The 285,517-nt window shown below is 50.8% G+C and overlaps 2 protein-coding genes across 2 annotated transcripts; one reads left to right on the top strand and one right to left on the bottom strand.

Moving 5' to 3' along the window:
- Positions 1-70,535: 70,535 nt before the first annotated feature.
- Positions 70,536-72,694, bottom strand: CCDC185 (coiled-coil domain containing 185). Its single transcript, XM_004453226.3, has one exon. It carries the CDS (start codon positions 72,692-72,694, stop codon positions 70,706-70,708), a length of 1,989 nt encoding a protein of 662 aa, XP_004453283.3. The 3' UTR covers positions 70,536-70,705.
- A 19,824-nt stretch (positions 72,695-92,518) lies between these two features.
- SUSD4 (sushi domain containing 4) lies at positions 92,519-249,698 on the top strand. The gene is given in 10 exon segments (XM_058275264.2): positions 92,519-92,652; positions 93,263-93,436; positions 167,701-167,913; positions 202,288-202,461; positions 207,199-207,387; positions 241,914-242,105; positions 243,489-243,633; positions 247,043-247,253; positions 247,255-247,417; positions 248,346-249,698. Coding segments are annotated over 9 exon segments (1,455 nt in total). The 5' UTR covers positions 92,519-92,652; positions 93,263-93,297; the 3' UTR covers positions 248,375-249,698.
- The last annotated feature ends 35,819 nt before the right edge of the window (positions 249,699-285,517 follow it).

The following is a 285,517-nucleotide window of genomic DNA, read 5'->3' as shown; positions in this document are numbered from 1 at the left end:
CGGCCTGAGCCGCGGGGAGGGGGCTGCAGGGAGAGGCAAAGGTTCCGAGGCACAGAGCTGGGGAGAGGTTGGACTATGAGGAACCGGCCTTGGGAGCAGCAGTGAGGCACCCGCCCTTGGCTTCTGGCACCGAGGCTGCGAACACAGGGCTGGTGAGGAAGGCACCCCCACGGGGTGCTCGTAGCCGGTGGACAAGCCCGTGGCGGTTCCTGCGCGCGGCGGGGGGAGAAGACCTGGGGCACGCAAGGAGGGCGAGAGCCAGTGGCATCGAGTTGCAGCTGCTGTTGCATTCCCGTTTTTTTTAACTTTCAATTTTGGAAGAATTTCCAATTCGTTAGACAGTTGCAAAAACAATACAAACCCCATACGGAAGAACTCCAACGAACCCACTCCCCCGATACCCAGGTCTACGGATCTTAGCACGCCACCCTCTGGTCATGGCTGTCTTCCCCCCTCCCTCCCCCCCTTCCTCCTTCCCTCCCTCCCACACTTCCTTCCTTCCATCCTCTTTTACTTTCTTTCTTCCTCTCATCCTTCTATCATCTTTCTTTTAGCTATTTATCTATCTTTCTGAACATTTGAGAGCAGGTTGCACAATCATGCCCCTTGAACACATAATATTTCCATGTACATTGCACTTATATAATCACCTTAAGTGCAGCTATTAAGTTCAAGAAATTTAACACTATATTAAGCTTACATTCTATATCCCAATAATGTCTTTTTGAGCATTTTCTTCATTCTTAGATTATACCCAGTATCATGTGTTGCATTTAATTGTCATTATCTCTTTTTTGTTTAAAAAATTTTATTGAAGCATATCACTCACACATGAACATACATAAACAATAAGTATATAGTAAAAGTTGTGAAGTTACAAAACAAACATTCATATCATCATACAGGGCTCGCATCACTCACCCACTACCAATATCTTGCATTGTTGTGAAACATTTGTAACAATTATTAAAGGACTTTGTCAAAGTAGTACTGCTAACTACAGTCCGTATTTTACATTTGGTGTATTTTCCCCCAACCCATCCTATTTTATTTTTTTGCTCACAAGCCATATAATTTATCTGAAGTATACAATTAATGGCATATGGTATAATTACAGAGTTGTGTGTTCATCACTTCAATCAATATTAGAGCATTTTCATTATTCAAAAAAAGAGAAAAAACAACATAAAACAAGCCACTACAATACCCATATATTAGTGCTGTTAATGACAAATCCTACTATGTGCCTTCACCATTTCTAATCATTTCCAAACATTTCCAAACAACTTTTTACCAATTCTGCACAGATTAAATCCCAGTTTTCAATTCTCTAACCACATTCTATTTTCTAGTGACTTATATTCTAGCTATTAACTCCATGAGTTTGCTCATTATGTTTCGTTCATAATAGCACAATCATGCCATATTTGTTCTTCCGTGCTTGGCTTGCTTCACTCAACATAACATCCTCCAGGTTCATCCACACTGTCACATGCTTCATGACTTCATTTCTTCTGACAGGTGACTAATATTCCATCGTGCATATATAGCACAGTTTGTTTATCCTTTTGTTAGTTGATGGACACCTGGGTTGTTTCCATCTTTTGGCAGTTGTGAATAATGCTGCTATGAACATCAGTGTGCAGATGTCTGTTTGTGTCACTGCTCTCGTTCTTCTGGGTGTATAACCAGTAGTGGTTTTGCCAGGTCACATGGCAGATCCATCTCTCACTTCCTTAGGAACCATCAAACAGACTTCCACAGTGGATAGCTCGTACGTGGCTTGAATCTGTATTTGTAGATTTTCTCCTACATTCCCACCAACAGTGTGTAAGTGTTACTATCTTTCCACATCCTCTCCAGCACTTGCAGTTTTCTGTTTTGTTAATAGTCAACATTCTAATAGGTGTGAAATGATATTTCATTGTAATTTTGATTTGCATTTCCTTAATAGCCAAGGATGTTGAACATTTTTTCATGTGGTTTTTTTTTTCACCATTTGTATTTCTTCTTTAGAAAAATGTGTATTCAGTCTTTTGCCCATTTTAAAATTGGGATATTTTGTCTTTTTATTGTTGAGTTTGTAAGATCTCTTTATATCTCATGCATATTAGACCCTTGTCGGGTGTGTGATTTCCAAATATTTTCTCCCACTGAGTAGGCTGCCTTTTTACCCTCTCCACAAAGTTCTTTGAGGTGCAGGTGTGTTTAATTTTGAGGAGGTCCCATTTATCTATTTTTTTCTTTTGTTGCTCACGCTTGGTCCAAGAAACCACCACCTACCATAAGATCTTGAAGATGTTTCCCTACATTATCTTCTAGGAGTTTTATGATCCTGGGTTTTATGTTTAGGTCTTTGATCCATTTTGTGTTGATTCTTGTGTAGGGAGTGAGCTAGGGGTTGTTTTTCATTCTTTTGGTGTGAATATCCAGTTCCCCCAGCACCATTTGTTCAAGAGACTGGTCTGTCCCCGATAAATGGACTTGGTAGACTTATCAAAAATCAGTTGACCATAGAGTTGAGGCCTATTTCTGAACTCCCAATTCAATTCAATTGAGCAATGTGTCTGTCTTTACGCCAATATCATGCTGTTTTTTTTAAATTCAAGTTTTGTCTTTTTTTTGTCTTGGACATTTTTAAAAAATTTTATTTTGAAATAAGCTTTAGGTTACATGAATGTTACACTGAAAATATAGAGGGATTTCTATATGCCATCTCCCCTCTCCCTCCCACTCTTGTCCCCATTAACATCTTTCATTAATGTGGAACATTTGTTGATGAGCACATATTGAAGCACTGCTACTAACCATGGTCTATAGTTTACACTACAGTTTACACTTGGCACCACACAATTTTATAGGTTTTGGCAAAATGTACAGTGGCCTGTATCTGTCACTGCAATGTCCTGCAAGGTCATGCGGGACAATTCCAATGCCCTTAAAATGCCCCATGTATGATACCTGTTCTTTCATTGCTAGAATAATAATGTCTGCTTTAATCTCTAGGTGCTTTCCCCTTAGGTTGTTCATTCCTCAGTCTTGAGGATTTGGGGATGGTGACGCTCACTCTGTTTCTGATAGAGAGGGGGCTTAGATCCCATGGGGCAGGTGGGGTGAACTGTCTTGCTTTCAGTTGTAGATACTTCATTTTCTGGGTTGGGCATTGCCCATCATCATTTTGTTAGTTGTCCTGGGCGAGTCCAATGATCTGGAGAGTAGATGTTGCAACTCTGCTGAAATTCGGGGCTTAACTGGCATATAAACAGACCAAAGAGTTAAGTCTCTGGAACACATATTAAATGAGTATAGTGCTAATTTTAGGTTGAAGTAAAAGGAGCAGAAGAGCCATGAGTAGAGAAATTATAAATAAGTCTAACTCTGTTACATTGGGGAGCATATATTCCAAAGCAAGGCCCATTGACAAGATGCCAAATTCCTGAGATTGTCTGCCCTCTCTATAGCATCTAGATGTCTCTAGAGTCCTCAAAAGCCCCCCTATTTGAGGCACTGTTTAGTGTGGCAGTCAGTGAGATCCTACTGAGACTTGCATGAGTGTAACCTCTGGAATAACCTCCCAGCTCACTTGGAAATCTCTTAGCCATAAAAACTCATATGTATTTAATATTTCTCCCTTTTGGTCAAGGTCTTTTACAAATACATCACTAGTTGGCATTGGATAATAATCCCTTGGTGCCAGGGAGGCTCATCCCTGGGAGTCATGTCTTCCACCTGGGGGAAGGCAGTGTGTCTGTATGCTGAGTTTGGCTTAGAGAAAGGTCACATTTGAACAACAACGAGGCTTTCAGGAGGTAACTCTGAGGGAATACGTAATAGTAGGCTAAGTTTCATTTTCACAAGAACAAGATTCACAAGTACAACCATCCATATCAAGGGCCTGACCTAATGGTCTGTCCTCCTTCACTAGGCACCATCCATGTACTCAGGGGATTCTTGCCAATCTATTGAGAGATTGTAGCAGGACTTCCCAGGATGAGAATTCAATATTCTTTCAGTTATTGTGTGGGTCTCCAGTCATGGAGACAATGCCCCATGAACACTTGAACATATTCATATGCCATAGAGGCATACCATACTATTTTGACCACTATAGCTTTGTAATACACTTCAAGGTCAGGAAGCATGAGTCCTTTAACTTCATTTTTCTTTTTTAGGATATTTTCGTCTATTCAGGATTCTTTGCCCTTCCAAATAAATTTGATAACTGATTTTTGTAAGTTGGCTGTCAGAATATTCAATGGTATTGCTTTGTATCTATAAATCAATTTGGGTGGAATTGACATCTTCACAATGTTTAGTCTTCCAATCCAGGAAGATGCCCTTTCATTTGTTTAGGTCTTCTTTGATTTCTTTTAGTAGTGTTTTGTAGATTTCCAAATACAGATCCTTTATATCCTGATTAAATTAATTCCTAGATATTTGAGTCTTTTTATTGCTATTACAAATAGAATTTTTTCTTGATTTCCTCCTCAGCTTGCTCATTACTAGTATATAGAAACGCTACTGTTTTTTTGCATGTTGATCTTGCATCCTGTCATTTTGCTGAACTCATTCATTAAGTCTAATAGCTTTGTTGCTGGTATTTCAGAATTTTCTAAATATTAGATCATGTCATCTCTGAATAATGAGAGTTTTACCTCCTCCTTTCCAATTTGGATGCATTTTATTTCTGTTTCCTGCCTAATTGCTCTAGTTAGAACTTCTAGCACAATGTTGACTAACTGGCAACAGTGGGCATCCTTGTCTTGTTCTTGATCTTAGAAGGAAAGCTATCAACCTCTCCCCATTGTGTACAATATTGGCTATGAGATTTTCATATATTCCCTTTATTATGTCGAGGAACTTTCCTTCTGTACCTATCTTTCAAAGTGCTTTTATCAGGAAAGGATTGCATCCGCATTTGTAGCCACAGGCTGGCTTACATATAAGGATGATGAAACCTGCCCTCCCTGCTTGCCCCCTGCACTCATTTCAGGTGGGCATTCTTGCTGGGTATTGTGTGGCATGATGGACATGGCAATGGACCTGTAGTCAGAAGATTTGGGTCTGCTTGTTCTTCTTGTACAAGTCCCTTAAGCTTTTCCTCAGTTGTCCCATCTATAAAATGGGGGTAATTGCATTTAACTATCTTTTTAGATATCTGCTTGGGAGCTCTTTGAAAACTATAATACCTACACACACATATATGTATGTATACACATATTTATGTGCCTGTGCCTATCTTTGTAAATTCGTATCTACCTCAACATCACACATTCTGTCCCATTTACCATCAGCAGTTGTCCCAAAGCACACTCAGGCTTCAGGCTGCCTTTCTCCCATTTCTCCTGCGATTCTGCTGAACTACTCTAGGCTCAAGGCAGTGCCTTAGCTCCAGCCCTCTTCTTACCTGAGAATACTCCCAGCCTCATAGCCACCAAGTGAAATCCCACCCAACCTTTAAGACCCCCGCTCCAGGAACTGTTCACGGACCCCCTTGTGTGCTATTTCCCTCCCCCTCTGAAATTGTAAAGCTCTTTGTACTTCCTTTGGGGATCGTCACATTCTCCTTCGTGTTGTGTATCTTTTGTCTGCGGCTTAAATCTATATTTATTAAGTGAATGAAACATGAATTGCTTGTTTATTTAATAAGCACTGACTAAGCACAGATTGTGTCCCATTCGGGGCGGCTCTGTGCTGGGGATGCAGAGTTGAGAAGGAAGGCTCTTTGCCCTCCAGAGCTGCCAGCCTGCTGGACGTCTCTGATGAGTCAGGGGTCCTAGTACCCACGGGCGGGTCATGGCAGTGGGCTGGATCCGGGGGGTGCTGGACTAAACCAGCCCCTCCACATGGCTAGCCCCACGCAGAGGTGATTTAGAATCTGTGTGGCCCAAACCCAAAGACTCCAGGTGGATGTGGATGGCTGGGGCTGGGGGCGCAGGGGGCTGGGGTGTGGGATGTATCCAAGAATCAGCCCTCCCTCCCTGATTTCTCCCATATTCAGATCAATTTTCCTTACCTCCTTATGTATTAACAATTTTCATCTCCATAAATTCCCCAAGCTGGAACATCAGCTGCATTAGTGCTTTGTCTTCGACGCATTACCACCTTAATTCATCACACTGCTTTAAATGATGAAGGCGCAGAGCCCAATAGATCGCCCTGCACTTCCCAGCTCACGGCCTCATGAATATGGAGCCTGGGGGAGAGGACAGAGCTGATTCTTTCTCTCTCCTTCCCTTAGAATTCTCTTCACTAGGAAAGCCCATCTCAAGCAAACCTGGGGTGAGGACGGAGCAAGGGTGGAGGAAAGAGTTGGGGGCAAGGCCAGGGAGGGGGGATTACACTCCAGATCCCCCTTCCCTCCTCATTCCCACTCTCCCTATCCCTCCCTCCCTTCATTTTCATTTTAATAATTATTTGTTGAGTATGAACTCTACAAGCATTATAAGGATACCTGAAACCCCAGGTGCCAAATACCTGTGTTTGCTTATTCTAGCTCTCCTCATTTATCATTATCTACCTACCTACCTGCCTGCCTGCCTGCCTATCTATCTATCTATCTATCTATCTATCTATCTATCTATCTATCTGTCTGTCTATCTGTCTGTCTATCTACTCATCCACCGACCTACCTATATCTATCATTTATCTATCAACTATCTAATATCTTCTCTCTCTCTGCTCCCCACGCCCCCCCTCCGGGAATCATCAGTCAATGTGTCTGTCCTGGAGAGTTAGTTAGTCCCTATTAACTGTTGATACCTCATTGCAAACTGGTCAGTCAGATAAATCCTGGGACACAGTAGAGCAGGGGTTGCCTGTCAGGTGAAAACCACGGGCCCCTTCTCAGAATGGAGCGGCAGATAGTTTTAAGACACTCAAAATCGGAGCTCAGAGAAAATGGAGATAACGAGGTTTATTTTTTTTTTCAATTTAAGCTCATGGATGCCCTGAAATCTTTCCATGGGCCCCCGAGAGGTCCGTGGACCCCTGGTTAAGGGCCCCTGCCGCAGAGGATGGAGACGGGGAAGAGTCAGGGGGTGCTCTGGGGAGGCAGGCCCAGCCCGGCTGGAGTCTCTGATCTGTAAGAAACGAAGGCTGGGCCTCCGATGGACCAATGCAGGGCTCTGAAAATTACACATCCCCCCCGTACCGCTAGGAGCCAACAGGGCTAACGAAACCATTGCACCCATGGACGTTTGGGCCTCAGTTTCCATATCCGTAAAATGAGGAAGTTCTCAGTTATTCGTGGTTAGGCTAAGGAATTGTCCTAAGAAAATAACTACAACTACACATAAAGACTCAGCTACAAGAATGTCTCGGAGCAATGCTTATAATGGCAAACTACTGAAAACAATGTAAATGTCCAGTTCCTGGGACCTGGCTAAACATACGGTGGTCTTCCCCGTAATGACACACGCGCACCGTGGATTGAAATCATGCAACGGCATCACCTACCTCTCTGCGAGAGGTGGAGATAATGCATTTGATGAATTAAGTTTAAAAATGCAGTGTATGAACTAGCATGTATAGTGCATTTCCATTTTGTCTACAAATACAACTGTATCTATGTGGATATCTAGGAAACAAAACCTGGAGGAGTGAGAGAAAGCGAGTTTGGAGGCGTCACATAGAATGTTCATAGTGGCTACCTCCCAATGATGAGATTATGGATTATTGTGATTTGCTTCTAAAAATTTACCTGCATTTTCTAATTTTTCTACAATGAGCAGAGGTTGCTTTTTAACTGGTGATATTAAAATTAAGAATAAAAAAAGAAAATGAGGGGCTCTACCTGGTGCTTCCCGAGGGCCCCGCCAGGCCTGAGCTCCACGACTCTGTCCCTCTTCTGCGCGCTCAGTCTAGGTGGCTGGGGAGAGGGAGGAGAGGGGCAGCGCGCTCACGTCCTTGTACCCGGGCCAGCGGCCAGCGCTGCGCCGAAGCCCTGGGGGTCACAGGCAGGACTCCCGGGCGCTGACTCTCAGGGGACAGTCAGGCCTTGGCTCTCTCCAGGGGGCCGTGGTTCTGGCTGCTTAGTGAGGAGACCTGGAAGCTGGAGCAACATTTTTTCCACAAGGCTAATTAACCAAATGTGTTTTTCTCCTGTGTGTCTGTGTTTTCACATTAGGTTTTGCTGCAAAGAAGATATTAAAGCCAATTAGACTCACAGCTTTGGACAGATCTCTGAATAACCAATAAGTTATTTCTTATGGAAACATGCTAGTTGGCACCGCTCTCCTTTACCTAAAATCACACTCCTCTCTAGCCCTCAAGGTCCCAAGGCACCAACTTAGAAGGTTTGCAGAGCCAACTGCTGACGTGATTCTAGAAAACCTTTTCTTCTGCCTTCAGGAAGACTGTAAGTATTGATTCTAGCTGAACTCCCCAGCGCTCCAGCACAAGCCTTCGGCCTCAGACCAGATTCCTTTCTGTCCTCATCCAGGCCAGGCTCCCCGTCCTCTGCCTGATCTCACTGAAGGGCACACTCACGGGGTCCTCCCCAGCCCCCCTGGAGGGGGTCTTTCTTCCTCAGCAGTGAGTTGCCCCAGTACTCCCAATGGTGGGCTGCTATACCACGTTTCTAAGTGGCCCTGTCCTCGCCGGGCATAGCTGATTGGCCTTGGAGTGGACACTGACCCAAGAGAAACAAATTCAGATGCTCAATTGAACCAGTCAGTCTCCCTCTTGGAAGTCTGGAATAGAGACAAGGGAAACATGGTTCAGTTTGCTTCAGAGTTCTTTTGCTGCAAGCCGACAGAATCTAACCCTGACTCACATAAGCAAATAATAATAATGATAAAGAAGAAACGGCTGAGATCAAATATTTGAAGCTAGGGATGGAGAGAGATGGTGAGAGCCACACAACGCTGCTATTATTTTATTATTATTCACGTTGACACAGGAATGAGAGGAGCTGGAACAGCTTCAAGCACAGAACAGTCGGCCCCCCTGGCCTGCCACCAATGTGACTCTGCCCCACTCACTCCAATTGTTGTGTTCTCCTTTCTAAGTTCATGTTTGCAGGAGAAACTGGTTGGCTCAGCAAGGGCCAAGCGTCTACATTGGGATAGCCAGTTGTGAACAGGGGCGAGATCATTGTGTCCTCGCTCCTGAGTTGTAAGTGTCATCCCAGAGAAGGGAGGTGGTGGTCTGAGGGCCAGGTAGCCCCTTGAGAGGTGTCCTAATGGGGCAGCTATGACAGAGACAGAGTAAAGAAAGCCTGCTGCAGAGAGAGGCAGGTGCATGGCACGGAAGCACAGAGAGGAACAGGTGCAGGAGATGGAGTGGGGTGGGGAGCGGGGTCTCCGAGGAGATGGGCAGGGGTGGGGAGGAGGGACCCTCACAGCCGCTATCCAGGGACGGGACTTCTCTGCACGTCTTTGAGTCCTGTTCCCTGCAGCCATTCTCCAAATGTTAGCTTTACCCCTTCCTTCCTGAGAAGACCCAGCTGCCTGTGAATCCGAAGGCCCTTTGAGGGCCTTGAGTGGAAGGGAAGATGTGCTTTTCACCACCACTTGGCCTTGGGAAGTCCTGGCTCTGCAGGAAGGACTGCTCGGCCACAGTATCTGCCTCCTCACCTCACACCAGATCCGTCAGGGTCCTGGACACTGAGTGGGAAGGACTCCCCACGCCCCTAGTGAGACAGTGGGGCTCAGGCGCTCCTGCCGGCAGGTGCTGGCTCTGTCCATTCCAGATTTTACAGGGTAGTCCCCTGTTTGTCTGGGGATCAAAGTCCAGAGAGCTCCAAATACTAATGTACAATGGCTGCCCCTGGGATGACAATTTGTTCATTTACTTCTCTGCAGTCCTTACCATCTTGCCAGTTTCTGGCTCTGAGGACATTTCACTCAAAAATCTGTGAACTGCCTGCAGCTGTGGCCACTTAGAAAGACCAGCACACTGGGAGAATCAGAACAAACGGGGAGCACCACAGAGCAAACAGGGATCATCACAGAGCAAACGGGAGACCACAGAACACTGGCCCCCAGGGTCTGGAGGCGTGACGTGAGGGTCGGCCTGGGCCAGTGGAAGAGAGGAGAGGAATGGTGCTGGGTTCTGTTTGTCTTAAGAACTGAGGAACAGCAATTGCAGGTCTGAGAACAGCTACTGGGCTTGGGGGTGGGTTGGGTGAGTCTAGGAGCTCCCAGGAGGGGACGGCTGCCTTTGGGCTGCACCCGGAAGGAGGGGACGGCTGCGGGCTGGTGGGCGGAATGAGGCGCCGTGCTGGCGTGGGCCTGCGGGACGCCCAGGTGTGGGGAGAACTGCTCCTCGAGTCCTGCGCAGAGGGGACGGGAAGGCGAGCGCTCTAGGAAGCTGCTGAGGAGGACGTCGGGGCAGCGGGGCTTAGGCCACAGCCTGGGGCTGGGCATGGTGAAATGCACACAGAGCACTTGACCACTAGCAGAAAGGAAAGACGGACAAGCCCTGCGGGTCCTCCAGCCCCTGCTTGAGGGCGGGTTGGCTTCAGATCGTCAGGAGACGCCCGGTTCTGAGTGGAGAGAGGACGGGAAGTCAGGGTGTGGGCGAGGCTTAAGGGCAATCTACCCCCCAAAAAACAACAAAGCACTGTCGGCACAGCAGAGGGAGGGCCTGGGGTTCTAAGGGAGTCAGGGTGCCTCAGGAATCGTTCCTCTCTGCCCGCCTGTGACATGGTGACCCCAGCAGCCATCTTTGTCCAAAATGGCCCACAGGCCCCGCTGCTTGCCTCAGAGGAACAGCTGTCCCCGGCCCGGGCTGAAAGAACCCCTTCCCAGACGAGGGATCTCAGCCTCCACCTGGGCTGGCTCCTTGAACAGCGTTTACGGGGAGCAACAAGCCATGTTTCTCATAGAAAGCCACTCTAGAGAGAGAGGAAGGGCAGAGGCGACACGGAAGGTGAGGGTGGGGCGCAGAGAGACACAGATGTTTGCTCTCTGATTACGGCCAACTCTGAGGCCCAGGACACCCGGGGCCCTGCGTGCCCAAGACCCCTCTAGAGCAGGGTTCTCCTTGTTTCTCCATGGACCCTTTGCCGGCCAGGCGAAAACCACGGACCCCTTACACGCGCACACCACACTACGTGCTATTTAGTGAATATACCACACCCGCACCAACCTGTCCCCACAAGAACAGTGGTTTTTTAAAAATTCAAATTCAAGGTCACGGACCCGTAAGAACTATAATAATAACCCTGTGTTAATGGTGATATTGCCCCTGAGAAGGTAAACCTGGTTCTTGGGTGGGGAGTCAAAAACACCTTAGCTATTAAAATGGTTTGTGGTCTTGCAAAGGGCTACAGACACACACACTCTCTGTATCTCTTGGGAAAGATTTAGGGAAAGAGGATTCGCAAAGGCTCTTGGGGAGGTGGCGATGGGAGGACCAGGCTGAGAGCGCTCCCCAACGCCCCTGGGCAGTGTCCCCCCACCTCCGCTCTGCCTCCAGCCAGCTCAGGTTGACACGGCGACCTCAGCCACAGCGGCCTGAGGCAGACAGCGCTGGCTGGCGGCCTCGCTGCAGGGCATGCTAGGAAGACTGCCCACAGGGCCCGCGGGACCCCGAGATGGCGCTGGGCCCCAGGGCCACCCCTGGATGAACTCGGCGGGAGCCCGGGGCCACGACCGGAGAGGATGCCCTGTGGGCTCGCGGGAGCGGGGACTGGGGAGCAGGACGGCCTCTGCGCCCCGCCACGGCCTCCGCTGGAAGCCGCGTGGGAGCAGTTCCAACCCAGGAGGCAACGCCGGCTCCCGGCTGCTCTCCAGGCCACCGGCCCTGCGGGCGCCTGGTGGCCCCCGGGCACAGGGCTGGGGTCAGAACTCTCCCAGGCAGCCCCTGGAGGAGGAGACGCCCCAAGTGCCTCGCGCCTGGCTCAAGCCCGTGCTGGCAGCAGGGCCCAGTCCCGCGGGTGGTGATGGCCGGAGCAGCTGAGAACGAGATGCCTGAAAACGGCCGGGTCGGGCCGTGGCGGTAGGGGACAGGACAGTAGATCACCTGCCCCGTGGGAGACGGCAGGGATCTGGGGCTCCAGCGAGGAGGGCCTCTTAGGGAAACCGAGGGAGACGCGCTGCCACGTGGATTGCGGTCTCCTGGCATCTCACCTCGGCCGCCTGCTGCCCTCGTGGTGGGCACCACTAACTCCTCCTCCTCTTCCCTCCTGCTGAGCCCAGAGACCGTCTCGCACCTCAGTCCAAGCAGCCGCCGCCTGTGGGCAGGGCTGGCTGAAGACACGCACTTACGAGTCACCCCTAGACCAGGCCCCCCTAAGGGGACGGGGAGGGAGGCACCGGGACTCAGGAAGCACCCGAGGCTTAGCGCTGGACAGGAGAGTGGGACGACCGCCAAGCCCACCCCAGCAGGGGATGAGGCTGCTAACGTGCTCTGCCCTGGTCAGAGGGGCCTCCAGATTTGGGCCGTAGCCACAGTGGGCAGGGGCAGGGCCGAAGGAGAGGCTGGAGCAGGTGGCCCTCGAAGTGTCCCAGGCTGAGCAGGGGGAGCCTGGGGATGTGACAGCGAGAGGGACGGCCGGCCCTCCCGTGGGGCGCTGCTAGGCTCTGGGACCCCCCATCCTAGGAAGACAGGTCTCAGCAGGAGGCTACGGGGCAGGAGAGGGCACCAGGCAGGGCGGGCACCAGGCAGGGCAGAGCTCCCCAGGCTCTGGGCCGAGGCCCGGCGGACAGACCGAGACGGAGCGGGCAGGAGCCGGGGGCAGCAGGGCGGCAGGCACGGGGCTCAGGTGTCGGTGGGACCAGCCGTAAAGGGCAGGCGTCAGGAGAAAACGGAGGGAATCAGGAGGAGGTGGGGCCGCCGCAGACTGCCAGCGGCGGAAACAAGACGCCCACACCGTGTCCTGGGGGGGTCGTGGGGCTCCTGCTGCCCGGGGCTTCTGGACTGTCGGGGGCACAGGGGACAGAGTGGCGAGGGGAGCACCAGGCTGGTGAGGATTGTCTAGACAGACAGAAACCCAGGTGGTTCACAGGACGGCAGGTTCCAGAGGAGGGAAGGAACTTTCATGAACACAAAATGCCAGGAGCGATCACACCACAGCAAGAGCCCACCGTTTCACTGGCCCCTCAACTTGCGAAGCAGATTCTGGCCAGGAAAGGTCAGATGTGAGGTGTGTTACATGCTCGGAGCTGGCGTCCTTGGGCCAGCAGATGGAGCGCTGGGGTCTCCAGGTGTCTGAGTTGAAATGGAAATCGGGGAAGGGACTTGGTGGCCAGCAGCTGTATTTTGGGTCTCATGTCTTGTTTGTTTCACTTTGGATGATCCCCTGTTGCACACAGGAGCATGTTTGATAGATATTCTGCTACTCCTTTAATAAGACTCAGACTCAAACTCAATAAGGGCTGTGCTTGCTCTATGGCTGTCTTTCTCACCTGAGAAGCAATGCCTCAGGAAGCAAAACTAGAATTCCGAGTGTGTGCATTTATTCATTAATTTATGCAGCAAACATTCACGGAGTACCCACCTGCAATCTTCTGGGGGGCATCTCTGCCCCCGGTAAAGAGCAATTTTTCCTGCACTCACCCTGAAACTAACTAAAAAATAAGACAAACAATAAAGCAGATGGAGGCCAAAAGCGCAGCTACTCCCGAGCAAGGCCTGGTGGGAGATTTAGAGGGAGAACGAGTGCGTTTGTCAAGCACGCCCCAGCGCAGGAGGGGCTGGACGAGCAGGCACATTTTCCAGGCAATTTTATGCCCATCACATAATTTAATCTTTAGGACAACTTCGTGGGGCAGACAGTTTTATTGTCCCTATTATACGGGTGAGGGACTGAGGTGCAGAAAGGGTACCTTGTCTGACATCACACGGCTCGAAGCAGAAGGGCCAAGATGCAGGTGCCGGGCCCGAAAGGCCAGCGCACAGGGGCCAACGAGGAGGCACGGGACTTGCCTGAAGACGGTAGACCATCCCGCCTCATAAACAGCTGTGACGTAGGCTAAGGCGGTGGAGCCGCCCGAGTGGTGCAGATACAGGGCTGTGGTTATTCGGTGAAGAAGCAAGGCCGTGGGCTTAGAGGCCCTGGAGTCCTCCGCTCCAAGGGGGGTTGGCTCCAAGAAGAGCCCATGGAATGGCTTTGAATGAAAACAGTTTGATAAGGACCTCGTCTTGAAAAATCAAACTAAAAAATTACGAATAAGGTTATTTTATCTTTGACTTAACACAATTTAAATGATTGTTACAACATTTCACTGATATTTAGAATGAATGAAAACTGAATCGAGGGTTGATCAGTGGGTTTTTCTGCATAATTGTCCGACAAAACTGCATGGTAGTGTAAGTCAGCCTCCGCTTTGGTTTGTACTTTCACGGACTGATCAGAAAAAGGTGGCCTTTTCCCCCCAGAATGTTTGAGAGCTTTATTAATTTTCCAAGGGCCCCTCCTAATATGATATTCAAATTATTCTTTTCTAAAGCCCCTTCAGTTACATCCTCTTGGATAGTCTCTTTTTCGCTTGTTACATATCAATGATCTGGCAGGAGATTAGGCTGTTCTCCAATAGCACTTGCACTGATTTCATGACATCTTGCACTTCCCAAGACTGCCCATTTACCTTGGCCATCGATCGGCATTGCACGTGTGCTTCACTGCGGATGTTTACAGCAGTGCCCATCAGGGAAAGACAGACTGGCCAAGGCTGGGCAGGGCCGGGCTAGTGCTGGCCAGGGCCCAGCGGGGACTAATTTTATTAGTGGCCAGTTACTTTGTCAATTTTTGTATGACAAGACCACTTTCATTTCCCCAAGCACATGCCTGTGGGTCGCAGATTTGAATACACAGTGAACAAGGATCATATATATATTTTTATATATATATATTACATATAGGAAAGCTTCCAGAGGAGATGGCACGAGCACGGGGCCCAAGAACGAAAGGATTTGGACACGCAGAGACCGTGGAGCAGGGCCTTCCAACGAAAGAAAGCGGCACCAGCCGAGAGAAGCTGGTTAAGGACAGCAAGCGCGTTGGAAGGAGCAAGTAGCCCCAAAGGCGTGAGCAGCAGGAAGCGCAGGTAATGCTGGCAAAGCTCAGTGTGGAGCCAGATTGTGAAGGACTTAGAAGAATGGACTTTATTTCGTAGGCCATGGGGAGTCACTGATGGCTTTGGATCCCAGCATCAGCATGGAGTTTGGCACGTATTAGAAAATTTTTAAACATTGTTAGAAAAAAGATGATATTAAGGATGATAACTCTTTTTCTTTTAGTTTATTCTTTTTTAAAATTTTTTATTTTCTTTTAAATATTACATTCAAAAAACATGAGGTCCCCATGTACCCCCCATCCCACCCACCCCACCCCTCCCACATCAACAGCCTCTTCCATCCTCGCGGCACATCCACTGCACCTGGTGAATACATTCTGGAGCACCGCTGCGGCACACTGTGGTCAGTGGACAGAGGTCCACATTGTAGCGCACACTCTCCCCCAGTCCTCCCAGTGAAGGATGATGACTATTGAATTACAGCATGCACCAATATAACAAAACCTGGATGTTAAAATGACCAATGTACAAACCCCAGCTAATTACGTGCTTCCGTAAATGTCTAATTAGGAGAAACAAAAGACTGCGCCCTTGGGCGTTCTTTGTGATGGGATTTGAGGTTCACAATGGAGGTTCTTTTTCAGAAGGGACATTGGTTTATGTATTGTAGATAGAGAAACAATTTTTTTAACTAAGAAAAATGGGATCTGGCCGCTGTGCTTCCTGAAGTTGTTGCTATAAAGCGTGAACCCCTGGCCTCGGGGCTCTGGGAAGGGGCACGCGGCAGGGGGGGGTGCTTCCAGGGCTTGTGGAAAGGAAACCCTCTGTATCCCAAAGTTTCCTTCCTCCTGATCTTTCAGTCTCAGCGGCAAAGTAGGAGCTCTGTGTGGGAGTGAGTCGGTGTGTGCACATACATGTACACACGTGATGCTCTGCTCACCGGTGTGCTACAGCGTCATGCACAGGCAACCTTCTTCAGGAGAGAGCAAGGTTTAAAAAAAAAAAAAAAGGGAACGGACTTGGCCCAGTGGTTAGGGCGTCCGTCTACCACATGGGAGGTCCGCGGTTCAAACCCCGGGCCTCCTTGGCCCATGTGGAGCTGGCCCATGCGCAGTGCTGATGCACGCAAGGAGTGCCGTGCCACGCAGGGGTGTCCCGCGTAGGGGAGCCCCACGCGCAAGGAGTGCGCCCCGTAAGGAGAGCCGCCCAGCGTGAAATAAAGTGCAGCCTGCCCAGGAATGGTGCTGCACTCACGGAGAGCTGAAACGCAAGATGACAGAACAAAAAGAAACACAGATTCCAGGTGCTGCTGATAAGGATAGAAGCGGTCACAGAAGAACACACAGGGAATGCACACAGAGAGCAGACAACTGGGGGGTGAGGAAGGGGAGAGGAAAAAAAAAGCTATTAAAGTGCATGATAATTCTTTTCTTTCTCAATCTTGTCCTATTATTATAGAAATAATATCAAAATGAAGCAATGATTCTAAGCAATCTATGTCAGCATGTTATCACAAAGCATCCACTTCAAAACAATTTTTGAGTTCTTCTCAGGGGAGCTGATGTGGCTCAAGCAATTATGCGCCTGCTTCCCACCTGGAAGGTCCCTGGTTCAATCCCCAGACCAAACCCTCACCAAAAAAAAGTTCTCAGTATCTCCAAGTACAAAATAAGAAACATAATTTTAAACAATCACGACATTATCAGATCAACTCAAGAAGCAACAGCTAAAGTCACACAATTAATAACTAAAAGCAGAACTGTTTCCTAAAATTGCATAATAACTCATTTTACCTGACTGCCTGGAAAATGTCAGCCCTGTGTTTGACCAATGAAGCAAAGGAAATAGAAAAGGGGTCACTTACGAAAAATGCCCCTATTAGGTGCATCCTGGCACTTCTGATGGCACACAGGCAAATTACTGATTCAAGATGCTTCCACTGCAGGTTGATGAGGTCAGTAATTATGCTCAGTAACCACTTTGGCTACAATCCCCAAAGAAAAAGTCTTGGAAGAACATTGTTTTGCAAAGAAGTCCCCAGACAAGTCACAGATGATAAACGGAAACTTCAAAACAAGTATTACAGAGTCTTATATGTGTTTATGTACTGATGAGGGAGGAGTAAAGCCTGTACATCAAGAGCTCATTCTCAATACCAAGAGATGCACATAATGCTTTGTTTTATTCACAAGAAGCTCTCGGATGTGCAAGTTTACTGATAGATCTGAATTTTGTATTGAATGATACTATAAATATGGTTAATCTATGACTCTAATGAAACCCAAGCTGCACAGCCTCATGTTTTCCACTTTAAATGGGATCATAATACCAATTTCTAATGTTTCATACTAAAGTACATTGATGGGCCAAAGAAAGACTTGTGTCAGGAAAAATTGACAATTACTTTATGACTCATTCTCACCAGGCAGATATGCTAAATAATATTTAATGACTTTGTAAAATGGCTTATTTAACTGATAATTTTTGAGCACTCTATTCGAATTCATTAAAAATGACAAGGAGTGGATGAAAACATATGAATGTATGTGGACAAAATTTACAGATTCAAAGCAAAAGTTAAACTTTGGATAAATGGGGTTAATATGATTTACCATTGATAGTAATCAGGGTTAACATGTGAACCTAAAAATGATTGAAGCCTAACCGAGGAACATCCGAGCAGGCTTATGGAAAAGCTTCATTATCGTTTGGAAATACTTGATGTGACCAAGTTCTACTTCACTCAAATCCATTCACATTATCATCATTTATTACATTTGTCAGCAAAACAAAAGGAAGAGCTCTGGATTTAAAGAATCATCTTACCCTTAAAGTACAATTTAAAGAGATCAAATGATCTAAATTCTGGCTAACGGCAATGGAATGGTTTCTGCCAGGTGCGATAACATAGGTGGTTTGAGGCATCAACAATCAACTTATCCAAGGGCACAGATGAGGAAGTACGTCAAGTTGAAGTACCACAGGAATCTAATCCAGGCCACCTGACTCCAAAGCCCGTGCTCTAATTCACCATACGCTGCAGCCCCACAGGCCAGAGAAGACTGTCAGTGTTCGTGAAAGCCAAGCCCTGCGCACTGTTGTTTCTCTTTGTGTCCACCCAAAAAAGACCTTGAACTAACACTGTAATTCTTATTGTCAAGCACAATGGTAAAGTATTAACGTCCATAGAATGAAGTGGGCAGATTTTAAGGGTAGAGCTCAGTGAATTTTTATGTATATATCCACATGTGCTAGACCCTGATCAATATGTAGAACAATATCAGCTCCCAAGAATCCCCCACGACCCTCCCCAGCCAGCACACCCAAAAGTAACTCCTCTTCTGACCTCTAATTCCCGTGGATTAGTTTTGCTTGGTTTTGAGCCTAATATAAATGGAATCGTGCAGTACACTTCTTTCATTCAGCACTGCTGAGTGAAGTAGCGAGCTATTTCTTACCACTTTACTGCTGATGGACATTTCGGTTGTCCTAAGTTCTCGGCTGTTGTGAATAAGGGACTCTGAGCACTACAATGTCCGTCTTCAGTGGGCCTGAGTACACGGAGGGATGGAACCACCGGGCCATAGGTCACGCCTACGCTAGACCTTAGCAAGGACGGTCACACTCTCCTCAGGTAGACGTGATCGTTTATACCCCCTCCAGTAACGTATGCGAGTTCCAGGTGCGCCACAGCCTCATCAACACTTCGTTCTGTCAATCATTTCATTTTCAGGCATCTATCATGCGTTTCCACATTGCCATATGCTTTTGACCATTGGATAGCCTCTTTTTTTTTCTCAAAAATTTTAAAAGATATTTAGGTTACATAATTGTTACATAAAAAATATAGGGGATTCCTGCATGCCCTGATCCCCATACTGCCACACTTGTCCCCATTAACAACATTCTTCGTTAGTGTGGTACACTCATTACAATAGATGAACACATTTTGGAGCATTGCCACTAAGCACGGATTATAGTTTACATTGTAGTTTGCACTGTCTCCCACTCAATTCTGTAGGTTAGGGCAGGATATATAATGGCCTGCATCTGTCATTGCAATGTCATTCAGAACAATTCCGAAGTTATAAAAATGCGTATAACACCTGTTTTCCCTCTTCCTGACCTCAGAACCCCCAGTGGCCACTGCCTCCACATCAGTGATACTAGTTCTTCCACTGCTACAGTCACCTTAGGTCTGTAGTAGAATTCCAGCAAGTCCACTCTAGTCCACAGTTCATTCCCCAATCCTGAGGATTCTGGGATAGTGATGCCCACTCTACCTCTAATTGAGAGGGTGGATGTCCTCTTCTTTGAAGTACTTGTTCAAGTCTTTTGCCTACTTTTAAAAAAATAAATTGGGTTATCTGTCTTTTGTTTTGATCATCAGATGTTTTTAAAATATTCTGTATATAAGTTCCTTGTCAGTTATATATTTCTTACAAATACCCTCTCCTGGTCTATGACTGACATTTTCACTCTTTTAAACAGTGTTTTGAAGAGAGATGTTCTTAATTTTAATGAAGTCCAATATATCAATCTTGTTACGGTTAGTGCATTTTTTTATCCTGTCTAAGAAATTTTACCTGCCCCAAGGTCATGAAGATAGTCTGTTTTTCTCCTAGAGAGTCTTGTTTTACTGTTTATATTTATGCCTATGATCCACTTTTGTGTATGCTGTGGAGCAAGGGGTCGAGGTTCTTTTTTTTTTAATGTGGCCATCCAAATAATCCAGCACCATTGATGGAAAAGGCCATCCCCCCCACCCCCACAGAATTTCAGCGGTCCCTGTGTCTTTAATCAAGTGGCTATGCAGATGTAGCTCTGCTTCCTAATTCTCTATTCTGTTCCACTGGTCTATTTGTCTATCCTTGCCAATGCCACGTAAGAAATCTTGATACCTGGTCATATAAATCCTCTGGCTTTGTTCTTTTTCTCTAAGATTTATCTTGGTTATTCTGGGTCCTTTATATCCATATAAATTTTAGAACCAGGATGTCAATTCACCCAAAATAAATCTGCTAAGATTTTTTTTCCTTGTTCTTGGGACGTGGTCGTTATTCTAAGCGTGACCCTCCCGGGTTCCCAACGGAAAGTCTGGGGAGTTTACTCCACCCTGGCCGAACGTGAACTCCAACCTTTGTCTCCCTAGCACCCACAGGAGCTGGTGTCAGGGCTCAGCTTTTTATCCTCCCAGCTGTTATTTTTGTTGCGGGTCTCTGTGTCTCAGCCTGTGCATAAACAGTTTAGAAACCCAACGATGCCTTGAAGGGAATTCCGTGCAGACTCCTTCCTCTCCAGGCCTGTGACTGTCTGGATCAGGCATTGGGAACCCTGCTCAGCTCACTAGGTGCCTCTGCCTGCTCGGGCTCGGAGGCCCTTCGACAGCGCTGGGGCGAGGGCGGAAGTGCCGCGCTCTCACCACCGCGGCTGCTCCCCGAGCTCTGCTTCCTCTCCAGCGCTTTTACCAGTTATTTGGCAGTCTGTCCTGCTCCCACCGTCGTCTTGGCAGGGGGGTTCGTCTGAGGCAATCTCCTCTGCCATAAACAGAACGAGGAGCCCGCAAGGATATTTTTGGTTGCTGGTTTTAATAAAACATTTCAATTAAATTGGCCATCTGGAAAGCGTCCGACTTGCAGCTTGCTAGCGCGGTGTGGCCCGGGCCTCGCTAAGCAGATGTCTGCCTGTCGAGCCTCCGTCAGGCTCTCCCTCCATCGCCCAGTCTAGCGGCTTCCAGGGCCAGCGAGAGTGACCCTCCACCTGGGCTGCAGCACACAAAGCCGGGCGTTCAGGGCGAGTCTGTGAAGTGGCCAGGTCACATCTCCTGTGTGCCCTGCAGCACCCGGTCACATGGCTCCACATGCCCAAACTGGACGGTGCCCTCGCTCATTGGCAGCCTCCTCCTGAGGCTGCGCCGCCCTGCACAGCACCCACCCAAGACCCCGGCGACCTCCATGTCCTCAGCTGCCCGGGCCTGCGAGGTTCCACCAGGGCTTCCTCTCCCCTCCGCGGCTGCCCCGGGCCGGCCCTGCCGTGGCCCGTCTGGACGGCTGTAGGAGCAAGGCCCTGGCCGCCTCCCTGCTCCCCGTCGCACCTGCGGGCGGCCGCCCCGGCCCCAGCCGCAGAGGCGTGCCTCGGCTGCCGTCCTCCATCCTTCCCTGCGCTGCCGGAATAGAGAGCGGGCTTCCCGGCCTGGTGGTCAGCCCCTCCCAGGGCAAGTCGGCCCCCCTATTTCCCACTGCCCCTCCCCGCACACGCGGATCGCTCTCCCCGAAATGGGCCACGCCCTCTTTCCTCAACATTCACCTTCACTCTTCCCGCCTTCTCCTCCTGGAAATCCCTGCCCTGTCTCCTCTCTTGTCTTTCAAATGCGGGGTTTTCCAAGAATCCTTTACTCACTCATCTAAATATGGTTTTCTCTCCCTCCCTGTGACACTGTGTTTCTATCTTTCGGAGGACGCAAATGATTTCTACCTTGCATTAAAAACATTACTAAGGGGCGGGGACGAGGCCACCCCTGGGCCCTGCGCGTGCCTGGCGCAGCATCTTACACATAGTAGGTTTGCAACGAACATCCGGTGAATTGATTAGTAGGAAAGAAACAAAGGTGTTTGTGCACCCCTCGTCCCCGCGGTCCTGGCATTGCGGCCACATCAGAGGAGCGGGTCCTCAAGTTCACGGCAGGTGGCATTTTGTGAGGAGGGGGTGGCAGGTGGGAGACTGCGCAGAATTTAACCTAGAGACCAGCCCATGCTTAGGGAGTCTGGTTTTGCGAATGCAACGGGCACAGCCCTCTCCTGCCCTCAGTTTCACTCGTCTACTTGTTGTCCTTGTCACATGTGAAAAATAAAATAAGAGCAATAAACTAGCATGTCTTATTTTGAACCTAGGCCATCGCTTCCAAATGCCGCTCTAATGATTTTAACCACCACAAAACGCTCTTCAACAAAACAGCACAGCAATTAATTTCCCCTTATCGAGGTGAGGCCGTAATGGGTTCCTCCCGGAAAGACAGGCTCCCGGCGTTGTGAAAGAAAAGGGATTTTAGGGGCTCAGTTGTCATCTCTAATCCTCCTTCTCAAATGAAGCTGGTTTTCTTGTCCCAGAAACAGGTATTTGCTGGGGACTTGAAGCCAGAGGAGCCCGGGCCTCAGGCAGAATTACAATGGGGTAATTATTCGCCTGCACTTGAGTGTAATTTACTGCTGCTCAGTGTCTGCCTGCAAGGAGGCCCAGAATGCAAATGATATGATTGCTTTCATTAAATCATCTTTTTTATGACTGTATAATTTCAGTAATTAAAACCTTTACTAATACAGTCTATGCAGCAGGCAGGATGTTACACTAATGTATGGCCCTTATTAATTTTTGAAAAACAGGGGTGAAATTTGAATAACCTGCTTCCGCACACTTAAGAGCTCTGGAAAGAAAAAAAAAAAGAGACCAAATACAATTTTGATTAATGTAAACCAATTAGCATTCATTGTTTTTTATTCCCTCTTCCCCACCTGAAGTCACCGCAGAGGTAGGTCCACTGCCTGTTGCGTATTTCAAATCCTCTCTTACTTGGGCACACCTTTGGGTTTACTACCAAAAAAGAAAGAGGGAGCTGCAGGTCTTTACTCAGGACAGCTAGAGAGTGGGAAATCTAACCCTCAGCCGTTCCTCCCCTGTATCAGCCAGGCCACTTCCCCGGCGCAGCTCTGCAGTTGGGTCTGCCAGCTCCGAGACTTCTAGGAGTTCTTTTTTTTTTTTAAAGATTTATTTATTTATTTTTAATCCCCACACCCCCTGGTTGTCTGTTCTCTGTGTCTATTTGCTGCGTCGTGTTTCTTTGTCCGCTTCTGTTGTCGTCAGCGGCACGGGAAGCGTGTGCGGCGCCATTCCTGGGCAGGCTGCTCTTTCTTTCGCGCTGGGCAGCTCTCCTTACGGGGCGCACTCCTTGCGCGTGGGGCTCCCCTCCGCGGGGGACACCCCTGCGTGGCAGGGCACTCCTTGTGCGCATCAGCACTGCACATGGGCCAGCTCCACACGGGTCAAGGAGGCCCGGGGTTTGAACCGCGGACCTCCCATGTGGTAGACGGACGCCCTAACCACTGGGCCAAGTCCGTTTCCCCAAAATGCCTTCCAGCACTCGCTTTAGCCCAGGAACCAAATTTCAGTGAAATTTATTCAGAAAACCGTAACTGTGCAAAAACATAAACAGTATTTTCTCCACAATCCTTCATCGCCTGAAAATGTAGTGGCTTAGAACAACCATTTCTTACTTTGCACAAGTCCACACGTCAGATGGCGGTTCTGCTGAGCTGGGCCTCTCGCCTGGCAGCAGCTGAACCTCCGGGCCTCTCTGGTCAGCGCTGGAGAGGCCGGCCTGGCCTTGGCCGGGAGGGGGCTCTGCCCCACGTGGCCTGTCCTCTCCAGCCGTCCAGTCTTATTTTCAGGACAAAGCAGGGGACCGAGGGAGGCTAAAAGGACACGAAGCCTCTCGAGGCCTGGACGGAGCTGGCACGCTGTCACTCCACCACACCACCAGTTACGGCCAGGCACACAGCAGACCAGAGCCAAGAGGTGGGGAGCCGGACCCCATCTGTTCTTGGGGAGAGCCACAAAGTCACACTGCAAGGGGCAGTGGGGTCCTAGAGCCATTCTGCACCCAGTTTTCCACTGTAGTGCTCAGTACCAGCCCACCTCAAAGAGACTGTGGGTTCAGTCCCAGACTAGCACAATAAAGTGAATAGTGCAATAGAGCGAGCCCACAGGGCTTTTTTTGTTTTCCAGTGCATATAAAAGTTATGTTTACATTATTCTGTAGTGTAAACTAAAAAATAATGTACATATTTTAATTAAAAAATATTTCAGGGAAGCAGATGTGTCTCAAGCAGTTGGGTGCCTGCCTACCACATGGGAGGTCCTGGGTTCTGTTCGTGGTGCCTTCTAAAGAAGATGAGCTGATGTGACAGGCTGGTGTGGTGAGGTGACACAAGAAGATGATGCAACGAGATGACACAATGAAGAGACACAATGAGGAAACACAATGAGAGACCCAACAAGCAGGGAGCAGAGGTGGCTCATATGATTGCGTACGTCTCTCCCACATGGGATGTCCTGGGTTCAGTTTCCGATGCCTTCTAAAAAGAAGATGAGCAGACACAGAGAGCAGACAGGAAGTGCAAACAATGAGGGGGGATAAATTAATTAATTAATTAAATTTAAAAAATACCTCATTGCTAAAAAACGCTACCCATCATCTGCGCCTCCAGCAAGCTGTGACCCATTTGCTGGTGGAGGGTCTTGGCTTGCTGTTGAAGGCTGCTGACTGGGCAGGGTGGTGTCTGGTGAAGGTTGGGGTGGTTGTGGCAATTTCTTAAAATAAGACAGCAAAGAAACTTGCCCCAGCAATTGGCTCTTGCTTTTATGAAAGATTTCTCTGTGGCACAAGCTACTGTTTGATAGGTTTTACCCACAGTAGACCTGCTTTCAAAGTTGGAGTTAATCATCTCAAACCTTGCAGCTGCTACCAACTAAGGTGATGTAATGTTGTGATAGTCTAAATTCTTCGCAAGATCTTCACCAGGAGTAGTTTCCATCTAGGAAGCTGCTTCCTTTACTCATCCTTGTCCCTTAAAGCTTTATCATGAGATTACAGCAACTCGGTCACATCTGCAGGCTCCACTTCTAATTCTGGTTCTCTTGCTCTTTCCACCACATCTGCAGGTACTTCACTTCCTCCACGGAAGTCTGGAACCCCTCAAAGTCATTCATGACGTTTGGAATCAACTTCTTCCAAACTCCTGCTCATGCTGATTATTTTGACCTCTTCCCATGAATCACCATGTTCTTTTTTTTAAAGAGTTATTTATTTTATTTATTCCCCTGCCTTCCCCTCCTCCTGCCCTGCTTTTTTAAATGCTGTTTGTGTTGTCTTTTCTTCTCATTTTCTCTCCTGTAGAATTTACTGAGATTCGATCCTGGAGACCTCTGAAGGGGAGAGAGGTTCCCTGTCAGTTGCGCCACCTCAGCTCCTGGTTTCTGCTGCACTTCACCTTGACTCTCCCCTTGCCTCTCTTTTGTTGCATCATCATCTTGCTGTGTCACTCACTTGTGTGGGGCACTGGCTCACCTCACAGGCACGCTTTCTCTTCTTTTTCACCAGGAGGCCCCAGGGATAGAACCCAGGTCCTCCCATATGGTAGGCAGAAGCTCTATCACTTGAGCCACATCCGCTTCCCAACCATGTTCTTAATGGCATCTAGAACGGGGAATCATTTCCTGAAGGTTTCCTATTTACTTTGCGCAGATCCTTCAGAGGAATCATTATCCATGGCAACTATAGCATATGAAATTTATTTCTTAAATAATAGGACTTGAAAGTAGAGATGACTCCTTGTTCCACGGGCCGCAGAATGGACGTTGTGCTAGCAGGCATGAAAACAACATTCATCTGTTGTACGTCTCCATCGGGGCTCTTGGGCGACCAGGGGCCTTGTCAGGGAGCAGTCGTCTTTTGTGTGTGTGCTGTAGGTCTCAACAGAAGGATTAAAATATCAGTAAGCCATTTTGTAAACAGAAGTGCCGTCATCCAGCCTTTGGGGCTCCGTTTAGAGGGCACAGGCAGAGTAGATTTAGCATAGTTCTTACGGGCCTTAGGATCTCCAGAATAGGAAATGAGCCCTGGCTTCAGCTGAAAGTTACCAGCTGCATTAGCCCCTAAGAGGAGCCAGCCTGGCCTTCGCAGCTTTGAAGCCAGGCAATGACATGTCCTCTCTAGCTATGGAAGTCCTAGATGGCATCTTCTTCCAAGAGAAGGCCATTCTGTCGTCCGTGAAAATCTGTTGTTTAGTGCAGCCACCTTTGTCAATATCTTAGCTAGATCTTCTGGATAACTCGCTGCAGCTTCCACATCAGCACTGCCGCTTCACCTTGCACTTTCATGTTATGGAGACGGCTTCTTTCCTTAACCTCATGAACCGACTTCTGCTAGCTCAGGCTCTTCTTCTGCAGCTTCCTGGCCTCTCAGCCCAGGCCCTTGCTCTGGATGAGGCTTGACACGAGGGAATGTTGTGGCTGGCCTCGTCTCTCCAGACCACCACACCGCCGGTTTCGCTTTCCTGTCACTCATGTGTTCGTAGCACTTCCGGCTTCCTTCACGTGCTTTTCCTTTGCATTCACTGCTTGTCTGCTCGGTGCCAGAGGCCTGGCCTTTGTCTCTTCTTGGCTTTCCACATGCCTTCCTCGCTAAGCTGAACCACTGCTAACTTTGATTTCAAGTGAGGGACATGGGACTCTTCCTTTCACTTGAACACTTGGAGGCCCCTGTAGGGTTGTTACTGGTCTCATTTCAATATTGTGTCCCTGGGGATAGGGAGGACCGAGGAGAGGGAGAGAGACAGGGGCAGCCGATCGGTGGAGCGGTCAATACCCCAACATTTATCCACTAAGTTTGTCATCTTAGATGGGTGCAGTTCGTGGCACCCCAAAACAAGATCACCATAACAGATATAATAATAATGAAAACGTGTGAAATATTGTGAAATTACCAAAGTGTGACACAGGGACACAAAGTGGGCATGTGCTGTTGGGAAAATGGGGCTGATAGACTTGCTAGATGCCGGGTTGCCCCAACCCTTCAATTTGTAAAAAGCGCAATATCTGTGAAGTGCAGTGAAACAAGGCAGGCCGGTACAGCTTCCTGATGGGAAACCAAGCAGCTTGACTTCACAGCAGCAAGTCTGCCTGATTTGCACAATCCAGACAAGAAACGTGGACCCAGTACTGTGGAGCCGGGGCAGGGCCGGCAGGAGCAGGCTTGGGGCCGGCTCCACTGCGAGGCAGCCCCTCCTCTCCCCTTTCCCGGCCACGCTCCTTTCTCTGGGTATTATGCTGCTGACGAACATTGAGATGAACACCAACGACAGTCCTGAAAGGGAAAAGAAAGGGTCGAAAGCCGGTCTGTGACTCGGGGGTACATACCGTAGGAGGTCCCAGGCTCCTAATAATTGCAGGGCCCGGGGCAGGAGGGCAACAAATTCCCACACCCCACCGTCTACACACGCACAAGTCCTGAACCCGGCCCAAACGCCGCTAAATAAAACATGCTCTGGCCTCCTACCGTAGCAAATACTCCCTCAGCACGGAGCGGAGGCCAGGTTCGAATTCAGAATTCTTGAGAGCCTGGGAGTTCTGAGCTGGGAGCAGGGGAGAGCGGCCCCTGGCCCTGAGCCCCCGGCCCGAGGGCAGCCCCCTCCTCTCTTCACTCTGACCACCCCCGCTGCAAGGCCCTGCGCTCTGGCCAGGGCTCTGGGGGGCACTCCGGGCTCTTTCCTCCCCGCTGCGCCGCGACCTGGGGGGCAGCCCGCGGGGGTCCTGCGGGGGTGAGGTCATCGGAGCGATTCGAGGGCCCCAGGCACCGAGGGGGCGGTGAGGGTGGCACGGGCTTCAGGTGGACTTCTTGCCCTGAGGGGCGGGCTATGGCTGGAGAGCCAGAGGGGCCTCGTACCCCTGGGCCCAGGGCGGAGACCCCTCTTAAGGGTGGCCCTGTGAGGGCCCACTGGTGTACTGAAGACAATGGAGGGTTTTGGAGTGGAGGCTAAGGAGATAATCCCAAATGCTCTTAAAGTCCCATCCTCTTCCCCTGAATCCCGGGCAGCAGGAGGGCTGAGGAAGGAAAGAGCAAAGCAGAAGCCCGGGGCTCCCCTGAGCAGGGGGACTGGCCCCGGCCGGCCTCTGCCAAGTGTAGTTCTGGGCGTCCCAGGCCCGGCACCCCGCAGAGCACCCCGAGGGCTCCCCGCCCCCCACAGGACACAAACCACCCCCTCACCTCCACGCCGCAGCCAGCCGCCCGGGGGCCCACGGGTGCACTGGCACGAGTGTTCTGCCGGCAGCTTTATTGTAAAAAGCCAGAAGCTGGAAGCCATCCAAACGTCAGCCACAGTGACTGGATAAGAGCGTGCGGCATGGCCGTCCAGGGGAGTCCTGCTCAGTAGTAAAGAGGAACAAACGCTGGTCCATCACGGACACTTCTCAGAATAACGACTGAGTGAAAAAGCCAGGCAGAGAAAGATGGGTACTGTGTGATGCCGTTTATATAACACCTTGGAAAAAACTGATCTACAGTGACCGAAAGGCCCGTGGCTGCCTGGGGCTGGGGGAGATGGGGGCAGTGGGAGGGAGAGATTTCAAAGGGGTCTGGGGAAATTTGGTGGGGGGTAATGGATATGCTCATTTTCTTGATTGCAGTAGTGGTTTCACGGTTGTACCCATATGGCAGAATTCATCCAGTTGGACACTTTAAAGAAGTGCAATTTAATATATGTCAATTTTATCTCAATAAAGCTGTTAAAAAAATAAAAAACAAAATAAGACAAATCATGTCCCCCTACACACACGCCTGTGTCTTAGACTTGAGTGTAGCCTTCTGTATAGGAAAGTGTGAAAAGTTCCACAGTTGTCCATGTCATGCTGTTCTCAACTGTGCTTTTCTAGCTAAGATGTTCTGGACAGCTTGGTCTCCAAATGATCGTAGCTCTTCCGTTTCTCTTGGGCGGAAGGAGCCGCTTTCGAGCTCCAGATGCCTCTGGATAGCCCAGGTCCTTCCGTGACCCTGGTTTCCTCCCCGCCCCCCATTCCTTTGATAGGTCCCACCTGAGAAGAGCGGGAGGGCCTCTGCCTCTCCTGGTGGGCGGTGGGGGGCGTTTTCAAGTACCCGCTCCTGTGCGCCTGCCCAGCATCGGGGTCTCTCCCCGTTAGGGCATCCAGTCAGCCCCGACGCTGAAAATGTGGGTTTCCAGCTCTAACGCCAAATAGTTCTCATTGTGAAAACTTCTCTGGCTGGGGGAAGAGAAACGCTGGGGACAGCACAACAGCTTGGGATCCTCTTCTGGGCATTTGCTTTCATAAATCTCCTTGAGCCTTTCCACTCTAAGTGAAGTCCTGTCTCCCAGCAGGCGCCGTGAGGATTAACTAGGTAACGTTCAGAAGTTTCCCAGAGGATGTAAAGGGCTAAATAGCACATGATTGCCGGAGAGAGAATATATGGTGAAACAGCAGAGGAAGAAGACAGTGTGACGGAGAGGCACTCTCCGAAGGTTTATTGTCATCCTATCTAAAATCTACAATGTACTAGAGGGAGGTAATGTGGTTTTCTACAAGAACTGCACTGAAAAGTCTCATCTACACTCAATTTTTTATAGAAAATAAGATCATTATAGAAGCCCCAGATCCATTTCTTTGTCTCTTCTCCTTAATAGAATCCCAATTTTCATTTACTACCCCCATCTCGAGCAATTCTTAGGAAGAAGATGACCTGCCGTTACTCCCACGTGTGTATTTGTCTGCCTTCCATCAAGCATCCCACTCCACCTCCCCTGGCCACCATTCAGTAGAAGCATTTCCTGTGTGGTGTGTACACAAGATGCCTGGAACTACTGCAGCCATTTGGCCACCACGAGGAAGCCTCGAGATGAAGCTGATGCCTCAACAAATGCGCAGGGAGAAGAAAGAAGCTGGGTCCGTGGTGGGATTCTTGAGCGTCTGGGCCTATTAAGCCATTCTGAAACCTGCCCCAGCTCTAGACTTTAGGCTGTGGGCCAGCAAATCCCCTTTGTTGTTTAGGCAGTTTGATTTGGGTTATCTTTTTATTATCCCCTAAATCACCATACCTTCGTGTGATCATGCCGTGCTTTAAAGTGACATTTTCAAAACAAAAAGTGGAGAGAACATTGTTCTCCCTCATCCATCTCCCCCTGCTCTCTCTGCCTTGCCGAGCTCTCTCGTTGCAGCCACTTGGATCTGAGGTGGGGAGAGATTGGTTCAACCAGCACGTGGGAATGTTTACCACTGTAAGAGGCACTAAGGAGTGAGGGGGCGCAGAGCCAGGAAGACCCTCCTAAAGGTGCTCAGCGTTTAGTAAAGTAAACGTTGTCTACGAAGATAACCAGTGCAAAGTAGAATATAACAAAGAAAAGAAGTGTTGCAAGATAAGAACAAAGAAACGGCATGGGGTAATGAAGCAGTTCTAGCTAAGGGTGTACGGGGAGCAGACCCCTTGTTATCACTGGGGACAAGGACTGAACTGTGAGAAAGCCCGTACGTGTTGAGTCTCACTAGCGTGCTTGGCGTGGGTTGGGTATGAGTGACAGGAGACGAGGCGGTGGCTCCCTCCACTATATCCATTTCCCCTACAGCCTTCCCAGTGGCTCCTGATTTTCATTTGGGAGTCTACGTAATTTCAGATCAACTAACTTTGTCCTGCTCCTAGAGGTAGAGCCTTTGCCTGGGCCGAGATGCTCTGCATGTTCTTAGCCGCCAGCCCTATCACACAGCCACATGGATCGAGTCAGGGACGGCCACAGGACCTTTTCCTTCAGATGCCAGGACCAAGGCGCTCTCTCTCCCTCTGAGTCGTGCGGGGTGCCGAGGCGAAGCCTGGAACCGCTGCAGCTATTTTTGCTGCAATGTGTGCAGATGACCTAGGATAAAGCCAAAGAGAAAGGCGAGCAGAGGCAAGACCCAGGCAGAGAGAGAAGGTAGGACTCTAACACCTTAGTGAACCTCTGCATTAAACCATGCCCAAAAGCCACACGATGCCTCGGCTTTTTAGTTACATGGGTCAATGCATTCTTTTTATAATGTAAGCCAATTTGAGTAGGGTTATCTGTTACTTGCATCTAAAATGATATTAAGTGATACAGAATACAGGACCATAGTCCTTTGTGCAAAATCCTTGGGGCCAGATGTGTTTCTAAATTCAGGAATTTTCAGATTTAGAAAGGTAATTTACTTGATATGCTCTGTATTATGTAACACCCTAAGTGGGATCTGGGGCAGCATTCTATAATCTATCTTGTTAATATTTGTGCATAGAAGTGTATGAACACTCAGAATTGCTTGTTGGAGGATAAATAAAGGCTATAAATGCTCAATCAGTTCAGGTCAGGCTTTGCCTCAGACACTGGTGGGAAAGAAAACCCACTTCAGTTGTCAGAGCTTCTTTGGATTCAGAATTGCAGATAAGGAATTATGGATCACTACGTTTTTTTCCTGATCTTAAATTCCTTCTAGTTCAGTGGTAAGACAATATGTTAGTAATGATCAAACTCTAGGTTAAGGTACCATCTAACCAAGAGCTAGATTTTGTGATGCCATTATTCAAATGCATTTAACACCCTTTGATGGGTGTTCATTTAAAGAACAAACCAATCAGCTCAATGTGCATTGGGCACCTAATATGTTCATAGCAGAGGCTTAGGCCCACAGAAAGAACAAGGAGAATGTAAGGATTCAACCAGATTCTATTGAATCTGGATCTCAACAGATTTCGAGTGAATATACAAAAAGCCTTCAAACTTTAGTCCTTCTCTTTCTGTATTAGCATATCATTTAAAAAGAAAGCCAGTGGGGCTGGGCAGAGGGAGAGGGGTGGGGAAAGAGTCAAGAGAGGGGGCCTGACTGAAGCTTTGGAGGAAGGCCACGTGGTTGACGCGAATAAAATGGAGCCCTTGGTAGCTACTTGCGGTTTGCACACAGAGGTCCGCGCTCCCCCCTCGCCTGCAGCCTTCCTTTCCTTCCTTACTGAGCTGCCCTGCCCCTCCTTTACTGAAGAGTGGACTCACTTGGGTCCAGGCAGCTATGGAAATTTGGAAGGGTTGAAAGTTACACATGAAAGGGGAGAAAAGTCCCCTGCCATGAGCTGAGTCCTGGGATCTTACGGAAGCACACCGCATTTAGCAAACCCTAGAGCCTCATTCTGCCAACTCGAGATCTTTTCATCTCTGGGCTAGCAAACCCAATTCTGTTCTGTTTTGGAGATTGCAACAATCATTATTATTGTTGCCATCATGGTTCAGGAACTCCAAGGAGCACACAGCTCAAGACCTACGACCAGATACAGTGCCAGCTCCATCCTTTTATGTAGAGTCCACTTCTGCCCCTTGGTCAAAATCATCCAAATGAGCAGGTGGTCTGTCTGAGTAGAATTTATTGCTGTTGGTATCTGCATCATGGGCATTTCCACAAGGATCATTATCAGACTTAAGATACGGACTCTTGCAAGTTGTCCTGTGGTACCACTCACCACTCAGATCCTCCACGGCAGGGATGAGGCCGACTGGTAGAGCCAGCTGGACTCGCTGCCATGCTGGCCCTGAGGCCATACTTGCCCTGGGCTGCTCCTGGTCAGCGATGGAGCATGGTGGAGATAACTTAGGCAGCTCTGTTCCTATGGGGTGGGGGTGCCTATGATGGACAACTTTCACGTGGAGACTGTAGCAGTTCAATATTATTGATGAATTCCAAAAAGAAATATTGGATTATGTTTGTAATCTGATTTGTACCTGGGCATGATTGAGTTATGATTAGGACGTTGAGTCCCCACTCACCAAGGGGTGGGGACTCACAGATAAAAGGCATGGCGATGAACAGAGTTGAGGGTTTCTAATGTTGGAGTTTTGATGTTGGAATTTGATGTTGAAGACTTAAGCAGGAGCCCTAGGAAGTCAGCACACAGAGGAAAGAAAAGCCAGCCCCAGTAAGGAAGGAACCTAGAAGCCGGAGTAAAGCAAGCCCCAGGAACGTAGGAACCCAGGAAGCCTGAACCCTCGTAGACATCGGCAGCCATCTTGCTCCAAATAGACTTTGGTGAGGGAAGTAACTTATGCTTTATGGCCTGGTATCTGTAAGCTCCTACTCCAAATAAATACCCTTTATAGAAACCAACCAATTTCTGGTATTTTGCATCAGCACCCCTTTGGCTGACTAATACAGAGACTTCCCATCTGCCTGGTGGAACTTTTCTCAGAGCACTGTTGAAGTTAGAGACCCTTCCAGCTCCATCAACCTTCCTTCTCTCCTTCACAGGGTTCACCCTGTCTTTTCCCACTCCCTCCCCTTTGTCCTCCAGACATTTCCCCCAGTAAATTGCTTGGCATCTTGGCATCTGCTTCTCAGAGTATCTGAACTAATGCAGTCCTGAGTATCACTTTGTATGATCCTTTGTGAAGGCAGAGGCAAGGCCTTCCTCTTTGACTTCAAGCATGTTCTCAGACCTGGGCTGATGGACAGGCACGTCTTTCTTCCACATGGGTTAGATGAGATTTTCCTTCTTGGCAAAAGTTCCCACCTGGCATGTGTTTGCCATTCCAACTGGTCCTGGTGGTTTTTGCTCTAAAACAGACACTAACCCAGATCAAAGGTTGAAATAACTAGAGTCGGCAGCATAAAACATCCACCACACAAACTGGAATCTCAGCCCCATTCATTGTTTTAAATAGGAAAATGAGTCTTTTGGTCCTGGAAGTAACACTTGGTCATGTAGCAATAACGGCAAAATATATGCTTTCAGGGAAGCAAATCCTTCAAGGCAGGTGTGTGTGTTTCATGGTATTTAAGACAAGATTTGTGCCACAGTGAGTAGAGATTCATGCAACTACTGAGGGAGTGCTGGGTTCCCATCCTGGGGAGCTCTCCTGCATTCTCCAATGGAACAGCAACAATCTCCCAAGTGAAGGATGGTTCACTGATGGACCCTTGATACTATGACTATGCTTACAAGCCTTTTGCACTTGAAATTTCAACTTGGCCTAGAGCTGCAGGGTGCCTAAGATTTACCTCCTAAAAGCCTCCAATTTGCTCAAATGCGGCCACTCTCTAAGCCAAACTGCATTACTGTCCCCCCAGCATGGGACATGACTCCCAGGGATGAGCCTCTCTGGTGCTGAGGGATTACTACCAAGCAACGGCTAGTGATGCAACTGGAAAAAGTCCTTGAATAAAAGGGGGAAATGGTAAAGACAAATGAGTTTCTATGGCTAAGAAACTTCAAAGTGAGTTGGGAGGTCATCAGAGGGATGGTAATTATGCACATCTCAGTAGGATTTCACAAACACCCAAAGTAGATACTACCCCAGGTAATGTTGCTCCTGAAGGCTCTGGAGACACCTAGGTCCTACAGTCATGGCAGAATGACTCCGGAGTTTGATGCCTTCCCAGTGGGCCCTACTTTGGAGTTTGTGCTCCTAAGTGTGATGGAGTTGGACTCAGATGTGACTTCTCTACACATGCCTCTTCTGTCACTTTTACTGAAACTGTGGTTGGCACTGGGATTGGTGTATGCCCAGGAGACTTGAATCTCTGGGCTGTCCATATGCCAGCTGGGCCCTCAGCCTCAGTAGATACCTACTCTCCAGTTCATTGGACTCACCCAGAATAGCTAACAAGGAGGTGAGAATGGACAACCATCACACCAAGGGATTGAGAGAGTCTACAACTACAAGCATGAGAGTCCTGTCCATCAGTCATGTAGGATCTAAGCCCCCTCTCAATTAAGAGGTGGAGTGGGCATCACCATCCCAGAATCTTCAGGATTGGGGAATAAAATATGGACTAGAGTGGACTTACTGGTATTCTATTATAGACTTATTGTGATCCCAGCAATGGAAGAAATTATATCATTGATGTGGAGACAGTGGCCACTGGAGATGCTGAAGTCAGGGAGAAGGACAAAGAGGTGTAATATGGGGCATTTTCTGGACTTGGAGTTGTCCTGAATGACATTGCAGGAACAGATGCAGGGCATTATATATCCTGCCATAACCCACAGAATTGAGTGGGAGACTGTAAACTACAATGTAAACTATAATCCATGCTGTGTGGCAATGCTCCAAAATGTGTTCATCAATTGCAATGACTGTACCACACTAATGAAATAAGTTGTTGAGTGGAAAAAGTGGGGGGTGTGGGGAGTGGGGCATATGGGAATCCCCTATATTTTTTTAATGTAACATTTTGTGGGATCTATGTATCTTTTAAAAATAAATGAAAAATAAATTAGGAAAAAAAAGACAAGATTTGAGTGTCAAAGGGAGCGTATGTGTGACACTTTATTCTAAATAATATGACAGATTCTTCTTTATCATGCCCAAGATTCCAAAGAGAGGAAAAGAAATAATATTGGTCTCTGGCCAATTTATTTCATCATGTTTCTAGATAACTATGTGATGAGAGAATTGCTAAGGGGGTGAGTTAGGGGTACTCAGATAGCTGGAGAGTTCCAGTCAGTTTCGAATGCACTTCCCTGTGGCATATCTCTGAAGCCAGGACGCTAAGAACCCCCTAAGGGAGCACCCATCTCCATGGACGAGCAAGTCCAGCCCTCAGGGTTAGAGGCATGGAGAGGGCTTACACGTGAGCTGCAGCCTGCTGCACATCTTCTGCGCTTCCTGAAGGAGTCCCTGAGAGATCAGGCAGCCTTGGCTGGAGCCCCAGAAGCCCAGCCCGGGGCAATTCAGCTTTTCCAAGGACCTCGGCAGGTTTCGGGTCTTGCTTCCCTCTGGAAGCAACGCAGCTCCTGCGTCTCGATGGCTGTGTACCATCTGCGCCTGCCCTTGCCCTTGACTCTCTACCCATCCTTTATCTTCCATGACTTTGGTTTGCTATTTCCGATATTTTAATGAGACTCTCTCTCAACGTGTCCGAACGACCTGTTTGTTGAAGACAGCGGTTCTTGCCCTCAAATCTTACTGTGCTTGCTCCAGCTGCAACGGCATTTGACGTCACCAGCCACTCCTGGACTCCTCCTCTCAAGGCTCCTGTAGCCCTGCACTTTCCCAGAGTCTCCTCCTGCCTCCCAGGTCTTACCCACCTACCTGCCACGTGTGTCACCCCCGGGGAGAGGCTTCCTGCCCTCTTCTCGCTCAGACCTCTCTCTCTGGGAGAACGCGTTCTGCTGGTGGCTTGCCAGCGACTTGTAAAGGACCATGGCCATCACGGCTAACGCTTTCTCAGTGCTGTGTGCCCAGCCCCGTTCTACCAGCACTCCACCATTCACACTCACCCACGTAGCAGGTTCTAACGATTGCCCCCATCCTACAGATGAGAAAACTGAGGCACACAGCGATTTTATCCATATTTCAACCTGACTTCTTACTGCCCACTTTCTTCTGTGTTTTCAAGAACCTGGAATAATGTTTTACCTTGATGTCTCACACTTACCCCGAATTTATCATGTCCAAACCCCACATAACCATTTCCTACTAAAATATACTCTCTTCCCTTCCCCATCCGTTCTTTGCTACCACAATTGTAAATCTAGTCTCTGGCTTCTATTTCTAATAGGGAAACTCCTGGTTTCTGGTCTGTAAGAATGGAACTTTAGTTTTCCCTCGTCTCCTTCCCTAAGTCCTGTTATTTCTTCCTTTAAAAAGTCCCTGTTCTTTTGTGGTTTGGGAGGGAAAAATGTTACCTTCAAGAGGTTGGCCACGGAACCCTTCTCAGGGAGGAAACAGTGTTGCTCTAGGAATTGGACTTGAAGGGTGTGTGGTTGGAAACGAAGGTGCTTGGGGCCTGGACGGAAGGAGCTGGGGCGTGAGCGTCCTGCAGGGAGAAGAGCTGCGGAAGCAGGCTCCATCACACGCACCCCCTGCCTCTCACAGGGGAAAAGGGAAAAGACTCCCGGTTTTAACGGCGCTCATGGCTTCCCAGAATAGAGGCTGCGCGTCTCTGTCTCCCTCGCAGCTAGTGTAGATCTCCCTTTACCCAAGAGCTGGCCAGCGGGGTGGGAAACAGCCGCCAAGGGAGGGTGCGCTCCCAGCCCACGCCCTTCCCAACAGCTGACTGCCCCCCGGGGAGCCCCCCGGAGTGGAGACCACACGTGGCACAGCGTGAAGATAAATCCCTGGACACAGGTGGACCCAGGACCTCGGCACTTCAAGGAGAGAGGGAGGGGGCCGGGGAGGAGAGGGAGGAGGGGGGAAAGGGAGGGGAGGGGAAGAGGAGGGGAGGAGATGCAGAGGGGGTGAGCAGGGGGGAAGGGGGGAGGGGGAGGGAGGACATTCCTTTTGACTCCAAGCTGCTGTTGTTTCTGGTTTCTCCCCCCAGCGGGGGAGGAACCTGCCGTGAGGGCTGCGAGCTGCTCCTGGGGAGCAAGCTGTGCGTGGCCTCGGCTTCCTGCCAGGCTGGGGAGCAGCGTCGCCCTCCTCACACCCTTTGCCTCCGTGGCCGCCCTCCAACCCTCAGGGACCCCTCCAGTTGGCTGCGACAACTTTCCGCGTCAGTGGCTTGGGAGAAAACTCAAGGGAAGCGGTCACATTGTGCACAGTGGGAGACAAGCTAGCAGCCCCACCCCACCCCAGAAGCCGGGGCGTGCCGTCGAGAGTTCAAAGGGGCGCCGAGACATGGCCAGGTAACTCCCCAAAGAGTAAAGCCCTGGGAATTAGAAACGCGAAGGAAGGCCTCAGACCCAGAGGGGGGTGTTGGAAGGGTTGGACTTATTTTTACTAAGCCCCCCTGTGCTCCCATTACACTTTTGCGTTATACTCCGAATTTTTTTCCCTTCCTATAGTTACCACCTCGTGCCTAGAGAAGGCAGAGTGCCTGGGTCTGTTCCTTGCTCTCCCTGCTCCGCTCCATCTGACCACAGCTTCCCGCCTGTTGTCCTAGGATGGTAATTTTGCCACGCCTCGCCTGCCTCGGAGTCTGCATCACTCCCTGTTGCTCTGGCAGGCGCGCAGGGTCTCAGGGCCCAGCTCTGCCCAGCGCCGCCCGCGCCTCCTCGCCCCCCACCTCCCACATCTCAGCTGCTGGAACCCCTCGGCGCCTTCCTCGACTTGCTTGCCCGTGCCCCGGGTCCTGTGCGGCAGCCCGCCTGTCGGGACGACCTACAGAGCACCTCTCCCTGCACAGCGCTCACCCCGGCCCATCAGCAGCTCACCGGCCTTGACTGCTGCTGCGTCTCTGACTAGTCTCCCTGTGCCCACCCGCCAGCCTGAGTGTCCCTCAGAGCAGCAGGTACAGAAAGCCCTTTCCACGGCCCCCAGGCCCCTACGATTGTCTCCCCACTGCATCTCTAACTCCATGTACTGCCCCCGCTCGCTGTCCGCTCCGGTTATTTTGGCCTCTTCGTGATTCTGCAAATATGCCGATTTAGCTCCTACCTCAGGGCCTTTGCCCTTGCTAGTCTACCTGCCAGGATGGCTCTTCCTGTGGATCGTCACCTGGCTCACTCTGTCAACTCCTTCAAACCACTGTTCAAATGTCATGTTTCTCAGGGCGACCTTTTCTAAGACGGGTATTTGCATTTTGGTACTTATTCTCTCCAGCTCACCCTTTCACCTTCCCTTTTCATTCTTCTCCATAGCATTTAACTGGTTTCAAATACTATATAATTTACATATTTTTTCTATTTGTCGCTTGCCTCTTATTACCAGAACTTGAGCTCCACACGGGCAGTAGACTTTGCCCGTCTGCTGTGTCTCCAGCCTTGGCGCAGTACCTGGCACAGCGCGTGCTCACTCTCAGCTGCACCCCTAAAACATGCCCGCAGCCCCGGACACGCCGGGCCCCCGTGTCCTCCTCCCCACGGCTCGCCCCGCCCCGCCCCACCTGGCCTGCTCAGGGCCGCCCAGTCCTCCGCGCGCTGGAGCCCCTTGCCCTCCCTCTCCAATCACGCAGTGCGGCGAGGGCCAGGCCGGGTGCCCCCCCCAAGCGGCCTTTTCAGCCAGTTCCGCCCAGGCTGACGTCTTGCTTCTGTGGGGTGCTCGGCACTGGGAGCTCAGGGCAAATGTGGTGGCTCGGATTGACCGTGTCATTTGGGGAGGTGCTAGACCAGGTGGGACTTCTCCGGCAGGAGGTACCTTTTCCTAAACCCTGCGCTCCCCCAAGCAGAGAGGGAGGAGGGCACAGGCCCTGCAAAGAGGAGCGGCGGCAGCTCCGACCCGCCAACCCGAGCGACGTGCCCGCAGCCCGAGGGCGAGCGGGAGAGGGTGGTGGCGCCAGCCCAGGGGCCCAGCGGCAGTCACGCCTGACGAAGCCGCGCCCACGGCAAGCAGATGGGCGCTCCGGGAGCCTCGCGGGAAGGGGGAGCAGTGCTGGGGCCACTCGCGGCCGCGGCTTCCCGGGTGGAAGGAGGACTTCCAGGCGTCTGTGCCAAGGGCCTAGAGCACCCATCTGCTGGTCAAGTTGGTTCACGCAGCTACACATGCCGGTGCCAGAGGCCAAGTTCAACTCCAAAATACGGGGAGGGAGACCCCACCCCGAGAAAGGGGTCCATCCTTGAGAAGGACACAGCCCAGCGGTTTTGCCCTGTGATCAGTCGCACATGCCATTGTTTCATTTTTTTCTCATTGTTTCACATCCATTAGTCATTCTAGGGATGCCGATTATCCTGGGACAAGCCAGGACCATGTCATGTTGTTCTTTTTTTCTCCAAAATGCCTCATTCTGGGGGAGTCGGTATAGCTCATTGGTTGAGCACTGGGTTCCCACATATAAGGTCTCAGGTTCAATCCTGGGTCCCAGGACCTAAAAAAAAAGCCTACTTCTGAGGACATTGTAGGTTATGGATACATTTTTATTGATCAATTAATAGATGAAAGGGAAATGTCTTCCTGTTTCTATGTGAAGGATTAATAAGTACAGATCTAATGCCTGGATGTCTTCTGGGAATTCGGCATTGACGTTATTTTATGTCTACTCTGTCCCCGCTTAAAGAGTGCACCATGGAAAATAGGAAAATAGCTTCTGAAGGGGGTTGAAGGGCCTGGGAATTCTTCCAATAGAGTGTTAATCAGCTCGGGGACAGAGGCGGAGAACCGTTGGGGCTGCAGAGAGCAGGTTCTCACGAAGTGCAGAGGGGGCGGCGGCAAGTTCAGGGCCGTGCAGGGGACTCCGCGCAAGCTGTGGAGGGGCATTTCCAGGATGGTCTCCCCGCCCCAGCTTCCAAGTGCACCAGGGTCCCCGGGAGAAACACCAAGGCGGTCTCTCCTGCAGACATGCAGACACTCAGGGGCGTGGTGGCTTCTCCTGTCTCCCTGCTTCCCCCCTGCTAGGGTGAAGGGATGGTCCAGGGGTTATCCTGGTGCGCGGTGCAGGGCTCCTGCAGGGACCCCTTTGCCACATCAACCCACCTTGCAATGCGGTCTCTCCTGCAGACATCCAGACACTCAGGGGCGTGGTGGCTTCTCCTGTCTCCCTGCTTCCCCCCTGCCAGGGAAGGACTAGGGTGAAGGGATGGTCCAGGGGTTATCCTGGTGCGCGGTGCAGGGCTCCTGCGGGGACCCCTTTGCCACATCAACCCACCTTGCGATGACGGAGCAATATGAGGGCACCCGTTCTTGGGGCCACTGGGAGGGTATGGAGGGGCACCGAAAATTTGCTTTAATCACTTCCTGGGAGCCTGCTCTGCTCCCAACCAAAGCCTGAGCATCCCGGAAGCTTGTATAAAACCTTCCACCCCAGGGCAAAGCACACATATTGCATGACTTGATCTCCAATATGCCTTCCAACTCTAGGAAGCGGCAGTTCTAAATTCAGGACTTCCACAGTAGGTGATGCAAGCCCTTTGCTTCTTTTCCTTCTCCTCCTTTCTGCCCGTGTTTGCTATTTCACCTTTTCCTTACCTCCACTGCCTTACGGGACTAAGAGTAAAGAGAAACTCAAACCCATCATTTGTTCAGTTTGTTCGCAGGTCAAATGGACCAGTTTTGCAGTTCCGGAAAAAGGTTTTCTGGGAAAGGGTGATAGAACCACAGCCTGGAAGGGGAGACAACAGTGAGATAACATCAATACAAATGTTCTTTGGCATCAGAGGCAGAGAGTGGCCAACTGCTCAAGGATGCGGGAAGGACTTTAAGGGGGCACTGACATTGGAGTTGGCTCTTAAAGGAAACTTGGGAGTTGGCCAACACTTGATCTTGGACAACTCCCTCAGCAATTCCTGTGTCTGCTTCTCATCCTTTAACTCTCATTTCAAGTCACCTCCTCAGAGAAGCCTTCCCTGGCCACCCATGCTAAACAAATCTCCCCACCCCAGTTACTCAGTTCTCTCTACTTCATTGCCCTAGTGATCTCTTCATATCATTAACCACAATCTGAAATCATCCTACTTGCTCCCTTGTGAGATTCATGAGGACAGAGATCTCATCTGTTTTGTTCACTGCTGCATCTACATCAACCCTGCCTGGCACTTAAGAATTATTTGTTGAAGGAAAAGATTGTAAGCTTTGTAAAATGCAAAGTGCAATAAACATATCGAAATTGTTATTCCTATGGCATTTCGCCATCTGGAAGGATTCCATGTAATGCTAACAGTTAAGACCAAGGAAATCCAAATGCAGATCTTTTTGATGCTAAATGCAGCAACAATTTGACTTGGAGCATTCTCTAGAGAGTGACTAATGCAGGCCTGAGGCCAAGTTAAGAAGTGGGTTGACAAAGCTTCAACAGGACATATCTCCTTGAGGAGGCAAGAAACAGAAACCTCAACTCAGAAAGGACTGGACAATAAGGATAGTGTATTTTCTCGCATAAGAAGAAATGTTGAGGAAGGGCCTTTAGAGGTTGGTAACTCAGTGGCTGAGCATGTCATGAGGCCCCCATTTCTTCCCATACTTCTGCTCTGCCTTTTTTAGCAGGTAAATTTTGTCCTTAGGTTAAGATGAGTGCTGTAGCTCCAGGTGTCACATGCAGACACATTACTCATGTGGAGAGAAACTGTCCTTCCTTGTGTCTTTTTTGGTCAAATGAAGGAATTTTTCAAAGAAGTCCCCCCCTCACCCTGAAGATTTACCATCATGGGTCCTTGGCCAGAATGATGCCCCATGTGCATGTCGAAGCCAGAAACAGGCAAGGGGAAAGGACCACCAGGGCTGGCACTTACAGAGACCTTGGCGCTGAACACATACCCAGCCTTCCCCAAGGCACATGGCAAGCTGAGGAGGAGTGCTCCACGATCAGAATTTGGGATCAGAATTTGGGAATGCTTACTTCGAAGACTGCCAGGAGGATCTACCTCATGGTGCAGGTAACACGGTTAGATGACATCAAGTCAGCTTGTGTTACTGAAGTTAGTATGGAGGGCAAGGGAAGGAGCGGTAGAGCTGAGATGGGTGGGCAGTCTTGTAGGTCATGCTGAAGGAAAGTCATGAAGGATTTTAGGCAGGATTCAACATGATCTAATGTACGCTTTCAAAAGACCACGCGCTGCTGTAAGGAGAATGTACTATGGGAAGGGAAGATGTATGGCAAGAGTAGAGGCAGGGAAACCAGTTGGAAAATCATTGCAGTCATCTGGCCAAGAGATGATAGAGGCTTAAGTTAGGGTGTTGGCTGTGGAGATGGGAAGTATTTGGATCCAAGGTCTTCTTTGGATATAAAGCCTAAAAGACTTGCTAATAGACTGGATGTGTAGGGGAGGGGTGAAGAAAAGAGGCAAATCAAGAATGACTCCTAGGGGTTTTTTGACCCAAGCAACTATGATGCCATTAATTGGTTGGGAAGGAGGGGAAGGAGGAAGGAACTATTGTGGGGGGGAGGGGAAAATCAAGAATTCTGTTTTGGACATACTAAGTCATCTGTGGAGGACTGAATTGGGTAGGTGCGGACCCATTGTGTTACTTCAGTGAAGGCGTGGGTTTTTTTCCAGATTACTGGAGATCCTTATCAGCAGAATGAAATTCAGACAAAGAGAAGGAAAGCCATGGGAAGAAGTTCGGAGTCAGTGGAGCCCGGGAGAGGATGGAGAAGACACGGCTATGTGCATTGCCATGTGACAGGAAAGCCAAGGACCAAGGATCGCAGGCAACCATCTCCACAACCCCACACACAGTCTTCAGGAAGAAAGCATCACCCTGCAGATGCCTCGATTTTGGACTTCTGTTAGTCTCAAAGCCACGAACCAGTAAATGCCCATCGTTTAAGCCAACCCATTGCATGGTATTTGCTTTAGCAGCTGGGAAACTAAGACATCATCTAAGTGGGTTAACCATCTACATAGAGATGTAAGTAAGTAGTTGGTAGGAGTCTGGAGCACAGAGCTATAGACATAACTGGCATCATCAGTTTACAGACAGTATTGTAAATCTCTGACAGGAAGAGAATTGGTTCAAATCCAAGTAAGAATGATGATTCTCTGTCCCCAAAGGTCTGGGAAGGCAGCTGAGATCTTACATCCAAGAAGATTATACATGACCATTGCTTGGAAAATAACCATTTCTCCCATTGGTCCTCTTTTGGCAGCATATAAATATGTCTTTAGACACCAAAGAATAATTCAGATTTAACAAAATATGTATTTTTAAATTTTGACATAATTTTCAATTTTCAGAGAAGTTGTGAGAGTGGTTCAAAGAACTCCCACGTATCCTTTACTTGCATTTTCCATAAGTTAACATTTTATTATGTGTTTTAACCTTCTCTCTCTCCTTCACCGTATATATTGATCATTGGTAAAACTGATGCAATACTATTATCAAATCTACAGACCTTATTCGGATATCACCAATTTCCCCCTAATGTCTCTTTGAGCAAAAGAAAAGCCAGGACCTGCATTCAGGTGTCATAGCTCTTTAGTTTCCCTTCATCTGGAGCAGTTCTTGAGATTCTTTGGGCTTCATAATGATGTTTCTTCCCAGTACAGGCCAGTTAGTTTGCAGATGGTCCTTAGTGTGGGGTTGCCCGTGTTTGCCTGCGATGAGGCTCAGGTGTGTGCATTCCGCAGGAGCACCGCAGAGGTGGCTGTGCCCTCTCCGGGCGTCACGTCAGGAGGCCCATGCCAGCACTTTGTTTTGTTCCTGCTGACGCCAGCTTTGGTCTTTGGGGTAAGGTGGCATCTGCCAGGTTTCTTCCTTGTAAAGTTACCATGTATTTGTCCTCTTTCAAAAAGTTGCTTTGTAACTGAGTATCTTTAGGGAGATACTTGGAGAGGGAAAAACGCCTCTCTGCAGCAGCATTGACACCTATGTATCTGAATGTGGTTAAAAGGGGACATGTTAGGTTGTATATAGGGTACTAGAACAAAATTTTTTTAAAAAATCCATGGAACTGCACAACACAGTGAACATGGACTATAGTTAAGAGTACAATTATAAAAATGTGCTCCTATCATTTGTAGCTAATGCACCACACCAATGCAAGGTGTTAATAATAGGGCGGTATATGGGAATCTGGTATTTTCTGCATGATTGCTCTGTAAACCCACAATTTTTCTAATAATAAGAAATTGTGCTCTGCTGAATTGTACCCACTAGTTTCAGAACCCATGGATGATTCTGACCTGAATCTATTATTATTACAATGGTTGCCAAATGGTAGATTTCTAAATCTATCATTCCTTTTAGATTTTTTTGTTGGGTTTCTACTCTAAGGAAGAGCTTTCTTTCCCCCTTATATTTATGATTACAGGATTTTAAACAAAACTGGGAGCACTTACGAGCCGTGTTAATGAAAACGCTGAAGGGCCCCTGTGGTGCGCGACCCTCCTCGAGCGCTCACTGCAGGTGAGCACATCCGACCTGCCCGCTGGGCCGGTGGGCCCGCAGGAGGAGGCGGTCTGCCTGAGCAAGCGGCACGGGGGCTCTGTGTGAGGCTGGGGGGTTTGCGCTGGGCTCATGGACCGGGGCAGAGGTACAAGGGTTTTGCCTGAACCTCTGTGAGTCGACGAGTATGAGCAGCAGGCATGCGTGTCCCTGCAGCAGCATATCACTCACCGCACAGTTTCTGGGCACACGGCACCCTCTGGTCTAGAACCTCCAGCCCTGGTGGTGACGTGGACACTGGGTTCTCCCTCAGGCAGTGCCGGTCACTCTCGCGTGGGCTTCAGGCAGCGGCCGTGGGCCAGGGGGACCAGGAGAGAGGCAGGCATGCCACCCGTCATGGTGGGCACACCTGACCGACCTGTTGAGGAACAGGGCAAGTCCAGAGGCAGCTTTGCAAGAGTCTAAGAGCTTATGGGAGGCGGTTGAGACAAAAGCCAATAAAAATGGAGGTGTAGTCGTGCTACAGGCTGGAGAGGTCTTGGGCACTTGGGTTGCCATCCACACGGCACACTGGATGGGGAAACAGGTCCTGAAAGTGTTCACGAATCACAGCAAGTCGGCTTTGGTTTGATTCAGGGCACAGTACCAAGTTGGTGAGTTGTTCCATCTGCCAGTCTCTGGAGCTCGTCAACACGATTCGGCTCGTTCATCCACCGGTGCTTCCTTGTTGTTGTTTTTTATCGAGCAGAATAGCTAACAATCTTCTTCCTCTTTCAGTGTTAGGAATACTCCATAAGAACCAGCCCTGAACTGGGCACTTGCATAGGGTGATGAGTACAGAAAAACTCTTGTTTAAAAGAAAACACCCAGGAAAGAGAGAAACCAACAACATGTGTTGCAGCAGAAGGTCGTTTGAGTCTATTAATTAGCACCCCAGGGAATATGCAAGCCCATCTTTCATTAAACTGAAGACCAGGACATTATTATCTCTGGCGTCTGAAGAAGTTATCCCAAAGAAAATCTACAATGGTATTAATTTATCATTGACTCAAAGATAACTTGAGCTTTCTAAATCACACTTCAGTTGTATTTAGATATCACATCATGTCGAACCCTGTGCATCTAATTTTAAGAATGAAGAAATGCTATGTTAGGAAGCTTTAATTTGGAACACTGGGTGCATTTCCCATTGTGTACCTTTAATAATCTTCATTTTGGAGTTGCTGGTGATAAGTGTTTTCTGCAATACAGTCTTTGCATCAAGCCTTCAGAAACATGCCAAGATTCACGGAGCACGAGGGCCATGCCGTAATGAATGTTACTTCCTGGGTGGTTTTGTTGGAGCTTTGAGACGGCCAGAGCTGCGCTCCGCAGCAGGGCCAGATGGTGACAGCTGGAGGGCGCCTGCGCCCCTTCACAGGGTGGGAGGAGCAGGTAGCGCGTCTGGGGCCCTTGGAAGCTCTGTGTGTAATGGCCCAGCCTCCCAGCCCCACTCGCGCAGAGGTCCTCCCCCTGGATTGGGGAGTCACGTGGAGCTCATGCAACAGCTGTTGTCATCTGACCTGGCCAGCAGGGACGTTCCCACAGAGCCGTTACAATTCCATTTCAGTAAGTATTTATTGGCAGCCAACCCTAGAGCAGATGCCCTGGGATAAGAGTTCAGGAAACGCAAACAGCACCTGCCTTCAAAAGATGGACAACCGGCCTCCTTGGGACTCAACCACCATTTCTCCAGCTCAAGTGGTAGAGACTTAACAGGGGCTGGAATCACCAGTTTGTGTTTCAGCCAGGCTTTTCCCTTGGGGCAAGTTGCTCAGTCTCCCAGAGGCTCTTGGAGCCTCCAGGTCTTCGTCTAAATGGAGAATGACAATTGTCTCCACACAGGTGTCTTGTGACGAGAGAGGAGAAAATGGACAAAGAACACTCAGCCCGTGTCTGCTGCAGAGTAAGGGTGCCGTGAGTGGTAGCTGTGTGGGGCCCTGCTGTGTGCCGGCCCTCTCATACGCATGACCTCCCAGCAGCCCCATGAGCGGGGTGTGGGTATGCCCCACTTACAGATGGGGAAACCAAGGCCAGAGAGGCAAGGAGGTGGTGCTGCTGCACTCGTCCAGGGTCCACGGTACCAGGCTGGCCACTCTTCTTGCCCGGTCACAGTGGGCACAGTGCTGTCACGGCCATTCACTGAAAAGGACTGTCCTGCCGTCTTCTCAGCAAACACACCGCTAGCAACCATGATCTCGTACCTTTGCGTAATCCTTTACCCTTTCAAAGCTCTTTCACATCTGTGACTTTCGATCCGGTCTGCTCCAAAAAGGAATCTTCTTTGTTCGACCTGCAAAACTCACCTCTGCCAGGACTTTCTGCCTGAAAGCTCCGAATGCGCTAATGTGCAGGGGAATTAACAGCACCGCCTTCAGCCTGGGCAGCGGACAGGCTGGCTTTTCTTCTGTGCTGCGATGTGGTCACCCCTCGGGCTGCAGTGTGGTTTGCTGGCCTGGCGGGGGAGCGGCCGCGGCAGGCCAAGCCGCTGCCCCCATAATAGGGTGGCTGGTCGGACTCACCGCCACCCCTGAAGGGAGCTCGGCATGGGCGCAGAGTGCCCTCGGGTCTCCCCTTCTCGGCAGCCATGCTTCCGCGGCCGCCCCTCCTCCCGGATGGCGCCACACGATGCCTGTGGGGCGGCACCCTTCTTCTTCTTTCTCCCTGCGCAGGCGCAGGGCGGAAAATTCCAGTCTGCCTTTTCCCCTCCCCCCGACAGCAGCAACAGCCAGGCACAAGGCGGGAAACTCAAGTCTGCCCTCTACCCCAGCAACAGCAGCCACCAATCCCTAAACCCTGCCCCTTCCCCCAGCAACAGCGACAGCCAATCCCTAACCACCACCCCTCCCCCTTCCAGTACCTCCCACTGACCTTTCTCCCCAGTAACTGCTTGCAGCAACCAATCAGAACATGGCATAAGCTTTGACCAATCAGCCTTCCCCAGCCCCTATAAAATTGTAGCCACTTCCTCAATAAAATTAGACCTGCGTGTTTACCTCGTCTCCGCGGTAGTTCTTCTGCCGTGCGCCCTCCAGTCCTGAGAGCCCCCGACAAGGGCCTGGCCTCCCTTGTCCCCAGTTCGTCGCCTGCTTCTCCTGGCGACCCCCTCGTCGCCGGCTTTGCCGGGCGACCCCGTCAGCCGAACCGCGCAACCCCTGTGAGACCGACCCCTCGTCTGCTGCCGGACTGACCCCTCGTCCCAAGCCGGACCGACCCCTCGTCCCAAGCCGGACCGACCCCTCGTCCAGAGCTGGACCGACTCCTCGTCCGCAGCCAGACCCCACCTCTACAGACCGAGCAAGCCGCCACACTGCGACACGTGGTTTCTATTGTGCTATGTGCCCCCCGACCCACCCTTCCCCACTTTGAGCACCTTCCCTCTTTATTACAGGAACTAGGGGAATAGCTCATAGTTTCTGCACTTTTGTTAAAATGCTCAAACACGTCTTGAGGTGAAACGGAAGTTACATTGGCAGCTGCTTAGACACTCGCTCGTTCTGCCCCTTGGAGCACGTGTGCGTGGGTGCGTGTGTTGCTTACTTGCTTTCCCCAGTCGCCCTCCTAATGAATGAAGCCATGAACCTTTACGGAAGCGCGTCTGGCCATGCATGTGGATGACTCCCTCCCAGAAGCCAGAAAGCCGGTCACGCCATCGTCCCCTTCCCATCTCCTTCTTTGGGGCTCAGTGGTCTCCCCGTTAATAAAGGTTATGTTAAATGGGTACATTATATTCCTTCTCTCTGAGCAACGTTATACTTTAAACACTAAGCACAGATAATTGTTCAAGAAACACTTTGCAAAAACTACATTGTATGAAAACTGTACAATTCAAAATCTACTTTAGGAGCTTTTACAAAATCAGGAAAATTGGGGAATTTTTTTAAAAAAGCAGGTGTGGTGTTTCTTTTTGTGTAAATGCCTGTGCACCAACAGGCTGCGGTGGGGTGGGGGTGGGGGCTGCCCGACTGGTTCCTACGAAAGCCGTATTATAAGGTTTTCCAGCCACTCTCAGCGCCAACCAAAATGGCCTTGAACTCCAGCAGCTTTCACCAAAAAGGCAGGAATGAAAGGTCTGTTCTGCTGCTCTGAGATTTGCGGGAAGCATCTTCAAGCAGGCAGTTGCTTCAGCCCCTGCATTTGCTCAGCTGGCCATTTGGCGAGCCTGTGTGTCCATGGTAAGGCAACACCAACGCAGGAGGAAAAGAGGACATCGAGGATGCGGGGGGCCCGGTGTCAGGTTCTCCAGAGCAACAGAACCAGAAGGACAGCTGTATGTAGGTAGGTCTGGAAGCTGGAAATTTCAGTGAGAGTGATGCTTTGAGTCTGAAGAGCTTAGCTGGAAACTCAGAAAGAGGAGGAGGATGTGGTCTTGAGACAGAGATCCTGTTTCATCCCTGGAGCAGTTTGATATTGTTTATGAATTCCAAAAATAGATATTGGATTATGGTTGGGAACTGGTTTGTCCCTCTGGGCATATTAGGTTATACTGGATTCAGAAATTTCACTTTTACTTGATTAAATAACGCTTGAGGCTTTGATTGGGCCACGTCAGTAGGACATTGAGTCCCTGCCCCCCTGGTGGGTGGGGACTCACAGAGAAACGGCACCGCAGAGAAGGGAGGTTGGAGCTTTGAGCTGGAGCCTGGGAGGTAAACACACAGAGAAGGAGATGTGTGAGGAAGGAGACACGGCTCCATTAGACATGGCAGAGGCCCCAGGAAGCGAGATGAGCCATTTGCCTGAAAGTTTGCAGCTGCAGAGACCAGAGCCCTGAGCAGCTGAGTCGGGAGAGAAATGAGCCCCTGGAGAGGGACAAGACTTATCCCAGCCTACAGCTGGTACTGGAAGAAGCTGGACCACGGAGCCTTAAGAGGGAGAGGGAGGCTGAACCCTTGCAGACGTCAGCAGCTGTCTTGTGCCAACACATGGGAACAGACTTTGGTAAGGGAAGTAACTCACACTTTATGGCCAGGTAACTGCAAGTTTCTACCCCAAATACATACCCTTTATAAGAGCCAACAGATTTGTGGTATTTTGTATCAGTAACACTTTGGCTGACTAGTACAATCCCGGAATTCTTCCTTGTTTGCATTTAAAATCTCCAACTAATTAGATGAAACCCACCCATATTATCAAGGGTTATCTCCTTCATCTCAATATGTAGTTGCTCATCCCAACTACAGAACACCTTCACAACAACAAGTAGGCTAGCATTTAACCAAACCACTGGACACCGTAACCCAGCCAGCTGGCACAGGACTTCAACCATCACAGTCCTCAAAGTGGCTCTGGAGGAAACATCCTGAAATCTAACGCCACCTGCCGAGTTCAACTTACTGCTTCCTGTGCTTTATTCCCCTAGTGGATAGGGTCATGAAAACAGTAACAACGATAACAACCACAGCTACCATTTTGCAGAACTTTGTGGGCCAGATGCTTCCCATATATTATCCCCTTCACCTTATAACAATCCATTGAGTGCAGTTGAGTTCCATTATTAGCATGCCTTTTTCCATTTGAGGAACCAGAGCATCAAGGATTATGTCCCCTGTGGAAGGCCAGTCACCTGGTAAGTGCAAACCTACCTGACTGACTCTCAGTCCTGCCCCACCTCACTCATTCACTGCACACTGCATTCCTGCATCCCAGGGGAAAGCATTTTCACAGAACAGGTAAGCTGCACCTGTTCATTTTCACTGAACAGGTAAGTTGTACCTGTTTTTGTCATCTTATAAATAGGATCAAACAGCATGTGCTCTTTTGTGCCTGGATTCTTTTCCTTGACCTTAAGTTTGTGAGCTCCACACATTCGTTGACGATGGTTGTAGCTGGTTCACACTCACTATGGTATGACTCTCCTCAAATGTGTCCATCTATTCTACCACTGATGAACAATTTGAATGACTTCCAGTTCTTGGCTGTTAGAAAAGCGCATTATGAATATATAGAATTTTAAGGTTGTAAATGAAATACTCTATTTGGATAATCATATCATCTGTGAATAATAAGAGTTTTGTTTTTTCCTTTCCACATCCATACCTTTTATTTCTTTTCTATTTTCTTCCTGATTTTAAAAGCTTTCACTGTTTTGTTGTTAAAAATAATGATTTCTGTAAAATTTGGGTAGACTTTCTTTAACAGATTAAGGAAATGCCATTCTATCTGAGCTAAATTTTTAAAAATCCTAAATAGGTATTCTGATTTTCATTAAAAGTGTTTTCTCCATCTCTTGAGGTAACCATATTGTTTTTTTCTTTTAATATGTTAAAGCAGTGAATGATAATTGCAGATTTTCTAAAGCTAAGCCTTACATTCCTGGAATAAGCCCAGTTTATTGTGATGTATTATAATTTTTCATAAAGCGCACCATTCATTTTGATAATATTTCTTTAAGATTATTGCCTTTATGTGCATGAGTAAAGTTTTCCTGTGATTTTATCTTTGTTGTATTTTCCCAGTTTTAGCATTGAGTTATAGTGGACTCACAGAATGAGTCGTCATATTCTTTTTCTTAGAGAGTTTGCATAAGATTAGAATGATAAGTTCCTTGAACGCTTACAGAATTAACTATAAAGTCATCTATGCCTGGTGTTTCCCTGTGTGAGAAAATTAAACAATTGATTCACTTGTTTTAATGGCTATAACTATTTGGACTTTGTATTTCTTTTTGAGTTGGTTATTTTTAAAAGAATGTGCTCAGTTCATCTAAATATATGCATCTTTATGCACTCTTTGGCATATAGTTTTTTTTTATAGCACTCTTTTATCTTTTTAAATTCTTCTGGACCTCTCATTATATACTCACTTTATTTTTTTGATTAGAGAAGTTGTAGGTTTATGGAACCATCATGCATAAAATATGGGATTCCCATATATCACCATTTTATTAACACCTTGTATTGATGTGGAACATTTGTTACAATTAATGAAACCACATTTTTATATTTGTACTTTTAACTATAGTCTATCATTTAATTTATGGTTCACTATGTGATGCAGTTCTATGGACTTCTAAAAAATGTTTCTATTACCATATAAACAATCTAACAATCCCCCTTTAAGTCACATTTAGATATATGTTTCAGTGCTGTTAATTGCAGTCACAATATTCTGCTACCATCACACCATGTGTCCTTCAGGTCGAGTTGGTTTAGAGTATCATTCAAGTCTTTTTATTTACTTAGTGATCTTCTGACTTCTATCCTTTATGGAAAGCGGTATATAAATGTCTTCTACTATTAATGTAGAACTGTCCATTTCTCTCTTCAAATCTGCCAGTATTTGCTTCATATATTTTGGGGCTCTGTGGTTAGATGCATATATATATTTATAATTGCTACATCTTCTTGTTGAACTGTCCCTTTTATCAGTATATAATGACTGACCCGTAATTTTTTTTAAGTCTTTTTAAAAATTTTTAAATTTATTTCTCTCTCCTCCCCCACCTCCCGTTGTCTGCTCTTTATGTCCATTTTGTTCATTTGCTGTGTGTTCTACTGTGTCCACTTGCATTATCTGGTGGTACTGGGAAACCGTGTCTTTTTTTTGTTGCGTCATCTTGCTGCATCAGCTCTCTGTGTGTGACGCCACCCCCGGGCGGGCTGTGCTTTTCTCATATGGGGTGGCTCTCCTTGTGGGGTGCACTCCTTGCACATGGGGCTCCCCTACATGGGGGCACCCTTGCATGGCACGGCACTCCTTATGTGTGGCAGCACTGCACGTGGGCCAGCTCACCACACAGGCCAGGAGGCCCTGGGTTTGAACCCTCCATATGGTAGACAAATGCCCTATCAGTTGAGCCACATCCACTTCCCTTAAAAGTCTTGATTATTCTTATTTATGTTTTCATAAAAGGCTCAATATAGTTTGTTGTTTGTTTTTGGTTTGGTTTTTGTTTTCTTAAGAAGTACTGAGGTTGAACCAGAGATCTTGAAATGTGAAGCGGAAACCCAACCACTGAGCTATACCCACTCTTTGTCAATATAATTTTTAAAAGATGTAGAAAATATTTTTGCATTTAGATAAGTATTTAAAAATATAATGTAAGACTACACAGCAGAGTGTTAAGTATTCTGTCACTTGTAAACTGAGTTAGAAGGCAATCCCCAGAATTCCAGAAATATTCTCAACAAGTAAAGCATGAATGGAAAAAGTATCATTTTAATTTATAATCAGGATAAACTGCATTCAACTAGGAATCAAGGGACCCGGGTTCTAGTCACCATCCTGAAGGGTGTGATGTTGATTAATCTCTCAACCTCTGGATACTAGAAGCTCACCACAAATTGAAAGGGGGGAAGTGGGGTCATCTCGAATATCTTTTCCAGCTTTGCTATTTTGTCATGCCGTGAAATCATAGTTCCATGCTAAGCTGTTTTGGGTCAGGGATTTAAAACCCTGTAAGCAATGTTTAGTACTTTAAAATTTTCTACTTTTTTTTTTAGTCTTGTTCTTAATTTTAAAATATACTTCCATGTTTTCCTGTGCATTTAAATATGTTTTCCTGTTCAACAGCTCCTTCAGTGTTAGCAGTAAAAAAGTTTCTCGAAGATGTATTTTTCATTTCTTTTTTTTTTTTTAAAGATTTATTTCTTTATTTCTCTCCCCTTCCCCCCCGCCCCAGTTGTCTGTTCTCTGTGTCTATTTGCTGCATGTTCTTTCTTTGTCCGCTTCTGTTGTCAGCGGCATGGGAATCTGTGTTTCTTTTTGTTGCGTCATCTTGCTGTGTCAGCTCCCCATGTGTGCAGCACCATTCCTGGGCAGGCTGCACTTTCTTTTGTGCTGGGTGGCTCTCCCTACGGGGTGCACTCCTTGCACATGGGGATCCCTCACACGGGGGACACTCCTGCGTGGCACGGCACTCCTTGTACGCATCAGCACTGCACATGGGCCAGCTCCACACGGGTCAAGGAGGCCCGAGGTTTGAACCGCGGACCTCCCACGTGGTAGACGGACGCCCTAACCACTGGGCCAAGTCCACTTACTGTATTTTTCATTTCTGACCTCTATTTGTTTTCAGCTTGCTTTTAAAATTTCCCCCAAGATCTCTACGGGAGTTGTGGAGGCCAAAAAGCTTTACCACCTTCTCACAAGATTTACCACCCTTATGCAAAACCACATCACTCTTCCTGAGTGCCTTGGAAAGGTACCAAAAGAGCTCAGCATCAGCTCTCCTTCTGAGGAAGGGGCTGCACTAGCTATATTTACAGCTTCAGCTGTCAAAATGTTTTAACAGCTTGCTTGGAGCCGGATTTGACATGGATGGCTATGGAGACAACCTTTAGGATCAACTGGCACAAGACTAGAGGGAGGCAGTGGTCTCTATGCTTCCTTGCTTGGTTTTTCATCACACCAGCTTTTTTAGACATCTCAATGCCAAAAAGGAGCTGCCTCAGCCCGCAGTGGAGCCATGGCATCCCAACCTGGGGAGGCCCGAAGAACGGTGGCCCATCTCATAATTGCTTTTGACTTAAAGTCTATTTTATCTGACATTCACATAGCTATCACAGCTTTCTTTTGGTTACTACATGTATGGTCTATTTTTTTTTCATCCTTTCACTTTTGACCTATTTGTATCTTTAAAATTTAAATTTAGAATAGGTGGTCATACTTTTTTTTTTAATCCATTTTGCCATTCTCTGGCTTTTGACTTGAGAGTTTAATCCATTTACATTTAAAGTCACTACTGATAACACAAGACTTTCGTCTGCCATTTAGCTGTTTAGACTTTTTTATGTCTTATTTTTTTTTGTCCCTCACTTCCATTAATGCCTACTTTTCTATTTATTTGGTTTTTTGTGTAGTACTATATTGAGTGCCTTCTCATTTCTCTCTGGATACTTTTCACCTATTTTCCTTGTGGTTACTATGGGGATAAAATTTAACATCCTAAATGTGTAACAGTCATATTTGGTTCGATACCAACTTAACTTTAATACCATGCACGTATACTTTTCCTGTATCCCTCTGTCCCCTTACTCTTTTTTTTTGTACTTGTTACAACTTATGTCTTTGTGCATTATATGTCCAAAATGATAGGTTTATCATAATTTTTTATGCATTTGCATTTTAGCACCTGTAGTAAGTAATAACTGGAGTTACATATCAAACAATACAATAATACTGGCCCCTGTAAATGCCCTAATGGTTTCGTTGGCCAGAGGTCTTTATTTCTTTTGCTGCTTTGAACCACTGCCTCGCGTCTATCCCTTTAGCCTGAAGAACTCCCTTTAGCATTGCTTGTAGGGCAGGTCTAATGGGAATGAGCTCCTTCAGCATCTAATTATCTGAGAATGTCTTAATCTCTCCCTCAGGGCTTTGAAAGAAAGTCTTGCAGGATATAAAATTCTTGGTTGGCAGTTGTTTTCCTTCAGTGTTATAAGTATTTCAGCCCACTGCCTTCTGGCCTCCATAGTTTCTGATGAGAAATCAGCACTCAATTTAATTGGGATTCCCTTTTAGATAACACGATGCTTTTCTCTTGCAGCTTTCAGATTCTCTCCTTGTCCTTTGCATTTGATACTGTGTTCAATAAATGATGCACTGTATTTTTCTTCATGTTTTCCCTGCTTGGTGTTCTCTGGGCTTCTTGGCTGTGCATATTCATGTCTTTTGCTAAGTTTTGGAAGTTCTCTATAACTGTATTTTTGAATATTCCTTCTGCCCCTTTCTTTCTTCTGGGACTCCCATAATGCATATACAGGTATGCTGGATGGTGTCCCAGCGATGTTTAGGCTATTTTCACTTTTAATAATTTCTTTTTCTTTCTGGTCCTCAGCCTGACTCATTTCAAGTATCTAGTTTTCACGTTCACTGATTCTTGCTTCTACCAGCTCTAATCTGCTCTTGAAATGTTCTTGGAAATTTTTCATTTCACTTATTGCGGTCTTCAACTCCAGTGATTGTTTTATTTTTAAAATTTCTACTCTTCACTAAGATTCCCATATTGCTTATTCATTGTTTTCCTTTTATCATTTAACTCTTTCTCTCTTTTTGCCTTGATATCCTTGAGAATTTTGAAGATCTTTTTTTTTTAAGATTTATTTTATTTCTCTCCCTTCTCCCCCCACCCAAATTGTCTGTTCTCTGTGTCCATTCACTGCATGTTCTTTATGTCTGCTTCTGTTGTTGTCAGCGGCACAGGAATCTGCGTTTCTTTTTGTTGCGTCATCTTGTTGTGTCAGCTCTCTGTGTGTGTGGTGCCATTCCTGGGCAGGCTCACTTTCTTTCGTACTGGGTGGCTCTCCTTACAGGGCACACTCCCTGCATGTGGGGCTCCCCTACGCGGGGACACCCCTGCGTGGCACGGCACTCCTTGTGCACATCAGCACTGCTTGTGGGCCAGCTCCACATGGGTCAAGGAGGCCTGGGGTTTGAACCGCAGACCTCCCATGTGGTAGATGGATGCCCCAACCACTGGGCCAAGTCTGTTTCCCTGAAGATCGATTTTTTTAAGGCTTATTTGGTATGCCCACATTCTTGTCTTCTTCTCTGGTGTTTTCTGAATTTTTTAAAAACGATTTCTTTATTTATTTATTTCCTCCCCCTTGCACCTTGCTTGCTCTCTGCTCTCTGTGTCCATTCACTGTGTGTTCTTCTGTGCCTTCTAGTCTCCCTTTGTTGTGTCATCCTGCTGTGCCAGCTCTCTGCAGGCATGGGCCATGAGCTCTCCGTGGGCACAGGCTGTCAGCTCTCCATGGATGCGGGCCAGCTTGCCTTCACATATGGTCGATGGGAGCTGCTTCCCTGTTTTCTGAATTTTTATCCTCTTCCTTTGGATGGACCATCATTTCCTGTTTCTTTGTCTGGTACTTTTTGTTGCACCCTGTACATTTTAATATTTTAAAATGTTAACTCTGAGATTTATTCCCTGAAATAACTGTTTCTTGATTTTGGAATTAGCTGGTGACAGACAGACTTACCTTTTTTTTTTTTTTAAGATATTAATAATTAATTAATTTATTTATGCCCCTCTCATTGTTTGTGCTTGCTGTCTGCTCTCTGTGTCCTTTTGTTGTGTGCTCATCATCTTTTTTCTTTTTTTTAGGAGGCACCAGGAACCGAACCCAGGACCTCCCGTGTGGGAGGGAGGCACACATGGCTTGAGCTACCTCTGCTCCCCGCTTGCTGTGTCAGCAGAGGCGTTCTTGAGCTCCACCCCTCCTACAGGAAGGTCTGCTCGGGCGAGTGCAGTGCAGTTTTCCCTGTCTTCGTGGGCCTCTGTCTTGTCTTGGGCTTTTGCTTATTAGCTGTTGTGGAGTCCCCCTGTTTATAGGAGTCTGGTTGTCCCCTTTGTTTCCCAGGAGGCAGACCTCCTCTACCAGGTATTTGAAGCCAGCAGGACTCTGCCCTGGACTGTCCATCCCTAGTTTCTTACACTCCTTTCATTGTCTCAAGCTACTTTTGCCTGAAGAACAAACGCTGGGAGGAGGGGACTGCTGGAGAGGACTTTCCCAAGTCAGTCTTTCCCACCAAAACAGGGCCAGGGACTCAAAAAGGGGGCCACACCAGCTCCAGAGTGCCCTAGGGGGGGATCAGGAAGAGAAAAAAATAAATCTAAAAAAAAAGCCATGATTTGCGGCACTCACCCCAGTCTTGGGGAAGAGGACTTTTATGTCCTTTCCTGTCACCAGCGAGCTAGCCAGGGACTGGACCCCCTGGCAGCCTGCTGTGAGAGTAGACGGGTGGGTGCCAGAAGCCACCATGCAGAGAGAGCAATTGACAGCTCTTGACCATAAGTTATCAGCCTCATCCTCCTGCTCTTCCTTGGATGTTGCACAGTGTCCTTCCGGCTTACAAAGATTCAAAATAGCTGTTTTGGACAGTTCCTGCCAGTTTAATAGTTGTTTTGGTAGAAGGGCTGAATCCTGGAGCTCCCTACTCTGCCATCTTCCCACAGTCCTTCCTCCTTTTGTTTTTAATATTATTTGTGCCTTCTCTCTTTCTTCAATACTCCTGTTTGAAACTTGTCTATTTTATTCATTTTATCAAAGAACCAACTTTTGGTTTTGTTAAGCCCCTTTAATATAGACTTGCTTTCAATTTCATTAATTTCTGCACTTACGGTTACCTTCTTTTCTAATTTCTTTGAATTTATTGTTTTCTTTACCAACTTTCTTAAGTTGGATGCTTAATTCATTAATTTTCAGGCTTTTTTCTCTTATATCAAATAGCATTTGAGTCTCTACATGTCTTTCATAATATCTTTTTCACTCTATGCAATAAACCGTGCTATAATATTTTCATTAGTCCAATTCTAAATTTTTTTAGTTTCTAGTATGATTTTTTAATCCACGCAATATTTAAAAGTGAGATTTTAAAAATCCAAACATATGTTTTAGATTTCTAATTTAATTGCATCATGGTTAGGAAACGTGGTCCGTATGACACTGGATATTTTGACAATTACCTTATGGCCTGTGCTATGGTCAATTTTTGCAAATATTTCACTGTCACGTGAAATCTATGTATATTCAATAAATCAAGCCTGCTAATTGTGTTTTCTATATTTTTACTACTTTTTGGTCCTATCAATCAATAAAAGAGGTATCTTGAACATCTACTGTGAGGAAGGACTTGTTAATTTCTCAATGTGTTCTATCACCTTTGCTTTAAATATATATAACAACCTTTAGGATTGTTATTATCTTTCAGATCAAACATTTTATCATTATGTGTGACCCTTTTCTGTATTAAATTCTATGTATTGTAACAGCAGAAAGTATTTTCATGGAATTTTCCATATTGGAGGCAAAGAAGTCTGTCTTCTCCTTGGATTACAAAAATTACATAAATCTGAGGCTTTTGGTGACTGTTTTCCATGCTACACAAAGAAAACCAGTCTGTAGTCTTAATTAACACATGGGCCTATTTCTGAGCTGGGCCCAAAGAACACGTATCTGAAATGATTATGAAGACGGGAGGGCATTAATCACCAGCAGCATATGCTTTGAGATAGCTGCAGAAGAACTCTTGTGCCACGACCGGACCCTAAACTTCTGCCTGCTTACCACCTTTGAGGCAGTGAACGTGGCGTGGCCTTTAGCAACCAGCATCCACTGCAAGTGACAGTTAAACTAATGGAGAAAATACGATTCAGAAGCTTTTGGAGTGGTCCACCCCACCTCCACCCCCCACTTTTTAAGAATTGGCTCACCTCCACTTAACCTCAAAAATGTAAGGTTGCCCATAAATTTGACCCCTCAGTTCATTTTAGTCAGAACATCTACAACATCAGAGTGAAACAATAACTCCATTTGAAGTATTAAAAAAATTAACTGGAAATAAAACTTCTGGGGATTCAAGTGGTATTACAAAGGGAAATGGGTCTGGTTGCAACTAGACATGGAATTGGAAAAAACCCAGAACTTTCTGATTTTTGAAAAAGGCAAAATTACTTGGCAAGTGCTTGATGTCTCAAAAAATAATTTTTAAAAGCCTATTATTGAAAGGCTCTTGATTATGTAAGATACACAAAAAGGAGAATACAGCTCCAGATCATTACAATGACTTTGATGCTAATTTTACGTATCAACTTGGCTAGCATATGGTGTCCAATTCCTTGGTCAAACCCTGGCCTGGTTGTTACTGTGAATGTATTTTGTAGATGGGTTTAGCATTTACAATCAGTTGGCTTTAAGTAAAGCAGATTACCCGCGGCAATCAGTTGGAGTCTTAAAAGCAAGGACTGAAGGTTTCAAGAATCAGAAGGAATTCTCCCTCAAAACCACACTCTGCATGAGGTGGTATTGTCATAACAGCCTGGCAAACTAAGGCAGAGACTAGAATCTCTTTACACACACATCCTGTTGGTTGCTTCTCTGGAGAACCCTGACTAATACAGTGATGTGCCAGAAAGGATTAATGCTTGAGAGTATTCAAGTGAGTCAGCAGTTCCCCCCTTCATGGCAGGATTGCTATAGGATCAGGACGCATGAAGAATGTTCATAAAGGCTGGCCCAGTGTGGAATTAATTCAATTACAGAGTCAGTGGAGAAACACTTGGAGCCTCTGGAGTCAAAGGCAATTCTTTAAAACTCTTGAGTTCTATCAGTTTTAAATGTAACATCACTGTCAATTTTTGAAGTTCTACTATAAAATGTACTTTAATATTTGATGAGTCAAGCTACTTCATCATTCAATTTTCCCAAATTCTTAGTGCCCATGAAAATCAAGAAAAGATTATACTTGAAGCTAACACGGAGTTCTTACCCCTTACCTGCATTAATCCTCTTAATCGCACAGCCCGGTGAGGCATATGCTCTATTTCCTTTATTTGGATAAAGAAACTGATGCATGGATGGGTGAAGACTCTTGCTCAGAATCACTCAGAAATGGATAGATCTTGGATTTGAAGATGGGCAGCTGGTTTCAGAGCCTGCGTCCTAACCACAAGGCCACTTCCTCCTCGTCATGGAAAAGCCAGTAATATATGGAAACAGCCTGGACTAGGGAGTCAGAAACACCTGCGTTCAAATTCTACTCTACCATTTAACTAGCAGCATCTCATAAATCTTCCCAAGGCTCAGTTCCTCATCTGTGAAAGGCAATCATACTTGTGCCATAGAGAGATTGTAAAAATTTTAGAAATTAAAGGCAACGAATGTAGAAGAGCCTAACAGTGTCAAGTGCCTGGTATATCATAAGCATTTGATAAGGTTTGACCAATAGAGAATAGGCAGTTTCGATCCTATAGTTTCAATCTGATGGGAATTTACATATAAATGTTTGGATCAGAATACCAAGACCAATGAAATTTCATTGAGAAAGTGTTTTCCAACATAAATTCCTTTAAGCCAATTCAATTCCATCATCAGGTTTCTATGGAGTATAGCCACTGCTTCCATACTTTTCTATTTTTGTTTTAATTTCAAGAATGTTGTATAAATGGAAGAATGCTGTATGAAAACTTTTGGGACTGGCTTTTTCATTCAGCGCATTCTCTGGAGAGCCATCCACGTTGCTGCAGATCTTGATGGTTGTTTCCTCCTTACTGCTGATGGTATCCTGCACAGCATGGAGGTACCGCCGTGAGTTTAGCCATTCCCCCACTGAAGGGCATCTGGGTTGTTTCCAGTGTGGGGCTATTATGAATAAAGCTGTTATAAACAGTCATTTTATATATATTGAGGTAAACGCCCAGGAATGCAATTGCTGGTTGTATGATAGTTGACTACTTAGTTTTTTTAAGAAACTGCCAAATTCTTTTAAAGACAATGCATGAGTGATCCAGTTTCTTTGAATCTGCATTTGATAGTGTCACTATTTTTAAATTTTTTCACTCTAGTAAGTGAGTAATGATATCTCATTGTGGCTTTCAATTGGATTGGTATTTTTTTCCCAAATGCTCATTAGTTGGGAAAACATACTTTTTTAGATTCAGAATGTATTTTTGGTACATATGTTCCACTTTAATATCCTTTACTATCTTATTTTTTTAAACCAAGTTTTCCCTTGTCTCCTCCTAAAGATCTGTTTTGCTGGCATTCTCTCTCTCTTTGACTGTTGCAACTCTTTTAGATGGGACTTAAATATTCTTTATCTTTTTTTCCCCTGGAGCTTGCTTTTTTAATGTTAAGTTAATTATAAATTCTAAGTACTAGTTATTTGTGGGATATGTGGTTTGCAAATATTTTCTCTCATTCTGTAGCTTCGTTTTCCATCATCTTAACAGAGCAAAAGTTTTAAATTTTGAATAAGCCTGATTCATCAGTTTTCTTTTATGCATCAGGCTTTTGTGTCAAATACATGTACTCTTTGCCTAGCCCTAGATCTTGAAGATTTTCTTCAATTTTTTGGAACAGTTTTATGTTTTACATTTAATTCCATGATCCATTATGAGTTCATTTTTTTTCTTTCTTTTTTTTTTTTGGGAGGGAGGCAGATACTGGGGATTGAACCCTGGACTTTGTTTATGGGAAGCAGGGACTCAACCACTGAGCTACACCCACTCCCCTGAGTTAATTTTTGCATAAGGGGTGAGATTTAGACGGATGTTCATTTTGTCTTTTGACAGGTGGGTGTTCACTTGTCCTGGCATTATGTGTGGAAAAGGTTATCTTTCCTTAATTGAATTGCTTTTGTACCTTTGCCAAAAATTAGCTGGATAGCAGCATTAGTCAATATAGCTAAAAAGTGGGACCAACCCAAATGTCCACCCACTGATGAATGGATAAGCAAAATAAGGCATTATCCACATGATGGAATATTATTTGACCATAAAAAGGAATCAAGTACTGATCCATGCTACAACACAGATGAACCAAGGAAACACCATGCCCAGTGAAAGAGGCCAGGCACAAAAGGCAATATATTATTTGCTTCTATTTCTGCGAAATGTTCAGAATAAACAAATCCACAGAGACAAACAGAAGAGTATGAGTTGCCAAAGAGCTGGGGGTGGGGAGGCAGGAGTGGAGGGTGCCGCTTAACAGGTGTGGGTTTTTTCTTGGGGGAGGGGGTGATGAAAATGTTCTGGAATTAGTGGGAATGGTTGCACAACACAGTGAATGTACTAAAAGCTATTGAATTGTACACTTTAAAATATATACAATGGTAAATTTTATGTCATGTGAATTTTACCTCAAAAAAAATCAGGTGGGCATTTTTACGTGAATCTGTTTCTGGGCTCTCTGTTCTGTTGATCTGCGTGGCTCTCGTTCCACCAACACCACATAGTCTTTATTACTGTAAAGTCTTGAAATCCTGCCTCTTTATTCCTTTTCAAAATTGTTGTGGCTGGGAGATGGACTTGGCTCAATGGATAGAGTATCCGCCTGCCACATGGGAGGTCCAGGGTTCAAACCCAGGGCGTCCTGACCCGTGTGGAGCTGGCCCATGCGCATTGCTGATGTGTGCAAGGAGTGCCCTGCCACGCAGGGGTGTCCCCCGCGAAGGGGAGCCCCATGCACATGGAGTACGCCCCATAAGGAGAGCCGCCCAGCGCAAAAGAAAGTGCAGCCCGCCCAGGAGTGGTGCCGCACACACCGAGAGCTGACACAGCAAGATGACAAGAATATGGGCAGACACAGAGGAACACACAATGAATGGACACAGAGAGCAGACAAAAGGAGGGTGGGCAGGCAAGGGGAGAGAAGTGACCCAAAAAAACTTTAAAAAAATAAATAAAGACACTTTTTAAAAATTGTAGCTATTCTAGTTCCTTTTTATTTCCATATAAATTTTGGAATAATCCTTTGCAGGGACTTTGATAGGAATTCTGTTAAATCTGTTGCGGAGAACTGACATCTTTGCTATGTTGAGTCTTCCAATACATGACCATGAGATGTCTCTCCATTTGTTTAGATCCTCTTTGATTTCTTTCATCAATGTTTTGTAGTTTTCAGCATACAAATTCATATATGTTTGTTAGATTTACACCTACTTCATTTTTTAAGTAATTAAAAATGGTACTGTATTTTTAATTTCAGTTTCTGCAATTGATATGTCTGTGTGTCCTGTATCTGGTGACCTTGCTGAACTCATTAGTTCTAGGCATTTATGTAGTTTCTCTTGGGATTTTCTAGGTAAACAATCATGTCATCTGCAAAGAAGGACCGTTTTCTTCCTTTCTGATGAATATGGCTTGACTTCCTTTTCTTGTCTTATTTTACTGGCTAGAACTTCCAGCACTGTGCTGAATAAGAGTAGAGAGAAGGAAATCCTTGCTGTCCCCTCAATTTTAGGGGAAAAGCATTAAGTCTTTCATCCTTAAGTAAAATGTTAACTATAGGTTTTTTGGTAAATGTTATCTAGTAGAAGTCCCCCTCTTTCTATTTTTTTTTCTGAAACTTCACGAATGGCTGTTGAATTTTGTCAAGTATCTTTTCTTCTTCAATTGATACAATTGTGTGATTTATTTTCGTTTAGCCTGTTAATATAATGATTACACTGATCAAATTTTGCATATTAAACCAATCTTGCATTCCTGGAACAAATCTCACTTGACTAGAATATATAATTCTTTAAATATTTTGCTATATTCTCCAGGCTAAGACTTGCTAAGGATCTATCTGTGCATCTCTATCAGGAGGGATATAGGTCTATAGATATTTTTTGTTCTGTCTTTTTGGTATTAGGGCAATAGTAGCTTCATAAAATGAATTGGAAAGTGTTCCCTTCTTTTCAATTTTCTGGAAGAGATTATGTAGAATTGGAGTTGATTCTTCTGTAAATGTTTGGCAGAATTCCTCAGTGAAAATATCTAGGCCTGGAGATTTCTTTTCTGGGAGTTTTAAAATTATGAATTGAATTTTCTTAATAGTTATGGGCAATTCAAATGATCCATTTCATAATGGATAAATTGGGATAGTTTGTGTTTTTTGTGTTATTAGTTTATTTCATCTAAGTTGTAAAATTGGTGTGTAGAGTTGTTCCTAATATTCCCTTATCAATGTAGAAACAGAAATATCCATTTTCACTAGTAATTTTTATCTTCCCTTTTTTTCTGTCAGTCTTTCTAGAAATTTGTCTATTTTTATCGATCTGTTCAAAGAACCAACACTTTGTTTCATTGTTCTCTACTGTTTTTCTGTTTACAATATCTTTGATTTCTGCTCTTTATTATTTTCTTCTACTTTCTTTGGATTTATTTTGCTCTTTTACCAGGTTCTTGAGTTGGACATTTAAATTACTGATTTAAAACTCTCCCTTTTTTCTACAGTATGCATTTAATGCTGTAAGTATTCCTCTCAGCACTGCTTTAACTATGTCCCACAAATATACTTTGTTTTCATTTTCATTCAGTTCAATGTATTTTTTTATTTCTATGGCAACTTCCACTTTGACTCAGGGATTATTTAGAAAAGCATGGCTTAGTGGCCAAGGGTCTGCAGGTCTTCCTGTTTTCTTTATTATTGATTTGTAAATGACTCCACTACGTATGATTTTAATTCTTTTAAATTTGTTGAGGTTAGTTTTATGGCCCAGTATATGGTCTATTTTGGTATATCATCTATGTATACTTGAAAAGCATGTAATGATTTTCTGTCTAATTGTTCTGTCTGTTGTTGTGAGAGGGATTATATTAGTCAGTCAAAAGGGTGCTGATGCAAAGTACCAGAAATCTGTTGGCTTTTATAAAGGGTATTTATTTGGGGTAAAAGCTTACAGTTACAAGGCCCAAAGGAGTCCAACTCAAGGTTGCTTTCTCACCAAAGTCAGTTGCCACGTGTTGAAGCAAGATGGCGGGCGAGCTCTGCCTGGTCTCCAGAATAGGGCTTCTTTCCAGGCCTTCTCAGCTGCTCAGCTGCTCTGTTCTCTTCAGCTGCAAACTATCAGGTGACTCTCTCCCCAGGCTTTAGCTGTTTGAGCCTTCTCCTTTCTGTCACATAACAACATTCTCTCCTCTGGCATCTATGGAGTGCTCCCTCTTCCAGTATCTTCTTCTGTGTGTCTTCTTCAGTGTCTGTTTATATAGGCCAAAGGGAGTACAAACTCAACCCAAGCTACACATTACTGAGGTAGCCCAATCAGAAGCCCTAAATTGATTTTTTTTGGTCTTTTCATTATTTTAATTTTTAGAAAGATACTTAGATTACATAAATGTTACAGAGAATATAAAGGGGTTTTCCTTATGCCCCGCTCCCCACACCTCCCATATTTTCCCACATTATCAACATCTTTCATTAGTGTGGTACATTCATTGCAATTGATAAACACATTTTGGAGCATTGCCACTAAGCATGGATTATAGTTTACATAGTAGTTTACACTCTCTCCCGCTCAATGCTGTAGGTTATGGCAAGATATATACTGGCCTGTATCTGTCATTGTAATGTCATTCAGGACAATTCTCAAGGCTTGAAAATGCCCCTGTGTTACACCTGCTTTTCCCTCTCCCCTAATTTGATTTTATCACGTAAACTTAAAGAGAGGCCCCTCACCAAATTTAATACAATCAAAGGGCTTCACACGCAGAGGTACAGACCAGTTTACAAAATAATCTTTTTCATTTTGGGGATAATCTCAAACTATCACAGGAACGTTGAAATCTCCAGCTATAATTGTCAATTGTCTATCAGATTTTTAAAAAAAGATTTATTTATTTATTTATTTCTCTCCCCCCCCCCCCCCCCCCCGCTCCAGTTGTCTGTTCCCTGTGTCTATTTGCTGTGTCTTCTTTGTCTACTTCTGTTGTTGTCAGCAGCATGGGGATCTGTGTTTCTTTTTGTTTAGTCATCTTGTTCTCCATGTGTCCAGTGCCGTTCCTGGGCAGGCTGCACTTTCTTTCACGCTGGGCAGCTCTCCTTACGGGGCGCACTCCTTGCGCGTGGGTCTCCTCTACACGGAGGACACCCCTGCGTGGCACAGCACTCCTTGTGCACATCAGCAGCGCGCATGGGCCAGCTCCACACGGGTCAAGGAGGCCCGAGGTTTGAACCGCGGACCTCCCATGTGGTAGACAGACACCATAACCACTGGGCGTCAGATTTTGCTTCACATATTTTGCATCTCTTTTGTGCACACACTTTTAAGACTACTATGTATTCATGTAGATTGACCCTTTAATCGTTATGTAGTATCTTTGTCTCAGGTTACTTTTCTTTGCTCTGAAGTATTCTTTATCTGATACTAGCATAGTCACTCTTGCTTTCCTTTATTTAAAGTTTGCACAATATACCCTTTTCCATCCTTTTACTTTCAACTTACATATATTGTTAAATTTGAAGTGACTTTCTTATAGATGGTACAGAGTTGGGCAATATTTTTATAATTCATTCTGTCAATCTCTGTCTTTTAATTGGTATGTTTAGACCATTTATATTCATTGTAATTTGATATGTTAGTCTGCCATTTTATTGTCTTCTATTTTCCATTTTTCTGTTTACTTTCTCCTGCTTTCCTCTGGTAACTTCAATAATTTTTTAGAATTCCACTCGGATTTAACAATAGAGTTTTTGGTCATATCTCTTTGAATAGCTTTTTTTCAGTGGTTGCTCTAGGTATTACACTATATATATATATATATATATATATATATATGTATGTATGAAACTTATCTTGGCCTATTGATGTGATTTTACCAGTTTTAGTGAAATATAGAAACTTTACCTTCTTTTATGTCCCCTTACTTTCTTCAGTTTTTAATATGATTGCTTTACATATTTCCTCCACATACATTTAGAACCACATCAGGCAATGTTATAATTTTTGCTTCACTCATTGAACATAATTTAGAAAACTGAAGAAGGGAAGCCTATTGCATTTAGCCATATTTTTGCTTATGTTTTTTTTCTTCCCGATGTTCCAAGATTCCTCTTTTGTCATTTCCTTTCTGTTTAGAGAACTTCCTTTAGCCATTCTTTTAGAGGAGGACCACTGCTGACAATCTGAGGTCTTGATTCCCCTTCATTCCTGAAGGATATTTTTGCCTGGTATAAGATCCTGGGTTAATAGTTCTTTACTTTCAGCACTTGAAAAATATTGTGCCACTTCCTCTGACCATGGTTTCTGATGAGGACTCTATTGTCATCCTCATTGTTTTTTTCCCTATATGTAAGGTGTCATTTTTCTCTGGCTACTTTAAAATTTTTTAACGTGTCTTTAGTTTTCTGACGATAATTATAATATGTCTTGGAGTGGATTCATTTGCATTTTTCCTGTGTAGGATTTGCTCAGCTTCTTGAATCATAGATTTCTGTCCTGCAACATTTGGGAACTTTGCAGCTAACATTTCTTTGAGGACTTTTTAAACTCTACCCTCTTTCTCCTTTCCTTTTAGGACTCTGATGATGTGAATGTTAGATCTTTTGTTATAGTGCAATAGGTTTCTGAGGCTCTCTCATCTTTTATTTCTCTTCTGTCTCCATTGTTCAAATTGGATAATTTCTATTGTTCCATCTTCCAATTCACTTTCTTCTATCCCCTCCATTCTGCTGTTGAGCCCACCCACAAAGCCTTAGCAGTTATTATGTTTTCAGTTCAAAATTTGCATTTAGTTCTTTCTATCTTTCATTTCTTTGCTGAGCCTTTATTCGCCAATACCTTTTTTCACTTTTTCATTTGTTGCAAGTGTATTTGTAATTGCTCATTAGAGTGTTTTTAAACATTATGTCTTAAAAACCTTTTTCCAGGTAATTCTAGTATTTATGACATCTCAGTAGTGGCATCTATTGATTGTCTTTATTTTCACTCAGTTTGAGATCTTCCTAGTAAAGTGAGTGATTTTCATTTGAAACATGGATATCTTGAGTATTATGAGATGCTGGATTTTATGTAAACTTGCTTTAGGTGTATTCTTTTTTTTTAATTAAATTTTTAAAAATTTCTCTCCCCCCCCAGTTGTCTGCTCTGTGTCCATTCCCTGTGTGTTCTTCTGTGTCCATTTGTATTCTTGTTAGTGGCACCCAGAATCTGTGTCTCATTTTGTTGTGTCATCTTGCTGTGTCAGCTCTCCGTGTGTGTGCAGTGCCATGCACTTTTTTCATGCTGGGTGGCTCTCCTTACAGGGCACTCTCCTTGCGTGTGGGGCTCCCCTACATGGGGGACACCCCTGCGTGGCAGGGCACTCCACATGTGTATCAGCATTGCACATGGGCCAGCTCCACATGGGTTAGGAGGCCCTGGGTTTGAACCTTGGACTTCCCGTGTGGTAGGTGGATGCCCTAGCAGTTGGGCCAAATCCGCTTCCCTAGCTGACTTCTTTTGACATTATCAGGGGAAGGAAGAAAGCCACCTTGTTACTATCAGTTTGAGAAGAGTTCAATTCTACCCTTGGCCTCCATTGATAGCTGAGGTGTTATTTCTGGGTGGAGGTGAGAATTCTGGTTCTCCACTAGGCCCCCACTGGATACCCAGGCTGTTAGGGTTACAAGTGCCACATAACTGCTGCCCGAGTGGTACCTACTGACACTGCAGAGAGGGGAGGGCAGCGGGGATCAAAGTCCTGCCTCCTAATTCAGCTCTCTATACCACCACTCTGGCAGAGGGGTGGAAATGGGAGTGAAGGGCAGGCCCCTGGTTACACCTAGGGAAAGGTAGAAAGAAGTCTAGCCTCCGCCCCGAGCCTTTGCTGGCTGGGTAGGGGTGGGCTACTGGTTTATCTGTGGTGCTTGGCTGGAGTAGAGTGTTATTGTTTTCTGCCTTGTTAGAGTGCTCCTTTCCTGGTCCTTTGGCTAGAAAGTACAGGATTTTGTTGGGACTTTTATCTGTGCCCATTGATATTTTCAGATTGCTGGCGACTTCTGCTACAGACCTGGAATATATGAGACAAAAAGAAAACCCAGGAAACTCACCTTGTACCCTGACTTCCTGAGCTAGTCTGTTGTCTCTCCACCTGTCAGAGTTTCCTTCTATTTCTTTTATATCAAATGTTCAGAGGTTTTAGTTGTACATGGGGTAGGAACAGGGAAAATATCTCTACTCCATTTTCTATCAATTATTACAAAGAACTGGATAAAAGAATTAAAGTCTATTTCTTGCAGCAAAGAACGCCAGTAGGTCAGATCAATGGGATATGGATACGAGGTCAGAACAAAGGGGTTGAAGCACCCTGCTTGATAGCTTTCCATCTGACCACCACCTTAAGTATGGGCATGCAAGAAGTCTAAGACAATGTCTGGCCTCAAGTAGCACACAGTCTAGTTGGGGAGCCAAGTTGTGGATGCAAAGAGGATATGCCATGCAAAGCTGCAGCTGCTAAATGCTCAACAAATCATGTAGATTTTGAGAGAAGGGTGATGTCAAGATAGGACCAACCAGGGTGGTCCCAGTTTTCGAGAAAGACAGAAACATCAGACTTGTATATATAGCGAGAAGGCAGTTGGAAAGAAGCCACCAAGGTAGGGAAAACACAACTGACAAATACTGAATACAAGTTCAGTATTATTAAGAAATAATTATATAACAGTTAATTACAGGATATGTACTAGGCCCTGGGCATTATGCCAAACACTTTACATGGATTATTTTATTTAATCACCTCTCCTAACATCCCTTTAGTATGTATTATTATTCTATTTTACAGATGAGGAACTGAGGCTCTTGAGAGGTGACTTCCCCAAAGTCACACACTTGTCATAAGAGGAAGAATTAGAATTCACACCTAGGTCTGTCCAAAATATCTTAAGTGCATGGCATTTGTTGAGAACAAAGATTTAATGTGGGCAAAGAGAAGATAGAAGACGGGAAATTGCGGCAAGATGTGCGAGTCTTTACTCCGAGAACAGTGGGCTTTCAGGATGGCTTTAAGGAAAGGAGTGAGGGCCCAAGTCGGCCCCCCGAGGAGCTGAGCAGGGCGAGGAGAGGGAAGATGAGAAAGTGGACCTCACATTGGCCTCCGCATAAAATTCCTTGCCAGGGAATCTTTAACTTCATTTTTAAAACACCAATAAGAGAGGTTTTCCAATGGTGCTTATTTGCTCTCTCTTTCTTAAGACAAATGTAACATTAGGAGCTCTTTAAAGAAAACATTTAGAATTTTTTTATAGACTCTGAGATGTGGTAACTACTTAGCTTTCGGCTTCTTATTTTAAAGACGTCACGTTACTGAGTTATGCTGAGTCACCCATTCAGGGCCTCGTCAGGTTAATTAGACACAATGTGGGTAGACAGAATGACATCACACGCCTACTTCCAAAGAGTCAGAGGAGAAATAGAGGGGAAGAGAAATTCCAATAGAACTTTGTTCCATAAATTGGCCAGGACTTGCCAAATTAAAAAAAAAAAAAAGACCAAATGGGTTCCAGGAAGCTCTTGGATAGCATGGCTTTGGTGGGGCAGCAAAGCAGTTGCTGATATTAAACATTTCGCCTTAGTACGCGAGGGGAGGCCTGTGAAGTCCACAATCTGGCAGGGACCTTTTCCAACCATGTGCTGCGGAACACCAATTCCTTGGAATGATCTGAGAGAAAAGGGTCCCATTGTTTGTGAAAAACACTTGGTTAAAGACATAAATTTCTTTACTGTAAGTCTTTTCAGCGCCTTTAAAATGTTAATGTGCACTCTGAACTCCCAAGAGGGACACAGTACGCAGGGTTCTCGAATCTACTTGGTCACAGACCACCAGCGCGCCCTCTTCTTTTTTTTCTTGGAGATTACTTATGGACTGATACTTCCCACCTAACCCTCTGATAAGTTCTGTGACAGGATGATTTATTAAGACATGACATAAACTATATGCCCTAAAGTAGATTTTTCTCTGTTCCTCCAAGATATGCCTGTTGTGTGTTTAGTTTAGTGGAATGAGTGTTTTCTATTCAAATAAAAATGTATAAAGCTAAGTCATTACCTTAAAGTTCCCAATTTCTATTCCAATTCTCTAAACTATCCGAGTGAATCAATAAACCAGTTCGTGAGAGGAAACTGCAGCTACTTTATATACTTTTTAAAATCAATGCTCAGTGATAATCAGATTATAAAACGAATCACACCTCCATCTCTCTCGGGTCACAGGGGCAGAAGGCCACTTGCCCTCGGGCTCAGGAGCTCCCTCTCTGCGGACAGACCCAGAGCTGGGGGTCAAAGGGAGCGGGCTTGGAGGGCCCTTGCTCTGTCTCTCGCCTGCAGGGAGGCCCTGGAGATCTTTCGGCACTCCTCGAGGGCCGCCTCTGTCTCTCGGGAGAGCCGGTTCCTCCTCTGCTCCTTCTTCCTGACGGCTTCCTTGATGCCCTCGATGTGGCACTTGTCCTCCTTCTCGGCCTTCAGCTTCAGGACGTGCTGGCTCTTCTCCCGTAGGAGGCTGAGGTCGCGCGCGTGCTGCACCCTGTCCCGGAGATTCTTGGGCACGGTCCCCCTGGCCTGCTGGGTCTCCTGGTCGGCCAGCTCCATCGGCAGCCTTTTGTGCGCCTTCCGCTGCTCCTCGGACTCTCCCGCCCGCCACCGTACCTCCGCCTTCGGGGCCCTGTCCCTCAGCTCTCGGTGACGCTCCTTCAGCAGGCACTTGGGAGTCTCGGGGGACTGCTGCATCCTCTGCTCCTGGGACAGTTTCCTGAGGAGCTCCTCGGCCTTGGCCTGGCACTCCATGAGGACCTTCCGGGCCTGGTGATTGACCAGGGACGTAAGGCTGGACTCCTGGGCCTTCCTCCCGCCGGCCGTGGTGTGCAGGTGCGCCTCGCGGCAGGCCTGCTCCAAGCTCTTCTGCGGCTGCAGGCTGGCCTGCTCCTGTGGGCCCCGCAGCGTCCGCTCCTGCTCCCTGGGTTGCTGCGCCTGGCGCTGCTTCGGGTGCTGCGCCTGGGCCCGCTCCGGTTTCTCCCGGCCCTGGTTTTCCTGCTCCTCCCACTGCCTCCTCCACCGGCTCTCCTTCTGCATCCCGGCCTTCAGCTGGCCGGGCTGCCGGCGCTGCTCCTGCTCCAGCTGCCACTGCACCTGGCTCTGCTGCAGGAGCAGCCAGCGCTCCCTCTCCAAGATCATCTGCACCTTCCGGTCGGAGCGCTTCAGCTCCTCCCAGGCCTCCACCGCCTGCTGCTGCAGCTCCCGCATCCTCTGGGCCTTCCTGAGCCGTGCCAGCACCAGGTCCACGATCTTCTGGTCCCTGGAGGAGATCACCGCCTCCGCCAGCTGGTTCCTGAAGATGTGGCTGTGCTGGCTCTGCGTCTCCTCGCTGGAGCCTGAGGACGGGGAGCTGTGGCTGGCCAGCGACCCCAGCAGCTCACTGCTGTCCCTGTTCTGGCTGTACACGCTGGCTGGCTGCGTCCTGAACTCTTTGGAGGGCGCAGAAGACTTCTCCGTGGGAACCGAGGTGAGGGACCACTGGTCCAGACCTCGGCAGACCGGCGCTGCCCACTGGTCTCCACTCGGCACCTTTTCTCGCCCCAAAGTTCCACTTTCGGGAGCACACGTTTCCCAGGCGTTGGGAGGCGGCGGGTTTCCTGGAGCTGGAGGGCAGTCCCGGCAGTGCGGACGCGGCTGCGGTGGCCGCTGGGCCTGTGACTGCCAGGCCACGTGGGGCCTGCGGGCCCCCCGCTGCGGAGCCTGGCTCTCGGCCTCCCCCCAGGCTCCCTCCGGGCGCCGGGCGCGGGAGCGCGGCTTCCTGGCGCGGGGCGGGGGCCTCCGGGCCACGTCCGTGAGGCTGCGGCTCTCCTGCGGCGTCCAGGCCCGCGGCGCCCCCCACGCCGCCGCCGGCGCGCGGGCCCAGGCGCTCAGGGCGGGCTCGGCGCGGCTCCCGGGCTCGGCCCAGCCTCCCGGCTCGGCGCGGCTCCCGGGCTCGGCCCAGCCTCCCGGCTCCGCGCGGCTCCCGGGCTCGGCCCAGCCTCCCGGCTCGGCGCGGCTCCCGGGCTCGGCCCGGCGCGCCGAGGCCACGCGCTCGCGAGGCGCCGCCGCGCGCTCCCAGGGCGCCAGGTCGGGCGGCGGGGAGAAGCGGCCGAGGCCCGCCATGCTCCGCCGGGCCTCGCGGGGCGCTGCGGGGCGGCTGGGCCGCCTGTGACGCTCAGCCACCGCACAATGCGGGGCGCCGCCCGCCGGGCGGGGGCAGCGAGGGGCCGGGGGCAGCGAGGGGCCGGGGGCGGGCATCTGGACTCGTATCGGCGCACTTTAAGGTGGTGGGGTTTTCAGAGAGTCGGGGGAAGGCATCACCCCCAGAATGGTCGAGGTGCGGGGGAAACGGGGTGAGGCGTGCCCGGAGGAGCCTTTAGCCGAGTCACGTTCCCACAGCCGCGCACTCTGCAGCGCGTGCAAATGAGGCAGCTGTGCAAGCCCCGTGGTAACAGGCTGCACCCGCATTGTGACATTTACGTGAGCAGGCCCAAAGAGCAATTTATTGTTTATTAGAGAAGTTGCGGGTTCATGCGTAAAATACAGGATTCCCTCTTATTAAGACCTTGCATTGCTGTAGTGCATTTGTTACAAGTGATGAAAGCACGTTTTTGTAATTGTGCTCTTAGCTCTAGGCCATGGTTTCACTTAGGGTTCACTGTGTTGTGCAGTTACATGGGTTGTTTTTTTTTTTAATTTATTCTAGCAACACGTATGCAAACCAAAATTTCCTCTTTTAACCACATTCAAATATATAATTCAGCACAACACTGTGAATGTAATTAACACCAACGTTTGTTTTATGTTTACTTTTTAAAATTTTAGAGCAGGGAAAAAACGACTCTATTTTTCCTCTCATATGGTACTTGCTGCTTTTGACAAAATAGGAATGTGGTGTTCATTTCTGAAAAAGCATCAGCGAAGACCGTGCTAAAATCACATTTATTGGGTTTTGGGGGGGGGTAGTCCTTTTTTTTTTTTTTCAAATTTTGTGAAATTATTTTTCTTTGCTGTGGCACCATGGCCTATGGGGGAAAGCACAGGATTTAGGATTGGGCAAACGAGTTTTTGATCTCATCTGCTACTTTCCACCTATGTGATCTTGACCCTTGCGTTCCCAGCAGGTGGAATGGGAGTACACGGGCGATAACACCAGCCCTAAGGGCTGCTGGGAGGAGCAGCTGGTTATGGAGCTTGACACCTGTTATGCATGCAATAAACACTATTTTTATGTCCTGTTAGACTTCGGTTGAAAGTTTTAAGACTTAAATTATTATATGGGTTTAAAATTTTTCTAAAGACAGTAGAAGGAAATTAACATAATCCTAAACTAGCTTAGGTGAATGGTAGCTGCCAGGGAGGGGTGGCCTCCAGGTACTGAAGAGCCTGGCTCAGTCATCTCCCTTCTCTGCGGTGCAAGGAGGAGATATTTCTGGATAACATTCCGCAAACATTGAGCACTCCTTAAAGAAGGTGCACCTTGGAGCCCACAGCAATCGCAGCCAAGCAGGGTTGATAGAGTTTCCTTAAGACATCTCTATCACCCAACTTCCCCAAAGGTGCCTCCGTGAATGGCAGAAGGTTTGACTTTAGGTTTTCGCAATATGTCACCTCTCAGGAAATACACCTTGAACTGAGGCATACTTTGAAAATTATGGTCAGACGTACATCACAGGATTGTGGCTGCCATGTCCTGGGAGCCGTGTGGTAGGATCCTTAACTAGGGCAGCTAAGGAGATGGAAGCTTCTCTCTTGGAGCAGAGGTCTCCTTGGCCGTCATCAGCACAGCTATAGCTGGGGATAAGAAGTTGTTTCCACCCGGATTTTCTATTGGCATCACTCCCATGATTTTTTTTTAAGATTTATTTTATTTATTTATTTCTCCTCACCCCCTTATTGTTCGCACTTTGCTGTGTGCTGTGTCTTTAGGAGGCATCAGGCAATGAACCTGGGTCCTCCCATGTGGAGGGGAGGTGCCTAATCATTTGAGCCACCCCTTTCCCGGCTTGTGTCTCTCATTATGTTTTTCTTCTTGTGTCTCTTGTTGTGTCGTCTTGTTGCGTCAGCTTGCCATGCCTGCCCGTCACGCCAACTCACTGCCTTCTTTAGAACTTTAGAAGGCACTGGGAACCAAACCACGGACCTCCCATGTGGTAGACGGGAGATCAGGTGCCTGAGCCACATCTGCTTCCCATGTGATTGTTAGAGAGATTATCTTATGTGACAGTAATCCTTACCAGGAGGTAAAAACATTTTTTAAATTACACCAAATTTGAAATGGAATTATTTAACTTTTCTAAGGTAGGAAATTTTTAGGCATGAATTGAGCTGGGCTGTCACTGAGTTTCCTACCCCTCTGTTGAAGCTTTGTAAAGCATTTTGCAGAGCTAAGTGTGGCTCTGGCCAGTACCTAGGCCATGTCCTGTTTCAGAGAGGCAGTGTTGTGTGGGCGAAAGGCTACTGCCCAAGAGCCAGGAGACCTATCACCAGCCGGCGCTCTTCCTCCCCCCCTGCCCCCCGAGTCGCTTAGAGCAGTTGTCCCAATTTCCTCCCCTGTAAAATGAGGGTGCTGGAAGAGATGATTTGTAAGGGCTTTTCCAGCCCCAGATGTAACTGGAGAAAGAGGTTCAATCTAATAGATGCCTCCACATTCATTCTGTAAAGCAAAAATGAGTTAATCCATGAAAAATGCTAGCAGCAGTGCCCGGCATGTGGTGGCTGCCCTATAAATATTAGCTAAGCGAATCATTATCATCATTATGCCAAGAGCACTAAACCCGTAGCACTGTAGAGCTGGATTTAAAGATGCAGTTTGGGGCACGGCCAGCACGGGAAGCCAAGGCCTCAGGTTTCCTGTTCGGGGCTCTTTGCTTCTTGCTTCCTCCGAAGGTTCCCAGAGGTTATCGTGAAGTAGGGCATAGCTCACTGACCCCTGCTGCTGATGGAGCACAGGACATGGTGTTAACCTTATAACACCACGGATATTTATTGAAAGTCTGGGCCAGGGTTCGAAAGATAATCCATGTCCTTTCCTACAGCATTGCTAGGAGAGAGAGATTCAGGGGAACAAGGTGGTAAGTGGGCAAGTAGTGGCCATCACAGAGTTCTTAGAGGAGGCGGAGGTTCATTCTACCTGGGTTGTTTGTAAGGGAAGGCTCATGCAGGATGCCCACGGGGCTGCGGCGGAGCGGACATCACCAGGCAGCTGGGCAAGCCACGACGGGGCGCCTCCGAAAGGCCGGGCCCGCTGGGGGTCGTGTGTGGTTCGCGTGGCAGGATGCGCAACCTCTGGCACCGACTGCAGTAGTTTTGTTTTTTTAAAAACTATATTTTATTTATTTTTTTAAAGATACATAGATCATACAAAATGTAACATCAGAAAATATAAGAGGATCCCATATACCCCCACCCCCACCCCTCCCACATCAACAACCTCTTTCATCAGTGAGACACACTCATTGTGTTTGATGAATACGTTCTGGAGCACTGCTGCACCGCATGGATTACAGCTTCTGCGTAGTTTACACTCTCCCCCAGTACTTCCAGTGGGTTATGGCAGGATATATGATGACGTGCATCTGCCCTGCAATATCATTCAGGACAACTCCAAGACCTGAAAATGCCCCCACATCACACCTCTTCTTCCCTCTCCCTGCCCCCAGCACCTTCCGTGGCCACCGCCTCCACATCAGTGGTACCATTACTTCCACTGCTAGAGTCACCATAGTTCTATAGTAGAATAAGTCTATAGTAGAATACCAGCAAGTCCACTCCAGTCCCTACTTCATTCCTCCCTCCTGAGGACCCTGGCATGGCGATGCCCACTCTGCCTGTAACTCGAGTGGGGGCTTCGCCGCATGTGGCTGGTGGATGGAGCACCCTGCTCAGCTGCGGTAGTGTTGGTGTTAACTGTGTACGATTCAGACTCTGGAGTAGGTCAGAGTTCACAGGTTCAGGGCACGGTCCCCCCAAGTCCCCACAAGACTGCCCTAACTTTTTTTTTTTTTTAATTTATTTTATTTTTTTTATTGACTTTGTAATAATATTACATTAAAAATATATATATATGAGGTCCCATTGAACCCTACCACCCCCACCCCACCTCTCCCCCCCCCAGCAACACTCCCTCCCATCATCATGACACATCCATTGCATTTGGCAAGTACATCTCTGGGCACCCCCACACCCCATGGTCAACGGTCCACACCATGGCCCACACTCTCCCCCATTCCATCCAGTGGGCCCTGTGAGGATTTACAATGTCCGGTGATTGCCCCTGAAGCACCATCCAGGGCAGCTCCATGTCCCAAAGACGCCTCCACCTCTCATCTCTTCCTGCCTTTCCCCATACCCATCAGCCATCATGTCCACTTTTCTCAATCCAATGCCACCTTTTCTATGTGGACATTGGATTGGTTGTGTCCATTGCACCTCTATGTCAAGAGGAGGCTCAGATTCCACATGGATGCTGGATGCAATCCTCCCACTTTCAGTTGTAATCACTCTAGGCTCCATGGTGTGGTGGTTGTCCTTCTTCAACTCCATCTTAGCTGAGTGTGGTGAGCCCAATAAGTCAGATTGTAGGTGCTGGAGTCTGTTGAGGCTCAGGACCTGGCTATCACATTGTCAGTCCAGAGGTTCAAATCCCCTAAATATATCTTAAACCCCGACACTAACTGCACCTCAGCACATTAGCATGAAAGTCTTATGAAGAGAGATCCCATCTGAGTCCAGATTCATCACACATAAACACCAGTTCCAAAGAGGGGCCATCTGACCTGGTAGTTAACCCCATCTGCCATGACCATAGCACCCATGGATCTCTTTAGCCCTCAAAGGAACCGATATCTGGGGGTTGTATCTGCTTTATCTGTCTCTCAGACTCTGCTCAGTTGTGCATAAGGGAAATCCTGACAGCCTCCAGACTCTTTTTTAGAGACTTGTAGCCATATAAACTCATTTCTCCTTTCCATTTCCCCCTTACATTAGGTCAAACAGCATTTTAAAGTCATGTTATTTTATGTAGACAGGGATATTCCGCTGATCCGCGTTGAACCTTCCGTATGAGGTCATTTTCCAGTTGCATCATCAGTTGGTAGTTGATAGTGGTCCCTCGGTGCCAGGGAGGCTCATCCCCGGGTGTCATGTCCCACGCTGGGGGGAAAGGACTGCCCTAACTTCAGACACCAGCCGCAAGTTTGGGGGTTCCCAGGCCACCTACACATCTGACAAACTGGCTACAAATCCTGGAGTTCCCACAACCCCCTCTGGTTCAATAAATCACTAGAACAACTCCCGGACCTCAGAAAAGTGCTCTACTTAGGATGGGTTTTATTATAGCAAGAAGGATACAAATAGATAGGGTGAGGCCTGGGGGGCAACCTGGTGTGAAACTCCCACCTCCAGTCCAGGTGGAGCCAGGATGTGTCCCCTCCCAGCACATGGGTGTCTGTTAGCATCCAGAGCAGCTTTCCAGAGCCTGGGTGCCTGGAGTTGTTACAGGGGTTCCATAACCCAGGTAGACGGATGGAGTCAGCACCGTGTGGATGAACCCAGTGTCCAGCCACCCTCTACCGCCTGCAGGGCGGGTGCTAGGACGTGGCTCAGACCTCACCCCTAATGGCATGGCCAGCCCTCGCCCTGAGACGTCTCATCAGCATAAGCCATCAGGGATGGACAGGAGGTCGCCGCGAACGGCAAAACCTTTCATCATGGGAAACGCCAGTGACCTAAAGGCTATCTCCCAGGACCTGGGAACAAAGGCCAGCCGAATTCTTTGTTATAGGACACGGTGGTGTGTGTGCGAGGAGGAACGGGGCGGGCAGTGGCGCGGCGGGTGGTGAGATGGGAAGGTAGGCGGGGCAGGTTCCGTGCAGGGCCTCGAGTGCCACGCCAGGGAACGCCGACCGTGGCCCGCTGGGCAGAAGAGGCCCAGCTGTGTGGAGCAGGGGGACGTTAGCGCGGGCTCTGGGGCCTCTGAGTCTGCTTTACCTAAAGGAACTCAGCTTTTATCTGTTTTGTTTTATCTGTTTTATCTGTTTCTTCTGCTTATTAAAAAAAAAATGGGTCTCAATCCACTGTGTTGACAACAGTCAGGGGTCAACGAAAATCTTTCATCAAGGCTATATTTTAGAAAGCTCACCCTGGCAGCCCTGTGGAAGGTAAATTAGAGCGTGAGGGGAGGGGAATCGGAGACAGATGGCCAGTTAGGTCACTGGCTCAGCCCCCTGGATGAGCCATCGGGGGGCCTTAACCCAGATGACAGCAGTGGGGTGGGAAAGGATGGATTCAAGGGACCCTGCAGAAGGGGAGACCTGCTGACGGATTCTGGAGAAAGAGGGCTTCCAGCCCGGGGGCCTGGGAAGGTGGTAATGGCAGTAACAAAAGGCCTGCAGGGGAGCGGGTGTAGCTCAGTGGTTGAGCGCCAGCTTTGCACGTCCAAGGTCCCAGGTTCAATTCCCGGTACCTCCTAAAAGGAAAAAAAGTGTTTCCAGGAGGGGTGGCCTTGAAAACAATGATCCTGGAAAGCAGGTGGAAGAGTCTGCAATAAGACGTGAGCTCCCCAACTCCACACCCAACAGGAAACAAAATGTCTGGAAGAGAACCCTTTTCTCTGAGGAGAGTCCAGGCCTTCGAGCTCAGCGTGGAACCTGGAAGACGTCCCCTTCACCTGCATCGTTAGCATCTGCTGAAGGCCCCTGGGAGGAGCACAAGCCCAGACACCACCGTCTGCTCTTCTTGGGACAGATGAAAGAGATGTCCTGCAAATGCGAGGCTGCCAAGCCTTCCCTGGACGCTAAGAACAATCAACCTAATTTCTATTTGGCAGAAAAAATCCTCAGCGTGTTACACAGGATGCCTAAGAATTTGGGCCTTCTGCCAAATGAAGCCCTAAACCTCTTTTCTTGATTTTTTGGAGACGTGGAAAATATGGCAAAATGTGCTCTGACCCCACAAAATCCAAATGAATCTATGGAATAGAAACGCACTCTATGACCTTCCTCAAAACAGCCTGTCAATTGTTGTGGTGACTTCAAATCTGAGCTCAGAGAAACTCCTAATTCCTGGATGAATTAAAGGGAAGAAAAAAGCTGGAGCTACTTTGTCCAACAGAGCAGCCAGCAGCTACATGAGGTTATAAGTACATAAAATGTGGGTCGTGCACATTGACAAGTGCTGTGAATACAAAATACATGCTGGATTTTAAAGACAATACAGAAAAAAAAAGGATGTAAAATATCTCGATGCTTTTTGCATTGTTTGTGTCGAAACGATGGTATTTTGAATCTATTGGGTTAAATAAAATATGTTACTAAGATCAATGTCATTTTTTGCTTGTTTTAATGTGGTGAATTTAATTATAAACATGGCCCACATTTTACTTCTATTGGATGAGTTGCTCTAGATAATTTTTTCCCCAATTTTCACAGTGTAAGAGAAAGCTTTTTTAATCTAGCTAATTGTCATTTATATTAAATATAAATATATGGTTTTGGAATCACCTTTACTCAGAAGATAGTATTTGGGCCAGAAATTTTTTTCTAAATGGCTGGATAGGTAAATAATTAATTTTCATAATTTGGTTTTACAGTGCAATTTCACAGGATTTCAGTTCTTTCACACCCACACCCACTTTTCCCTTATTACACAGAAAAACAGATGCCTTCAAGAACAGTGTCTGAGAATACAAAACAGGACCCTCTCCCCATGGGCCTACAAGATACAGACTTGTTGAAAATACCAGAACTATAAAACGTTTAGAAAAAAAAAAAAAGGTATGCAAACACCCAGGCAATAAATGGGAAACTTATGTCAACGCAGGGCTAAAATGAAAATTGTAGCCCACAAACTTCTTTTATTTAAAAAGAAAGTTATGAGATAAGAGCACAGAAATATGAAAGTTAGGTTTCCATGGAAACAATCATTTGCCCACAATGCAAATATTCCATGAGTCGGAGACCCTAGATGTGTACAAATGGTGACTGACACAGATTGAGCGTGTACTAGGAGCACTGCTGTGAGTGCTTTACCAGAACAACAGGGAGGGAAGAGAATTGCCTGACACCAGTGGAGTCAGCAGGGAGTCAGGATTGGAACTCAAGCCCTCACCCCTCACCTCCGTTTACACGGTACCATCTTCCGTGCTAACACTGCAGCATCATAACCTGTTAAATTGTGAGTGCTCAAGGGAGCCTTAGAAGATTTTAAACATTTGTAAGATCTTAGGGTTTGCTATATCTTAGGATTTTCACATATGTAGCCTTAATGCAATTAAAGTCAGGAGATGATAATTAACCGATTCCTTTGATTAAAGGAAGGACTAGATAAACATATTTTCAGGGAAAGTAAATTCTCTTCTACAGTGAGAAAGAACGGACCTGCAGTCATGGGATGACTCAAAAGCGATGGAGAAACAAAATGGTATGATAGAGATATTATGTTTGTAATTTTTAAAATGTTAAAAGGTTTTCCCTGTGGAAACTTGGGAAAATAGTTGTACTTTATAACTGATCCAGTTTGGAGTTACTTCTTAACCCCCAACATAATACAGATATTATAATAAGGCAGGGGTTCTTACCCTTTTTTGTTCCCTTTGCTGGTCAGGTGAAAACCATGGACCCCTTACTAAATCCACACTCTACTGTGTATTATTTAATAAATATATCGCACCCGCACCAACACACCCCCACAAGAAAAATGTTTTTGTGAATTTTCAATTCAAGCTCACGGACCCCCTTAAATCTTTCCACAGACCTCTTGGGGGTCTCTGGACCCCTGGTTAAGAACCCTTGTACTAAGTATTGTTTTTAAGGAATGTGCTTGGTTAAGCGTATAAAAAATGTTTTATTTTTAAGTTCTGTTTCGCAAAAAATTGAGCTGGAATTTTAAGTTCAAAGAACATTAGTGTTTTGGAAAGGTACGAGTGAGTGACTTGAGTGCTGCAATGGTGGCTGTGGGTGGGTACTTTGCCGTGACTGCTGACGGTGCATATATTGTACAATGTTGTGCATCGTGAATCCTTTGCCAACGTCATTGGCAGGGTAGGGCACCCTCAGCACATGAAAATTCCAGCCTCTGCACCCAGCAGGATTATCATACTACAGGAGAATTTCCAGCAGGCAACTCGTCGTTCTGTTCTCTCAAAGCCACCTGCTCTCAGAGCTGGAGTAGACCTCAGTAGCCACGGGTGGTTCTGTCTGTGCATTCAGCAACCACTTCTGCCCACAGGAACCTTCCAGAGGTGCTTTATCCACCTGACTCTCTACAAGGCCATCTGGGAGAGTCACTAACTGTCCTCCTTGCACATGGAATGTGTTCCCTCAAGTCTTGATTCCAGGGGGGACTTCGCTGCCCTCCCTGACGGGATGAAATCCCCGAGTGTACTCCAATGGCTCCTTTCGAGTGCCAGGCCCTCTCCTTGGTGGCATGTGTCCATTGCAGGGCTACATTTGGGGGCTCTCTGGAATTTGATTAATAAAGTCCTCCTCCTATAGGCTCTAAGTTCCATGAGTGAATAGACTGTGCCTGCTGTCACTGTCACTCACAAATGGAGCTCCAGTACCCAGCACAGTGCATGGCTTCTTGTAGGTAAATACTTATTGAATGAATGAACTAAATGATTGCACTAAAATTCATGGTGTCTAACTGCAGCTGAGCCCATCGTGATGGGCATCAATCCTTCTATTTGTGCATCTACCCCAATGCGGTGGCAATTTCCAGTCTTTCCTGTTTCACCCACACCTTTACACACTCATTCTTTGTTTCTGCTCTCAATCCCATATCTTAGACAAGATCAAGGTCGTTAAGGTGGTCTCTCCCTCAAATGTCCTTTCCTCTGGATCTTCAACCGTTTTCTCCTTCCTTTTTGACACAGAACAGAAATGGTCCCTGTCCCTCGCCAAAGCCAACTCCTCCTGCTCTAATTGTATCCCTCCATCCTTTCCCAGGCACAGTTCTATCTTGTATGCCCTGTCTTGAATCTTCTCCCTCTGTCTTCTCCCCACCCCCACTGGCTCCTTTTTTTCAACCTAAAACTGTGTTCGGGTCACTCCCGTCTTCCCCAGTCACTGGCCCCTGGAAGTTTGCTCTAGACCGCCACTGTCCAACAGAGCACGCTGCGATGAGGGCAGTGCCGCATGTCTGCACTGTCCAAGGTGAAGGCCACTGGCCACCTGTGGCTGTTGAGCACTTGACATGTGACTAGTGTGACTGAGGAAATTAAGATGGAATTAATTTAAATAGGCACATTAGCTGGTGGCTACCATCTGGAACAGTGCAGTTCTAAAGCATGAGTTCTGAAATTATATTGTTTAGGCTAAAATAACTTACAGTTTCACCATCTCCTAACCATATGCACTGGGACGAGATACATTCTTTAAGAACTCAAATATTTCATCTGAAGTTGTGATAAGACTGTCCCGAGGGTTGTTATGATGGTTCAATGAGATAACCCATGGCTGTACATTAGCATCGAGGCAAGTCCTTACTAAACACTCAATAGGCATTCGTTGTCATCATCATCACCACCATCTTCATTCTTTTCCAATCTTATTCAAAGCTCTTTTTCAAACTTCAGGTCAAGATGCTGGAAATGACTAACACAATCAGTTTAGTGGGTTTGGCTAGCATTTTTATTTTTTAAGAAATAGACTAGAATAACAAATATGAGTGCCTTTCATGTAGTAGAGATAATATTAACCCATGAAATGTTTGTTCAGAAAATGGATGCATTGTGTAGTAGATGCTGATGTCAAATACATTTCTAGTAATGGGTTGCATTGGAAAGTTGAATGTTTCTCAAGAAGTGCTGCTTTAGAGTTGAGAAGGTCAAAACTGTGAGCCCGGGGCCCAATTCCAATGGCCTGTTCACAGCCTCTTCTGAATTTCTCTGTTCTGTTTGGCACTGAGGCCCATCTTCTGTTTGAATGGTTTTCCTTCCCTCCTTGACTTCTTCTGTTGACCTTTTCTCTTTCCCATCCAGTGTTTCTCTGAGGGCTGCTAAAGGCATGGGAATGTGTAAGAGCCTCAAAGCAGGCCCCCATGATTTTGTCTCTTGTCATCTTATGAGCTCTTCTCCCTTGTTGACTAGGACTTACCTGTGCACCTAATAAGATTTCACAGAAACCATGGCTTTGACTTCTGAGGCTGGGACTTAAAATTTATGGTGGTCTCTGCCTTGCTCTTTTGGATCACTCTTTCTGGGGAAGCCAGCTGCCACGTGATGAGAAGATTCACCTTGAAATCAGATCTGCGGCCCCAGGCAACCTTCAGATGACTGTAGCCCAGCCAACAACTTGACTGCCACCTCATACGAGACCCCAAGCCAAGGTCACCCGGCCAAGCCTCTTCCAGATTCCTGATCCACAGAAACTGTGAGATTAAAAAAAAGTGTGTTGTTGTTTCCAGATGCTAAAATGTTGCATTATGTGTGGCACATCTCAGACACTCAAAGACTGCTGGATGCACGGTGAGCAAGTGACCCCGGGGCTGAGGCTTGTTGTCTTCCCCGCCCTTTCTCTGGTGTCATTAGCTGTCCTGAAGACGTTTATGCCAAGGTGACAGTACCTTTAAAGGTAAAAGTGTTTAAGAAACTAAGAAAAAAAGGCAAGGTGATAGAAGGTAAGATACGATAAAAAGGGCAGGAAAATACCATTTCTTGTGTAACTAATGACTGAAAGTGTTTCAGAAAACACTGGGTTATGCTTACCTGGTAGTCAGCTGAAATAGAAGATTGGACTATAGGTGGTGACATTGTGAAACCTTCTCATTAGCAACATTGGTTTGATTTAATCCAAGAGCCAAATATTGCTACATAGAGGTCAAAGCTTAAAGTTAATGAAAATTTATCCAGCTCAGAATTAAATAAAAAGGCTAAAGGAGCAATGAATATTTCTGCTTTCTTCTCTTCTCCCTCTTGCCACCCGCCTTTCCCCAGTGATCGAATTTAACTAGCTGAAATTATATTCTGTGTATCAGGTATTTATTTATGCCGGGGTCTGAAGTGGCAACTATCTTTACATATTAAAATTGCTTGAGGGTTGTTTTAGGAAGAGGCTTATCCCACAAAAACCCCACTGGATGCAGAATAAATTGCTGGGGAAAGCATCAAAAGCAAGAGAACACGATGGTCCCTACCCTAAAGGAGCTTACCACCTAAGCAGGTGAAAAAGAGAAGAGAAAAAAAATAGGCTAATACATGTGTGTGTGCATATTAATTTACAGCCTGTGGCAGAGTCTGCTAGTTGCCCATTGAAATCTGAGTTTCCCCTCTTCCCCAGGAATAGGGTTATTCCTGAGATGACATTTAGCATCTGTAGGTGGTCATGTGACTACTTGGCCATGTGATCTATTCCTTTTTTTTTTAGGTACCAGGGCCAGGGACTGAACCTGGTACCTCATATGTGGTATACCAGCACCCAACTTGAGCTACACTGGCTCCCTGTGATCTCATTTTTGTCAATGGAATGTCAGCAGAAGACATCTGGACCACTTTTAGACATGGTCCATTCTCGCCTTACCCTCCTTCCACTATGGGATGAAAAGGCAAAGATCAAAGACTATTGGAAACCATGTGATGAAGATGAAACAGTTGCCTTCTGATTGGGCCCTCGAATGATTGCAGTAGATCAGACACCAATCAACTCCCTTACTCCACCCACCCCCATTCCTGCCCCACCATCATCGACCTGCAACAACAACCCTATGAGAGAGAGAGAAACTTTATGTTGGAGCCCTTCCTTGTTCTGGCCTATTTGTTACAGAAGTTTAGCCTACTCTAATTGTTATAGGAAAACAACCAACTCACTGCCAAGGACATCGTGTGGGGTTAGGAAGCTTCCAGAGAGGAAACACGTGGTGGGACACTTCTAAGGACGGAGGAAGCTCTGGAGGGTTGATCTTCAACCAAATGGCCAAGTCATTTAGCAAACACCCTTTACTGGGCCCTCTCCCTCACCCTTCAAAATGAAAGCCTTCAGTCAAAAGTGTCTTTGTGGAGACAGATGTCCATTACCTCTGTTTTCAAAACTATGCCATTGGTGTGCATGGCCTTATCAAAGCCCGCTTCACGGCATTAAACTCCAGGTCCATTCCTGCCTTTTCTCTCCTTCTATGTTTATCTTTTTTCTCTCCCATCTTTTCTTGTGGATTCAAATTAGTTTTTAATTACCTGAACATTATATAGTAGTCTCTCAACAAAAATTTTAAATATCTGAGAAATAAAACTACAGTTTTATTCCCACCCCAGCAATCCCATCTGCTCTCACCAGCCTGGAGATAACCCCACTGTCTGCTGAGAACCTTTTCAAGAACGTTTCGTTTTTGTGCTCACATAAATCCACGGAAAATCAATGGTATTTTTTCCATAAATGATATCTTATTATACATTTGTTCCACAATTTGCTTCTTTCCTTAGTGTGGTGGTTTAGAGCTATGTGTACCCCAGAAAAACATGTTCTTGAAGTTACTCCATTCCTGAGTGTGAACCCATGGTAAGTAGGACCTTCTGATGAGGCCACTCCAGGTAGGGTGTGGCCCAGCTTGTTCAGGATGGGTCTTCATCCTGTTACTGAGTCCTTTATAAACAGAAGCTAGACAAAAGCAGAAAGCCACGGGACACAAGAGGCTGAAACAGAACCCAGAGCGGAAGAAGAGGCCAGGAGATGCTGCCACGGGCCTTGACCCGCGGCAGAGGAGCCAGAGATGGCTGGCGGCTGGTGTTTGGGAAGAAAGTGTCCACTTGGTGATGACTCGAGTTGGACATTTTCCTGGCCTCAAAACTCTAAGCTTGTGAGCTAATAAAGTCCCATTGTTTAAGTTGAAAACAATTAATGGTGTTTGCCAGAGCAGCCTAGGAAATTAAACACTCAGCAACATTGTCTCTTAGAGTCTTCCATGTTCCTACATAGAAATCGATTCCACTCCCAATGTTTACATAGTCTGTGATTTATTAGTCATTCCATTATTCAGATTGTTTCCAACACCGTTACAAAAAATCTGAAGCGAATACCCTTGGCCCTGCTTTCCAGAGCACACGTGCCTGCCAGGTGCTTTGCCAAAGTGATCCCATTTAATCCCCTCAAAAGTTGTGTGAGATCTTCATTTAATGAAGTGTCTGAGGCAAAGGGGGCCGTGTTTCTTTAAGGGTAGACATTGAGAGGTTCAATTCCAGTAAGGGGGAGGCACATTTAAAATTTCGACCCTGTTAAATTATCCTCCTCTAGCATAGTAGATTGAATTACAATCGCACCAGCAGAACATGAGGATTCTCTTTTCTTTGCTTCATCACCAAACTCATGATACCATCAAATTTTTATTTGTAGTCCATCTCATGCATGAAAATGGCATCTGTTGTTTTAATTGGCGTGTTCCAGTTAATTAATGAGTTTGAGTAACTTTCACGTATCTCTGGGGCCAATGGTGGACAGTCCATTCCTGGCTCCCCACCTTCGCAGGCCTCCAGGGTCTTCTTTTGTCTTCAGACATAAGCCAAGCTTCCCTGCATGGCTTCCCAAGTCCAAGAAGGACTCAAGCGCTTCTCAGGAGCTTTGCCTTTTGTCATTCTAAATCCCAGCCTTGGCTGTGGCCTTCCCTCCGTGGTCTTGGCACTGGCTGTTTCTGCCTTCAAGTCACTGCGTCTCCCCTGCCTTCTATTCCTCTTACACACACACACTGACAATACTGGCATTTGCCTCCAGGAGCCCTTCCCTCTCCTGTGTGCTTTCCAACCTTAGCATTTACCCTGTTACACTGTAATTGCAGGAGCTTTTAAAAAAATAAACTCCCTCCTTAGATTATAAGCTTTTTGAACATGAGATTCTTTGTTTTTGTATCCTCCATCCCTGGGACAATGACTAAAACATGTCAGGCACCCAGTAAGCGCACTGTGAATGGGTAGATGAAGGGGCGAGAGCATGACTGAGGGAGCTCGTTTGCCCTGTTCCGCACTGCAGCCCGTGAAGCGTGGTCTCCTCACTGAGCATGTAGTTCTTCCAGGGCAGAGGTCGTGGGTGGCTCAGATGAGACAAATGAAAGAGCTTTGAAGAGTCTGGAACTTCACCCAACCACAGCGCCCAGTGCAATGCGAGGCCCATATTCTGGCATGTTCCGGATTCACTGAATGGTTTGTGGTTGACTGTATGTGTTTTCTCGGATATGAGGGAACAAAAAGAGAAGAGAGAAGGTCAACTGGTTCATTTTGGGTTTCCAATGTCAGGGAGAAATTGGTGGGGATTCTCGCCTTCTAATATTAATTGATTCAGAAAATTACTTATTGATTATTCTACTGGGTTTCGGGCTCTGTGCTCAGCAATGGGTGGGTGAAGTGGACAAGCAGTGTTCTTGCTCCTGGAGAACTTAGGATCTATTTGGAGGCATGGGTGGGCAAGCACCTCACTGAAATAGCCTGTGCTGCGTGGATCACGGAGGCGTGAATGAGGAGGTGTGGGGCATGGGAGACGCTTTACAGAGGTAACATGCAGGCACCGAGGTTTGAACAGGGCTGTGAGGCAGAGTGGCATCAAAGCGGGCCGAGGAGCCGGGGCATCAGGGGACAGGAGCTGAGAGCCCTCAGGAGGGAGGACGAAGGGGCCGCAGGGGCACGGGCAGTGGTGGACCGTGGCTCACGCCACGCTGGACGTATTTCTTCAGCCACTTCCTGTTCAAGCGCCGACACGATCTTCTTGGCTCCCTCTGAGTCAAAATCCTCTAAGGTCCATCCCTTGACCACCCTGACTTCATGCCCTCTGGATGTCTCTGTCACTCACTCCTCACCAGCCGTGCTGACCTCCTTCCTGTTTCCTGTATATGATGGGCATGCTCCCACCTTAAGGAGGTTGCATTCTGCTCTTCCCTTTGCCTGGACATGCTCTTTCCTGAGAAAACTGCATGACTCACTCCTTTATCTCCTGCAGGTCTCTACTTTCCCAGTGAGGGCTTCCCTGCCCACTTTATTAGAAGCCACCACCTCTATTCTGGCACCAGCAGCAACCCTGTCATAGACTGCTAGTTTCCCTGTCCCTTCCAAGCCACTGTCCTCGTCCTCCCGGTCACCTGGCTGCCCCATAAAGACTACATTTCCCAGCTTCTCTTGCAGCTAGGTATGAGTATGTGACTGGATCTCACTAATACACAGACATTGTTTGCCTCGGACTTCCTTTCTTCACCACATTTCTTCAGGTTAGACCCCAGCTATGCCAGCGACCCAGCATCAACCACACAGCTGAAGACAGTGGCAGGGCAGTAAGATGGGGATGGCAGCGCAAGGAGGGGGAAGGAACCTGGGCCCCTGCCTGACCTGGGGACACAGACGTTCCACCAGCCTGAACGGTCAGACAGTTACATAAGAGCTACAAACTTCTATTTAAGTTACTGTATGTTTGGATCACTTCGTTACAATAGCTAAGCCTGTCCTCTAACTTACATATCTGCCCTATTCCTTCCCTGATTAATTTTTCTGCATAGCACTTAACACCATCTAACACACTAAATGTTTTCCTTATTTTGCTTGTCATCTGTCTTCCTTCACTAGAATGTAAGCTCCTCAAGGGCAGGGTTTTTGTGTCTTTGCTTACTGTGGCATGCCCAGCATCTAGACCAGTGCTGGTTCATAGAAGTGCTCAATCAATATAGTTAGAAAGAAATTTTATTGTACTTATTGTACTGTGGGTACAATCATAAAGCCTATGCCATGAAGAAGAGTTTAGTAAATTTTGAAAAGTAATCTGAGGGTATGTGTGAGTGTATATGTGTATTTGGGGGGGGGGGGGGTAGACAGGAAATGGGGGTGGGAAGGGGAAAAAGGGTAAAGACAATGAGGAACTTCAGTTCCATCTTCCTGCGTGGAGGGTGCAGAGAAAAGGGGCAGAGGGAGAGGAGGGGTGGAGTTTCTAATGGCTTCAGAAAAGCACCTTGGGCTCTCCTTTGTCTGGGAGGGAACTCTGGGTACCCCTAACATTTGGTATTGGAATTTGAGAGGAGGATAGATAAAATAAGTTGTTTTTCAGACTTCACCTCCTACACTCTGGTTTATTGGACTTACCCCACTCAGCTAACATGGAGTTGAAGAATGTCAACCACCACACTATGGAGCGTAGAGTGCTTACAACTGAAAGCAGGAGGATTGCATCCAGTATCCATGTGGAATCTAAGCCCCCTCTTGACATAGATGTGGAATGGACACAACCAAGCCAAGGTCCACAGGAAGGAGGAATACAGTAAGGATTAGAGTGGACTTAATGATATTCTATTCATGAACTATTGTGGTTAATAATCGAGAAAATGTGGCATTGGTGTGGAAAAAGTGGCCATGGTGGCTGCTGGGTGCGGGGAATGGGAGGAAGAGATGAGATGTGGAGGCATTTTCAGGACTTGGAGTTGTCCTGGGTGGTGCTCCAGGGACAATTGCCGGACATTGTATGTCCTCCCATGGCCCACTGGATGGAACGTGGGAGAGTGTGGGCTATGGTGTGGACCACAGGCCATGGGGTGCAGCGATGCCCAGAGATGTACTCACCAGATGCAATGGATGTGTCATGATGATGGGGGAGAGTGTTACTGTGGGGGGAGTGGTGGGGTGGGGGCAGTGGGGGTGAATGGGAACCTCATATTTTTTGAATGTAATATTTTTTAAAAAATGAATAAATTGAGTAGAATTTGGGAAAAAAAATAAGTTGTTTTTTTCCTCACTTAGGAAATGAGTAATGTCTTCTCCTGCCATCCAGCTATGAATGCCATCATTCCCTTCCTCTTCCTGAGAAAAATAAGTATCAAAATATAGTTAGGATCACTTGTTTTTGTAGACTCTTTGAGGTGGAAGGTATTCATTGACATAGCTGCAGAAAAGCTATTAGGTGGAGTCAAATTACCTTGGATTCAAGTCTGAGGCTTTTTACTAGCTGGGTGGTCTTGAGCAAACAGATTGATCTTTGTCCTCATCATCCTTGCCTGTAAAGTGAGTGGAAGCCCGGCTCTTGAGTTTTTTCCTGAGATACCGTACAGAATTAACAAGCTGGTGTGCTATGATGCCCATCAAATGCTTGTCTTCTCAAGTTGCGTTCATAGAAGCAAATTACTCAGAATTCAGAAAGGAGGCGCCAGTCCTGCTGTGTGCTGGCTGGACTCAATGCACGGCACAACACAGCCCCTTTCTGGGCACAGACTTTGATCGTTAGGGGTGAGGGTCGTCGAGAAACCGGTCACATCCAGAGAGAGCCCATAAGGCGGGTGAGAAGTCCAGGAATCGTCATGCTGGAGAAGGGAAGGATCAAGGGGCCGTGAGGCCATCTCCAAATGGGAGAGTGCTGTGGTAGGAAGAGGAATTTGATTTAGCTGTGAGCCCCGAGGAGAGGGGAGCCAGTGGATCAGCGTTACCGGTAGACAGATTCCAGTTTGATGTGAGGAAGGCCTTTCTAAGAGAGGACTCAAGCAAAGATTGGGTGTTTGGACCCGATAAACTTGAATATTCCTTTCAATCCTGACATGCTCTGTACAAATGGAGTGTACTGCAGCTGAAGAACAGACTTCAATAGTACTCATATGTATCTCTTATGATTATAAGAACATGTGCACACCAACAAATATTTTTTAGCTTTGTTGACTTGATGGCTATTAGAAAGGCTTTAGGAAACTTAAAAAAAAAAAAGGAGTACGTATCCAAACTGTAGAGGGCAGTCCTATGACCTTGGGAATGTGGAAGAGTGCTCAACCAAGAAACTCTCCCCCCATTCTCTGCACCCTCTGAAGTACAAGCTTCAGCAGGAACAAACAAACTTATTCTGCACCAAGCTGCCAACTCAGTTTTACAAGGAAGAAAATACTGAGCTTGATTTATCTACTAAAAGCTAATATATCCTAGAAGAATCGGTTAAAATTACTCCCAGTAAGAGTCGACCCAGTGAAAGCTGTTATTTCCCAACCACCACCAGTATAAGAACATTTGGGAAAGGCCAGAGAAGCAAGAGAGGACACGGAGGCAGTATCGGAAACACGGTTTTCCTATCCACAAATCGCTACAGCGTAACGGGGAGCCCCTGGTTCCAAAGTGCTGCCTGCCCGCGCCTCCTCGTCAGCTCACACCCCTTTCCCCGTGGCTGGAACGGCGTCCCTCGGAGCGAGGCAGGCTTGGGGAGGGCGGTCTCGGGGAGGGACGGCTGGCCGCCAGGTCCGTGGGAAGGGACCTCAGCACTCGCAGCCGGGTAGAAACTGCGCGGAGGCAGCACCGACCAGGCGAACTCTTTCCACCGGGGGTGGTGGGGGGTTGGGGGGGGGGCAAGGCAGCCCCCTCCTCCCGGAGCTCCTCGGGTCCCGACCCACGGTCCCGGAAGCCTCTCGTGTCGAGGTGCCCAGCCTGGCGCAGCCGTGCGCACCCCCCCGCCCCGGGCCTCCCCGGCCCAGAGCCACGGGCCTCGCGCACAGCCCTGCGGCTTGCAAAGAAATGATACCCCGGAGGCGGGCGAGGGCCTCTTGGCCTCGCCGACCGCCCTGCGGGCTCCCAGGGACGGCCGGTGGGGGGGTGCCGGAGCGTGTCGCCGCGGGGAGAGAGGAGCCCGGCAGTCGACAGCCCCACGCGCCCGGCCCGGGGCCCCTGCTGTCGGGGCGCAGCGGTGGGGACGGCCGCCGCCGCAGCAGCCGGAGGCCGAGCCGCTCTCGCGCCGCGCGCGGGGGGCCCCCGAGGGCCCGCGCTGACCGCGGCGGGCACCAGGCCGAGGGCGGCCGGGCGGCCGGCGCCCGGGAGGGGCGATCGGGGGTCGCGCGCGCGTGCGGGCGCGACCGGCAGGCGCCTCGCGTCCCGGCAGGTGCAGGCGCGCGGGCTTCCCATTGGCCGCGGCGGCGGCGGGGCCCTGCCCCCTCCCCGCCCCCGCCGGCCCCCGCCCCCGCCGCAGCGCCGGCGGGGTCGGCGGAGGTGCGTGCCCGCGTGCCCGCGCGCGCCCGCCCCGCGCCGCGCCCCCCCCCAGCCGACCTCCTTCCGCGCCGCCGCGCGCTCGCGAGTGCAGGGGCCGGGCACGCGGGTGCGCGCGGCCGGGCGGCGGTCCTCCCGGTGCCCGCCCGCGCGGGGGAGCCTGCGGAGGCGCGCGCGGGGGGCGCGGAGCCGGGCGCCGCCGGGGCTCTCGCGTGCTGCTGGCGCAGCGGCGGCGGCGGGGGAGGTCGCGCCCAGATGCGGGCTAGCCTGGCGCGGGGAGGCGGCGGCGGGAGGGCGGCTGCACGCCGGAGACCCGCAGGTGAGCCGGGGCCCGGGAGGGGCTCTCCTGCCGGCGGGGAGCGCGCAGGCCGGGGCGCTGGGCGCCGCTGTTCGGCTCCCCGAGGGAGGAAATTCTTTTTTGACAGCGCAGAGCAACCTCGTTGGAGACGGTGGCAGTAGGACGCATCCCGAGCCCAGGGAAAAGGGGAGACGTGGCGGTGCGGGGGGCGGCCGCGGGGGCTGCGCTGTGCGGTTCCTAAGAGTGAAATGCACAGGCCCGGGGCAAAGTGCTTTCTCCGCCTTCCAGACGCTGCGAGGCTGGAGACTTTGCTGCCGTGGTCGCAGGCGCTGGGTGCTGGGTCCCCTGCACCGGCGCAGAGCCAGGGTGCGCTCCCCCGCCCTCCCTCCCCGCCCGCGCGCGCCGCATCCCACGGCGCCTGTTCCTCGGGGTACCCCGCGCGGAGGGGCGGGGGGATTTCGCCGTGGGAAAGGGGGCGGAGGCCGCGCGCGGGAGGAAGGCGGGTGCAGACCCCGCAGCCCGGGCGCGGGGCCCCGGAGCGGAGCAGGGAGAGCGCGGGGGGAGGGCGGGGAGCGCGGCCGCGCCAGCCCCGGCAGCCCGGGGTATTGTCGTGTCCCGCTCCTGCTTGCAGACTCTTGCCAGCCGGATGCCCTCTGTGGATGAAAGATGTATCATGGAATGAACCCGAGCAGTGCAGATGGATTTTTAGAGCAGCAGCGGCAGCCTCAGTCCCCCCAGAGACTCCTGGCCGTGATCCTGTGGTTTCAGCTGGCGCTGTGCTTCGGCCCTGCACAGCTCACGGGCGGTGAGTGGACCCGCTGTGACCCGGAGGGCCGGGACAGCCCGGGGGGGCGCGGGGGAGCGTGGCGGGACAGCTCTGCGCCATACGCCCAGGTTCGGGGGTACCCGAGAACCCCAGGGCCCCGTGTCGCAGCCGAAGACCCCCCCTTCCAAGCCCCCGGAGTCCCTGAAAATTCCCCCGCGAGCCCGCACAGGTTCACGCACCCTCTGACCGCGGCGTCCCGCAAGCCACCCAGCCCGGCTGCCCTAAGGAAGGTCAGGACAGCCTGGCTCACGTTGCTCGCCTTGGCCGCGAGAGGGGGCAAAGGCCTGGGGGCACGGACGTGTAGGTCAACTTGGGTTTGTGTCCTGCCCCTTGCCCAAGCCCCGGGCGGACAGCGGCCAGGCTGCCGCCCCTGCGTTTAGACAGGAGTTAGGAGAATCACGTTTGTGAGTGCAAAGGGTCTGAAAACATGGCCAGACTGACTGGTTTATTTGAAAGTTAACTTTCTCTTGGTCTTCTCTTGTCCTGGGAGGTGGCATGCGCCGGCATGCCTGTGCATGTGGCGGGTGGGGAGGGGGTGCCGAGGTTTTCCTTCAGGTGTGTGTCTGGAGAAGGGCTCCGCTCCTGGTCTAGGTGTGATCTACGGGGGAAAGCGTCAAGTCTGTGAAGCGGAAGTTAGCTGAAATGAAACGCTAGCCCCTGCCTCCACTGGCCTCTAATCTGTGATATGTTTGGTTCCGTGGGGGGGATATCTTTTGGTGGTGGTAGACAAAGACAGATGGACGGGTGTCTGAATTTCGGAGCCGCAGCGTCTCCCTGCCTCCCCTCCTCTTTGCTGCCTCTGGTTGCTGTCCATTGCACATTTTCTTTGCGGGCTTGCTGATGTGGACATGTGAAAAAGGACAGAATCGTGTTTCTGGAGCTGAAATACTCTTAATATGTAAATACTTGATAATTGGTTGAAAAACAAGTATGGATCGATGTACATAAACCCTTTTTTAGTGTTGTAAAATATTGCCGTTTCAGAACATGTGCCAAAGATGGAAAAAATTGAGCGATGATCTAGCAGCAGTGGAGGCGGGGAGTAACAAGTTGGGCCTTAGCCCTGAGTAATCAATAAATCACACAGGACTTTGATTTAAATACCTGAACGATGTCCAGGTGTGAAGATGCTTGTTGGGATGGGCATGGATGTCACAGCTGGTGAGAAAACACTGGCTTTGGGTGGGGACCTGGCTCTTGTTTGGCTTTGTTTTTTCTGGTGCTTTTATTTCCATAGGACTGTCTCCGAGGCAGGCGTGCCCCTCCTCCTCACAGAGCGGACAAGGTTACGTGTCGCTAGGCGGGGCCTGGACCCGCGTGCCCTGCCGGGACCCCGGCCCTGGCCTCTGCCCCGCCCGGGCATTCGTTCTGCTTCCCGGGGAGTGGGCGCAGGTGGACAGGGCAGTGCTGAGGGGGCTGAATGTACCCCCCCCCCTTCCTCTGGCGTCTCAGTTCCAGCTTCCTTGACCCCGGTCCTCTGATTTTCCATCCTCTTGGTCCAGGTCCCCCGTGGAGACGACAGGTTCTTTAACTGGGGTCCGTCCTATGTGCTGACCGCTCTTGTTCCGTGCGTGAGGTCTGAGCGAGGCCCTGCAGGAGGTGACAGCTGTGCTCTTGGTTCTGCCGGTCTGTGCTTCCAGCGTGTCCTCCTCAGGGACCGCAGGCTCAGTGCCCACGTGGCCCCTCGGTCTCACGCCCTTCACCCCTCCGCTCCCAGAGGGGAGCGCGCCCGGCAAAGAGCAAGGGCTGCCTCTCACCTCTCGCTTTCAGGGCCTTTTCTTCTTACGTCCTCATATGCTGCAGGAAGACTCGCCGTCAGCTTCGTTTCATCTCGAGCTCCTTCGGGCTGAGAGTGTGGTTTCTGGGAGAATATGGATCATTTCAGAATTCCTCCCTGGATAAACTGTTTAGGTGGGAAAGAGTGGTCAGGAATGTCCTGCGGAGCTCACCACGCAGAGATTTTCTTTCTTAGGAAATAAACCTGCAGAGCGGCTCCAAGAGGGCAATAAAACAAGTTCTCCTTACCATTCTCTACACCCGTGCTTCTAGAACTTCAGTGTGCCTAGGCATCCCCTGGGGAACTTGTTAAAATGCAGGTTCTGATTCAGTCGGGCTGGGTGGGGCCTGAGAATCTGCGTTTCTAACAGGCACCCAGGTGAGGTCATCGAGCTGGTCCACAAATACACTTTGAAGAGCAGGCTTGAGACTGAGGCATGCCTTAGAAGAAGTTTGTTTGAGTTCAGGCTTTCTGATATCACTACCAATTACGAAAATCAAATGGCCTACATGGGAGCAGAAGTCTCACCCGGTATCCAATCATTAGATGATACATAGAGCCGAAAATCATCCCTCAGAGAGTGCGTTCTTTATTTCATTCTCAAAAAGGTGCATATTTAATAGGCACTGTTAGGAAATGTGGGTTTTCATTTTTGATTGCTTTCAATGGAAAAGGAGCACCACAATAGCAAGATATAATAGTTTCTGCTGGGAGAAAAAAACATCTGCCCAATACAGGTCTTATAGAAAAAGCTGGAACTAGAAAGGGAGAAATTGAGAAAATGATCAAAGAAAAGGGAGAAGAGAACGCCATCAACAACAGAATGCTGTGTCCTAGAAAGATCCAGTTCTATTCTTTGAAGCTCTTAAGAGAGCTTTCCTGAGCCAGAGTTGGCTTGCGGTGACTTGTGGGTGGCTCTCTCCAGGTCATCTTTCGTAAATTAAGGCCCTCCTTGGGGTCCCGGAGACCCAGTACCTGAGGAGGGCTGGTGCTCGGTTCACGGGGAGCTCTGGGACCTCGCTGTTCCTGGGACCTGCGTGGAGCCTGCCTGTGGCGGCCGCGCTCTTCCTTCCACCCCAGTGCGCTTCCCTAAAGGCCTGCTGGGGATGCGAGGGCCGCCTGGGGTGGCCCACCAGGCTTAGAGGGAGAGGGCCAAGAGTTTGCTCAGAGGTAGGCCCTTGAAGGTGAAGTTCAATGGCACACCCCTACGGTTTGGGGGCTCAATGGCAGGATTTGAGGCCTGGCCCTGCCACTTGATCGTTTTGGGGCCTTCGGCCTTAGAACCCTGTTTCCTTATCTATAAAATGAGACGGTGATGTGGGGTAGAAGCCACATAGGCACTCAATAACTGTGTGGCTGGGGCAGTACTGCAACCTTGGGCGCTTGCTTCATCCAGTAAGGGTTACTGAGCGCTCATCCCCACCCCGTGCTAAGACTGTTGCAGGTGATGCTCTTAACACCTATTAGCCCTTTTGCTCTCCATTCTTTGCCCAGTGAACTCATTTCTCCTCGAAGCCCAATTGAAACGCCACGATCTCTTTCATATTTCCCTGGTCGCTAAGCTCTCCCCTCTCTGGGCTCCCACTGAACTTGGACTCATCATCCATGGGCTTGGAGGGCAAGAACCTTGACTTTATTTATCGTCGTGTCCCCGGGACCTGGCACGGCATCTGACACACGGTGGATGCTTGGCCACTGTTGGCTGAGAACAAGAAAAGTGCTTCCCAAATTACTGCCGTACCGTTAGAGTATCAGTGCCGCGGGTGAGTTCCAAGGTGTAAGATATTCATGGCGGTTGAAGCTGGGTTCAGTGGAGGTGGTGCAGGAGTTTGGGGGAGGAAGCAGGAAAGGATCTTGAGAAGAGGCGGCGTTGAGGATGGAGTGGGAGGGAGGTGGCGCTGGAGCATCTTGCGAGGAGAGACCCCTTGTCAAGGCAAGGAGGCAGCTCCAGGACCGCACTCTTCAGGAGCAGAGACTAATCTGGTTAATCTAGAACGTGGTCTACCTGCAGGGAACCAAGTAGGATGAGGAGGACAGATAGGCTGGAGTGGTATCATAAGGGTTCTTGAAGCCCTGATGATGGTGCTTGAATGTCACTCAGCAGGCAGAGGGACTCATTGACGGGTGTGGAGCAGGAGCACGACACCCCCTGAGCTGTACCTGCTTCCTTCCACTGGTTCCAAGTCTCTGAGGCAGGGCAAATCCTCAGTCCCACTGCCTTCTCTGCACACCTGAGTTGTGGTACTGGTGTGGATGATGTCTTGTTAGGGCCGTGCGCCCATAGCATTGGGCCCTGCACCAACAGGCAGGAAAAAGTGCTTTCTGAGTGGTTCTGTTTTGGGGTGCTAGTCTCTTGGAGTTTAATCAGAAAAGTTTTCATACACGGTGAGGCATAAGCTTTTCCCTTTTCATGAAATATTTAATTTAAAAGCCACAATTTCAGACTGTACTTAACGCAACTGTAAACAAAGTCCCAATTCCTCAAACTGCAGATCATGTTTCTTCAACAAAAGGCCACCTGAACGTAAGCAGCGTGGAAACTCTTTTCTGTCCACAAGGTAAAACTGAATGCTTTTGGAGACCTGAGGAGGATTTCATGTCAGTAAATATCAAATCTCTTGACTAGAGAGCTGAACAGTCATGTTGGAGAGAATTGGTGGTTCTTTAATTCCTGAGAGGATGGAAGAGGCCAGGTGAAGCTCGCTTACTATTAAGTACTGACTGGATAGGTGAAGGAAAGCACCCAATTATTCTCTGCTCCTAGTGTCAGAGGCATATTTCAAAAAGATCCAAAAGGCCAAGGAGGCTTGTTCTTAGAAGGAAACGTATAGTACAGCATCAAGGCCCTGCCTTCTTTACAAGGTTGACAGGGCTGTTTTGGATGCTGTGTTGGAGGTCTTTGGGTGAAGAGGCACACACCCAGAGCCGGCCTGCTGAGAATGCATGAAAGGACAGCTTTGTTAGCTCAGGGGTCCTAAGGGCAGTGAGGGGAGAATGAGGGTGGCAGCGGAACCCCCTGGGCTTACCCAGAAGTGCAGGGGCCATCTGGAGAAGCTGAGGTGGCTCTTTTCGCCCAAACCATGTGGAGGTACAGGCCCTTCTGGTTGTGATTATGCCCAGTCCAGGGCCAACAGGGGTGGTGGCTCAAGGGAACACCTACAACTAAGCCAGGCAGGATGACCAGGCACCAAATATGATTCCTTTTATGCCATTAAGAGTTCAAGTTCAGTCTTTGCCATTAAAGGGCTACATGACTTTGGACAAGTTATGACTTCTCCTTGGCCCATTGCCTTCTGAATCACTAATGTTCTTTGATTCTGTGATTATTGTAATTTGGTGGATTCTGAACTCTTGCCCACCTGGCTCTGTTTGTTGTTGCTCGTGTTTTTAACCATTCATCCTTCCATCTCATGTGGCATGTTGTTGCCTACCTTGGATGCCGTCCTTGCTTCTGAGGAGACATACAAGGAAGGGTCGGTTTCTTCTAAAAGTTGAAATGTGAGGGACTGCATAAAATTATAGTTTTAATTAAAAACTATTTAATTTTTACTCATTTTAACATTTAGTTTTACTTATTGATACTGGTGAGAAAAATGATTTTCCAGACTGCTTCTCCTTCTCCTTGCTTGCCTTATTTTGAAAGCTCATTTAATATTTTATAATGGAAATAATTAAACTTAGCAAGAATATGTCTAACTAGGTCATTGGGGCTATGGCTTCTGAATTGATGGGAAAAAAAAGAGGCAGAAGAATAGGCTTTCTAATTTGTTTACAGTCATTCACATTTCACCAAGACCAACCTCATTATCGAAGACAGAGACCTAAGATGTGTGTTCTCATACACCTGCTGCATTTTACCTGAATTAAAAAAAAAAAATGCAACTAACCTCCATGAATTTACTATTCTCCTAAGGGTGAGATCACACCAATTTACTGGTTCACCAGAATAAGCTATTCAACTGTTGATACCCATGGAAGATTGAAAAAAGATGGAATGACATTTTAATTTGGTCAGCATCTGAGTGATTGTAAAAAGTTTTCAAATCATTATGTAATAATTTTAGGAACTACTGCCGACGTTCAGCGAGTGCTGACCACGTGTCAGTGCTGTTCTCCACACCTTATGTATAATAACTAATTTTATCCTCACAATAAATGTACTAGGTCGGTACTGTTATTACCCTCATTTTATAGATGAAACCGAGGCATAGAATGATTAAGCAACTTGTCCAGGGTCACCCAGCTAGTACATGAGGCATGGAGACCCAGAATTTTCTTTTAATTAAAAGGTTTCTCTGTCTATACCAGGTCATGGAAATCCCAATCCCTGAATGCATTTTTTTTTTCTTTTCATTTTCTTTCAATCCAGACATTTCTCATTAAGTTGCAGTTACCAGATATTTTGGAACTTTGGCCCTTCTCACCCTGATAAGAGGGAACTCTTTTGTGTTGTGACTAAAAACCCGAAAACATATAAGCCAATCAAAACAAAGCCCCATAACCCAGGACAAAGTGAAGGCCAGAGTGCCTGAACCTTGAGTTCTGGCTGAAGAAATGTAGCCCATGAACCTCCAGGATATAATTCCATTGCTCCCCTGTAGGCTCGCGAAGATCTCGTTGGTCCAGACCTCAGCTTCCGTGGTTCTGTCCTTGAAGTCTTTCTTCCTTCAATTCGTCCCTTCTCTGTCCCCTGCAGTCTGGGCTGGCAGTGGCTCTGCTCATACAAATTTCACAGAAACCTTGTTGGCTTTGCATGCAGTTCACAGGGGTCCAAGCCGTGAGACAAAAGCACTTTCCACAGACCCTTCCTGGATGACTGCTCCTCCAGCCCTGCCCTCTACGGAGTGGCTGATGGATTCTCGTTCAGTTAATGCCCACGTGGAACCCTGCTCTTTGGGACTCGCTTTCCAGAAGCTCAGGGAGGTACCTGCTTCTAGCCCTAGTCTCAGAGCACGCTATCTGGAGAGGCTCAGAATTTTCCAAAACATCAATTTATGGTTTCTTTGTGTTTAAGAAATCATTTCTCAGCTTATCTGCTTCCTCTTGCATATCACTATAAGCTGCAAAGAGAAACCAGGCTGCACGTTCCACACTTAGTTTGGAAATCTCCTCCTCTAAATATCCAAGTTAATTGCTTTCAAGTTCTGCCTTCCATCCTACATCAGAACTCAACTTTGCCAAGTTCTCTACCACTTTCAAACAAGAATTGCCTTTCCTCCAGCTATGAATAAAACATCCATCATTTCCTTCTAAGCCTCATCGAAAGTACTTGAGCATTCATATTTCCACCAACAGTCTCTTCAAAGCAGTCCAGGCTTTTTCTTCCAAGCACCTCACAGTTCTTCCAGCCTCTATCCATTACCCAATTCTAAAACCGTTTCCACATTTTTTGGCATTTGCAGTGGCAGCACCCCACTCCTGGTACCAAAAACTGTTTTAGTTTCTCTGTTGCTAAAGCATATGCCATGCAGTGGTTGGCTTATACAGTAGGAATTTATTAGCTTATAGTTTTGAAACTAGGAGAGAAATCAAAATTAAGGTCTCATTAAGGTGATGCTTTCTTCCCCAAAACTGGCATCCTAGGGCTGGCTGCCAGCAGTCCTCGGTCCGTGGTGCTTCTGTCACATGCAGATGCCCCTGGCATCCCCTCCTAACCTCATCCTGCTCTTCTGTCTTCTGCTTGCTCTCAGCTTCTGTCTACGCCCTCTGTGGCTTTCTCTCCGGCTGTCTGAATTTCATTCTGCTAATAAAGGGCTCCAGTAATAGGATTAAGACCCATGCTGATTGAGTGGGCCACCTTTAACTGAAGTAGCCTCATCAAAAGGCTGTACTGGGAAGCGAACTTGGCCCAATGGATGGGGCATCTGCCTACCACATGGGAGGTCCGCGGTTCAAACCCCGAGCCTCCTTGACCCGTGTGGAGCTGGCCCATGCGCAGTGCTGATGCGTGCAAGGAGTGCCGTGCCACACAGGGGTATCCCCACGTAGGGGATCCCCACATGCAAGCAGTGCACCCAATAAGGAGAGCTGCCCAGCGCGAAAGAAAGAAAGTGCAGCCTGCCCAGGAATGGCGCCGCCCACACGGAGAGCTGACACAGCAAGATGATGCAACAAAAAGAGACACAGATTCCCATGCCGCTGACAACAACAGAAGCAGACACAGAAGAACACGCAGCAAATGGACACAGAGAACAGACGACGGGGGGGAGGGGTAGGGGAGAGAAATAAATAAAAATAAATCTTTTTAAAAAAAAGGCTGTACTTACACCCACAGGAATAGATTAGTCTAAGAACATATTCTCCTGGGGTACACAGTTCCAAACCATCAGAGGAAAATGGTCAAATGGCTGCTCTCTGAGTCAACACGTGGCTGGGACCCTCTGATGCGACATTCATCTCCGTCATCACCTCCATCTGATGCTCCTTTAAGCCGTTTGTTATCTCAGGGTGATGCCCTCTTTGGAGTGGCTCCTCTCCATGTCATTTAGGCAAGCACTAATAGTGATGGTAGCTTCTGTGTGCTTAGAGTGCTACAGTTTACAAGGTGTTTTTTACTTGGGTCACACCTTTAATTTTTTAACAACCCTGCGGGATGAGGAAGAGATTGTGATTGCATCCCTTCCCTTTTTTTTCAATCTGAAGTCACATCCTCGGTGAGGTTAATCTCCGACAAAGCCAGGGTAGGAGCCAGGCCCCCTGAGTCCCAGCCTTTCCTCATCGTCATTCTGGGCCAGCCTTTAATTTATTCTAATTGGTAAATATCAAAAGGCAAGAGAAAAAGTATATCTGAGAATCGTGAACACGAGTCAAATTCCCCGCAAGAAGGTTAAATCTGAAGCAAGAATAACAGATTCGATGGCTTATGAGATCTGAGAGTTGCTTACTCCGCTCTTCATTAAAAGTGATGTTTGATGGTATGTGCTTAAGACGGTACATTTTAGGGAAGAATTTGGAACTTGGTCCACCGTTTCTCCTTTAAAACAAGATGCCTTAATACTACTGTAAGAGAAGAAATTATCCACTTGAGGAGAAAAACAAACAGAAATAACTGAGTTGTTCATGAACTGGAATTAAAAGTGCATTTTAAAGTAGCTTCTTAATTGAGAGTATTGTGATTGCTTTATTAATCTTAAACAAGGTAGATTGGGAACACCAGAGAAGTAAAACAAAGTAATTCCTGACATTACTTGGAAATGACAGTAAACTTGGGAACGCCCCGAATGGACTCCGTGACTCAGCCATGGAGTGACGGCACATGCCAGGGGTCCCCAGGCTGACACGAGCTGGATCTGTCTTTTGATGTGTCCTGGTCTCCGGGCATGGATTTTGGTTCTTAGAAGTAAGAGGGGTGAAGAAACGGTCACTTCATCATTATCTCAATAAATTGAGCTTTCCAAGAGATAGGAGGGCTAAGGGCGAGGCTCTTTGGAAAGGAAGGTTAGACCTGGTTATCTCAGGCTTTGGTTTGAAATTGGTGACTTTTATCTCCTGAAATTACCAGCATGCAGGGCTGAGCAAAGAGGTTCTCTCATGCACGGTATTTCTTTTCATCAGAGCAACAAAATACAAAAGGACCTCATAGGTATGTGCGGTTAAATGCACTCTTACAGTAGATTCTTTAAAATTCATGTATCTCCAGCATTGTTGCTCATCTCCTGGTTTTCAAATTCAGGTTCTCAGCATATAGAAGAAGAATCCGTGGGACTTTCTCCAGTACTTCAATCCCCGGTTTTCTCCAGGAGGAAAATAACAGGATCTGCTTGTTTTACAGAAATTTGATATTGTCAGACACATGGCTGTGAGAGGTTCTCAATTAGTCAGTGAGACTGCTATTAACTGACTCTGAGCATGCGTTTTAAGCTAGCAGTCTCTTTTTGTAGACATACCAGCAAATTTAGGTTTTAGTATGACAGCATATACTGACAGTTGGGGCCATCTCTGTGTTTAAGTTATACTTTAAAAAATGGGTAAATAATATTTTAGAAACTTGTAATTCATCTCGTTTAGAGCAATGCAGTTCTGAATCTCTGTGTGTCCAATCTGGAAGACCAAGTGTTTTCCTGTCACCCTTCCGTTTATACTATCATTCTCTAGATGGGAGGCGCTTACTTTTTTTTGTAAAGATGTGTTTATTTATTAACACCCCACCCCCCACCTCCGCTTGCGGCTTGTTCCTTTCTTTCGCTGTCTCTTCTCTGTGTCCATTCCCTACACGTTTTTTCTGTATCTGTTTGTCTCCCTTTGTTGCGTCATCTTGCTGCACCAGCTCTCTGCAGTGTGCAGACCAGCCTGCGTTTCCAAGGAGGCCCCGGGACGTGAACCCAGGGCCTCCCATATGGTAGACGGGAGCCCAACTGATGGAGCCACAGCCACTTCCCACTCACTTGCTTTTCATAATGGCTTGATGGCTATGTTTTGATTTCTCCAGGCAAAGAGCTGGAGAGGGATAGGGTCCTCTGGAGAGTACCCAGGCCCAGCTTTACTTACTACTGTCACCAGCTGGCTAAGTGACAGTAGCCTAATTGCTGCCCCAGTTTAATTACCTGTGAAATGGCAATAATACTTGGACCATCCACCATGGTCCGTGTCATGGCTGTAGTGAGATTCGAATGCGTCACGTGGGGAGGAAGTACCATAACTATTTGCGATATCGTATCAACACCAACAAACTGGTGATGAGCACTTACCATAGTCCCTCCACTGGGGTTAGCTTACCAGGAGCTTCCTTTGCCCTAAAGAGATATGCTAGAACAAATGCACAGCAATGCGTCGTGGCCCAGGCAAGCTGGACATGTGGTACAGGCTTCAGTAGCCAGTCACTGTCTTGGCCCTGCTAGTCCTGTAGTCCTAATGATCCTGAGATGGTGCTGGGGGTCCTGGAGCAAAGATTGATCTTAGAGGCTGGAAGGGGAGAGGAGTCAGAATGGGCTTACCAAACAAGATGACATTTGAATGGAGTCTTGACCAGTACTTCTTCCAGGAAGAGAAGATATTGGGAGATGATCTTTTCCAGGAGAGAGGATAGCGTAACCAAAGACTCGGAATAAGAAAGACTATGTATATTGACCAGGAATAGCTCAGGGCAGCCTTTAGTGGAGGGCACAGAGGTTGGGAAGAGACGGGAAAGGTAGGCTGGACTCACGAGCCCACCTAAGGACGATGCTAAAGAATCTGAACGTTACACGGTAGGCAACGGGGAGCCAACAGGTGTTGTCAGGTGCATGGCATGATCTGATCTCCGTTTTAGAAAAGAATTCTTTCAGCAGTGTGGAAGATGGAAGAGCACAGGAGCGCAGAGGCAGAGAGAACTTTACTTAAGTATTTGTTGAGTACGTCCTGTGTACCTGGTGGAGAGTACAGGGGAACAAACCAAAGCTCTGCCCTCCAGGGATGTAAATTCTGGCGGGGAGGGGCAGTTAGGAAACGATTGCTTTGGCCCAGGAGAGACACGACTGGGCTTTAACCAGAAAGGAATAAATGGTTGCGAGATAAAAGAAAGAGGGAGCGTAACAGAGGCCAGAGAGTCGATGGGGCTTGGGGATGGTGGGAGAGCATTAGCAGATTCGTGGCAGCAGTCCTCTGGACGGGGAGCTAAAGAGTTCATTTTGGAAAAGAGGCTTGCGTTGCCTGCAGGACATCCATTTGGGCACCATCTGTCCACTGTTTGCAAATGCAGTTGGTGCATCTGCATTCAGACAGTGGCTAGACCTGAAGCCTGGGAAATAGCCGCGCTGAAGTGCCAAGAGGAGAAGCCGGTGAGGAGGCTGAGGAGTCATGCTGATAATCAGTGTCAGTAGTGAAAAAAAAAGTGCTTGTCTCTGGCTCTTTGATGGATCCACTCTGATGTGGGGGCAGGCGGTTTATTTTCTTGCCCGTGTTGCCGTTAGGATAGTGTTCAAGGAATCTGAGGTCTGGGTGTCCAGAGCAGTCGGACAGTAAGGAGAGCAGGGCCACGAGAGAGAGAGGCTGGGGGTGGGAGGCTGGAGAACCTGCGTGGAGATGCCGGAGGGTCGCTGCAGGAGAATCGGAGTCTTGTCTAGCTTTTACTGAAGGACCAAAACCGACATGCAGAGTTCCACAAGGTCACGAGTCGGCCGGGGGCAGCTTTGGGAGCCTCCCCTCCTGGGGGCAGGGGGCCGCAGGGAGCAGGGTGGTGGCCGCGGCACGTCTTCGCAGCCGCTGCCCTTTGCTCCATCTTCCGGGGGGCACTGGGGTTTTTTCTGTGCAGGTGCTCCGGGCGCATGTCCTTCTGCCCAGACCCCTTGGCAGCCAGTCCTCGAGGCGTTCAAAGCCCCAGTCTTCTCGGGCTCATCTTCAAAGGGGCGGTTGTCAGAGAGTGATTCCTCTGTCCCCACCCCTGTGCCCTGCTACCAGCTCCGTCACCCCGAAGCGAGTCTTTTAACCTCTTCGCACCCTGGTTCCTTCCTTTGTAAACCAGGGCCAGTAAGGCCCGTTCCCCTACCCTTCCCAGGGGCGGGATGATGCGCTTCTCCAGGAGGCAGTGTCAGAAGGCGAGGCATTTTGTAAAAACAAACCGGAGTTCTCCTTGCCTGCCAGAAGGAGCATGTCTGCCCTGTGCCTGCGGCCACCCTTGCCTTCTGCCTCCGTCAGCCCTGAACGAGGCCGGGGTGCTCTCGGCAGTGTGTCGACGCCCCCCAGGCGGGACCCCCCAGCACGCCCGTTTTCTGCGTCTGACGGCCGGCAGCTGGGGGAGCTGTTCTGCTGCACAGCGGGATGCACCGGGCTGTGCTGCGGGCCTCTGCCGGTGCCACGTGGAGAGCAGCGCCCGGGACAGGACGGGCAGGCCTGGCGCGCCCCTCGCCCCGCCGCTGGCCCAGCCAGGCGCTCCCCGGGTGTGCTCCCAGGGGACGAGGGCGAGACACGGGCAGGCGGGGGCGGCGCGCTGGGCGCCTCCAGGCCCCGGGAGGCAGTGGCCGCATGGCGGGCGGCTGAGCGGGAGCAGCGGGCGCGCAGGAGGTCCGGGGCTCCCCAGGCTGGAGCCTGCGCCTCGCCTGCCCTCCCCTCCGGCTGCAGGCTTCTCCTTAGAGCTCGGTGGGCGGGCACTGACCCTGGGAATCTGCGGGCTGACAGCTTGGGGTTCCCGGTCCTTTAGGGGAAACTCCTGCCCTGCCTTCCAGCCTCAGCGCCCTTCGGGGCAGCAATCTTTTCCCCGGCCGAGGGCACTTCGCCAAGGCTCTTCTTGGCCCTGATGGTCCTCAGCCCTTCACCGTACATGCGCTTCTGGAAACTCAGGGTCTGATTTGGGGAAGGCCCCTTAAAGTGCAGCAGGATCGAAGGGCTGGACTTTGGGGAGTGGATGTGGCTCATGCGGTTGAGCGCCCGCTTCCCACATGGGAGGTCCTAGGTTCGGTTCCTGGTGCCTCCTAAACACAAACAAACAAACAGAGGAAAAAAACCAACTCGGGGGGGGGGGCAATGTGGCTCAGTGGTTGAGTGCCGGCCTCCCGCACATGAGGTCCCGGGTTTAATCCATGGCCCCCCGGTACCTAAGAACAAAAAAGAGGGCGGGGTTTTGACTTAATAGAGGGTCTTACATGGTTTCCTTAGGTAGCAGGGCATTTATCCCCTTGAGAGCGGCTTTGCTGAAAATCTGCTCCTGCTGCTTTCATTTGCATGGTAATGAATGCACAGAGCTTTTGCCCTTTGTCTTCTCCAGATGAAGGAGGACCCGGTTCTTTAGGGGTTCTCCAGACACGCAGAGCATCTGAAAATGGGGGCGCACCTGCCCTGTCTTTGTAGCAGTTGCCTTTGTGTCTTGGGTGGAGAACCGCAGCCCCCCTCAAGGTGGACTCCTGTGAGGTGGTTGCTTGGCTGCCATTGAAATGGCTCCTTTCCCGCGTCCTCTGTGCAGGGTGTTACCGGGAGCTTGACTCGGAAGCAGAGGCACTGATGGCCCTCCACGCGCGCCTTGCCGTGTGCTGTGTGTGCGTCCCACCTCTTCCGTGCCTTCGTCTTCTAACACTTGGCATTTTCTTCACCGCTTGCTGTGTGGGTGTTTTTGCTAAACTGGCTCCCCTTCCAGGTGATGTGGCATCAACTAACTTCCACTGAAATTCAAAAGATTGTGCCCAGCCCATTTCTTCTCCACCTTAGACTTACATTTAAGCTCCGTTTCGTCAGTCTTGTGCCTGGATTGAGAGAGACACGCTCTCTCATGAAGTTAAAGAGCAAGATGGCCAAGTACTCACTGAGAGTTCCAGGAGAAAGATGATGCCCTCAGGATGGGTGGTTGACCTGCAGAAACGAGAGTGGAACGAAATTCAGATAAGCCCTCCTGAGCCCATCCTAAACCGCTTTGCTCTTTCCCCTGCCTGGCTTTTACCCAGCTTTGAGCCGCCCCATCCCTTAAAAACCAGCTTACGTTGCACCCACACGACCTTCTGGGAACCTCTCAGCTGGCCCTCGCTTGAAGAAGTCTCTATTCTCAGAACACTCGGGCCCGGGATCGTGGGGTGTTGAGCTGGAAGGGCCCATGGGTTTACACGGAGCTCCTTGGCTCCCCACAGGGTCTGTGTGGGCAGAGCGGGGACGAGCCAGCTGCCCCCGAGCCCCCACCTGCTTCCACCTGCCCGAGCACTGGCTTACGTCCTTTCACCGGTGTAGGAAAGCACCACACCCAGTCCAGCCACGCTGTCCTGAAGTGAGGAAAAAGAAGGCCTCTGCCACGCCTCTGACCCTCGAAGGTCGTCCTTGGGAACAAGGGGGGGGTTGCAGCTCAGTGGTGGGGCGCCTGCTTCCCACGTACGAGGTCCTGGTTCAATCCCCGGTACTGCCTAAAAAAAAAAGCAGGAACAAGGGTCTCAAAAAGACAAACATAAAGAAAGAAAGAAAGAAGAAGAGGTCTGGAGGAAGGCAGCCTGGGACTGAGCCCCAGCTCCTCTACGAGGCGCCGTCTGCGTGGGCCAAGCTGCTTCCTCTGTGCTGCAGTTCCCTCCTCTGCAGGATGTGGGAATGTCCTGCAGGTTCCCGGCCCAGGACCTCCGCGAGGGTTGGGTGCGTTCCACAGAGAGGCACGGGGACAGGTGCCCGGCGTGGGGAGGGTTCCGGCCTGTCCCTTGCAGTGTCCTCCTCACCCTCATCAGCATTGCCGTTGTGGTTTCAGTCCTGCAGACTCCTTAGGCCAGGATCCACCACGAGTCTGCCTCTCCTACCTGGCCGTGCGCGCGTGCCGCAGACACTCGGTGAGCGGCAGCCGGGGAAGGCTACGGAGGTGAAACCGGATGCCAGCCTTCCCAGCTGCGTGACCCGCTCCTTGAGGCAGGACCAGGCTTTGCGCTAGACTCTCAAAGGCGGTGCTCACGCATCGTCTCCGCCAGACACCCCAAGCTGGGCCGGAGGGCCAAAGGGCTCTGCAGCCAGCTTTGGCGGCCAACACCCACCACTATCCAGGGAAGGGGTGTCATTGGGTCAAGCCTTTTATTACTTCTAAACTCTCTCTTTTCTCTGTTGCTTCTGACGCCCGGGTGAAGTGGCGAGAAGGGCTGCAGTGACTGGCAGGAAGGACGAGGAAAGGGCTGTCGTCTGCTCTGGCTTCAGCCTTGCCCTTCCCTGGTGAGGGACAGCACTGAAGCGTCGGATGTTTTCACCGACTCGGAAGGGCGTTTGAACGTGGCTTTGAGCTCCTGAGGGTGAGAGAGAGGAGGGCTTGCCAGCTTCTGATCTTCATCCTCTCTATTTACTCGACAGTAAATAATAAGCTCTTACTACACGCCCAGGAGGGTGGTGCTAGGAATAGAAATACAAACAGGGCACAGCCCTGGCATCACGGAGCGCGAGTCTCCGTGGGATACCAAAGGAAGACAGATGACACTTCCGGTGAAGAAGTGCTATGGGATCAGAGGTGGAGCTCCTACCCAGCCAGGGGAGACCAGGAGGGCTTCTGGTGGAGGTGGTACAGAGCTGAGTTCTGAAAGAAGAGCGAGCATTAGTAAGAGAAGGGGAAGAGCGAGCATTATGAGCAAAGGGACAGCTGCATGAAACCACTTCTGTATGTATGTGTGTGTCGGGGAGGGGGTTGCTTCCAAGCTGGTCATTTGCCTATTCATGCATTTCATTAAGTCATTCAACAAACATTTCCTAATGCTCGCTCTGCTCAGACTACATGCAGCCACTCATGGTGGGATTTAGAGATGATCTAGAAGCTCACATTTGCCAAGTTTCCCAAATTACAGGGGCGGAGCATTGGCTGTAACCTAATCAGCCGACTGCTAGGTACTCCCATTATCCGATTACAGCTGCGGGCTACCAAAAGTCAATTGCACGGCGTTCCCCTGCCACGCGGGGGGCTTGCCCTGGGTTAGGTCAGGGGAATATCGAATCCTGACAGTTATTCTGCAGAGGAGTGATGGGTTAAGAGCTGTGTAATAGGAGGCCATGTCAGATTCTATTCTTAAGTCATTTCACGGTTATCTTTTACGGGGAAGTTTCTTTTCTCCCTCTGATCGAAATGTTTCCTTTTCCCCGTCAATATTTTAAATTAAAACAAACGGGGCGTTGGAATGACGTCCGTGCTGGGTTTTGGTCGTGCTGCCGTTCTAACTGAGACGCGTGGTGCTTTTTGTTAGAGAAGGGCCCATCCAGGCTGCCCAAAGGAAGCAGCAAGCCCGCCGCTGCCTAAGCCCCCCTGCTCGCCGGGGCTGCTTCCTCCTGCCGGGCCGGCCTCAGGGGCTCTGTGAACTGCCCCGACCCGGAGCAGGTGTGAGGAGCTGCGCGTGCACCCTCCGAAGGCAGCCCACACCTTCCAGCAGATTCCCAGATGAGCTCATGACCCTAAAAACCGCAGGCTGGGGACAAGCAGCCTGGAGCTGACTGCAGCTAAGCAACTGACAAATCCTTCCCAGGACGGAATAGTTTTCAGGAGATTGGGTAGGCTTTTCTTTCTTTTGAGGTTTTGGGTTAAATACCTTTGGTTAGGGTTCAAGGTGTAGTGGGGGAAAGGGGGTCTTGAGAGGCAAAGCCTGGGAACTGGCAGCCGTGGGAGAGTGGCCGCTTTACTTTAATTCTTTGGCTGCCCTGGCCCCTGCAAATACAGTGCAGTTTAGAAGAAGCCTCTGCTATGAAGTGGTTTCTGTGTAAATATCAAGGGAATAAATAGATACAGAAGGGGTGGAACGATCATTTTGTTTCACACACATTTATAGAGCTTCTCTTGTGTGTCGGGCTCTGTGCTAGGCAGGGTGGGAGAACCAGAGATGAGCCACGAGCAGGATCCACATGCTTCTAATCTTCTGGAAGATTAGGCTTGGAAAACACTCGTGTTTGTTTTTTTCCCTTGGGAATGTGGGCAGAATGGGAGATACTTCAATAAAAAGGCAAAAGTGATGCTTTAGTCTCTGTTCTCTCTGTCTTTTGGCACGTTATGACACACTGACGCTTTACAGACTTTGTAGCTGTGACAGTGCTCCTCTTTCCAGCGTTATAAACGCATGGTTTAGTTGCTTATGAAAAAAAAAGTTTTCTTGCCATAATGAGTATTAGAAACATAATGAACGTCCTATCGTTTCCATCTACGGTCCATCTGGCCTGGCCTTTGGGCTTGTAGTATGAGCGCTGGAGAGGCTTGAGAGCCGGGCTTCTCAACCTTTTTGTTCCACAGGCCCCTTTGCCCCCGGGTGAAAACAACGGACCCCTTCTCAGAAGGCAGCGGTGGATAGTTCTGTGACACGCGCGCCCCCACGCCCCCACAAGATTAATGTTTTTCTTGAATTTTCAGCTCAAGTTCATAGACCCCCTGAACTCTTTCCGTGGACCCCCCATTAAGAACCCCCACTTTCGAGGTCGTCTGAGTTACGGATGAGGAAGCGAAGGCTCTGGGCGCGGGTGCGCTCCCTGGCTCAGCCGGGCAGTGGAGAGCTGGGCTAGGGCCTGCTGGCTTTCTCCCAGCTGGGCTTCTCTCTAACACCCTTCCCCTCCTTCCAACAGGCCCCGGTCTTGGGGAGTATGAGGGTTAAAGAGGTAACACCTGGAAAAACACGTACACCAAGGCCTGGCCCAGGCCACACGCTCCGTGGATGCTGCTCGCTGCTGCTTGCGTGAATCCTGCTCTCCATAAATCCACCTCAGCTCTTCCTGAATAGCTACAGCCCTTCCCACCACTCCTCCCCGCTGCCCCTGTCGCCTCTTGGGTAATGCATTTCCCATGCGTATGAGCTGCTCAGTGCTTCTTCTGATTTCCCTGGATATGTTTGCCCCCTTCTGGCTTCAGAAGATGTCCCTAGCGATGGGCCCCTCAGAGAGGCCTTGCCCTTGTCTGTAGAACGTCATGGTCTGCTGTCCTTCAGGCTTCCCCGCTCTGGGAAGGCCACCTCTGCTCCACTCCCTCTCTGTCCCCCATCTCCTTTCTCCATGCACCTGGGCCTCCCCATTCCTCTGAGCCTGGCCAAGGGCCACCAGCGGCCAGCCTGCCTGAGGCCAGTGACCGCTGCCTTTCCGGTGACGTCCAGCGTGTTGACAGCTTAGTTTCCTGCGGTGCACTGGGCTGATGTTATCTCCGGGGAACAGAAGGGTCAAATGCCCGGCCTCTCTCTGTGATATGCTGGTTGCCCAGAGCCTGTTGTGTCGTGGACACTGTAGGGTGTGAGCTGTTTTCTCTGAGCCAGGCCTGCTCACATCAAGACTCACGAGCAGATGTACTGAGGAGCCCTTCACGTGAGAGGTTCACACTCAAGAGCCTCAAACGTGGGGCTCACTCTTCCTCAGTGTTGTGAGACCATCAGCGCCAGCGAGAAGCACAATTAGCCCGCAGCAGTGAATGATTTCATAGTTCTAGTTTATGTCCCTGTGGGGACAGAGGAGAGCAGTGTCGAGGCCGTCGTAGAGGGCTGTGGCATTCAGGCGCGGGAAGGATGGCGTCTGGCTGGTTTGGAGAGGGAAGGGTTTATGATGGACGGCGTTTAAGTTAGGCCTTGAAAGGTATGTCTGATTCCAGAAGGAGGAAATGGGGAGCACAGGCATTGCTGTGGGCAGGTGCCAGGTGTGTCCCCAGCCAGGGAGGCTGCAGGTTTTGGAGATGTGCAGGCAGGGGGCTGGAAGGTAGTGATCGTATTAACAATGAGGATGAAGGCCAACGTTTATCCATCACTCGCTTCGTGACAATCATTTTTCAAGTGCTTTGTGTACGTTAACTCATTCAGCCTCCCAACAACTCTGTGAATTCGGTACTGTTTTTGTCCTCATTTTCAGGTGAGGCACCTGCGGCTTACACAGGTTAAAGTACAGATCCAAGGTCCTGGAACTGGGTGCTAGAGCTGGGTCCAGATCCCAGCAGTCTGGCCACGGAGCCTGGGCTCTTCACCGTGTATTTCTTGCTCTGCTGACTCCAGGCTGGGGTGTTCTCCTCCAGAGAAGCCTCAGATGTCAGACGGGGAGTCCCAGCTCATGTGGAGGCCATTGGCAAGCCATCCAGAGTCCCTAAGAGGAATGTGTTTCAACCCTGCTTTAGGGCAGTGATTCGCAGCGAGCGACGATGTGCCTTCAACGGGCATTTGGCCGCGCCTGGAGACATTTTTGGTGGTCAGGACTGAAGGAGGGGCTGCTGGCTGGACCTGGTAGGGAGAGCATCCTACAGTGCCCGGACAGCCCCAAACAGAATTATCCCGCCCCGAGTGTCAGCGCCTCTGAGGCTGAGAAGCCCCCTTCTAGGGAGACTGGTCTGCTGTGTTGGGCAGGGAAACTGGAGGGGCACTGCCAGAGGCAGGGGAGCAGGAGGGGAGAGGCAAAGGCCCAAAGCAGCAGGCGCGGAGAGGAAGGGAAAGACGTTTCAAAGGACGAAAGCAGAGGTGGAGACCAAGGAGGAAATTGCAGTGGGAGGTTTCTAGGCTGGGTGCCTGCCAGGAGACTGGAATCATTAAGCGTGATGGAGACGTCGGGAAGAAGAGCTTGCTTTAGAGAGACGATGAGCTTGGTCTTAAGATATTTAAATTTCGACAGACTGGTGAAACTGCCCAGCAGGAATTTCGAGAAGGAGGGGCACAGAAAGAGAGAAGCAGGGGTTATAAATGAGGATTTAAGAGTCATCTCATGGGATGCAGGAATGAAAATCGGTGTCCAGAGAGCAGACCGAGGGGCAGAGGGCCTGCGAGTGGCCCCACTGAGGGCCAGGGGAGAGGGAGAGTCAGGTGCTTGGACAGGGAACTTGGCTCCATTTCCTAAGAAAGCCCAGGTCTTGGACGCGCCCTCTCCTCGCCATGCCTCGGTGTCTTCACAGGCGACGGAGCGAACCCTGGGAGAGACTGCGGTGTTCAGGGGAGCCTCATGAAGCCAGGGGCACGAGGGCTCGGGAGGGGGTGGTTCTGCAGAGGTCAAGTGGCTGGGTGAGAGCTAACACAGCCCCTGTGGTCAGAGCTCATTAGTGACTTGGGGACAGCATTTCCTCGTTGGTTTGTGTGCGCCGTGTCAATCTAAGTTAGCCTCACCGGCATTGCCATGGCATCCAATTACATATTTTTCAGAGTGGGTGGACAGAGGTTGTGGATATGTAGACTTAATAGCAAATTAAGGGCATTATCTTTATTTTTCCCTTAAGTAGGAGGGAGAAACTTTAGAGGAGAGAGGAGGGGAGATGAATAAAGGAGTTAGAAACAAGGGTGGAGAGATGGCAGGGAGGACATCTATTTCCCCAGAACCTCTTTTTCCTCTAACCCCAGACTCCTACCCTTGAAAGTAAGAAGTAGTTCTCAGTGTTCTGAATTTGGGGAAATTGCCTGGCCGGGTCCAGGGCGGCAGGCTGCCTGCCTCCCTTGAGCACGCGCTGCCCTCCTCCGGGACAGTGAGGCAGCCGTTCTGGTGTAGAGCTTAGCGGAAGGACCCTCTGCCGGCCTCGGATGGGAAATGCCCACCCCGTTAGACGAGGGCCGCGGGATCTGGAGAACCCGGGGCGCGGGCGGGACTGCCCGTAGCATTGGAGCGCGCAGGTTCAGTCTCACTCGCGCTGCCCGGCCCAGCAAGGCCCACTGGTAAGGACAGCGGACGTGGCCCTCGACAGCCCCTCAGGGCTAAGCCTTTCTCAGAGACAAGCCATTCTGGAGCGATTCCTCCAGCGCATTACGTGCCGACGGCTGTTCAGGGACCCAGCAGGCCAGGTCTTCCCAGGACAGGGAACCGGCAGGAAAGCACATCGGCGCAGGCGTGCTGCGCGACGAACGCCGGGCAGGCGGGATCCTCGAAGGCCCACAAAACTTACCTTCTGACCGTCCGAGACCCTCATCTAAGGATCCCGTCCTGTTTCCACTCCTCCCTTGCCCTCGGGCAGTGACACTTTCACCTGGGTCTTTCTTATCTCACGCACTGTATCTGTCGAGCACATAAGATATGCCAGTTTCTTTGAAATGCTGCAAGAATGGCCTTTGCTGGTCCCTTCTTAAAGCCTGCAAATGCCCCTTCCTCTGTTTTCTTAGGTGGTCCTTCAGGCCCCACGTATTCATTGGACCGTCAGGGCTTTTGGGGCCAACCCAGCATAGACTGATTTCCAAGACGCCCTAATGCACCTGCCTAACGCACCTGCCGTTTTAACTGCGCTTGGGAGTCAGAAGGAAAACGCCTGGTGTGAACCTGCGTGTACAGGGTCGGGAGGGCGCACAGCTCGCGGGGTTGGCGAGGGCTCGGGGAGCTTCTCTGGCTTTGAGCAGAGTGTTGCAGGAGTGTGAGTAAAGATAAAGGGAGGGGGGTCCCTGGCGGGGGCAGCCTGGGCAGTTCCTGTGTCAGGAGGTGGCAGCACAGAATGCTCAGGAGCCCGAAAGCAGGCGGTGTGGCTGGCCGGCGCAGAGCGCGCCTGTCCTTACTGGCCTTTTGTATTTATGCTTCTGAATCGTTGGTTCGAGTTCTTTGTCCATTTTTCCATCGATGAATTTAACTCTTTTCTTAATTGTTAGTAAAACTCTTTACAGACATTCACCCTTTCACATACATTGCAATTATTTTTCTTTTGGTTCTCATTTGCCTTCCATTTTATTTATGATATTTATATCAGCCTTTTTGTCTCCACAGTTTCTGTCATTGGGTGGCAGGCTTAGAAAGTCCTTTGCCAACCCAAGGTTAAATAGCCACGTATATTGTCTACGTTTTATTTGCTATTTTTGAACTTTTCATCTATCTGGAAATTCGTTTGTGTGTATTGGGAGAAGTGAGGCTATAGTTTTGTTTTTTTTTTAATTTTAATTTTTATTTTTATTCTCTATTTTCTTTTAAATGTTACATTCAAAAAATATGAGGTCCCCATATACCCCCCACCCCACCCCTCCCACACCAACAACCTCTTCCATCATCGCGGCACATCCACTGCACCTGGTGAATACATTCTGGAGAACCGCTGCAGCACATGGACAGTGGTCCACACTGTAGTCCACACTCTACCCCAGTCCACCCAGTGGGCCATGGCAGGACACACGATGTCCAGTATCAGTCCCTGCAGCACCACCTAGGACAACTCCAAATCCTGAAAATGCCCCAACACCATATCTCGTCTTCTGTCTACCTACCATTAGCAGCCACCGTGGCCACCCTCTCCACGTCACTACTACAACTTCTTCCCTTACTAATCACAATAGTTCCCCAGCAGAACACCAGTAAGTCCACGATAATCCATACTCTATTCCTCCATCCTGTGGACCCTGGGGTGGTTATGTCCAGTCCCCCTCTACATCAAGAGGGGGCTTAGATTCCACATGGATGATGAATGCAATTCTCCTGCTTGCAGCTGTAGGCACTCTTGGCTCCCTGGTGTGGTGGCTGACCCTCTTCACCTCCCTGTCAGCTGGCCAGGGAAAGTCCAACAAACCAGAGGGCAGGAGCTGCAAGTCTGCTGAGGCTCAGGGCCTGGCCGTCACATGGACAGTTCAGAGATTCAGGACTCCTGAGTGTACACCAACCCAAACGCCAACCACAGGTCCGGTAAAAGTAATATAGTTTATTTTTATCCAAATGGCTAGCCAGTTGTACCAATGCTATATTTATTGAATAGGCCATCCTTTACCCACTGTTTTGAAATACCTTCCTAATATACTAACTTTGTATAGATATTTGGGTCTGTTTCTGGACCTTCTATTATATTCCATTGATTTGATGTCTCTTTCTATGCCAGTACTGCACTGTTTTACTACTTGTGCTTCTTAAAAGCTGATAAAGCAAATCTCCACTCATTACTCTTCTTTTCCGAAACGTCTTCAACTAGTCCCATGAAATTACTCTTCCAGATAAAGTTTAGAATCATTTTATTAGTTTTGTAGATTAATTTGGGGACAAGTGACATCTTTTCAATACCAGTATTCTTGGAAAAATAGCAAGCTTCTCCATTATTTTAAATCTCCTTTTGGGCTATTGGGTCGAGCGTTTTTACAGACAACATCAGCCCTGAGGATATCTCAGTTTCATCTAGAAAATGTCACCGACCGAGAGAAGTCCGCTAAACTGGAAACCAGACAAATAGCTGGACACTGAGGGCCCCTGCGGTTTCCTCCACCCACATGCCCCGGCCTTCGGGCCTCCGCCCGCCCGGGGTCAGCGCAGGCTGCCCCTCCACCAGGGCAGCCCTTCCACCAAGTCTGCCGTGGAGCTGTGCGAGGGCGAGGGGAGTTTATTCCTCCAGCCTGGGACCACTTCTCCGTACTCTGCGTGTTACCTCATTTCCTCTACAAGGCCGGCCAGTCAGTGATCACCAGCTCCGTTTTACGTCCGGTTCGGAGGCCCTGAGAAGTTGAATCACTCGCTACCCCTGGGATGGCTGGACCCGCAGACGGCGCGACGGTGTCTGCCGGCAGGTGGCTGAAGCGGGTTTGAACCCAGGCCTGTGCACACGAAGTCCAGCTCTTTCCACCAAACCACGGTGTGTGTTCTGCCCGTTCCTGTTGAGAGCTGCCCGCTCCCCAGGTCTTTACCTGGGGAAGAGGGCGCTGGGAGGCCCCTCTGGCAGGGGCTGCAGGAGCAGCTGTCACCTGGTTTGGTCCTGGGAGGAACACAGACTGTCCCTCCGTGCGTGTTTGGGAGAAAGACTTGCCCCTGCCACCTCTTGGGTGCACCTGCTGTTCCAGGGTGCTCCTCGGGGTTTGCACGGAAGCTCGCTGGGAGCCGGTCCGGTGGGCTTCCCAGCCGCCGCGTCGCTGGAATGCAGCTCCGGGGAGTGCCGCGGGGAGCCGGTGGGCGGCGGGACCCTCCCGGCTCTGCACAGGCAGCTGCGGCCCCTGCGCAGGGCCTTGCTATTTTTAAGCTGTCTGCTCCGCTCTGGTGGAGGCCGCCCGCCACCGGCGCTGAATCATGATCCCGCCTGCTAATCGCAGCAGCGCCTGCAGCCTGCCAGCAGCCCCGCCTGGCATCTGGCGCTGCGGCGTGGGTTCCCGCCGTGGAGGGGGGACAGGCAGGGTGTACCCGGGGCCCCAGGAGGCCCGCCGTCCCTGGGCTGCTTCGGGCGCCTTTGGCCTTGATAAACGCACCCCCACCGCACCTCCCGGACAACACCGTGTCAGCGTAGTGTCTTCCAGGTGAGGGCTCTGGTTTTAGGACGCCGCATATCAGGCCTGTACGCTGCGATCAAAATCGCTTTTATTCCCTGTCTCAGAAATGCGCGCCCACGTGCGCGCTAGCTTAAAGGAGGGTGTTTAACGCACTTGGGGCAGTGGAGCAAGGTCAGGCCCTGGAGGTCAGTGTTAGCCTGGTGCTTCCCGTATTTCTGAAACGTCCCATGTGTCCCCTCTCCACCTCACTACCCTAACTAGTTCCCAGGAGTCTCTCGTTTCCGCGTTTGGCCGCCTCCCGGGTTGGAGATGAGCAGCCCTGGACGAAGCCCGCCGTGGGCGAGTGGGGCTGGAAAGGACTGCTGCTGACCGCCGTCCTCACCTGGGGGCGCCTCCCTTCACAGCCTTCTGTGCACCTGCCTCCTCCCCGTTCGGAGGGGACGGTGGTTTTCAGGCGCAGTCGCGGTGTCTCCTGGGCCTGCACCCCTCATGGGGACCTCACGGGGCGGGGCGGTCCCTGCGGGGTCCGCAGGGACGCCCACCTGCTGCCCTGCCCCTCAGGAGGCCTCACGGCTGACAGCCCCGAGCCTGAGTGCTGGTCGGTTCCAGGAGGCCGGACAGCGCCCGTCCCCGGCCCAGCCGCCCGTCCCGGCTCTCAGCACGTGCCGCAGCTCCGGCAGGGCCCAGCCTGCCCTCAGGTCCCGGGCAGGGCACCGAGCCGCGCCCCAGGCCGCGAGGCTCTTCCAGGCCTTCCCTCAGGAGTGCGCTTTGAACGGCGGGGCCTCCGGAGAGCGTGGTAATTCTGGGGCTCTGCTGCCTGCCCCCGTGGCTCGCGCGGAGGGCGCCAAGGCGGGGTGCTCAGGAGATAAAGGATTTCCTGCCGTGGCGCCGCTGGAGAGGGGCTGGTGGGCGAGAGCCCGTTCCCTCCGTGTGCCCGCTTAGGGTCTGCTTTCCTCAGGGCCTGGGCTGGGAGGTGGGCGCGGCTCGGGGTGGGCCGGCTCTGGGGGCAGGGAGGGTAAGGCCGGGCCTCCTTGGGTGGGGGTGTGTGAGCAGCCGGGGTTCTGGGGTCTCGGGCGTGCAGCTCGGAGGCTGGTGACATCAGTGGTCTCCGGAGGCGTGGGGATCGCCCACCCTTGGCTCCCAGGGACCTGAGCAGGCAGGGTCCGGGCGCAGCTTAGGGACGACAGGTCCAAGAGCTGCCTGTGGGGTTCCGACGGTGGTGCCGGGGTCGGGTGGCCCCTGCTCTGGGGACCCCTCAATCCCACACCCGATCTGGGAGGACACTCCCGAGGGAGCGGCAGCTGCCGCAGAACAGAACCCCAGGCACACGGAGGGCGGGCGGTGCCAGCGCCTGTGGAGGAGCGGCAGGCGGGGGCTGGAGGTGCCGGCGCGGGTGCGGGGCGGGCGCGGGGAGAGGTTCCCTTCCCTCCATCCCTGCCCTCCCCGCGCCTTCCCTCGCAGGCGCACACCCTGCCCGGCCTCCCGCCCTCCGTGCCCACCGCCGAGCTCCTGGAGAGGAGAGCTCCTCCTCAGCCTTGCCCTGCCTCCCAGCGCCCTCCTCAGCCCAGGGCGCTGCTCTCCCCCTCCACGGCCGCTGAAAGCGTCCCGGCCCCGCCACCAAAGGCAGCTGACGCCAGATCAGGGGCGCGCGGCCCCTGCAGCGCTCACCTCCGCCAGCTCTTCGCAGCATCCGGCTGCCTTGTCCTGACACCTCCTCCTCCCGCGGCCTCCAGGACCGGCTCTCTGCTTGCCCGCCTCCGACCCCTCCTGCCTGGTGTCCCTGCTCCCAGCTCCTGCCCACCCCCCCGAGGCTGTTTCGGCCCCTTCTCCGCGTTCGACTGTCTACTCCTGGGCTTGAGTTACTGCCCAGAGCAGGTCCCTTCTGGGTGTATTTCTCCCGTTCAGTTTTTTCCCTGAATTGCAGTTGAGGATAGTCAGCTGCCGGCTAGACAGCTCTACCGAGCTGTCCCCGCGTGTCCTAACTTGTCTAAAACTAAATTATATTCTTCCCTCAAACTGCTTCTGTCTCCAGGTTTCCCGTCCCTGGGAATGGCACATTATCTGCCTAATCCTCCAAATCGGAGGTATCTCCCTCCCCCCTCCCCTCCCCCTTCCCTCCTCCCCCCTCCCCCCCTCCTCCCTCGCTTCCTTCAGGCTGTCCCCCCGCACTCCTGCAGCCTTGAAAGCGCTTCCTGGCTGGGCCTCTGCTTCCACTCTTACCCTTTCCAGTCCATCTTCCCAACTGCTGGCGGAATTGTTCTAAAACACACCTCTGATTGTGTCGCTTTGCCGCTCCAGCCTTTCCCTGGCTGCCCTTTGCAGCAGGTGCAGGCGTAAGCTCCGACGCCAGCGCGCAGGGCTCTCTGTGCTCGGCACCTCACCTCTTCTCCCACTGCAGGTCACGCTTTCACCCGTTTCTCTCTTTTCCAGCTACACTAGGTGCCTGAGGCTCCACGCAGGCCTCGTGCAGCTCTCACCCGCCTGATACAGCAGAGAACCCAGAGTTCCTTAGAGCAGTGCTCCCAGCTTTCACCTGCTTTTTTATGTTCAGTCCACCAACTTTCTGTTCTAGAAAAATTTTGGCTGCCTTGATTAAGCAGCAGTTAGTTCATTTCTCTGTTTTTTATTAAAGATGTATGTATCTGTAAGACATGCTCAGCACGAGCTGAGTCTTTTCACCTCACTAGCTTTCCCACCCAAAGCAAAGAAACCAGAAGTTTTACATTGGCCTGTGCGGATTTGTCCTGGATAAATGTACTATTTCCACTTACCTTTTTAGAGCGATGGAAAGTAGTTCAAGCATCCCTGGGAGTCCAGGGCCCCTCAGGAACAGATTGGGCCCAGCTGGAGAAGGCGCTGCCCGGGGCTGGTGGCCTCTGCAGCGCCGCCCGAGGCCTCCTGGTGCACTTCCCTCCGGGGTTCCCGTGCTTTGGCCTCGTCTTCTCCCCCTCAGCCTCCTTTGTCTTTGCCTCTGTTTATGCTGAAAACAAGAATCCTTCCTCTTGGGGACGAAAACAACCCTGAGTAATGGCCCTGCACACTGGTCCTGGAGCCCGTAACTACGCTGACACAGGGCGGGAGGGGGAAGTTTGTGCTAACAGTTTTCTCCTCCGCTCCCAGATGCAAGCGGGCGACTCGGGCTCCCGGCCGGGTCCTCACTGCCGGCCTCCGCAGGTGGTTCCCGGTGCCGTGAGGGTTGCCGAGAGCTGCTGCGGCTCCTGCCCATGTGCGGCAAGAGCTTCCTCTGCCTCACTCTCTGTCGTGCCCTCCTCGGAGCCTTATACTTCTCCCTCACACCTCGAGCCAGTTTATTTTTTTAAATTTTCTTTTAATTTTAATTTTATTAAAGTTACTAGATCACAAGGAACGTTACACTGAAAAACATAAAAAACCAAAAACCATAAGAGGTTCCCATATAACCCACTCCCCACCCCCCCACCTCATCGTTTTTGTAAATTGTATTTTTTTAAGATATATACATCACAAAAAAAATTACATTAAAAAGTATAAGAGGTTCTTGTATACCCCCCTCTCCCCCCCCACTCCTCCCACACCAACAACCTCCTCCATCATTGTGGCACCCTCATCGCACTCAGTGAACACATTTTGGAGCACTGCTGCACCACATAGATAATAGTTCACCCTGTAGTTCACGCTCTCCCCCAGTACATTCAGTGGTATGGCAGGGTATATAAAGTCCAGCATCTGACCCTGCAATATCATTTAGAACAATCTCAAAATCCCAAAAATGCCCCCACATCACATCTCTTCTACTCTCTCTCTGCCCTCAGCAACTACTGTGGCTACTCTTTCCACCTTGGTGCTACAATTTCTTCTATTACTCATCACAATAGTTTTATAGTAGAATATCAGTAAGTCCACTCTAGTCTATACTCTATTCCTCCATCCTGTGGACCCTGGGATGGTGATGTCCTCTCTACCTCTAGATCAAGAGGGGGCTTAGATTCCACATGGATGATGGATGCAATTCTCCTGCTTGCAGTTGTAGGCACTCTTGATCCCCTGGTGTGGTGGTTGACCATCTTCACCTCCCTGTTAGCTGACCTGGGTAAGACCAACGAGCCAGAGGGTAGGAGTCGCCACTCTCCTGAGGCTCAGGGCTCAAGCCCAGTTTAGACGTTTGAGGTTTCATGCACACAGCATGGTCTGTGCATAGGCTCTGTGACGTGTTATTCATTCATTCATGCATGCATATACATTCTGCCAATATTTGAGCATTGAGAGAACTGTGGTGGATAGGGTAGATGCAGCCCCTGCCTTTTGTATTCTAGACAGAAAACGGAGGTTCAAACAAGATACTAACAATGAAATGTGAGGAGTATTTTTAAGAAAACACACCAGCTGGTGTCTGGAGAACATGGTGGTGAGAAACAGACCTGGAAGAGGGAGACCAGTTGGATGGCTGCTGAAGGTGGCGTTTTCTACCATCTCAGCAGCCAGCTCTTACCAGGTTCCAAGCTCTTCAGGGGAGGTTTCTGTCTGAGCCAGGCAAGATTGGCTGGAGACCACGATGCTATGAAGTATAATAAATCCCTCTTCAACAAGTACTCCTTGAACCCTTCAGTATGCCATATACTGTTCTAGGAGCTGGTGAGATAGAATTTGCATTAGATTTGGAGTCTGAACAGCTGGGTTCCAAGCCTACCTGGGAAATCAGCTCTATGGATTTTGTCAAGTGCCTTAAAAGTTTATATACATATACTTATGGGCTTATAGTTAACAGCAGTTCTGTAATATCCTTGCATCAATGCCAAAGATAAACTGTGTTAATAATAGGGGGGTATCGGAAAGATATGCCAAATGTATGCTACAGACCACGATTATAGTCTGAGATGTTGTCTTATATCTATAACAAATGTTCCACAGTGGTGTGGTGTGTTGGTGAAGGGGTGTTATATGGGAATTCCACACATATGCATAATTGTTTTGTAAGTTCACAACTTCTGTAATAAAAACATATTAATACACACATATATATATACATATATAAAATCTGTAATGAGGGGGCAATTAGAGAATGTAAGTGAAAGTATTAAGTAAAGGTTATGCAAGTATCAGTGTTTTTGTTGTTCGTTTCCAGCCTTGCCCATCAGGACCATTCTCTTTTGGGTGAGACAAATATAACTGAACTTCAGTCAGAATTAAGGCCAACCCATTATTTTATAGAACCCCTTCAGCAATATCATTTGTAGTCAGAGACCACTGCGCTTATAACTGATGATTCTAATCTATTTGCTAATGCTTTGAGTAGACTCTCTAAGACCCATATTGGAACTGTTCCATTCTGGAAATCAGATTTACCTTTCATAGTTGAAAGTAGCTTTTTAAATAAAAATGTCTCTAACAAAATATTTTGTTAACTCAGACTAACATTCTCTGTCGCAATTACCAATTTGCTACTGCATAAATGATGTAGACTCATACAAATCCATAGGTCCACTTACCAAAATTCTTACCCGTTGAATACATGGGCAAAAATTTTAGTAGGCAAGGAAACTGTGGCAGTTCTACAGACCACAAGGCTCACCATGAGAAAACGGTCCCCCGTGCTGCGCGTTCCAGTCCCGAGCCCCCGTCTGCGGAGGCTGCCACTTGCAAGGCTTCTGACTGTGTGGCTCTCTTTATGTTTTGAAATAATGTGCTCGTATTGATATTTCTCGATTTAAAATTTTAGATATGGACCATGATGACGGTTCCCGTCCTCAATTCCCATTTTTCTTCTGCCTGGATGGTGGGCTCCCAATTTTTGTTGGAATTGAAAGTCACAGTTTATAATGATTTTGTAAAGACCACTCACTGCTGAGCCAAAAAATGTCCTGCGATGACAATTCCTTCATTAATTTTTATGCTTTTCGTTTTTCCAAGAAGTCAGCAGTTACCTTATGTTTTTGTTTTCACAGTCTTTTCTGTGTCTTTATAAATGATTCTTCCCCAAATAGCCCCAAAATTCTTATCACTATTTTCCATATGGTCAGATGCAACCAGTCATCTGTCAGTTCCGTTTTTTCCCAATTTGGTCTGGCCATTTTCTTGGTTTCCTGTCTAGTTATCTGGGCATACAATTTCTTTCCTACCTTGGGTTCCCTGTTTTCTGAATCTCTTGCCCTCCCATTTTGTGAATTATCCCCTAATTTTGACGGAGCGCATTTCTTAGTAGTTTCCAGAATAAGGAGGTGCAAGAAGTAAATATTTTGAGATGTGACTGTTGAAAAAAAATTTTTTTTAACTCTCATATTTGACTGATAGTTTGAAGAGGCATAGAATTCTAGGTTAAAAATAGTTTCCCTTGGAATTTCCAAGGCATCACTCCATGTGTTCAGCCTCTAGTGTTGTGGATCAGAATTCAGATGTCACTCTCGTCTCCAGGGCTTTGTACGTGACGGGTTTCCTTCCCCTACCCACCACCCACTCCCAGAAGCTTAGGATCTTCTCTTTATCTCACATTTTCAGAAATGTTACAATGAAGCACCTGGTGTGGGGTCTAGGCATTTCTGTGGCCTTATCCATCTAGAGACTCATGCCTTTCATTGCTGGGAAATTTTCAATTACTACTTTGAAAATTTTCTCCACTTCTTTTTCTCTCCTTTCTGCCTTTCCTGTTGGAGATTGATCCTTAAATGTTCTCAGCTTTTTTCTCCAATTTTCCATCTCTTTGTCATTTGTTCTCTTTTCTGAGAGATTTCCACAAATTTTCTTCCAGATTTTTCATTGAACTTTTACAGTTATTAATTTTAGTACTATAACTATTCTTTTTCTGCAGTTGTTGCTTTTAAAAATATCAACCACCTTTTCTTGTTTCGTAGATGCACTACCTACTCTTATATCTACGAGGCTATTCATTAGTTTTCCTTTTTGCATGGTTTGGTATTTCTTCTTGCTCTGCCTTTCAAATTGGAAGCTTCCTGGACCTTTCTTAGTCAAGACAGGCCTGAGGGGAAGCGCTCTGTGCCTGGGGGGCTTGTGTAGTCTTGACCTCGGGGAAGTTTGATCTGGTTGGAATGCAGCCTTTTCCTGGGGCGGGTACCTGTCTGTCCTCTTCTGTGTATCTTTTCTCTGATGTGTTCGTTTTCTCCAGAGGAGACTCCTCTGATACCCTGATTTTCCTCTTGTGCTGGGGGGAGGATATATCCTGGGATGCCATCTTTCTTGGAGGAAGTGGGAGGAGCTAGGCAGGAGGGGGGTTTGGAGTTTTGGAGTGTTTTTTTTTAAGGTTTATTTCTCTCCCCTGTCCCCCCGTTGTCTGCTCTCTGGGTCCACTAGCTTTGTGCTCTTCTGTGTCCGCTTGCACCCTTGGTGGCACAGGAATCTGTGTTTCTTTTTGTTGCGTCATCTTGTTAGGTCAGCCCTCACTGTGTGCAGCACCATTCCTGGGCAGGCTGCACTTTCTTTTGCGCTGGGCAGCTCTCCTTACGGGGTACACTCCTTGCGCGTGGGGCTCCCCTACGTGGGGGACACCCCTGCGTGGCAGGACACTCCTTGCGCGCATCAGCACTGCGCATGGGCCAGCTCCACACGGGTCAAGGAGGCCCGGGGTTTGAACCATGGACCTCCATGTGGTAGACGGACGCTCTGTCCGTTGCGCCACGTCCGCTTCCCTGGTTTGGCTTTAAACTTTGACGGAGACCGTCTGTTCTGTGTAGGGTGCTCTGCCCTGACCCCCTGTGCCAGATCCACAGATCTGCAGGTCTGGGCCCTGGTTCCCTCCTCCACAGAGGAATCTCTTCTGCTGCGGTGGCCCCAGGCACACTAATTGCTCTAATTAGCCTGATTGCTAATTACACACATTTCAGCCAGGCCCTTGTTTTCAGCCCCTTGCCCCACCGCACCTTCTGGAGAAGATGCTTTCAGCTCCCAGCTCAGCCCTCCTGGTCTGCTAACTCCTCTATTCACTTGCCACTTTCCAGAAAATCAGGGACACCTTTTGTGTGGCTGTTTCTCTTGTTTTCTCTGTTCTTGGGGATTTTCTTAACCCTTTGTTCTCATTTTAGCACGTTTTGGGAAGGAGGACACTCACCCGTGTGTTCTGTGTGCCGTGTTCAGCAGGAAGCCCTCACTTCGTTTTAGGTTGGTTTTAGCTGAGTGTGTGCTGTGGGCCCGGCACTGTGCTAAGTGGTCTGCCTGCCTCCTCCCAGGGGATCCTCCCAGGGGATCCTCCCAGGGGATCCTCCCAGGCGCTCTCTCAGGAGGCGCTGGATCCCCAGTGTACAGCAGGGGAGGCGTAGGAAGCAGCGAGCGGGGCGTGGATTCACGCTGTACGCTGCGCTTCCTCCGCCAGGAGGGCGAGTGCACCTGTGTGGACTGTGCCCGTTCACAGCGAGGACGGGCTTCCTTTACGGGTCAGAAAAGAAGGGCTGTCCCGGTCTCCGCTGTGCAAGGAGAAGCTTCAGGAAAGCACGTTGGCTGAGAGGCTTTGCGTGGCCCCTGCCCCTGTGCTGGGGTGACTTTCCCGGGAGAGCAGTGTGGGTGAAGGTGGGTGCGGCACAGGGGTGGGCAGTGTGGAGTGGTGGGAAGTGACGGGGCAGCGTCCACCCAGGGCGCCACCAAGGCCTGGAGCATGGAGGAAGGGGCTCCTGGAGGCACCCCAAGGATGGCCGTCCGTGCCCTTTTAGGTGGAGGAGGTGTGAAGGTCAGCGGTGGGGGTGTGAAGGTCAGGGGAGGGAGGGTTGAAGGTCGGGGGAGGGAGGGTTGAAGGTCGGGGGAGGGAGGGTTGAAGGTCGGGGGAGGGAGGGTTGAAGGTCGGGCGGGAGGCGTGAAGGTCGGGGCAGGGAGGCGTGAAGGTCGGGGCAGGGAGGCGTGAAGGTCGGGCGGGAGGCATGAAGGTCGGGCGGGAGGCTGGGGCTCAGAGGGACACGCCACAGTTGGAGGCTGTGGCCCGTCCTGCTCGGCTTACCTGAAGGAGAGGCCGGGCTGGGCAGGCGCACATCTTCCCGTGACTCCTTCCATCCCAGAGACTTGCTGATTCACACGTGCGGCTGGGACCCGTTTCAGCACCTGGGAGTACATTTTAAAGGCTTGAATCCAAATTACAGTACTGAAAATAGCGAACGATCTCCAGCTGAAACGGACAGGTCCTAAGACCCTCTGTGGCTGGCTGTGCTGTGAAGGAGGACGGCCCGTGCCGGGTCACGCCGGTGCCTGCCGGTGGCTAGCATGCCAGCCGCAGTAAATCGCCCATTTTTGCAAGAGCGCCGGCTCGCCGTGCTGGAGTTCGGGTGCCGTGCCTGACCATCGACCTCAGGTCCGCATACACGCTGATGTTCTCTCGAGGTGCGTGTGGCACGTGGAACTCACGTGGCTCCGCGGTGCCTAGCCGTGCCTCCTGAGAGCACCCTCCAAGTAGTTTCTGAGCCTCCTTGTGTCCTCGCTGACCCGCGGCCTTGCGGCCCACGCCCACTGCTCCTTCACAAGCGCTGGCCTGCGACTAAAGGAGCTGAGGTCGAGACCTTCCTCGGCTCCCCGGACGTGGCCGCCTCCGGGAGGGCTCAGGGAAGTGCCCCGCACAGCGGGCTGAGATCTCAGGACGCCCCTCGAAGGCGCGGTCGGCAGGGGCAGGGGCGGGAGCCTGGAATGGGGAGGTGCGCGCTTGCGGCCTCGTCCTCCAGCAGTCGCCTGACCGTTCCGTCTGCCCTTTCTTCTCTTCAGCCTGGACAGCTCGTCGTCGCCCTTGGGTGGGTTTCGCGGGGCGGCTGCTTGGTGGGCGCAGCGCACCCCCTCCCTGGCGCGTGCAGGCCGTCTCCGCCGGCTGGGGTGCAGGCGCCTCTGATTCCTTGTGCGCCCGGGACCCCTCGGCCTTGAGCCCTGTGTGCGGGAGCAGATGACTTGGTCAAAGTATTTCCAGATTGGCTAAAAAAAAAAAAGAAGAAAACCCGGAAAAAACGATGAAAGAGCACGTGAGTGGAGGCGGCGGGCCGTGAGCGAGTCAGGTCTCGGCCCCAGGGGCACCTGTCTTGGGCCTTGCGCAGACGGCCTCAGAGGCCCCGGACGTCACCGGGGCTGTTAAGTGGGCAGGTGGAGTGCCTGGTGGCCAGGCCGCGCTTGCGCTCGCTTTTCGCAAGCCCTTTCGGTGGTGCTCAGCCCCGCGGGTTCAGCTGTGTTCTCGCTGGGTGTGCTGGAGAGTTGCTGGCACCCAGGACGCCGCAGCAGGCTTGCAAGGAGCAGAATAAGGAGAAAAGGAGAAGCTCGCACCTGGGGCCTTGGGGGCCCAGACGCCGGTGCCGCGCCAAGACGGCGGCTTCCCCTTGTCCCTGGGATGTGCGCTCTAAGGCTGATCCAACGGTTCCGATTATTGGCAGTAGTCGCTGCTCTGAGCAGTCACACTTGCTGATGGCATCAGAGAAAACAGTACTAAGATGATGACGAGGCATCGGCCCCAGGGTTTAGTCGGAGCCCTGAGCAGACCCTCCTTAAAGGGCGCGCCAGCTGACGTGCGTGAGCTCTGGAGCAACGCCCTTGCCCGGAGTAAGCCAGGGTGCGACCGCAGCCGTGATTATGACTTGGGGGGGGGGAGGGGAGGCGATCCTGCAGAACTCGAACATCGGTACAGGTGGTTTTATTGGGGCAAAGATCCCAAGTCGCCGAGTGGCGGCACTCCTGTTTGGACTCCTCTCTCGCCACTATCTTTACATCTTTTATGTCTGGTGGGTAGATACTTCTAGGACACCTGGCTGTAGCTGGCTTTGGCTGTGCCACCGCAGGACTGCCCTGTTTCTACCTGAAACCCAGCAGCTATGGTGGATAGTCCCGCGAGACAAAATGCGGCCGTCCACCGTGTCTGCCCTCTGTTTTCTTGACTTGTCCCCATTGTGCTTGAGCACGGTGGCTGGCGGTGCACCTGGGGTGCTAACTGTACATCAGCTGCGTGGGGCCGGAGACGTGCAGTTTTAGTTCTATTAATGCCGAGAGACAGAGCAAGTTAAAAGCAGTAACTAAGACAAATGGTGGTGTTATTGGCAGATAGCCCTTTTGCTGTCAACTGACCTATTTTATTTTTCTTGGTGTGGACTTTATTTTCTCATTTGGTGTTTTCTGTATCTTTTTAAGAATTAAAATTTAATTAAAAAAAAAAAGGCAATGAGGTCTTAGTAAAGAATACACATTTGAGGAGAACTTGGAAGGCGTATTAAGCAAGTGAGAGAGGGAAGGCCTGGGGAATTTTCCAAACTGAAAACTTTAATTTCTTAAATATGAAGTTGGAACAGTCATGTGTGGGTTGTATTTTAGCTGGAAATCTAGCCCTTCAAGTTTTGGACCTTTTATGGCTTTCCCCTGCTACACTGTGCCCAGTGTACTTTTAATTTAGTGGTGGCAGCAGAGAAATTGCAAAACCTCCTCAGCCGAGAACGTGCTTGGTAATCAAATGAGTGTGGTAATGAGGATGAATGTGAGTTATTTTCCCAAAAAAATACAAAAAGAGAGTCAGGCTCATAGCAGCAGGCAGAAGGAAGCATCTTTCTTCTTTCCCCTCTCCATCCACCTGTCCACCCCTCTGTAAACCCAGTGGTCCATTCAGTAAATCAGCTTTCGCTGATTTTGGCCCATGAATCTGTAAAGCTCAGAGTGAAATCAGGAGGTGTGCCTTCCAGGAGCTTCAAGGGAGAGGTGAACACAGACACACATGGCTATAAAATTAAGAAGAAAGCGTCCAAAGCTCTATGTAGATGAAGTGCTAGGGGGTTAGAGGGGGGAGAGAGCAGCCTTGGGAAAAATGACATTGAGCTTGGACTTAGAGTGTGGATGCAGGGGGAAGGGCAAGGCAAAGGTGTGCCAAGCTTTGGGGACGGGGATTCTGAAATCATTAAGCCAGAACAGACGCCTGCAGATCCCTGTTCACTGTTGATCAAGACTAGAATAATTTGGGCAAATGAAGGCCATTGATAATCCAAGATCTGATCTGTATCTAAGTGTCAGTTTTCTGAATATAAATCGAAATTGGGATTAACCCTTTTTTGTCAGTCTCTTCTACAACCATTGGTAAGTCTGCCAAATTAAAAGCAGAAATATGAGAAACCTATATTTTATGCATACTTGTTCTATAAACTCACAACTTCTCTAATTAAAAAACGAACACACAAAAGAATGGAGAGGATCTCTAAGTCCTGGTTTAGAAAATAACCTTCAGAAATATTAGGTTTAAAAAGGCAAATTGCAGGATAACACACACATTGTGACTTTCATGTAAGTAAAACAACCTGTATTATATACTTTTATGAATATAATTATGTCTATGAAAGTATAGAAAAAGATTTGGAAAGGTAAAAACTATTTGATAACTGGAAGGAACTGGAGGAGAATAGAAAAAGGATATTTTTGCTTTATATGTAATGTCTTAACTTTTTACAAGCAGGACATATTTATTTGTTACTTATGTAAACATTTTGAAACAGCTTCATTGACATATAATTGGCATGCAATAAAATGCACATGTAAAATGTATAATTTGATGCATTTTGGCACATGCATGCACCTCTGCAACCCCCTCTACAATCAGAATAATGAGCATTTCCACCATGAACATATCGCTAGGTTTCCTCGTGTGGTAAAATTCTGTCCAATGAGATATGCCAGAAGGTCTGTCAGGATATTTCTGGAAAGGGTTTCCTTGTACTTACTGAGACATATCTCTTAGCCAGGACTCACCTCCACCAGACACCCCATCGGGAATTTTGAGTAAACTGATCCTCACTTTCGAAGAGGCAGATTTGCCCCCGAGTGGCGGAATCCTGGCGGGCTCTGAGATGGCCAGTCCCCCAGCCGGGGAGGCAGGGATGGCCCCGAGGCACAGCTGCTGACCCATGCACCCGAAGCCCAGGGAGCCTTGCAGACGTCCCCGAAGGAGGACCTCGGGAAATGACGCGGTGCTTTGGGTGAGGCTGCGGACGGCAGAGGTAGGGGTGCCGCCTCCTGGCCGGGGTGAGCATCAGGTGGAAAGGGGGCCTTGCGGGCACCGCCCGCCCAGGGGAGCTGGGGGAGGAGGAGGCTTTGCTCACGGGCCTCGGGCTCTGGCCTGGGCCACGTGTGTCCTCCTCTAAGTCCAGGAAAGCTCTCTGTGGGCCAGCAGTGGCCCTGTGGCTTGTGAATGGATAGATCATGGGACGAGATAAACCCGGTTTATAGGAAATTGTGCCACTCGATGAAGCTTGGTATGAATTGAACTCTACTGTAACTTCCAAAATTAATCTCTGCTGTCATTTTCTGTTGGGGTCCTGGCTCTTCAGAGCTTTTACTCATGGCTAAATTCAGACAAATAATGGTATTAACTGGAATTTTTTTATTTTTAAAAAAATTTCTTTGTTAGTATTTTTTAAAAGTAATGATCTTAGAACACGAGAAGGTTTTACTCATCTTCTGGGGGAGACAGGCATGAGGGGATCCTGCTGCCAAGCCCTGTAATGAGAGCTGGCTTTAATCCCAGCCCTGGTGCCAATTTCCAAGGGGCTCGGCTACCCCCCTTTGTATGATGAAGACAGAGGATTCATAGGCCCCTCTCGACTGCGTTGTGAGTGGATGTCAGCTGCGTCGGGAGTGGGTGTCTTAGCGATACGCAAGAAAAGAACCCCCTACTGGGGTGCAGTGCTTTGGTCTTGGGGTGGGAAGAACGCAAGAACTAGTTTCTAAGTTGAAATCCTGCCGGCAAGAAGAGCAGATGCGCTTGGCACGGGCCGTCCTGCATGAGTCCCCGTCGGTCTCCTCCTCGTCGTGCGTCAGGCAGTCAGGGTGGCCTTGCTGAGTTTGTTCTCCCTCGGCTTGTCTGGCTTCTACCCTGCCAGTCTACAGGAGATCTGCAGGCCACTTTCAGAAGGGTCTGCTGCCGTGGTAGAATTGCGTGTCCAGTAAGGTCACGTCAAGGTGAATCCTGGAAGGGAAAAGGACTGCGTTTCAGGGGTGAGCTGGAGAGAACGGAGGGTCAAGGTAAAGTTCGCTTGTGTTTCACTGATCCAGCATCGCTGGGAGAGCAATAGGTTCCATGGAAACTCGTTTTTATTAGGTAAGTCTTATCGCTTTTTACCTGGGAGTCTTCTCAAGCATATCATATATTTCCCTGCCTTTTTAAGAGTGAGATTTTCGTGTCTTGGGTCTTCGTTGTGAACCATCACTATCATGACTCTTAATGACCGTGCACCAAATGGCCCCAGAGAGCTCAGCCTTTCGTAGTCCTTGTACCTTTGACGTGTGCTTTTTGTTTTCCTTTCCCTCCGTGGCTGTCAGGTAGTGGTCACTAGCCTTGCTTTCTCTGTACTTTGGCTCTGTTCACTGTCACACGCACGCACTTCTCAGGGCACCAGATGCTGTAACGACTTGGAAGTACACGTGGGAGTGGAGGGACGGGGGAGAGGTGAAGCTTGCACACTACCCGCAGGGGCGCCAAGCAGACCCCACACCCCCAAACGTTGTGTCCTTTATTTTCTGCAGCTTTTCACGCAGCAGTGAAGCTCTACTTCCACCAGTGGCAAAAGAGCCCTTCAGTGTGTCTCTCCCGGGCTAAACTGGCTGCATCAGGCTAGTTCAGCTTCTGTTTGATGAATGCTTGGGCAGGGTCGAGGTTCAAACTCCCTTCCTGGGCTGTTTCTCCCTTTGTCCCTAAATGGCCGCTGGGCACAAGGGGCACCTGACGTCCTCCTGGCAGTGGGGGTCTGCTGGGCCCTGAGCTCCTCCCCGAGTCCCCGCCCTCTGCTCACCAGCCCTCCTGCCGGCCTCCCAGCTCGTCCGCAGCTGGCGTCCATGGACTTGGGGTCTGCCAGCACGGCCACGTGTGGACTGAGTCGTGGCCTCTTCTCCATCCTGTCACGGGCGGGGGTCCGCCCTGCGGCTTGCCGTGAAGGGCCCTTGCTCCTCTCCACAGCAGCCCGTGGCAGGCCCGCTGGCTCCCAGTCTCCAGCCACCTTGCAAGTCCCCTGCTGGGTCCCTTCACCCCACAGTGAAGCCACAGGACCCCGGGGGTGCTCTCCTGGGCCCCTCTCTACCAGGACTCCTGTCTGGTGTGGACAGCGCACGGTGATGCTGGATGGTCTTTTTTACCCAGACTCTCAGAGGGGGCGCAAGAAACAAGCACCTGCAGCTTTCAGCTTCTTCCCATTCAACACTCTGTTGCCTGCTCTCCTCCGCCCTCCCTCCTTCCCCCTTCCCCCGCTCCTCCTCCTGCCCCACTCCCCGTCTCCAGTCCTTCCTATTTCGTTTGCCCTCCCTCATCTGGAGGATCGGCTCCAGGGGAGGGAAGAGCGAACGTGGCAGACGTGGCGCTGCCCTTTAGCCCCTCTGGGTCTCCTCCCAGCTCCCCCGGCGTGACGGGCTGCTGCTCCCTCTGCCTGGTGGCCGCAGGTGGCAGCTCTCCACCGTACCTTCCTCCTTGCCCCCTGCGACCCTCCTGGGGCTCCGCGCCTCTTCCCTGGGGAAAGGCTCAGCTGTAATTGTGCGAGGGCTGCAGGGACCGTGATTAGAAGGGAATGAAAAATACATCAGGGTAATATTTTCAAAATATCATTCCTGTCACACAGACATAAATAAAACATGGTCTTTGCCCATGAAAAGCTTCCTCTAGTCAAGGAGATAGATTTATAACCTATTATTTCAAAATAATTTGGTAAGGGCACGTTCCCACCGCAGCCCTCTGCTTTCCATGTTACACACGCACAGACGCGTGCCAGGCCACCCACCCTGCTAATTCCCTACATCGCGGCATGTGCCAGCTTTTCTCTTGTGTCACAGTTATTTTAGCTTCTAGAGGGCAGGAGCCTTGCCTGTTTCATAGCACTTGGCACAGTGTCTGAAAGTTATTACTTAAAAGAGAACAGTGTGCCAAGGCCTTCCTGTGTACCAAGCTCTATGCTGGGCACTGCAGTTACAGAGGTAAATAGAACCACGAACTCTTAGAAACTCACAGGCTAAACAAGGTTCTCAACACTTTTCAAGGGACCTTTGAGCTCAGATGAGACAAAAAATCACCTTTTGGTTTCACCAATCTCTAGCCAAAGTTTAACATTTCCTTCGCTTACGAATGCAGGGGATTAATCAGAGTAATATTAGCAGGATCTGTGATAGTGTCAGCAATAGAAATCACAGATATTTTTATATTACTTACAGTTGTTATAATTATCTCAAAATATCATTATGTTCATCACGACTTCAAAATTAGGGTAATTACTAGACCCAGCAGTAAATCTCGTTATGTAACACACTAATGAAGCACATACATGATCAGATCACAAGTTTTCAAAAATATTTTGGCAACTCTATTTCAGTAGGATCAGTTTCCCCTGTAGTCCTATTTACTTTGTTTTATGTGTCTTACAACATTATTCTGAGAAGGGGTCCCTGGCTCCGTGCACAGACAGGGTTAGGACTCGGGCCTGGCGGAGCAGCACACACGATTGTGTAATCACGGCGACTCCCGGAGCTCGGGAGCGAAGAGGAGGACGTGCGCGGGCTGCCGGAGACCTCAGCAAGGCCTTCCCGGGAGGGGCGAGGGGTGGCCGACGTGCAGTATGCCAGAAACGGGTCGGCCTTTGCCAGGGGGGTTTATTAGGGTGCACACGCACAGTTTTGAGACTGAGAAAAATGTTCAAATCAAAGCCTCACCCTGTGATGCTTTCTTGGCGAAGGCTGGATGATGGCGATCCTGGACTGCTCTGTACATGGGAAGACACATGGCAGCGTCTGCTGGGCTCTGCCTTCCCTCCGGGTTTTCTTGCCTCAGCTTCTTCGGCTCTCTCTCTCTGCTTCAGCGATGTTCTCTCGCTGTCTTTCTCCGTGTTCATCCCGTTTATAAAGGACTCCAGGAGGAGGATTAAGATCCACCCCGGACCATGCCCTACTGAAGTGACCTAATCAAAAGGCCCTTAACTGAAGTGACCTAATCAAAAGGTCCCACCTACAATAGGTTTACACATGCAGGAATGGGTTAGCTTTAAGAATATCATTTTCTGGGGTCCATCCAGCTTCAGACTGTCACAGTACCCAGTGATGATGATGACGATCATTGGTCCTGATTCCTTTCTATGTCCCAGGCAGAGTTCAAAGTGCTTCATACATAAAATCTCCTTTAAGCCCCAGAAGGGCCCTTGGAGGTCAGCGCTTTATTGTCTCCATTTTACAGATGAGGAAACCGGGACCCAGAGGGGATAATTAACTTGCCCCACATCTTGTTGGTAGAAATTGGCCGGTTCTGGGCTGAACGCGGGTGATCAGGATCCCATGTCTTGGCTTCTGTATGCACGTATATGCTGCCTCCCAAAATGAGAAAGAAAAGCAGGAAAAGCAGGCAGGAAGGGCCAGGGCTGGGTGCCCTGAGCCTGGAGCAGGCAGCGTGCTCCTCGGTCAGCTCAGGTTGCCCATCATCTGGCTGTGCACCCCATCTGCCACGAGACAGATGCCCTGTCTCTGCTCTCCCTGGCCATGTGGTATCCTACTTCAGAGGGTAGGCAGGTCTGGCGAAGTGCGGCAGTGACCTGACCAGGGGGACGGGGCTATCGCTTCAAAGGCACCTGCGAACCCTGGCCTCCGTCTGGAAAAGCGAGGCATGGAAGGAGAGAGTGTCAGAGTGGAGGCAGTGCCTCTGGAACTTGGAGGAAGTAGATTAGGAAAAACCTAAGGGAATGCTGCTTCTTCACCCAGGAGCTCCTGTGCCGCTGAAATTGTTCTGTAAACAGGCCGGGCCTATCTGCAAATGCCAGAGTTCATGGTGGAGCTGGGTCCCTGCAGATGAGGGTTTGCCCTCAGTGGCATCGAGGAAGAAAACATGCTTTTACCCAGCAGACCTGACCCCCATGCTCAGGGGCTGTCGGCCCTGACTGGAAGGGCCCGGGCTGAGGTGCAGGGCCGTGACGACTTGGCCTCCTCAGCTCCCCGTTCTCTAGAACTCTCTGGGGTCTGCTGCCCCATCACCCTCTTCCACTCGAGGAAAATGTTGATGTTAGCGGGCAAACCCATACCCGCCCCGGGTCCAGCCGGACGTCCATGGGGGCCTCTGCGCAACGCCCGGGAAGCGGAGGGACGCGGCCGCCCCGGGCCTGGTGTGGGAGGGGAGCAGCCGGCCCCGGCCCGGGGAGCCCCGTCTCCAGCCTTGTCGTAAGTGCTGAGCCCGGCTCAGCGCCCAGGCCCCCGAGCAGGTGCGTCCTCATTGTCTTCATAGTCCTCTGATCGCTCGTCAGGGTTTTGCTTCCTCCTTCCCTCCCCGACAGCAGCATTTAAGGCTACCCAGGGCAGGGCCCGGGAGGCCCTGCGGTCTCTTTAAGGTGTGGCATTTGTTGAGGTGGGGGGGGACAGAGAGGGGAGGAGAGGGTCGGTCTCCTTCTTTTGCCTCCAGTTTTTAAAGGACAAATGGAACTCCTCGAGGAACTTGTTGAAAAACAAGAACCTCTTTTGGATGAGGAAGGGCCGGTCTTGCGGCAGCCCCGCCCCGAGTCCTCCCCCCAGCTCGGCGGGCGCTGACCCGGCTCTGCTGGCCGAGCTGGAGCCCAGGGGGCCAGGAGTTGGTGCAGCCAGGACCACGGCGCTGAGAGCCGAGCTGGCCCGGAGCCCAGGCCGCTGGTCTTAAGCTCTGTCCTTTCCCACTCCCCCCTCCCCAACACATCTACCCTGAGAAAGGGGGTTGTTTCTAAACAGACTTGCACCTTTATTTTCTTTGGACGTGCCCACATGAAGTTAAAGTGCCAGTGTGACGTTTTTGACTTTATTGAAAAACACAAAGAAGGATGGATTAAAATTCAGCAAGAAGGAACTTGCCCCTAGAACAGAAGTTGATGCTTTTGAAAGAGCAGCATTTTTCCTGCCGGTGAAAACCAGACGGTCGCGTGCGCCCCTCTGTCGCTCAGCCTGGTTCGCTGGTGAGTTTTCAGTGTGTGTTTCGGGTGGATGCACGGATCCCGCAGTGGGTTAAGAGGATGTATCCCAGGGAGGTTATTAACCCAGGCCGGTGAGGGGGGCAGAGCCTGCTGGGCTCGTTAATCTTGCATAAAAGATCATGCTGTAAAGAGCTGGGAGAGAGCTATGGGTGAAGTCAATGGCAGCCACAGCCAAGCAGATCGGGAGCAGATGGGCTTCTTGGGTTCGTGAGAAACATTGACCTGATATAATAATAATCATATCTGTGTTAGGGTTCTCTAGGGAAACAGAATCAATAGGAGATATCTGTCAATAGTAGGAGATTTTATCAAAGTCGCTCATGTGGCCGTGGGGATGCACAAGTCCAGGTTCCGCAGGCAGGTGCAACCAGGGGCTCTGAGGAAAGTCCACTGAAGGTCCTTGATGAGTTCTGGGAAACTTGGCTGTCCAAAGGCGAGCTGGGAAATTCTCTGTGAATGCTGAAATCCCTTCTTCTTTTAAGACATTCAATTGATTGGATAAAGCATCACTCATTGCTGATGGCAAACTCCCTGGTTGATGTAGATGTAATCAGCCAACTATGCAGCAAACTCACTGGTGACCAAAGTCCTAAATGCCCTTGTGTTACAGTTAGCCCAGTGCTTGCCTGACCAAACACCCGGGCACCACTACCTGCCGAGCTGACACGCCAGCCTGCCCATGGCAGCATCCTTCCTGAAGGCCTGGAGTAAATGGGTACCAGGAGCTGTTGGCAGCGACGTTTTCCCTTGTTCCTTGAGGACTCTCTGAGAGACTAAATGGAACTTAAACAGAAAGTCTTTCCAGAACTAGACTGAGATGTGAGCAGTGCCAAAATTCCTTTTGGGGTTTTGTGAGTTATTGAGTTAGGAATCATCGTCTTTGAAATTTTCTTTTCCTAGGGACTACCATCCCAGAAGCGTGTAATGCCATGAATAGCATCTACACACACTCCTGCTCACACGTCACAGGCCCACTGGGACCCCCCTGGGCTCTGGGTGCGGGGCTGGCGTCTTCAGCCAGTCGCCAGATAGCGCCTTCTTCTCCCTGCCCACCTAGGTCTTCTAGACGTGGGAGCCAAGCCAGGATTCGGGTTCACTGCATGCCCACGCTGCACAGGGCACGGGCCTGGAGAGCGAGAAATGGATGGGGCATTGTCCTCGCCTCCTTTCTGTCTTTCGTCCATTCGTTTATTTATATTTTTCTGAACATACACTCTCCCTTCCCTCCTGCCCAGCCTCTGGTAACGTCTAGTCTACTTTCTATCTCTGTGAATTTCCTGTTTCTAGTCACCTCTTTGAAGTGATAGTCAAATAGTATGTGTCCTTTTGTGCCTTGCTTACTTCACTGAGCCTAATTTTTCAAGGTCCTTCCATGTTATAGCATGTCTCAGGATGTCTTTCTTATGGCTGAATAGTACTCCGTTGTGTGTATGTACCCCATTTTATTTATCCATTCATTTGTTTGATCCACACTCAGGTTGTTTTCACCTTTTGGCTCTTGCACATACAATGCTGTTGCAAACATTGGTGTGCACATATCAATTTGAGACCCAATTTTTACTTTCTTTGGCTATTTACCTGGAAGTGGAATTGCCAAGGTCATGTGGTAATTCTATATTTAGCATTTTGAGGAACTACCTTATTGCTTTCCACAGTGGCTGCACATTCCCACCAACGATGTGCTAGTTTCTCTGCATCCTCTCCAAGACTTATTTCCCATATTTAAAAATAATAGCCATCCTTAGAGGGGTGAAGTGGTATCCAATTGTGGTTTTGGTTTGCATTTCCATAATACTAATGATTGAGCATCTCTTCTTGTGCTTATTGGCCATTTGTTTATCTTCTTTGGCAAAATGCCTGTTTAAGTCCTTTGCCAATTTTAAATTGGGTTGTTTATCTTTTTATTGTTGCATTGTAAAAGTTCTTTGTGATTTCGCATATTATGCCATCATCCAACATATGGTTTGCAACTATTTTCTCCCATTCTGTAGGTTGTCATTTCACTTTCTTCATGATGTCCTTCAATGCACAGAAGTTTTAAGGTTGAAAAAGTGACATTTTCTGTTTCTTTTGTTGCTCTTGTTTTTGGTGTCCATATCTAAGAATCCGCTGCCTCACCTCAAGTCATGTAGTTTTGCCCCTATACTATTCTTCCAAGAGTTTTAAAGTTTCAGCTCTTTTATTTAATTCCTTGATCCATTCTGAGTTGGTTTTTGTATATGGTACGAGGCAGGGGTCTAACTTCATTCTTTTGCATGTGGCTGTCTACCCTTCCCAGTACCATTTGTTGTTGAAAAGACTATTCTCTCCCTATCACATGTGCTTTGCACCCTTGGGAAAAATCAGTTGCCCATAGATGTGTGGGTCTCTTTCTGGACATTGAGTTCTGGTCCAGACATATTTTCTTCTGATTGTTCTTCCCATATTTCGCTTTCTGCTTTATTCCCTCTCTACTCTTTCCTAGGCAGCCTCACCAAATCATGACTTCAGCTGCCTCTTACAAGCTGGTTACTCCCAAAACTCTGTCTCCACCTGGACATTGTCATGAATTCCAGGACTCCATCTCCAGGTGCCTGTGTGACTCCAAGAGCTTTCTCATACTACAGCGTGCACCAGATTAAACTCCTCTTCCCATCACAAAACCGTTGACTTCTTTCCAGACGTGGCACCATGCCTGCATCCCTTCTTGTCACTCACACTCCCGTTTGCCAGTCCTAACACCCTGTAGATTCGGCCTCTTCACCCTCCCTCCCGCCTGCCCACAGGACTCCAGCGCCACCTTCATTGTCTTCTGCAGGCATTAAGCCCTTCCCTGCGGGATCTGCCTTCTGGCTGCTCTTCCCTCTCGCTAGCCGCCCTCTTCCTCCCATCTACTGCTCGAGTGCCCCTCGTGCAGTGCACATTTGGTCAGGTTGCTCTCCGCTGGCAGTCCTCCGTGCGTGCCCTAGCTTCCCATAGTTTTCCACATCTGTGCCTGGTTGCTCGATGCCTGTGCCTCACTCAGCCACACAGCCCACCACCTCCACGCAGCCTTCCTTCCTTCCAGCCGTGTTAGTCACTTCGAGTTCCCTCCATGCCCGACGCTCACGAGCTCCCCTGTGATGTCCATGTGCTGTTCCCTCTGTCTGGAGTTCCCTTCCCTCCGTCTTGCTCTGGTTAGCTCCTACATGTTAAGAGGCTCCTCTGGGAGCCTCTTTTGCCTCCCCAGCCTGATGCGATGCCTCTGAAGTCGCTGTACATGTCCTGCCACAGCCCTTGCCACTCCACATCAGTGGCTTAGGCCTCCCTCTCAGGTTCTCGAGGGCAGGGCCCAGCCCTGCTCATCGGCGTCCTCAGAGCCCTTCATGGCTTGGTCATCCCCTTGTGTCCAACCTGGGGTCTAGGAGGTTGACTTTAGAGTGCTCGATGAGCTCGGGGGGGACGCCCTGGGGGGGCCGGTGGTGGGGAAGGCAGATGACAGCAGACCTCACGGAGCCGGCGGGCCTGCTGATCACACCTCTGCAAGGCAAGGCAAGCAGGAGACACCTTGGGGTGGGAGGGGAGGCGCGCCCTATCGGAGCCTCCCCCGAGATAAAGGGCCGAGACAGGAGCATTGCTGCTGAGTTAGTGGGTGCGTTTGAGTCACTATTTCGGAAGGCAGGGTCCGGACTTGCCCACGCTGCCTCAGAGCCAGGTCCTGCCGCTGCCCTCTCAGGCCTCCCTGCCTCAGCCCCGGTCCAGTGCTGCGCTCTCCAGGGTCCGCCCGCGGGGCGTCTCCCAGCGTTCCTGCCCCGCCTCTCCGCCTCCAGCACTCCTCTCCTTCCTAGACTAACCAGGGCCTACCTTCCAAGGCCTCTCGTGGCGGAGTCCCGTGGAGAGGACAAACGGGCCCGATGGACCTGCGCCTGAATCCGGTGGCCTGCTGCTTGGAGACCTTGGTCGGGTTACTGGGCCTCTCTGAGCCTCGGTCTCCTTGGCTGGAAAATGGGTGTGTGGCCGAGGCCCAGCCTTGCTTTGGCCGGTGCTGGGCATGGCGCGGTCTGGCGGGGCAGCCCTGGACTGGGCAGGGGCCTGTCCGGGCGAGGGCGCGAGGACTCCCTGGGCCAGCCTCATCCTCGGGCGAAAGGGGCAGGTCGGCCTGGCCCGGGGGCAGTGCAGGGGGAGTCTGAGTCCCCTGCTGCCCGGTGGCTGTCCTACCCTTTTCCCAAACCCCTTCCTCCAGCGTCGTCCTGACAGTGGGTGCACAGATGGAAGTGGAGCTGAAGCGCCCGAGTTCAAGGTGGTGCGACGTTGGCTGCCCCCGGAAGGACAGAAAACAGGGAGGCGTTCCCCCTCACGTCTCCCCAGGCACCCCTGGCCAGCGCCCGGGCCCTGGTTGCTGCCAAGGTGCTTGGACAGCGTCGTCCTCCACCCCCGCGCTCTTACCTGTTGGTCCTAGATCCTTGCACGCCACTTGGGGGCTCTGTCGCCGTCCGCTCCTGTCGCTCCCCTCCCCAGCCCCCCCACAGCCCTCAGGCATGCGCCCTTAGCGCGGTGTTTCCCTTCCTCCTCTGGACCTGAGCGCCCGCCGCTGGCGCCGGGCAGGTTCCCACTTCCCGAGGTTGTGTGGGTCTCAAGGTCGCAGTGCTTCTGAGTCACCTTTCTCCTGGTGACTTGCTATGGAATTGCCCATTTTTTTTTTCCTTTGACCGTTTGAAAACCTGATATTGTAAGTAGAGGCTTTCAAGACCTGCTTCCTGAGTCTGCCGTCCTCTTCTCTCGCAGCCAGGATTCTCATCAGCAGTGTCCTTTTCCCATCTTTGTCATCTAATTCCTGAAACTAGGATAAGGTACCGAGGAATAGCGGCCCTGGTAATCAGGTCTGTTCTCTAAAACAAGCTTTTTTTTTTTTAATCGCAGCATATTCCCCCCCCCCCCAAATGAACTTGCACATGGAGCTCCAATATAGAAAAGTTAAAGTGAGCGGTGGTCGCAGAAGTCCACTCCTCAGCCCCTGCTTTCCCTTCCAGTGCAGACCCCAAAACAACCCATTTGCTGAAAGTTCTCAGCAGGGAGAGCGCCTGCCAGACACTCGGCTGCTGGAGACGTCTGCCGCGCTGCTGGTGAGCAAGCCCACCTCCTACTTTGGAAATCTCGTCTGCTTCACTCGTCTCTCCCTGGGCTTTGGGCTACAGCAGTCTCACTGCCCCTCCAAGTGCCCCACCCCGAGGCTCAAGACCCACGCTGTTGGGTTTCTGCTCACTGAATAGTGATCCGGTGCTTGGTGTGATATTACATTCAACCCTCCTACCTCCATATGGCAGGTATTATTTTTCTCCACTTTTCCAGGAAATTGAAAGGTTTGGTAACCTGCATGAGGTCACCAAGCTAAGTGATGATAAGCCAGAAGCCAGCCTGAAGTCTTCTGCTCCACGCCTACCCAAGGACTCTCTGCTCCTTGCTTCCTGTCTCCTTCCCCAGCTCTGCCTGACATGAGTTAAAGCTGCCCCCATGGTCTCCTCCTCTCAGCAGCTTACCAAGATTTTTTTCCAACTCTGTTCCTAGGTTGAAAATGACCTGGGATGACACTGGCTTCGGCCTCCCTGGCACAGTAGAGATAAAGACAGCATTTTCCTTGAGTCCCTGTTTGGGGCAGCCCAGCCTCGCAGCTGCACCTCCATGGTTTCTGTCAAATCTGGCCTCAGTGTACCAATCCAGATCGTTCTCTGAATGCATTTGAATAGCTTTCAGAGTTTTCAAAGCCTTTAGGGACCTTTGCCTTCCTGGGCAAGGGTAGTTCCCGATCTCTTTTTAGATAGGGCTCTGGAAGCTCCTGTGATTCGCTGAGGGTCACTTGTCTGGGGCTGATGGAGCCGGCCTAGGGGCCAGGATTTCTGATCCTCAGTTTGGAGCTTTTCCTCAGCACCAGCAGGTTTAAACCATCCCCAGAGAGCCCGAGTGAATGATTGATGGGACTCTGTAGCAGTCTGATATGGTTATGAATTCTAAAAGTAGATATTGGGTTATGGTTGTAATCTGGTCTGTACCTGGGTGTGATTAAGTTTTGATTACGGCTTTGATTGGGCCACGTCATTAGGGCACTGTGATAAAAGGCAAGGCGAAGGACAGAATTGAGGGTTTCTAATGTTGGAGCTTAATGGTGAATTATTTGAAGCTGGAGTCCCAGGAAGTAAGCTCACAGAGGAAAGAGCAGCCAGTCCTAGAAAGAGGGAGAACCCTAAGCCCAGGAAGGAGCAAGACCCTGGAAGGGAGGAACCCAGGAAGCCTGAACACTGGCAGACGTCGGCTGCCATCTTGCTCCAATATGTGAAAATAGACTTTGGTGAGGGAAGTTACTTGTGCCTTATGGCCTGGTATCTGTAAGCTCCTGCCCCAAATAAATACCCTTTATAAAAACCAACCAACTTCTGGTAATTTGCATCAATACTCCTTTGACTGACTAATACAGAATTTGGTACCGAGGAGTGGGCAAGTGCTTTTGCAATTACTGAAATGCTGGAACGGTTTTATAAATGGATAAGGGGTATTTTTTGGAGGAATTGTGCAATGATTGATGGAAAAGGCCTAGATCACTTTGAAGAGACTGTTGACAGCAATGTGGATGCTAAAGAGACTTTTTATGATGCCTTAGAAGTAAATGATGAAACTATTATTGGAAACTGGAAGAAAAGTGATCTGTGTTTTAAAGTTGCAGAGAACTTAGGAGGATTAACTCCTATGGTTGTATGGAAGGCAGAGTTTGAAAATGGTGGGCCTGGGCATTTAGCTGAAGACATTTCCAAAGTAAACCCAGAGAAAGTGGCTTGGCTTCTGCTTGCAGGTTATAGCAAAATACTAGATGAGAGAGATATAGTGAGGACTGAACTGTCAGGCACAAAGAAAACTGAAACTGATTCTGGAAATTCCAAGCCTCTGGAAATCAAGCTCCCAGATGAAAGTGCCCCACTGGAGGACTTAACTGAATCTGGAACTTGCAAATCAGGATGGAATAGGCAGTTATGTCAGAAAGACTTGTAAAAAATCTGTCTGATGGCTTGGACCTCTGCTTCTTGCATGCTAAACCAGCAAGGCTTTTGAGAAAACTGTATGAACAAAACCTCTGTCAGCTTGGACTAAAAGGACCATGGAAAGGAGAGATTGAAGGAGAAACAGCTTTAAGAGGAAAACTATGGAAGCTGAGATCTGGAATTAAGACATCATCTTGGACCAAGAGAGGAACCCCACCCATGTGTACAGAGAGGATGAGCTTGCACCAGCAGTTGAAGAGGGTGGATGTTCCCACCCAATATTCTGGGAGAGTTTTGCTGCCCTAGGGTACAGAGAGGGTGGAGCACATTCCCCAAGGATTAGGGTGGTTAAGGTCAGCACCCACAGGTTTGAGAGGGGTGGACTTTTCCCCCATGGATTAAGGAAGGCCAGGTGGTCCACTCATTGCTCTGAGAGGGTTGAGCCTATATGCCAAAGGTTAGGGAAAGTCAGGTGGTCAACTCATTGCTCTGAGTGGGCTGAGCCTGTTTGCCAAAGTTTAGGGGGAATGTTGTCTTCACATCACTGTATCAGGGGCTTAAGACTCTAACCCAAAGATTGGGTGAGGTGTGGCAATCACCCCAATACTCTTGGAGGGAGAGGTCTGGGGCTTGGTTGACACCCAGAGGCTTGATGAGGGTGGAACCAAGAGAATGGATGTTGGGCAAGCCTGTAGAAAGGGTGGGTTCCCATAGGCACCAAGGATAAGAAACCATCATCTTAAGAATGATTCTCAGACTGAAATTGAATGGAGGATGCCCTGCAGGTTTACTGAACTGTAGAGGACCCATGACTCATGTTTTCCTCCCAGTTTCTCCCTATTGTAATGAAAATGTTTATCCTTTGTCCATTGTGTATTAGAAACAGAAAAATTGTTTTTTAAGTTTCAGAGGTCTATAGCAGACAGGACATTGCCCCAAGACAAACTGTATTTCTTTAAATTGATTGTGATATGATTGCATTATTACTGATTTAAGTTTTTTCTAATATTGTAATGTCTTTTTGGAATTCAGAGGGTGGAGTGTAGCAGTTTGATATGGGTATGAATTCCAAAAATAGATATTGGATTAAGTTTGTGACCTGGTCTGTACCTGGGTATGATTAAGTTATGATTAGGGCTTTGGTTGGGCCCCGTCATTAGGGCAATGAGTCCCCAGGGGACCTAGAGATAAAAGGCCTGGCAGAGGACAAAGTTGAGGGTTTCTGATGTTGGAGTTTTGATGTTGGAGTTTGATGCTGAATCATTAAGCTGGAGCCCCAGGAAGTCAGCACACAGAGGAAAGAGAAGCCAGGAAGCCTGAGCCCTCAGACGTCGGCAGCCATCTTGCTCCAACACGTGAAAATAGACTTCATTGAGGAAAGTAACTTATGCTTTATGGCCTAGTATCTGTAAGCTTCTACCCCAAACAAATACCCTTTATAAAAGCCAGCAGATTCCTGGTATTTTGCATCAGCACCCCTTTGGCTGACTAATACAGACTCCTTTTTTTTTTTCCTCTCATGCCGAGTTGGGGCCTCGGCTGCCTTTGGTTCCCAGCCTGTCCTATTTGCCAGCTAATGAGACAAATTGTGGGCCTATAAAAAATTAAATAGCAGCTGCTTCATTTTCTTCCAATCGAACTTTGAAATTATGATGATCTCATTTGCACGGCAGCTCAAGGTATGAATGTCTGGGCCAGCAGAACCCAAGAGTCCTTGACTTTAACCAGAATCGTATGTTCTTTTAAAATTTTTTTCAGATTGGCTGACATACGATATTTTGAGCACCGCCGTTCATGACCTGAGCCATTAACTGTGCAAATGGAGCACATGATTCCTGCTCACTCTGTTGGCTAATTAATGATACCTTACAGGTGAAGCAGTACCTGAAGCTTCTCACTGGAATAGGATCAAAGGGGTGAAATTAGAAAATGAATTGAGCTTGGAGAAAATTAGCAAACAGCCAAACCCTACAGCATAAAGTCTGTGCCCTTTTCAGCAATAAGAGGAAGAAGACAGAGATGAAGGGCCAGCCCCAGTTTGCCGAAACCCTCAGTGCAGGCTTCTCTCTGGCCCCCTCCCCCAGCCAGTGATGGTGGTAGGAGTTGCATTTTGACAATAGAGAGACGAGACCTTTCTGGTTCTGTTGTAGAGGATGGGGATTTTGTAAGATTTTTTTCAAGAAAAACAAGCAAAAAGAAAATCTCTGCCCAGTTCCGAGTCCACAAGTATCTGCAGTATTTCCTTGTATTCATTTTAAATTAATTTATACTCCTGTGCGATTGCTCGCCGACACCACCTGCCTTCTCCATCACCACTGTAACGTGTCATTTTAAAGGGACATTTAAAAACTGTGAATTAGGATAGAAATCTGCAGGTAAAGCAAGGGCAGTGCTTCGATGCTCCTCTTGACTATGATTTTGTTTTTGTTTTTTGACGCCAAGCCGCTCATCGCATCGCGAGGCTGCTCGGGGAACATCGCAGGTCCTCCCCGGTGTTTCCCTTTACCTTCCAGGTAGCGTTTAAGCTAAGATCAGAGAGGGGGGTGTTTCTTTTGCGGATTGGTGGTATTTCACCAAGCTGTTTCTGATTCACCTCCTTCCTTCACAAACCGATGAGCTCCACGGAAGACAGCATATTTAGAATACGGCGTTTCTGAAATTAAGTAATTTCCGATAGGATGTGACAGTTCATTATCCATCCCAGCCAGAAGGCTGTTTTGTACCTCAGCATCCTTCTGTTTTGCGTCTCTCCTGCTCTCATGGTGCCTGCCTGGCGCGAGCCCCGTTTATTTTCAGAATGCAGAGACCCTCTTGGGGGAGAAAGCTATAAACCTCAGCAGCAGCAGCCGGGGTTCGGCAGCCCCTTGGGGTTCACTGCACACCCGCTGGGTCTTGAGTGTTCAGAGATAGCTGCTCCTCTTGCAGGGAGATGAGCTAGGGCAGCCACGCCAGGACGTTAGGCCATTTGCAGCGTCTTGGAATTAACATCCACCCAAGCAGAGCCCGTCCCCTGTGCCAGGGTTCCCGGGAGAGGACTTGCGGGCAGCCCTCGCCCGCGGCAGCGCGATGCAGGCCTCAGCGCGGGCTTCCCGGGTGGCTCTGAGGCCAGACCCCCGCTGCAGTCCCCGCCCTCCGTGTTCGATTAACGGCCCTGCCGCAGGACCTGAGGTGGCGCCAGCGTGGGGAGAAGGCTGGCCTCGGGACCGTGGGACAGCCCGGGCGTGCTCTTCCAGCCTGCGCTCGAGAAGGGCTGCTGGTCACCAGGGGCCGGCGCGAGGCCACCCCGCCGGCCGCAGGCGTGCCCCAGGTGCCGTCGGGCCCTGCCCCGGAGCTGTGCTGCGCACCTGCCGCCAGAACCCAGCATCGAAGCTCCGGGGGACCCGATGTGGCCCTTGGTAAGCAGCACAGATCAAAAAGAAGAGCCAGATGATCCACGTTGGGTGAATGATAATAGCAGAAAACCCTCCTGTAGCTAAAGATGTGCCAGGAGGGTGTCCAAAAAGACGCGTCTTTTGGCAGAATCCATCTGTCCTCGGGAAGGATTTTCCTCCAGGGCCGCATGCGTTCTGAAAAAGCTGCTACTAGGGCAACGCCTCCTTTGGATCAAATTTACATACCAGGAAGGAGATTAGCCTGCAGGTTTGTACCCTGTTCACAGCAGACTTACATACAGGGAGGGCGGCTTAGCCGTGCCTGTGTGCACGGGCATGCGTGAATACACATTGCGTGTACATCTGCACACACGCACTCGTGTGTGTTTGCGTGTGTGGGGGTGTGTGTAGGGAGTTGGGGAGGGCAGCCTTGTCACAGGCTTAGACAAGACCTCTGGGCTCCTGTGGGGTCAGGCGGAGTATCGGTCAGCCTGAGGGGTGCTGATGCAAAGAACCAGAAGTCTGCTGGCTTTTATAGAGGGAATTTATTTGGGGTAGAAGCTTACAGTTACCAGGCCAGAAAGTGTAAGCTGCTTCCCTCACCAAAGTGTTGGGGCCGGACGGCTGCCGTCGTCTGCCAGGGTTCAGGCTCCTCTTCCGGCGCCGTGGTCCCGGGGGCTTCCCGTCTCAGGCCTAGGCTGCGCAAGGCTCGTCTCTCTCCCCACACTCGTTTCTTTCCGGGCTCTGCTGCTCTGCTCTCTCCAAGGCCAGCTGTGGGCTGGCAGGCTCACTCTCCCCCGCGGGCCTCGGCCGTGTCTGCCGAGCTGCCTCTGTCTGTCTGTGTTCTTCTCCTGGGTATTTACTTCCCAGGTCCCAGCATCCGAACTCAAACTCTCTCTTCTGCCGTGTTTCCTCTGTGAGTCCCCGCCCACCAAGGGGACTCAACATCCTACTGCGGTGGCTGAAACAAAGCCTTCATCTTATTTTAATCCAGTAAAAGTGAAACCTCTGCGTCTCACATGCCCAGAGGAACAGCCCAGTTTACAAACACAGCCCCATATCTATGTTTGGAATTCATAAATGATACCAAGCGGCTCTAGGCGGGGAAGGAAGCCCTGGCAGCGCCGTTGCACGGGTGCCTCTCAGCTGCACGGGACAGCTGCCAGCGGGGGTCTCGGGAGGGCACCAGCTGCCCCGACAGCACTTACTCCTGCTCGTCACGGCACTCCACTAGCCAAGCACCCCTCCAAGCCCGGCTCTCTGGCGCACGGAGGAGCCGGCGCTGACCCCTGCTGCGTGTCCAGCCTGTAGAGTCCCTGTTCGCTCCTGGTCTCTCGAGAGGCCCTGCAGAGCCTCTCTCCTTCCTGACACTGGCCCCTGTCTGCTGCCTTCAGATGACGCTTTCTTCTGCCAACACAGCGCAAGGCACGAGCCGGATCCTTTGCAGTCGTTCAAAAGGAAGAGGCCGCCCTCCGCGCAGTGGTCTTGAGGATGGCTGGGGACGGCGCGGGGGCAAGGCTGCCTGCTGCCCTTGGTTTGACTTTGGCTCCCCACTGGGCAGCAGGTGTTTGAATGGCTTACCTGCCATGCTCCGTGATGGTTTATGGGAGGAGGGAGGAAAACAACTCTCTGTATGCAGAAGAAGGCTGTTCCCCCAATTTTTATAGTCAGAAAACTGTACAGTAAATGAATGCACAGAGTCATGCTTGTTTAGAGGAAATCCTTTGAACTTGAAGATCCATGTTCATTTTTCTGGAGATAAGTTTAGTTGAAGGTCTGCGTGCCGTCGTGCCACGACTTCTGTCCCGGCGGGGGAAGGTGCTGCAGTCCCCCGCGGAGGACTGGCTGCGGCCCCCGGAGCAGGAAGCCTAAGTCAGGGGTCTCCACCCCGTGTTCCAGTCTCCCTCCCTGCTCTGAGCTGTGCGAGCTTGGACAGCCACGTAAACTTTCGGGGTCTCAGGTTCCCCAGCTATAAAATCAGGAAAATTATTTAGGTGATTTCTAAGATTCCTTCCAGCAATCAAATTTCATAATTTTTATCTTCCTGAAAAGTTACAGCTTCTATACCATTGCATATTATTTAGTAATTTTCAAAATATTTTTAAAAGATCCCATTAGTAAGAGAGATGGGTGATAAAACCTTTTTTTTTAAAGATTTATTTATTTATTTAATTCCCCCCCCTCCCCTAGTTGTCTGTTCTTGGTGTCTATTTGCTGCATCTTGTTTCTTTGTCTGCTTCTGTTGTCGTCAGCGGCACGGGGAAGTGTGGGCGGCGCCATTCCTGGGCAGGCTGCACTTTCTTTCGCGCTGGGCGGCTCTCCTTATGGGGCGCACTCCTTGCGCGTGGGGCTCCCCTACGCGGGGGACACCCCTGTGTGGCACGGCACTCCTTGCGCACATCAGCGCTGCGCATGGCCAGCTCCACACGGGGCAAGGAGGCCCGGGGTTTGAACCACGGACCTCCCATATGGTAGATGGACGCCCTAACCACTGGGCCAAAGTCCGTTTCCTAAAACTTTGTATTTAAAATAAATCACTAGAGGAAGCAAACTTGGCCCAGCTGACCCATGCGCAGTGCTGATGTGCGCAAGGAGTGCCGTGCCATTCCGGGGTGTCCCCCGCGTAGGGGAGCCCCACATGCAAGGAGTGCACCCCGTAAGGAGAGCCGCCCAGCGTGAAAGAAAGAGCAGCCTGCCCAGCAATGGCGCCACACACACAGAGAGCTGACACAACAAGATGACACAACAAAAAGAAACACAGATTCCCGTGCCGCTGATGACAACAGAAGCGGACAAAGAAGACTCAGCAAATAGACACAGAGAGCAGACAACCGGGGCAGGGAGGAGGGAAGAGAAATAAATAAATAAATCTTTTAAATAAATAAATAAATAAATCACTACTTCCATAAATTCTCCTCCTGTGTTCAGATAAAGGATCCAGTGGCACAATTACCAGCAATTGATCAGCAAACGGCTGTTGAGGCTTTGACCAAAGACGACTGATTTTGGTCAAATCAGTGTAGGGACAGAAGGGAAATGGTGGTTTCTGGAACATCTGGGCGGGTTGCTTATGATGACGTCCAGAGCTGATGGAAGCAAGGTTTTTCTCAGGCTCATTTTCCTAAAAACAAACCAAACGTAGCACAGCCCTCATCTTTTTGGTATATGACTAAGCATGTACTGAGGCCCACTTGTCAATGAGACTGTGGCAGTTTGATATGGTTTATGAATTCCAAAAATAGATACTGGATTATGTTTGTAAACTGATCTCTTGGAGGTTTCACTTTTACTTGATTAAATGATGACTGGGGCTTTGATTGGGCCTCATCAGTAGGGCGTTGAGTCCCCACCCCTTGGTGGGCAGGGGCTCACAGAGAAAAGACATGGCGAAGGACAGAGCTGGAGCCTGGGAAGTAAACACACAGGAGAAGAGCACAGAAGAATAGAGGTGGCTCCAGAGACTCGGCAGAGGCCCCGGGGAGGGAGACAAGCTGTTTGCCTGATGGTTCACAGCTGGTCTTGTGGAGCGAGCAGAGCAGCTGAGCCCAGAGAACACAGAGCCCAGAGGAGAGAGATACAGCCTAGAGACTCTGAGAGTCTACAGCCGCCCTTGTGGAGAAAACAAAGCGTCTGAGCCCAGAGAGAAAGGAGCCCTGGGAGAGAGACGAAACTTGTCCCAGCCTACAGCTGGTACTGGAAGAAGCTGGGACCACGGAGCCTTAGAGGAAGAGGGAGGCTCAACGTCGGCAGCCATCTTGCTCCAACACCTGGCAGCAGACTTGATGAGGCCTTATGCTTTATGGCCTGGTAACTCTAAGCTTCTACCCCAAGTAAACACCCTTTATAAAAGCCAGCAGACTTCTGGTATTTTGCATCAGCACCCCTTTGACTGATAGCCTCCATGGCAAAAGAGAACAGTTCTCTTGTGCAATACTTTTCCAGCTCCATCAGCAGTTTCCATTCCATCCTTCCGTTTCACATAGTGTCTTGCTCTTCCCCCCACTCCTCACGTCTGTTCCATTCTTACAATGGTGCTTTGAAATATAAACAGAGTTGAAAAATCTCACAGATGATCTGGACTCGTTTATGAATGAATAATGGGGAGGGAATAAGCAGTATTTCATAAAAGATTGTTTTCAAGTTGTTATGTTTAACAGTTGGGTTTTCATAACTCGACTGTGAAAGCTAATCCCTTCAAACTGTTACGTTGATCTCGTGAGGTTGTTGTGGAGATAAAGTGAGATCTGTAAAATGCCTTATAAACTGAAGTTCTGTGCATGCGGAAAACAGTTTAATATTGTTCTGAAGCTGTTGATCATGGAAAAGAAAGGAAGTTGGTTTTGTTTTTTAAATAATAAATAACCACAGGCATTTAAAGAATGTGTCCTAGGATTTTTTATTTTTTTGTTTTTTAAACCACCCATGAATTGATTTCTCGACTCCTTCTAAGTGTTTATACTTTGGGAGGTTGTTGACCAATCTTTATCAAAAAGAGACTAGAAATTGTGGAATGTAGACATGGAAGAGACCTGAGAATCCATCCAATTGCCTCATTTAATGATAAGATATTAAAACCCAGCAAGGTCAAGTTTCTTGTCCAGCGTCACAGAGCCAGCTACAGGCAATCCTGAATACAGTCGATAATGATTTGCTTAAGAAAAGAACCACACCTTTAACTGTGTTTAAATTTATCCATGCCCTTACTCAAATGTTTTGACTGTTGATAATCCTAAAATTTATATCGACTAAAAAATTTCCATTCCACTCGTCTTTCTGTTGAAGGAAAGGATCCTTAGCTTTTTCTGACGAATAGTTTTCTGTGTGTGCTTTATTTCAAATAGATTGAGGTTTATTCTGTTTCTCCATGTTGTGGTATCACAGTCTAGAATAGTTTTGTTATGTTGCGGGGCATGTTTTATGGAGCAGCAGCATGAGACTGGAGTGAAAACCACATTACGAGTTAGCATTGTTATCTGTTTTATTGGCACTGGAATTGAGTGAAAGGATTTAGGAATAATTGGGTAATCAAAGTGAGTTAAATCAAGAGGGGGAAGTCTCAGTTGTGGCATCAAATGGGGGAGGGCTAGGACTTGCACATCTGGGTACTTGATCCATTTTAATCAGCTCTAAATTCTGCTAGTAAGACTTATTTTTGCTAGGTTTACTTGCTCAGACATAGCTGCCTTCCTAGTCATCTATGGATACTTCTTGAAACATTAAATCGTTCCGGGGAAAAGTTACCAAACTTGACCACTGTCTAACCATTCAGGGCGGCTGTGACGCTTCCAAGCCCCGCGCAGGGCTCAGGCGGGATTCTGGGAGATGGGATCCAGGTACGGGGCCTTCGAGCCGCTCCACGGATGTCTCCCAGCTCTTGTTGTGTCTTCCAGCAGCTCGGTTTAGGTGGTGTCTCATCAGCTTGCGTGTGCTGTAATGGATAGAGCATCGCTGTTGTGACGGCGGGAGTATTACTATAGTAACTAGCCCGGCCTTGCTTTCTGGAGTTTCTTTGCTACATTTCCCGAGGGATGCTTTTGCAGTGAAAAATTTGTTTAGCCTAATAAGTGGGAGCGGTAATCGGCTTCCCTTTTCCCCCTCAAATTGCTCATAACTATGTAACTGATAATACACTGAATTATGGAATGACACGGTGCTAAACTCACAAACAAGAAAATTAATTTAGAAACCTTTGATTTCCTTTGCTGGCTTTTTTTTTTTTTGGTGTTTTTTCTTAAGTGAGAATTTTGTCTTAAACCTTTACTTCTGCTCTGAGCTCTTTCCCATCAATCCTGGGCTCTGTGGTGTGTTCTTGGGGCTTGTTTGTTTTGGGCTTTGTTTTCATACCTTGGTGCCCAGGAGCAAACACCTATCCAGAGCCTGCCGGGCGTTAAGGCCTGACTGCGCCCCGGACAGCGGGGTGTCACCAGGACAGCAGGGGGACAGCATGGGGAGGCGTCACCAGGACAGCGGGGTGTCACCAGGACAGCAGGGGGGCAGCATGGGGAGGCGTCACCAGGACAGCAGGGGGACAGCATGGGGAGGCGCCACCAGGACAGCAGGGGGTGTCACCAGGACAGCAGGGGGACAGCATGGGGAGGCGTCACCAGGACAGTGGGGGGTGTCACCAGGACAGCAGGGGGACAGCATGGGGAGGCGTCACCAGGACAGTGGGGGGTGTTACCAGGACAGCAGGGGGACAGCATGGGGAGGCGCCACCAGGACAGCAGGGGGTGTCACCAGGACAGCAGGGGGACAGCATGGGGACAGCATGGGGAGGCGTCACCAGGACAGCAGGGGGACAGCATGGGGAGGCGCCACCAGGACAGCAGGGGGTGTCACCAGGACAGCAGGGGGACAGCATGGGGACAGCATGGGGAGGCGTCACCAGGACAGCAGGGGGACAGCATGGGGAGGCGTCACCAGGACAGCGGGGGGTGTCACCAGGACAGCAGGGGGACAGCATGGGGAGGCGCCACCAGGACAATGTGTGGGGGGGTGGACAGCACAGGGAGGCTGTCACCAGGAGGGTGAGCTGTCACCAGGACAGCAGGGGGAGGCTGTCGCCAGGAGGGGGGCTGTCACCAGGAGGGGGACTGTCACCAGGAGGGGAGAGACTGTCACCAGGAGGGGGGCTGTTGCCAGGAGGGGGGAGACTGTCACCAGGAGGGGGGCTGTCACCAGGAGGGGGGGAGATTGTCACCAGGAGGGGGGCTGTCGCCAGGAGGGGGGGGAGATTGTCACCAGGAGGGGGGCTGTCGCCAGGAGGGGGGGAGACTGTCACCAGGAGGGGGGCTGTCACCAGGAGGGGGACTGTCACCAGGAGGGGGGAGACTGTCACCAGGAGGGGGGAGACTGTCACCAGGAGGGGGGCTGTTGCCAGGAGGGGGGAGACTGTCACCAGGAGGGGGGCTGTCACCAGGAGGGGGACTGTCACCAGGAGGGGGGGGAGATTGTCACCAGGAGGGGGGCTGTTGCCAGGAGGGGGGCTGTCACCAGGAGGGGGGCTGTCACCAGGAGGGGGGGAGATTGTCACCAGGAGGGGGGCTGTCGCCAGGAGGGGGGGGAGACTGTCACCAGGAGGGGGGCTGTCACCAGGAGGGGGGGGAGATTGTCACCAGGAGGGGGGCTGTTGCCAGGAGGGGGGGAGACTGTCACCAGGAGGGGGGCTGTCACCAGGAGGGGGACTGTCACCAGGAGGGGGGAGACTGTCACCAGGAGGGGGGCTGTTGCCAGGAGGGGGGAGACTGTCACCAGGAGGGGGGCTGTCACCAGGAGGGGGGGAGATTGTCACCAGGAGGGGGGCTGTCGCCAGGAGGGGGGGGAGACTGTCACCAGGAGGGGGGCTGTCACCAGGAGGGGGACTGTCACCAGGAGGGGGGCTGTCACCAGGAGGGGGGGGAGATTGTCACCAGGAGGGGGGCTGTCGGCAGGAGTGGGGGGAGACTGTCACCAGGAGGGGGGGAGACTGTCACCAGGAGGGGGGCTGTCATCAGGAGGGGGGCTGTCGGCAGGAGGGGGAGGCTGTCACCAGGAGGGGGGAGGCTGTCACCAGGAGGGGGGGGAGATTGTCACCAGGAGGGGGGCTGTCACCAGGAGGGGGGGGAGATTGTCACCAGGAAGGGGGCTGTCACCAGGAGGGGGGGGAGATTGTCACCAGGAGGGGGGCTGTCACCAGGAGGGGGGGAGATTGTCACCAGGAGGGGGGCTGTCACCAGGAGGGGGGGGAGATTGTCACCAGGAGGGGGGCTGTCACCAGGAGGGGGGGAGATTGTCACCAGGAGGGGGGCTGTCACCAGGAGGGGGGGGAGATTGTCACCAGGAGGGGGCTGTCACCAGGAGGGGGGGAGATTGTCACCAGGAGGGGGGCTGTTACCAGGAGGGGGGGGAGATTGTCACCAGGAGGGGGGAGAGGCTGTCACCAGGACAGCAGGGGGAGGCTGTCACCAGGAGGGGGGCTGTCGCCAGGAGGGGGGGAGACTGTCACCAGGAGGGGGGCTGTCACCAGGAGGGGGGCTGTCGGCAGGAGGGGGAGGCTGTCACCAGGAGGGGGGAGGCTGTCACCAGGAAGGGGAGGCTGTCACCAGGAGGGGGCTGTCACCAGGAGGGGGGCTGTCACCAGGAGGGCAGGGGAGGCTGTCACCAGGGCAAGGAGGCTGTCACCAGGAGGGGGAGGCTGTCACCAGGAGGGGGAGGCTGTCACCAGGAGGGGGCTGTCACCAGGAGGGGGGCTGTCACCAGGAGGGGGGCTGTCGGCAGGAGGGGGGAGGCTGTCACCAGGAAGGGGAGGCTGTCACCAGGAGGGCAGGGGAGGCTGTCACCAGGGCAAGGAGGCTGTCACCAGGAGGGGGAGGCTGTCACCAGGAGGGGGAGGCTGTCACCAGGAGGGGGCTGTCACCAGGAGGGCAGGGGAGGCTGTCACCAGGGCAAGGAGGCTGTCACCAGGAGGGGGAGGCTGTCACCAGGAGGGGGAGACTGTCACCAGGAGGGGGCTGTCACCAGGAGGGCAGGGGAGGCTGTCACCAGGGCAAGGAGGCTGTCACCAGGAGGGGGAGGCTGTCACCAGGAGGGGGAGGCTGTCACCAGGAGGGGGCTGTCACCAGGAGGGGGGCTGTCACCAGGAAGGGGAGGCTGTCACCAGGAGGGCAGGGGAGGCTGTCACCAGGGCAAGGAGGCTGTCACCAGGAGGGGGAGGCTGTCACCAGGAGGGGGAGGCTGTCACCAGGAGGGGGGCTGTCGCCAGGAGGGGGGGCTGTCACCAGGAGGGGGAGGCTGTCACCAGGAGGGGGAGGCTGTCACCAGGAGGGGGGCTGTCGCCAGGAGGGGGGGCTGTCACCAGGAGGGGGCTGTCATCTCTGGAGAAGGCCGGCTGTCAGTGTGGAATGCCTAATGCCCTCCAGGCGAGGCTCCTCATTGGAGACTTCGGGTCCACTTCTCTGGGGTCTGTGTGCACCATTGCCTAGTTTGTGGCCCTAACGGTTTGCCAAGAAAAAGGACTCCTTCTAGCAGTATTTGTTGTTGTTCCTAAGTTCATTAGCCCTGTTCAAAGACACTTAATTCTAGGGCAAGTAAGAAAGACCATTGGTTTGAATATTCCTGGAAACTAAGGTGGTGCTGGGAAATTAGGGGGGTGCCTTTCTCTGGAGCTGCTGCTGAGGTTCTTCAGGGACTCTGCTGAATGTGACTGTGTAGCAGTTTACATGTGGAACAGGCTGAATGTTAAAATGTAGCTGCTTACGTACATTTATGCTGCACTGACCTGTGTTTACATCGCCCTTAAGCTTCACATTAGCTTTAGAAGTAGGTACTGCTATTATACCTGAATATCATGTAAAGAAACCTAAGACACAGAGAAGTTAAGTGACTTACCCAAGATTACACAGCTAGTGAATGGCAGTCAGGATTTAGGAAGGGTAGTCTCACTCCACAACCTATTCCCTTTAGCACCAACTACATTATTTGAGTTACTTAGATATAAAAACATATATAAAACATAATCTTATGTATTTTTTAATAAGACACACATCGTGTATTTAAATATGTTTTCAAATATCATGACAAAAGGGAGCATATTTAAAGCTGTGCTTTTCAAACTTTTTGACTATGACCCACTGAAATAAATATATTTTACATTGCAAATTAGCACACATGCACAATTTAAAACTAATAAAACCACCCAAAACAATATTCACCCTTACCATATGTGATACGCTTTGACTTTTCCTCTCTGTTCCATTTCACTTCTAAAAAGTACCGGTTGTGGCCCTTAAAAATATTTCATGACCTATTATTACAGGATGGCAACTTGCAGGTCAGTGCTGTGGAAGTCCTCGGTGCGAGCTTGCTCCCCAGCGGTCCAGTTTGCGCTGTTTGCTGCGTAAATGACTTGCAGCCCCTCTTCCCCCAGCGCCTGGCCCCTTGCCTGCTTGCTGACTGAGTGAATGTCTAAATGGATTGTAATTTTTCTTTCCTCATCTCTTAATTTTTAAAAGTGCCATTCTTCCCTTCTTCCCTTTTCTCTTTGAAAACAAGAGCTGAACATTTGCCAAATGTTGAGATTATTTAGACTGGAGCAGAGGTCAGGAAGCCGCCTCATGATTTGGTTATAGAACCGTGGACTGGCATTTTTTTTTTTTAAGATTTATTTATTTAATTCCCCCCCTCCCCTGGTTGTCTATTCTCTGTGTCTGTTTGCTGCGTCTTGTTTCTTTGTCTGCTTCTGTTGTCGTCAGCGGCACGGGAAGTGTGGGTGGCACCATTCCTGGGCAGGCTGCACTTTCTTTCGCGCTGGGCGGCTCTCCTTACAGGGCGCACTCCTTGCGCGTGGGGCTCCCCTGCGCAGGGGACACCCCTTTGTGGCAGGGCACTCCTTGCGCGCATCAGCACTGCGCATGGGCCAGCTCCACACAGGTCAAGGAGGCCCGGGGTTTGAACCGCAGACCTCCCATGTGGTAGACGGACGCCCTAACCACTGGGCCAAGTCCGTTTCCTGGGCTGGTGCATTTTTGAAGAGCAGATCCCAGTGTCCCCTTGATCTTCCCTGCCAGGTCGGCGGCGCGTCTGGGCTCCGCTCTGCCCCGGTCTCCTGTGCTCCGCACGGGCTGCTCTGGGGCGGCGGCGCAGGCAGGCCTCTGTCTCCACTTCTCAGGGATCCCAGGCACCTTCCTGGCCCTCCTGGAGCGGAGCCGATGCTTGTCGTTGGACGGAGGTCTTCCGAGGGTTTGACCCTGACCTCGGCCAAGGGCAGACCTCGGGAACCTGTATTCCTGCTCTGTCACCTCACCTTGGAAGGAGCCCTCCTCCTGCCTAGTGCAGACGCCTCAGGTGCGCTGGTGGGCGCGGGGAGCAGCCGGGGTGCACGCTGGCTGCAGGGCGGTGGGGAGACCGGCCTGGCGGGCAGCTCCGCCTTATCAGATCACCGGGGCAGGGTGCTTTCAAATGGGGTGTTAGATAATTGCCTAAAATGATTTATTTAATGGTGCCTCTATCTTCCTCTTCTCTTCATTGCTGAGGCTTTGTTACAGACTCGGCACAACCTCAGGTCATTTCTGGAGTAAGACAGGCTATCAATACATATGTTCATTTAAAGAAAAAGACTTCAGGGGAGCAGGTGCAGCCCAGCGGTTGAGTGCCTGCTTAGCATGTACCGGGTCCTGGGTTCAATCCCCGGTACCTCCTTAAAAAAAAAGAATTTTAGGTAGCTCTAAGGGGACCGTGTTTTTTAAATGTTAGAGAAACTCAAAGGAGGTGCACAGAGAGGGTTGGAGCCAAGGCAGTGGTCAAGAGGGGCCCCCACAAGTGGACCCTCCGGCCCGACACGATTCACTTTAGTTTATGGTTATGACTCAACAAGCCCAAGTAACTGGCTGCCAGAGCCTTAAAAATGGGAAAGGTTTTTTGAAGATCTTTTTCTCGAATGAGACAGAAGGAGTCCCTTCCTGGCATAAAGGCCTAGTGAATCAGGGGCATTACCCTAGTCGGGTGGGCTAAAAGGAACGTCCTCCGCGTGGCTGGTGATGGGAAGAGGCGGGCTTCAGGCCGAGGGCAGCTGGAGCTGGAAAGGTCAGGCCTAACGGGGAGAGCCTCCCGTGGTCCAGCGGGAGCTGCTCAGGCGACCTCATCTTTCTCCTTCTGTTCCTTCGTTCCTGAGGGCCAGATGCACGCCAGTCTCGGGGACCAACTGTTTCCTGAAAGAAATCTGGGGTTAGGGTGTGATTCCCCAAGGACATTGTTCATTCCGGAAAGGTGGCTCCGTGCCACGCCCTGCTAGTCGGTGTGGGGTGCCTGGCTGGTTCTGGCATGTCCTAGGTGACAAGTCGGGGTCCCCACTTCCCCACGCTGAGAGGCGTGCTGGGAGGGGTTGGCTTTGGGGGACCCACGAGGATTGCTTCCCGTGGAATCATTAAACATTGCAGCACCACCACTGGCTCAGTCCTGTTTTAACAGATTGAGGGACTCAGAACGTTTAGAAATGTTTTTTCCTCAAAGGGTGTACGTGGATCAAGATCTGAGTCCTTCACAAGCCGCAGTGTCGCCAGAGGCTTGCTGTGGACGCCGCGTGCGGAAGAGCATGGGAGGAAGTGCTGGTGGCCAGGGTGTAGCTCCAGCTCTGCCACCTGCCGTCCCTTAGCCTCTCCAGGTGACCTTCCCTGGGAGGCCAAGGGGTCTGACCAGGGGACCCCAAGGGAATTCGGTGCCACCATGTGAGGCTGCAGAGCACGCTGAGGTGGGGAGGGCTCGAGGTTGCTGGTGACTCCAGTTAAACTTCAGCGAAGGGTCGTCCTCTCCCACCAGCGCCAGGACTATCTAAGAGAATGCATGAAAAAGGCAATGTCGTTTCTTAATCCTCTTTCTTCCCCCAAAAGACTCACATAGCGGTTTACAGAGAAATGGAAACCCAGCCCTAGCTCTGAAGTGCTCTGGCTATATTTGATACACTCTCCCTTTCTAGAATAGGACTCGTCCGTCATAAAACCCCCAAAAGATGGCTTTTCACACCTCTTTCATATTTATGATACTTTTCAAAGCCTTGCTCTGTTGCTCACAGTAAAACCATCAGGCAGGGCTCAGCAGGCCCCAAAGTAACAAAACCCAAGCGTCCCGAGCTAATAACGCGGAGGGCGCCGGCCTTTCTGTGTGGGGCAGACGGGGCTCTCGGGGCGGCCGTGTTGCTGGGTCAGGAGGAAGGAAGGAGAGAGGCCCTGGCCCTCCACTGAGGGCCAGCGTCCAAATCACAGCCCTTGGCTTCCCCCGGGATCACAGAGCTGCGCCGCAAGACCAGTGCCACGAGGGCGACGGCCGTTCCCAAGAGGCTGACGCGAGCCGAGAGACAGGCGCCTGCGTAAAGCGGCCGGGGGCGTGGAGGGCGGGCTGCCCACCCGGGGCCGTGGCGCCCCAGGACCCCCCACCCGCCAGGCTGCTGACCTCAACTCGAGGCTCAGAGGGAAGCAGCGCCCGGAGCGCAGGGCGGGGTGGCTTCTTGTCGTGGCATTTTTACAAGCGCTTTTAGGACCTTGCCTATAAGGGGCGGCACCCTGGATTGAATTTAGGAAAAATTGCAAAGGGGACCCCACTTCCGAGGACCTAGTAAGACAGAATGCTCCCTTCACACCTCCCCCTTCCCCCCGCCCCAACGCAAGCATCCTGGAAGTCACTCTGTGAACTATTTTCTCTTCTCCAACTGTGGCGACCTGGTTCCAGGCATAAGCAGAATTTGAAGAAGGGGAGGGGAATGGGTTGGGACTCAAGGAATACAGGTTCCTAGGCTGTATGTGAGCAAGTTATTTTCCCTTCCTTTTCCCTTACACCTAAATCAGCCTCCACCCAGCCCCTTAATGGATGTGTTGTCTGAGCATCATCATTACAGAAGGGCTGTCGCTAACAATGCGGGACAGAAAAACCATCCGGGCTGGGAACTGATCTGCTGGGGGGTTTGAAAAGTGGAGTCTGAAGCGCTGCAGGCCCGAGGAAATTGCTGTCTTGTCCATGGGATGAGTTATCCAAGAGGAAGCAATGTTTTCTCCTGGTCCCACCCTGTCTGCTGATTGCTCTGTTTCCACCCCTGGCCCTTTTTCTCCACTTCTTCCCCAATGCTGGATCTCATGACCCGCAGCGCTCTTCATCGTCAGCATGGTCCCAGGCAGGGAAGCATGACCAGAGAGTGGCCTGCAGATGTTCTTTCAAGAGGAGAAGAGTAAGTAAAGAAAGAGTGTAGAATTGGATTTATGAGGCTTGTTCTGCTGCTCTCCCATTGTAATTTTCATGAGGCTCTCATCACTTATTTATTAGAGCAGAACTCATTTTTTTTCCGATGGCATTAAGGACTGTGTCTTCAGTTCTCCCTGGTATTATCTGCCTGTCTCCGAGTGAGAACAGCTTTGTGAGCAGGAGTGGTATGACCAGCTGAGGGGCTGTGCATCTAGGATGCAGCAGTCAGCAAGGCTCACTTGTTACCAGGAGGTGATTGGCCAAAGAGTGTGTAGGGAAGATGCAGTTGTCTCAGCCAAAAGCTTGGCTAGACCGACCCGGGGCTCCTACATCAGAGAGGAGGAAGGCCGGGTGTTTGGGGCTGTGGGTTGGGAGAAGGTCGTAAAGCGTTAGGGAATGCAGCCCACTCCGGGTGGAGAGGAGAGCAGCGTGCAGGCTGGCAGGAGGGAGGGCGATCTCACTCCCTTCTGGGGTGGGGAGGGGGGACGGCTGCCGCATTCAGCCACCATCCGCCCTCAGCCGCGGTGGTGGGATGCCCACGCAGCCGGCTGGGAGCTCCCTGCCCGTGGGGGTGAGCAGGCTGGCCTCGGGGAGTGAGGGAGCAGCCTGTAAGAGGCGAGCCCAGGGGCCTTGCGGGGGCCGCGGTCACCGCCCAGGCTCTGAGGGTGAGGGAAGGCTCCCTGGAGGAGGCGGCTTTGACGTGGATTCCCCGAGGACGAGCACCGCGTGGGGCCCGCCCTGCCGCCTGGAGGTTCCAGCACAGTCCGCTTCCTGCCTCCGTGGAGGGCGGGTCCCTCCTCCAGGGTTCGCCCCGAGCCCCCCGGGTGTTCAGGGGAGCGCACCCGCCTGCCCCCTCGCTCACCTCCTCTGCGCCCTTTCCTTCCCGCCGCTCATTCTGCCTCATCGCTTCTCACCTGGCGACCGCGGAGCCGTGAGCACCGATGGTCCTCAGTGCTGCCCCGCAGCCGGCTCTGGACGGGCTGCCTCAGGGTGTCTGGGGAGCTGCGTAAAGCACAGAGCTGGCCCCGTCCCACCCCGGGGGCCCGGCTTGGCTGCTCTGTCTCTTGACCAAGCTGCCCGCCGTGGCCTGGAGGGGCAGCCGGGGGCTGGGGGCCCTATTTCTGGGCACCGTCCATCTCACCCCATCCCCTGTGTCAGCAAAGCCCTCAAGGCCCCCACCCCATGCCCGCCCCCACCAGCCCCCACATCCCGGGTCACGTCCAGACCCTCCGCTAACCAGGAAAGCGTCCGCGCTGCCCCGCCTCTGCGCCGTCCTCCCGCCAGGCTCTCCCTGCACCGCCTCTGCCCGCTGCCCTTCCTGAAGGGTGCTCAGCGCCACCCACCTGCCCCCCTCCACCCGCTGCTGGCCAGGCCTCCCCGGAGGGTGCCCGCCCCCGGTCACAGCACGCGCCTCACGCCTCCGTGGCCACCCCGACGGACACGGATGGCCCACGCCGCTGTTATTGGAGCAAAGACGGCGCTTGTTTGACAGGGACTTTCACCTGCGGACTGGCAGGCCGTCCAGAGGGCTCAGGCCCCAGGGGGCTGGACAGCTGTGCGTCGGGGCTCTGAGGTCGCTGCCTGCGCTGCTAGTTCCCGCACCTCAGTGCTAAAGTGGATACACGTTTAACAGTGCCCGCCGGGAGCTTGCCCGTCCTGGCAGACCCGGAAGGGAATCACTGGCACTCACCACTGAGGAAACACTCGCTCCCCAGGACGGTCCCTCAGAATAAAGGTGTGGAGACCCACAGGTTCTATGGTCATGGCAGATGGAGTTTTGTGCCATGTCAGAGGGCCCTACTTTGGAGTTTGTGTTCCTGAGTGTGATGGAGCTGGACTCAGATGTGATCTTTGTCCACAAGCCTCTCCTGTTACTTTTACTGGAACTGTAGTTGGTGCTGGGGTTTGGTGTACACCCAGGGGACCTGAATCTCTGGACTGACCATGTGATAGCCAGGCCCTGAGCCTCAACGGACTTGCAACTCCTATACTCTGGTTTATTGGACTTACCCCACTCAGCTAACAGGGAGGTGAAGAAGGTCAACCACCACACCAGGGAGCCTAGAGTGCCTACAACTGAAAGCAGAAGGATTGCATCCAGCATCCATGTGGAATCTAAGCCCCCTCTTGATATAGATGTGAAGTGGACACAACCATTCTAAGGTCCACAGGATGGAGGAATAGAATATGGATTAGAGTGGACTTACTGATATTCTATTCATGAACTATTGTGATTAGTAATGGAAGAAATTGTAGCATTAATGTGGAAAAAGTGGCCACAGTAGCTGCTGAGGGTAGGGAGAGGGAAGAAGAGATGTGATGTGGGGGCTTTTTCAGGACTTGGAGTTGTCCTGGGTGGTGCTGCAGGGACAGTTGCTGGACATTGTGTATCATGCCATGGCCCGCTGTGTGGACTGGGGAGAGTGTAAGCTACAGTGTAAAGCATTATCCATGCGGTGCAGCAGTGCTCCAAAATGTATTCACCAACGCAATGAATGTGCCACGATGATGAAAGAGGTTGTTGACGTGAGAGGAGTGGGGTGAGGGGGGTGGGGGATATATGGGGACCTCATATTTTTTTAATGTAACATTAAAAAATAAAATAAATAAATAATAAAATAAAATAAAGGTGTGAAGCTGTCCTGAAGACTCTTGGCCCTTTCTGTCCCCAGCCCTAGTAGGCATCGCCCGCCCCCCGCCGCGGCGCTGGATCACGACCTGCTCCGTGGGGCTCGCGGCAGGAGCAGGGCACCAGCTCTCGCCAGGTGGGAGAGCGGGGAGGGGCTGCGCCGGGTCCCCAGGGGCCCCCAGTGTGGTCAAGAGCACACAGGAGTACCCATTCCCCTTGCCTTCTGGCTTCTCCCTCTCGCCACAGTTCCTCGCGCTCCCTGCCGCCACGAGCAGCTGCCTCCTGCCGCGGGCGCTGCGCTCAGAGCCCTTCGGCCCAGCAGCTCTGGCAGGAGGCCCAGGATCCGCAGGCGTGCAGGAGGGCAGCCCCTGAGCCCTCCGGGGGCCAGAGTTGAGGTAGGGGATTCCACTGCCCGCTGAGGACGTTTTCCAAGCCCTGAGGGTCAGACACTGCGTTGACCTGCTGTCTGCGCGTCACCTGGAGGCCAGGTAGATCTCCCAGAGCCCCCGGGCTGCGGGCTGCTGAGGGGGGGTGAGATTTCCTGAGCCAGCGGTTGTTCTGCCTCTGCTGTGTTTTGGCGGTGGTTGTTCAGCGGCACCTGTTCAGTGCCTGTTGGATGATGTCTGGGAGTAAGGAAGTGAGCAGAAGCCCTTAGTCGGTCTCGGGGTTCTGAGGGTGCAGGTGGGGTACCGCACACGGAGGTGCCCCTTCCCTGAGCCCGACCCGCCCTGACCAGCTCCTGGCATCCACGTCCGTTTCAGGTGTCTGCCTTCCTTCCTGCAGTCTGGGTAGAAAGCTCTGAGATGTCGCCCTTGCCCCGGTGCCCAGCCAGCGGGCACGGCGGTCCTGGGGCTGAAACGCCGCCCACATGCACCGCCTCCGTGTGTCCCCACCACTTACGTGCCCCCTTAGTCCACTCTAGCCGTGGCCTCGTGTGAGGTTCCGGCTCTCTCGCCTGCAGTCAGCCCCTCACGCTGCTGTCCAGTTAGCCCTCTCATACCCACTGCCCTGCTCCATGGCTCCACACGGGCCGCCTTGCTCAGCCTGGCTCTCCAGGGTCACCCCAGAGTGTCTCCCATGCCCTTTTCCAACTCTGTTTATTCATCCATTAAACGTTCATGGGATACTGCCTAGTTATTTATTTGTTTGTTTGTTTGCTTTTAAAGATACTTAGATTATACAAACGTCACATAAAAAATATAGGGGATTCCCTTCTGTCCTGCTCCCCGCACTTCCCACATTTTCCCACATTAACCGCATCCTTCATTAGTGAGGTACATTCACTGCGATTGTTGAGCACATTTTGGAGCATTGCCAGTAAGCATGGATTAAAGTTTACATTGTAGTTTATACTCTCTCCCACCCAATTCTGTAAGATATATATGTAAGATATATGGTAAGATATATAATGGCCTGTCATTGCAGTATCATTCAGGACAATTCCCCAGTCCCAAAAATGTCCCTGTATTACACCTGTTCTTCCCTCTCCCTACCCTCAGAACCCCCAGGGGCCACTGCCTCCACATCAATGATTAAAGTTCTTACATTGCTAGAATCACAATAAGTCTATAGTAGAATACCATTAAGTCTACTTCAGTCCATACTTCATTCCCCAGTCCTGAGGATTCTGGGATGGTGATGCCCACTCTGCCTCTAATTGAGAGGGGGCTGTGATCCTGTAGGACCGATGGATGAGACGCTCTTGCTTGCAGTTGTCAACTCTCTTGGTTCCCTGTTGTGGTAGTTGTCCATCATCACATCCATGTTAGTTGTCCTGGGTGAAACCAATGTAGAGCAGTTGTTGTAACTCTGTTGAGATTCAGGGCCCAGCTGGCACATGGAAAGCCCAAAGATTTAAGTCTCTAGGATATAATACCTACCAACTCTAGTACTGATTATAGGTTCAAATAGAAGGACAGAAGAACCATGAATAGGAAAACCACAACTGAGTCTAACTGTGTCACTCTGGGGAGCATAAATTCCAAAGTAGGGCCCACTGGCAAGGCACCAAACTCCTGAGTTACCTGCCCTGACCATAGTGTCTGGATGTCTCTAGAGCCCTCGGGAGCCCTTCTATTGGGGGTAGCATCTACTTTGGCAGTCAAAGAGATCCTGGTGAGATGTGCAAAAGTGTAACCTCTAGAGTGACCTTCCAACTCACTTTGAAGTCCCTTAGCCATTTTAACTCATTTGTCTTTACCTTTTCCCCTCTTTGGCCAAGGTCTTTTTCCAGTTGCATTGCTAGTTGGTGCTTGGTAGTAATCCCTCCATGCCAGGGAGGCTCATCCCTGGGAGTCATGTCCCACGCTGGGGGGAAGTACTGTATTGATGTGCTGAGTTAGGCTTAGAGAGAAACCATATTTGAGCAACAAGGAGGCTCCCAGGAGGCAATTCTTAGGCACCCTATAATACTAGGCTCCGTTTCAATGTCAAGAGTAAAGGTTTATATGCACAGTCATCAATATCAAGGGCCCATCAAGGGACCATCCTTCACTAGTCATTGCCCCTATACTTGGGGGATTCTTGCTGATCTATTAGAGAATGTGGCAGAGCTTCCCAGGAGAGGGATTTGATATTCTTTCAGTTATTGTGAATCTCCATCCACCATGACAATGCCCCATGAACATTTGAACACATACATATGCCTTATATGTTTGCCCAGGTGAGCTTCCTCCCATGTATCCCCCATCACTGATACCCCACACCAATGATCCTCCCCTGCCACAGTTGTAACCCTTCTGTGATCCAAAAGTCTTCAAAAATAAAGCCAACAAAATAGCCAAATACAATTAATAAGAAAATGAAATAATACTGATAGTTTCAAAAATATGAAATAAAATACAAAAAAAGTTTTACAAATAAAAATTTGGGATAATAAATAATGAAAAAATATTTAAAAATTTTTTTGACTTTTTTCCTTTCATCACTGTAAGATCTGTTGTCCTACATGTACAGTGACATTTTCTTCTGTTTATTCCCCCAGTGTCTTTTTTTTTTTTTTTCTTTTATTTTGTCCTCAAAGAAGTTTTAGGTTACAGAAAAGTCACATACCAAATACAGGGGACTCTCATATACCCAATATCCTTCCCGCTTCCCCCCTTCCCCTACTAATAACATTTTCTATGTGGATGGTATGCTTGTTACACCTGATGTACAGATATTGAAACATAGCTACCAACCATGGTCAATGGTTTACATTTTGGACCATACAGTTCTATAAACTTTGATGCAGTTCAGCCTGGCCTGTATCCATCATAACAAGATCATGCAGAACGTTTCCATCTCCCCAAAGTGCCCCCATTCCATCCACTCTATCCCTCCCTTCCCCTCCCCTCAGGGCCCATGGCAGCCCCCGGGCTTCTCTCCTTGAAGGACAAGATGCATAGTTAACTTGCAACAACACTGAGGGCTGGACAGAGTGGCCTGCCCTCCCTGATTAGGCACTGCCCGTGCTCTCGAGACACTCCGCCCTCTATGGGAGAACACAGCGGGCCTCCCAGGACGGGAGCCCACCACCTCGCCGCTCATTAAGTGGGTCTCCACCCACTGACATAACGCCCTGTGGCCCGAGGAACACTCGCTCACTCCCTAGAAGCCTGCCCCAGGGACCTGCCCTGCACGCCCCCACGTCCATGGACAGTTTCTGTGCTGGGCATGGTGAAGATTCTAGGGACACAAAGATGACAAAGTCACAGGACTTGCTGAAGGTGTGGCCATTCTACAAATAATTCAGCACAGCTACGTCCGTGTTTTGGTTGGGGAATGAAGAGCTACGATGAACTCGGCTTGGTAGAGTTGGGGTTTGGGGGACAGTGGGTTAAGGAAGGTCCCGGAGGAGGAGATACCTGAACTTGACCTTCAAGAGGAAGCAAGTTCCCTCCTCCCGGGGTGGGGGAAGGGGGTCATTGCCAGCACACCTCTCCCCTGCATGCTGAGTCGCAGCTGTCAAGTCCACGTGCCCGTCCCTACACAGGCACACCCGCCCGCCCTCTCCCGGCCCCTGGCGTTGCTTGTGCGCTCCCCCTGTTAGAATGCCACCCAGACCTCCCTTCCCCCAAACCTGCCTGTGCAGATCCTGCCAGCCCTCAAGAGCCCGTGTCCTGACCGCGTGTCCCTCCTCTGCTTCCCTCAGTGTTTTGAGTGTCCATTGTGGCTTTTTTTTTTTTTTTTGCTCCCCCTGCCTTAGCATTTATATTCCCTTTATTTGTTTACTTTTCCTAGTCTCACCCACTCCATATAACCCCCTGGAACGGCTCGCTTGGCCGCTGAACTAAAAACTAACACGCACTGTTCTGAGCAAAGAGCAAAGCATAGCCTGAGAGGAGCGGGTGCCCTGGAACGCGTGCTTGGAGGGGTCCAGGTGCAGGAGACAGCACAGGACCTGCCCTTTGTCTGGGAAGACCTGGCCTTCGAAGAGCATACTCAGAGGCACCGTCTCCTCTCTGTGTCACCCTAGGGCTCGATGACCTCCATGTGTGTGCTGACCCAGGCGTCCCCGAGAATGGCTTCCGGACCCCGAGCGGAGGGATTTTCTTTGAAACCTCAGTAACCCGATTTCACTGCCAAGACGGATTCCAGCTGAAGGGCTCCTCGAAGAGACTGTGCATGAGAGATCTTAACGGGACCTTAGGCTGGGTCCCGAGGGATCGACCCCTGTGCGTGCAAGCAGGTAACGTGCCGACCTCCCCGTGCAAGCTGCTCGTGGCTCGGCTTGCAGGGGCCGCAGGCGTGCAGGGCTGTGTGTGACAGAGCGGTAAACACCCTGGGCTGATGTGTCCCAGCTTGATCCTGTGTGATGACTGAGGAGCTGGCATGGGTACTGAGGGCTGGGATGGGGACAAATTAATCTCAGCATCAGAGGGAGTTATCTTCATCTCTGTCTCAATTACAGCCCAATTTATCACCATTTTTGTCAGTGCAAGAGAGGAACTCAAATGATGTTAGGGCTATTTATTATTAGTCTGCCAACTCAGCACTCATTTCCATATTACTCAATAAAACGTAGTAAATATATCATCCCAAAACTACATCTAATGGTACAGATGATGTATATTTACTCAGAGGTTTAAATCAATGGCTGCTTATTAGTTCTCTGTTAGATATGATTCATTTAAGAAAAAAAGTTTCACTGGAAGCTGTGAAAGAGTGACAAGGTAGACATTTATAGCAATTATCCCTAAATTTATTGATTGTGATAAGATATTCATTTACTTCTAGTAATTATCCCTAATTCTGTTGGTTGAAACAACTTGATTATTTTGCTTGTTTTTGCTCCAAGTAGATACAGTTTGAGTTTTAAAATTGCATTGAATTTAACTAACTGGAATGCCAAATTGTTGATTACGTATTTCAGAGGATCAGCATAAGGCTGAAGTAGGAATGGCATGAATCAAGAATTAATTCTAGCCCCAAATTTCCATGAGGCAAAGAACTTATACTTCATTAGGTTCATTAGAAATTAGTTTCAGTTTCTCTTCATAACATAAATGATTTTACTTAGCAATGGTGCTTTTAAAATAATGATTTGTAAAATACTGTCCTGATGTATTGTGCATTTTCTTTATGAGACATTTAAAATAAGTCAACTCAACAGGCATTTACTGAGCATCTATTATAGTCCTCCTTCCTGGACTTACAGAGAATGGAGAAGATAGCATCTTTGCCCTTGAGATCCTTGATATCTTTTATTTTCCAGGTAAAGAAAAGAAAATCCAAAATTAGTATAATAAAAAGTTAGGGTTTTAAAAAATGATTCTATTTCTCCCCTTGCATGTACCCTTTGCAAACATGTGGTTTCCACAAGACTATTTAATTAGGAGTCTACTTGGCTCATCTTTGCAGCCCTCCATGCTAAAACTTATGTCTAAGATACAGGGTACTTAAAACCCAGATAAGCTCAGGAATATCAGAGAACAAAGAAAACCAAAACATGCTTCCTGGTCCTCTGTTATTTTATCATCCTGGAAAAAAAGTCTCTCACTTTCAGATGAACTCCTTTCCAGCGCTGTCCATCACTGCCTAAGAAGTGTAATGCCAGAAAGGGAGGGAGAGCCTCCCAGAGAGGTGCTCTTCAGTGCACGGGTCTGCCCGCGTTTCCCACACACAGGTCCGGTGCTTAGGGGCTCAGCGGGCGGCAGCAACGTTAGAACAAGCCCACGTGCTTCCTGGGAGGGCCCGGCACTCTGTCCAGTCCCTCCGTTACGCCTTAATCATCATCTGGGGACGTGTAGAGGAACAGGTGTTGCTTCTTGAAGAACGGCGATGTATGTATTTTCAGTATTAAAGGTGATTGTCTTGGTCCTTGAAAGCTCTGTGTAAGGAGAGCACGTTTGTTCCCTGACAGGGAAGAGCACTGTGGCGGGGAGTGTCCTCTGCCTTCTTTACTCCACGTGGCTCGTGGGGCAGGCGCAGAGCGGCGAGGCTAAGCCTTTTTGTTTTTTCCCTGCTTTGTAAGTGGTGCTGGCTCCCTGGTCTGGATTTGTGCCGGGCAAGTAGTAAAGGCTGCTGAGTTCGCTTGTTTGCCTTGTCAGGTAACGCTTAGAAGGTTAATGGATTTTTGTAGTGGTGGTGGTAATAATAATAGTAATAATAATAAGTTATTACAGTTCTGTGGTTCATTAAGGTTTAAAGGTGCTTTTGACACACTGTCTCATTCAACGTGCACAACCAGCCTACAGGATGCCTCGTGGTCCTCATTTGCACCTTAGGAAATTGAGGCTCAGAGAGGTGCAGTCCCTCTGTGAAGGCCACACAGCTGACGAGTTCATGGCAGACCTGGAACAAGATCCAAGCCAGCATGTTTCCCCTTATGAGGCTGTGTTGGACCTTCTTCTTTGTAACACAAAAGCACCATTGTAATCAATTACACCAGAGCACACTGTTACAAGTGGCATCATAGCGTTTCCAGGTTGAAGGGACTCATAGAAATCAAATAACCCAAGTGTTCATGCTGATGTAGGTTTTGTTTGACCAGTGGGGAAACTGAGTCTCAGAGAAGTTGAGTGCCTCCCAGAGTTAAACGGCCACTCAGGGACAGCCCTGCCCGGCCCTAGGGCTCCTGACCCTCTCCGGGGCTCCTTCTGAGCTGCTGCCAGTTCTGCCTCCCACACAGATTTTTAGATATTGCGCTCCCTTGTCTTAAAACGCCTCATATGCGTAAAGTGCCCTCTCAGGCAGGTGTCCCCTTGCGGCTCCCACGGCTCCCCTCCTTTCGCTGCCCGCCCGCTCTGGCACGAGGACCGGTCGTCCCCTGTCCTCGTGTGGCTCCTTTATTCCTGCCTACATTGCTCCGTCTGAGTAAACGTAATTCCCAGATGTCTGGACTTTCAGAACGCATGGCTTAGGGAATGAACGACGACGATGATTTTGGGCACCAGAAGCCGAGAGGCCTGAGCCGCTTCCGTCGACCTGCGCGCTCCTGGGCGCGGGAGCACGTGTCGCTGGGTGTGGGAGCGGGTGGTGCCCGGCGTGGGGGCGGGGAGGCCCCGGGGGTCTCGGCGCGGGCTCCGGCTGCTGACGGGGCAGGTGCAGCGACTGCAGGGCTGCGCAGGCCGCCGTGTGGCCCCCTCCTTTCCCAGACCACTCAGCCGGGGTCCACCGGGGACCCTTCCCCACACATGCCTCCCCCGCCCACACTGCAGAAGAAAAGCAGAGGGGACTACGGGACTTCCCGTAAATTCACACGTCACAAATGCCTGTTCAGCCCAGATGTCAAATGAGGACACGCAAAGATGCCCTCCCCGGGTGATTTAGGTCACAGTTTGCACGCAGAGTGGTGTATTTTTAAAACAGACATCCCAGAGACATTAAAATAAACTTTAGGGTCTGTTTACATTATGAATCAGCATTTTGGGGTGGGAGGGGGGGCGGGCCAAGTCTTGCCAAAACCTATTTATTGCTGTACTGATGAGAACCCTTCCTTCCTGCACCTTGGATTGGGGCGGCTGCGGGAGAAAGCCGCCGGGGCTTTGGTGTGGGCGGCGGTCCTGGCCAGGGAGGCCTGGCCTCTGCGTTTTTAAGTGGAGAATGAAGGAAGTGGCCCACACGGCTCCTGAGGAGTGGGGTGTCTCATGGGTTCTGAGGCCTGTGCCGCGCACCTGCACCCCTCCCCGCCCCGGGGTTCTCGCTCCCAGGGGGGGCTCAGTCTGCCTTAAAGCCAGCCCCTCTCGCGGAGCCGGGGCCCGGGGGGTTCCCGTGGCCACCCGAGCGGCTTCGGGTGCAGGGCTGGGGCCCAGAAGCACGGCGCTTTCTTCCCTGAGCGGCCTTTTCTGGTGGGTGCCCCGGCGGAGGTCGGGGAGCCCACCCTGGAGCAGCTGCAGACTTCAGTTTTCCTGAAATGCGGTTTTAATGCCGGAGGACTTTCCACACAGCTCTTCCCTACCAGCTGGAGAAAGCGTTCTCTTTTTTCCCTAACGCTTTTCCTCCAGCGGCCCTGAGAAAAGTCAGTGGTTGCGTTGGTTGCTCGGTTTCAAGTAAATTTCAGGTAACTCCATACTGAGCAGATAAGAGCGTATGCTCACGAAGAGGGAATCCTGCGGGTCTTGTTAAAGTGAGTCTCGTTCTCAGCAGCTTCCCAGAGCAGCTTAAGCGTCTGGGGCTCTGCCTTAGTCCCAGCTTAAGGCAGTTCTGAGACCCTCCACGGGCCTCCAGAGAGCATTGCTTTTATATGTGTGTGTGTGTGTGTATATTTAATTTATTTATCCCCCTGCCCCCTTGTGGCTTTTTTTTTTGCATGCTGTCTGCTCTGTGTCCATTCACCAGGCATTCTTCTGTGTCTGTATTTATTTATTTCATTTCCCCCCCCCTTGCGGCTTGCTTGCTGCTGCTCTCTGTGTCGTTTCGCTGACGGCTCTTCTGTGTTCTCGCTTGTCTCCCTTCTCTTTGTTGCGTCACCTTGCTGAGTCCGCTCTCCGCTGCGTCTGTGGGCCGGTGGCGCTCCGCAGCATGTGGGCGAGCCTGCCTTCACAAGGAGGCCCCGGGACGGGGACCGAGGGCCTCCCACACGGTAGACGGGAGCGCGTCTGACTGAGCCACAGCCACTTCCCAGCATTGTTTATTTTTAAATGAACTGACCGAGCGGAAGACTTGAAGGAAATCCTTCCTTTGTTATTGGCCAGCCAGTTCTTTTTGAGCTGGGGAGGGTCAGAAGGAGCCAAGGAGAAGACAAAAGGATCGACCAAACCACATGTTTAATGCACACCCGAAGGGCCGCCCTGTCGGGGCGCCCACTTTGGAATGGCCCCCCCAGCTGTGCAGGGCCCCTCCAGTGCAGGCTCAGCCCTGACACCCCGTTGCACAAGCTGCAGCCCCCGGCCAATGCGGGTTAAAGGTGCTGTCTCTGGCCACGGAACTGGGGGACACATGGCTTGAGCCCACAACCTAAAGAACAGACTCCTCCGGCGTTTCAGCCCTCGGTCTAGGAGGGACATGCTCTGGCCATTGCGCACGGTGAGCAGACCCCTGCTCTCACTCACTGTCACCGCTGGTTCACTGTGGGCATGTGAGCGGCAGCTCCCGTCCACGAGAGCACTGGCCACTCTCTCCCTGTGGCCGCTTCGGGACGTCTTCTTCAGCCACTCACCGGCTGGTCTGGGGCGCTCCTCTGCCTCTCCTCACCTGGACCTTCCCATAGCCTTTGGACAGGAGGTCTGGATTTTGCATCCTCCAGGTGGACTTTGCCCAGTGACCTTTCACTGCTTTTAGGCTCTAAGTGCAGGGGGCTTCAGCTATTGTCAGTCATCTGGGCGCAAGGAAACCGCATGAGCGTTCTTTTTGAAAAATTCTTCTTAGTGTATGTTTTACAATTATATAGCAGTAATGATCAGTACAGTTGAGAGTTATCCATAGCCTACTGGGAATCCAGTTGCCTGACCTTGATCGTGTACTCTGAGGAAGCCGACAAAGATGGCAGGGATTCAGAGCGGCCGCAGTTGAAGGGGAGGGAGGAATGTCCCTGAGCCACACACTGACCCACTCAGTTCAGAGCCCGCTCCCCACCACAGCCTTCCTTGGAGACCCTGCACCCTGCCCATCCCCCTGCGCCACCTGCTCCCAGGCTGCCCATTGCCTTTTCTACCTTCCCCCAGCAAGAGAGCAATATTTTAGGGAGATGTTATCTTAGGCATTGGATACCTAGGATTTAGATACGTCGTCTCTGTCACTACTGCAGTGACTCTTTGAAGTAGGTTCTGCTACTTGTTTACAGATGAGAAAGTGGCGGCTCCGAGAGACTGCCTTTCTCACAATCTCCCAGGTACTAAGCAGCAGGCTGGGATCCAGGTCCAGGTCTTGCTAATCTCACCTGAGCGAGGATGATTCTTCTTGGGTAGGTGTGGAGGCGCAGATGACCCACAGCACTGCGGCTGCAGCCCCGTGCCCCGTAGGAGGCACCTGCTCCCACGTGGGGCACTGGCTCCCAAAGCTGTGCCAGGGATTATTGTATCAACTCCTTGTTAAAAACATATACTCAGAATTCCTAGAATTCCTGCTTTAGAATGTTAGGGGTGGGACCAAGGAAACTGAATTTCTTTTAAAACTCCCAGCTGATTCTATTATATATATATTTTTTATTGTTTTTTTTTAAAGAAGCTTTAGACTACATAAATGGTATATAAAAAATATAGGGATTCCCATATGCCTCTCCCCACCCTACACCTTCCCACAATAACAGCATCTTTCGTTAGTGTGGTACATTTGTTACAGTTAATGAACACATACTTTTTTATTAGAGAAATTGTAGGTTTACAGAAAAAAAATGCAGAAAATATGAAGTTCCCATGTACTTTGCAGTAACGTGGTGTATTTGTTACAATTTTACTATTATATTGTACTATGACTGTAGCCCGTAGTTTACATTGGGATTCACTGACTGGGTTGTACAGTCTTAGTTGTTTTTTAAAATGTTTTATTCTATTTATCTGTATTTACAACCTAAACGTTCCCTTTTAACCTTATTCAAGTATATAATTCAGTGCTGTTAATTACATTCACAATGTTGTGGAACCATCACGACATCAATTAACAAAACTTCTCCATCACCTCAAATAGCAACTCTGAACAATTGCAGCAGTAACTCCCTCTCCCCCTCCTGTCCCCCACCTACCTTCTAGAATTGGACTCTGTGAGTGTGCTTTTCTAATTGTTTCAAATCCATGAGAACATAAGATGTTTGTCCTTCTGTGCCTGGCTTGTCTCACTCGACATGAGGTCTTCTGGGTGCATCCAGGGTGTCATATGGACCAGGCCTTCATTCCTTTTTACAGCTGCGTAATATTCCATCGCTGTCTATCCCACGTTTTGCTTCTCCACTCTTCTGTGAGGAGCACTTGGGTTGCTTCCCTCTTCTGGCAATTGTGCATAACGACACTATGAACATTGGTGTTCAAATATCTGTTTGAATCCCTGCGTTCCATTTTTGGGGTATATCCCTAGAAGTAGAATTGCCAGGTCATATGGTATTTAACTTTCCGAGGAACTGCCAAACTGCCTTCCACAGCGGCTGCACCATTCCTACCATCAGTGAGCACAGCCCCTCCAACATTTATTTTCTATTGTTGGTTTTTTAATTCTGGCTTTCTAGTGGGTATGAAATGGTGTCTAATTATTGTTTTGATTGGCGTTTTCCTTAATGGTTAATGATGTGCTGTTTGGTCATTTGTATATCTTCTTTGGATAAATGTATATGCAACTATTTGCCCATTTTTTACTTGGGTGGCTTTGTATGCTTGTTGTTGAGCTGTAGGATTTCCTTATATATGGTAGATATTAAACCTTTATCAGATAATGTACTTTCTAAATATTTTCTCCCATTCTGTAGGTTGCCTTTTTACTTTGATAATGAAGTCCTTTGATGCAAAAAAATTTTTTTTTCAATTTATCTTTTTCTCCCCACCCCTTTGTTGTTTTTTACTTGCTTTGTCTGTTCATCTTCCTTGTCTCTTTAGGAGGCACTCGGAGCCAACCCCAAGACCTCTGATGTGGGAGGGAGATGCTTAATTGCTTGAGCCACCTCTGCTCCCTGTTTTGTTGTGCATATCAATATGTTTTTCCTCCCCACTTCTCTTGTTGCATCATCTTGGTGTGTCAGCTTGCTGTCTTCTTTAAGAGGCACTTAAAGAAGTACCTCTTATTACTGTGTCTCTCATTATGTTTTTTCTTCTTGTGTTTTTTGTTGTGCCAGCTTGCCATGCCTGCCCATTGCACCAGCTTGCTGTCTTCTTTAGGAGGTACCAGGATCCAAACCAGTGACCTCCTCCCACTTTGTAGGCAGGAGTCCAGTCACCCTGAGCCACATCTGTTTCCCCACCAAAGTTTTTAATTTTGTAATTTTTCAGGTACAAGCCCTTCACATCCTTGGTTAATTTTATCCCTAGATGTTTGCTTCCTTTAGTTGCTATTGTATATGGAATTTTTGTCTTTATTTCTTCTTCAGATTATTACTAGTGTATAGAAATACTACTGTATTGATCTTATACCCTGCCACATTGCTAAATTTATTAGCTCTTAAAGCTTTGTTGTATGTTTTTCAGATTTTTCTCTATCTAGAATCTTGTCATCTGCAAATAGGGAAAATTTTACTTTTTCCTTTCCAGTTTGGATGCCTTTTATTTCATTTTCTGGCCTAATTACTCTGGCAAGAACTTCAAGTTCAATGGTGAATACCAGTGGTGATATGACAGATATTGACAAGTGGGCATCCTGTCTTGTTCCTGATATTAGAGGGAAAGCGTTCAGTCTTTTCCCATTGAATATGATGTTAGCTGTGGGTTTTTCATGTATAAGCAGTATCATGTTGAGGAAGTTTCCTTCTAATCCTGGTTTTCTAAGTGTTTTTATCAAGAAGGGGAGCTGGATTTTGTCAAATGACTTTTCTGAGTCAATTGAGAAGATCATGTGGTTTTTTTCCCCTTCATTCTGTTAATGTGATATTACATGAATTGATTTTCCTATGTTTAATCAACCTTTTGTACCTGGGATAAATCCCATCTGGCCATCTTGTATAGTTCTTTCAATGTGCTGTTATGTTCAATTTGCTAGTATTTTGTTGAGGATTTTTGTATCTGTATTCATACGGGCTGTAATTTTCTTTATACAATGTATCTCCAAAACCATAGATTTATCATTACTTTATATGAATTTGCATTTTAGAACCTATAGGAAGTAAAAAGTGGAGTTATGTACCAAAAAATATAATACAATAGTATTGGCATTTATAATTACCCATATAGTTACCTTTACTGCAGGTCTTTATTTCTTTATGCTGCTTTGATCCGCTGTCTAGGTGCTTTCCTTTCCGTCTAAGACCTCCCTTCAGCGTTGCTTGTAGGGCGCATCTAGTGGTGACAGACTCCCTCAACTTTTGTTTATCTGGGAATGTCCTTATCTCGCCCTCATTTTTGAAAGACAGTTATGCTGGATATAAAATTTTTGGTTGGTATTTGTTTTTCTTTCAGTCCTTTAAAGAGTGTCTCACTACCTTCTTGCATTCTTGGTTTCTCATGAGAAAGTGGCACTTAATTTTACTGGGACTCCCTTTTGCAGAACATGTTACTTTTCTCTTGCAGCTTTCAGAACTCTCTCCTTTTCCTTGGCATTCAACAGTCTGAGTACTATGTGTCTGGTTAAGGTTCTCTTTGATTTATCCTATTTCAGATTCATTGGGATTCTCAAATGTGCATGTTCATGTCTTGCATTAAATTTTGAAGGTTTTCTGCCATTATTTTTTGAATATTTCTTCTGCCCCTTTCTTTCTTCTCCTTCTGGGACTCCCATAATACATGAATTGATATATTTGATGGTGTCTCAAGAGATCTCTTAGGCTATTTTCATTTAAAAATTACTTTTTTCTCTCTGCTCCTCAGCCTCAATTCAATTGTCTTGACTTTGAGTTCACTGGTTCTTTCTTCTGCCAGCTCCAATCTGCTGTTGACGCTCTCCTGGGAATTTTTCATTTCAGTTATGGTGGTCATCAGCTCCAGGAGTTCTGCTTGGTTTCTTTTTTAAAATTTCCGTCTCATTATTGAGATTCTCATATTGTTCATTCATTATTTTCCTGATTTCCTTTCATTCTTTCTCTGTTTCCTTTATCTCCCTGAGCATATTGATTATCATTTTTTTCCCCTTTTAAAGAATTTATTTTACACATATTATACCACACTGCATGGCATTTTTAAACACTGACCTATAACTGCCTAATAAAGTAAAGCAAAACCAAAATCATTTATCTTACTAGAAACAAGATCACTTTATAGTCTTCAAACCTTAGTTCACTTTAACTTTCATAATTTGGCAATGCATTCATGCAACAATCTGAAGGCAACTGCTGTTTTAACAGGGGGAAAAAAAGCACACTTTTAAATAGACAGGACTGTCCAAAATGGTTTATTAGATATGAACTTTATATGCATTGCTTTTAATAGCCGTAATGGTGGAGCGGGGGGTATTGCGCCTTCTCCGAGCTGCACGGGGGGCACCACCAAGAGTGTGGCGGAACTTGTGGCCTGAAGACATCAGCTCCACACCTCCCTGTGCTTGTGGACGGGCTTGGTGATCACCGCTATCAGGACTCCTTCTGGTAGCTTTATGGACTGGATCAGTAAGGATAGCTTTATGGAGTCTCTACCAGCTCAATAAGAATTCAGGGGAAGCGGACTTGGCCCAGTGGTTAGGGCGTCCGCCTACCACATGGGAGGTCCGCGGTTCAAGCCCCGGGCCCCCTTGACCCGTGTGCAGCTGGCCCATGCGCAGTGCTGATGTGCGCAAGGAGTGCCCTGCTACACAGGGGTGTCCCCCGCGTAGGGGAGCCCCACGCACAAGGAATGCACCCCGTAAGGAGAGCCCCCAGCGCGAAGGAGGGAGCAGCCTGCCCAGGAATGGCGCCGCCCACACTTCCTGTGCCGCTGACGAAGCGGACAAAGAAACAAGACGCAGCAAAAAGACACAGAAAACAGACAACCGGGGGAGGGGAGGGGAATTAAATAAATAAATAAATAAATAAAAGAATTCAGGGCTCTTAGGTCCTCACAGTGGCATCCAGTTAGCTCAGCAGCCTTGAGCAAACTTCAGGTGGTTAGCCCTGTGGTGGACAGGCTTGCCATAGGTTACCCCCTTAGGAACTGGGTTTTGCGGCCACCCTGGCACACATGAATCCGGTAGATGACGTAACCTCGTTTGGCCATGTGTCCCAGGCTTCATGCTGTATCAGGCCAACAGCAGCGGGGCGCCCTGTGGAGCACAGAGAGCTGGTGGTCCTGCCAGCTGTGAGCTCTCAGAAGCCACATCGCACAGGACTGCTTCTCCTTCCATAGCTCCTGGATGTAATTGTCAGCATCCACCTTGGCTTGCCTGATGGCTGCCAGACAGATAAAGCTGGTGAAGATCATTTTTTAAAGGCCCTGGGGTTGGTGTGTACTCAGGAGACTTGAACCTCTAGACTGGCCATGGGCCAGCTGGGTCCTGAGCCTCAGCAGAGTTGCAACTCCTATTCTCCAGTTCGTTGGACTTACCCAGGTCAGCTAACAGGGAGGTGAGGATGGTCAACCACCACACCAGGGAAATAAGAGTGCCTACAGCTGCAAGCAGGAGAATCACATCCATCCGTGTGGGATCTAAGTCCCTTGTTGACTTAGAGGTGGAGTGGACATCACCATCCCAGGGACCTCAGGATGGAGGAATAAAATATGGATTGGAGTGGACTTGCTGGTATTCTACTATAGAACTGTTGTGACTCTAGCAATGGAAGAAATTGTATCATTGATGTGGAGACAGTGGCCACAATAGTTGCTGAGAGCAGGGAGAAGGAAGAAGAGAAGTGACATGGGGGCATTTTCGGGACTTGTAGTTGTCCTAAATGATATTGCAGGGATAGATGCTGGACATTATATATCCTGCTATAACCCACTGAATGGACTGGGGGAGTATAAACTACAATGTAAACTGTAATCCATGCAGTGCAGCAGTGCTCCAAAATGTATTCACCAAATACAATGAACGTGCCACAGTGATGAAGGAGGTTGTTGATATGGGAGGAGTGGGGTGGGGTGGGGTGTGGGGTATATGGGAACCTCACATATTTTTTATTGTAACAGTTTTTGTGATCTATGTATCTTCAGCTAACATGACATTTCTTTACCAATTAAAAAAAAAGTCTTTGTCCAATATTTCCTAACTCTGGGCTCTACATTGATGGTTTCTAGATTTACATCTTGTTCCTTTGGATGGGCGTCAGTTCCTGTTTATTTATCTTTCAATCCTTTGTTACACTGCATATGTTAATATTTTGAAGGGAGATTTAGTCTCTGAGCCGTCTGTTCCTTAGGTTTCTATCCAGGTGGTGATAAGACAGATTTTATTTAGTGCCAAATGCTAACAAAAACTAACAAACCAATGCAAAACAAAAACAAAAACCTTGCATGGTCTTTCCAAATTAGCACTGCTTTGGCTGGTGTCCTCCCTCAGACTTCAGCTTTCCTGTCAAGAAGATCAGCTTGAGTCTTGTTCTGGACTTGTGCTTGCTCTTAGCCTGGGGCTACCCCCTTCACAGGAATTCACATGCCCTCCTTTCCCTGAAGCAGACTTTGGCCCTCCTGGGCGGGCCATTGTATGCATTACTGCAGGTAATCCTTTGCCCTAGCCTGCTTTGACTTGTGTCTTGCACTGCTTTGGCTATCAGCCTTCAGGGCAGCTTCTGGGAGGGTGAGGCAGAGAGGCGTTTCCTGCTTCAGCCCTTCCTGCTGCCCCCTGATAGAGTGGCAAGACATCCAGGACAGAGCCCCAGTGTGCACACAGCTTACTCTGCTCCTTCTGGAACAGGGCCCGGGGCCCACAGTAGAACACGGGCCGGCAATGCACGGTGCCAGGGGAGGGCTAGCAAGGTGCCACGACCTTCACCTACCACGTTTCAAGCTGGGTTTTCTTGATTCGGCACTCACCCAGTAACTGTTTTCAGTGTTTTGAGGAAGACGGCTCTGCCAGTTTCTGCCGGTGGTTGAAGGATTCTGTGGGGACACTGTACCCTGCAGTGTCTTACGCTGCCATCGTGGCCAGCCAGACCCCAGCAGATTCTTACACATAAAAAATCTGAGACCCACTCATGCAGGGGTGTGGCCTGATATTGCTTTACAAGAGAGAAGAGAACAGGATTTTCTCCAGTGTGAAGCAGATGCCGGGAGAGCATTAATTCTTAAAATCAGAGAATGTCAGCATTGTTATTTTACAAAACAACAGAAAACTGAGATCGGTAGCATCCAAGTGATCTCACAAATCACATAGCAAGTAAGCTGGGGTCAGGGCGCAGGTCCTGACACGTAGTGCAGTTCTCTCTCTACCACACTGCTGCTGCAACGGGCACCCCAGGCTGCATGTTAGGAGCCCCTGGGGAACTTTTAAAACTCGAGGTGCCCGAAACCCACTCCAAGAGATGCTGTTTTAATTGATCTGGGTGTGGGGAGCCTGGGCAAGGTAATTTTAAAAGGTCCCAAGGTAATTTCAGTGTGACACCAGAGACCCCTGCTACCTGCCTTTTCTGCCTCAGTCTCCCTCGTTACCTGGTCTCTGCTGAAAGTGGCACAGAGTGCGGGAGGAGCTCCTATCCCTGATGTGGCCCCAGCCTGCTGTAGCTCCATGCTAAAGCCCTCTTCGTCCAAGTTCCTTGCAGTGTGCAACAGAGACAAAATAATTCCTTCAGCAACCATTGCTTCTAAGTACTTACTAAAATATTTTGGCTCCCCTAGACCCGGCCAGGATTTCTATAAAAGATGAATAATTTGACGTTAAAAAGGTTTCTTTGAGCGTCCTGGGGGAAAGGTGCCTTATGAGTTTAAGTATTATTACATCATAAATTTTTAATTAAGAGATTCAACTTTGCTCCTGAGCTAAAGCTGGCAGGTATCTCCTTTATTCATTGGAACCGTGGGGTGAAGTCGCCTGACAAAGGCAAGGCGGTCTGAATCTTATTTTACAGTCCCTCCTGGGTTGGGGGTGCTGTCTCCCAGCTCCAGAGGCTTCACCAAAACAGACTGATGCTCTAAAACATGTTTTATTTAGAAAGCTTTTCTTCTTGTGTGCATGTTCTGTCATCTCAGATTTCCTTCTTGCTGCCTCTGACGAGAGTTATCAGGAACGGCAGCCTAGACCCGCAGGGGCGGGCGTCACATCTCCCCCTCTGGTGCTCTCCTCTAGCTTTCCACCTTCTAAGAGGGAAAGATCAGAGGGTGCTGAGGCTGGCACCCGTCTCCAGCGTCCCAGGACCACTGTCATCTCTTATTTATGCTGCTGTTCACGGAAGTCGCTGCTCCCCTCCCCTCCTTCCCTGGCGGTTTCTGTGCAAGTTTGTGTTTTGTTCTTAAAAAGATTTCTCGACCTTACCTGTGGTCAGGACTTGAAAGAAAAAAAACATTCCAGAGGAAATGAGGTCAGGTCGGGCTGGGGCAGGTGCGGCCAGGATAAGTCACAGAAACGGTCCGTTATCAGTGGCGGGATGACAGCGCGACAGCCGCCGACAAGGGCGTGCAGCCTGTGCAAACAAGCCGCCCGCAGGTGCGGAGGGACGTCCAGGGGCAGCAGCCGCCGGCCCTGCGTGCAGCACGCGCTCTCCCTCGTCCAGTGAGCGGGGGAGAGGTGGCGGGCCCGCTCGCAGAGCCGGGGCAGGGCCTTGATTTCCGAGGCAGGCTTATTAGGCAAACGGAGGATGCCATCAGCTGGCCAGGAGCTGGCTGGCCACGTGTCGAGGTCGCAGAGTGACCGTTAGAGACCGTGACCGCCAAGCTAAATGCGGCGATTCCCCAGAAGGCAGTTTTTCACCAGCTGGCAATGGAAACTACCAGAATTAGGTTGGCTGCTGGTGGGAAACGCTGGACAGTCCACGGGTGTCCCTCCGGGTCCACCGCAGCTGACATTTATCGTCTCTCACGCCAGGCTGGGCCCCCCAGCCAGCCTCTCCGAGTCCTGGGGATTGAGGGCTCTGCAGCCGCTCCCTGGCCCGGGGGCGCGGCGAGCCGGGCGCCTGGCAGCCTGCTCAGATTGGAGTCTCTTCTGCTTTCATTCGTCTGGCAGCTGCTCGGGGGGCCGCTAAGCTGGCTCCACGCAGAGCCAGCCTCTGCATCTTGGCTGCTCTCTTCAGTCCAGACACGCAGCTTGGCTTTCCCTATCCACCCAGCCGCAGCTGCCGGTGATGCACCTGATGGGAGCTGCCCGAGGGACTTGTTAAAACTGCAGACCTCACTCTTAGAGGCTTGTGTTAGTCAGGGTCCTCTAGGGAAACAGAATCAACAAGAGATACCTGACAACAGTATGCGATTCTAGAAGAGTCTCTCACGTGAATATGGGGATGCACAAGTCCAGGTTCCGCAGGCAGGCTGCAGCCCGGGGCTCCAGTGAAAGTCCTGTGAAGGTTCTTGACAAGTCCTGGGAGATGTTGGCTGTTCAAAGACCAGCTGGGAAATCCTCATTCAATGCTGGAATCACTTCCCCTTTTAAGGCATTCAACTGATTGGATAAAGCATCCGCATTGCTGATGGCAGTCTCCCTGATTGATGTAATTATAACCAGCTATCTATGACTTACCACTGTGGAAAAGTCACTGGTGACTGAAGTCCGTAAACGCCCTTGTGTTACAGTTAGCCCAGTGCATGCGTGACCAAACAGCTGGGCACCATCACCTGGCTGAGTTGACACGTCAGCCTACCCATCACAAGGCTGTTGTGCAGTGGGAATCTGAATTTAGGCGGCACCTGCAGGTGATTCTGAAGCTCGTGCCTCAGAGCGCTTCCTGAGACACTGGCCGCTGCTCACAGGAGAACTTCGGGGTGTGGGAAGGAACCACTGCAGGTCATCAGCCCACTAGGAGAGCTTCTGAAATGCTTTTATTTTTCTTGGGAGTGCCCCTCTGCTGACAAAATGCTTTCTATGACTTCCCTGCTGAAAGAGAGGGCTACTTTCCGGAAGGTGGGAGGTGACCTCAAAGTTTCTTTAAAGATAAAATAATTAAAACTGTTTGTGTTTATCCAGAGAAAAGCAAGAAATCGGGTCGGTTTGTCCCATTCTCAAACACCCTCTGAGTCTACCCTAAGAGGTCGCATGGACTTCTGAAAGTTGTTTTGAAGATGTTAAGGCTTTATGCTTTTTGAGAATTTCACTGGCATCCTAATACATGTAGCCGTTCATTCCACTAAATTCTGTTAAGCACCCAATGTTTGCCAGCCCAGAACTTCCCACTTTAGTTGAGAAAGATTACTGCTTTTTCAGAGGTTCCTCTTTCTGGTTTAATTTTTTAATTGCTGTCCTCCCATCCCCACTCCCCCTTTTGAAACCTTTTTTTTTGAAATTTGTGAAATATATAGAAAAGTACACAAAACAAAACTGAACAATCCAGTTAATTATCGCCAAGCCAACGCCGTGTCACCACCACCCAGCGAAGAACGAGATCATCACTGGTGTGCCAGAAGCCCCGTCCAGCCTCCTGCAGTCACAGCCCCGTGCCTCTCTCACAGAGGAAGCCTCTTTCCCCACTCACGACTTGCCTTCAGCGACAACCGCTTAACCCAGAAGCCTAATCCCTAAATAGAATCCTATTTTTAAGTTCTATTTACTTTGCCTTTTTTTTTTTTTTAAAAGGTACCAGAGATCGAACCCGGGACCTCGTACATGGAAAGCAGGCACTCAACCACCGAGCTATATCCGCTCCCCAGTTAGAGTTGGTTTTTTTCATTTGTTTGTTTGTTTTTAGGAGGTACCAGGGATTGAACCTGGGACCTTGCGTAGGGAAAGCAGAGTCTCAACCACTGAGCAACATCTGCTCCCTGACTTTTGCATTATTTTTGACGTTATATAAATGGAGTCGTATAGTAAATAGTATGTTATGTCTGACTTCTTTTAACATTGTGAACTCATTCACAGTGTAGCTGTAGTTTGCTCATTTTTCATCACTGCGTAGTGTTCTATTATATGAATATACCACAATTTGAGCGTTCTGATATTGATGGAAATTCAGGTTCTTTTCCTAGTTGGTTCTGTTACAGAGGTGCTGTTATGAATTTCCCTGAGCATGCCTGTGTTTGTTTTGTTTTGTTTGTTTGTTTGAGGTACCAGGGCCAGGATTGAACCCAGGACCTCAATGTGGGAAGCCGGCGCTCACCCACTGACCCACATTGACTCCGCTGAGATGAGTTCTCGTTTGCTTGCTTGTTGTTTGTTTTTGTTTTTAGGAAGCACTGGGAACCGAATTTGGGTCCTTCCATGTGGGAAGCAGGTGCCTAACCACTTGAGCCACATCCACTCCCTGAACATGCCTTTTGGAGAACATATAGTCACATTTCTGTGGTGTATGTATCTAAGAGTATAATTGCTGGGTCATAGGGTATGCGCGTATTCGTTGTTAATAGGTGTATCCCGTTTTCCAAAGTGGTTGTCCCAATTCACATTCCCACCAGCAGAGTTTGATAATCCCAGCTGCTCCTTGCCAATGCTTGCTTTTGTCAGTTTTTTAGCCATCTGATGAGTAAGTAGTGGTATCTTAAGATTGAACTGTACGTTTCCCTGGTGAGTAATGAGGCTGAGCACCTTTCTGCATGTTTGTTGGTCAGCTTGTTATTCTTTCTTGTGAAGTACCTGTTTAAGTCCCTTGCCCATTTATCTACTGCATTACCTTTTTCTTATTGTAGAGGTTCTTTATATATGCTGGATACAAGTCCCTTATTGGTTTAATGTGCCTCACATATGTTCTTCCATTCTGTGACTTGCATTTTTACTCTCTTACCAGTGTCTATTGTTGAACAGAATTGAACAGAAAATCTCCATTTTAATTTATCAGTCTTTTTCTTTATGTTGGTGCTTTTTATTTTTTTTTGTATTGTTTAAAAAAAAATGTTTTCCTACTCTGTTGTCATGAAGATATTCCCCTATATAATCTTCTTGGAACTTCATTATTTTGACTTTCACGTTTAGATCCATTTGGTCTTGATTTGTGTGTATGATTTAATCCAGTACCATTTAATGAAAAGACTTTTCCTTTACTGCCCTACTGTGCCACCCTTGCCATAAAACAAATGTCCTGTTCTAGGACACTCTGTTCTTTACCACTGGTCTGTTTGTCTATATTTATATCAATACTACACAGTTTGAAATACTGTTGCTTTAAAATAAGTTTTGAATTCTGGTAGAGGAAGTTGTTCCACTTTGCTCTACTTCTTCTAGACTGTCTTGACTCTTTTTAGACTTTTGCATTTCTTTATAAATTTTAGAATCAGCATGTTAAGCGTCAAAAAAAAGTTTGAATTTTTAATAAGATTGTATTGAATTTATAGGTAATTTAGGTGGGGGATGATACCTTTAAAATATTGAATTTTTAATCTAGGAACATGAAATATTCCCCCACTTATTTAGGGCTCACAATTTTTTTCTCAATGTTTTATAGTTTTCTATATAGAAATCTTACATGCCTTTGGTAGACTCATGCCTGGATATTCAAAATCTTTTGATACTATTGATGACATTAAAAAGTTCCTTCTTTATTGCTCGCATATAGAAATACATGCTTAACTCACTTGTCAATTTTACCATTTATCTATGTAAATTTGGGAGGGTTTTACCCATACACAACCATGTCATACGTGGATGATCCAGCTGTTATTTCTTTCTTTCTGATCCTAATATATTATATTTCCTTTTATTGCATTCCTATTTTGCTAGGACCTCCAGTACAATGCAGGATAGAAGTAGAAAGAATGGGCAACCTTGTCTCATTTCCAGTTTCAAATGGAACACTTTCAAAATGTTTGCTATAGGTGTTTTTTTTAAATTGAAGTATATCATTCATACATGAACACACATAAACAATAAATGTATAGTAAAGATTGTGAACTTACAAAATAAACATGCATAACATCACACAGGGGTCAGGGGTCTCATACATCACCCCTCCACCAACTCTTTGCCTTGGTGTGAAACATTTGTTACAAACTGCACAAGAGCATCGTCAAAATATTACTACCAACTATATTCCTTATCTTATTACATTTGGTGTATTTTTCCCCCAACCCACACTATTTTTTAATGTATTTTTGTTACAGATATTGTGAACTTGCAAAACAATCTACAGATGTGTAGATTTCCCATACAACTCCACATTCTGGAGGAACATTTGTTACAGATTATGAGATAATATCATCAGACTATTACCACCAATCATGATCCATAGCATACATTTGGCACACTTTTTCCATACACCTCCATTATCAACACAGTATAGCTTGGCATTAATGCAAGAATATTATAGTATTTCTGTTAACCACAGTCTATAGGTCATACCAATTGTAGTTTTCCCATGTTTCTTCATATTCCCATCACCCTGCAATAGTGATGTGTATCTGCTCTAGCTAACAGAAGGACTCTCTTGCATTTATACCCTTAACCACAATTCTCAACTACCTCTGGGTTCACTGTGTTATTCAGTCCCTAGATTATTCTTTAGCTTTTTTTCTATTGACATTTACTTCCCTAGACTACCTTTTTCAGTCACAATCCCATTTATAAACCAGTTACTCACTATAATGTGTTACTATTAACTCTATCCATCTCCACACTTTTACAGTCAAGTTAATTAAAACTTCTACCTACATTAAGCATCCATAGTTCTTCTCAACCCTCTTCTTACCTCCTTATAACCTATCCTCTAGGTTTCAATTCCATGTGTTTATTATTTGTATTTAGTTCATATTAATGAGACCATGCAATATTTGTCCTTTTGTGTCTGGCTTACTTCACTAAGTATAGTGTCTTCAAGACTCATCCATGTTATCACATATGTCCCAATTTCATTTCTTCTTATTGCAGCATAGTATTCCATTGTATGTATATACCACATTTTGTTTATCCATTTATTAGTGGATGGACACTTTGGTTGTTTGCATCTTTTGGCAATTGTGAACAACGCCACTATGAACATTGGTGTGCAGATGGTGTTTGTGTCATAGTTTTTAGTTCTTCTGGATATATTCCTAGTAGAGGAATTGCTGGATCATATGGCAGTTCTATATTTAGCTTTCTGAGGAACCGCTAAGCGTCTTCCACAGAGGCTGTGCCATTTTACATTCCCACCAACAGTGAAGGAGTGTTCCTGTTTCTCCACATCCTCTCCAGCACTCATTGTTGTGTTTTTTTAATAATGACCATTCTGTGTTGTGTTAGATGATATCTCATTGTTTTAATTTGCATTTCCCTAATAGCTAGTGATATGGAACATTTTTTTTCATGTGCTTTTTGGCCATTTGTATTTCCTCTTTGGAGAAATGTCTATTTAAATATTTTGCCCATTTTTAAATTGGATTGCTTGCTCTTTTATTGTTGAGTTGTATGTTCTCTTTATATAGAATGGAAATTAAACCCTTATCGGATATGTGATTTCCAAATATTTTTTCCCATTGAGTGGGCTGCCTTTTCACCTTCTTGATGAAGTCCTTTGGATCACAGAAGTGTTGAAGTTTGAGGAGGTCCCATGTATCCATGTTTTCTTTCATTGCTCGTGCTTTCACTGTAAGGTTTAAGAATCCACCACTTACCACCAGGTCGTGAAGATGTTTCCCTACATTTTCTTCTAGGAGCTTTATGGTACTTGCTTTTGTATTTTGGTCTTTGATCCATTTTGAGTTCATTTTCGTGAAGGTATGAGATATGAGCCTTCTTTCTTTCTTTTGGCTATGGGTATCCAGTTTTCCCAGCCCATTTGTTGAATAGACTGTTCTGTCCCAGCTGGGTGGGTTTGACAGGCTTGTCAAAAATACTTGGCCATAGATGTGAGGGTTAGTTTCTGAACCATCAATTCATTTCCATTGGTCTATGTGCCCGTCTTTGCGGTCACCCCTCGGGCTGAAGTGTGGTTTGCTGGCCTGGCGGGGGAGCAGCCGCGGCAGGCCAAGCCGCTGCCCCCATAATAGGGTGGCTGGTCGGACTCACCGCCACCCCTGAAGGAAGCTCGGCATGGGCGCAGAGTGCCCTCGGGTCTCCCCTTCTCGGCAGCCATGCTTCCGCGGCCGCCCCTCCTCCCAGATGGCGCCACCCGATGCCTTGTGGGGCGGCACCCTTCTTCTTCTTTCTCCCTGCGCAGGCGCAGGGCGGAAAATTCCAGTCTGCCCTTTTCCCCTCCCCCGACAGCAACAGCCAGGCGTGGGCGGAAAAATCCAGTCTGCCCTTTTCCCTTCCCCCGACAGCAGCAACAGCCAGGCGTGGGCGGGAAACTCAAGTCTGCCCTCCACCCCAGCAACAGCAGCCACCAATCCCTAAACCCTGCCCCTTCCCCCAGCAACAGCGACAGCCAATCCCTAATCACCACCCCTCCCCCGTCCAGTACCGCCCACTGACCTTTCTCTGGCAACCAATCAGAACAGGGCGTGGCTTCAACCAATCAGCCTTCCCCAGCCCCTATAAAACTGTTGCCTCTCCCTCAATAAAGTGGACTTGCGTGTTTACCTTGTCTCCGCGGTAGTTCTTCTGCCGTGCGCCCTCCAGTCCTGAGAGCCCCCGACAAGGGCCTGGCCTCCCTTGTCCCCAGTTCGTCGCCTGCTTCTCCGGGCGACCCCTTCGTCGCCGGCTTCTCCGGGCGACCCCTTCGTCGCCTGCTTCTCCGGGTGACCCCTTCGTCGCCGGCTTCGCCGGGCGACCCCGTCAGCCAAACCGCGCAACCCCTGTGAGACCGATCCCTCGTCTGCTGCCGGACCGACCCCTCGTCCCAAGTGGGACCGACCCCTCGTCCCAAGCGGGACCAACCCCTCGTCCAGAGCTGGACCGACCCCTCGTCCGCAGCCAGACCCCACCTCTACCGACCGAGCAAACCGTCGCAGTCTTTATGCCAATACCGTGCTGTTTTTACCACTGTAGTCAGGTAATATTATTTAAAGTCTGGAAATGAGTGTCCTCCGACTTCACTTTTCCTTTTACAGATGTTTCTGGCTATTCGGGGCCTCTTAACCTTCCAGATAAATTTGATAATTGTGTTTTCCATTTATTTTAAAAATGCTGGTAGAATTTTTATTGGGATTGCATTGATTCTGTGTATCAATTTGGTTAGAATTAACATCCTAATGATATTTAGTCTTCCAATCCATGAGCATGGAATGTTCTTCCAATTATTTTGGTCTTTTTAAAATTTCTTTTAGCAATGCATTATAATTTTCTGAATACAAGTGATTTACATCCTTGGTTAAGTTTATTCCTAAATATTTGGTTCTTTTAGTTGCTATTGTAAATGGAATTTTTTTCCTGACTTCCTGCTCAGATTGCACATTACTAGTGTATAGAAACACCACTGATTTTTGTATATTGATCTTGTATCCTGATACTCTGCTGAAATCGTTTATCAGTTCTGGCAGCTTTGTTGTAGATTTTTTGGGACCTCCTAGATAAAGGATCGTATTATCTGCTAACAGTGAAAGTTTTACTTCTTCCTTTCCGATTTGGATAACTTTTATTTCTTTTTCTTGCCTGATTGCTCTAGCTAGAACCTCTGGCACTGTATTGAACAACAGTGGTGACAATGGGCATCCTTGTCTTGTCCCTGATCTCATCAGGAAAGCTTTCAGTATTTTGCCATTGAGTACAATGTTAGCTGCGGGTTTTTCATATGTAGCCTTTATCATGTTGAGAAAGTTTCCTTCATTTCCTATATTTTGTAGTATTTTTATCAAGAAAGGATGCTATATTTTGTCAAATGCCTTTTCTGCATCAATTGAGAAGATCATGTGATTTTTCTTCTTTGATTTATTAATGTGGTATATTATGCTGATTGATTTTCTTGTGTTGAACCATGCTTGCATGCTCACTTGATCATGATGAATAATTCTTTTAATGTGTTGTTGGATTTGATTAACAAGTATTTTATTGAGGATTTTTGCATCTGTATTCATTAGAGAAATGGGTCTGTAATTTTCTTTTTTTGTAATATCTTTATCTGGTATTGGTATTAGGGTGATATTGGCTTCATAGAATATGTTTGGTAGCTTTCCTTGTTGAATTTTTTGGCAGAGCTTGAGTAAGATTGGTAGTAACTCTTATTTGAATGTTTGGTGAACTCACCTATGAAACCATCTGGTCCTGGGCTTTTCATTTGGGGAGCTGTTTGATGACTGTTTCAATTTCTTGGTTGTGATTGGTTTGTTGAAGGCTTCTGTTTCTTCTAGTGTCAGTGTACGTTGTTTGTACATTCCTAGGAAGTTTTCCATTTCATTCTACATTGTCTAGTTTTTTATCATAAAGTTGTTCATAGTATCATCTTATGATCTCCCTTATTTCTGTGGGGTCAATAGTAAGGTTCCCTTTTTCATTTTTTATTTCATTTATTTGCATCTTCTCTCTTTTTTCCTTAGTCTAGCTAAGGGTTTGTCGATTTTGTTAATCTCGAATAACCAACTTTCGGTTTTGTTAATATTCTCTGTTGTTTTTTTGTTCTCAAGTTCATTTATTTCTCCTCTGATCTTTGTTATTTCAGTCCTTCTACTGGCTTTAGGATTAGTTTGCTGTTCTTTTTCTAGTTCCTCCAGCTGTGTAGTTAGGTCATTGATTTTAGCTCTTTCTTCTTTTTTAATGTAAGCATTGACGGCTGTAAATTTTCCTCTCAACAGTGCCTTAGCAGCATCCCACAGGTTCTGATATGTTGTATTCTCATTGTCATTCGTCTCAAGATATTTACTGATTTCTCTTGAAATTTATTCTTTGACACACTGATTATGTATAAGTGTGTTGTTTAATCTCCATATATATGTGAATTTTCCCTTTATTTGCCACTTGATGATTTCCAGCTTTACTCCATTATGATCGAAGTGCTTTGTATAATTTCAGTTTTGTTGAATTTATTGAGATCTGCTTTGTGTCCCAACATATGGTCTTTCCTGGAGAAAAATCCATAAGCACTTGAAGAGAATGTATATCCTGCTGTTTTGGGGTACAATGTTCTGTATATGTCTATTGGGTTTAGTTCATCTGTCATATTATTCAAACGCTCTGTTTCTTTATTGATCTTCTGCCCAGATGTTCTATCCATTGCTGAGAGTGGTGTATTGAATTCTCCAACTAATATTGTAGAGATTCCTATTTTTCCCTTCAGTTTTGCCAGTGTTTGCCTCATGTATCTTGGGGCATCCTTGTTAGGTGCATATATATTTATGATTGTTATTTCTTCCTGGTGAATCATTCCTTTTATTAATATGTAATGTCCTTCCTTGTCTGTAATAACAATTTTGCTTTTAGAGTCTGTGTCATCTGATATAAGTATAGCTACCCCAGCTTTTTTTTGATTACTGCATGTGTGCAATATCTTTTTCCAACCTTTCACTTTCAATTTACTGGTATCCTTGGGTCTAAGGTGAGTCTCTTGCAGACAACATATAGATGGCTTATATTTTCTTATCCATTCTGCCAGTCTATGTCTCTTGATTGGGGAGTGTAATCCATTAACATTCAGTGTTATTACTGTAAAGGCAGTTCTTATTTCATCCATTTTTGATCTTTGTGTTTTGTCTGTCATTTTATATGTGACACTTTCAGTTACTGTTACTGATACAGTTGCCATTTCTAGATTCTCTTCCAGGCCTCTCTCCTGTCTTTTCTTTTCAGGTAGTAACACTCCCTTTAGTATTTCTTGCAAAGCTGGTCTTTTTGTTATAAACTCTCTCCGTTTCTGTTTATCTGTAAATATTCTAATCTCACCCTCATTTTTAAAGGTAATCTTGTTAGGTATAAAATCCTTGGCTGGCAGTTTTTCTTCTGCAGTATCATAAATATATCATACCACTACCTTCTTGCTTCCATGGTTTCTGATGAGAAATCGGCACTTAATCTTATTGGGTATCCCTTATATGTTATGTGTTGCTTCTCTCTTGCTGCTCTCAGAATTCTCTTTGTCTCTGACATTTGACATTCTGATTGGTATGTGTCTTGGAGTTTGTCTATTTGGATTTATTCGGATGGGAGTACATTGTGCTTCTTGGACATGGATATCTATGTCCTTCACTAGGGTTGGGAAATTTTCCACCATTATTTCTTCAAATATTCTTTCTGCCCCTTTTCCCTTCTCTTTTCCTTCTGGGACACCCATGACACGTATGTTTGCATGTCTTTTGCTGTCATTTAGTTCCTGAGATGCTGTTCAATTTTTTCCACCCTTTTCTTCATCTGTTCTTTGTTCTTTTGTTTGTTCACTTTCAGAGGCCATGTCTTCGAACTCACCGATCCTTTCTTCTGCTTCCTCAAATCTGCTGTTATATGCCTCCACGGTATTTTTAATTTCATTTATTGCACTTTTCATTCCCATAAGGTCTGCTATTTTCCTATGTATGCTTTCAAATTCTTCTTTGTGTTCATCCAATGTCTTCTTAATATTCTTAATCTCTTTTGCTATCTCATTGAATTTATTAAGGAGATTTGTTTGGACATCTAAGATTAGTTGTCTCAACTCCTTTGTGTCACCTGGAGGCTTATCTTGTTCCTTTAATTAGGCCATCTCTTCCTCTTTCTTAGTATAGATTGTAATTTTTTGTTGGTGCTTCTGCATCTGGCTTGCTAGATGTATTTATTCTGGGTGCAGTTTTTCCCTTTAGTTTAGGGATTTCTTATCTTTTCTCCCTTGCTGGTTGTGTAGTAGGAGCCAAGGATGTAGTTGGTGCTGTAAGCTATGGAGGCTCAAGCTGCCCATGTTGCCCCAGGAATTGATGAAGTTTCTCCCACCTTTCTCCTCGATGTCCAGAGAGGCTGTGGAGACACCAAAACCCTCCTATCCTATTGGGGGTGGGGGTGGATTCATAGGCATCCAACAGTCCAGACCATGCAGGCTTTCCTATTGGGGTGTGAAGGTGCATACACAAGTACCCACCAGACCAGGCTGTATAGGTCAAAAGCACCTGCAGTTACCCAGGGCTGGGCAAACACAGTCTGTCTCTTGTCCTACTGGGGATGGAGAAGGAGCCACAGGTGCCCAACAGTCATACTTGTGCAGCCCAAAACTGTTGCCCTGAGAGGTTGAGGCAACACCAGTCCCCTCCTATCCTGTCGGGGGACAGAGGTGGAGATGGGCTCAAAGCACTCAACAAATCTGTGTGGGCTGAAAACTCCTGCCATTGCCCGGAGAGGCCAAGGATACCCAGCTCCTCTCCTATTCTCTTGGGGTGTGGGGATGCAGCCCCAGGTGTCCGACTGTTCAGCCTCTGTCTGCAGAGAGCACTTGCACTTCCCTGGAGAGCCTGGTGCAGGTCCTGCCAGCTATCTCTCTGCTGGAGGTGGGGCTGGAGCCTAGGCCAGGGCTGCAGTCTAATCTTGGTAGAAAGAAGCCTGTCCCTAACTTCACTGGATTTCAGTCAACCAGGCTCCCCCTCATGCCGGGGGTGGAGTCAAGATGGCAGCTACTGGACTCTTTCCCACTAGGACAGCTCAGACCCCAGCTGGCTCTAGGATTATACTTTAGCCAGCTGAGTCCACTAATCAGTAGCTGAGGTCACTGGACATCTGTCTCTTCCTCCACCATTTGTGGGAAATGGAGTTTCCAGCTCCAGCCTTGGAACAGCTCCTGAGGCAGCTTGCACCCCTAGAGTAGGATGGGCACCAGCCTCTGTGGCATGGCTTGCAGCTTCCCAGAGAGGTGGTGCAGGTCCCCCCAGCTTCCTCCCTGCTGGAGTTGGGGCTGGGGTTTAGGCTAGATCTGCAATCCAGCCTGGCTGGAAGGAAGCCAGTCCTTACAAGCACTGTGATTTTCAGTCAGCGCCACTTCCTCTCCTGCCCGGGGCAGAGTCAGAATGGCGGCCACTGGCTTCCCTCTGACCTGGACAGGCTCAAGGTTTAGTTGCTCCTAGGATTCTACTTCAGCCCACCGAATCCACTAACCAGTAGCTGAAGTCGGTGCCACACTGTGTTTTCCTCCCGTTTTTGCTGGGGGAGATGGAACTTCAACTCCAACCACGGAACAGCTCCCGAGGTGGCTTGCGTGCCTCGAGCACCGACCCCCATGTGTGGAGGGCTGTACTCACGATTCCTCTGTGCAGATGGGCATCTCCTTCCACACCGTCAAGAACGTTGCAGGATAGTCCTCTGGTCTGGGTCCTCCAAAAGGTGCTTTAGGTAGCTCTGGGTGACCACCAACCACCCTGTTTCAAGAGCTGACTCCAGGAGCTCCTTACTCAGATGCCATCTTGGCTCTGCCCCCTTGCTGTAGGTTTTTAAAAGAGATCCTTTATCATATTAAAGGAGGTTCCTTCTATTCCTACCTTGCTAAGAATTTTTTAAATATCATGAATGGACGTTGAATTTTATCAAATACTTCATTTGCATCTATTAAGACAATAATTTTCTCCTTTATTCTGTTAAAGTGATTAAATTGGTTGTTTGTCAAACATTAAACTAACCTAGCATTCTTGAAATAAACCTGACTTACATGTGATGTGTTTCCTTTTCATTTCTTGCATAGTTTGTGATAGCTAACATTTTACTCACCATCTCCGTTGATGAGATGGATCAGCTTAAAGTTTTCCTTTTTCATACTGTTCTTCTCAGGTTTCACCATCAAGGTTATACTGCTTAAAACAAGTGATAGTGCCCCCTTTTCTAGTTTCTGTGTTTGCATGAGCCTGGTGCTATTTTCTTCCTTAAAGGTTGAGTAGAATTTATGGGTGAAGCCATCAAGGTCTGGAGTTTTTCTTCGTGGGAAGAATTTTAGTTTTGATTTCAATTTATTGAATAGTTGTAGAATTATTACAATTTTCTGTTTTTTCTTGTGTCCATTTTGGAAGGTGTACAGTTTTTGTTTATTTGGGATTTTTTGGTTAGGAGTTTTATCCCCATCTAATTTTTCAGATTTCTTAGTGTAACGTTATCGATAATGTCCTCTCATATTTTTCACCATAGGATCTGTAATGATGTCCCTTTTTTTTAGTCTTCCAAGGTTATGTGTGCTATTCCTTTTGGTTTCTCGATCATTGTCACCAGTAATTTATCAATTTTATTGATTTCAGAGAACAAATTTTTGGCTTTGTTGATCCTTTCTAAAGTATATTTCTTTTCTATTTTATTAACGCTTACTCTACTTTTATTAATTCCTCCTACTTCCTTTGAGTTTACCTGGCTATTCTTTTTCTAATTTTCTAAAAGGACTTTAATTTAGATACTTAATAATAATTCTAAATATGTATGTGCCTAATAACATACCTCAAAATATAGAGAGCAAAAATTAATAGAACTAAAAGAACAAATCCATAGCCACTGTGAAAACTATAAGCACTTCTCTCAGTAATTCACAGAACAAGCAGGAGAAAAAGAAAACAGTAGATAAAGGTGTAGAAAACTTGAGCAATCATATTAGGAAATTTGACCCTAATCAGCTGCAAGGTATGCATCCTTGATTTTCAGATATTTACCTTTTTCTAATATATGCATACATGCTTAGAATGAAATTTAGAGCTATGGTTTTATCAGCATACCATAGTTATAATATGTAGTATTTTAATTACTGTTAAGTTCAACATATTTTCTAATTTTTACTGTTAGTTCTTTTCAACCTATGGGTTCTTTGGAAAGATATTGCTTAGTTTCCAAACATATAGGGATTTTCTAGTTATTCATTTCTATCTTAATTGCATTATGGTCAGAATATATGTTCTGTGAGATTTTTGGTCTTTTGAAATTTGTTGAGACTTTCTTTATGACCCAACTATGGTCAATTTTGTAAATGTTTCTTGTCCTTTAGAGTGGACAGCTAAAAACCAACAGGAACTACTGTCTGTTAAATATAAAAATAAATGAACAAAACACACACATACCAATTGCCTTTGTCGACCACAAACAAGGAAAATATATCAAGCTATAGTATATCAATCAAAGAAAAATACTAAGTTCAAGAAGCGTCCAGGGTAACTTTACTGTGGACCACTCTTTTTTTTTTCAAATATTTATTTATTTCTCTCCTCTTCCCGCCCTACCCCGGTGTCTATTTGCTGCGGCTTCTTGGTCCACTTCTGTTGTTGTCAGTGGCACCGGGAATCTGTGTTTCTTTTTGTTGCGTCATCTTGCTGTGTCAGCTCTCCGTGTGGGTGGTGCCATTCCTGGACAGGCTGCACTTTCCTTCGCGCTGGGTGGCTCTCCTTACCGGGCGCACTCCTTGCGCGTGGGGCTCCCCTACGCGGGGACACCCCTGCGTGGCAGGGCACTCCTTGAGCGCATCAGCACTGCACATGGGCCAGCTCCACACGGGTCAAGGAGGCCCGGGGTTTGAACCTTGAACCTCCCATGTGGTAGATGGATGCCCTAACCACTGGGCCAAGTCCGCCGCCCGTGGCCCACTCTTTCACACAGCTTCTTCTAATGGTTTTTAAGCTAGGGCCTAATAATAATTCCACATTAACGTTCAGCTGAGAGCCCGCTGGTCTTGGCTGTCCTACTGTGATGTTTCTTTGGGTTTCACAGGAGTCAGTCTCTTTTTTTTTTAGGTACTGGGGCCAGGGATTGAACCCAGGACCTTGTATGTGGGAAGCCAGTGTTCAATCACAAGCCACATCAGCTCCCTGGAGTTGGCTTTTTCATTTGTTTTCTTGTTGCTTGTTTTTCTGTTTTTAGGAGGCACCGGGAACTGAACCTGGGGCCTCCACGTCGGAAGCAGGCTCTCAACCACCTGAGCCACATCCACTCCGTTGGAGTCAATATCTTTTAAGGAAAAAAACAAACAACCTGAACGTGCACCCTGCTCCTGAACAAATCCTCGCAGTGGTGTGCCGTTTCTCCTGTGAAGCACCCTCTCTCTCCTGAGCAGCGTCGACTCTCACCCGCTCTCCTCTGTCGGATGTTGGCTGCCCGTGGTGCCATCCTCTGCTCCAGCTGCTCCCATTCCACCTCCTGAGCCTGACCCCGGTGAACTGCAGGTCAGGGCCGCGGTCCCTGCGCCGTTCCGTGGCGCAGGAGCTCCGTGGAGCAGTGGTGGTGCGGAAGAACGCCGGTGGGGAACAGGAATTCTGAGGGGCGTTGGTAGATTTCAAGTGACACGAAGCATTCCGAGGCAAACCCGTTTGGGAGGTGCATGCTTGACCCGTGTTGAAAAGCTCTCGTAGCCCCCCCACCCATAAAATAAAGCCCGAGTTCCTTGCCCTCTCGTGGCAAGTTCTGCCCTTCCCTCTCCCGCTTGCTTGCCCTGGTCCAGACGCGCAGGCCTTCTGTCTCTTCAAGGAGGCCAGGCTCTTTGCTGGTCTTGGCTCTAGCCTCGGCCTCTCCCAGACCCTCACCTGGTTGTTGGAGCCTTCTTGTCGTTCAGATCTCCTGTTTCCTCAGGAGAGGCCTTTCCTCTCTCCCGGTCGGAGGGAGTTAGCCAGCGCCTCAAATCACCTTGCTTTATGTTCATCATAGCACTTACCACCCCCTGTTGTTTTCTAGCTCATTTACCTGTTAATCTGTCCATTAGCCGTCTCTCTTCGTGCAAGTGCCTTAAGAGTAAGCTCCTTGACTTGTTCTGTATCCCCAGCAGACATGTGTACCCGGCTCAGTAATTCACTGAATGAAGGAGTGAGCAGATGGATGAATAAATAAGTTTTACAAATGCTGGCTTACACAAAATTAAGTCGAGTTCTTCCCGGCAGTTTTTCAGAGCCTTTAATATGCTAATGTGAATGGTGAATCCCCGGGTGTCTATCAAGTATTCGGATTCCTGGGAACACTTGTGGGGAGTGTCGATGTCAAAACTTGGTATTTTTAAGGAATCAGATTCATTTTCACTTATGACTAACATTTTAAATTAAAGTAAATCCAACATATGGCACATATTCTTTTGCATTTCTTTTCAGTCTTACTCTTCCTGCTCCATCCCTTAGGACTCTGTGCTCTGCTAACTAATCTGATAAATGGATTTATGCTTAGTTATACTCATGTAATACTGGTACAGGGTCTTTTATCCCCTCTTTTGCTATTATATCGAGCCCTACGTTACTAGAAGCAAAGTACAGAGGTAATGAAGGTGCCCTGGTGAGAGAGGATTTCTGGAATGGAAGGCTTCGATATGCCTCAAGGTACATCCTGAAGGCGCCCATTTATGCCGTGAGGACATAAGTTCTGATTGTTGACCTGAGTCTACACAACAGAGTCAGATACCAATAGACAGTTTTCCATAGTCCTTGGTCATGATATGTTTAAAGAGGCTTTTTTTTTTTTAAAGATTTATTTATTTATTTAATTCCCCCCCCTCCCCCGGTTGTCTGTTCTCTGTGTCTATTTGCTGCATCTTGTTTCTTTGTCCGCTTCTGTTGTCGTCAGCGGCACGGGAAGTGTGGGCGGCGCCATTCCTGGGCAGGCTGCCCTGTCTTTTGCGCTGGGCGGCTCTCCTTATGGGTGCACTCCTTGCACGTGGGGCTCCCCCACGCGGGGGACACCCCTGCGTGGCAGGGCACTACTTGCGCGCATCAGCACTGCGCGTGGGCCAGCTGCACACGGGTCAAGGAGGCCCGGGGTTTGAACCGCGGACCTCCCATGTGGTAGACGGACGCCCTAACCACTGGGCCAAGTCCGTTTCCCTTAAAGAGGCTTTTTAAAAAATTCTTTCTGTTGACTGGAAGAATTTGTGCTATAGGAAATCACCTTACTTCTATTTGAAACATAGGAATTGATGAACATTGCACATTTCTTTTCAGATACTAAAGATCTCGGATTGTTTCATCCTATAGAAATAAAGTTTGTGGCTATCACTGCCGTGGGCAGCTTGTTGGGGCACATACCAGTTCCAGGTGCCCCCTCGTCCTTCTTCAGCGGGGGTGATGGCTAGATACTGTGGATTTGGACAATTGTGATTTGTGGATGATATATTCTCTGTCCAGGCTCAGTGTTAAGCTAGTAGGCTAGTCTATTTTAGCGTTGTCCTTTTTCCGAGGATGCGGCCCTTCCTGGGATTTCGCTGAAAGCCTGGGGTGTTTCCAAGGCCCCTCTACCTTGGTGGGATTTGAACTCCGACTTCTCACTCCCCGGTTGCTCTGCGGCGCCTCTCACGTAGTAAATTGGGCCCCCGTCACTCCCTGTGGTCACTTCCTTGAACAGAAAACACGATGGCTGCGATTTGGGAGGCTGTGAGTTCCCTTTGACCCTTGAGGCAATGCTGTGCACAGTCCCCGCCTCCGGCGGGTGGAAGTTTAGAGCTCTGATTCGCATCTCGAGTACCCTAGCCTTCTAGACCCCTGTACTGAGAACCTCCCTTTGGAAACAAGGTCGGAGCGCCAGCCAGCCGCCAGCCAGTGTCCGCACGGCTTAGGTATGTCTCTCCGCGACTTTACAGCCGGCCCTCTGCTGGGCCTGCTGGTTAACTCCTGAACAAGTTTTAAGTCAATCATGAAAACAGTTATTTAGACATATGTATTGCAGCTACAGAATCTATTTACAGCTAAGATTTTACAGACGAATGCCTTGATAAATGTGTTTCTATTTGCTGTGAATAATTTCTGCATCGTGACACTGAAAAAAATGTAATTCATGTTTTCCATTAAGAAGGTGGCGGCAGTGGTGTGCACAGAGTTGTCAATTACCCTGTGACTCCATCCAGGATTACTCTGGGATTGACTGGGGGAGGGGGCGAATTCAGCTACTCCAGGAGAAAAAGTATTGGTTAAACACGCACAGTCATAAAACCTCTTTCCGCAACCTGAAACACAAAAAGGAGAGGCGGAATTGAAGTCAGAATACACCTCTCCAGGGAGGACTGTTTGTTCAGCCGGGCCAAGGCGAGGCAGGCTTACCCCGGGGAAGGCCGAGCTGCCCGGCCGCGCCGAGAGCCTGTGCCGAGCTCCCGCGGGGCCGCGCCCTCGGTGTGCTGGGGCAGAGCTTGAGAAGGTTCCCTTAGCTCTTCTCCTTGGCCAGGTGTGTCCCCGGCCCTGGGAGCATGGAAGGAATGTCAGAGGAACTGGGCGGCACAGCCCCTGCTGCCGGGTCCCGGAATCCAAGGTAGCAACAGCGGCCGAGGTAAAACCGACCTGAGCTGATGACATTGGACTCCTGATGACCCGTCCCGGGCCACAGATGGACAGTGCCCTCCGCTCCCCAGCTGCCAGAGGCTCACCTCTGTTTTCTGGGGTCCACTGTTGTCAGAGCCCCTGCTGCTCCCCAGTACTCCCAACCCCAGCTCCCTCCCATTGTTCCCAGGACATGTCCTTTTTAAAGCCACCAAATTTCCTAGCCGTCACGGCCACCGCCCAGCCCAGCCGTGGCTCCCGCCCTGCCGTCTGCACCGGGGTCCAAGCACTCGGCCCTCAGCGCCGACGGGTCAGAGCCTAGAGGACCTGAGGGCCAGGGTTCCTGTTAAATACTGTTTCAGTCCACATATTGTGGGTTCATTAGGTGTCTTAGTTTGCCACAGGGCGGCCGATGTAAAGTACCAGAAATGGACTGACTTTTATCATGGGAATTTTATTGGGGGTAAAAGCTTAGAGCTCCGAGGCCATGGGATGTCCAAATCAAGGCACCATCTGAGATGCTTTCTCGCCACAGCAGCTGCTCGCCATCCTGGCGTCCCGCCGCGTGGCCACCAGGCATGTGGCAGGGCTGCCTCCTCGGCCTCGAGCGGCTCCGTGGGCCCAGCCTCTTGGCGGCTTTGTGCTTCAGCCTTGGCCCCAGCCATCCCCAAGCCCTCTCTCACACGGCAGGGTCAGAGTGCAGCTTCCTTTCTCTCTGGGTGCCTCTCCCTGACCTCGGTCTCTGTAAGTCCCAGGAAGCGGGCAGAGGCGCAGCCTGAGTCCCGCCTCACCGCCCTAGCCAGTCGAAAGGCTCTCACGCCACAGGGATGGGTTAGTTCAAAAACATCTTCCTCTTCTTTGGGATTCACCAAATTCAAACTGTCACACTGGGCTTGGAGAGTGGCTAAGAAACCTGCAAACTCTTAAAGCACTGAGGAATTCCTGGAGGAAGTTTCTCTCATCGCCACAGTGCTCTTCTTAGATTCCATTCCCTCTTGTTTCAAAAAACTAAGATCTGCAAAGTGTTGCTGGTGGGATGATGGGTGGAGCCCTGTATGATGATCTGTGTGTTTGGTAAGTTCATAACTTTTACTACGCACTTATGTTCATGTAGGAGTGATATACTTCAATAAAATTTCTACTTTGTAATTAAAAAAAAATGAAGAGCCAACAAACTTGGAAGAGAACCCATCTGTAGGTCGGGGCTACCTGATTTTAAAAGTTGAAATGAATAGCTCGTGCTTGTAAGCGTGTCTGCATATAAAATCAGAAACTCTAAACAGGTGTGCCGTAAGGGATGGCGAGAGACCCGCTGTGGTCAGTGTGCCTTAGGCCAGATGGGATTATTTGGTCTGTATTCGGGGTAGAGGATGGAGGGCTGCTAAGGGGCACAGGGTCCTAACTTGGCAGCAAGGAGCAGGTGTAGAGGTAAAAGTGTGTCATGATAATTTACTCCTTTCATCTCACCTTTTAAACCTCTTGTTGCGTGGGTTCCGGGTTCCTCCGCTGCCCTTCTCCTGAGCCCAGCCTTGGCTCGTCCTCTCCTGCCCATAATGCGTTCTGCTCTTACTCTCTTTTCAGCAGGCAGCACAGCTTCTGTGATCTTGGCGGTCTACGTGCTGCTCTCTTTATTATCTTTTTAAAAACAGGGAAGGTTGAAATGCTAATGGCAAAGGCAAGCGCAGCTCGGCCCACCTGCTGTTCTGCAGTGTGTGTTTTCTTATCAGACCCTGGCCCTGGGCCGCCAGGTGGAGCTGGCCCGAGGGCCGCCCCTCCTGCTGCGTGGCCCTGTGCACCCTCCATAAATTCAGCAGAGGATGTACCCAGACAGGCAACACCAACGCTTGTCCGTCTGTACTCATTTCCAAAATCCCCCTTCTGTGGGAAGCGTCTTTGTGATTCAGCCCATGCTCTCTGGGCCCCTCTTTTGCGCGACCTCTTCCCTCGCTCCTGCGCGGCACCGGGCCTGAGCCGTGGGATAAATGAGGTGCCGTTGGGTCAGATTGCCATGCAGGCTGCAGTCAGGTGTGAAAACAAGAGCTGCCTCATGGTTAACCGTCACCTGTTTTAAATGCCAATAATAAGGTACGCTGTTTGCAAAATTGCAGATTGCCGGATGCCTCAAATCGAAGATGCAGAGATTCATAACAAGACCTACCGGCTCGGAGACAAGCTCATCGTCACCTGTCACGAGGGGTTCCACGCCCGCTACCCCGACCCCTACCGCGCGGTGTCCTTGTGTCGCGACGACGGCTCGTGGGACAACCTGCCCGTCTGTCAAGGTACAGGACAAGCCGCAGTTCCCGGCTGCGCGTCCCTCCGACATTGCTGTAGAGCGCCCGCGTGCTTCTCTAACAGCGATACAGGTGGCAGGGGAAGCAGGCACCCCACGGGGCTCCAGCGGGGCCTTGCCGTGGCTGCCGCAGCTCTGCTCTTGGACTCTCCGTCCCCGCGCCCTGCGTTGGCGTTCTAGCTCCATCCACCGGTTTTAACGTGTGAAGGGAACGCCTTACTCTTCAGCAGGTTGGATGTCTCCTTTACCCTAGGAAATCCCAAGTCGTTTAAGAAGTAGGAGACTTGTAAATGGGCTGTGAACACAATGATGAACTACTGTGTGTTTAATGGAAATAAGAGAGCATTTATACTTATTTCAGGAGCAGGGAGAATATATTTAAAGCCAATTTTACAGAAGCTATTTTCTCCTAATAATGTTATCCCTTTTGATAATGCATGAAGAGCCAAAAAATAATCAGATTCAGATTTCATCCAAACCACACAGTGAATGTTTATTCTCCTACATTTTTATAATTTGCCCAGACCAATGCAAGGGTCCCTGTTTGTGAAAATAAGCCCCTGAATTCACATTAATTCTGATTTTATTTTTTGACGTGGGACTTGGACCGGAGCAGAAGCCCATGCATAATTCACAGCACAAAGCGGAGGGAGCGCGCCGTCCGATGTGCACCACCGGCGTGTTAAAGTTGAGACGGATGTTAACTCGGTGCCTGGAAATCACAACTGGCAGACTCCCATATTGCTTTCCCACAGTTGGAAATAAATCGTTTCTTTCCGAGAGAGCTCAAGATTCGTGGTCTCTTGAAGAAACAAAGGCTTCAGCATGGGGGGGACAGTGGACGCAGACCATCACACCCCCAGTTGCTTCTCCCCAGAAACTTCTCGCATTGCTTAATGTATTGTAGATTACATTTTAAAAGGAGAACCATGAGTTATTTACGCTTGGAGAGATTGTCCATAAAATAATGCCGCTGGCTTTTAGGCTGAGCGGTTTATTCAGATAAGCTGTATTAGCCGCTGATAGGGCCCCTTGCTCCAGCCGTCTGAGTAAGGGCAGAGAAAACGACCTCAGGCTCTCCCCCTTCCCGCCTTCGTAGTTTCGGCTTGGTTTCCTTTTCTGTCCCTGCAGCACAGTGTGCCTCTTCAGGAGTTCTTCCTTCCCCCAGTGACTTTTTAAAAATATCCTATGGTGGTATAAAGTTTGGGATGTCTCGGTGAGGAGACAGAAACAGGTTTTTTCCCCTTGCTGTCTGACCCGCCCCTCCCTTCCACATCCAAACTCAAACCCCGGTCAAAAAGTACCTTTTAGGTTTCACAGCCAGCACAGCGGCAGACTTCGCCCGCGGCTCTTGAGAGGCGTGCTGCTTCAAAGCACCGTGCGCACAGCAGCGCGGCTCTCGAAACTGCCAGAGCCCTCTGTCCCCACCGAGGCGCTCCACTCTTGCTCCCCGCTTGCTCCCCGCTCCACCCACCCCCCAGACCTTGCTGCCGAGGGAATCCCCCTCGCGGGAGACGCCCGCACCTGCTCAGCCCAGAGGGGCCATCGTTGGCCCTTGGCTGCCATTTCCTTCTTTAACTTGTATTTGCACCTTCAGATCCAGGGGCTAAAGCCTGAGGTGCCGTCTCTCTATTATCTGGAAGTACAAATAGAAATCACATCAACCTACAGCTGCAAAGCCGTGTTCTGCTGTTCCATGGGAACAGGCTGTCTCCAGCCCAGAGTGGGCACGTCTTTCCTTCTCTGATTAATTCCGTGAATTACAACCCCTTCCATCCCATGGGGCTAGGGGGGCAGTTCCGAGGCCCTTTTTTTCCAGGGGGTCTTTAGAGCAGTGTCCCGACACCTCCTGCAGCCGTGGTCTGCGTTCATCTCTCCTGGGGGAGGTCAGTTTATGTGATAAACTGACTTCTCCTTCCCAGAGAAGGAGCAGCGCAGGCGGCGCAAGGCAGCTCGCCTGAGCGGGGCGCACGGGCTACTACAGGCACGTATTCCTGTTCGTTTGCTTATTTTCTTCTAAGATTATTGATTCCTTTTTTTTTTTTTTTTGAGGTATTGCACCCTTGTATGTGGGAAGCCGGTGCTCAACCACTGAGCTGCACCACCTCCCCCGAGTTGGTTTTTTTCCCTTGTTTGTTTTGTTTTTTTAGGAGGTACCCAGGATCCAACCGGGACCTTGTACATGGGAAGCAGGTGCTCAACCCCTGAGCGACAGCCACTCCTCGATCCCGTTTCTTCTTTACTCCTGCCCTCCCTCCACGCCCTTCACTGTTGCCGTGAACATGGTCAGTTCTGAGCGCAGATAAAAGTCGTGAGAGGCCATGGGGACGACCTGAAAAGATGCCATGAGCTCCAGGCCCCCAGGTCGGCCTGTTCCTTTGGCCTGGGGCTGGGTCAGCTGGGGCTGCAGAGCCTGTGGCCGCAGGACAGGGCCGTGCGGGGCCAGCCGGGGCTCCCTGGAGGCTGACCCCCGGAGCCTCGCTCTCCTCACCCGCCCGCCCTCACGCAGACGCCGCACGCTGGAGCGTTTTACCGCAGGTTGTCGAGGACGCAGTTTGCTGAGAGCTCTCTTCAGGGTGCTGACGCCATGTAACAAAGGAGGAGGAGGCGGGCGCCGGCCACTGGGCATGTGCTGGAACCAGCCAGGCGTCTTCGCGTGCATGCTTGCTTCCACACTATTAGTCCTCTCCTCAAACAACACCACCTCTGCAGGTCGCTGCTCCTCCAGGGAAAGAGCTGAAGCCAGTGAGAAGTCCAATGGGCACAGTGGATGCCACACACGATAGAATCTCTGTGCCGTCGAGAATGGGCTTCTAGGCTGCACAGGCTTGACGGGAACAAGGGAGCTGAGGCTTACCGAAGGCAGGAGGTGGTCCCGCTCACTTCCACTCTTTTTTTAAAAAAAACTTATTTTATTTATTTATCTCTCTCCACCCCCTCGTTGTTTGCACCTGCTGTGTCTGTTTCTTTAGGAGGCACCGGGAGCCAAACCAGGGACCTCCAATGTGGGAGGGAAACGCCTAATCGCTTAAGCCTCCTCCGTTCCCTGCTTTGTAGTGTCTCTCATTATGTTGTTTCCTCTTGTGTCTCTTGTTGCATCGTCTTGTTGCGTCAGCTCACCACACCTGCCTGTCATGTCACTCACTGTCTTGCTGGTCCTCCTTAGGAGGCACCGGGAACCTCTGCTCCCTGCTTTGTTGTGTCTCGTGTTTTTCTTCTCGTGTCTCTTGTGCACCATCTTGTTGTGTCAGCAGGGCGCACCTGCCCGTCACACCAGCTCGCTGTCTGGACACACAAATGCAGGTTCTCAGGCTCCACCCTAGAAGCACCAGCCCTGGGGGGTGGGATGGGGCCCTCCCAGGGATTCTGGTGCTTGTCCTAGCGTGGGAGCCACCGCAGCACAGGGTTCCTGTCCTGTTTCACTTACAACACAACTGGATTTTCAGAAGTTCAGCTGCCCCTTCCCAGGCCTGCCTCCACTCTGAGGTCAGCTGCCGTGCCCTGCCTGCGCTTGGTGACCATGAGAGCCACTGGGTGTGCCTTTCCCACTGTGACCTCTCAGCCGTTCTCAGCCCTGAGGGCACGTTAGAATTCCTGGGAGGGCTCTGAAGTGTGCTCTGTCCAGTGGTGGCAGCGTCACCACTGTAGAACCCTCTAGACTGAGGAGGGAACAGACGGAAGGGGAAGGCAGCTAAGGACTAGACTTCTTACTCTAGTGGCGGAAGCTCTGGTAACCTTGATGTAAGGCAGTGGTCACCGAGGTTCTGGGGGATGGAAGAGGGAAGAACAGGTGCAGCATGGGGCATTTGGGGACACAGGAATTGTCCTGCCTGGCATTGCAATGACGGATACAGGCCAACATACATTTTGTCAAAACCCATGACATTGTGGGATGCAAAGCGTAAACCGTAACGTAAGCTACAGTCCATGGTGAGCAGCAGTGCGTCAATAGTGCTCCTCGGTTTTACCAAATGCGCCGCACTAATGAGAGGTGTTGTTACTGCGGGAAGTGTGGGAGGGGGAGGGGGTGTATGGGAACCCCCTATGTTTTTGACCTATCATTTATGTAATCTAAAGCTTCTAAAAAATAAAACAAAAGGAAAAAAAAATTTTTAAGTGGTGCCCAAGCATTACCAGACCTAGTAAGTGAGAACCCCTGGGGACGGGCCCGAGGCGCGGCGCGTTTTGAAAGCTCCTCCAGGGAGTCCAGGGTGCGAGCCGCGGCCCAGCCCGTGGCGCCCCTCGCGCCGCCCTCCGTGCCCGGGTGAACCGACCGCCGGCAGCATTCCCTTCCTGCCGGGCAGCGCCGTCCCCAGGCGCGCCCACGCGGCCTTGGCCACGTCGGGACGCCCGCCTCGGCTTCCTGGGGCGGCCGCCACAGGGCAGCATCAACAGGACGGGCGCTGCCGCTGCCCGCAACGCCGACGCTGGGACGCGGCAGGGCCCGGGGAGGCCCCCGCCCGTCCGGCGCCCGCGACGTCGGCCCTGCCGGCCCCTTCCTGGCGGTGGCCCTGCGGCTTCCCTTTCTGCTCCTGGGAGGACGCGGTCCCCGGTTCAGGCCCACCCTGTCGAGGCGCGCGCCCCGAGCCTCAGCTCCCCTGCACCCACGCAGCCTCTGCGCCCAGGCAGCGCGCCCTGCCGTTTTGGGGAGGGCTGGTCGGCCCACCGCGGGGTCCGAGCGCGACGCCCCGGTGAAAGTCTTCCCCTCTGCTCTCGCTCTGCCCAGGCTGCCTGAGACCGCCGGCCTCGCCCGACGGCTACGGGAACATCTCCGACCTGCAGACCTCCTTCCCGGTGGGGGCTGTCATCTCCTACCGCTGCTTCCCCGGATTCAAACTGGAGGGGCCGGAGAACCTCGAGTGCTTCCACAGCCTCACCTGGTCGTCCAGCCCGCCCCGGTGCCTTGCCCTGGAAGGTAACACATCTTCTTTTGGAAGTTGGATTTTGGATTATTAAGGTAGGAGTTTGGGAGCAGAGGTGGCTCGAGCAGTTGAGCTCCCGCCTCCCACACAGGAGGCCCCAGGTTCGGTTCCCAGCGCCTCCCGAAAAAACAAAAGCGACAAGCAAAGCAAGTGAAGAAACAACTCAGGGAACCCAGTGTGGTGTCGGCTTCACACATACAAGGTCCTGAGTTCAGTCCCCGGCCCTTGGTACCTCAGAAGGGAAAAAAAAAAGGGAGATGTTTGCATAGGAGGTGAAAAGCGGTTAATTATGGTAAATGATTTCTGTTACCTGAGCACACTCTTCTCGCCTCTGCCCGGAGCAGAAGCGGCAAGCCAGGTCACCGCCATGAAGCCATACTTAACACGAGACAGAAAACTCGCTTCCTCCATCTTCAGGTTTAAAAGGGAGGAAGGGAGAGAAAAGAAAAAAGAGTTTCCAGCATTAAAGGTTAAACTGCAAAATATTGTCAAGTTAAATGAAAGGACTTCAAAAATTAATTTTCTCTGCACCCGATGAAAACAGATCGTAGGATGGCATCGTTAATCTCTCCCCTCGTTTTATTGTTGTGTCAATGTTTCTTCCATATTTTCATGCACTTTATGGCTTAGCTGTAAATGTTTTGCTGCAGGCGCACGCTGGGCAGCCTGAAAGCGAGAGCCCTCGCCTCCCTGCTTTTGTTAAATATAGGTGCTTACTTTAGAGTGCGGCACCCTAAGGACCACTAATCAATACCAGGTGCAGTGAGAGGGACAAGGGCCTCCATTAGCAGGATCACGGCCGTGCCTGTGGCGCTGGAGTGCCTCAAAACTTCTGCCCGGCAAGTCGGGCATCTGTGCGAAATTTGAATTTATGACCGCAGAGCACCCTCTGCCCAAAGTTAGCAAGGATGGGCTCCCTGGCATCTGAATACAACGGCTGGGAAGGGGTCCATGGGGGAAAGAGAAAATGGAAGGACCCCACCTGCCAAGGGTCCCTCCCGAGACTCTTTGCAGCCTCGCATGGGAAACAGGAAAGCAGGTGAACTGTCACGGAGGCGTCTCTGCCGAAGCGCAGCTCCGCGTTCAGGGCAGGAGGTGTGCGTGGGGGGACTGGTCGGTTTCCTAAAGGAGATGAGGCTGGCTGGCGCCGCGGAGCCCCTGTGGACGAGAGTGGGTGCAGACGTGCAAGAGGGGGAGCGTGGCTCCCCAAGGAGAGGGACGCTGGGCCCCGGCCAGGCCGCTTTTCTTCCCACCCGTCCTAGCTCCTCCGGGGAGTCAGGTCTAGAATAGCGGTGCCAGATAAATACAGGCCGCCCAGTGAAATCTGAATTTCAGATGGACGGCACATGACTTTTTAATATAGACAAGTCCCAAATATTGCATGGGCCTTACTTAAGAGTTCAAAATGGTCTGTTCTTTACCTGGAATTCAAATTCTAGTCTTCCGATTAGCTGGAGAGGGCGGCCCTGGGCAGAGCTGTGCTGTCTGCACATGGCCTGTAAGTGGAGGTGAGGGGGGCCGGCGGTGGGGAGGGGCTCCCTTGGGCGTCCTAGAGCCTCCTCCCTCCCCAGATAACCAGACACAGAGGATGGTTCAAAGCTATCCCTGTTACAAGTACGCCCACTTGAAATGCCTGCTTTTAAATCTTTTAAAATTTGCTGTAAATGCATTTCAAGCAGTCAGGGTCTGTTTGGGGACTTTGAAAGCAGTTTTTATGGAACTTAGAGAATAGAACAGGAGGTGAATAGGTATGAAACACAGTGTAGCTTCAGGGGGCAGTGGAAGGCTGTGAACAGGGAGCCGCGACCCGCCCCTGATGGGAGAACCCTGGTGCTTCAGCGCACGAAGAGAGACCCCCGGCCTTTTGCCGCGCCGTCCTCGGAGAGACCCCCGGCCTTTTGCCATGCCGTCCTCGGACCCCTGGCCTTTTGCCATGCCATCCTTGGTGCTGGCCAGGGAAGGAGGCTAAAACCCACCGTGAGAACTGCGTCCTGTGAAGGCCTCTTAATGTCATTTCCCCCCTCATTTTTAGCAGATTTATAGGTCCCTTTAAATTATCGGATGGAATGAGTTTGTGATCCCTTTAAATACAACATCGGCTAAAGGCACAGAAGCCACAATTCTAAACTGAGCGGTATGGAGGGATTACAAGGTATATATTTTTCTCAAAACTGGATAGAAACTGGATTAAATTAAGCCACGGTGAATAAGAAGTGCAGATGCATGGAAACACCCTCCTGATGGACCTAGGTGTAGGCATTTCTTTAGCCCTTACTCTGCTGATCGTTTCTGAAGAGCACACCTAATTTGTGCCATCTTGTCAGAGGCTGTTCAGCAAGGGGAATGGTCCAGAGGGCATCGGCCCCTTAACATGCCACCTTGCTTTTCCCTCCTCACTTTCCTGTCTTCTAGGGACACAGTTTGGTTTTTCTTGATGACATAGTGAAAAGCATTGCACCGCGCTATGCAATAAATGTCCTCTTGGGGTTTGGGGGTACATTAGGGCTCATGGCCCTCAAGGGGACGGTCAGGGCGTCTGGCTGTGGAATCCTCTCCCTCCTAGCGTCGCGTCCCTCGCTCTTTCCCCTCTCACGCGAGCCCGTCGGCTGCCAGTGCACCTGTCGCTGCAGCTCCCCCACCTGCCTCGTCTTCTGACCCGCCGCGAGCCCGGGGACCGGGTCGGAGGCTGCGTGCGTGTCGGCCGAGAGTGCACGGCTGGCTGCAGGCACCCCGCGCTCCTGCCGGGGTCCCCTGCTTAGCACTTTGACCCGGGACAGGTCGCTGAGCCTCTCCGTGCCCTCGTCTGTAGAATGAGGGTGCAGATCAGAGCCACCCCGTGGTACTGGAGGGCGCGGTGTGATGACGAGCGTACCCCAGTCAGTGACGCGCCTGGCACGTGGCAAGTGGCCGTCCGCAATCACCCTGATGCTCGCTGAGACTCGCGCCCAGCGTGACAGTTAGCAAGTGAACGAGGCACCGCGGGTGGCCTGACGTTCGATGTGTGTACGTCATGACACTATTTTGGTTGTTCAGATGCTGTTTGAGTTACTTGCTTAGTCTTCACTGTGTTGGTATTAAAATCCTACGCAACGAGACGATACATGGAACAATAATAAGTGCCATTAATGTCCCGGACTTCAGGTCAGGCTCCTGACCAGAGCGTTTGGTGCAGTAGCTCACGGTATCCTCAGTTCAGCCCTCTGAGGCAGGTCCTATCATCAGCCTCATTTTACTGATGAGCAGACCTAGGCATATAAAGGTGAAGTGACTTGCCCAGAGTCGCTTGGGTAGTGAGTACAAGAGCTGGGGCTGCAACGCGGTCTTCACCACATCCCAGTGGGGCTCTTCCTCTCCAAGGCACGCTGTCTGATTAACTAGTCACAGTGCCTTACACTCCAACCGGGACAACAATTCAATGTCTTTTTTTTTTTAAGATTTATTTATTTATTTATTTCTCTCCATTCCCCCCCCCCCCCCACCCCGGTTATCTGTTCTCTGTGTCTATTTGCTGCGTCTTCTTTGTCCGCTTCTGTTGTTGTCAGCAGCACGGGAATCTGTGTTTCTTTTTGTTGCATCATCTTGTTGTGTCAGCTCTCCGTGTGTGCGGCACCATTCTTGGGCAGGCTCCACTTTCTTTCGTGCTGGGCGGCTCTCCTTACGGGGTGCACTTCTTGCGTGTGGGGCTCCCCTACACGGGGGACACCCCTGCATGGCAGGGCACTCCTTGCGCGCATCAGCACTGCGCATGGCCAGCTCCACACGGGTCAAGGAGGCCCGGGGTTTGAACCGTGGACCTCCCATGTGGTAGACGGACGCCCTAACCACTGGGCCAAGTCCGCCGCCCCAATTTGATGTCTTGATAGCCATTTTTTAAGGAGGCAAGATTTTTTTAAAGAATTAGTGCATAGGAAGGAATTTGCCTTTCTTGTCTAGTTATTCTCCCTGTAGCGATCCCCGCCACTGCGGGCCCAAACGAGGCCGTGCCGTCCCCGGGGTGGCCGTGAGCCCTCCCGCGGTCCTAGGTCCGAACCCTGCCCGCTTGTGCCCTGCATCCCACAGAGCCTCCCTGCAGCCGCTGAGCGGGCCAGGGACCGTTGCTCTCCGTTCAAGTGACAAGGAATCTGAGACCTTGAGGGACGGCATCCCTCGCCCGGCCTCTCCAGCTCTCGGCCTGTTTCTCCTTCCACCACGCGGCGCTGCCTCCCCCGCTGGAATGGAGAAAGCAAGGCGAGGGCCAGCTTCCCAGGAGCAGAGGCTCGAGCCGACAGCCGTCTCAATCGCGTGTAACTGGCGCCTTGCTTCGTGAAGGAGCGTACCATTGTGAAAGGCAAGCTCGGGCAGCCTCAGCAATGGTGGCAGACACCCCGGGGCCCAGCGTGAGGGCACAGGCCACGGGTTTTAGACCCGCCTTGGGCACCCTTGTATTGAGAGCTGCGCGCTGTCGAGCATAGTGCTTTCCCATCACGGTGTTGTGGGCTAAAGCACCTGAAGCCCTGAACCAGAACGGGAGCTCCATCCCATTAGGGTGGATTAACAGGGAGACCTGGAAGGCTCTCTGCGGGCCGCCGTGGGTTGGCCAGTCTTTCCTTGTCTGTGCCCGTACCTTAATGTTTCCCTTTCTTCTCTGAGTCTCTCATCTTTCTCTGTCTTCTACGTAAACACATACGCATTAAATTCAAGAAATGCTTTTTTAAAAATAAAACCTTCGAGAATGCATGTGAGGGATTTCTCATTTGTAAGTGCTAAGAGCTCACTTCGCATTGCCAGCGGTGTTTGTTGAAAACCTGCTAGGCACAGAGCAGCCAAATTGGGCACTGGAGAATTACAAAGAAAGAAGAAGACATAATTCTTTACTTTGAACAATTTACAGTCTAATGGGGAGAACAAAACAAAACAAAAACCCACAAAAAACAAATTCATTTCTCCAAAGAAATAGCATCAGTGCAGATGGCACCCGCCCGTGCCCATGCTTTAGTTTTCGCCAAGAGGACTTCACGCAGTTGGGAGGGGAAGGGGCAGTTCCAGCTGGTGGCGTCACGATTGTGAATTCTCACCTAGGCATTTGGGGTTCGGCTGGTTTTTCCCAGAGGCCAAGCAGAAGTGCGTTTTCTGTCTCTGCTTTAGCTTTGGGAGCAGAAAGAGAGCTGGAAAAGCTCACTCCCACGGAAGGATGGTGCGTTTTGAAGCAAAATGCCTCAGTGTGTTTGAGAGGGGCACCGGCCCCACGGTTTGACGGGCGGGAATATGGAAGGATATTGAGCAACATAGAAATAAGTGAAGGCAGCAACCCTGCAGCAAGGGTTTGCCGGCAGCAATGCATGCACACAGCCGTGGAAGAAGAGGTGATAGCACCCGCTGCAGGGGACACTGCCGTGGCTGCAGAAAGCGCTTCTTTCTCTGCATGAGTAGAACCATCCAGACACCTGCAGTGTCGGAAACCTTCTCTCCACGTGCAGGCTTTCCGACACCTTGAAGTGGTACAGTGCTGCTGGGTGTCTGGAGCAGGGATTTCAGGGCCACGTCTTCCAAAGGGCGGGTTAGCAACTGCAGAGTCACATGTTGAGGCAGCTCGGATAACGGGTCAGAACGGGGCATTGAATTAGGAGACCTTCGCGGTAGCTCTGCCCACTTAGGATTCCTGTTTCCCTAACGGTCCAATTGGGTGATTGAATCCTCTAGCCAGAAGTCATTCTTCTAGTAGATCTCTAGGAAAAGAGATGGGATCAGATCAAGAAGGGACCAGTCAGGCATTTAGTGGAGATCAGAGTTGGAAAAGAAAGAACTCCACCAGTGGTGTGCGCTGCATTAAGTAAATGCCTGCGAGGTTTGTTTACTCATTCGGTAAACCTTTTCTTGCTTCTATGCTGAATATTTTGCGGGTTTCAGAAAAGGCAATAGCAAAGAAGTTATGTATGGTCTCCCTTAGGGTTTGTGTCTCTCGTATGACGGTCTTGGAATCTCTGGCAGAAATGGCACGTGTGGAAGTTATCCAGGGCCCCTGGCAGTAGACAAGACGGTTACCTATTCCGAGGCCACCTGGGAGGACTTCTAAAGGGGGGTCTCTGTGGCTGCAGAAAGCGCTGGGGAGATCGGCTTGGCGGGTCGTCTCTGCTGAGTCGTGTCAGCCCCGTCCTCGACACCCCAGCCCCGTTCAGAAGGCAGCCGGGAGCACTGGCGTTCCCGGGGAGCAGCCACAGGGCCGGGCCTGGGGTTTGGCCTGGTGGATTTTTCGCTTTTCCCAGCTAGAGGCATAAATCACTTTGAGAACTGCGGGTGCCTACAGTGTCATCTCTAAAGGTGTAGGCAGTAGCTCCTCCGATGCTGACATTTGCAACAGGCTCTTTCCGCCTACCGGCTGGCATTTCTCCCAGCAACAAGCAGAACATCTCAAACTTCTTGTTTTCAGATTCGACCAATCCCCAAACGCCTAGTGCCCCAAGTGATTTTTCCGAACCCTTCCCATTCATTCGGAGCTCACGCAGACCGAGATGGAAATTTAATCAGACGGCTTTATGTTCAATTCCAGGCTGAGCAGCAGTGTGCTGTCTAAGAGCCTGCTAGTGCCCCTGGGTCCTTTTAGGTCTGCATCCTTTTAGAAGACAAGGAGGAGAAATAAGAAATCAAAAACACCCTGTTTGGTCAAATGCAAAATAACTCGAAAGGATCCCATTTGGGATCAGAACTCACAGCCGGCGTGGGCGAGGCTGGCGCTCAACTCCCCCCCCCCCCCCCGGCTGCACTGGCAATCAACTTGGCTCCCGAGTCGAGCACGTTTGAGGGCCAGAGGCTCCTGGCCTGGTCCCTGCCCCCAGGAATCCTGCCTTCACTCAGGAGCGCCTGGAGGCGCCACAACAAACCCCAGGTCCAGAGGAGCCAGAGGCCCAGCAGGGAGCCCGGGCCCCCCAGGTAAGAGCCCACCCTGCCTCACGAGAGGGGTGCTCAGCCCTCGAGGGCGGCTATGCGGTGCAGCACTGACGCGCATTCCAACGCCCGCCTGAACCCAGCCGGGTGCTAGCTCCCCAGAGGGAAATGGAGCGAGCCCAGAGGAGCCGCCTGTCCCCAAGACGACTGCTGGACTTAGGCTCCAGGCGGAGGCCACGGTCGCTGGGCCACTTCCCCAAACCAGAGGCGGGAGGCCCGCAGGTGCTTCTCGTGCCTGCCTCCTGCCCCCTCTCCCCGGGACGCGCAGGAGAGTCGGGGTCTCTCTCACCTTCCAAAGTCCACATTCAGACCTGCTGACCCCCAGTGAGAAAGCATCAAGTCAGGCTCCTTAATTAACTGGAAACTGCTCTGCATTATTTTTTTTCTTCATTAGAGAAGGTGTGGATTGACGGAACAACCATGCATACCACACAGGATTCCCGTACGCCACCCATCTTACACTGATGTGCAATATTTGTCACAATGATGACAGCACATTTTTATAATCGTGCCATTCATTAAAGTCCATGGTTTAACTTAGGGTTCCCTGTTTATGTGAAGTAGTTCCATGGATTTTTTAAAAATTGTGTTCTGTTACCATAGATACAATCTAGCATTTCCCCCTCTTAATCATATTCAGATACACATTTCAGTGCTGTTAACTGTGTTTACAATGTTCTGCTACCAAACGTTTCCATCATCCCAAATGGGAGACCTGTCCATTGTAAGCCTTAACTTCCTATTGCCTATCCTACCCCATCCCGGGGTAACCTATATTCTAGATTTTGACTCTGTGGGTTTGCTTATGCCAATTGTTTCAAATTAGAATATTTGCCCTCTTGGGTCTGGCTTATTCCATTCAGCATGGCATCTTCAGGGTTCGTCCATACCGTTGCATGTATCAGGATTTCATTCCTTCTTACAGCTGGATAATATTCCATTGTATGTCATACCACAGCTTATTTATCCATTCATCAGTTGATGGGCCATTGGGTTGCTGTCATCGTTTGGCAATTGTGAGTAATGCCATGGTGAACATCAGTTTGCAAATATCTTTTCCAGTCTCTGCTTTCAAATCTTTGGGGTATATACCAGTAGTGGGATTGCTGGGTCATATAATATTGATAGTTCTACACTTTGTTTTCTGAGGAACTGCCAAACTGTGTTCTCCAGTGGCTGCATATACCATTTTACCTTCCCACCAGCAATGAATCAGTGTTCCTATTTCCTCACATCCTCTCCAGCACTTGTTATTTTCCATTTTTGTAATAGCAGCCGTTCTAATAGGTGTGAAGTGGTATCTCATTGTGGTTTTGCTTTCCCTTTCCCTGATGGGTAATGATGTTGAGTGTCTTTTTATGTGCTTTCTGGCCATTTGTGTGTCTTCTTTGGAGAGATGTCTGTTCAAGTCTGTTGCTTGTTTCTAAATTGTGTTGTTTGCCTTTTTGTGGCTAAGATGAAGGATGTCTTTATATATTTTGGATAGTAAATCTTTATCAGATATGTGGTTTATGTGATTTCCAAATATTTTCTCCCATTGTGTAGGTTGTCACTTTGCTTTCATGATAAAGCCTTTTGAAGCCCAAAAGTTTTTAATTTTGATGAAGTCCCATTTATCTATTTTTCCTTTTTGTTGCTTGTGCTTTGGGTGTAAAGTCTAAGAAACCATTGCCTAATGTAAGGTCCTGAAGATGCTTCCTAATGTTTTCTTCTAGGAGTTTTCTAGTTCCAGCTCTTACACTAAGGGCTTTGATCCATTTTGGGTTGACTTTTGTATATGGTGTGAGGTAGGGAATGGAAATCCAGTTTTCTCAGCACCCTTTGTTGAAGAGACTATTCTATCTTAATTGAGCATCTTTGCCACGTTGTCAAAATCAATTAGCCATGGATGTGAGGGTCAATTTCTGAGCTCTTAATTTGATTCCATTGGGCTATATGTCTGTCCTTGTGCCACTGCCATGCTTGCTTTTTTTTTTTTTTTTAATTTAGGTACAAGGGCCAGGAATTGAACCCAGGACTTCAAATGTGGGAGACAGTGCTCAACCACTGAGCCACATCAGCTCTCCTGAATTGTTGTTTTTCATTTTTTTGCTTTGTTTTGTTTTTTGGTTGTTTTTTTTTTTTTTTTGTCTTTAAGAGGCACCAGGAATCAAACCCAGGAACTCCCATGTGGGAAGGATGTGCTCAACTACTTGAGCCACATCCGCTCCCTACCATGCTATTTGGAGTTTTTTTAAAGATTTATTTCTCTCCCCTCCCCCCCCCATTGTCTGCTCTCCATGTCCATTTGCTGTGTGTTCTTCTGTGTCTGCTTGCACTCTTGGCAGTGCTGGTAATCTGTATCTCTTTTTGTTGTGTCATCTTGCTGCACCAGCTCTCCGTGTGTGTGGCGCCACTCCTAGGCAGGCTGTGCTTTTTTCACGTGGGGCGGCTCAGTGCAGGGTGCACTCCTTGCACATGGGGCTCTGCTATGCTTGGGACACCCCTGTGTGGCACAGCACTCCTTGCACATTGCAGTGCCGCACGTGGGCCAGCTCACCACATGGGCCAGGATGCCCTGGGTTTGAACCCTGGACCTCCCATATGGTAGGCGGACGCTCTATCAGTTGAGCCACATCCGCTTCCCTACCATGCTATTTTGATTACTATGTCTTGGTAATAAGTTTTAAGATCTGGAAGTATGAGGCCTCCAACTTCATTCTTTTTCAAGATGGCTTTAGCTATTCAGGGCCCCTTATCCTTTCATATAAATTTGATGATTGGCTTTTTCATTTCTGAAAAGAAGGTTGTTGGAATTTTGATTGTGATGACATTGAATCTATAAATTGCTTTGGGTAGTAATTTTTTTTTAAGATTTTATTTATTTCCCCCACCCTCTCATTGTTTGCACTTGCCATGTCTGTTCATTTTCTTTGTTTCTTTAGGAGGCACTGGGAGCCGAACTCAGGACCTCTGATGTGCGAGGGAGATGCCTATTTGCTTGAGACGCCTCTGCTCCTTGCTCTGTTGTGTCTCTCATTATGTTTTTCCTCCCTGTATTTCTTGTTGCATTGTCATATTGTGTCAGCTCACTGCACCTGCCTGTTGCTCCAGCTTGCTGTCTTCTTTAGGAGGCATTGGGAACCTCTGCTCCCTGATTGTTGTGTATCTCATTATGTTTTTCTTCTTTTGTCTCTTGTTGTGTCATCTTGTTGCATCAGCTCACCATGCCTGCCCATGGCGCCAGCTCACTGACTTCTTTAGGAGGCCCCAGGAATTGAACCAGGGACCTCCCATGTGGTAGGCAGGAGCTCAGTCGCCTGAGCCACATCCACTTCCCTGCTTTGGGTAGCACTGACATCTTAACGATATTTGGTCTTTCAGTCCATTCACTTGGAATGTCCTTCTATTTATTTAGGTCTTCTTTGCTTTCTTTTAGCAATGTTTGTATTATAGGTTTCTGTGTACAAGCTCTTTACATCCTCGGTTAGATTTATTACTAGATATTTGATGCTTTTAGTTGATATTGTGAATGGAATTTTTTCCCTAGATTTCTTCTGGTTGTTTTTTGCTTGTATATAGAAATACTATTGATTTTTGCGGGTTGATCTTGTACCCTCCCACTTTGCTGTATTCATTTATTAGCTCTAGAAGCTTTGTTGTGGATTTTCCCAAATTTTCTCTATAAAGAATCATATCCTCTGCAAAGGGAAAATTTTACTTTTTCCTTTCCAATTTGGATGCCTCTCTTTCTTTTTCTTGCCTAACTGCTCTGCAAGAACTTCCAGTACAATGTTGAATAACAGTGGTGACAGTGGGCATCATTTTCTTGTTCCAGATCTTAGAGGGAAAGCTTTCAGTCTTTCACCATCAAGTGGGATTTTAGCTGTGGACTTTTCATAAATTTGCCCTTTATCCTGTTGAGGAAGTTTTCTTCTATTCCTAGTGTTCCAAATGTTTTGTTTTCTTTTGTTTTTTATCAAGAAAGGGTTCTGTGTTTTATCAAAAACCTTTTCTGCGTCAACAGAGATGATCTTGTGTTTTTTTCCCTTCATTCTGTTAATGTGGTGTGCTACATTAATTGATTTTCTTATGTCGAAACAACCTCACATAACAGGGATAAATCCCACTTGATCATGGTGTACATATTTTTTATTTGTTTATTTATTTTTATTTTTATTTTTTTGAGGTACCAGGGCCAGGGATTGAACATGGGACCTCGTGTGTAGGAAGCTGGCACTCAACCACTGAGCCATGTTGGCTTCTGTGAGCTGGTTTTTTCATTTGTTTTGCTTGTTGTTTGTTTTTGTTTTATCAGGAGGCACAGGGAACCAAACCTGGGACCTCGTGTGTGGGAGGCGGGAGCTCAACCGCCTCAGCCACGTCTGCTCCTGGTGTATAAATCTCTTAATAATGCTCTTGGATTCTGTTTGCTAGTATTTTGTTGTGGAGTTTTCATCTATATACATTGGAGATATCGGTCTGTAGCTTTCTTTTTTGGTAATATCTTTATCTGGCTTTGGTATGAGGGTGATATTAGCCCCTTAGAATGGTTTAGGAAATATTCCCTTCTCTTCGTTTTTGGAAGAATTTGAACAGAATAGGAGTAAAGTTTTTTGTTTAATGTTTGGTAGAATTCCCTCATGAAACCATCTGGTCCTGCGCTTTCCTTGTTGGGAGGGTTTTTATTACTAATTCAATCTCTTTTTAATTGGTTTGTGGAGATCTTCTATTTCTTCTTGAGTCATATAGGTAGTCTGTGTGTTTCTAAGAATTTGTCCATTTCATCTAGGTCAGGGGTTCTTAACAAGGGGCCTGTGAGCTTGAATTGAAATTAAAAAAAAACACTATTCCTGTGGGGACGTGTTGGTGCAGATGTGATATATTTATTAAAGAACACACAGTGTGCTGTGGACTTAGTAAAGGGTGGTCTGTGGCTTTCACCTGCTGGCAAAGGGGTCCATGCAACAAAACAGGCTAAGAGCCCCTCCGCTGGGTTATCTGGTTCACTGGCCTACACTTGTGATCAGTATCCCCTTATAGTCCTTTTTAGTTCAGTGGGGTCGGTAGTCATGCCCCCCAGTTCATGGCTGGCTTTCAATATTTCTATCCTTTCCTTTTATTGATCTTTTCAAAGAAACAACTTTTGGTTTCTTTGCTTCTGTTATTTTTTTCTCTATTTCATTTATCTATACTTTAATCTTGCAGTGGATTTTAAGTCGAACGAGGGACGTGACAGAAGAGAAATCTCACCCGGGGTTTCATGATGCTGCTTTTGGGTCACTGACGCAGAAGGCAGGGCTTGGAGAACCTGCCCGTCAGGACACGGTCCCCACGCCAGCCGCCCCCACCCCCCAGCTCCTCCTCTGCAGAGATGACCTGGCCTGTCCAAGCCCACCCGCCTGGAGGGCCCGGGGTCTCGCCTCGCCTCGCCTGGGCTCTGGCAGCCCCGGTGCCTCCGGGGAGAGCCCTTTCCTCCAGAACTCCTCTCCGCCCCTCCCCTGCGTCCTCCAAAGGGAGAACCGGTGCTCAGAACGTGAACTTGGTTCTCCCACGTGGCGGGAAGTGTCTTGGGCCTCCCTGCGTTCCCACCCTGGAACATAGCAAGCGTTCCGCAGATTTTAGCTATTGCAACCAGACGCCCTTCGATTCGGCTGGTGTTTTCGGCTGCCCGCTCTGGGGGTATCTCTTACGCAAGAGCTCTCATCCTAAAATGGCCTTGAGAGGCGAGCGCAGCACCCACCTGCCGGGGAGCAGACTGCACTCAGGGAGCTTAGCCCAAGGCCGCCTGCCGGCAAGGGGCAAGCCAGCCCTCGTGGCCCCACCCAGGGCCCCGGCCGCTCCTTCTGCCCACGCCCCTCTTGCCTTGCGCTTCCAGGATTCAGAGCACCTGCTGGGTAGGAGGGAGCGTTCTAACCCCAGTTCCAGGCCTTAGCGGCAGGGGGCACCCTGTCCCTGAGATGCAAAGGGACGGAGTTGGCAGAGGATCTGAGTCCCTGCTCTTGACTAGGGCACACCCTTCCCAGGGGGGCTGTCCCGGGCTAGGTGGGAGCAGAGGGCTGGGGGCTGGGGGGGTCCCTCCCCGCGGTGACTGCTGCGGTATTCCCTGCAGCGCCTGTTCTTCGCCTGTTCTTCGTCACCCCAGGCGCCCTCCCTACCAGCCGGAGGAGCCGGGAAGGGAAGCAGGTGCTGCTGGAGAGGCACCTTGGTCCCGGGCACTCACCTTGCTGTCTTTCGGAAGCCCAGAACCACTGCAGGTGCTGAGTCCCTCTTCCCAGCCGGGAAACAGGCCTGGTACCTCGGCCTTCGGCAGCACCCGCAGAGCCCCGGTTACGAGCCCGTTTGGCTCCCAAGCTGTGCTCTTTCCACTGCACCGCACTGCCTTCGTGGAAGCGACCGGGCCCTGCCATCTGCGAAATCGGCTCACGCTGCCTTTTGGTGCTTCCTTTTCTGTCAATGTTTCCTGAAACCCGAAGGGTATCATTCCAAGGCTTCGGAGGCGGGAGAGAGCTGTTACCCTCTGTGATCCAGGCTGCTCGGCACACAGTGAGGACACTGTGGGAAGTTCCCCTTTCCCCCCGCCCGCCCTGCCCCCTTCCCAGGCAGTTCAGAGAGGTCCGAGCCCCGGGGGGCTGTGGGAGCTAAGCCCTGCTCCCCTGAACGTTAGTGACAGGAGAGGCGAGCGCCCCCACCACCCACCCAGGCCTCCCACCGCTCTGCAGAGACCAAACGGCCGGGGCCTGGCCCCCGTGAGCCTCTCCTAGGCCCCCAGACCCCCTGCAGACTCACCCGGGCCCCTGCAGCAGCCGGGGCCAGGAGGAGGCAGCGGAAAATGAGGGAAAAGCAGGGGATGCTTGTTGTCCCGCCTCTCAGCCGTTAGGGCGGTGGGACGGCTCTTCCTGGGCGGTGGAGGAGGCTTCTGATTTATCCGCTTGCCCAGGCTTATCCCTCTTCCTCCTCCTCTCCCCGGGCTAGGAGGGTTAGGGAAGGTCAGGGGACGCCTGGGCGGTGGGTTTTGGACGGCCCAGCTGGTTTGTCCCCGCCGCCTCATCACGCCCCCTCCCCTCTAACTCGTTTTACACACTGGGTGCCCACTGCAGACTCATCTGAAGAAAGAGCTTGCCAGCGCCAGGTTTGAAAATCATCCTTCTAGTTCTCCTCCCTTAGGAACTTGAGACCAGAGAGATGAATGATTTGCCTGGGGTCACTCAAAAATGCCCCGCAGACCCCCAGTCTTCCCATGGGCAAGTGGATGGCTAATCCGGAGCCCTAATTAGGAACCCGGCTTACCTCCGGTGGTCTTGGGGGATTTTTAAACAAAGGACTGAAAACAAAGGACTCTCGAGTTCCCTTTGAAGACAGACGTGTGTTGCCTGGTTTGGAAGGAGGAGCCCGGCTTCCCGCCTCGTCTGTCAGCCGCCCGCGCTGCACAGCCCTGCCTGAAACAACAGCGAGGGCGCTTGGAGCTGACAGTGTGTTTCCACGCGGGCACGTCGTTCGCCCGCAGCACCCCCTTTGGCTGCTTTACTCCCTGGCAGTGAAAATCCCTCCGTCCAGCAGTGTTTAGGTTATGGCCACCTTGCGTGTCACCCTGGCAGGTACTTGATTAGACGGAAGTGCCAAACAGCAAGCAGCCCTGCTGGTTTTATTATTCACAAGCGCTAGTCAATTATTCTAGCGCCATCTCCATGCACTGTGCGTACATCATACAGACTGAGTCCAGGAAAAGAGCTGCTCGCCTGTCGTACCAGCACTTCTAGCGAGCGCTGTGTTTAATTTCCGTTGAGCAGCGAGTCATTGCCACGGCACTTGTTTCTCTCGTGGTCGCACATCTCTCCTGTGCTGGAGGAGATCGTGCCGTGGCATCACAAAGCGCCATTGTTCATTTTGTAAATTAAGTCCTGAAACACTGATCTTTCTGTCCTAGGAAAACCAAGAGAACTTGTGCTTATTTTTCAAAGAAAAGCAAGCGCTCAGGCTGCTCTGCTGCTCCCTTGCAGGCTCTCTGCTCTTGCGTTTCTTGACTGCTGGGGGGGCCTGGGCCGGAAGCCCCCTCGTCCCCGCCTCCAGCCCACCTCCCCAGCCCTGGCCGCAGCAGGCCCTGCCTCCACACTTGACCTTCCTCTCAGCCTCATTGCTAACCCTTGACCACAGACCCTCCTCTGTCTGCCCTGGACTTCTAGAATTACCTTCTTTTTTGTTTGTTTTTTATTATTTTTTTCAATTTTTTTTATTGCTTGTATTTTTTTAAATTAAAGTTAATAGATCACATTAAAAAACATAAGAAAAAGAAACGTAAGAGGTTCCCATATAACCCACTCCCTACCCCCCCACCACATCATTTTTGTAAATTATAAATTTTTGAAGATATATACATCACACACAAAAAATTACATTAAAAAATGTAAGAGGTTCCTGTATAACCCCCACCCCCTTACCCACTCCTCCCACATCAACAACCTCCCTCATCATTGTGGCACATTCATCGCACTCGGTGAACACATTTTGGAGCACTGCTGCACCACATAGATAATAGTTTACCCTGCGGTTTGCACTCTCCCCAGTACATTCAGTGGGTTATGGCAGGATATATAAAGTCCAGCATCTGACCCTACAATATCATTTAGAACAACTCAAAGTTCCAAAAATGCCCCCACATCACATCTCTTCTTCCTTCTCCCTGCCCTCTGCAACTACCGTGGCTACTTTCTCCACCTCAATGCCACAATTTCTTCTATTACTAGTCACAATAGTTTTATAGTAGAATATCAGTAAGTCCACTCTAGTCCGTATTTTATTCCTCCATTCTGTGGACCCTGGGATGGTGATGTCAAGAGGTCAAAAGGGGGCTTAGATCCCACATGGATGATGGATGCAATTCCTCTGCTTGTAGTTGTAGGCACTCTTGATTCCCTGGTGTGGTGGTTGACCATCTTCACCTCCCTGTTAGCTGACCTTGTTAAGACCAACGAACCAGAGAGTAGGAGTCGCCACTCTGTTGAGGTTCAGGGCCCAGCTGGCACATGGGCAGACAGAGATTCAAGTCTCCTAAGTATGGACTATCCCTAGCACCAACCACAGGTTCAGTAAAAGTGACAGAAGAGGCATGTTGTAGACAAGTCACATCTGAGTCCAGCTCCATCACACTCAGGAGCACAGATTCCAAAGTAGGGCCCTCTGACATGGCACAGAACTCCAAATCCATCTGCCATGACTATATACCCTGCGGATCTCCATAGCCTTCAGGAGCACCAGTACCTAGGATTGTATCTACTTTGGCTTTTTCTGGGGTCCTGCTGAGGTGTGCATAAGTGTGACCCCCCTGATGACCTCCCAACTCTTTTTGCAAGACTCTTAGCCATATAAACTCATTTGTCTTTGTCATTTCCCCCTTTTATTCAAGGTCAAAAAGCAGTTTTTAACACTTGATCCAACATGTAGGCTGAGATATTCTGCTGGTCTAAGTTGACCGTTTTATTCGAGGTCTCTTTCTAGTTGCTTCTGCAGTTAGTGATTGGTAGTAGTCCCTCGGCGCTAGGGAGGCTCATCCCCAGGAGTCATGTCCCACGTTGGGGGGAAGGCAATGCATTTACATGCTGAGTTTGGCTTAGAGAGTGGCCACACTTGAGCAACATGGAGGCTCTCAGGAGGTAACTCTTAGGCACCCTGCAGCTCTAGACCTAGTGAATATTTCAGACACACAGGTGCCTAAGCATAGTTATCAGTATCAAGGGCTCATTATTGGGCCATCTTTCCTTGTTGATCTTTGCTGTTGCACTTGGGGGATTGTTGTTGTTCCTTTGGGGAATGTGACAGAACTCCCTTAGGTGGGAACTCAGCACTCCCTCAGTTGATGTTTGTAACAGTAACTACTATAAAAATACCCAACATATATCTAACATATTTATGTTCCTTATGTACTTGCCCTGGAAAACTCCCCCCACCCAAGTGCCTTCATCAATAACACACCAGAGTTCCTCCCCTGCCATAGTTGAACCTCTCTGTGGTCCAAAACTTCTTCAAGAATGAATCCTAATATATTGCCAAATTCAAGTAATAGGAAATTGAAATACAGTGATGGGTTTACAGTTTAGAAATAGACTATATTGTAATTTAGAAATACTATAATATAGTAAAAATAAATTGGTGTATTAATGAAATGAAAAATATTATAAAGCTTTGTCTCTAACGTTTTGCCTTTCATCACTGTAATAGGTGATGCCCTGTATGTACAGTGGCAAGGCCCTTTCATTTCTTCCTCAGTGTCTACATCCTTTCTTTTTTTTTCTTTCTAATTTTTAATTTTGTCTTCAAAATGTTTTAGATCACAGTAATTCACATACACAATATAGGGGACTCCCAGATATCCAACATCAAACCCTTTTCCCCTTTCCCCAGAAATGATCTTTTTACATGTTCATGTTATATTTGCTGCAGCTGATGTACAGATTTTGAAACATAGCTATCAAACATGGTTCCATTTTGGTCTACATTATTGTTTATATTTTAGACTGTACAGAGTTCTAAATTTTTAGTTTCCTTATGTTTTACATTATGGTTTACATTTTAGTTTATGGACTTTCATACGCTTTAGTTGTAAGTTGGCATGTCCATCATTGCATGATCTTGTAGAGCACTTCCATTGCCTGCCAGTTTCCTGCTTCCATCCATGCTATACCTCTCTCCCCCGCCCCTCAGGGGACACCGTGACACTCACTCTCCACTACTTGAGGAACCAGATTTACAGATACTGCAACAATGCTGAGGGCTTGAGTTACTAGATGGTCCTAACTAATTGGGAGCCAGGGAGTCCCTCTCTTTGGGAGCATCAGGTCTCCCCTGGATGTGGGTGCACCTTCACACTCATTGTAGGGGTCTCCACCCAATGATATAACACACTGTGACAAAATGGGCACCCACACGCTCCCTAGAGGTTTGCCCCTGTACCAGATACACCCCCCTTAAGCACCTTAAACACGTGATCCTTCCTTAATATATTTTCTAAAAAGTTTTCTCAACAGTATAGTTTCAACCATATACCTGGCATTCTCCCATATTCAATGGTTCCCCCCAGCCCTCTCCCCAATTCCTTGGGTCATTTGACCCATCCTCCCAACCCTAGCCCCCTCAAGCCCACAAAGCGCCACCCAAAGGTATCCTTATGTCCCCATCTTATCCCTTCCCTGTACAAATAGTTACCTCCAGCTTTTCATAGACTTCACCCTTGTAGGCGTCAGCTCACAACCTTCCTCTCCCCCCCAGATTCCTTTAAGCCTTTCTTCCAGTCTCTAGCTCTCTGAGACAGCTCGATTTGCTTGTTTCATATCAGAGAGGTCATGTAGTATTTGTCCTTCAATGCCTGGCTTGTTTCACTCAACATAAGGTCCTCAAGATTCATCCATGTTATCACATGTGTTTGTACTGTATTCCTTCTCATAGCTGAGTAGTATTCCATTATATGTATATACCACATTTTATTTATCCATTCATCCGTTGATGGGCATTTGGGTTGATTCCAACTTTTGGCAATAGTGAATAGTGCTGCTAAGAACATTGACTCATTCAAATGCCGAGATTTAGGGGAGCAGATGTAGCTCAGTGGTTAGGCGCCTGCTTCCCATGTATGAGGGCCTGGGTTCAATTCCCAGCACCTCCTACAAAAAAAAAAAAGTCCAAATGCTGAGATTTAGATAAACGTCAAAGGAAGAAGAGAAAGTGATTCTTCTCTCCACCAAAGGGGAAACAGCTGGCAGATCTGTGGAATTTCTCTCAAATCAAGAAAGGAAGAGAACACCAAAGAAGGACTAGGATACCCCTCCCTGCACCCTCACATTCTGTGATGGGGCTCCCAGACTCCATCCCTGGGCTGTAGCCTGGGTGGGGGTCCCGTTCCAGGGCCTGCGTCAGTGCAGGAGGCCCCGTGTTCTGAGCCCAGGCCCTTGCTCATGTTTTCTGGAAATGTTGCTTGTGCACCAGGCACAGGGATGGGGTTGAATGAGCAGCCGGCGAATAACTCTACAGCCTGGAAGCTGCCCTCTTGCTTTGGGTCGGAGGAAGCCCTTGTGGGATTGTGTCGGTAGAAAGCAGCGAGAAATGTTCATACCCAAGAATCACACACAAGCCTCTCCCGGGGACCGCTCTTCTGCGTCGTCCACATTCCACATCCTTCATGCTGTGGCACAATTATTCCACTCCTTTGCTGAAGGCCAGGGCAGGTTTTGTTTGAGATACAGAAGAAGGGGATGTGTCCTTCTCTTTCCCCAAAACTTATTCCTGATTTTCTCTGTAGCCAGTCTTCTATTTTGGAAAAATTCGCAGGCATGCAAGCTGAAGTCTTTATTTTGTAATGTTGGAATGTCAGGACCCTGGAAAGAGTGCCCAGCAGAGCAGCAGCCAAGCTATATGACGGTGGCTGGGAGCCACTAGCCTGTGCCAAGAGGGTGATTTCGTTATGCTCAGAAAATAGATTGCCAGTACAAGAGGGGAATTTGGAGTGTTTGTCCTTAAACTCTAGAATATCTTCCCCATCCTTGCTCTAGGCAGAATGCACTTCCTTCTTTCCTCTGGGAAGTTAGGTGACTTGTATTTCATGGTAATAAAACCTCTAGCAATCAGGAGCAACACAGGCGACCATAAATCCCACCAGTCACTCCTTGGCCTTTTTCAGGCTGGGAATCACTCGGTGACATTCAGCACGGTGGTGTGGGGGTCCGTTCTACCCGTCATTTCCTTTTGCCTTCTCTTCTCCAGCTCCCACTCCCATCCTAACTTTTCTTCATAAATGATTGCCAGAACGCCCTGCCTTTTCTCCCAACGTAATTAGACACCCACGGCAAAGGTTAGGTACAATATTCAGAACTTGCCATGTCATCTGTGTGTCTTGCATCTTTTATTTTTCAAAGCCAGCATGCCTATGTTCACCTCATTTTCTCTTTTGTATGGGAGGAGGTTTCACGGTTTTGTTTTCACAAAAGATGATGCCCACCTCTAAATTGAGCCCAAATTTCCCTAAAGTTGGAGTGCTTGGATAAAACAAGGCTTCATCTGATAACTCAGATTTCTCCTAGTAGCTGTGGCCTCGGAAGAAAAGTCTAGAACTTGGTTGCCATTCTGGCTGGGTTGTTCTTTAATGGGTGAGAACCACATGCATTTTCTAGCCCTACCTCTTCCACCAGTGATAAAGATTTAACAGGCCCAGGCATGAAGAAGGTGGAAAAATAGCTGGAGCTTAAAAAAAAAAAAGAAGGAAAGAAAGAAAGAAGCTTATCATATTGGAATTCAGATTTTAAAACTAGTCTTTGGGGAGCTGATGTAGCTCAGTGTTTGAGCACCTGCTTCCCATATACAAGATCCCAGGTTCAATACGTGGTACCTCCTGAGAAACAGAGAAACCAGTCTTTAGCCTAAGTTATCACAAGCAAACCACTGTGTCTACATCAGTCTGTATTTTCATACCATAAATACCTTAATTCTGAGGGAAATGTTTTTGAATTGGGACTAAAGCAAATTTGTAGGAAGCTGGAAAGCCAAGAATTCCATGGCTAAAGTAGCACATGAGGCATTTTACTGTGCCGTGCTGCTTGGCACTTTCAAAGACACAGAGGCCCTTCGAATTCGCTGTGGGTGACACATAAGGATTCCTAACCTGGCTTCTGCTGGCACTACCCAAAGAGAAGAATGACTGATATCTCCCCAGGCAACTCTTGGGGATCAAGGGCTAGGATTCAGTCTTCCTGCGTTAGTTTTATCCCATTCTGCTGACTACAGCATAACTCACAAATTAACGATTTTCACGTTCACGATTGGTTTTTACTTCATTTTAAGGAAATCTCAGTGTCTAGATATTTCCGGTTGGCGTTCTGACATTAGCCAGCATTGCCTCTATCTCCCTCCTCCTCCAGCTGGCCACCTCCCCATGGACCTGGCTAGAGTTCCGCTTCCATCTACCAGACCAGTGCTGGGCTCACGCTCTCCTGGCTTGGCTTGGGAGGAAGCCCACTCCCCTTGCTCTGCCCTCTCCCTCTTGCCTCCAACTTAAAGGACTGTCTGCAAAGCGTCCTGAATCCCAGTCAGCCAGCATCCTCTGGACTCTGCCTGCAGCCCCTTCCTGAGCTAGTGTCTCCCCTGGCCCCGTACATGGCACCCTGCCCATGTGAGCTGAGCTGAATGGGAGCATGCCTCCCATGTCTGTGAGGGGCGCCCCAGCTCGCCTTTCCCCCATCTCTGATCATCCAAGGCTCTTCCAGGCTCCCAACCTGCTGCACAGCACGTGCATCTGAGCCGGGCAAGGAATCCCACTGTGCCCTCTCCTCACCCATGAGTGGCCCCACCCTCCCTTGCCCTTACATGCATTTAAATCCCATGGAAGAATCGGGAAAAGAACACAGCTTTGTAGTAGTATCACTTAAGATCAAACTCCAGCCCTGCTGTTTATTTGCTGGGTGACCCTGGACAAATGACTTTACCTTTCTGAGCCTCAATTTCCTTATCTGTATAAATGACAACAGTAATAATGATGCCTCTATAAAACCGTTCTTAGGGTTAAGTAAAATGGTGTGTTCGTTCTGCCCACCCTATAGGTGTTTCATAAGTGTCATAATCACTGCTTGTACTTTGTCTCACTGGCTCCCAGTATCGCCTGTAAAAATAATAAACACTCCCTCTGTTAACTGAGCATCTACTTGTGTGTCAGGCATTGTGTTTGCTGATTTACAGATATTACTTCTAATTCTTATTTCTTTTTTTAAAAAGGCCTTGTGATTTAAGTATTATGATTCCTGTATTGCAGATGATGGAAACTAAAGCTCAGAAAGAGGTTAAGCAAAGTGCCCAAGGCTACAGAGCTAGGCAATGAGCCAGGGTTTGAGGCCAGGCATGTCACTCTTCACTGGGTGCAGCTGCCTCCCGGAGCTATCATTAAGCCACAGACCTCCGTATCCCCCCAGTCTTCCTCTAGCTCACGTCCTCACTCCCACGCTCCCCTTTCATGTCCTCCTAGCTGACTTTCCCCTTTCAGTCTCTCCTTCCACTTCCTGTGACTTCAAAGCCAGTGACTCTCAAATTTGTTCCAGTGGCAGAAAAGCATGCTACTCACTGCAGGATAGCAAACCTTCCTGCAGAACGCTAAGAAATACCGATAAAAAGTAAGTCTATTGTGTAAACCAGAAGCAACTTTACTAGCAGAAAACACGGTCGTTTTCCATGTGTGATAGAAAGCCATCCCCATAAACGCACGCGCACACGTTCACACCCTTACACACACATGTACTCACTACAGCCAGGGGCAAAGCATGGCCAGTTGCTTCCCACTATTATTAACTGATTACTCAGTTATTTCCTCATCCGCTAGGCCTGCTAATAGACACGAACAAGGAGGCGCCAAGATTTTAAGAACAATGAGTAGGAGGAAACCTCAAGGTTCAGAAAATCCAGTACACTGATGTAAACGTGTCATGTGGCGCCTTGGTCCAGTTTGCCAGGCTAGTTTGAGATTCTCCGGGAAACAACGGCAACATTCAACCCCAGTGTCATCTGTGAGGGCGGAAGAGTTTGCCAGTCGCAGAGAGAGATGGAAAAGACCTGCTCAAAGTGCGCCTTACGCGTGGACTTTCTGTGTCACCCTCCTCTCTAATTCTGTGCCTCTCAGTGTCCCCCTCTTCAATATTAAGATGCCCTGAATCCCAACCGTAGGAGATATTTTAGAGAACTTCCACTGACATCCAAGCAACTTTCATGTCAGCCAGGTGTCTCGTGGGTGGTTTCCACCTTGTAGGGGTTTAGCCACTGGTGCTCCAACCACTGCAAAGGAAGACAGCCTCATCAGAACCAAAACGGGTCACCTCTTGATTTCGGCACCAGCCTTTCCTTGCTGCAAAAGATGGTCACAGTAAATCACGGGCTTACACCTGCTCCAGCACTCTCTTCCTTGGTGGCCTCGTGTCTCCAAATCCAAGGCAGGCTTCCAGTTCCTTCCACGAAACTATGTTTATTTTTTTCGCATTAAAGCTTCACGGCTGTCATCAGGCGCCATCCTGCACTTACTAAGGGATACGCTCATGTGGGGAGGCTGAGATGGAGGGCAGGTCAGAGCGCCTCCCTCGGGGCTGCCTGGCAACATTGATCTCAAGTGTGACCTGTCAGCACATCTCTGAGCAAGCGAGCGCGAGGCTCCATTGGGCCAGAACACAAGCCGACACCCAGCCCCGCCGTCATTTGCTTCCTTTGGCAGACACATTTATTGGCCTTCTGGGTTGTTACAGCAAAACAAAAGTGGAAAATGTAATGGGTTGTAGAACCTTTATTGATTCTCGCTGAGCTAAAAGGAAAGTTTGCAGGGCAGCCTTAGAGATAGCTGTGACTTTGGCAGGGCGGGTTCCAGCCAACGTCCTGGGACCGTTCCCCACCTTCGCTCAGGCTGGGGGCCGCTGCTGCAGCAGCAGTCTCCAGGGTTAGCAGCCAGCGGCTTCAGCGCATGGCAGAGCACACAGTCCCTCGACGGCCGCGTCCTCCGAGCCCCTCCCCAGGGAGGGCAGGCGGGGCACGCGGTGGTCTGAGAGGACGCCCTTGCACCAGTGCGCAGGACCTCTGGCTTTCCCGGCAGGTCCCCACGCTCTTCGAGGCCCGCTGAGGTTGCTGCTCTGGCCTCGGGAGCCCTCCCTCCCCCTCACCGCTGAGCTCAGCTCAGTTTTCTCATGACCCGGGGCGGCGCTGCTCCGTCTGGAGCCTGCGTGTGAATCACCCGCGGGTTTTGCTGAATGCAGCTTCTGGGTCAGTGGGTCTGGGGTGCGGCCGGTCGCTCTGCATTTCCAACAAGCCTCCAGCAGATCCCAAAGCCGATGGTCTGTCCGAGGAATAGCGAGGGAAGGGGAAGGACAAAAAGAAATAACGAGGACCGCTCCCTGGTAGCACCGCCCCGCGCAGTGCTGCAGGAGGGCCGCGGGCACGGTGGAGAGCGGCCTGTGGCCTCCGCCCACGCAGCTCCCGGGATAGATGCGGGGGTTCAGACGAAAGGGGCGCACTTTCCTACACGAAGGACCCCCGGAGGACTGTGCGAAGTTCCCTGAGACTAAGAACTAAAACGGCCATCGGAGCAGCCAGGCTCGGGGGCCCAGGATTTTAAACATCAGAGGCCGTCAGTTGTAATGTTGCTTTATATTCTCCTGACCCACCCCCCGGAGGAATTTGTGTGAATATTCGTAAGGCGCACAGACCATTTTTCAACCTTACTTTTCTCTCTTCAACATAGTGCGATACGGAAGCGGGCGAAGGGCTGGTGGCAGGTGGCGTGCCCCTCTCCAGCCGGAGCCCCCCTCCACCTCAGCGGGGCCTCAGCTCGAGGCGCGCCTCCAGAGAGGACCCCCTGGCCCTCCCGCCGCCCTGTCCGCAGCGCAGCCCTTCCTTCCCCCTCCGCCCCACGCCCCCCGAAGGCCAGGCCTGCCGTCGCACCTGGACCGCCCCTCCTGTTAGGCACTGAATTCCGTCCCCCCAAAAGACACGTCGGCGTCTGGCCCCCAGAGCCACCGACTGGGACCTAAGGCAGGAAAGGATTGCTGCAGGCGGCGTGAGCGACAGTGCGGTCAGACGGGAGTGGGGGCATCCAGCGTGGCCAGCGTCCTCGAGAAGGCCAGTGGGAACGAGACAGGGCAGAGCGAGGCCACCGCCCGCCAGGAGCGCCAGGGGCGGCTGGGGACCACCAGAAACGAGGGAGGGGCAAGGAGGGGCTCTTCCCGAGGAAGCTCAGCCCTGCCGGTACCTCGGTTCCTGTTTACGCCTCCCAGGACTGAGAGCGAGTGCGTCCCGGTGCTGTGGGCGCCCAGTGTGCGATCACTCTATGGCACCCAGGAGAGAACATAGCTCCTGCCGCCGTCTAGGGACTTCCCCCTTCTCTGCCCCCTCCCGTCCCGAGTCACTAATCTCCTCCTCGGTGCTGGACGACTCCCACCGACATATTCCAAACAGGATCCAGTTCCTCCTGGGCCGGCGCGGGGTCCCCTTGGTCCTCCGGCTGTGCCGGCTTCCTCCCGGCAGACTTCTCTGAAGAGCTGCCTGCACCTCCCACCACTTTCACCCGCGGCTCCAGGATGGCTTCCCTCCTGCGCCTCCCAGAGTCGCCAGTGAACTTCCATTTGGCCGAACCAACGGGCACGTTCCGCTCCCCTCTCCCCAGCTTGCTCGGAGCCACTCCCCCCTCCAGACGCGCCCCTCCCGCAGTCTGCGCTGCAGCCCCGTCCACAGGTGCCGCTCTCTTTTCCTGCTCTTTGATTGCTCAGGATTTAGACTGGGACCCCTCTAGTCGGTAAGTCCATGAGGTCTACGCTCTGGAGTTCTCCAGGTGTCCGCCAAGCTGCCCAGTTGACACTGGGACGACTCATTCACTGGCAGCTCAAACCTAACCAGTCTAAAGCCAAACTCTTAGCACCAATCCTTCCGACACAACAAACAAAACAGAATAAAAGCCTGGCTTGGTAAATGGCACCGACATCTATCCAGGTAGTAGTTTCAGAAATCTGGGAGTCACCCTTGAGGCTCCCCTTAACAGCACCCCCCCCCAATTCCATCTCTCAACAAGTCCTGTTGTTTCTAATTCCAAAATACGTCCCATCATTCTGCTCCCACTGTCCCTTCTGCCAGCGTTCTGGTGTGAACCACCGCCGTCTCTCGCCTGGTTATGGCAGCAGCCTCCAAACACCATTTCTACCTCTGCCCCCCCAGTAGTCTGTTCTCCACGCAGCGGCCAGAACAGTCTTTACAGCTAGGTCTCTCGTTTCCCTCCTCTTCACGGCATTCCTTCCCACTTAGGAGAAAGCCCGGTTCTTGCCGTGGAGCCATGGCGCTCCACCCCCAGTGCCCATCTGCCTCTCACTCTTGTGCTGTGCAGTGCCCTCCACTCTCCCCGTCCACACGCAGGTACCGTCCTCTCTTGAGGGCCTCCAACTCGCCAGACCCTTCCAGCCTTCACACACGCTGTGTCCCTCTGCCCGGAGTGTTCTCCCCCAGCTTTTCCCTTGACGAGCTCCTTCCTATTCTTTAGATCAGTGCTTCTCAAAATCTGCAGTGGAAGAGTTAGTTTTGCTGCGTTTTATTTGTTTGGTATTTTTCCAGGACATTGTAGACAAATACATATATAGTATATATAAATACATATATATCCACACACAATAAAGTGGATTATAAAATAATAAAAGACAAAGTTATAAGTACAAGCCCATTTTTATTAGATTTATCAGCCATAAAATTGCATTTCAAGGAAATAGAAATTGAAAGGACACTGGGATGTTGCCACAAAGTCAAATTGCTACAAAAGTTTCTGAACACTTACTTGCTTTCACTTTGTTTATTCTGTTGTGGACTAGTCAGGTTGGTGGGTGGGCACTGGGACCTCACTGTGAATAGAGCTGCTCTGGATTTCGGGTGAAATGTCATCTCCTTAGGGGACTTCCCTGAGCATCTTCTCTAAAGTAGGTCCTTCCTACCTCCCATCCTGTCACTTTCTCTACTTTGCCTCCCACAGGTCTCCATCATGTCCAGACGCAATATTAGAAGTTCTTCACCTTGGGAGAGGGGAGGGTCAGTTATCAGTGACCTCAGACTGCTCCTTAGCTGGTGAATCATTCCGGTGCTCTGTGACTCCCCGCTTTCCCCAGCACAGGTGCTACAGGGACCTCCCAGTCACTGGGGGGAGGGAGAAGGAGAGAGCAGCTACTTAACATCCCCTGGCAGGGAAATAGCACCCTGAATCTGTCTCCAAGGAAGGTCAAGCAGCTTTTAACTGCCAGGTCCCAATAGTTGAGTCCAATCTGTGGCATCAGGTGGGGCTGGAGACTCAGGTGCGCCAGCCATGCTGGGGTTCCAGACGGTGAGGCCGTCCCCACGTGGACCTGCTCTCCCCGTGAGGCATTCTACCCGGCCACACCCTCTTGCCCCCACCCCTTTGACCCACTCATCCCTTGAGGTTCCTCCATCACCGTCCTGGCCCCTCCCCGTTCCTAGCCTCCACCCACGACCTGGGGATCCTCGTGCCTTCACCGTGGGGTGCACAGGCAGCTCTCCTCTCCAACCCATCTTCAGGGCAGAGGAAGGAAAGTGTCCCAGCCCTGTATCTCCTGTCCTGCCCGTATGAGTGTGGATTTTTATATCTTACGGTGTGTAAAAGACAGTAAGACTCGTTTTGGCCCCAGGTGCCTTCCAAGCTGCCTTGGGAGGTGAGGCCACGCAGTTCCATCCCAGTCCCCGGGAGTGAGAGAGTATGTTGGTAACATTGTTTCTTAACAGCAGGTCCAGCCACATAAATGCTTGTTGACTTGTTTCTCATCTGTCCTCAGTAAGCCCCATGGGGATGGAACCAAGGCAGTATCTAGTTTCATGGGTGTCCAAAAAAAATCTTAATAAATGAATCAAAAGTAAGTGAAGGAATATGCTCAGTATATTTAGATAAGAGAGTGGAGAGGCTCTTATTTCAGAAGGTCCAAAATGCACCCTGCCCAGGGATGCTCAACCCCTTATCTGCACTACGGGTGCCATGGTGCTGATAGCGCAGGGGCCAAGAGAACCCAGGAATCACTTGTTCCCACATAGAGAGGCGTCAGGCTCCTGTTCCGGCTCCATTTAGCTGCAGGAGATACTCTGGGTCGACCTTGCCTGCTCTTTCCTGATCTCCACGGTGGGGACGGGGGGCTGGGAGCACCTGAGGACCCTGGGGAAGAGGTGTGAGGTGCCTTCACCTGTAACAACGAAAACGCTCCGCCCCCACACCGGTCGTGGGGATGGCACGGGCCTCGGCCTCCAGCACCCCCAAACTGGAGGTGGCACTTGCTGCTTGGTCTGGGGACCCTCGGACTCATCTACCGCCCTGTGTGGTGAACAGCATCCACCAGAAGAGGTTGGGAGTCACCTGAGGGAGGAAGGAGAGGGCCGCGGAGAAGGAAGCAGCGACTCGGGTGGGAGAGGGCCACTCTGCGGCCCCGGTTAGGGGAGGGGGCAGGTTGGCTCCATCGTGGGCAAGCCCCCTGTCGAGAGGACAGTGCTGTGCCATCCTGGCCAGAGGGCCCGCCTGGTGGGCCTCACACCTCCGAGAGCCAGCAGCGCCCGCCTCTGGAGGAGACCCTGTGGCGTCCCCGTGCTGGAGTGGCCAGCGAGCCAGCGAGCTCCAGGAAGGACTCTGCCCCTTGGGCTCCCTGTGGCCACCATCTGGTGGGCTGCCCCTCAGGATGCCCCTCAGGGGCCTCTCCCAACTCCAGGGCAAGAAGGTCCACCTTTGGACAGAGAAGCAGTGGGGTCGGGTGACAGCAGGAGGAATCTGGGGAATCTTTTTTTTCTTTTTTAAGATTTATAATTTATCCCTCCCCCCCCCCCATTGTTTTGCACTCGCTGTGTCCATTTGCTGTGTGTTCTCTGTGTCTGCTCATCTTCTCTTTAGGAGGCACCAGGAACCAAACCTGGGACCTCCCACGTGGGAGAGAGGCGCTCAATTGCTTGCGCCACCTTAGCTCCCTGCTTTGTTGTGTCTCTCGTTGTCTTTCCTCTTTGTGTCTCCTTGTTGTGCCAGCTCGCCACGCCTGCCCAATGCACCATCTTGCTGTCTTGCTCATCTTCAACAGGAGGCACCGGGAACTGAACCTGGGACCTCCTGTGTGGTAGGCAGGGGCTCAATCGCTCGAGCCACATCCGCTTCCCAATCTGGGGAGTCTTGATGAATCTGCAAATGTTTTCCTCCGACCTGCCCCCTACTCCCCAGCGGCCTCACCTCGTGCTAGGCTGGGGACTCAGGTTCCTCTCCATAAAACCAAACAGATACGATTATTGCCTACCATTAGCCCTGAGCAGGCTTACTCCTAGCCTTAACGATGCTGAAAACTCCTCTGCTAGTCGGTCTTATTGGCTGTGACCCGAGGGCCTCCCCGACTGGCCTGAGGTCCGACAGCCAGTAAGCGGCAGGGCTGAGCTCCACCCTCTGGCTCCTCCTCCCACATCATCTCCGAGCACCCTGCCAGCTGGGGGGGGGGGTGCTGGGCCAGGGGCCCTAGCTAATGGTGCCAGGTGGGCGGAGAGTCCAAGGGCCAGTGCTAGAAGCACTGGAAACACATGCAGGCATGTGCAGGCGTCCCAGGGACGGGGAAGAGCTGCTGGTACCCGTGGGCCCGGCAGCGACGTCCAACACCCTGCATGCCCTGGACCGTCGCGCAAGGAGCAGCCTCCTGCCCCAAACCCCGGCGCAGCCCGTGAGCGCCTCTGCCGGCTGAGGCCGCACCCTGCTTTCCCTGAGGTGCTGGCTAGTGTCAAGACTCGAATTCCTCCCAGCTCCCCCGGCCGCCCCTGTGAAGGGAGCCGGTGCAGCCATCTTCCTCAGGAAGGCCAAGGGACAGCTTGCCAGGGTTCCGAAAGGCACCCCTTTCTGTTTTCCTGGGTGGCGATCTCCAGGCCCGAACCCCCGGTTCCAGGGCTGCCACCGAGCAGGGCGCGGTCAGGCGGGCCCCTGCCCCTCCCAGGCTGCCGCGGGTCCAGAGCTGGCCCTGGGCTAAACCTGAGCCTCCTGGGATGTTTCAGTCGAGAGAGTCCTCCTCTGCTTTTCATCTCCATACTTTTCTTCAGAAGGAAGACCAGCCTCCTTTCCCTGCACTTCATGTCCCACCCCTCACATGGCAGCTGCTGCGTTTAATTTTTGCACTCGGTCCTCTCCCCACCCCGACACTTGCCTCTTCCTCACCTCCAGCCACCGTGTCTGTGTTCTCAGTGTTGTCCACAGGCAGTGAAGGAGGCTTGGATTAAAAATTCCGTTTTTATCGTGCACCATGTTGTGTTGTGATCGTCACCTCTGTGAGGTGCATCACGGGAAGAACCAAATGGCATTGTTTTAAAGGTGTGAGGAACATTGACTTTATTTTAGTGTATCTCTCAGAGGTGGCACTGGCAACATCCTAGCTCCCATCCCCAAAATATACATGCACAAATACTTTCCTGCTGTGTCCGTGTGGTAAAGAAGCGAGGGTAAAACTGTGACCATGTTTCAACTTTTTTCCCAATGGGAGCGGATGTAGCTCAGTGGTTGAGCACCTGCTGCCCATGTATGAGGTCCTGGGTTCGATCCCTGGTACCTCCTTAAAAAGGGGGGGGGGTACTAGACACAGCATGAAAATGACAGCTCACTCATTACCCTCGGGAGAATAATGGGCAGGGAGGGCTATCTGGCTAAATATGAAGACTTGGAAGTTTTCATTCACTCAAATGACAGTAGTTGCCAAGAATATCGTTGGATGCTATAGGAGTTACAAAAATGTGAAAGGTGCAGGCCCTCCTCTCAAAGCGTTTACGAAAGCGCACGAGTGTAACACATGTCATATGTATCGAGCGCCCTGCCTGGAGGCCAGGGGGTGTCCTCGTGCAGGAGCTGATACCTGCGCTGCAATTAAACCTAGCAGGCAGAAACGACCAGAGGGGGAGAGGAGCCCCCAAGTCGCCGAGGAGGCAGGCTGGGAGGGAGGGCTTATTTGGGGAGACCGCAGTCTGACCACAGTCCATCACCTCCCCTCCAGCCCGGCCCAGCCCCTTCCCGACTAGCAGAGTCCCTGTTCCCAGTGCTTCTACGCCCCTGCCCAAATCTAGCCCAGCACTGCCGGATGCCAAGAGATCCTGGCTATGGGGAAAAACTACTCTGCACCTACCTGGAGAGTTACTCCGGCCTATCCGGAGGAGGTGACCGCCCTCCTTACACAGGTGGGCTGTAACCACGGCTGCTTGTAACCACTCTGCCTGTAACCACTGAACCACTGAACCCCAGACCCCACCTCCCCAAACTGCAGCCGCTGCTAATGATTTCTCAAGTTGTAAGAAACATTAAAACCAAAACAGTTGCAGAAGACTCTTAGATCACACCACCCGCAGGATTTCATGGGTATCGCGTTGCTCACAACCACCAACTGACGGTTCCTGAGTCGCGGGCTTCTAGGGGCGTTCCAAGGATAAGCAATTCCCTCTCGGGATTTCTGGGAGCCCGGGGCCGCTTGCCATCTGCTCCAGGCTCTGTGGGTGGGAGTGGTCTGTCTGGGACTGTGTAGATCCGTCTCAGTTTAGCCCCACAGTTAGAGGCTGTCTTGGGACGTGAAAGGTCCCCTGAGCTTAAGGTGTCGCAACGTTGTTATTTTTAAGTAAGCTTGCCCGGCTTATAATGAACGACACTTGCTGTTTCCTTCCAAGGTAAAAGAGACCCTCGCACCCTCTACCCCAACCGGGGGCTCCCCTTGCCGCAAAGCTAACGGCCTGCCAGGCGCAATCCAGGCGCACGGCCAGGTGTGGAGGGGACTGTTCCCACCGGGGGCAGGTGCACCTCCCTCACGGGCCGATGAGGACAGGGGCGGATGTCACGCCCCTGCAGCGGTGGCTTCCCTGGCCTCCGAGCAAGCGCGGCGGGACGCGCTTCCAGGCCTTCCGCAGGTGTGGGCTGGGCCGGCACGGTCGGGGACCTGCGCGTCGGGAGGCGCCGGCCCTGGCGGGGTGTGGGGCTGCCCCAGCGCTGCCCCTGCTGTGGTTTGCCGAGTGCGCCCTGCACCCGGGCGCTTGCGTGGCGCGGTCCTCGCAGCAGCCGAGGCTTAGGGTTGTCTCCCTGGTTGTACACAGAGGCCGCTGGGCCCCTGGAAGGGGCACCTGCCTGGTGGGAGGCTGTGCCCTGAGCACGTGGGCGCCGCACGCCAGCCCCTCCTCTGCTCCTCAGACCGCGGGGGCCGCAGGAGGGCGACTCCCCGGCACGGGGCACCACGTGCCTGTGGCGCCACCCATGACTTGCAGCGCCATCTCTCCTGCAGTCCGAGGGGCTGTGCGGCCCCCTCCAGCCCCCTGCAGCCCTTGGCTGGAAAACGCTCCTGAGATTCCTGTATCCCGCGCGGCCCAATGGGACAGCCCGCCGCCCTGGTCCTGGGCCCCGGGGGCTCCCCCAGGAAGGCCCCATCCCCGGCGGGCAGAGCACTGGGGGCACCTGCAGGAGGGCGGGCCAAGGGCCCCGCCCCCAGGCCGCGGAAGAGGGGGCCGCCGAGTGGTCAGGCTGGCCTCCCAGCAGGGGTGCGCCTCGGGGCAGGCTAGTGCGGGGGCAACGCCCGCCCACTGCCACCTGGCCGGCTCCCTTCCCCACGGAGGGGCGCACACGGGCGCCGGCTCCCAGAGGCCTCTGCCTCTGCGCCCCTGGCGCTCGCTGCGGCCGGAGCCTCTTTTGCCGTCCTCCCCTGCGCTGCCCAGCTGCCCCTGTACCTGCTGGGGGTGCCCACAGAATGCCTGGGGGGTGGATCTGGAGGCATTGGGCCTGTGCCCCAGCGCTGGGCAGCACAGGGCAGGCTGTGTCGCGCTGGGCAGGAGGTAGTGGGCGGTGGGAAGAGCAGCTGGCCTCAGAGGCGGAGGGAGGCCCTGGCTCTGCACCCCGGGGCCTGTTTGCCCCCGGATGCCCTCCCCAGTCTTCCCCTGCACTGCACGGCAGGCGGGCTGAACCCCGGAGGCGGCGTTTCCCAGCGCCCCTCGTCGGCCGGCTTCCCACTGACTTTGCCAAGAGGGAGACTCTGGAGGGCGACGGGGGGAGATGGGAGGTGGGAGAAGGCCAGGCGTTTTCCCCTCGCCCTCTCCGCATCGGGGGGCATCTCAGGCACTGTCTGACCTTCCTCCACACCCCAGGTCTGACGCACAAGGCCACTGGGGAAGCGCAGCAACGAGGACCCCTTTGCCCTGCAGTCTGGGGTGGTGGCTTCCTGCCCTTGCTTGTCCTTGGGGCACCTCGTCCTACCCACTTTCCAGCGCCCGTGTAAACAGCTGCCTCACTGTGGCCCACTTTCGAGTACCAGGTCCCCATTGTCCCTGGCCGACCCACTCCCGACGCCAGGCTCTGCACTCAGCCCTTCGCAGCAGTCCTCACGCTAACCCCCAGAGAAGCCCCCTTCCCAAGCGAGGGGCCTGCGGCTCAGAGGGGACCTGCTCAGGGCCCCTCGGCTGGCAATGGGAGCAGGGTGGAACAGGGACCCAGGGAGGAGATGGTCCAGCCTTGCAGACCCGGCTCGCCAGGAGCCGCCTGGGCACTGACCCACGCCTCGAGCTGCTTCTGGAGAATCCGAGCGCTCTGAGTTTCTTTCCTCATCTCTGAAAGGAGCCAGCGATACTTGCGTCGCTGTGTAGTTTGGAGAACTAGGGATGGTGTCTGGAAAGCATCTTACCCCATGCCTTGGAACCCCCACCAGGGTGGGCCGGCCGAGCTGGGGGGCCGCCCAGTTGCCTGGCCCCAGGGACTCACTGCCCGTGGATCACACGGCCATGCTTTTCTGTGCTTTCTGGCTGCCGGTTGGGGCAGCAACTTGAGCCTTTTCTGCATTGGCTGGTACATTGGGTTGCTCCAAGGAAGGGGCTCAAAAGTTACCTTGCGGGAAGCGGCTGTGGCTCGGGGGTGGAGTGCCTACTTCCCATACACGAGGTCCTGGGTTCAATCCCCGGTACCTCCTAAAAAAAAGGGAACTTGCTTTTTGTTTTGTTTTGTCAACATGTAGAGTTTAAGGTTTGGTTGTTTCTTGAAGAATGTTTAAATGCCAGCGCTGTTTATTTCCAAGTCCTCTGTCGGGAAAAAGAATGTTCTGTAGCACCAAACTCTGCTCCTGCCATTTTCCCAGCCAGAGTCAGAACTCTTCTGATCTTGCAGCCCAGAGGGGGGCCTCAAGATAGGAACTGAAACAATTGATTTTTCTCTCCCGAAAAGCATAGACTCTTCAAGTCAGGAAAATCCTAAAATATCTAGAGCAGGGGCTCTTCACCTGTTTTGTTCCATGGACCCCTTTGCCAGTCAGGTGAAAACCACGCACCCCCTCCTAAGTCCATGCTAGACTGTGCATGATTTAATAAAGAGATCACACCTGCACCAACATGCCCCACAAGAGTAAATTTCTTTTGAATTTCAATTCAAGCTCACAGACCCCTGGTTAAGAGCCCCTGATCTAGAGTAAAATAAAACTCCCATTTTACAGGAAGAAAATCGAGGCCCAAAGTGATTGACCTGCCTGAGGCCCCTGGAACCCAAGGCTCTTGGCCCTCAACCCTGTGCTCTCCAGTCAGGCCAGCGAGCAGGAGGCTGTGGCCTCACCTGCTACCAGAGCAGGGAGAGTTGCTCCTCGCCGGGCAGGGGCCAGACCCGGGCAGGGCGCTCAGGGTTCAGCTTAGGGACGCTAACCCAGCAGTTCAAACAGTCCCAAGTTACTCCCCTAGTCATGGAAACGGGCTTGGGGTAGCTGTTTCTTTCAGCAAAGGCTTTTTTTGACCATAAATATCTTCATTTTATTTACTTGGTTGTCTGGCACATAATAGCATGCATTATTAATAGAGTAGCTTCGTGCTATCTATTAAACAGGCATACTCTTTGCATTGGAAAGCGAATCTCTCTTTTATGATGCACTTTACACCACCATGTGTCGGCAGCACATGTCAAGAATGTTCTAACAGGCTCCCCTCTGACCTTCTGCGAAGATGCCAACGGAGGGGCTGTCTCCAATATAGCTCAGTAATCTGATGACTGATTATAAGCGCCTCTTTAAGTCCCCATTTTCCCCTAGGCCAGTCTTTCTGGGTAAGAATGTGGTTCTGAAACTCTTATTCTCCCCCACTGCCCAAGTCTGTCCACTCCCTCCAATGGTGAGCCACGGAGATTTCATCTGCCACCCGCGCCCTTGCGAGCGGTACAGCCACGGGACGGTGGTCGAGTTCTACTGCGACCCTGGCTATAGCCTCACCAGCGACTACAAGTACATCACCTGCCAGTACGGGGAGTGGTTCCCCTCCTACCAGGTCTACTGCATCAAGTCAGGTGAGTTGGCCAAAGGCTGCCCCCGGTGAGGTTCCATCTCCCTTGGACGGATGAACACCCCAGCTTCCGGGAGCGGATGGAGCGTGAGTGGTTGAGCGCCTGCTTCCCAGATCCCAGGTCCCAGGTTCAATCCTGGTACCTCCTGGAAAATAAAGACAACATCCTTGCAGCTTCCCCCTGCACCTGTGGTTGTATACACTGACCCTGGCCTCTCCCACACAGTGTTAGCGCAGGGCTTGGGAACACATCCTTATGGGTATATGGAGCAGATGTCGAACTCTGTGCCAGATGATTCTAGGCTCTGATCGGAGGCCAGGTGCACTCACCTGCCATTCCCAGGCTGAGCAGGTACCTAGATTCCCAGCAACCGTGGACAGCCCTCTGGCCTCTGGCCTCTCTCTCCTCTCCTGACCTTTCTCCCACCTGCAGAAGGGCTGGCTTCCTTAGGCAGGGCACAGGCCTGTGGGTGGCCTGAATGCCTGACTCCCCTTCCTCCCCCACTCGAGGGAGCAGCCAGAATACAGATGAATTCATTACGGGCAAAGCCCGCTCTCCCTTAGAGACACGTCCACCGCTGGCAAGCTCCAGTGCCTTATAGTTAGTAACAAACGGCTGCCAAACCAGCCTCACAGCTGGTCTCGACTGGCTGAGACCTTCGCCGCCCCCGGCCCTGCTCACCCTCTCCAGCGTCTTCCACGCTGATGTCCGTGGCTGCACACTTTTTCTCCTGGGCACAGCACGTGAGGAAAAGCATCTATTAACTCAGGGTCCTGGAGAGACCTGAAAATGGTGATAATTAACAAATGAGAGCAGAGCGCAGGGGGCGGGGCGAGCTCCAAGAGGCAGCAGTAGAGGGCGAGCCCAAGACCAAGTGGCAAGGGTGGGAGTCCCTTCTGGAAGGGTCTGCTCTTGCTCCCTCTTACCTGGCAGGTGCCGTCAGCCAGAGGAGGGGGGAGCATGGAGCAGGCACTGCTTTGTCCTCTCGTTGTTCACCCAGCGGTGTACCCCAGCTTCCCTCTTCCCACCTGTGGTTCGATTCAGCCTCTCCCTTCTCCCGGGAGGGGAAGCCCCCGCCCCGTGCCCTTCATTCTCTGCCCAAGAAGCAGGCACGCACTTAGCCCCCCGCCCGCGCCCGCGCCCTCCCCGGCCTGGACCCAGCGCGGCTGTTTCCCAGCCGGGCGACTGCCCCCCGGGGGTGCGCCTTGGCGTTGCGGGGGTCCTGCCGAGGCCGCGCCCCGCCCCGGGGGCAGGTGTCTGCAGAGCCCGCGGGCGGGAGGCGGCCCCCTGCGCCCCTGAACCCGTGAACCCGGCAGGGGAGCGCGCGGGGAGCCCTGGCCGCCGCCGCGGCGGGGTCTCACGCCGCTTCCTGCTCTTCCCCGGCAGAGCAAACGTGGCCCGGCACCCACGAGACCCTCCTGACCACGTGGAAGATCGTGGCGTTCACGGCCACGAGCGTGCTGCTCGTGCTGCTGCTCGTCATCCTCGCCAGGATGTTCCAGACCAAGTTCAAGGCCCACTTCCCCCCCAGGTCAGAGCCACGGCCTCCCGCCCCCGTCACCCGGGGTGGGGGCGCGGCGCAGCCCCCGCAAAGCGCGTGAGCGGGGCCCTGAGGAGAGCAAGGCCGGGGTCGTACCGGGGTAAGAGGGAGGCCTGGGAGCGCGGCTGGGGCGGGGGCCTGGGGTCAGAGCGCCCAGCTGGAGGCAGGCTCCGCCCCGCTCCTCCCTCCCTCCCCCCCCCCCCAGATGCACGGCCTGGGCGGACAGCGTGGGCGTGCTGGGAGGGGTGCACGGGTCAGGGAGGGGCCCTGCACCCCGGGGCTGCCCCACTTGACGGCACCTTGGAGCTTACACCCACGGGAGACCGGAAATGCCCAAAACTGACTAGAAGCCCAGGTGGAGGCCTTGTGACACCCGAGGTGCAGAAATGATGGGTGGCGGAACCCCACGGCGCATGAGGGCCCAGGGGAGAGGTAGTGAGGCCGCCGTGGAAGGAGGAGACCAAGCAAAGGGGCAGGCAGGGGGGGCCGTCCTCCGCTGCACAGATTAGCCCTGGGGAGGTCTTCACCTCCCAGCCTCCATCCCCACAAGAGGCCTGCTGGGCCTCCCCTCCAGGAGCTTACCACCGCAGGAACAAGTGCCACCACCTCTTAGGAACCAGGCACCGCCCGGCACCATGGCGGGCAGGTCACTGTGCTTGGAGGAAGAAATAAGTTAGAAAGCGAAAGGATACATCTGTGAACCTTAAGAAAAGAAGGGCGGGTCCTAAATGCCACGCCCCCAGGGAGGTCCCAGGGGACCCAGAAACAAGCTGCCTTCCAAAGGAGTGGTAGCCGCCACCTGGGATCCTTTCCAGGGCAATTCTCCTCATCGCAGCACCTGAGACTTCAGGAAAGAGCGTTTGTTTTTGCCCAGAGGGACCATTCTAAGCCCCAGGGGACACTGCCCCAGGAGAAGAGCAGGCTTCTGGAATGAACCACTTGCCCACTCTTCCCTCTGGGACATCGCTGGAGGGTGAAGAGTGAAGGAAGTGCACGGCTTGCTGGAGACTCGCCCGTGGCCTTTTCCCCTAACCACCTGTGACGCAGGCTGGCCTCGTCTCGCGGAGCAGGCCACCCCGTATCGTCACAGCTCGCGGAGCAGGCCACCCCACTCGCCCAGCCCGGGAAGGTTTGCTCCCCTGCCCAGAGGTGCTTCCACGCCATCCCGTGCCCTGGCCAGCGCTTGCTGAGGGCCCGGAACCTCCCTTCCTCCCTTGGTCCCCAGCATTACTGTTCACTAGCCCGCGGGCCATGCCCTATCCCTGGCCACCCACGGAAACTAAAGAAGGCGCACGGCCCCCAAAGAGGAAGCCGGGCTGCGCACTTGTCGTTGAGAGCACGAGGACGTACTTTAAGATGTTCCATGGAAGCTGTTTTTTTGCCGATACCTAGAAGAAAAGTTTCCAGGATAGCGACTAAATATTAAGATGTTTTAAATGTCTTCGAAACTCTTTCACTTGATTTTCAGCCTTCGAGTATATTCCATCTTCTTTAGTTGTTTTGGGAATGTCGATCTCATCCCAGTCCAGATAAATAGTAAGATTCTCAAGGGGGCTTCTCTCCAGCTGCCACAAAAGCAGACGCTGAGCACGATGATGGGCGGAAGCAGGCGTGGTGGGTGACGCTCAGTGGGGGAGAAGCTCTCGCATCGTGGGCCCTCGCTGCTAGGGAGGGAGACGGGAGCTGAGAGGCGGCCGGCGGCCCGGCTCAGACACCCTGGCGGTGACGGCGACGTGAGAAGGCAGGCGATCCTAAGTGAGGAAAGCGGCAGCCGCGAGGAGAGCCGGCGGCCTGGGCAGGAGGGCCGCCCAGCCAGCCTGACGGACACGCCAGCCGCGGCTGACGGTGGAGGGCTTCGGAGCGGAAAGGAGAACGGCCGAGAACAAGCTGGTGACAGGGTCCCAGCCCCTTCCCGCACTGCCTCCTGGGGCGCGTGGGCCTTGGTGGTCTCCCTTCCTCTCTGGACAGGAAGCCCGCCCCAATACCGCTGAGCTTTTGTGAGCTGTTTCAAACGTCAGTGAACTTGAGACTGGCCCTTCGGTGTCAGAGGAGAGACCGGATGTGACCTCCAACAAAGAGGCCGGCGTCCGGCCCTTTCCTTGCTTGGCTCTGGAGCCCCTCCGCAGGCCCTGCGCAACTCTGCCCGCCAGCGGCGCACTCTCCTCCCCTCCGCCCTGCCCGGCCGCCCTGCCCGCGTCAGCTCCCGGCAGGGCAGGGAAAGCCAGTCCTGCTGGCTACTGGGCAGCCGCTCTGGTGCCCCGCAGGGCTGGGCGCGGAGGGCGAGACCTGGCCGAGCCTGCCTGGCGTCGGCACGCCCTGGGCCGCGGGTGCCGCGTGCTGGGTGGCGAGGCACCACGTGGCAGGCAGCTGTGGTCTCAGCCTCTCCCTGGAGGCCTCAGACGAGCCAGGCGTGGCCCAGAGCGGCTGTGGGCTGGCAGTGCCTGGGCCCTCCACGAGGTGGGCTGGACTCTCCCTTTCCCCTGCTGTTCCACGGTGGTTTCTTTCTTGACTAGAGCGTAGGGATTTTATCACGGAGCAGAATACAAAGCAGCAGCAGCATGGAGACCACGCTTTCCCTGTGGGCCCTCACAGTCCAATGTCCTGCCCTGTAATAGGGCGACTCCATCCGCACGCCGGCCTGCGGGACGCTGGGGTGCTCTGTTGGGATGGACCACGTGGTCCCCGTCCACAGTCAAAGGATGGAGGAAGAAGTGTGAGCCACGGCAGAGCCTGGCAGGGGGGAGGCGCCAAAGCTGGAGCGGGAGGCCAGGTCCAGCGGGCAGAGGCGGGGCATGGGGAGAGGGGTGGGGCCGGGGGCCTGTAAGGGGGGGGGGCAGGGGCGAGGGGTGGGGTGCAGAAGGTGGGGACAGTGGGGAGAGAGGCAGGGCCAGAGGGAGAAGCGGGACCAGGGGAGAGGGGTGGGGACGGGGGGGGGGGGGGGGAGTTCCAGGAGAGAGGGGTGGGGTGGGGTGGGTTTCCAGGGGAGAGGGGTGGGGTGCAGGGAGAGTGGGGGAGGGGTGCAGAAGGCGGAGACAGTGGGGGGAGAGGCGGGGCCGGGGAGAGGGGCGGGGCTGGGACGGGGAGGAGGCGGGGCCGGGGAGGGGCGGGGGCGGTTAGGGGCGGGGCCGGCGGGAGAGCAGCGGCTGCGGGAGGAGCGAGGGGCAGCGGAGCAGGAGCGGGGCAGGGGCGCGGCGGGGCCCAGCCGGCCGGGGAAGGACGCCGGTGCCCTGGCGCTGGCGAGGAGGGCAGCGCGCCTGCGGAGGAGACCCTGGGAGGAAGCTGGCGCCCCTCGCCCGTGCACGCAGGGCCCCTGCCCCAGGCCCCTCGCGCGGTGCGGGGCGCCCGCGGGGTCACTCCGGGGCGGGAGGGCCCTGACGCCGCGCCGCTCTGCCTTCCGCAGGGGGCCGCCGCGGAGCTCCAGCAGTGACCCCGACTTCGTGGTGGTGGACGGCGTGCCCGTCATGCTGCCGTCCTACGACGAGGCGGTGAGCGGCGGGCCGGGGGCCGCAGGCCCTGGGTGCCTGGCCGCGGGGGGCCCGGGCTGCCCCCTGCCCGTGGACGACCAGAGCCCCCCGGCGTACCCCGGCTCGGGGGACACGGCCCCGGGCCCGGGGGGGGTCAGCAGCCTGCGGCGGCGTCTCGGGCTCCTCCGAGCTGCTCCAGAGTCTCTATTCGCCCCCCGTGCGCCAAGGGGGTGCCCGCCCCGCCGCTGACAGCCCGGGCGCGACCGCGGGGGACGTGGCATCCAGCAGCCCCGGCATCGACATCGCGGACGGTGAGTGCTGACTGTGCCCGCAGCACCCAGCCCCTGCGGCTCCCCGCACCCTCCGCTGCGGGCGCAGGGCCCCATCTGTCTGTCTCCCTCTCACTCAGCTAAATTGCCTCTTACTCTTGCTACGTGGAGAGGCGATCGGCAAGGCCAATTACTGTAAGGGATGATCATCATCTCACAAGTAATGAGCCCATTAGCTGAAATTTCAAGGGGCACGAGAGGGCGGCGAGCCAGCCAGGGGGGGGGGCGGCGCAGCGGCCTGGTTCTCGGGGCATCTGGAGGATCCGCGATGTCTTCCTTCTCTGTGCCTTAACTAGGGAGCATTTCTGCAGGCGATGCTTTGCAGCAGATTAACACACGCAGGCCAGGAGTCAGAAGCCCGAGGCACGCGCTCGGCACACCAGTGCACGCGGACCGCCCCGCCCCTGAGAAACGGTGTGCAAGCTGGGATGAAGAGATCCCCGGGCCCCTGTCCAAGGCAGGGCGGGCAGCGCGCACTGCAGGGAGGAAGGTCTCCATTCGCTAGAGCTGTTTTCCGCAGAGGGAAGCCCCAGCACCCTGAGGTGCTACGTGGACAGTAAAGGACATACATTGCAGACACAAAGGCCCCCGTTTGTCCTAGAGTTCCTTTTCTGCAACACCACCTGGCTTTCCTGGACCCCAGCATTGTAACTGTAAGCTTATATAGCCACTGGTTTGAAACCTGATCTTCCATGAACTAGGCCTACATAAGGTCCCAACTGTTTTCCAGCAAATACGTGTTGTGTGGGGGAGTTGGCTTGTTTGGTTATGAGCTGATCTGTGGAACTTGACGTTTTCTTCACATCCCCACTAATGTCTGGGGTTATGGGTGTTTGAAGGAGGCTCATAGTCACGGATGATCGCAGGGGGCTTCGGGGCCCTAAGCTCACAGCCGTCTCCTCTTTTACAGAGATCCCGCTGATGGAAGAAGACCCTTAGCCACCCCAGCGCCCCTCAGCCTGCTGCGCCTTTGGGGAAGGGAACTTCGTACCTTGGGGTGAGACGACAGAAGGACAGAATTGCAGGGGAAGGCAAGTTTTTCATTTATCTACATGGTGGCAGTGATTCACCGTGTACATCTCGGACTTGGCAGCGAGGCTGGCATCCTGCAGGGGCGACGCTTTGAAAGGCGGCTCGAGGATTTGCCAAGACCACCGAGGAGTAAAGGGAGGAGAGGCCCCGCGCGAGCCCGGCGTTCAATGTGTCTCCATGCCGCGGAACCGCCATCCCGCTGAGCCGGGTCATCCGTGCTACCTGCCTCCGCCGAAAGCATGCCGAGTATGTAAACTTCCTTCCAAAATCTGCTGTAAACTGGCCCTGGACTCCAGGGGAGGGTGGCTCAGCCTCCGCGGAGAGCGCGTGGTGAGCTGCTGGCTCGGGAAGGAGCAGGTTCCCAAGGGGAAGGCTCCCTGTACGTTTTTGGGCAGTCTTCCTTGGTCTGGACAACTCTGCTCAAAGCACGTCTACATGGGGATGTCGCAGTTCCAGCAGAAAAGGAAGGACTCAGGCAGACTCTGCCTTCTGGAACTTTCTTCAGGAAGCAGAATTCACGTACTCTGTGCTGCCTTTGGCGAAGCATCATCAGTGTTTCTATTCCGGTCTGTTACACGGATCCCTGGCACTGGGTGAATCCCACTTCTTTACAAATGGTCGGAGTGTGTTGAAACACTTCTCATGGGGGAGAAAGTAACCAACGTAATGTGTGGTTCAGCATTTTAAAAAGATTCCACTGAACAGTTTATCTCAGCGTCATAAATCCCTCTCCAGTGAACTGTTAGCACCATTGCCCCAAACTTGGCCACACTTCTGTTTTCCAAAATAGAAATAATTTCTGTAAACACGGTCCGCCTCCACTAAGCGCGAGGGTGGGTGTTTTTTTCCCTTTCGCCTTGTCTCCTGCGGGATGGGGAGGCGGCCGCCCCTCCCCACGCGGTCCCAGCAGCTTTCTGCTCCTGCTCCCGGGTCTTGGGCTGCCTCACTCCCCTGCCAGCCCTGCAATCCTGCCCCCCTGGGCCCTGGGGTGCCCAGTGGGTGTTGTTCCTGAGATAAGGATCGATAAAAAAGAAACGTTTCCGAATCTTGAAGTGGCTCTTAAAATACATGTTGATCTGTGGAGTTGATTCCTTCCTTCCTCGGGGTTTTAGATAAAAATAAACAAAACTCCGATCTATAAAATTGCTATGCTGATGCAGCAGTGAGAGCTGGAAGCTTGATCGAGTCCTGTTTTTTTCATGACACAGACTGATTAAAAATTAAAAAGAAAGTGACAGTTTGAAGCGTGACTTTAATAGTGGAGTAGAGTCGGCTGGGCAGGGGAGGGCAGTGCTGGAAATCAAATGTGGGATTGAGAACAGGAGGCTACATGGGAGAACGTGTGGGAGTGCTCAGTTGGGCAACAGTGGGCGGCGGCTCTAAGTTCATTTAACGACACTGGCGCAGTCGGTGCCGGAGGCGTCACTGGGAGGCCTTGGTCTTCACAGGTGGTGATTAAGGGCCACGCAGGAGTGGGCAGCGTGGGCAGGATGGGAGCCATGGGTGGGCGCCCAGAATCCGGGGCGCGCCGGCCGCAGCAATGCCCCTCTCCCACCACGCCCCCCTCCCCGTGCCCGTTGGGGGCTGTGGTTCAGAGGCCACAGGCAAGTGCCTCGCTTCCCTCCGGGCAGATCCGGGGAGTCACAGGGCTATTTCCGGGGGCGAGCCAGGCCTCTTCCCGGGAAGCGTTCCCACATGCGAAGTGGACGGCCGGCAGCAGGCGGCCCCCTTTCCTGCCCACCCGGGACCCGCAGGCGCTGTCCGTGCGGCCGGGGACAAGGAGTTCCCTAGGAAGAGAGGCTGACGGGACGGGCCCGGCAGCGGCCCTCCCCTCGTCGCGGTGCGTCTGCGGCCCCCTCAGAGCCCGCCCGCAGGTACTGGTCACGGGCGCTTTCCCTTAGGGGGAGCTCTCGGGGTGGTCGAGAGGCCTGCTCTTTCAGGCCTGTGTCCTCACCATACTGACTTTCTCTTAACCGTCGTGGGAGGCCCTCGGGGGACGGCGGGACTGGGCGGCTCGTCCTCACGCCACCTGTGGGGTCAGGTACGAGGACGAGCCCGGCGGTGGATCGGGGCCGCGGAGGTGCGCAGGAGAGAACCGCCCGCAGGGCTGCGCTTCTGTTTGGGGGGTTGGAGGTCCTTCAGGAGCTCTCAGGAGCAGGCTGGCAGCCAGGGGACCCCCCGGCCAGTGGGCCGGGACGGCCGAGCAGGTGCTTCCCGCGGGCTTGCTCTTCCCCGCTCACAGCCCAAGCCGCGGGGCGCCCGTCTGCGCGGTGCACCCCACGGAGCTTTCTCTAATTGCAAGGGTGAGAAGAGCCGCAGGGTCCCACCTCACCACCCCAGGCCCAGGAGGTGGCAGGGGCCGGGTGGCCTCCTGTTCCCGCAGCAGTGTTTTGCCCCGGGCCACACAGCAGGCCCGGGACGGTCCAGATCGCAAAGGCAGAGCTTGCGGGCCACAGCCTGCCAGGGACAGCCGTTTCTCCCCGTCCTCTGTTCTGTAACTGGCAGCAGTAGGCGGCCACCCCCCATGGCCGTGGCCCCCCATTCCTTGGTCCACAACCCACCCCCAGGTATTCCTGGGTATGGCAGAGGCGGCTCAGTATCTGGGAGAGCATGGGCTTTGGAACGGTCACGTCCGCCGGCTTCAAGCCTGCCTCTGGCACTAACTGGCTGGCAACCTGGACAAAGGATTGAGCTCCCGGGGCCTCTGTGTCGAGTATGTTTACCGTCACCGGCCTCATTTGGCTGTTGTGAGGATGATGCCCACTCTAAGCCCGGAGGCATCTGATACGCGACAGCTGCTGTCCCCCCGTTGCTGCGAACGAGGGAGTGTGTCCTCCAGGCAGTTAACAGGCGTGCACCTGCAGGCTCAGCGCCTCACCTCCATGGGCCCTGCCACCTGGCGGTGGGTTCCCAGGTGAGGCTTGTTCAGGTGCTGGGGCCCTGGGGCCCTGGGGCCCTGCTGGGCTTGCCCCTCCTCTGCGCGCTCGCCGGTGGTCTGCTCCGCGAGGTCCGAGCTCCGCGGAACGCTCCCCGAGGGCTCTGCGGGGCCCACGCCATCTCCACGGGCATCCCGGGAGGGTAACACTAACCTGCTTCCCTAATTTTATTGTCTCTCTTGGACTTAAAGCATAAAAGTTAATGCCCACGCATTTCCAAGGAGATAAAGGATAAAGAGTCCTGCTCTAACAGGCACAACAGGGCCCCAGAGAGGCAGGCGCTTGTCGGGAGGGCGTGCGCTGCCATCATAAAACTTAATGCGCAGCGTCCGCGGCCTCGTCGCGCCGCGCTCGGCTGCCCAGCAAGTGGAGAGCCTCCGCCACGCGGCCGGACGTCGGTCCCCGGGGACAGAGGAGCAGCCCCGGCTTCCCTCAGGACCCGCTGACCTGCCGCGCACGGCGCCCGCAGCTCATTCAGCGCCACCGCGGGAGCCCGAGCCCCGGCCCTGGCCCGGTCAGGATGTGGAAAATGACATCGCAACACCACAGCAGACGCCTCGCCAAGGGGCAAAGGGGACAGAATAGGATTTGAGGGAGTTAAGTGAGACTCTTATTTTCTGCCTGGAGCCTATATTTACAGACCCCATTTCCTTCAATAAATGCACCTTCTATGTGCCAGGCCCCATCTGTGCTCTCAAGTCCAGCGGGAGAAGAGGACTAGGAGGCCAGCAAGTACAAGGCAGGAGCTGGGGAGCACGGCTGCCCGGGGCAGAGCTGGGCTGCCAGGGAGCCTTCCTCCAGGAAACGGGCCAGGCTGGGCAGCACGAGGAGTGGGCATGAGCCAGGAGAAGACCCCGTCAGGCCCCGAGGTAAGAGAGAGCTGGGCAGGGAGCGCATGTGGCTCCGGCAGTTGGGCGCCTGCCTCCCACACGGGAGGTCCCAGATTCGGTTCCTGGTGCCCCTCCTAAAGAAGAAACAGACAAGGAGAGCAGACAATAAGCAAAAAAAAAAAAAAAAAACCCAGCTGGGAAACAGACTGTGGAGCCGTCTCGGGAGGGGAGGGGAATAGATAAATAAAGGAATTTTTAAAAATAATAATTGAGAGAGAGTTGGGCAGGTTTGGAGTTTTTTTTAAGCGAGTGCCTAGAGGTTTGGGGGTGGAAAGAAGATTGAGTGGGGTGGGGGGAACAGAAGGGGGAGGGGAGAGAGATGGGGTGGCGAGGTAATGTAAGCAGAACGTAACAGAACCGGGGCACCGTGTCGGGGTTGCAGTGGCTCTCCTTAGGGGATGGGAGGACAATGGAAAGTTTGAAGCAGAGAAGTGTAGGGTGAGGTGGAGAGAAGCGGGCAGGTTTGAGAGCTATTTTGGAGGCGGACTCAGTTTTCTGGTTGGTGGAAAGAGAACGGGCCCTGGAGCCAGGGACCCCTGAGCCCAGCCTGGGCTGCTGCTGGGTCCCTGGGTGGCCCCGCCGGGCCCTGGCTTCCTCCACTGTGCAGTGAGAGGGTCGAGCAGGTGGCCCTGAAGAGCTCTTCCAGCTGACAGCGTGAAAATCCTCTTCCCTGCTCTTTTTAAAAGCCGAGCCCAGCATCACCCAGCTCCACACGATGGAGCTCCCTCTTAACCGCTGCCCGCTTCTGCTTCTGCCCCCGCCCCCGCCCCCTCCAACCCAACGGCCCTCTGACAGTCCCAGCCCCATTCCCCGGGGCAGCCGCAGCTCGGCAGCAGCCCCCGCCCCAACACCCCCTTAGGAGGGGTCTACTCCTAACAGCGCTCGGCCCGGCTGTGTGTGTCGGGGGAGGGCTGGGGGCTGAGAGGAGCCATCGCAACCCAGCCCTGTTGCCGTCCTCCCCACCCAGCCCACTCGGCCTTCGGCCAGAAGGAGGGCATGGTAGCCCTCCCGGAGCCCACTCTAGCATAGCCCCTCGAAGCAGCACAAGACGCACGCGCTCGGTGTGGCCCACGGTGCTCGTAACCGGGCGGCCTTTCCCCCTCCACGGTGCTCGTAACCGGGCGGCCTTTCCCCCTCCACGGTGCTCGCTGGGTGCGGGGATGGAAGGAAGCAGAGCAGTCGTGGTCCCCCTGGGCTGGGCCTGTTTGTCTGCCGCCAGCCGAGGAGGCCGCCCCGCTCTGCGGAGCTCCCGCGTTCCCGTGATGCTCTGTCACTGTGCCTGGTGATGCTGCATTTTCAGACCAGGAGAACAGCTTGACTTGAAGAACTTGGAAACTTCTTAGACTTCTCGGGCTGGAAAAGAAGGGCAGCCCCCGGGGGCCCTGCCTCCCGAGGTCATCCGAGGACCCTGGGAAGAGTCCACGGGTTCCTTCCATACCGCGTGCCGGGGTCTGCCAACTTCTCCCTTACGTCTCCCACTCCCGTATGGCCTTGGGTGGCGGTTGTGTCGCACGGGGCCTGTAGGCTGTGGTTGAATCGCTCAGGCTAAACGGGTGCCTTCATCGTGCCTTCACACTGATTTACAACCCTTTACTCCCCTCAGCGGCAGGCGCTCTCAGTCCCCTACCACCAGTCAGGGGGGCCCACGAATTGGCACTGCCCGGGGCTGAGGGCACCCAGACGGTGAGACGAGCCGAGGAGGCAGACCCGCACGCCGGACAGGTGGGGGCAGGCACGCAGAGGTGCCCCTCACCCGTCTGGAAGGCAGGGAAGCCCCGAGAAGGTGGCGCCTGAGCTCCTGGGCACACCGGGGCCTCTTTTTGTGCACATTATTAGCCGGGCTTCCCCCACCTGAGAGCGAAATCAGAGCAAAGAGGGCCTCTAAGCCTCTGCCCCCTGCTAGCTACCAGAGCTGCCTTTGCGTCAGTGGTAAACAAGATAGAAGCTACCGTAAGGTTGTCAGGAGGGACTAAATGAGCTCATTTATGTAAAGTGATTAGCACTGCTCCTGGCGCAGAGGACGGTTCAAAATCTGTGAGTTGTCGCCGTCATCATTTAATCCTCTCCTGCCACACCGGCTCCCTTCCCAGTCTCAGGCGCAAGGGCACCTGCTCACTCGGCACAGCCTGCTTTTCTCATGTTTCCTCCTGTATGTCCCGTGACATTTTCCACTCTGATTACGGAGCCCATATCGAGTTTGAAGCTGGAATCCTGTTGAAGCACAGATCGGCTAATCAGGCCCCTTGGGGCACTAGTCTTCATCCGGAAAGCAGCCTGCCTGTTATCATCCATCTCACTTTTCCAAATCTGTCCTCATGGATGGCACAAGAAATTCGAGCAGAGGCTATGGGAAGCCATCTCCAGATACCCCCAGCCCATCCGAAGAGTGACTCCGGAAGAGCGACGTTAGCCCGGCAGGACTTGCTCTCGTGAACCTTAGGTGGTACCTAGGCCACGTGTTTAATAGTGGATCTGGGTGCTCGATTAGCTTCACGCTGGAGTCACGAGTCCCCAGGTCACCCGCCTTCTCCTTCCTGTTCATCCGGCGCCATCTCAGGTGGCGCCTCCAGTCCAGCGGAGTCCCTCGGGGCTCTCCCGGCCCGACTGTCCTCGTGGGCCCCTCAGGTTGACGTGGCGCTGTCGGCTGTGGGGTGGAACGGGGCGCTTCGGCCGTGCTGTCTTCTGGCCACACCCTGGGCACTGAAGTAGAGGGGACCCAGCTTCCATCTCAGCTCCGTCACTTGCGGAGGTGAAGTCAGGCGCGGTTCTCGCCGTTTGGCCCGCGTCGCCTCAGCTGTAAGGCAGGCCAACGGTCCCAGCCTCGCGGGTCATCGGAAGGCTTACCTATGACGTTGTTATCGACGGCTTTGGGCAGTGCCTGGACCAAGGAAACGGTCAAAACTGCTGGCTGTTCCCAGTGGTTATAATTTCCCTTGTGTTTCCAAGGAATCCAAAATATGCCCCTCTGGGGAGCCGGCAGGGCTCACGCGGTTGAGCACCTGCTTCCCACACGGGAGGTCCCGGGTTCATCCCCAATGCCTCCTAAAAACAAAGCAACAAGCAAACAAATGTAAAAACCAACTCAGGGGAGTCGTTGTGGCTCAGTGGTTGAGCACTGGCTTCCTACGTACAAGGTCGCAGGTTCAATCCCCAGCCCCGGTGCCTAAAAAAAGAAAGAAAAGCAAAGCCCCCTGTCTCTCCGTTACCTCTGGGGTACGTCTGCCCCGTGCCGCCTTCCCAGCGGCCTGTGCCCCCTCCGTTCTTGTTTCTTCAGGCCTTTAAAAGACCTGCACTCCTCGGCAGCGGGGGGAGGCGTTTCCCGGGTTCCTGCCATTTGGGGCTCAGCCCCCGGCCTCCTTGCAGGCCAGGCCACCCCTCAGCCGTGCCCGGGTGGTGCCCTCTCCCCACCCGAGCCTTGGTCGGGCCTGGGCTTCCGGGACCCCCGTCGGAATCACCCCCCGGGGGCTGCCCGGCACTCCCAGGGGCGTTCCTTGTGGAATCTCAGGACGTGGGACCAACCCTGCCTGACTCTGACCTCCCGGGGACTCTGGTGTCCTAACAACACAAGTCGAGAGCCCTGCCGATGGTGCCCAGTTGCGGCAGGCGGCGCGCAGATGCCCTACGGCGCTACCGCAGCTGGTGCCCACGTGCTCGTGGGTGGCACCGCGCGCCGGCTCGGTGATCCCCACCCAGGGCCGGCCCTCCCCCGGGGACGTAGGCCGAGGTCTGCAGGTGCTCGGGGCTGTCACAGCGGGGCACAGGGCATCAAGGCCGTGGGTGCCGCAATGCCCAGCGTGGCCGCACAGCGGAGAACGCCGTCCCAGATGCCCGTGGTGCTGAGCCTGAGAAACCACGGCTCAGCAGAAGAGGTCCCCGGACGACACGGCTCCAGCGGTGGCCCGCAGCTGGTAAGTGATCCGGCCAGGGCTTGACTCAGTCACGCGTGCCCTGAATCGTGACATCTAGACCGGCCCGTGCCTGGGCTCCTGTGCAGGCTGGTGAAATAAGAATAATATATATGTATTTTTAAAGATTTATTTATTTATTCCTCCCACCCTCCACCCCAGTTGTCTGTTCTCTGTGTCTATTTGCTGCATCTTCTTCTTTGTCCGCTTCTGTTGTTGTCAGTAGCACCGGGAATCTGTGTTTCTTTTTGTTGCGTCATCTTGCTGCATCAGCTCTCCGTGTGGGTGGCGCCATTCCTGGGCAGGCTGCACTTTCTTTCGCGCTGGGTGGCTCTCCTTACGGGTGCACTCCTTGCACGTGGGGCTCCCCTACGCGGGGACACCCCTGCGTGGCACAGCACTCCCTGCGTGCATCAGCACTGCGCATGGGCCAGCTCCACACGGGTCAAGGAGGCCCGGGGTTTGAACCGCAGACCTCCCATGTGGTAGGCGGACGCCCCAACCACTGGGCCAAGTCCATGGCAAAGAATAATATTTTTAAAGGCCCCAAATGGAAGAAAGGCAACTAATTGTATTGAGTTACAGTTACATATTTTGTCTTCATCGACACATTAAATGAGGCGTAGCAGCAGGTCTCGTAACTCCTGCAAATCCAAAGTCTTAATGAGCCATGTAGACAATATCTTGAGGTGTCTGCAAACATCGTCATGGGATATGAACGTATCTGTAACTTCTTTAGGTGACAGAGTCGCAGGTACTGCTGATATTCCTGTGCTTATGTTGCGGGAAGGATGCCCACCTCGAGGGAGAGGTCAGTGAGAACGAGGTGGAAGGGTTTCGCACTCAAATCTGCGGGCGCAGGAGACCCAGCCGTGAGCCCGTGAAACCCCTTGCCTGTATTCCTAAGGCTGAAGTTTGCATCTGAAAGCCCCAATCTCTCTTCCCCAAGTGTGGGTGCTGGTCTCAGAAAAGATACTAAGATACAGAGTCTTACGAGACCCTAAGATACAGAGTCCATGAGGGCTCATGAGCCCCGGCGTCGCCGCTTGTCACTTAGCCTGTAGTCGAATAGGAAAAGCACAGGCTCCGGAACAAGAGAACCTGAATTCACGTCCCAGCAGTGTTATCTACCAGCGGTGTGAGCTTGCCTGAGTCACTTAACCTCTCTGCATCTATTTCTTCATATATACAGTGAGGCGAATGCCACCTGCTTTGCAGATTTGTGTGAGGATTAAATAAGACAGCAAGTGTAAGATGTCTACTACAATGTGTAGCACGTAAATAGGTGCTCAGAAAATGATTTGCTTTTATTCTTAAAGAAAATCAAGACTTGAGTAATATTTTCATCAAAATTCTAGCTGAGCTGCTACAAGAGATTAAATGCCTCTCTCCCACTCTGGAAGGTCCCAGGATTGGTTCCCAGTGCCGCCTAAAGAGAAGACAAGCAATCACAGAAGAATACACAGCAAATGGACACAGAGAGCAGACAGAGGGGGCTGGGGGCGGAGAAAAATAAGTCCTTTTTAAAAGTGGGTGGGGAGTCAGAGAGAGGAAAAGCAAGGAGGAGGAAGGCAGAAAGGAGCTGGAGGCAGGGGCTGGGAAGAGGGGCGTCGGCTGGAGACAGGAGAGCCCCTGCCCAGCACTGCCCTGGAGCCTGTCACCGGGCCACCTGGCGTCTCCACTCCCGCCCACTCTCCTGCACACCTGCTCTGCCTTCCGGTCACTCCCATCACCTGGCCTGGCCGTCGGGCGGCGGCCGGACTCACGACGCCCTGGGCCAGGCCCGGGGGGGTTCGTGCCAGGCCCTTCGCCCCATACTCGTCGGCACGCTGGAGGCGCCTCTCCCAAGGCCGGTGGAGCGCTGGCGGGAGAGGACCGGCCCTCCCACGGCCCCCCACCTGGGTCTCTATTGATTTCCTTCTCCCCAGACCCACAGCTCAGGTGCTTCAAAGGAGCTGGGGGGCGGGGGGTGGGGGGGCGTGGACAAGGACGGGGTGGCAGAAACAGACTTCTGTGGGTTCGGCTCTCCGGGCCTCGGTTTCCCCCGTAGCAGAGGGGCTGGACACAGACGACGCGGAGGGGCCCCTCCGGCCCGGACGTTCTCTGGCTCCACCTCGGGTCTGCAGAGGTCCCGGACCAGCCCCCAGGGGGGGCATGAAGCCAACCGCGGCCCAAGGGATGCCAAGTACGACTTGGAAGGATCCGGGGGGCTCCGTGGTCCGGGGGCAGGCGGTGGGCTGGGGGCCGAGGGCGAGCGTGGCGGCGCCCGGGGAAACGTCACCCCGCCAGCCCGGCGCTCAGCCGGCCCAGGGCAGCCCAGGGGCGGGGGGAGAGCCGGGACCCCGTGCGCGCCCGCGGCAGGGACGCGGGTGGGCGGGCGCGTGGCCGGCGACGCGCGTGGGGTTTCACAGCCCGCCCTGAGGGGCTCGGCGGCCCCGGGCCGGGCAGGAGCGCGCCCTTCCGGGCTGCCCCCCGGCATGAGCCCCAGAACTGGGCGCCGCCGCCCCCCGGGCCGGGCGAGGGAAGCCCGGGGCTCTGGCCCTGCGGGGCCCTGCACCCCGGCCGGCCTGCCTTCAGGCCTTCGTTGCTTCGGCCAGGAGTGAGCGGGAAGTGGCCTCTGCTGGGCTGGCCTTCGTCGCCCGAGGGTCGGGGGCTCGGGGGTGACGCGGAGCGGCGTTCCCAGGCAGGGCGAGGCCCGCCTCAGCCGGCGCGTGCTCAGGCCGCGTGTGTCCTGGGTGTCCGCTCGTGCCCGGGCTCCTGAGATGCCGGGGACCCGGGGGAGCCGGGCCCCGGGCAAATGCCCTCACGCCGGGCCCCGCCGGGGTGAAAGCTCTGCTCGGGGAGCCGTAGGCGGCGACCAAACCTAACCCAGGCAAGCGCGGGGGCCGGCGCGTGGGGGGCTTTGCCCAGGGGTGGAGAACCGCGCGGCGGGGAGACGTGCAGGGTGGAGTGCGGCGAGGCTGGAGGGGAGCCCCGGAGGAGGCCGCGGGGCAGCGTGGCCTGAGGCTGGGGCGGGGACGGTGGGAGAGGGAATCGGGGGCCGCATGGCAGGGGGGCTTTCGGGAAGGGGGAGGGGGACTTGCTCCGGGCTTGGCTTGAGCGGGCGGCTGGGGGCATCCGTCGCCTTGGGGCGGGTGGGGGGGGAGCACGGTGGAGAGGCAGCCCTGCGTGTGGGGTTGGAGCAGGACGCACGTGGGTGTCCCGGGCCCAAGCGCGGGAGCCCGAGAAGCACGGCGACTGGGAGTCACCCGCGCGCCTTCCGGACCCGTGACGGGAGATGGGCCGGCGGCCGGGCCGAGCCCCGAGAGCTGCGTCCCCCCGGGGGGCTGGGAGGGCCGTGGGGAGCTGGGGCGCCCGCGGGTGGGGTGGGAAGGCCGTGAGGGGGACGGAGACTCCTGCGCCCGTGCGGATTAGCCAGCCGGGGAGCTTCCTGCGGCTGCGCTTAAGTGGACCCCCAGGCTGCGTGGAGCACCCGCCTCTCCGGCCCTGCCGCGGGCATCCCCGACCCCCCCACTCCCTGCCCCTGGGGCCTGACCCAACTCCCAGCACCTCCTGGGCCTCGGTTCCCCCCTCCCCTCCCCGGGCCAGCCGGCCGCCTGCCTGTGCCCCTTCCTCCCTCTGTCCCAACCTTCCCTTCCGAAAGGAAAAGGCAACAGCAGGTAGACGCTGTGCCCTAAACCCTCCCAGCGCTCCCCACCCCCCCCCCCCGCCGGGCCCGCCCCTCCACGCGCCCTCCGGCCACTGGCCCACGGGCCCCGCCGTCCTTCTGGGCTCAGCAGAGCCTCCCACCCTGCTGGCCCCAGCACTCGCCCCTCCCGGCGGCGAGGGCCATGCCCCCCAGCGCAGCACAGCGCCGGGACAGGAGCGTCGCCCCACGCCACTGGGGCCAAACAAAACCCAGAGAACACCCACCTGCTGGCGGAAGAGGGGTGACCTTACATGGTACCTGGACAGGCTCCTTTTAATACTGAGGTGTTACTTTTCCCCCTTCTATTTATGGAAGGTGGAAATGGTGTTTCACTATGCAATAATACTGTTTCCTTTCTAAATCAGTACAGTTAATGTTAAAAGTTTCAATTTAAAGAAAAATATCAGCAAATACCGCCGTGTTCAGAGAAGGAGAGCGTGGGGAATGGGTGGCGCTCGGGAAGCTCTCGACTGCCCGAGGCCAGGTCTGCCTGCCCCAGGACGGGACCGTTTGCAGCTTACAGAGGGGGCTGCGCTTAGCCCTTCAGGCGTGTCGGCAGAGCGCAGCTTCCAAGGACTGTGGGGGGTGTTGGGGAGGAAGGTGGGCTGGGGAGTAGCCCCGGCACAGCTCCCACCAGCCCTAAAGACTTCATCGAAAGCCCAGAGGGGGAGAGGATGTGGCTCAAGCAGTTGAGCAACCGCCTCCCACATGGGAAGTGCCCAGTTCGGTTACTGGTGCCTCCTAAAGAAAACAACACGCAGACAACAAGCAAAAAATATGAAAAACAAAAAACATTGAATTGTGCACTTAAAATATGTGAATTACAAGGTTTCTGAACTACCTGCCAAAACAATTATTATTTTTTTAAAATAGTGTTTCTAACAAACAAAGCCCAGCGCGATGTTGTGTCCTGGGGAGGCGCTGCGCGGGCTGGGAACGCTGCGCCGGGCAGGCTGGTGCAGAGCTGGCAGGCGCCAGCTCAGCCAGGCCCGGCGTTTCCGCCCCGCAGGGGCTGACGCTGTAGTCTGGCCCTGGGCCGGAGGTGCCTGTGAGGGTGAAAGGGCACCAACAACTGGGGCCTCCCTGGGCCGCGGGAGCTGGGCACGCCGTGCCGGGAGCCAGGCTGGCCGGCCTCCGCCCACGACCACGTGCAATCTCCTCGCCCGTCACAGAAGGGCCTCCAGCGCCTCCCCACCGCCTCGGAGAGGGTCCCGGTCTCCTCGGCCCGCCAGCGAGGCCCCCGCGGCCAGCCCCCGCGCTCGCCCTCTCCCCACCGCACTCCACGCCGCAGCCAAACCCGGCTAGCTGCGGGTGCTCGCGCGCGCCCGGCCCTCCGGAGCATTCTTTCGCCTCCGTGCCCTGGCCGGGCTAAGCTTGTTCAGCCCTCGGGTTTCCACGGGGCATCACCGAGCAGCCTCGGTGCCCTGGAGCCAGCCAGGGTCACGCCCGGCCCCCAGCGGGGAGCCCGGGAAGGCAGGGCCAGGTCTGCCCCGCTGCTGCCCCCTGGGCGCCCAGCTGGGAGTCTAACACGGGGGAGACAGGGGATGTTTTGAGTGGATTAATGATCATCGTGCTTCCAGCAATTAATTATAAATAGCAAGCCAGCTGTGGAAGCGCTGTAAGGACGGTTGAATTCCATGAAATGGAGCCAAGCGTTCCGAGAGGAGCCTGTCTTCTCCAGAAGGAGGGGCCCCTGCCTCCCCCAAGGGGAGAGCCTGCGCCCCACAATCCAAGGATTCCAGAGCCTGCCTGGCGCGGGGGAACGGGCCACAGCCTGCCCCTCCTCGCCTCCTTTCTCACGTCGAGGAAGAAAGGCGTGGGAAGACAAGAACGCACCTCGCTCGTAGGGCCACGCGGACGCGCGGGGAGAGCCACTGAGGGCTGGAGGGTGGTTTGCAGTAACGGGCCGGGGCGGGTGGCGGGAGCGAGCCTTGCGCAGGCAGCTTTGATGCGCGGCCTCCCGACACCTTGACGCCCCGCACCAAGAGCAGGAAAGGCCCCGGGGATGGGCGCAGGAAGGAAGGCCGCGCGGGAGCCCCTGGTGCCTCACTCCAGGCGCACTGCTGGGCCTGGGGTCCGTCCACTGCGGTCGTGTCCCGCACCTCTCCGCACCCCGCAGGCTCCCAGATGCCACCTCGAGTGCGCCTTGCGGCCCGGGCCGGTCATTGGGCCTCATCCTGGCTTCTCCCTGGAAAGCAGGGCGATGGTGAGCACTGACTCCGAGGGGCAGGCCGGGGCCTGGGGAGAGCGAGGCAGAGCGGGGGGGTTGTCCTGGAGATGGTCGCCGCGGGGACCGCAGGGCTTGCTCGAGGGGGACGTGCGTGGAGGTGCCCCGGGGTGGCCGGCCCCTGTGCGCCCTGGTCAGGAGCTGCCTCGAGGGTCGGTGACCCCCTGGCTCGTCCAAGGTGCCCATAGCCGAGGGCCAGGCAGGTTCCCGCGGCGACGACAGCGAGGCCAGGGCTGGTGGGCCACCCCTGCACGAAGCTGATGGCCTCCCCCTGGCTGGAGTCCAGAGCCAGAGGACGTGGGTGTGGGCGCAGGGGCCTGACGACGCGGGGCTCAGAGGACGCCGGTGTGGGCGCCGGGGCCTGACGACGCAGGGCTCATCCTTTCATCCTTCGCACAGGGGTCTGCGCAGGGAAGACGTGCCAGCGCTGCTGGTGGAATCACTAGAAACAAACGCGGGCGCTTGGAGGCCTGGCCCTGTTACACGCCTTTACAACATCCGCTCAGTCCTCACGGCAGTCCTTCAGAGCATGTCCTCTCGTCACCCCACTTTACGGAGGGGGAAACAGAGGCAGGGACAGGCTCATTCGCTGGCCCTAGGTCACGCACGCAGCTGGTAAACGGCAGAGCAGGGTTTCAAAGCCACTCTATACAGCCCGACGGTAACACAGATCCCACGTCCCACAGCAGGCAGGCTCTCCCAAGCCGCTCCAGGCCGGTCCCAAGACATCACACTGTAACAAAAAAACCTTTTGGGCTCTGGCGCCTGGCTTATCTGGCTGAGTTCAAATCTTGGTTCTGCTCCTTGCTAGTGTGAGGCCATCGGCAAGGAACCTAAACTCTCTGAGCGTCACTGCCCTCATCTGTAAAATGCAGACCTGAATACATTCTTATTCATAGTTGCTAAACACTAGAAACACCCATCAGTAGGAGAATGGATAAACAAAGTGTGGTGCTGCCATAAAATGGAATTCTATTCAGTAATAAGGAAGAAATGGGGAAAGGGTGTGCCCCGAGCAGTTGGGCACCCGCCTCCCACGTGGGAGGTCCCAGGTTTGGTTCCCAGTGCCTCCTAAAGAAGAAGAGCAGACAACGAGCAGACACAACAAGCAGAGACAATGAGCAGACACAGTGAGCAGATAGATGAGGGAGACATCTCATTGGGGGGAGAAGCCAGTGTCAAAAAAAAAAAGAAATGAACTACAGGTACATGCAGAAACATGGAAGAGTCTTGAAAACGTCACACTCAGGGAAGAAGCCTGAAGGGAAAAAGCACATTTTGTATGATTCCTTTTACATGAAGCTCTAAAACAGGCAACAGTAACCTATGGTGGAAAATCGGAGCAGTGGCTGCCTCTGGAGACAGGCCAGGGACTGCCTGGGGAAAGGCGTGGGGTGAAGGTAATGTTCTGTGTCTTGATAGGGTTTGGATTACACAGATATTTGCACTTTTCAAAACTCAATAAATGCGTACTTAAGATTTGAGCATTTCATTGCATGTGCATTTATCTCAGAAGAAAAAGCTGTCAACAAATATTGAACTCTAGTTAATAATTGCAAGCCGAATTTAGGGGGAATGGCACTGACAGGTTTGCACTTGACTTGGAAATGCATCAAAAAATAAGATGAACTACTGGGTAGATAGAGGGATGAGTGGATGGATAGACTAGGTGACAAAAAAAACTCAGTAAAATGTCAGTGGAAGAATGCAGGTGGTAGGTACATCGGTGTGGCGTTCACTGTAAAATCCTGTCAACTTGGCATATGTTTGAATTTTTTATCATAAACTTTTTACAATAAAAATATAGAGAAAGCACAGCACCACTCTCGCACAGTCACTGTGAGTGTTAGGTGGGATAAAGAAGTAGCGTGTGGAATTGGGGGCCTGGGGCATGCCCTCGTTGCCCCACACCCCAGCCTCGGCCATGACCCTGGGGCCTCGGGCCCCCCGAGCCCCCGCGGGCACCTGAGGCTCCGAGGTGGCGGCCCGCGTCTTTGCAGCGCTCCCGCCCTCTCCGCGGAGCCGCCCGGAGGAGGTCCTTGCCCTGAGAAGATGGCTCTCCAGGGTGCAGGCGTCCGAGCAGGCGGCTCTCACCCGCTGGGTTCCGTGCCCACCTGAACGCGACCCAGGCCTCTCTCCTCACAGCTCAGGGGGTCCGGGGGCGCCGAGCAACGCCAGCCCGTGCGCCCCCAGCAGGGCCCAGCCCAGCCCCGTCCCGCCCTCCCGGCAGGAAGGCCCCCTTCGCAGGGCCCTCTGCAGCCCGCCCGCCGCTGGCTTTGGAGGCGCTCGGCTCCCCCTCTGTCCAGGTCTGTTCGTTGGATCTGGCCCCTGGATGGCCCTTCTTCAGCTCTCCCTGGAAGCTCCAGAGCTGCGTCAGTGGAGGGACGGGACCTGGGGGTGGCTGGGCCCAGCCTGGCTCAAGGAAACGCAGGCGGAGGAGCCCAGGCGGGGCCCGGGGTCCCTGGCCCGGTGAGGAGATCGTCCCTGGAAGGCGCGGCCGGGTCCTTTCTTCTCCCCTGGGGCCCCAGCACGGAGCGCAGCGCCTGGCACGAGGCCGGCGTGCCCCTTCCCGGCACGCGCTGCGCAGACGCCCGGGCCTCCCTGGAGCTGGCCGAGGGGAGAACCAGGGACAGCAGGTGGAGGGACCACCCTGGGGCAGGACCCGCAGGGCCACGGCCCCTCAGCATCCAGGCGGATGAAAAAGCTGCGCGGGGTGTCTCAGGCACCTCTGCACCCTCCACCCAGGACCAGACCCCCCAGAAGCGTCACCTGGGCCCGCACGGCAGGTGTCCTCCCAGCACGAGGCGCCATGGGCCTGCACTTCCTCATCACGGCGCTACCTGAGGTCAGCACAGCCGCCACCAGGGCCCTTGCAGGCCACGCCGGGCCTCCGTGGAAGTCCGAGGCACCCCTTTCTCCAGAGAGGCTGCGCCCCCCACGGGGCACACAGCTGGGCAGGGAGGGTGGGAGCGGCCTTCCAGCCCCACACGGCCTCTCGGCTGCCTCTGGGCAGTGCACAAACTTCACCGGACAGGGCGGCCTTGAGTGCAGGGCCACGGAGGCTGCTAACGAGAGCCCTCAGCAGCTCTCTGTTCCAGCAGTCCCCCACACGCTGGCCTCTCCTGTCCTTAAGCAGCATCTGGCGGCTCGGACACCTGCCCCCGCAGGCGCGAGGCGAGGTGGCAGGTCCTGGAGGGCGGCAGGCACTGCCATGGCATTGATTTTCTCGTCTCTGCAGCCCCTCCTGGAGCAGCGGAGCCGAGAGAGGCAGCAGGCGGTCCATCGACCCGACAGATCAGTTTCTCGGGCTGGGTGGCCGGGTCTCAGCAGCCAGCAGGGACGACGCTTCTTTCTCCTGGAAACAGAAAAGGCCCCATGGGTCTTAGGGGGCCTCAGAGCTCCTGCAGGAGGCCTCGGGGCCACGTGCCAGTCAGGGCCCGGCTCTGCAAAGCGGGCGGGCGCCTTTCGTTCCGCTTGTCCTGAAGGTTCATGCCTGTTCCAGGACTGCATTCCTTTCCACGGCTGAAGGAAATCCCACTGTGGGGACACACCGCGTCTTGTTAATCCGTCCATGTGGCGGCGGAGGCTTGGGCTGCCTCCGTCTTTTGGCGATTGCAAATAATGCCTCCGTGAACAGTGGTGTACGATATCTGGGTCCCTGCTTTCAATTCTTTTGGGTATGCACTGCCAGACACAAAAGGACAAATACTGCATGATTTGCTTCGATGAAATATCTAGAATAAGCCAATTTATAGAAACAGAAACTAGATTAGAGGTTACCAGGAGTTGGGGAGCAGTGGAGAGTTAGTGCTTAATGGGTAGACTTTCTGCTTCGGGTGATGGATAGGGGTGGCACACACACACTGTGTCACATTGCGTCGCTGTGCAGCACACACTGGGAAGGTAGTCGACACCACTGAAGTGGACACCTAAAAATGGGAAAGTCTGTGTTTTACATATGCCACCGCAGGTTTTTTTGGGGGGGGAGTTGGGGTGCGTTGAGCTGAAAGAGCACCTGATGAGTCTGAGCTCTCCTGCTAGCCCAGCAAGCTCCACCGGGGCTCTCGGGAGGGCAGCAAACCTGAGAGCAGGAGAGGGGCTGCCTGGGCTGGGAGGCCTTCGTCACCTGCTTCCCCTGAAGAGCCTCGAGGCTCCCGCTTAGCCTTCCGGGTCACCAGGCTGGCGGCTGGCCCACCTGTTTCCTGCCAGCCTGCGTCGGTGCGAACGTCCTGTGCCGCGCCACTTCTCTGAGGCAGGCTGTCGTGCGGGGGCTGAAACCCTGCAGTCTTGACGGGTCACACAGCCCCTGCGTCCCCGCGTCTCTGGAGGCAGTGGCGGGAGGCACCTGGGGACTGCCCGGGTGGCTTTCAAGCTCGAGCGCGTCGGAATCACCCGGAGGGCTTGTCAAGCAGGCAGTGCGGGGCCCTTCCCCGGGATTGCTGATTCAGGGGGTCTGGGGTGGAGCCAAGAATTCGCTCTTAGAAGAGCTTGTTAGAACAAGCTCCCGGGGGAGCTGAGGTCGCTGGGGTCCATGCCCACGGACGAGACTGACCGTCCTTCAAGCCTGGAGGTGATTTCCCAGGCCTCAAGCTGGGGCAACCTTTCCCTCCCAAGCCCCACAGCTCCAGGGCAGTCGTGTTTGTCCCAGACGCTGGACGTGTCCAGGACGTTACAAACCACCAGGAGGGTGGACAATCGGTGGGGGACAATGAGTCACGGCGGAAGATACCGTGAGTTCCTGGAGCACCAGAGTGTGGCGTTTCTTTAAAAGATTCCCCACGTCACGGACCCGAGCCTCTCCACTCCCTGCCCAGGCTGCGGTGGGTGCCTCACGTCAGCTGCTCCCGACAGGCCACCGAAGCAGCAGAGCAAGGACGAGGAGGCCGGGGCGGCCCCAGGCCCCTTGTTGTCAGTATTTCCTTGGTTACTTTATTTTTAATTTCAAAGTCAATAAGCTCTTCATAGATTAATCTGAAAATGAATAACAAAAATGACAGGCCCCCACTCACTCCCACCCGCCCCCCAGAAAGGAAAAGCTGTACATCTCCTTCTGCTCTCCCTTCAGCGACCCGTGTCTGAATCCTCCCACGACTTTCTCCAAGCTCTTGAAACACATGAAATTGGGGAAAGGAAGGGAGAGGTATTCTAATTTATGTTTCAAGTAATTTTCCTTCCTTCCTGCAGTCGGTGCCACCTTGCCCTAGAATCCTAACTCCTTACCACGAGAAACGGCAAAGCCGCTAGTTAGAGGCAGCTCCGACTCTTCCGGGTGAAATCGTCTGCTGGGTTAACCCAGTCTCATCGGGTAAAAACCTCATTGGTCCATTCAAAGGTCACAGTCGCTCGGCTTTTCTTCCTTCTCCCACGAGCCGGCCCCAGGTTTGCTTGTGGCCGGGGCGCTCCCAGGACTCGGGGCCTTCGGTGCTAAAGCTGGGAAGTCCCAGACAGACGGGCACAAGTGAGTCACCTGAAGTCTTATGGGAACCGTGGCCTCGTTTGTTTAATCTCTTTTCTCTGACAGGGAGTGAGACTGAGCCTCACTTGTTTATTGGGTGTTTTTGTTTTGTTTTGTTTTGTTTTGTTTTGTTTTGTTTTGTTTTGTTTTGTTGAGGTACTGGGGGCCAGGGATGGCACCCAGACCGTTTATGTGGGAAGCTGGAACTCAAGCACCGAGCCACATCGGTTCCCCTGAGTTGTCGTTTTTTGGTCTTGATTGTCGTATGTTTTCATTTTTGTTTGGAGGCACCTGGAACTGAACCCGGGACCTCCCATGCGAGTGGGAGGTGCACAACCACTGGAGCCACAGCCGCGGTTTACTGGGTGTTTAGACGACCTCTTCTGCAAATTGGAGCTCCTATTCCTTCACCACTTTCTTACTGGTTCTTTTATTTATCTTTTTAAAATACAATTACCCTTTATTTTTTTTAAATATTTTTTATTTATTTCTCTCTCCTTCCCTCTCCTCCTTCATTGTCTGCTCTCTGTGTCCATTCGCTGAGTGTTCTTCTGTGTCTGCTTGTATTCAGCACCAGGAATCTGTGTCTCTTTTTGTTGCGTCGTCTTGCTGTGTCAGCTCTCTGTGTGTGCAGCGCCAACCCTGGGCAGGCTGTGCACTTTTCGTGTGGGGTGGCTCTCCATGCAGAGCACACTCCTTGTGTGTGGGGCTACGTGGGGGACACCCCTGCGTGGCAGGGCACTCCCTGTGCACATCAGCGCTGCACATGGGCCAGCTCCACACGGGTCAAGGAGGCCCGGGGTTTGAACCCTGGACCTCCCATGTGGTAGGCGGATGCTCTATCAGTTTAGCCACATCCGCTTCCCAACAATTACAATTTAGACGCTTTCAATACAAGAGATGTTAACTCTTTATCTGTTATACATTTGAAATATAGTTCCTGGTCTACTGTTTGCTCTTTGATTTTGCTTACAGATTTTTCTTGTCATATAAAATGTTTAAATTTTAGTAGTCAAATAAGTCTGCCCTTTCTTTGACCATTTCTGAGCTGCCTACCTTGTTTAGGAACTGCTTCCTCACCCCGAGGTCATACTGTAGTATCCTAATATTTTATTTTGACCCTTAAATCTTTAATTCATCTAGAGTTTGTTTTTATGTATGGTTAGCGTTGGGCCTTTTTTTTGTTTTTCTTAAAGTAGCATAACCAGTTGTACTGTACACTTTATTAAACAAACCACTCTTTCTCTCTGAATGCAAATGTCACCACCATATTTTAGCTGCTTCTGTGTACTTGCTCCTGTGCCAGCATCATGCTGGTGTGACACAGGTGGCTTTAGCCCAAGTTTTACCATCTCCTAGAACTGGTCCCTTGCGTTTGTAATTTTCTTCACTATTCTATGAACGTTTGAAATTATTTTATCCATATAAGGGTTCAAATCACTTCATCCAGTTCTTAGAAGTAGGGTTCTGATTACATTTACATTGTTTATAGATTAGGGTCATAAATTTACATATTAGCTCCTTGAGGAAATTGTTATGATATTAAGTCTCTCCACACAGAAGCATGGATTGGACATGCCCATTTGCTGATGTATTATTTTATGTCCTTCTATATGATTTTATCATTTTATTTGTATATATCTAACTTGCCTTTTCTTGGGAATTTTATCATTTTTGTTGCTATTACAGATGAGCCTATTTTTTCACTTTCTTTTCCAAATGTTTATTGCTATCATAGCTCAAACCTCTATGTTTATGTATTTCTCTACCTACCTTACTAGCTTCTCTTATTAAATTTAATATTACTTTATTAAAACCGCTTAGGTTGCCTAGGTACACCCTCATATCATCTGTAAATAAAGATATTTTTAGCTTCTTTTCCAGTATTTATTCCAATCAGTTCATTTCCTGTTTTATTTTAGTAGCTAAAACCTCCAAATCCATGTTGATCAATAGTGGTGACACAGCATTATATCCTGTTGTTGAATTAATAGAAATGAGCTCAGTATTTTTCCATTGAGTAAAATGTTTGCTCTCGGTTTTCGGTAAATCTTCTTTATCATGTGTAAGTAGTTTCTATCTGTTCATTTCCAACAACATCTTAGAAAAATATATATATATATATGTACCTGTCAGATATGTGATACAACTACCGAATATCTATAAAATTGTCATCAACATATTTCTACTTGCTCTGCCACCATGGGAAACGTATAAAATTTTTGCGGTTAGAAAATTTAAAATAACATAAAACTGGGGGCAGTTTGGAAACCCCCAGTCTTTCCCATGGAATCCAGCACCTAGCCGAGCCACCCACATTCCCAAACCTTTTAGACTACAGTGTTCCAGCAGCCAACAGAGGACCAGGACGGGGAGATGGACTAGCAAAGGGAAAGCACGGAAGAGCTCGGGGTCCCAGACAGGGGGGCGGGTGGGTTAGAAAGCAGAGGACAGAGCATAACCCGGTGGAGATGAGACAAAATCGGGTACGTCTTCGCAGCTGTCACACCGGGCCTCCGGTGCTGCTGTCTGGTAGGTACATTCTCTTACCCCCTGGGAAGCTGAGGAAATGAGTCAGAATCCCACAAGAACCAGGCAGCTTCCAAATCCTTGAGTCCACCCTCGCCTGCCAGGGGCTGCCCTTGAGTCACGCCAGCAGAGAGAGAGGGCAGAGCAGAGTCTGTGCCCATCGCCTAATGTGCCACACGGGGAGAGGGCCAGGCTGTTTCCAGGGGACACGTGTCCAGCACCCAAAGCCAACTCATAGGTGATGCACGTAGACCCTGGGCCTTGGGGCTTCTGACTCATCTGCAACTTGGCACCCTACGACTCCCTCGGCCAGGAGCGCGCCTGTCCTTGCCCCACCTCGCTTGGCTATTGCCGATTCCTAGTCCTGCTTGGCGGCCCCCCTGAGTGATGTCTGTCCTGCCCTTTCCTGTCCCACTGACTGTCCCACCAGTTATCCCCTCCCCCTGGAGGAGGGAGTGAAGGCGATGTGCAGAGAGCCTGGTGTAAATCTATTGTACCTAGGGCCTTCCAGTCCGGTTACTGCAGGTAAGGCTGGCCCAGGGCAGGTCTTGATCCTCTCCCTAGAGTCCTTTCTAAGGTAACTTAATTCACAGAGAGGAGAGGAAAGCCAGGGGTGCAAGACGCTGCCGCGGGGAAAGCTGGGCAAGGAGGCAGAGCCGCAGGTGCCGCCAGGGGCCTGGCCCTGGGACAGGAGTCCAGGGCCGGCGGCCGGTCTTCAGGAAAAAGCACCGCCTGGCGATGCCTCGATTTGGGCATTTTTCTCAGACTCAAAACTGGTAAGTTAGTAAAGCCCCTCCGTGAAAGCCAACCCGTTTCTGGCGCAATGCTTTTGGCAGCCTGGCGGGCTAGGGTGGACGCGAGCCCTGCTCCTCCGGCCTCCCCCGTCTGCAGACTGTCCAAGACCGGCAAGGTCTCCCCAGCTGGAGACGGCGTGACAGCTGCACCGCGGTGTCCCCGGGGCCTGCACAAGGACGAGCAGGGGACCGTCCAGAAAGCTGGAACACCGTGTGGGACAGGGGCCCGACGGGGGCCGAAGGAGCTGCCCGGCAGGGAGGAGGGGGCAGTCCTGTCCACCCAGCAGAGGGGACGGGGAGGGGGGGAGCAGCTTTCTGCCCACGAGGGTCGCCCAGGAGACACGCAGGCATGCTTTCTGCTTGGCCCAGCTCCGCGCGCCCAGACATGCTGCAGGTCTCATCCTCCGTGCCGCCTTCTCTCTCTTCCTCCTCTTTCTTCTCCTTTCCCCCCTTCTCCTCCTCTCCCACCCTTCCTCCTTCCACTTGTTCTCTCTTTCCTTTTCCTTCTTCCTCTACCTACACCTGGTTGACTGCTATTTCCTTCCATCCGACCTCACATGCATCTTCCCAGCAGGTATTTACTATACGCACATTTCATGCCGGGCTCTGTGCTAGGGACAGGAGATGGAGATAAAGCCAGGCTAAGGGCGTTTTCCAGCCCTCGCTCTACAGCAGTAAGGAATGATGTAGTCCACCAAAGCTGGTAACGGACTACTAATGGAAACGAAGCAATGGGCGCAGGGAAAGAATCCGTGGCCTGTGGAGGAAAAAGCAGAATGTTCTATCCCACCGGGCGCCGTCCTGCTCTAGGGAGCGAAAGACCCCGTCTCCCACCAGGGGAGACGCTTTTGCTTCACCCTCAGAGGCGTTTCCAGCTGGAGAACCTCGGCCATCGCATTGCTCGTAAAGAGGCGAGAATCAGGATGTGCCTACCGCCGGGTAGTTTAAATGCAAGGAAGGATCAGGAGGGAAGGCCCATATTGCTTTCCGACCCTTTTCTGGGTCTCATGGTAGACATTTTCAATCACATAGTAATGTTAGCCCACGTAGTAAACCCATGAACTAATTGTTCTCGTCCTTACTTTACAGGAAGGGAATCAGAGAAGGAGAGTAACTTGTACAAGGTCGCGCAGCTTGTAAATAGACATTCAGGATACAAACTCAGGCTTTTCCCTGCCCTCCAGCTCCCTCTCCTTCCACTTGCCCAAGCAGCGGGCGCCCCTTCCCCCACTCCTTCGACCTCCTACCTGTAGCCCTCTGTGTAACAGGCGGAATTCCTCAGAGGTTTCAGGGAAAATGCGCAGCTGCTCTCTAGAATCAGGTCAAAAAGCCCAGCGACAGAAACTGGGAAGAGCGCCCTATAAAAGGAGACTTCACATTCCCAGAGCCGGTCTAAACCGAGTGCCCCCGCCCCGGTCTCAGCTTCTCACCCGCCTGCCCCTGGCAGCAGAAGGCGCGGGGCCAGCATCGGAGGCCCCCGTCCTGCACCCCATGACCCCCTGTCCTCTGGATCGAAGCAGGAGCGCCCACCGCCAGGGCCTCCGGGGGGCGTGGGCTGCGAGCTCCTCAGCACAGAGCCCTTGTCGGAGCCAGGGCTGCAGGTGCAGCAATCGCCCCTCCCGGGGCAGGGCTGGCTCCCCTCCCCACGTGCTGGGGGCAGTGCCCGGTGGCCTGGCCACCTCCTGGTCGCCGCACGTGGAGGGAGGGCCCAGCCCCAGAGGACAGAGGTGGCCGAGCACGCCCATCGGGCCCGGGACGCGGGGCTGGGCTTGGCGGGTGTCCCGTCCCCGGGGGAGGGGCTTGGCTGGTGTGGACAGCCCCTGGGCTGGCCGGGAGTCTGGGCCAGGCGGCCGAGACGGCTGGAGGGGAGCTAGCGGGCGGGGGGCTTCGTTCCTGTGGGTGCATGGCCCCGCAGATGGGGCGAGTGGGGGCTCCAGGGCAGGCCTTTGGGGCCCGGTGCGGCCCAAACAGTCAGGACTTGGACCCTTTCAGGCCTTACTGTACACTTGAGTTATCGAAAGGGGCAGCAAGCTTTGTTGTTCTGCAAATGGGGGCCCCCGACGAATCAGAGGAGCCCCTGTTGCCGGCCCGTGATTTGGGGAAGGGGTTTCAGAGACCACCGAGGCCGCAGGGCCGAGCCCTGCAGCGTGCCCTCTGGGGTCAAACTGGAGATTCCCACTTCTTTCCGGAGGAGGAAGAAAAAGAGCTCAGCCCTGTGGCACTCCCAGAATGCCCCTTCTAGATATTTTTGACTTGTCTGGTCTCATTGGGTCCTCCCAATCGGCCTGCTCTGAGGAGGAGGGTTTGCATTTTACAGAACACACATGGGGCTCAGAGTGGCCCAAGACCGCTTAATCAGGCAGGGTGCAGTGCTGGCATCAGAAAATGGATTAACCAGGGAGCTGGGGCTCACAAAATAATTTGGAAATGATTCCTACAGTGATTCAGAACCCCAGGAGTTACCGATTTCAAGACCCAACTCCGAGGTTGCAGCCCTGGGATCAGAAAACCAGCCTCAAGCAGCTACCTCACAGCCCCAGGAAGCCGGAGCGAGGACCCTGGGAACTGGCTCTTGCCGCCCGCCAGAGACGGTCAGAGGCGGGAAATCGGCCTTGCCCCGGACATTGCACCCTCCACATCTGTGCGGAGTCCCCCCGGCAGGACCCAGTTTCTCATCTAGAACCGGGCTGCAAGGGAGTCTGGGGAAGCAGCTTTCAGCTTTCCAAATCCCCCACCTGGAGCACGGGCATGTGGGAGACCAGTGGCCCACCCTCCGGCCCCGCAGAGCCCCCGCTGAGCCCCCGCAGGGCCAAGTCTGGACTCAAGTCCGTCCCCTCCCGCCCCGCGGGGGTGGGCAGAGGCCCTGTGGGCGCTGGAGGGCCCCTGCTCGGCCCTTGCCCCGGGGGAGCCCGCGGCGCCCCGCTGTGTGGGACCGACGGCTGTGCCCCGAGGCTGCCCACAGCTGCTGAGCCCTGAACCCCCCCGGAAGCTTCTGGAGTGGCACGGTGAGCCAGAGCTCCCCAAAACCGAACGCAGGGCCGGGCCCCGCCACGGCCGACAGAGCCCCTGCGGGCCTCGTGCCCGTCCAGAGCCTGTTCCCGTCCACCCCGGCCACAGCCCTGAGTCTCGCGCTGATCCCCATCTTACTTCTTAAATAGTTGAGGAGCTAATGAGAAGAAAACACGGGCGCGGCTCGTGCAAGCAAAACCGAGTAGAACGTACACCAGCTGGCAGCACGGCGCTGTGGCCCACTTCCCGCCCACACCTGCCGGGTCCAGTTTTCCAGGGCTGCGGTGCTCTGCCTCCGCACCCCCGCCCGAGCCCTGGGCAAGGCAGCCCCCTGGCAGTGCCGCCCTCCCTCTGCTTGCTTTCTTCCCGCGCCTGCGCTTCCCCTTCCCCTCCTCCCCAGGGCCCCCGCCCCGCCCTCACCTTCAGGAGACCTGTGGGAGATCACACCCTCCTTTGCCCTCGTGTGTCTGGATGGCTCTGGAATCACAGAGCTTCTTACCTGGAAGTATAAGAGTCAAGTTTCCTGTTAGGTTATTTCCAGTTAGAAATAAATGAGTCTGCTTTGTTTATGAGTAGGATTTTTTTAGGAGGCACCAGGGATGGAACCCAGGACCTCGTAAATGGGAAGCTGGCGCTCCACCCCTGAGCTACATCCACTCCCCAGTGGAAGTTTGTTTTGTCTTTCGTTTGTTTTTTTCGGGAGGTACATGGGAAGCCGGTGCTCAACCACATGAGCTACATGCGCAGGATTTCTAAAACTTTGTTTTACTATCTCTAGCCTTTCAAACACCCAGTTCCTTCTCTTCTCTCCTCCCCTGCATTCTTTTTTTTTTTTAATTTTGAGGTAATTCTAGATTCACATGCAGGTTTAAGCAATAATACAGAAAGGTCCTTTTACCCTTGACCAAGTTTGCCCCAGTGGTAGAGGAGAGCGTAATATCACTACCAGGACATCAACAGACACCAAACACGCCACCGCCAGCAAGCCCCCTCCAGCAGCCCTCGGGCGCCTTTGGATTGCCACCGCCACTTCCCTCCTGCCCCACCCGCTCCTGGCAACCACTGATCCGTTCTCTAGCGCTATAATTTTGTCACTGCGTGGGTGCTGTATAAACACTACCTAACTTTTGTGATTGGCTGTGTTCATTCAGCCAGGTGGTTGCACGCATCGGGTTTGTTCCCTTTGTTGCTGAGTATTCCTTGTGAATAGAGCTGCTATAAACATTCACGTACAGGGAGTGGGCGGAGCTCAGTGGTTGGGCTCCTGCCTCCCACGTACAAGGTCCTGGGTTCAATCTGCAGTACCTCCTAAAAAAAAGTTCATGTATAGGTTTTATACAAACATAAGTCTTCATTTCTCTGGAGTAAATTCCCAGGAAGGCAATTGCTGGGTCATATGGTAGCTGCATATTCTGTTTTTTAAGAAACTGCCAAACCATTTTCTAGAGCAGCTATTCCCTCTGGCAATGTGTAAGTGGTCCAGTTTCCTCACCAGCATTTGATGCTGTCTTTTTTTTTTTTTTTGAGGTGCCGGGTTCAGGGATTTAACCCCAGACTTTGTATGTGGGAAGCTGATGCTCAGCCATTGAGCTACACCAGCTTTCCCGAGTTGGTTTTTTCATTTGTTTGCTTGTTTTGGTTTTTTGTTTGCTTGTTCATTTTTAAGAGGTACCAGGGCTTAAACCCCAGAGCTCGTGTGTGGAAAGCGGGCGCTCGACCACTTGAGCTGCATCTGCTCCCCATGTCACTTGTTTATTGCAGCCACAGTGATGGGAGTGTAGGGACATCTCACTGTGGGTTTAATTTGCATTTCCCTAATGGCTAAGGATGACAAACGTCTTTGCATGTGCCTAACTGCCATCTGTGTATCTTCATTGAAATGTCACTGTGTCTTTTGCCTGTTGTCTTAGTCTCCTATAGATGCTGTAACAAATTTCCACACAATTGGAAGCTTTCATCAATACTGATTAATTCATAGAATTCTGGAGACTGGAAGTCCACATTTCATCTTACTGGGCCGAAACCAAGGTGTTGGCAGGGAACTCCTCCAGACCTGCCTCCAGACGCCCGTGGGAAGAATCCATTTCCTTGTCTTCTCCAGATTCTAGGGCTGCATTCCTTGGCTCGTGGGCCCCTTCACTTCCAAAGCCATCAGCACAGCCTCTTCAAATCTCTGTTTCTTATCACCACATTGCCTTATGCCTTTTAAAAAATCAATTCTCCCTCTGCTTTCCTCTTGTAAGAATACTTGTGTGATTCTCATGTAATTGAATCTGCAAAGTCCATTTCATCATATAAGGCAACATTGACGAGTTCTGGGTATTAGTACCTGAGTATCCCAGGGGCTACCAGTTAGCCTACCACATCCACGTTCTAAGTGGAGGGCTGCCTTTTTTCCTGTTGCGTTTTGAGAGTTTTTTATGTATTCTAGCTACTAGTCCTTTGGTTGAATGTTTGGTTTGCAAATATTTTCTCCTACTCTGTAACTTACCTTACCATAATCTTAAAAATGTTCTTTCGAAGAGCAAATGTTTTTTAATTTTGATGATGTCCAATTTGTCAGTTTTTCCTATTTTGGATCATGTTTTTGTTGTCAAGTCTAAGAACTCTTTACTAAAGATTTTATTAAGTTTTATTAAAGTTTTATCATTTTACATTTCACATTTAAATCTCTTTTGCAATTTATGCTAATTTTTGTTTAAGGTGTGAGACTAGGTTGAGGTTCATTTATCTTGCCCATGTGTGTCCAATTGCTTTAGCATCATTTGTTGAAAAGGTTATCTTTCCTCCATTGAACTGCTTTTTTGACTTTGTCAAAAATTGGTTGGGTATGTTTGTATTGGTCTGTGTGTTTGTGTTGGTCTGTGTGTTTGTGTTGGTCTGCGTGTTTGTGTTGGTCTGTGTGTTTGTGTTGGTCTGCGTGTTTGTGTTGGTCTGTGTGTTTGTGTTGGTCTGTGTGTTTGTATTGGTCTGTGTGTTTGTGTTGGTCTGTGTGTTTGTGTTGGTCTGTGTGTTTGTGTTGGTCTGTTTCTGAGTACATCATTCTGGTCCATTGATCTATGTGTCTATCCCTCCACCAACACCATACAGTCTTGATTACTATAGATTTACAGTAAGTCTTAAAATTGAGTAGAATAATTCCTGACTTTATTCTTTTACAAAAATTTTTAAGGTATTCTAGTTCCTTATCTTTCTGTATAAATTTTAGAATAATTTTGACTATACCTATAAAAAATTTGCTGGGATTTTGATAGGAAATGCATTAAATCTGCACATCAATTTGAGGAATTACATCTTTACTATGTTAAGTTCCAACCCATGAGCACGGCGTATCTCAGCATTTATTTAGATCTTCTTTGATTTCTTTTATCATCATCAAGTAGTTTTCTGCATATAAGTCCTGTGCATGTTTTGTCAGATTTATTCCTAAGTATTTCATTTTTGAGTGATTTTAAATGCTATTGTATTTTTGAATTTCAATGTCCACATGTTCATACTACTATACAGAAATACAACTAATTCTTGTATACTTATCTTGTAACCTGCAACTTGACAGAACTTAATTTTTATTTCAAGGAAGCTTTAGCAGAGTCCTTAGGATTTTCTGCATAGACAAATATGTCATTTACAAATAGAGACAGTTTTATTTCTTTGTTTTTATCTATATGCCTTTTATATCCTTTCCTTGACTTGTTGCATGGGTTAGAATTTCTAGCACTGCGTTGAATAAAAGTGGAGAGGGCAGGCATTCTTGCCTTGTTCCATATTGTAGGGAGAAAGCATTCCGTCTTTCACCATTAAGCATAATGTTAGATATATATCTTTTAGTAGATATTCTTTATCAAGTTCAGGAAATTCTCTATATTTTTTGAGAGTTTTATTACAAATGGGTGTTGAATTTTTCTACATCAATTGATATGATCATGTGATTTTTTTTCTTTAGCTTACTGATAAAGTGGAACACATTTACTTGTTTACGTATTTACCTGTTTATTTAAAATTTTATTGTAACATTGATTGACCTTCAAAAACTGAACCAGCCTTGCATCCCTGGGATAAACACAACCTGGTCGTAGTATATAATTCTTCTTCTATATTGCAGAATTCTCTTTGCTAATGTTTTGCTAAGGATTTTTTTTATCCATATTCAAGAAGGATATTGTTCTGTAGTTTGTTTTTTTTCACTGTCTTTGTCTGGTTTTGGTATCAGAATATTACTAACTTCTTAAAATGAAGTTGGAAGTTTTTCCTACTCTTCTATTTTCTGGAAGAGGTTGTGTAGAATTGGTGTTAATTCTTCCTTAAGCATTTGGTAGAATTCGCCAGTGAAACCATCTGGGCCTGGAGATTCATTTGTTGGAAGCTTTTTAATTATGAATTTAATTTTATTAATGTTTTCAGGGATAAGCAAATTCAGTTTCATATTGGGTAAGTTGTGATGGTCTGTGTTTTTCAAGGAATTGGTCTATTGCATCTAAGTTGTAAAATGTATGTGTGCAGAGTTGTTCATGGCATATTCCCTTGTTATCCTTTTGACATCTGCAGGGTCTGTAGTGATATCTCCTGTTTCACTCCTAATATGGGTAATTTGTGTCTTCTCTCTCTGTTTATCACTGTTAGTCTTGCTAGAGGTTTGTCCATTTTCTGATCTCTTCGAAGAACCAGGCTTCTTTCACTGACTTTCTCTGTTGTTTCTCTTTCTATTTCATTGATTTCTGCTCTTCTCTTTATTATTTCCTCCCTTCTCCTTGTTTTTGGGATTATTTTCTAACTCTTTTCTAGGTCCTTGAGGTGGGAGTTTCGATTATTGATGTGAGACTGTTTTAATTTGCAAGGCTGCCAAAATGCAATATACTAGAAATGAGTCAATGTACAATGGGGATTTATTAACTTGTGAGCTTCCAATTCTGAGGCCGTGAAAGTTTCAAAGTCAATGCATCACCAAGCAATGCTCTCTCCCTGAAGACTGGTACCTGTGGTCCTGGACGCCTCTGTCTTGTGGCCAGGCCACGGTGGCCGCTGCTGCTTTCTCCCTGTTCCCCAGGTTTTATTGCTTTCAGCCACTGACTTCAGCGGCTCTCTCTCCCAGCTCCTGTGGCTCTCTGTCTCTCTCTCTCTGTTTTCATCCATTTATTAAGGACTCCAGTAAGAGGATTAAGACCCGCCCTGAGGCATGCCCTACTGAAGTGACCTAATCAAAAGGCCCTTAACTGAAGTAACCTAATCAAAGGTCCCACCTGTGATAGGTTTACACCCACAGGAATGGATTAGCTTTAAGGACATAATTTTCTGGGGTCCATTCAATATCCAGCCATCACAGAAATAGTCCCCTTTTCTAATATTTACATACAGTGTTATAAATTTCTCTCTCAGCTCTGCTTTAACTATGTCCCACGGATGTTGCTAGGTAGTAGTATCATTTCATTCAGTTCAATTTTTTTTTAACTTCCTTTGAGACTTTTCTTCAACTTGTAGATGATTTAGGAGTGTGTTTTTTAGTTTCCAAACATTTGGATATTTTTTCATTATCTTACTGTTATTTATTTCTAGTTTGATTCCACTGTGGCCAGAGAACACACTATGTGTGACGTCAAGCCTTTGAAATCGGTTGAGGTTTGTTTTATAGCCCAAGATATGCTCTATGGCCACTTGAACAGAATGTGTGCTCTGGGGTTGCTGAGTGGCATATTCTGTGAATGTCCATAAGATCCTCTTGGTTGATGGCGTCGTGCTGTTCGACATCCTTGCTGATTTTCTTTCTACTTGTTCTATCAATTGTTGAGACAGGAGTGTTGGGTCTCCACCTATAATTGTGGATTTGTCTAGTTTTCCTTCCCTTTCTTTGAGTTTTTGCTTCACATATTTTATACCATGGATGTCTGGCACATACACATTTAGGATTTCTAAGTCTTGGTGCATTGATTCTGTTGTCATTATACAATGTCCCTCTCTGTTTCTGACAATTTTCTTTGCTTTGAAGTCTAGTTTATCCAAAGTTAATATAGCTACCCTTGCTTCCTTTTGATTAATGGTTTCAAAATATATCTTTTACCATCCTTTTACTTTCAACCTGCATATATCTTTATATTTGATGTGAATTTTTTGTAGACATCAGAGAGTTGGGCCATCTTTTTTTTTTTCTGAGTTACCTGTTTGAACCCAGAACCTCATACATGGGAAGCAGGTGTTCAGCCACCAAGCTACATATTTCTAATCCACCTTGACATATTTTTAATCCACTTTGCCAATCTGCCTATTGTGTAATTAAATCAGTTATATATAAAATATGTATTGCTATGTTAGGGCTTAAGCCTGCCATTTTTTTTTGTTTTTGTTTTTGTTCTTGGCTTGTTCTCACTATTTTTTGTTTCTCTATTTTCATTTACTTGCCTTCCTGTGGGTTAGCTGAACATTTCTTAGAAGTCAATTTTGATTTATCTATAGTATCTTTTAACGTATCTCTTTTGTATTTTTTTTAGCGGTTGCTCTAAGTATTATATAATATATGCATAACTTATCAGTCTACTGCTGACTTCATTTTAGCAATTTGAGTGATGAATAGAAAGATTACCTTCCTTTATATTCCTTAACCTGCTTCCATTTATAATTGTCTTAACTATTTCTTGTACATATATTTAGAGCTATACAAGTGTTATAAATTTTGCTTCAACTGCAAAACATATTTTTTTAAGTAAAAACGAGAAGTAAAGCCTATTGTTTTTACTTATATTTTGCTTCCTTCCCGATGTTCCAAGGCTCCTTCTTTTACCATTTCCTTTCTGTTTACAGAATTTCCTTTAACCATTCTTTTATGTTGGATCTGCTGGTAACAAATTCTCTTAGTTGTCCTTCATCTGAGAATGTCTTGATATCCCTATCATTCCTAATGGGTATTTTTTACTGGGTATAGTATTCTGAGTTGAAAATTCTTTTCTTTTAGCACTTGAAAAATATTGTGCCACTTCTTTCTGGCCTCCATGGATTCTGATGAGAAATTTGCTGTTATCCTCACTGTTTTTCCCCTGTAAGTAAGATGCCATTTTTCTTGGACTGCTTCCAAGATTTTTTTTCATGTCTTCAGTTTATGAGGTTTAATTATGCTATTTATGGGCATGAGTTTCTTTGACTTTAGTTTATATGAAGTTCACTCAGCTTCTTAAATCTGTATGTTTATGTCTTTGGTCAAATTTGGGACACTTTCTTTCTTTCTTTCTTTTTTTTTTTAAGGTACCAGGGCTGGGGATTAATTGAACCTCACAGCTTATGCGTGGGAACCCAGCACTCAACCACTGGGCCACATCAGTGCCCCGAGTTGCTTTTTCAGTTTGTTTGCTTGTTGTCCATTTTTTCTGTTTTGTTTTTAAGGAGGCACCGGGAACAAAGCCTGGGATCTCCAATGTGGGAGGCAGGCACCCAACTGCTTGAGCCACATCTGCTCGCACATTACTTCTTCAAGTTCTTTTTCAGTCTCCCTCTTTTTCTCCTCTACTTCTGGGCCTCTAATGACATGAGTGTTAGATCTGTTGTTATACTCCCACAGGTTACAAGGCTCTGTTCATTTTTCTTTCTTTCTATTCTCCCTTTGTTTTTCAAATTGTGTAGTTTCTCTCGGTCTGTCTTCTGGTGTATTTATTCTTCCCTCTGTTTTCTTCATTCTGCTTTGAGCCCATCCACTGAATTTTTATTTTGGTTATTGTATTTTTCAGTTCTAAAATTTCCACTTAGTTCTTCTTCATATCTTCTATTTCTTAACTGGCACTTTCTATTTCTTGGCTGAGGCTTTCTATTTCTTCATTTGTTTCAAGTTTGTATATAATTCTTCACTGAAGCATTTATAACATGATTGCTTTAAAATCTTTGTCATATAATTTTTTTAATTTATTGTACTTTTTGAAGATACACAGATCACAAAAAAAATGCTACATTAAAAAATATAAGAGGTTTCCATATACCCCACGCTCCTCCCACATCAACAACCTCTTTCATCATTGTGGCCCATTCATTGCATTTGGTGAATACATTCTGGAGCTCTGCTGTACCGCATGGATTATAGTTTACATTGTAGTTTACACTCTCCCCCAGTCCTTTCAATGGATTATGGCAGGATATATAATGTCTGCACCTGTCCCTGCAATATCATTTAGGACAACTCCAAGTCCCAAAAATGCCCCTACATCACAGTTCTTCTTTCCTCTCCCTGCCCTCAGCAACTACCGCGGCCACTGCCTCCACATCAATGCTTCAGTTTCTTCCATCACTAGTCACAGTAGTTCTGTAGTAGAATTCCTGTCATCTCAGCGTTGGCATCCCTTGATTATCCTTTTTTGTGTTGTTTGGGATCTTCCTGGCTCTTGGTATGACACCGATTGTCATTTGAAGCTTGGATGCTGAATCTTAGTTAAACCTCCTGTTTTAGCTGGCTTCCTGTCTCACCACCCAGCAGAGGTGGGGGCACCTGCCAGGTGGAGGTAGCAGTCAAGGTTCTCCACTCAACCTCTGCTGACACCAAGGGGAGGGCTCCTCATTATCGCTGGGTGGTGACAGGTGTTCCAATTTCCCATGTGATCTCACTTACACCCGGTGGGGCCAGGCAGCCTCTTTACTGGTCAGTAGATATGAAAATCTCGACTCCCTTGGCATTCTCTGACACCACTTGGACAGGACACCTGCTTACACCCTCTCAAGGACAGAAGTCTACACTCGCCACCAGGCCCTTGCTGGTGCAAGTGCAGATGAGGCCAAAGTTCTTTCTGTGGTGTTTGGCCAGAGTAGAGCAGCTATTTTCTAAATTGTTCTGCTGTATAGGCTCCCCCATTTCTCATCCTTTGGCTAGAAAGAGCAGGCTTTGGGGGTGGCTACTTTTTGCCTGTTCATTTTGCTGGCTTCTTCAGCTCCAGGGCTGGGACATGTAAGGCAAAAAGAAAACCCAAGAAGCTCACTGCTGTGTTGGTCCTTGGGTCCCACGGGCCCTACCTATCCTGCCTTCTTCTCTGCACCTTTCAGAGTCTCCTTAAGCTTTCAGACATAAAATATGTCAGGGCCTTTCGTTATCCTTAGCAGGAGGAGTAGGGAATGATGTATCTATCCCATCTTCCAAGAAGCCTAAGCCCTTACTCCACATTCATGTAAATTTTGTCTCTGAGACCCTAATATTCATTTATTCTTTGCTTTCTCCTACTTTGCCTTCCTTTCCCCTTTAGTCTTGTTTTTACCACACTCTTCTTTTTTACGTACTGTCTTTCCTCTCTCTTTCTCCTCTCCTCTTCACACCTTTCCTTACTCCTCTTGAGACTGAGGAAGGGTAAATTAATTTAAGCAGAATCAATGGGCAGCCATTTAAAGCCCATCACCCCTTGATGCCACCTCATTTGCTCTCACCTCCCACAAGCACGTTTGGCCAGCCTGGGCTTGCTCTGAGCTGCAGGAATCCACTCGCTCTTTAGGGGCCTCTGCCATTCCGTGGCCCTCAAGACATCCCATCTTATACTGTCCTTCAGCTGTACCTTCCTAGATATCAATCTCTGCAACTCGTTTTCACTCTTGTCCCTGGTATCTGGGCTTTCTACCTTTCACATTGCATTCTCTGAAGTTCTTATTGCTTTCACACACTTCTTTCTCCTCTGAGTGGTTGGGTTGCTTGTCACAAGATCTTGAGTGCAAAGTGATTGTAGGGTCTCTGGCACAAGCTTGGTGCCCTCCAATCTCCCTGACTCTTCATGCCTCTTCTTTGGACTCGCCCTTTCAGTCCCGCTCAGGGTGAGGCTTGAAGGCGAGGTCATCCCACAGACCTGGTATTTAAAGACCACTCTTCCAGCCCTATTGGGGCTGCTGGGTTTCTGAAAGGGAAACTGAAGTAGCTAGCAGTCGGTTTGTTTTTCTAACAGTGTCATGAAACAAATTCATGCAGGGCATATAGATCTGTGTAAAAGAAGTAGTAGCTGCATTGCCCTAGCTGAAGGGAAAGCCACATTGGTATGCGCTGTGAGAAAGTGGAGGCCGACTTAAGTCATAATTTGCATTTTCTACTTGCAGAGCTATTTAAAGTTCTCTGTGCATGGGGAACACTCACTTAGCTCTGTATAAACGGACTCTGGCTGAATCCATGTAGCTCAGTCACATTTCTTAGAAAGGGCCAGCATGTTTGCTGCAATAGTCTTCCGTAATTCTACAACAATAGGTAACTGGTATGAAGGAAAAGATGAATTTGACAGCATAATGCTCCAACTTAACACCGAATTCCAGACGAGACGATTAAAATTTCAGTCTGTGGGCTTTAGGGGAAATTCACGTCCCTAGAAGGGACTGTGGAGGACAAAGCCCTCAAGGATTACACTCACGTTAGCAAAACTCTTTCCCCCGTCAGAGTAGGGAAGAAATAAGCCAGGAAAGAAAGCAGCAAGGAAGAAAATAAAGCCAACTCTGGTTTCAAAATCATCGGAAGGAAGAGGCTGACTCGACTGGTAGAGAGGCCCAGTGCCGGGTGCCTCCGCCCCAGCCGCACAGCCACGGGCTTAGGGCACGAGCTTAGCTCACGTGGAGCCACTGGTCAAGGAAACGCGGCCCTCCCAGAGGCCTGCCTTGGATGTAGCCTCTGTGCACTCCGCCCACTGTGGTCCCACGGCTTAGCCACCCAGCGATTTGAGGAAGAAGCGTGCATGTGTGGGGGGGTGCATCTACTTGGCAGTGGGTGTCCTTGGGCCAGAAGGGCTCACAATGTGCTCGGGTGCACGCACGGGGCTCTCGGCTTCAGGGCGTCTCCTCTCCCCATCCAGACCGGAAGCTCCTTGAAGACGGGCTGCGTCTGAGACGCCGACATTGCCAGAACCTGGCTCAGAAGCTCAGTGAATGCTTTCTGGGCTTGACGGGGCCTGACGGTTACTCCTAGACCCGTTCCTGTGGGCGGCCCGGGCCAGGGAAGCTGCTGGGGAGCGTGGCGGGGAGGCCAGAGGGACAGGGACGGGGACAGCCTGATGGAGATGCCGGAGACGGGCAGTTCCAAGGAGGCTGCGCCAGGCAAAGCCAGGGGAGGCAAGCCTCGCGCTCAGAGCTCCCTGCCCCGGGCAGTCCCGGCCGGCCTCCGCCTCCAGGCTCCCCTGGGGGGAACGCGCCCTGGGACGTCTCCCTGACTGCGGGCGCAGAGCAGCAAGTGTGGACCGAGAGGCTCCTTCCCCCAGGCGGTTCCTCTTCTTGGGGCTGGGGCTGCAGGGTGGCCCTTCCACTCGGCCGGGGTGGGAGGTGGGAAGTGTTAATTTTAAAGAAGCCTTTACCACAGTGCAATTCATATTCATCTCTGAGGATGAAGTAAGAGAGAAGGATTGACAGTAAAAGGCAGGGAACTCCCGTGCACCTGTCTGCAGGAGAGAAGAGCCAATCGGATTGGGTGAGGAAAAAAGGCTAAGAAACGAAAGGGCTGCACGGTGTCTCTCTCTCTCTCACACACACACACGCGCACATACACACACCCACACACACACCTCGGGGCTTCTGAGCTCCTCCCAGGGGCCCCCTGTTTACCTGCTCCCCATTAACCTGCCTGCGCAGCCTATCACCCCCCCACACCCTCCGGGGCACGGCTGATGCTCCAGCTTCTCTGGGGCCCTGCCTGCTCTTTATTTAA

This window comes from Dasypus novemcinctus, chromosome 13, assembly GCF_030445035.2.
Source record: "Dasypus novemcinctus isolate mDasNov1 chromosome 13, mDasNov1.1.hap2, whole genome shotgun sequence".
Taxonomy (NCBI): domain Eukaryota; kingdom Metazoa; phylum Chordata; class Mammalia; order Cingulata; family Dasypodidae; genus Dasypus; species Dasypus novemcinctus.
This window is presented reverse-complemented; position numbering and strand designations above follow the sequence as displayed.

Excerpts from the sequence above, each read along its gene's own strand:
- CCDC185 (XM_004453226.3), bottom strand. The coding sequence starts at position 72,694 with ATGCCCGCCCCCGGCCCCTCGCTGCCCCCGGCCCCTCGCTGCCCCCGC.